The sequence below is a fragment of the Homo sapiens genome, chromosome 11 (genome assembly GCF_000001405.40).
Source record: "Homo sapiens chromosome 11, GRCh38.p14 Primary Assembly".
Taxonomy (NCBI): Eukaryota; Metazoa; Chordata; class Mammalia; order Primates; family Hominidae; genus Homo; species Homo sapiens.
Genome location: NC_000011.10, coordinates 86,782,273 through 87,001,181, shown reverse-complemented (window position 1 = coordinate 87,001,181; position 218,909 = coordinate 86,782,273). Strand labels below are relative to the sequence as shown.

At 42.2% G+C, this 218,909-nt stretch overlaps 2 protein-coding genes, 2 long non-coding RNA genes and 3 pseudogenes across 10 annotated transcripts, besides 9 other annotated features; 5 read left to right on the top strand and 2 right to left on the bottom strand.

Annotated features, from left to right (window-relative positions):
- Positions 1 to 231: 231 nt before the first annotated feature.
- Positions 232 to 45,561, bottom strand: FZD4-DT (FZD4 divergent transcript). The gene is made up of 3 exons (NR_038905.1): positions 45,470 to 45,561; positions 43,156 to 43,200; positions 232 to 1,306 (listed from the first exon to the last, which is right to left on the bottom strand). It is a non-coding gene; the product is annotated as an FZD4 divergent transcript (long non-coding RNA).
- Positions 45,060 to 45,209: a silencer, noted in NCBI's record as "silent region_3830". NCBI's record gives its function as "represses an Ori minimal core promoter by ATAC-STARR-seq in GM12878 lymphoblastoid cells {active_cell/tissue: GM12878}" and the evidence as "EXISTENCE:reporter gene assay evidence [ECO:0000049][PMID:35858748]".
- Positions 45,560 to 45,929: a silencer, noted in NCBI's record as "silent region_3829". NCBI's record gives its function as "represses an Ori minimal core promoter by ATAC-STARR-seq in GM12878 lymphoblastoid cells {active_cell/tissue: GM12878}" and the evidence as "EXISTENCE:reporter gene assay evidence [ECO:0000049][PMID:35858748]".
- On the top strand, positions 45,787 to 55,503 carry FZD4 (frizzled class receptor 4). Its single transcript, NM_012193.4, has 2 exons — positions 45,787 to 46,381; positions 48,712 to 55,503. Exons 1-2 carry the CDS (start codon positions 46,097 to 46,099, stop codon positions 50,038 to 50,040), a joined length of 1,614 nt encoding a protein of 537 aa, NP_036325.2. The 5' UTR covers positions 45,787 to 46,096; the 3' UTR covers positions 50,041 to 55,503.
- Positions 46,060 to 46,109: a silencer, noted in NCBI's record as "silent region_3828". NCBI's record gives its function as "represses an Ori minimal core promoter by ATAC-STARR-seq in GM12878 lymphoblastoid cells {active_cell/tissue: GM12878}" and the evidence as "EXISTENCE:reporter gene assay evidence [ECO:0000049][PMID:35858748]".
- Positions 48,272 to 210,111, bottom strand: PRSS23 (serine protease 23). Of its 6 annotated transcripts, NR_120591.3 has the most exons (5): positions 200,531 to 200,640; positions 177,589 to 177,805; positions 62,056 to 62,162; positions 50,683 to 50,826; positions 48,272 to 49,966 (listed from the first exon to the last, which is right to left on the bottom strand). NR_120591.3 is itself a non-coding variant. In NM_001293180.2 (2 exons), exon 2 carries the CDS (start codon positions 193,536 to 193,538, stop codon positions 192,387 to 192,389), a length of 1,152 nt encoding a protein of 383 aa, NP_001280109.1. In that variant the 5' UTR covers positions 193,539 to 193,551; positions 209,987 to 210,111; the 3' UTR covers positions 189,949 to 192,386. The 6 variants fall into 6 exon arrangements, 3 of the variants coding, with proteins under 3 accessions (NP_001280109.1, NP_009104.3, NP_001280108.1); NR_120592.2 differs by lacking the exons at positions 50,683 to 50,826; positions 62,056 to 62,162; NR_120593.2 differs by lacking the exons at positions 48,272 to 49,966; positions 50,683 to 50,826; positions 62,056 to 62,162 and adding an exon at positions 63,363 to 68,487.
- Positions 60,274 to 60,773: an enhancer, noted in NCBI's record as "H3K27ac hESC enhancer chr11:86651451-86651950 (GRCh37/hg19 assembly coordinates)". NCBI's record gives its function as "activates a minimal SCP1, AML or CMV promoter by ChIP-STARR-seq in naive H9 embryonic stem cells {active_cell/tissue: H9 hESC(naive)}" and the evidence as "EXISTENCE:reporter gene assay evidence [ECO:0000049][PMID:30033119]".
- Positions 62,697 to 112,835, top strand: PRSS23-AS1 (PRSS23 antisense RNA 1). Its single transcript, NR_187135.1, has 4 exons — positions 62,697 to 62,782; positions 79,084 to 79,946; positions 104,642 to 104,769; positions 111,508 to 112,835. It is a non-coding gene; the product is annotated as a PRSS23 antisense RNA 1 (long non-coding RNA).
- Positions 75,901 to 76,195: an enhancer, noted in NCBI's record as "tiled region #12486; HepG2 Activating non-DNase unmatched - State 7:EnhWF". NCBI's record gives its function as "activates a minimal TATA promoter and a strong SV40 promoter by Sharpr-MPRA in HepG2 cells {active_cell/tissue: HepG2}" and the evidence as "EXISTENCE:reporter gene assay evidence [ECO:0000049][PMID:27701403]".
- Positions 104,489 to 104,689: a silencer, noted in NCBI's record as "peak1380 fragment used in MPRA reporter construct". NCBI's record gives its function as "represses an SCP1 promoter by STARR-seq MPRAs in K562 erythroleukemia cells {active_cell/tissue: K562}" and the evidence as "EXISTENCE:reporter gene assay evidence [ECO:0000049][PMID:32103011]".
- On the top strand, positions 143,228 to 144,251 carry OR7E2P (olfactory receptor family 7 subfamily E member 2 pseudogene; annotated as a pseudogene). The gene has a single exon (NR_045004.1). The product of NR_045004.1 is annotated as an olfactory receptor family 7 subfamily E member 2 pseudogene (transcript).
- Positions 152,239 to 152,439: a silencer, noted in NCBI's record as "peak1379 fragment used in MPRA reporter construct". NCBI's record gives its function as "represses an SCP1 promoter by STARR-seq MPRAs in K562 erythroleukemia cells {active_cell/tissue: K562}" and the evidence as "EXISTENCE:reporter gene assay evidence [ECO:0000049][PMID:32103011]".
- On the top strand, positions 167,923 to 168,576 carry OR7E13P (olfactory receptor family 7 subfamily E member 13 pseudogene; annotated as a pseudogene).
- Positions 179,349 to 180,239, top strand: MOB4P2 (MOB4 pseudogene 2; annotated as a pseudogene).
- Positions 182,361 to 182,655: a silencer, noted in NCBI's record as "tiled region #1521; HepG2 Repressive non-DNase unmatched - State 12:CtcfO". NCBI's record gives its function as "represses a minimal TATA promoter and a strong SV40 promoter by Sharpr-MPRA in HepG2 cells {active_cell/tissue: HepG2}" and the evidence as "EXISTENCE:reporter gene assay evidence [ECO:0000049][PMID:27701403]".
- Positions 189,057 to 189,643: an enhancer, noted in NCBI's record as "NANOG hESC enhancer chr11:86522581-86523167 (GRCh37/hg19 assembly coordinates)". NCBI's record gives its function as "activates a minimal SCP1, AML or CMV promoter by ChIP-STARR-seq in primed H9 embryonic stem cells {active_cell/tissue: H9 hESC(primed)}" and the evidence as "EXISTENCE:reporter gene assay evidence [ECO:0000049][PMID:30033119]".
- Positions 210,112 to 218,909: the final 8,798 nt, after the last annotated feature.

Here is a 218,909-nt window from a genome sequence, read left to right as displayed (position 1 = left end):
GGGGAGGCAGAGGTTGCAGTGAGCTCAGACTGTGCCACTGCACTCCAGCCTGGGCAACAGAGCAAGACTCCATCACAAAAAAAAAAAAAAAAGAAAGAAAAATATTGAAAACTACCTAAATACTTAACAGCGAGTAAACAGTTAAATAAACTATGCTATATATAAACAATTATGCAGCTATTAAAATTGTTTACCCAAACAATATAGAAATTTGGGGAAATATTTGTTATGTTTTTAAATTTTAAAAAAGCCACAACACAAATATATATTTATTACAAAAAGTATATCATCACAACTATTAAAGATATAACATAGTAAAAGATTAAGGATTAAGGATGAATATATCAAATATACTAAATTATTAAGGAATTTTTTTCTTTCCACTTTTTGTTATTTGCCAAATTTTCTATAATGAGCATTGATGACTTTCATAATGGGAAAAAGTAAAATAAACTTCGCTTTTTGAAAAAAAAAATTAATGGGTTGTGTTATGTGTGTTATGTTGACTGATCCCAAATTATCCCCAACTCACTGTGACACAGCCCATCTGACCCAGGGGAGTCGTGTGCATGTATCTCTTTGAAGCTCCAGCCCTGGAGATAAGCCCTCAGCTGACCTGTGGGCCTGCTGATCAGCTAGCAATGTCAGATAAGGAATTTTAAACATAGAAGGAAACTTAGAGGGCCACTGGCTGGTCTACATCAGGAGAGCCCAATCAGTCCAGTTTTTATTTCCTCTGGTCAGTGGCCCTGAAAGAAAGCAAGATTACACTGTAGCTTTTGCACTCTATCCAGGCAGACAGGCTCCACCACTTAAAGAGCTGAGGAATGCATGGCTGCAGAGACAGGGAAACAACACCCATGGAGAAGCACACAGATAAGATCTCCAAACAGAGACTCTGGTTAACAGTTTCCAAGGTCTGAGGAGTAAATAAAACCCTCTAGGACACAGGGAATCACATGCAGGTAGGAAATTCCTGACTTGACCCATTGGAAGGGGTAGGGGCCTTCTGAATTTTTTCTCCTTTTCCTCATTCTTTCACTTGCCAATTATTTTTTGAGTACATAGAATAGCCAGATGTGGCTTCTTATAGGTTTTGCTTATAGACTCATACAAGGTACAACAGGCAGACAGACAATAAGGTCCAGTGTACAGGATGCCATGGCTGTGATATTAGGGGCACCTTCAACTCCTGAGGAAGGCTTTTTGGAGGATGTTAACTCTAAAATAAAACCTTAGAAGAAAGGTGAGCTTGACAGTGGTGCGGCAGAGTTGAAGAGAAGGTTCTCCCAGGCACGGCTATGACCTGCAGGCGAGAGAGAGAGAGAGAACAAATTTGAAGAAGCTTCAGAAACTTGAAATGGAAGGCAGGAAGACAGGAAGTGGTTTCTTCCAGATCCCCTTGATTGAGTTATGGAGAATGGAGAGAGGAAAAAGAAAAAAATGAATATTCTAAAGCTTTCCTCTTCTTCCTCTCAAAATTTTGCCCTTTTCCTTTGTCTTGATCATGCTGTTCTTAGCTCTCTTACCACCTGTGCTGCTGTTTCAAGGTTGCAGAGTAAATAAAGGGACAGAGACAGCCCAATGTTGAGGCCTGAGCTCCATAGAAATGCTGCTGCCATCACACACAGATGAGACTGACCAGGCGGGCCAAAGGTGGCCCATTCATGTTGCCCTTAAACACTGCAACTGCCATTATTTTCAGTTCTAAGGAGCCAATGGTGAGGGTTGGGGTTGTCACTTATTCATTTTGCATATGTTAAGTGCAGAGTGGGTATCCATAGATGTAATTCACAGCCTCATTGGGAAGATAACACATGAAATTATGAATGTTATATATTTACTTTACATGAGACAATAGTGGAGTATGGAGTATAACAAACTTTTCTTGAGTCCTTATTGTGTGTTAGGTATATGCGAAGTGCTGGGGAGAAAAATAATTTTTTTTTTTTTGAGACGGAGTTTCGCTCTTGTTGCCCAGGCTGGAGTGCAATGGAGCAATCCCAGCTCACTACAACCTCCACCTCCCAGGTTCAAGCAATTCTCCTGCCTCAGCCTCCTAAGTAGCTGGGATTACAGGCATGAGCCACCACGCCCGGCTAATTTTGTATTTTTTTAGTAGAGATGGGGTTTCTCCATTATGGTCAGGCTGGTCTTGAACTCACAGCCTCATGTGATCCACCCACTTCGGCCTCCCAAAGTGCTGGAATTACAGGCGTGAGCCACTATGCCCGGCCCCAAAAAATAATTTGTAAAAAGCCTATTCTAGGCGGGGCATGGTGGCTCACACCTGTAATCCCAGCACTTTGGGAGGCCGAGGTGGGTGGATCACAAGGTCAGGAGTTGGAGACCAGCCTTGCCAACATGGTGACACCCTGTCTCTACTAAAAATACAAAAACTTAGCCAGCCATGGTAGCATGTGCCTGTAGGCCCAGTTACTCGGGAGGCTGAGGCAGCAGAGTAGCTTGAACCCGGGAGGCGGAGATTGCAGTGAGCGGAGATCATACCATTGCACTCCAGCCTGGGTGAAAGAGCAAGACTCCGTCTCAAAAATAAATAAATAAATAAATAAATAAAAATAAACTTTTCTAAAGTAGCTCAGGTTATTATAGCCTGCGTTTATATGTAAGGGAAAGAGAACCAAATGGGAAACTGAGGACTAAACTTTGATTTTTTAATCTTGCCCCAATTCCTATCTAAGGAGTCTGGGGAGTCATGCCCTAGAAATCATAAATTCTCATCAGATGGGTTTTATTTAACCCTATATAGCGTGACTTGCTTTCCAACCTGAATCTGGCATAACATTATGAGACAAGGAGGAAAATAAATATATTTTACCCCAGAACATGTTTCTTTGCCATATCTTGAATTGTTCCTGCAAAGCTGTCCTCTGTGGGGAAAATTTGCATCTGTAGAGAATCTCTGTTAACATAGCTAGATCATTTTCTTCCAGGTTCTCCCAATCCTAGAGATTAACTAAAAGTCTAGCACCTTTTGAAGATCTGAATAGGAAACATTTGTCTATTGTCTCTCAGGGCAGCCACTATAAGACTTAAAAGAACCTTGGTCTCCACAATCTTTTATTTTTAACCTGAACATTTTCTTTCTACGATCCCAGGTCTTTAGGTAAACTCAACCAATTGTCAACCAGAAATGTTTAAATTTACCTATAGCCTGGAAGTCCCCCCACCTCCATTCCCACCCCCACCCCCCACCCAACGTGCTTTGAGTTGTCTCACCTTTCTGAACCAAATCAATGTATTTCTTAAATGTATTTGATTGATGTCTCATGCCTCCCTAAAATGTGTAAAACCAAGCTGCTCCCCCCAACAACCTTGGGCACATGTTTTCAGGACCTCCTGAGGCCTGTGTCATGGGCCATCATCACTCATATTTGGCTCAAAATAAATCTCTTCAAATATTTTACAGAGTTTGACTCCACAAAGCAAACACTGAAATGCAGTTTAAAAATAAATAATTGTACTGTGAACCTATTTAGATAGATTCATTAGCTTTCTGTCCTTTTGTACAACTCATTTAAGGGCTGCATTGAATAAAAGGTGGCTGTCTTACGGCTCCTTCACAGATGAGAAAACTCACAAAACTATGATATGGTTAAAAGGACATGAAGTCAGCTTTGAATCAAAACTTGAAATTAGGACTGCCCTCATTCAACTTGTGTCCTTGGGCAAGTTACTTAACTTTTCTGATCCTCCTCATCTGAAACAGGTAACAACAGCTATATGTGGCAGATAATGTCAGTGACCTACTCAGTGACAATGTCCCCTTCTTATCAGAAGCTCTCCCAGTTTTGTTTGGGGGAGGGAAGTGCCTAGCCTAGATGATGGCTCACAAGTGGTTTAAGGCAGGGGTCAGCAAATTTTCCTGAAAAGGGCCAAATAGTAACTATTTTAAACTTCGCAGGCCATTCAGTTTCTGTCACAACTCTGCCATTGTAGTGTGAATACAACCATAGACAATATGTAAATGCATGGGTATAGATATGGTGCAAGAAAACTTTATTTACAAAAACAGGCAGTGGTCCAGACTTGGTTATTGTTTGCCCACCCCTAATCTAACACAACCCTGACAATCCTATCCCTTACTTTCTCTGACTCCTTTGTAACTAAGGGTATCTATGTGAAACATTTGTTGTCAATAATACCTAAGTAGAAGTCTGATGATGGGGTTTCTGGGAAAATTTTTCTTTGCTAACCAAAGGAAGGCTATGTGTGGCCTTATCCTTTTCCCTCAATTCTACCCTTTTTTTTTTTTTTTTTTTTTTAGACAGCCTTACTGTGTCGCCTAGGCTGGAGTGCAGTGGTGCGATCTCAGCTCACTGCAACCTCCGCCTCCTGGGTACAAGCAATTCTTGTGCCTCAGGCAATTCTCGTGCCTCAGGCAATTCTCGTGCCTCAGCCTCCCAAGTAGCTGGGATTACAAATGTACACCATCACCCCTAGGTAATTTTTTTTTTTTTTTTCGAGACACAGTCTCGCTCTGTTGGCCAGGCGGGAATGCAGTAGCATGGTCTCCGCTCACTTCAACTTTCGCCTCCCAGGTTCAAGCGATTCTCCTGCCTCAGCCTCCTGAGTAGCTGGGACTACAGGCGCCCGCCACCACGCCCAGCTAATTTTGGTATTTATAGTAGAGACAGGATTTCACTATGTTGGCCAGGCTGGTCTCGAACTCCTGACCTCGTGATCCACCCATCTCGGCCTCCCAAAGTGCTGGGATTACAGGCATGAGCCACTGAACCCAGCCACACCTCTCTAATTTTTTTTTTTTTTTTGAGACGGAGTCTCGCTCTGTCGACCAAGCTGGAGTGCAGTGGTGTAATCTCGGCTCACTGCAAGCTCCGCCTCCCGGGTTCATGCCATTCTCCTGCCTCAGCCTCCAGAGTAGCTGGGACTACAGGCGCCCACCACCTCGCCTGGCTAATTTTTTTGTATTTTTAGTAGAGACGGGGTTTCACCATGTGAGCCAGCATGGTCTTTGGGAGGTGGGCCTCCCAAAGTTATGGGATTACAGGCGTGAGCCACCGCGCCTGGCACACCTGGCTAATTTTTTTTTTTTTTTTTTCCTGAGACAGGGCCTTGCTCTGTCACCAGGCTGGAGTGCACTGGCGCGATCTTGGCTCACTGCAACCTCCGCCTCCTGGGTTCAAGTCATTCTCTTGCCTCAGCCTCTCGAGTAGCTGGGATTACAGGCGCCCACCACCACGCCTAGCTAATTTTTGTATTTTTAGTGGAGACGAGGTTTCACCATGTTGGCCAGGATGGTCTTGATCACCTAAACTCATGATCCGCCCGCCTCGGCCTCCCAAAATGCTGGGATTACAGGCGTGAGCCACCGCACCCAGCCACACCTGGCTAATTTTTGTATTTTTAGTAGAGACAGTTTTGCCATGTTGGCCAGGCTGGTCTCAAACTCCTGGCCTCATGTGATCCACCCATCTAAGCCTCCCAAAGTGCTGGTATTACAAGCATGGGCCACCGTGCCTGGCCTCTCTCAATTCTGCCTCTAATGTGGATGTGATATCTGGAGCTACTGTAGCCATCTTGCAATTATGAGACATGAACAAAGCTAAATGTTAACTTGCTAAGGATAGTAATGCAGACAGAGATTAGTTTTTCAATGTCGTCACTGAGAAGCTGCATCAATATCAGCACCACCTAGTGGACTACTCCCATAAATTTTAATCCACTGCAGTCAGATTTTCTGCATTTTCCAGCCAGATCTATCACCAAATAATTTTAATATATCACAGGCTTATTGTGAATATTCACTGAAGTTAATATACAAATCATGTGGCATATAGCAGATCCTCAATAAATGATGGTTCTCTTCACATCTCATTTCACAGAAAATTGCTATCATTCCCGTTATGGTGAGTATTAACATTTTGCACAAGCTCCTTTTAAGAATAAGTCCCCCAGCTGGGCCGGGCGCAGTGGCTGATACCTGCAATCCCAGCACTTTGGGAGGCTCATGGATCACAAGGTCAAGAGATTGAGACCATCCTGGACAACGTGGTGAAACCCTGTCTCTGCTAAAACTACAAAAATTAGCTGGGCATGGTGGTGCCTGTAGTCCCAGCTACTTGGGACACTGAGGCAGGAGAATTGCTTGAACCCGGGAGGTGGAGGATGCAGTGAGGCGAGAGTGCACCACTGCACTCCAGCCTGGCAACAGAGCGAGACTCCATCTAAAAAGAAAAAAACAAAGAGTAAGTCCCTCAGCTGGAATATTTTTTAAGGGTTATCTCTAGTTTCACTCTAATTTTAAGTTTATTTATTTATTTTATTATTATTATTATTATTTTGAGTCAGAGTGTCACACTGTGGCCCACCTAGAGTGCAGTGGCATGATCTCGGCTCACTGTAACCTCTGCCTCACAGGTTCAAGGGGTTCTCCTGCCTCAGCCTCCCAAGTAGCTGGGATTACAGGCGCATGGCACCCCACCTGGCTATTTTTTTTTTTTTTTCCGAGACAGAGTCTTGCTCTGTTGCCCAAGCTGGAATGCAGTGGCCTGATCTCGGCTCACTGCAAACTTCGCCTCCTGCGTTCAAGCGATTCTCCTGCCTCAGCCTCCCAAGTAGCTGGGATTACAGGCCTGCGCCACCATGCCCAGCTAATTTTTGTATTTTTAGTAGAGACGGGGTTTCACCACGTTGGCCAGGCTGGTCTCGAACTCCTGACCTTGTAATCCGCCTGCCTTGGCCTCCCAAAGTGTTGGGATTACAGGTGTGAGCCACCACACCTGGCCTGATTTTAAGTTTCTAAGACCTCAGAAAGACTAGGAAAGGGAAGGAATAGAAATAATTCTAGTTTAGCAGGAGCCTGAGTATGAAAAGATCAGAGGTGATCGTCAAGCAAATTGGAGATAACACACTCTCTCTAGTAACTACTAATGAAAGTCTCCTTCTGCATTCCCTTTCTGGGTTGCTTGCCATGGTTTCTCATGCCTGCCTAAGACTGACTTCAGGCGTGAAGATAAATGTATGTATGTATATGTACTTACTAATGCAAAAAAGGATTATACCATTAAATCAACTACTGTCAAATTACCACATTTCATCACATATAGGCTATAATTATGGCAAGTCTAAGCTAATCTTTTTTTCCTGCTTCCCACAATAATCTAGCTTCGTCTACTTCCCTACTACTTATATACTAATATATACTTATATACTAATGTATATGCCAACATATACATAATAAACTGAATTTTTGAAGGGATATTTTCATGAACATATTATAGAAATAACCATTTGGGGGCCACTTTAATTAGCCTCAGTAAGATTTAAGCTACCTATTGCAAAAAAAAATTATATTGTGTGTCTGGAAAATGTTTTTAAAATTCACCTAATGTTTGAACTATTGATTCATTAGTTCTCTAAGAAGAATATTTTCTCTTCATGTAAATTGGTGGACGGACAGATAGGCGGGCCATTAGAAATAGGAAAGGATAATGTGAACAATGAGCAGCAGTGATTGGCTGTCTCTTTGTCTTGGCCTGGCTTTGTGAGAATTATTCAAATTCTCTGTTGCAGCTATTCAGATCTGCTGCTGTAATGTGAAAGCAGCCACAAACGATATGAAAGGAAATGCACATGGATGTGTTTCAGTAAAATCTACTTTAAAAAATCAGGTGGTGCTCCAGATTTGCTTCATGGTCATAGTTTTCCCGTCGTTTCACTGGACTATACACACTGGGATATAGTCCGGGAGGGCCTCTTGGAATAACAACAGCCATTCTGCTACCAGCCTGAGGATGGAGAAAGATAGGTACAGATAAAGAAAAGAGCTGGTTCCTTCACAGAAGCTTCTAATCCTGATGCATCTAGAACTCACCCTCACTTTGTGCTTCTTATCTTGGGAGATATGAGATTTCCTCTTCATTTACATCTGTTGGGCTTTTCTTTTACTTGTAGCCAAGGGCACCCTTGCTGCCATATGTCCCTAAGAGGAAATACTCTCGCTTGTCTATTTCCTCACTTGCTTGCCGTGGAATGGTAAATGTACTAAAGGCTGGTAGCAGTAGGATAAAAAAGGAAGAAAATAAATGCCTCCTTACTGCAGACTTCCTGGAGCAAGGATTCATTTGAATTTAGTAAACTTGAAAATCCTTCTAGAATTGCGACACTGTGGAATACTCTGAACTATCACTGATCAGCTACAGTAGTGTTTAAAGAGGTTTAAAGATGATTTGGAAAGATGCGGATATTTTATTGCACCTTGCCATGATTATTTATAAAAAAAACAAGAGAGAAACTGTCCTCAGCCATGTTTAGTTTCTATTATATTTCTTTGGCAGTCCTAGGCTATGATTGTTCCTATTTTTGCTTTATGAATGTAATAACCTCTAAAATGCCTCCTAGTATGCCTATTAGATCTTGTTCCCTTGTTTAGTGGACTAACTTCCCTGAGCCATTCATCTGTACTTTCATTTGTCTCTTATCGCTTCATGTGTAAAAATTTTATCTCTACCAATTTAGACAGAAACTCTTTTATAGCAGGAAACATTTCATAGATCTCACAGAATTGGGCACTTAACAGATATCCAACATACACATTATTAACTGAATTTTTTTTTTTTCGAGATGGAGTCTTGCTGTGTTGCCCAGGCTGGAGTACAGTGGCGTGATCTCAGCTCACTGCAACCTCTACCTCCCAGGCTCAAGCAATTCTCCTGCCTCAGCCTCCCAAGGAACTGGGATTACAGGCACATGCCACCACACCTGGCTAATTTTTGTATCTGTAGTAGAGATAGGGTTTCACCATGTTAGCCAGGCTGGTCTCAAACTCTTGACCTCAAGTGATCCGCCCACCTTGGCCTCCCAAAGTGTTGGGATTACAGGCGTGAGCCACCATGCCTGGCCTTAACTGAATTTTTGAAGGGGTATTTTCATGAACATATTATAGAAATAACAGTTTGGGGCCATTTTAATCAGCCTCAGTCTGATTTAAGCTACCTATTGCAAAAAAATTATATTGTGTGTCTGGAAAATGTTTTAAAAATTAACCTAATGTTTGAATTATTGATTCATTAGTTCTCTAAGGAGAATATTTTCTTTACATTGAAACTTGTACAGTATGAACCTGTGCCATGGAAACCCATTCTAGCATGCAGTTGTTACAATCAACAAACCACAACATATACAGATTTACTTACTTTCTTTTTTTGAAATACACAAAACATTCATTGTTATGTATAAATATCAGAGATTGGCCTGTAACTTTGAGGCAGTTTTCAAACACAGTTGGGCAAAATCATAAAAGTAGTAGGGAAGGCTGGGTGCAATGACTTACACCTGTAATCCCTGAACCTTGGGAGGCCCAAGCGGGTCAATCACTTGAGGTCAGGAGTTTGAGACCAGCCTGGCCAACGTGGTGAAACCCTGTCTCTACTAAAAATACAAAAATTAGCTGGGCATGACGGCACACACCTGTAATCCCAGCTATTTGGGAGGCTGAGGCAGGAGAATCACTTGAATCTGGGAGGTGGAGGCTGCAGTGAGCCAAGATCGTGCACTCCGCCTGGACAACAAGCTGTGACTCGGTCTCGAAAAAAAAAAAAAAAAAAGTAGTAGAGAAGTAGACAAAACTAGATTATTGTGGGAAGCAGGAAAAAAAAGATTAGTCTAGTTTAGACTTGCCTTAATTATAGTCTATATGTGATGAAATGTGGTAATTTGACACTAGTTGATTTAATGGTATAATCCTTTTTTGCACTAGTAAATCACCACAAATTGCCTTTTATACAAATTATGTTACAAGAAGTATAATTCTATTTGAGAGATTGCTTAAACAAAGGGGGTGGAATTTTAAAGGTGGGCTTTAAAAAGCAGAAACTTTCTTTTCCTCTTAAAAACTGGAATTCCTACAGACTCTAAGCGTCTTTTTAGAAAAAAATACAGGTGTATTTTCCTAGAAACTAAAAACTATGCATAACCCCAAAAGTCCAAAGATAATCACTGCACACATTTTGGAGCAGTTCCTTCTAGTTTTTCGTTCTCTCTCTCTCTTTCATGGAAAAAGACAGATTTATTTTAATATCTATGGTTAGATCATATTGTACATCATAAACATTTTCCCAGATCAGTAAGAACTTTTTGTTAAGTTTTGTGCATTATCTTTTATTTTAGTCATTTTTCAGTATATTATATCCTCCCTCTCCATTTTAGTTTAAAAGATAAACTCATGGTATGTAAAGAGATTTTTCAAGTAAAAATCATTCATAATCCTATTATTCTAGTATAACTATTTCCATTTTTCCTACTCTTTCCCTTTCAGAGCTAATGCTATTACACGACAAATATGCCTCAATTTAACCACGGAATTCTTTTTTCAGAGAGCACCTTATGATGGTGGTTCATGAAATGTTGATCCTAGATCAGCAGGAGCAGCAGCATCATCACTTAGGAATTTGTTAAAATGCAAATTCTCAGGCTCCTACTGAATCCAGAAACCGGGGAGGGAGGAGAGACAGAAATGTGTGTGTGTGTGTGTGTGTGTGTGTGTACAAGCTATGAAGCAATTCTGACACACATTGAAGTTTGAGAACTATTGTCTTATGGAATCAACAATTTGCAGATCATTCTTTGGGAAGCAGTCTGCAAAAGTGCCTTTCTGACCAGTCTCTATATTTCCTGGAAGGTTTTAGATAAAAACCGCTGGCTGCCTCTATTCCCTCAAGGGTAGAATAAGGATATATTAGCTACCTTCCAAGATAAGGATTAAATACAATAATTAGTAAAAGTGTTCTGTAAACTATAAGTAGTGAAATGGTATATAGATAGAGTTATTGTAATGGTGACCCTGAGTCTAAGCTGACAGACTTATATTACTAAGCTCTGGGGAAAGCCAAGTGGAATGTGGACACAGATGGTTCTTAACTTTCACACAGTCAACTTTTATACAGCCCGATTTTCACACATTACACATGCCACCCCTAAAATGCCTTTCCAACACCAAATCTGGAATTTCATACACTTGCAGTTTAATGAGCAATTTGAGGTATCCCATGGCTGCACCACCTGCCAGCCCACAGCCCTACTTTGGCAGGGCCACATCTTTTTCTGTTCAGCAGTTTTTGTCCATATTTTATTGCATCTTGCCATGATTATTTATAAAGAAAACAGGAGAGAAACTGTCCTCAGTCATGTTTAGTTTCTATTACATTTCTTTGGCAGTCTTAGGCTATGATTGTTCCTATTTTTATGAACATGATAGCCTCTCAAATATCTCCTAGTACACAAATTAGTATTTCTTGCAAGTTCACTGCTCTCTGAGACATCTCTGCTTCCTCTGGTCAGTTTGTCCTTTCTCCTTCTTAATCTTGATGTCTGTCTGGTGATCGCTAGTTGTCTGTTTGGATTTTAGGTATCTGGCATGGGCTTCCTCTGCAGCTACTCAGACTTGTTTTTCCCAACAGGTCTCTCCCCTAAAAGAAAGTGTGGCTGTGGCTGTGTGTAAGTGGATGGGGCTTGATCAAAAGATGTCACTTTAGGGAGCATGGGCATGGGGCAGACAAGCAGGCTGAAGACCCTTTGCCTTCCCTACCTCATTACTAGAATAAGTAGGGTTTTACTTTGGCATGGGAAGACTTCAATACATTTTTTTCCTAAGCAAAGATAACATAGTTTTTATTTCTCCTGGGTCTATTTTGGAAGTGTCTATTTGTCTTTCTCAGCTCTCTATCCCCATACAACATTATCCCTCCAAATAGGAAGTTTACATTATTTGGAGGGGTAGTCTCTTGGGGTTTTAACCCAGGGTCCAGGGCTGCTGCGGCTGCTGGCTACTCAGTGGTGGTGGTAATGGGGGATCCGGGACATGACTGGCTTTGCTGCTCCCGGATGCAGGTCTGTAATTAATTATCCTGACACTTGTCTCAGGACCCCCTTCTGCTTTTGACTTGTAGTCACCCTGACTCTGAGCTATCGATCTCTCTAGAACAGTAGCTCTCTAAGTATAGTGCCTGAACTAGCAGCATCAGCAGCACCTCGGAACTTGTTAAAAAGGCAAATTGTTTATCCAGAATAATGCTGATAAACATTTGGTTGTTTCTAGATTTTTGACTATTATAAGTAACGCTTCTGTGAACATTCTTACACAGATGTTTTTATGAATATTATCTTTTCATTTCGTAAATTCCTAAAAGTAGAATTGCAGGACAAACTCAATCTAATCCAATCCCAAAATTCTACATAATTATGATCCACTGATGGTACAGTGTTATGAATTTATTGTTTTTATGGTTGCCAGATAAAATATAGCATGTCCAAAATAGTGCATTTGGGACATACTTATACTAAACAATTGTCTGTTGTCTATCTGAATTCGAATTTAACTGAGCGTGTCCAGTATTGTTTTAATTTTTGCTAAGTCTGTCAACCCTAAATCTTTTTAAAATTTTCATTTATGTTAATTTAAGGGCTTTGGAGGGTGGGAAAAGCAAGATTGACTTGCATAATCATTTCATCACCTCGATCCAAGAAAGAAATTTGGTAAAGGCTGATAAGCCATTTCAGTTAGCATCATAATTTATTGATCAGTCCACTCATTTCCCTGCAAAATACCTTGCCCAAGCCAGTGAAACATCACCATCAGAAAGTCCTCCTTCCTAACACTAAATCAATGTCTTATGTCAACAAAATGTCACATAAGTTGGCTAACAGCCAGAATTTGAGGTAAGAAATTACTTTAGGTCAGTAATTTTATTGTCTGTATTCAATGTTTGTCTTTTGAACATTTTTAATAATCACATATATATTGTATAAGACTCGGGTTTCTATTTTTAATTCAAGATTAAAATATTTATAATATATAATAGGGAATTTATATTATTTTTAGCTCTTGGGGATAAAATTCCTCACATAACATGTGAAGTTATTGCTTGATTTTTATATATTACACTTTTCATTTATATTTTCAGGGCCTCATTAAACAGAAAAATAGAACTGCCTCCAAAAAGATGTAATGGGAAGAAAAAAATTTAGGTGTAACCATTATACCCTTGAGTTAGAAAAATAAATATCTACGTATTTTATTAGCTTTCTAGCAAGTTTATATCAATCTTGTTACCCTATCGTAAGTTTTTACTGGATAAACTATCCCAGTAAAGTTAGTTCTCTTTTAGCAGTTATGGACGTTATGATGAGATTATTATACATTCTGTCTTATGAGTATTTTGGACTTCCACTTCTTCATCCTGTAATTTTTAAAATGTGGGCTCCTTGTACTCCACTGCTTTGGTACTCCACTGCTTTGGTACAATCTCTTGTGGTGAGTTGGTGGAAGGACACCACCCTGGCCCTGAGGTTCCTGGCAGAACATTATTCTGGTGGGGCTGTGGTTGCTATTGAGTTATTGCTGAGGAATCATGTCCAAAGCTTATCCTCAGTTTGGGTTTTGCCTATGCATTAAATATTAGTGGTTTTATTCCCTTCACAGTTCCCATTTGAATAATAATAATAAAAAAAAACTGTTGTGAAACAGGATTTCCAGAGGTGGTAGAAAAAGCTCCAGGTCCAATGAAGCTCAGATTGCTTTGCATACAGTGGATTCACTCCTGTTTTATTCAATCATTTTTGAGAGGTGAGAGGAATTTTGCCTCTAGATGGTTTTTCATATCTGGTAGAAACATTAATGATGATAATAATTAGCACTTACCACGCACAAACTTAAGTATTACTTCAAGCACTTAATATGTATTTCTTGCTTATAAGAGTCATTATTGGCTGGGTGCGGTGGCTCACGCCTGTAACCCCAGCACTTTGGGAGGCCGAGGCAGGCAGATCATGAGGTCAGGAGTTCGAGATCAGCCTGACCAACATGATGAAACCCCGTCTCTACTAAAAATACAAAAATTAGCCGGGCGTGGTGATGCACGCCAGTCATCCCAGCTACTCAGGAGGCTGAGGCAGGAGAATAGCTTGAACCAGGGAGGCGGAGGTTGCAGTGAGCCGAGACTGCGCTACTGTGCTCCAGCCTGGGCGACAGAGTGAGACTCTGTCTCAAAAAAAAAAAAAAAAAGAGTCATTATCATAATCAGTAGAATTTATAAAGCTCCATATATAAGCTGGGTCATTTGCATACATTATTTTAATCTTTACAATGCTTTAGAGAAGTATTTAGAGATCAGGAAATGAGGCACTGACAAGTTAAGAAACATGTCCGAGATTATACGCTGGGGCGCGGTGGCTCACGCCTGTAATCTCAGCACTTTGGGAGGCTGAGGTGGACGGATCACTTGAGGTCAGGAGTTCGAGACCAGCCTGGCCAACATGGTGAAACCCCATCTCTACTAAAAATACAAAAATTAGCCGGATGTGGTGGCACATGTCTGTAATCCCAGTTACTTGGGAGGCGGAGGCAGGAGAATCGCTTGAACCTGCAGAGGAGGCAGTTGCAGTGAGCCGAGATGCTGCCACCGCACTCCAGCCTGGGCGACAGAGTAAGACCGTCTCAAAATAAATAAATAAATAAAAATTATACAGGTAGTAAATCACAGAATGGGTATTTAAACCCAGATTCCCAAACCCTTTTCATGTAACACGGTTGACTCAGTTTGCATACTTAAAAAACACTTGGCCACTTATCTTTTTTTTTTTTTTTTTGAGATGGAGTTTTGCTCTTGTTGCCCAGGTTGGAGTACAATGGCGTGATCTCGGCTCTCCACAACCTCCGCCTCCTGGGTTCAAGCGATTCTCCTGCCTCACCCTCCCTAGTAGCTGGGATTACAGGCATGTGCCACCACACCCAGCTAATTTAGTATTTCTAGTAGAGACGGGGTTTCTCCATATTGGTCAGGCTGGTCTCAAACTCCCGACCTCAGGTGATCTGCCCGCCTTGGCCTCCCAAAGTGCTGGGATTACAGGCATAAGCCACCGCGCCTGGCCGGCCACTTATCATTTTATTTTACTTTGACAAGATACTATTAACTCAATTTAAAAGGTAAGGAAAATTAGACACAAAGAGGTTAAATGGCTTGCCCAGTCTCACACATTAAAGGAGAATTTTCCTGAAACCCCTACTTTCTGGCCATTGATGTAATACCTTTTCAGCTATTTATGCATCCTATGACTGGATGAAGTCACATTAAGAGGACATAGTGTTGTAGAAAAACACCAGGTTCTTGTCACACGACCAGGAAAATTTAGGCACACAGACACAATTGTAGTGTGAGTAGGGCAGGGTTTATTGGCTGAAAAGGAAAAAACGAAAAAGGAACTCTGAGCAAAGTGAGATAGAGTCCTACTAACAGATCTCCCACCTCATAGACCGATTCCCAGGTCACCACACAGGAACTGAAGAGGCCAGGCTCCTTCCCCTGCAAATGGCAGGAACTTTCCCTGGCTCCACTCACCTCCCCCAGTGCGCAGGTGGGCATTATTCAGAGAGAATCAATCGGGAAACGGTACGCTTCATCCGGGACCATCAGTCTGGTTTTTCAGCCTTCAGACTTTTAGGCTTGGAGGTGGGGTTTCACTGGGGATGCTTGGCTGCCTCCTGTCTCTATCTATAGTTTTAAATCCTTGAACTCAAAGCAAACCTTAAGAAGGCCATCATCCTTGAATTCTTAGTTCCCACATTATTCATTGTTTATACCTAGTTGTGGTGAGGAAAGAGGCAGTTGTTAGATTTCCAAGAATCCAGAAATCCTCAGTGAGTGCCAGCAAACGCTGATCTTCAAAGATAGATGGTCTTCAACAGTTTTACCTTTCAAACCACACTTCCCAATAAAAATTATCCTCCACAGAAAGTCCAAAGTAAGCTCCAGGCCTGGATCCCAGTCCCCAGGTTCTAGGAGAGGGTGTCACCCCACAACACATGGGAAATGTGGCCAGTCATTTAGCTTCTCCATCTCCATCAAGTTGCCTTTGATGGCAAAGCCAGATGGGCTTCTCTGGGTACCACTTGACTTCCTGCTTACCTTATGGGGCCCTCCTCTTCTTTTAACCTTCCTCTTTCATTAGTTCCCTGCACAAATGCTTCTCCTTGCCAAGAAGACACATTGACGCAAATGATCAGATAAATATGCTAATAATTTTTCTTGGCAAATCAACTCCATGTCACCTCAGGACTCTACACACTTTCTTCCAACTACTTGACAGCCCTATCCACTTACAATCACAGAGTTCTTAAAACCCAGGTGCAGGTTGAGCCCAGATTCTAATTTCAAATCTCTGTTGGCTCGCACTTGGGATATGTTCTGTCTTCCGTCTCCAGCTGGCCCGCTGTTGTGCCCTTTCCTCTGGAACGAAGACTTCTCCACATTCATCTCCACATTCCTCACACTTGGACTAGTGGAATTTATAGCTTGCTAACTCAGCCTTGCCCCAGAGAGCAAGCAAAAGGGAATTGAGTTCAGGGCCTGCCTGCTGGCCAGGGAATAGAATAGGCAAAGCTCCAACTTTTGACCTTTGTGCCCAATTTTTCCTTCCTTGCCTTGCCCTCCATCCCCATTTTAAAGGTCTCTGCTTAACTTTCTCAGCACCCAGCGCTTATTACTGCCTGGTTAAGGCCCAGCAAGAAAACCCTCAAGTTTGTGAAATCAGAATTTTTTCCCTGCCTCAAGAAGAAAGTCCAGTAGAGACAATTTTTTGAAACATGCACTACCTGTTTTAGACCCCTATGGTGGCATTAGGTAAAGCAATCCTATAAAATTTACCGTGAAATTGGGTGAACTTCTACTCCATTGTACTAAAAGGTAAGGTAGATGCCCATAAGAGTTCATATGACTTCTAAGAGTTCCAGGAAGCAACTTAAAGAGAGGACATCATCAAATCAGTGCCCCTTCAGTCTTTTCCTGTTTTACTGAAAGCAAGAGACACCTGGACTCATTTACTCATTCATTCTACAAACATCAATGAGCTCCTGCTCTGGGCCAAGTATGAGTTATGTGCTGATGTATACCATGTAAATACAAAATAACACAATTCCCTGCCTTCAAAAAGTTTGAAGAGGGATTCAAGATTCATGTTCCATTTCCAGTGGCTTGACCTGTCCTGTCCAACTGCTGAAGGCTGGAAAAATATTGCCCCTCTCCTCCTGCTTCATCTCCCATCTCACATGGTAGTGGGTGGAAATAGAGACAGACCAGGTGCAAATTCCCCTTCCCTCCTAGTGTTCATCATTTTGTAACCTCTAGTCATCTTGGTCTCTTTGTCTATAAAATAGTAGGTAATATTTAATGTGTACTTTGCAAGGTTTCTGATAATTAGAAATAATTAGGCTGGTGCAGTGGCTCATGCCTATAATCCCAGCACTTTGGAAGGCTGAGGCAGGCAGATCACTTGAGGTCAGGAGTTCGAGACCAGCCTGGACAATATGGTGAAACCCTGTGTCTACTAAATATACAAAAATTATCTGGGTGTGGTGGCAGGTGCCTGTAATCCCAGCTACTTAGGAGGCTGAGGCAGGAGAATTGCTTGAGCTGGGAGGCGGAGGTTGCAGTGAGCTGAGATTGCATCACTGCACTCCAGCCTGGGCAATAGAGTGAGACTGTTTCAAAAAAAAAAAAAAAAAATATATATATATATATACACATATATATATATAATATAATAATTATTATTATTTAGGTAAAGTATCTGGCACACAATAATTGATAATAAGAGCTATTATAATAAATGGAATGAGATACAGGAGTTGTCCAATAAGTAACAGCTATTAATATGGTAGTTCTTTGTCTTCAATCCACAACTCAAAGGGCTGATGTGTCAAGGTGAGGGTTAATGGATGTGGAGGATTATTTTCCCTGGCCGCTTTCTCATCCTCTATTGTGCAAGCCCTGTTTGTGCAAGCCTTTCTGTTCTATCCTAAGGAGGTCAGGGTGTGTCTACTCCTGAGGCTGGCCAAGTTCTACCTGCTGAAGTTTCCTGTGCAGCTAGGGGTCAAGCAGTTGGCAAAGTCAAGCCAGCCAGCTGCTGTGATGTGATACTTCTGAAGGAAATCCTGGATGGGTCCTGCAAGGGAGTTGCAAGCTGCAGCCTGGATTAACCCAGGCTGTTCGTCAGTGTGCCTCAGCTGCTCGTCCACTCTCTGCTGGGCAGCTGGGCAAGAACTCCAGGACCGCCACTCCCCACTGCCCAGAAGAGGGAACAGTGGGGATTTCTGATCAGTACATGTCCTCTTTCCCAGAAAAGGGATTAAGTGTGCCCTGACAGTATACTCTGCCATCCTTCTTTCTTAGGGAGCGAGGTGGGTGAGAAAATGGCCCTGAACAGTCCACTTGCCCTAATCCCTTTAGCTGCTTCATTCTGCCATCAAATACTGTACCTCAGCAAGCAATCTACTGGCATCAAATGTGTCTGTGTTCTTGGTAAAGTGAGGATAATAATGCCAACCTCAGAGCGTTGTTATAAGAAGTCAATGAGAGCTCACATGTGAAAGCACTTACCAAATTGCCTGGCACATGGTAACTACACAATACAGGCTAGTGTTCCCTTTTTAAAAATAATTATGTATGGTGGTATTATGTCGTGTAAGGAAAACAAGCCCTTAAGTATCTATCAGAACTCCACTGTAGGTGACCAAAACCTGACTATAACCTATATTAGAAAAAACAAAAATCGAATTATTGGCTCATGGAACTAATAGGCATGGCTAGATCTTGACGCTCAGATAAAGTTTTCAGGGCTTGCTGTCTCTGTCTTTATTTCTTAGCTGGCTCTGCTTGGGCTCCGATTCTTTTTGCTGTTGGCTTCATTCCTCCTGCCATACACAGGATCTCTCCCTGTGGAAAGGAAGATGGCCATGGAAATCTTGATCCAAAAGGAAGCAGCACATACTCTCTCCCAGTGTCCACGTATCAAATCCCGTGGCAGGACTTTGGCCCTTTGTGGGTCACATGCCCATGCCCACACCAGGAGTCAACAAACTATGACCCACCGGCCAAATCCAGCCTGACTCTTGTTTTGGGGCAGCATATGAACTAAAAATGGGTTTGTCATTTTTAAATGATTGGGGAAAAAAATAAGAGTAATATTTTATAACACCTGAAAATTATATGAAATTCAAATGTCAAGGTCCATAAATTTCAGTTTTATTGGAACACAATCACACCCATTTGTTTCTGTATTGTCCATAGTTGGTTTTCCACTGTCATAGCAAGTTGAGTAGTGGTAACAGAGGCCACACGGCCCACAAAGCCTAAAATATTTGCTATCTGCTTTTTACAGAAAAATTTTGCTGACCTTGCCCTAGACCAATCATGGTAAACAAGAAGATAGGACAGACACTCTGATGGCCAGATCTGAATCATTTGCCCAGCCCTATAGCTGGGAGACAGGTAGGGTAAGAAGAAAAAGACTTTACAGTTACCGAGCACTTACCACGCATGAGGCACTTGCTATGAGTACTTCATTCCTATTAACTTATTTAATCTTTACAAGAATCCAATTGGTAAAGATTTTTGTCATCCTCGTTTGATAGATGAAGAAACTAAGGCACAGAAAGGTTAAGGAATCTTTCAAAAGTTACACAGCCAATAAGTGGTAGAGCTGAGATTTTTTGTTTGTTTTTTTTTAGATGGAGTCTTGCCCTGTCACCTAGGCTGGAGTGCAGTGGTGCGATCTTAGCTCACTACAACCTCTGCCTCCTGGGTTCAAGCGATTCTCACACCACAGTCTCCCGAGTAGGTGGGATTACAGGCATGCACCACCACACCCAGCTAATTTTTGTATTTTCAGTAGAGATGGGGTTTCACCATGTTAGCCAGGATGGTCTTGCACTCCCAGCCTCAAGTGATCCACCCACCTCAGCCTCCCAAAGTGCTGGGATTACAGGCGTGAGCCACCACACCTGGCCAGAGCTGAGATTTGAACCATACTATCTGCTCCAGAGTTCACTTTTGAGCCTGATAGAATCTGTTCTAGCAAAACAAAGTGGAATAGGGGTGGGAGGAGAATGGGTTTCCTGGGTAAAGAGTGGTGCTGGGGAAAAGAAACAACAGATATCCGGCCGGGCACAGTGGCTCACGCCTGTAATCCCAGCACTTTGGGAGGCCGAGGCGGGCAGATCACCTGAGGTCAGGAGTTCAAGACTAGCCTGGCCAACATGATGAAACCCGTCTCTACTGAAAATACAAAAAAAAATTAGCCAGGCATGGTGGCAGGCACCTGTAATCTCAGCTACTCAGGAGGCTGAGGCAGGAGAATTGCTTGAACCTGGGAAGCAGAGGTTGCAGTGAGCTGAGATTGTGCCACTGCACTCCAGCCTGGGTGACAACAGTGAAACTCTGTCTCAAAAAAAAAAAAAAAAAAGAGAGAGAAACAACAGATATCCATCAGTGTCAGATAAATATAGGTCTGAAATTTTTTTACTTAGCTTCTTAGAACCTTAGGTTTTTAAAAATCTAGTGTGAAGTAGATAAGGTGTATTCTTTAGGGTGGTCAAAAAGATAGTTAACATTCATTGAGTACTTACTCTGGGCTAATACTGAGTATTTTACGGTTGTTGTGTCACTGAGGAAAGCAAAGCTTAGAAAAGTTACATAGATTGCCCAGAGTCACATGGTAAGGTAGCACTCAGGCCTTGATGAGAAGCCACGTCTATCTGACTCAAGTGCCTAGGCATGTAACCGCTACACACCACTGCCCCTCATCTGAGAGAATGAAGGGAGATAAGATATCAAATGGACCTAGAAGAAAGCTTGATATATTGTAGACACTCAATTAAAGTTAGTTTCCTTTCTTCCCCTTTGCTGACTTTTCTGTTCACATTATGAAGTTTTATGAGCAAGAAATCCATGTGTATCCTTGAAGAGTCCTGTTGCCTCTATCTTTGCAGTTAATATTTAAAAGAATAAAATCACTCTTTAATCAGTGCTGCTATCAAAAAGGCAGAGCAAAAATAGCAACGGTTCAGAGAAGGGCAGTGAAAATAATTTGTGGTATGCATGGCAGAAGAGCATGCCATGTAAAGAGAAATTCCAAACTTTAGGATCATTTCATTTGGAAACGAAAGCTCACAGAGGCATGATGTTTACTGCGTAATACGCTGATGACAGGCATAGGAAAGGCTAATCAAAACCTGGCATTGATTTTCCCCCCCAAAATGCAAGAACCAGACTGTTGAATGCATTGTATAATAGCCCTGTTACCTTCCACTCTGGAACACTATCAAAGTGAGTTCTACCCTCCCTTCCTACTGACTATGTGACAAACCACACCTCCAGTCCCAATTAGTACACAAGACACTCCACTCCACACGTACTATTCAGAATCTGGAGATGTCTTGCTGGAAGATGTGTTGGGGCCATGCAACACATCTTATGTTGTAGATGAAACTAAAGGCAAGTGAGGTGAAATGAGTTGTCCAATTTGTATGGTGAGCCCATAACATATCTAGATTCAGCCTTGGCCTTGGGAGTCAGATGAACTGGATTAAGGTCCTTGCTAGCTAACAGACCTTTCTGAAATTCGGTATACCCATTTTTAATATGGTTGGAGGGTCAAATAATGATTACAAAAATACTTGGTGAACGTTAAGTGTATTGTAGCCTAATTTCCAATTGAGCACTTTTTCCTCTAAGTCGTTCTGCTCCTTGGAATAGTCTGATGTAGGAAAAGAGCACAATGCTGGATTGCTGGGGAAAAAAAATTGGAAGATGTAGCACCCCCTCCTCCCTTTACTTCCTTTCACCAACAATAAAGTACAAACTTCAAAAGAAACAAACTTGAAAATGGTGACTGCCGGACTCAAAAACCTTTCCCAGAGTGGAACCCTGTGGTCAGATATTGGCCAGGGCAATCCTTGAACAACTTGGTTGCCATCCAAGTCTGTTTTCAGTGGGGAATAAAGTTCATGTTTTGGAGGCAGTATCCTTGACTTTTTTATCCTGTTATTCAAATATTTCCTAATAATCTTCGGCATTTATACACTCAAGAGACCTTGAAGGAAAAGGATACAGGGCTCCAGTCTTTTTTCCTTCCTTTTGCTAATGAATAGATGTTTTCTTTCTGAATTGACTGCCCCTATCACCCTATTTTTTTCATGCTCACATAACCCTACAAGAAAGAGGTCAAATAGCAAATGGGAAATTATAAGTTACCAAGTTTGGGTTTAGATTTAACATCATGAGGTCCTTTTCAACATGAAAAAACTAAGTAGAGAGGGATTGAAATTTTAGCACATATATACATACTATGTAGTTGGAATAAGTGTGGGTGTTTCTGGTGCCACCTATTGGTCATACTGCAAGACTAAACTATATGCAGTATTGTTGGTTATGAAAAAGCATATAAAATGGAACATATGCGGTAACATTCAAAGTTATGTATTTCAGCAGGCTGGCTGAATGTTGAAATAGGGTGAAGTTACTTGAGTATTATCTTTACTTACAGAAACTTAGAACCATAGGTCTTTTGCTGTGTGATTTTCACTTTGGCTTACTCACCAGTTAAATGCATAGAAAGGAATATATAATGAGGCACAGTCTCTGGGAACTCTGAGATTAATTAACCAATACTCAGATTCAAATGACTCTCGTGTCTTATGATTCAGAAATGCTGTTGGTGCCCTGTTGGGTCCCCTTTACGAGCCAGTGTACCCAGGCAGTTATCGCCAGCTGCACGGAGAGTTGGCTAATACAACTCACAGCTTCCACTTTCTCTGGAGAATTGCCCTTGGCCATGAGGAAGAGACCTTGAGCTAATGGGAGCCACCTTGACCAGGAGGCTACATGCACATGTACACATAGACTTGACCTCTGCAGCCGGTGGCCCATGACTAACTGTCATGGGGAGTACAAAAGGCCACCCGCACCCCTTCAACTTTAAAGTGGGTTTAACTCTGTGGTACAATTTGTGATTCAGTGCTCCTCATGAGATCAGGGTGAAGCAAGACGTCAGTAGAAGCCTCCTCATGAGATCAGAGTGAAGCAAGACGTCAGTAGAAGCCAAATTCTTGCTTAACACCTTTCTCTGTCCTGTCCTGTTTCTCTCACTCCCCTTCTTTTTTTCTTTTTTTAATTATACTTTAAGTTCTAGGGTACATGTGCACAATATGCAGGTTTGTTACATATGTATACATGTGCCATGTTGGCTGCACCCATTAATTCGTCATTTACATTAGGTATATGTCCTAATGCTATCCCTCCCCCCTCCCCCCACCCCATGACAGGCCTCAGTGTGTGATGTTCCCCACCCTGTGTCCAAGTGTTCTCATTGTTCAATTCCCACCTATGTCTCACTCCGCTTCTTAAAAACACTCAATAAATCACTTGAGCACAAATCCCCATCTCACGGTTGGTTTCTAAGGAACGTGACCTAAGACAAGAACTATCCCACGAAAAAATGTATCTTTGTAATGATGAAAGCCATGTGAAATGATGAAAGTAGCCTACCCCTTTGGGTTTTATTGTGGTTTTCCTGACATGCTTGGGAGGTAAACACTAAATAAAGCAATTCTTCTCCATAGACAGCAAGGCCCAGGCTGAAGCACAGTAGCAGTGATACTGCACTGTGGGGTAATGATATAAAATATATCCTTGAATGGCACTCTGCCTGAGTTTTCTGAGAAATGCATTTAGTTTCAAAATAGTACATCCGTGCTGGCATTAGACCTAGTGCTCCCAGGGGCAATGAGAAATAACCTGGAACTGGAAGACCCAAGGCTTTGCACATTTCTGCATCTGCTGGAAGAGCCAGGCCTTCTGGCTTGTGCCGGAGGAGAACCTCAGGGAAAGAGAAAAACTCTGCCAGGAGACAACTTTGGAAATCTCTTAAGAATTGTTGGTTGATTTAATTGGGTTTTGGTTGTAGAAGTTCCAGCTGGTTCCCCAGAAGCAGCAGTGCCAAATAAGAAGCTGGGAGCTTTGGGTCTAGTCAGGTCTAGGGTTGAATCCTGCTTCTCCAACTTACTAACTCAGTTTCCCCATCTACACAATGGGGATCATAATATTTAACTCCAAAACTTGGGGAGGAGGTTTAGAAATAATATAAATTCAGTACCTGGTATATATATGAGTTAGTGAATAAAGGGCAGCTATCACTAGAGCTATAGCATTCACTGACCAGTCTAGCCTCTCTCACTAATAAAGGTAATATTTTGACCTATTTATTTAATTTATTTTGAACTCAGGAATGAAAATAATGCTGTTTGTTTAGGGCTTTATTGGGCACCCCAAAGAGCTCATTTTGTTTATCTTATTAATCCTCAAATGCTCCTTCCTCAGTGAAAACCAGCAGAAGGGTTTCGTAAGGACATCATGTACAGTTGTACAGATTGTACAGTGCACAAAAATACCCTGATTTGGGCAAGTGGGGCTAAAATCTAGCCTTACTTCCCTTACCAAGCTGTGAACCCCACAGGGTAGTATCTACCTAGAGGGAATGGCTTCACTAAATTCTCACAGAAAATGGGCTAGAAGCAACCCTTTATTCAGCGTACAGGTTCCTGTTGTGAGCAGAGGAGACCATGAGAAACTCCTAAAGAAAACATCTAAGCATCATGGTCTCTAGACTCAATTTCCACCTACATTCTCTACTCTCTCGGGTAGACTCTAACAAAGATATTTTAGGTCATGGCAATCAGCTGGCAGGGGCCTTCTCAATATAAATTGCCTAGCTCAGATGTTCCTGTATTAGTAATACCCAAAGTAAAGTCTGAAAAATTACTGACACCATCACCTGGGATACTTGAAGGGAAATGCAATTTCCTGTACCATGCACCTGACCTTCTAGATTCTAGAGTCTCTAGAGGTTAAATTAGGGAACAACTGTCTGATATAATCATTTTTTATAGGCTTGCTGAGCAGGAAAAAAAGGCTCCTTGGTTAAGGATTCCCTTCATTCACAAAGTCTACATGGGCATCTTAGTGAAGAGTTGAAAGTTCCTTAGAAAGGCTCTTCTGGGGAGAAGCCAAGACATACAATAGCCATAGGCTTCCTTTCTCTTGACAACCTCCCTCCACTCCACCTTTCCTCCCCTTATATATACACAAACCTATCTCTTACAGGGATCCCTTTTCCCCCTCTCTTTACTATTTCTGGCCTGTAGTATATAGAAGGACATACCCTCCAGCGGGCAGAAGCAGCTAGGTCATGGCTAACCATCCTTGAAATTCTAGTTTACCTTTCAGAATCATATTTAGCATTTTTTCTATTGCTTTTCCCAGAGCCCTGAGGTAACCCAAGCCCTTCCAAGCATCCTAAGTCTGTCCTTGGTGGCAATCCTAACAGTCATGGAATTTCCACACGATGGTTCAATTATAGGGCACCTGGTTATTAAGTTAAAATGGTGCCTTTAACATAGCATAGGCCTTAGATAACAGCATAACAGCAGTTTACATGTAAGCACATCCTTGTCAATATAAGGTTTGCCAATCAAAGAACCAAACTGACTGTCCTGTAACAACAACTCTACTATGAGGTATACATCTACAGTTGTGTCAAGATAACTTTGCCCAGCTCCTAGGTAATTACTTCCAAGTTAGCATCAATGTTATTGAGGATCAAATCCATTAAAAGATGTAGTCTAAGAAACATGCAACACCTGTGCTAGAAATAGAGACAAACTTAACATGGTTTCTACTTTTTTTTTTTTTTTTTTTTTTTTTTTTGAGACGGAGTCTCGCTCTGTCGCCCAGGCTGGAGTGCAGTGGCGCGATCTCGGCTCACTGCAAGCTCCGCCTCCCGGGTTCACGCCATTCTCCTGCCTCAGCCTCCCGAGTAGCTGGGACTACAGGCGCCCGCTACCACGCCCGGCTAATTTTTTGTATTTTTAGTAGAGACGGGGTTTCACCGTGTTAGCCAGGATGGTCTCGATCTCCTGACCTCGTGATCCGCCCGCCTCGGCCTCCCAAAGTGCTGGGATTACAGGCGTGAGCCACCGCGCCCGGCCGGTTTCTACTTTTAAGAAACAGCCTAGTAGAAAAATGTCTATGGAATCTCTCCATGACCAACAGAAGACTATATCACTTAAGGGATTATTATTATGAAGAAGTGTGGCTTGGGCTATAATTTAGATGCTCGGAAGAGAACTAATATTTATGGACCACCATTAAATTTTCACAACAGTCCTACTACCTTTTTGATTTCTGGATCTATTGTGATGCCTTCAGATGCAAGAAATAGGAGACCAACTAACAGTAGCTAAAATAAGAATAAAAAAGTATTTCATTTAACCATGTATCTAAACATAGAGTTTATTAGGTTGATTAATTCAGTAACTCAACCACCTCTGCAAGAACCATGTTCTTTCCATTTTCCTGTTCTCTCGTTGTGTTAGGGTTCTCCAGCGAAACAGAACAAATAGTGTACGTGTGTGTGTTTATTATGAGGAAATGGCTCACATGACTATGGAATCTGCTTAGTCCCAAGCTCTGCAGGGTAAGCTGGAAAGCTGAAAACTCAGGAGAGCTGATGGCATAGTTATAGTCTGAGTCTGATGGCCTAAGAACCAGGAGAGCCAATAGTGTAGTTCCAGTCTGCAGGCCAGCAGGCATGAGACCCAGGAAGAACAGATGTTTAAGTTCCAGTCCAAAGGCAGGGAAAAAAAAACTGATATCTCCGATTGATGGCAGTCAGGGAGGAGGAATTCTCTTTTATTCTGGGGAGGGCCAGCCTTTCTGTTCTATTCATGCCTTTAACTGATTAAGTCATTGGGGAAGGCAATCTGCCTTACTCAGTCTATTGATTTAAATGTTAAACTCATCCAAAAACACTGTCACAGAAACATCCAAAATAATGTTCAACCAAATATCTGAGTACTCTTTATCTCAGTCAAGTTGACATAAAATTAACAATCATAGTCATCTTCATCATTTGGCCTATACCTCTTCTGGTAGCAAGATAGCAGCAACAGTTCCAGCCATCACTTCTTCACACAACATCCAAAAGCTGGAGTAAAAGGAGGAGGTTGGTCTTTCTGCCACACCCTTTCTAGAAGTTAGGGAAAATGTTCCAAAAGGTGGGCCCTCTAAATTCACCACCCCCATATCTATTTCAATCTCATTGGCTAGAATTATGTCATATACAATTCTTACACCAGCCACTCACAAATTTTTATTATCTCCATTTTAGAGATATGAACACTGAGGCTCATAAACATTGAGTTGACCCATACCACACAACTAATACAATGTTTAGTTAGAATTGCTAACAATATCTCTCTGGCTCTAATTTACTACCTGTAGCTATTGATAGATCTGATTTGGCCCTGTATTGTAACCTTGGACCAATGCTTTGATCCCGACAAATTTTCTTTTCTGATAAATAGACACAACAATAGTTCTTACCTTTTAGAGTATCAAATTAACTTAGTATATGTAAAGCACTTTAGCTATTATCTGCTGCCCCACCATAGGATAAAGAATGACACAATGTGTAATTCTCGGATGTGCTATTCACCAAGAAGATAAGACAAATTATGTCCCTAGAGCTTCACCACAGCATCACCTTGACTAAAAGTTGTAAGATGACTTAACTTTACAATGAGAGTGGAAAATTATTTAACTCAAATACTACTATAACACAGACAAGTTTGAACTCAATGCCACAAGAAACACGTGAAATAAAGCTAACAGAGGCCCACCCTAGTGCCAGGCTGGGTCCTGCAGCCTCAGGTACAAGGCTGATAACCACAAACCCATACTCCAAGCCATCTTCCATAGCCCAGACTCTAACAGACTCAGGATTCAGGTCTGCCCCTGCAGACCCAGATACCAGGCCCAGCCATGAAGACCTGAGCTACAGGTTTGCCCAAGTAGACCTTCAGGCCACCCTGCAAACCCAGGCACCAGGCTGGCCACTGTGGACCCAGACACCAGGACCATCCATTCACAGACCCAGGAACCAGGCCAGCTACTTGAGGACTCCAACAGCAAGCCCATCCATAAATCCCACCAGTTAGCCTACCCAGTATCTCTGGATAGGCTAACTAGTGAAGGTCTTTCCCTGTTGAAACCAGTTTGCAAAGGTGGGAAAAACTACTACTTTTTCAAATGCACAGACACCAACAAAAGACCACCAGGATCACCACCAAAGGAAGAAAATAAAGCACAAGTAATCAACCCTGAAGAAATGGATATCTATGAACTGCCTAACAAACAATTATAAATAATTGTCTTAAATAAATTCACTGAGTGACAAGAGAACACAGATAAACAACTAAACAAACAAAAATCACAGAAACAATACATGAACAAAACGAGAAGTTCAACAAATAGAAATCATTTTTTAAAATTCTGGAATTGAAGAATACAATGACCAAACTGAAAAATTCCATTGAGATCTTCAACAGCAGACTCAGTCAATCAAAAGAAAGAATCAGTGGTCTCAAAGACAGGTCATTTGAAATTACCCAGCAAGAAAACAACACAACAAAATGACAAAAGAGAGTGAAGAAAGCCTATGGGATTTATGGGACAATATAAAGTGAACCAACATTCACATTATAGGATATTCAAAAGGGAGAAAGAAAGAGAAAGGGGCAAAAAGCTTATTTAAAGAAAGAAATAACAGACCCCCCCGCCACCCTGCCCCAGTCTGGAGAAGGGAATGAACATTCAGACACATGAAGCCCCCCATAAAAAAAACACAAAAAACAGATCTTCACCAAGACATTATATTATTATTATTTTTTTTTTTGAGATGAAATCTTGCTCTGTTGCCCAGGCTAAAGTGCAGTGGCGTGATCTCGGCTCACTGTAATCTCTGCCTCCCAGCTCAAGCGATTCTCCTGCCTCAGCCTCCCGAGTAGTGGGGATTACAGGTGACTGCCACTGCGCCCGACTAATTTTTATATTTTTAGTAGAGACGGGGTTTCATAATCTTGGCCAGGCTGGTCTTGAACTCCTGACCTTGTGATCCACCTGCCTCAGCCTCCCAAAGTGCTGGGATTACAGGCGTGAGCCACCGCGCCCAGCCTCACCAAGATATTATAATCAAATTCTCAAACATCAATGATGAAATTTTTATTTATTTATTTATTTATTTTGAGACAGAGTCTCGCTTTGTCACCCAGGCTGGAGTGCAATGGCACGATCTCGGCTCACTGCAACCTCTGCCTCCTGGGTTCTGGCAATTCTCCTACCTCAGCCTCCTGAGGAGCTAGGGCCACAGGTGCCCACTACCACATCCAGCTAATTTCTGTAAAGATTTTTTAAAGTAGTAAATCTCTTTAAGAAATGGTGCTGGGAAAACTGGATATCCACATGTAGAAAATGAAATTAGACCTTATCTTAAACTACATACAAAAACGAACTCAAAATGAATTGCAGACTTAAATGTGGTTGGGCATGGTGGCTCGTGCCCGTAATCTCAGTACTTTAGGAGGCCAGGCAGGAGGATTGTTTGAAGCCTGGAGTTCAAGACCAGCCTAGGCAACATCATGAGACCCTCCCTCCCCACCCCATCTGCACAAAAAAGAAAAAGAAAAAAAAAGAAAGACTTAAATGTAAGACTTGAACTACTAGAACAAAAGATATAGAGAAAATCTTCTTGACATTGATCTTGGCAATGAATTTTTTATTTTTATTTTTTGAGACAGAGTCTCGCTCTGTCGCCCAGGCTGGAGTGCAATGGCGCAATCTTGGCTCACTGCAATCTCCACCTCCTGGGTTCAAGTGATTCTCCTGCCTCAGCCTCCTCAGTAGCTGGGATTACAGGTGCCTGCCACCACACCCAGCTAGTATTTTTAATAGAGACGGGGTTTTGCCCTATTGACCAGGCTGGTTTCAAACTCCTGACCTCAGGTGATCCACCCATCTCAGCTTCCCAAGGTGCTGGGATTACAGGCATGAGCCACTGCGCCCAGCTGAATTCTTAAAAAAATTACCCTAAAAGCACAGGCAACAAAAGCAAAAATAAACTAATGGGATGGCATCAAACTAAGAATATCTGCACAGCAAAGGAAATAATCAACAAAATGAAAAGGTAAGTTATATAATGGGATAAAAATATTTGTAAATGATATATCTGATAAGGGGTTAATATCCAAAATACACAAGAAACTCAAACAACTCAATAGCAAGAAAACAACCCAATTTTAAAAATGGGCAACAGACCTAAATGGACATTTCTCAAAAGACATACAAATGGCCAACAAGTATATGAAAAGGTGCTCAACATGACTAATCATCAGACAAATGCAAATCAAAACCACAATGAGATATTACCTCACATCTGTTAGAATGGCTATCATCAAAAAGACAAAATATAACAAGTGTTGGTAAGGATGTGGAGAAAAGGGAACCCTTGTCCACTGTTGGGAATGTAAACTGGTATAGCTATTATGCCAAATAATAACAAAAGAAAGGAAATCAGTATATCCTCAAAAAATTAAAAATAGAACTATAATATGCTACAACAATCCCATATCTGGGTATATATCCAAAGGAAAAGGAATCAGTATCTCTGATATCTCTACCCACTTCTTCACTGCAGCACTATTCACAGTAGCCAATGTACAGAATCAAACTACCATCAGTGACGAAAGGATAAAGAAAATTTCACACACACATACACACACACACACAGGAATATTATTCAGTCTTATAAAAAAAGAAAATTCTATCATTTGTGACAACATATATGAATCTGGAGGACATTATGCTAAGTGAAATAAGCCAGACACAAAAGGACAAATACTGCATAATCTCACCTATACGTAGCATCTAAAAAACTCAAACTCATAGAAACAGAGAGTAGAGTGGTGGTTGCCAAGGGACTGAGGGACTGGGGAGATGGAAGGATGCTGGTCAAAGGGTACGAAGTTTCAGTTATGCAGAATGAATAAGTTTTGGAGATCTAACGTATAGCATGATGATTATAGTTAATAGTAATGTATTGCATACTTGAAATTTGCTAAGAGATTTGATCTTCAATGTTCTCACCAGAGACTTACACAAAAGGTAACTATGTGAGGTGTGATGGAAATGTACATTAGGTTTATTGTGGTAATCACTTCACGGTATATACATGTATCAAAACATCATATTGTACACCATAAATATATCCAATTTTTATTTGTCAAAAACACCTCAGTAAAGCTGGAGGTAAAAGAAATCTAACAGTATTTTCCAAGCCCAGTGGTAAGGACCTTCATATAGTTATCTCTGTAATTTTCACGAAGACCCTTTGATGATAAAGAAATTTTGTTTTTGCTTTTGTTTTTCCTGGAGAAGGCTACTATGGTGGGGAATTCCTCTAAGAAGGAAACATAATTTCTTCATTTCCTTGCTGGAAATTATTATCAATTGGTCAACATCCTTTCCTGGGGGCTCATTATATCCCTTGTGTTCTAAGTGCTAAGGCTTCAGTGTAATGTATTAATAGTAAGTACTGAACTGGGAAGTCAGAAGGCCTGCGGTCTAGCCATACTCTGCATCTAGCTAGCAATAGCAACACGAACAGTCAATTAACATTTCCCTTTCTCTTGCTGTCTCCATTTATCTTCAAATGGGGCAATGAGGCAGACCTTTTGGTCTCTAAGTTATCTTCCACTTCTGACATTCTCTGAGCCACACAGCCTCTACCACTCTGGTCTCATGTGGATGCTATAATTCAGACCTCATTAGCTTGTCCCTCAAGGAAGGCTTAAACAGCATCACAGGGGCAGAAATGAGAAAGTCATTCAACACAATGCCTTCCTGAACACAAATGTTTTGAAAAGGAAGAAGGAGAAAGGGGATGGCAGAGGGAGAGGAGTGATTGGTCACTCTGAAGGACAGGCAGGCAGGGAATGTTTATTCATTCTTAGTGAGCAAATGACAATGTGAGGCAGTAATACAGAGAACAGGAAAGGGCTGGATTATACAGCGCAATCTATGACCTAGGTCCTGGTATATGCAGTCTGAAGTCTCAGGTCTGATTGACAGGTTTGCTGCTATTTACCCAATAACCTGGTTTCCACAGAAATCCTAGTTTCTAGAGAAGGTAGGTGAAGGAAAGACAGAGTTAGATATGGTAGGAAGGGTCCTGGTAACAGGGTAAGGGACCTCTAGTTTTAACCCTGTATTAGATGAGTCATTTCCATTCACTGGTTCTCAACTGCTTTATCTGTTAAGTGGTGTTCAGCAGCAGATGATCTGGAAGATTCCTTCTAGGTCTCTGATAGTCTAATGGATACTATCAACTGCTACTGTTTCTTTACATTGGTGTGAAAATTGTTTTTTTTTTTTTTTTGAGAGAGTCTCACTCTGTTGCCCAGGCTGGAGTGCAGTGGTGTGATCTTGGCTCACTACAATCTCCACTTCCCAGATTCAAGCAATTCTCCTGCCTCAATCTACTGAGTAGCTAGAATTACAGGTGCATGCCACCACACCCAGGTAATTTTTGTATTTTTTAGTAAAGAGGGGGTTTTGCCATGTTGGCCAGGCTGGTCTTGAACTCCTGAAGGGCTACTGAAGGAAAATCAGATAAAAATGTAGGCATGTGGAAATTTTCAGGATGTAATAAATGAGTGATTCTTAACGTCTACCCTATTTTGGGGAGGGATTTCAGTTACCTTAGCAATGCATACTATAAAAACTCAATCAATAGTTGTTAATTGATTAAACTTACTATAATGACTAGGCAAGGAACTAGCTGATTATCAAATTTCCTTGCAATGATAATATCCTCTAATAAATTTTACAGAGAAAACCTATGGAGGCAATGAAGCTGTCTAAGGTAGCATGCATAATGATTAAAAGCACAGGCTGTAGAGTCAGACAGACCTGTGTTGGATATCAACTCGGCCATTTACTGCGGGACCTCAGGCAAGTTTCTTAATCTATCAGATACTCTGTTTCCTCATCTGCAAAATGGGGAGACTAACAGTAGGTACTGTATAGATCTATTCATTTAAGAAATATTGCATGAACCAGGGAGGCAGAGCTTGCAGTGGGCCGAGAACGCGCCACTGTACTCCAGCCTGGGCGACAGAACGAGCCTCCGTTTCAAAAAAAAAAAAAAAGAAAGAAAGAAAGAAAGAAATATTCACTGAGGTGGGGGTTGCTTCCAAGATGGCAGGTTAGGAAGAGCTCCAGTCTACAGCTCCCAACAAGATCGACGCAAAAGACAGGTGATTTCTGCATTTCCAACGGAGGTACCTGGTTCATCACATGGGACTGGTTGGACAGTGGGTGTGGCCCACCGAGGGTGAGCCGAAGTAGGGTGGGGCGTCACCTCACCCAGGAAGTGCAAGGGATCAGGGGATTTCCCTTTCCTAACCAAGGGAAGCCATGAGTGACTGTACCTGGAGGAATGGTACACTCCTGCCCAAATACTATGCTTTTCCCATGGTCTTCGCAACTGGCACACCAGGAGATTCCCTCCTGTGCCTGGCTTGGTGGGTCCCATGCCCACAAGTCTTGCTTGCTGCTAGCGCTGCCATCTGAGATCGACCTGGGATGCTGGAGCTTGGTGGGGGGAGGGGCGTCCGCCATGGATGAGACTTGAGTAGGCGGTTCTATGCTCACAGTGTAAACAAAGCAGCAGGGAAGCTTGAACTGGGCAGAGCCCTGCAGCTCAGCAAGGCCTACTGCCTCTCTAGATTCCACCTCTGGAGGCAGGGCATATCTGAACAAATGGCAGCAGATAGCTTCTAGAGACTTAAACGTCCCTGCCTGACAGCTCTGAAGAGAGCAGTGGTTCTCCCAGCACAGTATTCAAGCTCCAATAATGGAAAGACTGCCTCCCTCAAGTGGGTCCCTGACCCCCGTGTACTCTGACAGGGAGATAACTCACAGTAGGGGCTGACAGACACCTCGTACAGGCGGGTGCCCCTCTGGGATGAAGCTTCCAGAGGAAGGAACATGTTGGCAGCAATATTTGCTGTTCTGCAGCCTCCTCTGGTGATACCCAGGCAAACAGGGTCTGGAGTGGACCTCCAACAAACTCCAACAGACCTGAAGCTGAGAGGCCTGTCTGTCAGAAGGAAAACTAACAAACAGAAAGGAATAGCATCAACATCAACCAAAAGGACATCCACACCAAAACCCCATCCATAGGTCACCAACATCAAAGACCAAAGGTAGATAAAACCACAAAGATGGGGAGAAAAAAGAGCAGAAAGGCTAAAAATTCCAAAAACCAAAACGCCTCTTCTACTCCAAAGGAACATAACTCCTTGCCAGCAAGGGAACAAAACTGGACAGAGAATGAGTTTGACAAGTTGACAGAAGCAGGCTTCAGAAGGTCGGCAATAACAAACTTCTCTGAGCTAAAGGAGCATGTTCTAACCCATCGCAAGGAAGCTAAAAACCTTGAAAAAAGGTTAGACAAATGGCTAATTCGAATATCCAGTGAAGAGAAGAGCTTAAATGACCTGATGGAGCTGAAAACCACAGTATGAGAACTTCGTGAAGCATACACAAGCTTCAATAGCTGATTCGATCAAGCGGAAGAAAGGATATCAGTGATTAAAGATCAAATTAATGAAATAAAGCAAGAAGGCAAGATTAGAGAAAAAAGAGTGAAAAGAAATGAACAAAGCCTCCAAGAAATATGGGACTATGTGAAAAGACCAAATCTATATTTGACTGCTGTACCTGAAAGTGACGAGAAGAATGGAATCAAGTTTGAAAACACTCTGCAGGATACAACCTAGCAAGACAGGCCAATATTCAAATTCAAGAAATACAGAGAACACCACAAAGATACTCCTCAAGAAGAGCAACCCCAAGACACATAATCGTCAGATTCACCAAGATTGAAATGAAGGAAAAAATGTTAAGGAGAGCCAGAGAGAAAGGTCAGGTTACCCATAAAGGGAAGCCCATCAGACTAACAGCGGATCTCTCGGCAGAAACTCTACAAGCCAGAAGAGAGTGGGGGCCAATATTCAACATTCTTAAAGAAAAGAATTTTCAACCCAGAATTTCATATCCAGCCAAACTAAGCTTCGTAAGTGAAGAAGAAATAAAATCCTTTACAGACAAGCAAATGCTGAGAGATTTTGTCACCACCAGGCCTGCCTCACAAGAGATCCTGAAGGAAGCACTAAACATGGAAAGGAACAACTGGTACCAGGCACTGCAAGAAGATGCCAAATTGTAAAGACCATTGACACTATAAAGAAACTGCATCAATTAATGGGCAAAATAACCAGCTAGTATCATAATGACAGGATCAAATTCACACATAACAATATTAACCTTAAATGTAAATGGGCTAAATGCCCCAATTACAAGACACAGAGTGGCAAACTGGATAAGGAGTCAAGACCCATCGATGTGCTGTATTCAGGGGACCCATCTCATGGGCAAAGACACACATTGGCTCAAAATAAATGGACGGAGGAAGATCTACCAAGCAAATGGAAAGCAAAAAAATGCAGGGGTTGCAATCCTGGTCTCTGATAAAACAGACTTTAAACCAACAAAGATCAAAAGAAAAAAAGAAGGCCATTACATAATAGTAAAGGGATCTCTTAAACAAGAAGAGCTAACTATCCTAAATATATATGGACCCAATATAGGAGCTCCCAGATTCATAAAGCAAGTTCTTAGAGACCTACAAAGAGACTTAGACTCCCACACAATAATAATGGGAGACTTTAACACCCCACTGTCAACATCAGACAGATCAATGAGACAGAAAATTAACAAGGATATTCAGAACTTGAACTCAGCTCTGGACCAAGTGGACCTAATAGACATCTACAGAACTCTTCACCCCAAATCAACAGAATATACATTCTTCTCAGCACCACATGACACTTATTCCAAAATTGACTATATAATTGGAAGTAAAACACTCCTCAGCGAATGTAAAAGAACAGAAATCACAACAAACTGTCTCTCAGACCACAGTGCAATCAAATTAGAACTCAGGATTAAGAAACTCACTAAAAACCACACAACTACATGGAAACTGAACAACCTGCTCCTGAATAACTACTGGGTAAATAACGAAATGAAGGCAGAAATAAAGATGTTCTTTGAAACCAATGATAACAAAGACACAATGTACCAGAATCTCTGGGACACATTTAAAGCAGTGTGTAGAGGGAAATTTATAGCACTAAATGCCCACAAGAGAAAGAAGGAAAGATCTAAAATCGACACCCTAACATCACAATTTAAAGAACAAGAGAAGCAAGAGCAAACAAATTCAAAAGCTAGCAGAAGGCAAGAAATAACTAGGCTCAGAGCAGAACTGCAGGAGATAGAGACACAAAAAACCCTTCAAAAAATCAATGAATCCAGGAGCTGGTTTTTTGAAAAGATCAACAAAATAGACTACTAGCTAGACTAATAAAGAAGAAAAGAGAGCAGAATCAAATAGACGCAATAAAAAATGATAAAGGGGATATCACCACTGATCCCACAGAAATACACACTACCATTAGAGAATACTATCAACACCTCTATGCAAATAAACTAGAAAATCTAGAAGAAATGGATAAATTCCTGGACACGTACACCCTCCCAAGACTAAACCAGGAAGAAGTTGAATCTCTGAATAGACCAGTAACAGGTTCTGAAATTGAGGCAATAATTAATAGCCTACCAACCAAAAAAAAGTCCAGGAACAGACAGATTCACAGCTGAATTCTACCAGAGGTATAAAGAGGAGCTAGTACCATTCCTTCTGAAACTATTCCAATCAATAGAAAAAGAGGGAATCCTCCCTAACTCATTTTATGAGGCCAGCATCATCCTGACACCAAAGCCTGGCAGACACACAACAAAAAAAGAAAATTTTAGACCGATATCCCTGATGAATATCATTGTGAAAACCCTCAATAAAATACTGGCAAACCGAATCCAGCAGCACATCAAAAAGCTTATCCACCACGATCAAGTGGGCTTCATCCCTGGGATGCAAGGCTGGTTCAACATATGCAAATCAATAAATGTAATCCATCACATAAACAGAACCAGTGACAAAAACCACATGATTATCTCAATAGATGCAGAAAAGGCCTTCGACAAAATTCAACAGCCTTTCATGCTAAAAACCCTCAATAAACTAGGTGTTGATGGAATGTATCTCAAAATAATAAGAGCTATTTATGACAAACCGACAGCCAATATCATACTGAATGGGCAAAAACTAGAAGCATTCCCTTTGAAAACCGGCACAAGACAAGGATGCCCTCTCTCATCACTCCTATTCAACATGGTATTGGAACTTCTGGCCAGGGCAGTCAGGCAAGAGAAAGAAATACAGGATATTCAATTAGGAAAACAGGAAGTCAAATTGTCTCTGTTTGCAGATGACATGATTGTATATTTAGAAAACCCCACTGTCGCAGCCCAAAATCTCCTTAAGCTGACAAGCAACTTCAGCAAAGTCTCAGGATACAAAATCAATATGCAAAAATCACAAGCATTCCTATACACCAAGAACACACAAACAGCCACATCATGAGTGAACTCTCATTCACAATTACTACGAAGAGAATAAAATACCTAGGAATCCAACCTACACAGCATATGAAGGACCTCTTCAAGGAGAACTACTAAAACCACTGCTCAACGAAATAAAAAAGGACACAAACAAATGGAAGAATATTCCATGCTCATGGATAGGAAGAATCAATATTGTGAAAATGGCCATACTGCCCAAGGTAATTTGTAGATTCAATGCCATCCCCATCAAGCTACCACTGACATTCTTCACAGAATTGGAAAAAACTACTTTAAATTTCATATGGAACCAAAAAAGAACCCACATAACCAAGACAATCCTAAGCAAAAAGAACAAAGCTGGAGGCATCATGCTACCTCACTTCAAACTATACTACAAGGCTACAGTAACCAACACAGCATGGTACTGGTACCAAAACAGACATACAGACAAATGGAACAGAACAGAGCCCTCAGAAATGGCACCACACATCTACATCCATCTGGTCTTTGAAAAACCTGACAAAAAAAAGCAATGAGGAAAGCATTCCCTATTTAATAAATGGTGCTGGGAAAACTGGCTAGCCATATGTAGAAAGGTGAAACTGGATCCCTTCCTTACACCGTATACAAAAATTAACTCAAGATGGATTAAAGACTTAAATGTTAAGACCTAAAACCATAAAATCCCTAGAAGAAAACCTAGGCAATACCATTTAGGATATAGGCATGGGCAAAGACTTCATGACTAAAACACCAAAAGCAATGGCAACAAAAGCCAAAATACACAATGGGATCTAATTAAACTACAGAGCTTTTGCACAGCAAAAGAAACTATCATCAGAGTGAACAGGCAACCTACAGAATGGGAGAAAATTTTCACAATCTATCCATCTGACAAAGGGCTAATATCCAGAATCTACAAAGAACTTAAACAAATTTAGAAGAAAAAACAACCCCATCAAAAAGTGGGCAAAGGATATGAACAGACACTTCTCAAAAGAAGACATTTATGCAGTCAACAGACATATGAAAAAATGCTCATCATCAGCGGTCATCAGAGAAACGCAAATCAAAACCACAATTAGACACCATCTCACACCAGTTAGAATGGGGATCATTAAAAAGTCAGGAAACAACAGACGCTGGAGACAATGTGGAAAAACAGGAACACTTTTACACTGTTGTTGGAGTGTAAACTAGTTCAACCATTGTGGAAGACCGTGTGGCGATTCCTCAAGGATCTAGAACAAGAAATACCATTTGACCCAGCAATCCCATTACTGGATAAATACCCAAAGGACTATAAATCATTCTACCATAAAGGTACCTGCACATGTATGTTTACTGCAGCACTACTCCTTTAAAAAAAGGAAAGCTAGGTGTGAAGTTTGGGAAATCAGGGGCAAAGTGGAACCCACAGGGACAAACTAGATCCCATGTCTGTCTTTAACCACCTCTAAGCTTGATAATGCAGGTGACCTGCAGAAGCTGGAGTCCTTAGCAACATAACTACTCAAGCACCTGGCCCAGGACTCCGAGCAAATAAAGGAGATCATCAGGAGGTGGAGGAACTGCAGGCCCGGGTGTTACCCCATGCCAACAGGTGAGCCAGCAGATCAGTAACAATGCACATGAGCCACCATGGTGCCTGGTACCCAGCACTGACTTTCAGAGCATAAAAATGCTGCTTCACATCTACCTCCCCAATCTTGCGTTAATTTTTCTTGTAGCTTACCCTAATCTGGAACCATGTAGGAAGGAGATTCTGGGAAAGTTCGTTTCAGCTTAGCTAGATTAACATAATACGAAACTAGTAGAATCTACTCCTTGTCAGCCTGGGATGCATACGCACTTCTTTTAACCACACTTAACTTCCAAATAAAGAGCAAAATAATGCTTTCCCTTCACAATACACAATTGTCCCTCATGCAACTAAAAATATGCTATCCCTCTCCCTGAGAGTGACTATAAAGTCCCTTTATTCATCTTTGGGTGATAATCATTCTTTTCCTAGCTGAGTCACTCTCTCCTTTGATATCTTGTTATTTAATTGTGTCCTGGTTATTTGTTGCTAAACAACAAACCAACCTAAACCTATAGGAATAAAACAATGACCATCACGGATTTTATGTGTTAGGAATTTGAAAAGGCACAGCAAGGATGTTGGGATGACTCCAACAGTAGAGGTTAGGAATGGGGGAGCCAGAGAATCCACTTTCAAGATGGCTTCTTTCCTCACATTTTGGGCCCCTGGCTTGGGATGGCTGAAGGACAGGCTCATCTGGGACTAATGAAGAACCTGCACGTAGCCTCTCCTTGCAGTCTTAGAGTAGCTGAACTATTTACAAGGCCGCTCAGAGCTCCAAAGTGAGTTTTCCGGCAAACAAAGTAGAAATTGCATGACCTTTCATGATGTAGCTTTGGAGGTCACGTAGTAGCACTTACAGCATACTCGGTCGGTTGAAGAAGTTACAAACCCTCCCTGATTCAAGGGGAGAGAACATAAATTCCGTCCTTCAACAGGAGAAGCATCAAAGAATTTGAGGCCATGTTTTAAAACCACCATCTGGGACTTTATCTCATCTAGTTCATGCTTATACACAATATGTGGTAGCTAGTTCACCCTTTGGTCATTATTTAGCATCATTTTCATTCATATTCATTTCTCATCTCCATTAATTAATCAGAGTGCTGTCTGAGAATATTAAAAAGTGCCTTCCTTTCCATGCTTCCCAAAGTCTCTTTGAAAATTACCCATCCTTCAAAGCTAAGCTTACATTCTAATTTTTGTACAAACTTACCAATCACATGTAATCCCTTGACTTAAAATGCTTTGGCTTCAGACCCCGGCTTTTACCAACCGTCTCATGGCATATATGTTCCTAATGGCTTCAGTTGACAATAATGAGATGAGTGGTCGACTAACTATAGTAGTAAACAGTGATCTAAAAAATATCTTAGGCTCCATCCTGGCTAACACGGTGAAACCCCGTCTCTACTAAAAATATAACAAAGTAGCCGGGCATGGTGGTGGGCACCCGTAGTCCCAGCTACTTGGGAGGCTGAGGCAGGAGAATGGCGTGAACCTGGGAGGCGGAGGTTGCAGTGAGCCAAGATTGCGCCACTGCACTCCAGCCCGGGTGACAGAGTGAGACTCCGTCTCACAGGAAAAAAAAAAAAAAAACAGTCTTAGGCCGATTCATGAAATAGAGAAACACATTAACACATTTGCTTCTGAATTGAAAAACAATTTCTGTCAAGGTTATTTTTTTAGGCCAGACACAGTGGCTCGTGCCTATAATCCCAGCACTTGGGAAGCCAAGGTGGGTGGATTATTTTGAGCTCAAGGGTTTAAGACCAGCCTGGGCAATATGGCAAAACCTGTCTCTACAAAAAAATATAAAAATTAGCACAGCATGTTGGCTCGCACCTGTGGTCCCAGCTACTCAGAAGGCTGAGGCTGGAGGCTCCCTTGAGCCCTGAAAGCAGAGGTTGTGAGCCAAGATCATACCACTGCACTCCAGCCTGAGCGACAGAGTGAGACCCTATCTCAAAGAAAAAAAAAAGATATTTGTCTACTGTAAAAGATTTAAGAATAGACACAGTCAAACAAAAAGGAAGATAAATAATTGGCAAAACATCTGACTTGAGAAGAAAGCTGAAAGTGTGAACCATGCCTGACTTGGAGGAGCGGTTTATAATCTTGACTTAACCATCATTCTGGAACCACTTAGGTAGTGTTTTGGCGGTTGCCTATACCCGGCTCATAATGCAGGCTTTCTTTTTCTGAATAATCAGATCACTTATAGGCAGAACCATTCATTTATGTATTAAACAAATAACTACTGAGTGCCTTCTATGGCTCAGGTAATATTGTTCTATGTTGTTTAAGAGCATGGTAGTGAAAAAGACACAGCCTCTGACTTCAGAGGAGAGTGAAAGAGACAAAAGCAAAACAGCCCAATAACTTTATAATACAGAACCTTATGTAAAACAACAAGGGGAGACTGGAAATAAGAAAGCTCAACAAAATGCACTTAACCATAAAAAACTTGTTTTGCCCTTGGTCTCATGTCTTAATCTTCCCCAATGTGACTGTAAGCTCCTTGAAGGCAGAAACCACCTTTAACATGTCTGCATACTCCCTAGTACCCAGCTCAATGACATGTCCACAATAACCCATCACTAAATATTTGTTAACAGCTTGACTGATCAATTTCACTGAAACGAAACGAGGCTATGGAGGTAAAAGTGTGTTTGCATTATTTTTTGCCTTCCATGGAGGTTTTTGGTTGTTCATCTTTGCGTTAACTCATCACCACCAATAAATAAGGATGTCTGATGTACCATTTAATGCTTGCTAAACTTATGGGTAGGAAAAATTTTGAGCTTCTATTTCTTGACATGCAAGAGCTCTGTGGTGACAATTCTTCTCTGCTAGCTAGTGGTGCAATGGACTAAGAAGGGAGTTTGGCTCTGCCACTTAATAGGTATTAATCTCTTGGGAACTTTGATTCCTCAGCTCGAAGTAAGATCAGTGTTCCCTTCCACCTTACTCAGCAGGCGCACTTTTGTTTTATAACTAGTTTGGGTGCAGGGGGAGATGTAACACCCTATTTATAAATGGATGGAATGTGGCATGGCATCTTCTTGCTTTGCTTTTGTTGTTCCACAGTAAATTCCCAATACTTATGGGGTTTTAGTCCCAGTGAATTATTTCCCTCAAAAACCAGGCAGATAATAATGAACCACTTTCTTGCACTTTCCATCAAGACAGCTCTTTGTGAGTTCTAAATGTTCTATCTAGATTCAAAGAAGCTGGTTTCTTCATGAGTGGTTGGAATAAGACTTTTCTTGGAAGCTACTGAATATGGATTAGTTGGATTGTTTCATAGGAAATAAAAAGCAGGCTCTAGGGTAACTACTTCAGCACTTAATTGGGTTAGCAAAGAGCCGCAAATGAGAGATTTTCCCGTAGGAGGGAAAGGATGTTTATAGCTTCCACCCCCTTAGGTGATGCATTTTAACCTAAACATTACTCTTCCAATGCAGCCTTTAATTTAGTAAGCATTACAAGAATCTATTAGAGCAGAAAACGTCAGGTTGAAAAATTAACACATCACCGGAGTTAATAAGAACCCAGCCTCTTATTAGATACAAATGGAGAGCCCTCCAACTGCCCAACAGACTGTTGAAGTCATGTTTGTTGCAGCTCCAAAGTAGTTGAATCTTTACTGCTCAGAGGCTGGACCAAGGAAACTGCCCAGGCACTCAAGCCAGAGTTAGCAGGGGCCCATGGCCTACACTTTATTCAGGTGTCCCTATCTTTTCCTCTCAGAAATGCTGTGCATGTCACAGGGTGGATATCCCTCTGCCTGGGACTCCCTCGGGAAGTGTTTTCTGTAACAAAGACAAACATGCCATGCCTGTCACCAGGGGCAGATTGTGGACTGTGTAAACCACTCCAGGAGAGGGAGGCTGAGGGGCTCCAGGCCATTCAGATTTAGCTCTAAGTTATGGTCTTTGTTGTCTTTCCACATTCAGACTGAAATGTGATTCCCCTAGCTTTCTTTTTTGGAAAATACTGGTGATGAGTTCCACGACTAGAAAGAAAAGCTGTTGACAGAAAAAGCTTCTGATAGGGAAGGGGCTTCTTCATGTGTTCTCAAAGGAGACAATTGCTTCAAGCAAGCTGAGGCAGGATGCCAGGTCTAGGAATAAGAGGTCCAGATCACAAAATGGTCATCTTTAACTATGGATTAGGCTGGGCGTGAAGCAGTTTCCTCTGCAAGAGCAGTACCATGCACACAGAGTTTAGGGCCAGGCAGACATGCATGAGTTCTTCTCTACGACTTACTGTGTAATCTTGGGCAAACTGCTTGGCCTCTCAGAGCATCAGTTTCTGCAAGTTGTGAGAAATAAATAAAATTAAGAATGTAAGGCATGTAACACAGTGTCTGAAAGTAAGAGTTCTATATGAGTGGTTTGTTATTGATTTGAAAACAGTATTCCTTCACCCAGAACAAATGATGTTCCTTGTGTGCCAGGCCCTGTATGAGGGACAGGTCCTCCTCCTTGACCTCAGGGAGTTCACTGTTTAATAAACCATGTAACCATATCTTCAGCACAAAGCACACCCCACCACCACCACTCTTCCCTAGAAGAAGGGCCAATTGCATACTAACTACACTTTGTTGAGTAGCTACGAGTCTTGCAGGTCATCCCCCTTTGAGTAGCCCTCCAGACTCAGCCACTTCTACCTTCAATTCACCCACAATTCTCTATCTGTGCACTTAGCAAACTAAGTTATTGTTGTTTGTTAATCCTTTGTCTCCTCCTGTGAGATCCTAAAGGATGAGGATTATCTATTCATTTGATCTGTTCATCTGATTATATATTCATCTCTGTAACCCAAATGATTAATAGATCATTTGATCTCTACATCTGATCGTTTATTCATCTCTGTAGGCCAAGGGTTTTATGCATTACTCAGCACAGGCACACAGAGATTCAATCCTATTGCTGAGTACATTGATTTCCAGCTGGGAATTTTTTCTGGGAAAATAGCCCTGCCTTCCATCTTTGAAGAGCCTCTTCTGGGCCCTGGTTTGGTTGGTCTTGTCATTTTCTATTACTGTGGTTCTAGCCTCAGTTTCCTAATCTCTATAAGGAGCTAACGGAACCTCCTTCACTGGGAGTTTATGATGATGACTGGAGACAATGCAGCTTCTCCGTGTCCAACACAGTTCTAGGCACAGAGCCAAATACCAAAAAAAAGTTGATTCCATTTTTGCCCTCAGTCAAGTCTCGTTGCCAATATAAGAAGACTAAAAATACAAGACAGAATATGAGTGTCACATGAGTGGCACAGACATTCTTCCAACTTGCATCTAGCCTCTGCCATATGCCACAGAATTGGCTGAAATGGGAGGATAAAAACATGCATAAAACAGTGGCAAGTGTTGGACAAAAAGATCTCAGGAAGAGGGTGAAAAGCCTTTTACCCAGATCCTCATTCCGGGGCTGCTGGAGCTGTCTTTAGCACCAGGCTGGAAAGCAGGAGGCTGTCCCATAATTGATCTCCCCTAGCTGTTTTGGAAACACATACACACACACACACACACACACACACACACACACACACCCCAATCACCAAGTTCTTCAGCATTTATTATGTGTCAGACACTGCTAAATGATTTACAGGTATTATCTCACTGAACTCTTAGAACAACTGTGTGAGGTGGATATGAACTTCCCCACTTTACAGCCGGCCACTTTGAGGCTCAGAGAGGCACCATAGCTTCAACACAGTCAAGCAACAAGTAAACGGTGGAGGAATCCACCTGCTGGGAGTTTACTGGCCGACTGGAAAGCAGAGAGAGGGTGGACCAGCACAAAGCCGCGGGGGGCTGGTAATGAGACAGGAAAGTTGGGTTCAAACCTGGGTCACATGATCCCCAGATCCCTAGGAGCCGAAGCAGAAGCAAAGAAAAAAAGGGGTGCAGCCTGGTGGGGAGGGGGTGCCCGGGAGGCCGGGAGAGAGGAGTCACGGTGGTTGTGCGCCTTCCTCGTCCCCAGTGCACAGGTCAAGCCTCTCCCCTCCCGCCCTCTCACCCTCCCAACCTTATTTAGAAACCGTGTCCCCGAGACAGGAAGGGCGGCGGGCCGAGAAGCACGGAGAGTCCCGGTCTCATTTCCTTTCGAATCCCCCTGTGGAATTTCATTTCATACGGTGAGGAAATCAGAGCGCGAGACCGTCGGCGGGTCTGCAGCTCCGCAGCTCTGGGGCGCCTCCCCGCTGGCGGCTGGAGGTGGGCGGCTCCCTGCGCAGGTCGGGCGAGTCTGGGGGCGGGGAGAGGCCGGGCCCCGATCGCCGCTGGTCCGGAGTGAAAATAGCTGTGGACTCACGCAGTACCAGGCACCATGCTAAGCCTTCTACACTTTATCTCTAATCCTCCCAAGTGACTTTACAGAGGAGACTGACGCCGAGGGGTTGAGCAATTTGCTCAAGGTCACACAACCGGGACTGAAAGCCACAATCGGTGTAAATCCAAATCCCCAATTCTTTGTGTACGTTTCTCTGCCTGACGGGGAGGTGGCCACCGGCCTAGGTTACAGCTGAAAGGAGACAGGAAGGAAAGGGGGCAGATGGAACAGGGCGCACTTCTCACCTGCAGAAGGGGGCAGGACGGCGTGGCTGGAGCCACTGGGCTGCGTCCCTGCTTGGCCCCTGCGCGCCTAGATCCGGGTGGGAGGAAAGCAAGAGCCGGGAGGCGGGCGGGGCGGGGCGCTAGGGGAGGGAGGGAGGGAGGGGCGGCCGGAGGAGGGGGCCGGAGGGCGGGGGCCTGACTCCTCCTGCGGGAGAGCGGCCCCGCCCCGCCGCCTCGCCCCTAGCTGCCCACCGCGCCCGGCCATTGGAGAGGCCCGCTGTCCGTCCCGCCCCGCCGCCGCGCCGCGAGCCTCCAGCGCCGCGCAGGGCTCCGGCGGTGAGAGCTGCGCAGCGCTGGCTGCTGGCTGGCCTCGCGGAGACGCCGAACGGACGCGGCCGGCGCCGGCTTGTGGGCTCGCCGCCTGCAGCCATGACCCTCGCAGCCTGTCCCTCGGCCTCGGCCCGGGACGTCTAAAATCCCACACAGTCGCGCGCAGCTGCTGGAGAGCCGGCCGCTGCCCCCTCGTCGCCGCATCACACTCCCGTCCCGGGAGCTGGGAGCAGCGCGGGCAGCCGGCGCCCCCGTGCAAACTGGGGGTGTCTGCCAGAGCAGCCCCAGCCGCTGCCGCTGCTACCCCCGATGCTGGCCATGGCCTGGCGGGGCGCAGGGCCGAGCGTCCCGGGGGCGCCCGGGGGCGTCGGTCTCAGTCTGGGGTTGCTCCTGCAGTTGCTGCTGCTCCTGGGGCCGGCGCGGGGCTTCGGGGACGAGGAAGAGCGGCGCTGCGACCCCATCCGCATCTCCATGTGCCAGAACCTCGGCTACAACGTGACCAAGATGCCCAACCTGGTTGGGCACGAGCTGCAGACGGACGCCGAGCTGCAGCTGACAACTTTCACACCGCTCATCCAGTACGGCTGCTCCAGCCAGCTGCAGGTGGGCGCCCCCACCCCCACCCCTGGCGGGACCCCTTGGGGAGGGACGCTCCAAACTAACTTTGCAGAGCCCATGCCAAGTTGATCATCCTAGCCCGAAGGAGACAGCTCTCCTGGAAAAGTGATTTCCATCCCCACCCCCACTTTCTCAGGGACTGGAAGCCAAAACGTTGTGTAAGTCATCTGGCCTGGGAAAGAACCCACTCTTACACCCCGCCCTTCCGTTTTTCTCTCTTGCCCACCCATGTCTGGCCCAGACCCCTAACCCCAGTGGAGCTGAGGGTTATCTCTGCCAAGGATTCTGGCCGCCACTGCTCGGTGGGCGAGTGGGAGGGAGCCAGCTGCAGCTAAGACTTGGAGGGAGTGATAAGGAGACCATCCTTCACCGAACTTCCTTCTCCCCACTATTTTTGGGGTGTTATTAAATGAAACACTACTGCACCTTTTTCTGCTGAATAGCCCCTTCTCACGACGTCCCGCAGCGTTTTAGAGGTCATGCATGAAGGAGTGGTTGGGTTGGCTTGAGTTCTTTCTTATCCTCACAGTTGAAGGCACGTTTAATGCTTGGAGGGTGAGAAGAAGCTGCAGGAAGGTGGTTGGTATATTGGAAGAAATTTTTTTGCAGTCATTAAAAAATGTAAAGCATATCTAATGATAGAGAAAATGTTTATTCCACAGTAATAAGAATTTGCATATACAGGGTGATTATAATCCTGCAAAATAAAAAATTTATTGGGATAATAAAAGACTGACAGGAAAATTTTTAAAGTGTTAACATTGGTTATGTTTGGGTTGGTGAGGCTGGGTGATTTTTAGAAATTTAGAAAAGAGAGAAGTTGTGGGAAAAAGTAGACGTTAGTTGTCCAGGCTTCAGAAATCTGGTTTCTGGCCGGGCGCAGTGGCTCACGCCTGTAATCCCAGCACTTTGGGAGGCCGAGGCAGGTGGCTCACGAGGTTAGGAGTTCGAGACCAGCCTGACCAACATGGCGAAATCCTGTCTCTACTAAAAGTACAAAAATTAGCCGGGCGTGGTGGCGTGCGCCTGTAATCCCAGCTACTCAGGAGGCTGAGGCAGGAGAATCGCTTGAACCCAGGAGGCAGAGGTTGCAGTGAGCGGGGATTGCACCATTGCACTCTAGCCTGGGCCACAGGAGCGAAACTCCGTATCAAAAAAAAAAAGAAAAGAAAAGAAATCTGTGGTTCTGGCTGTAACTTCTGAGAGATAATAAACAGACATACAGCTTACTTACTAGGTGCATGTTTTTACATAGGTCATTTTAAAACTTGGTTTGTGGTTTTGGAAAGATGGTGGGGATTAGACCTGTTGCTGCTAAAATATCCCTTTGGAAGTTTCAGAACTTTAGAACTAGGTTATAAAAGCTTAAGAAATGATCCTCCAGCTCTCAGTTTGGAAACAGCACATATCCTGACATCAGTGGCAATTTGTTGGAGAAACAGCTTTTGCAGGGATATATATTTTTAATTACATGTATCCTGGGGAAAGCGGCCAAGCTGTTTTGAAGGACAAGACTGGATCCCTTTACATGCTGGAAAATAGTTACTTGTAACTCTAGACTTCATAGACAACATCTGTAAGGAGCCAAGCAGACTGTTTATCAATGCTGGAGGAATTGAGGACAGCAACTGGACTCTCCCCTGCTGGTACTGCAGTTTCAGCGACTTAACATTTACATTTTCCTATTGTGCTTCATTATTATTCATTGAGGAAACCTGGCCAAACAAATCCCTAGTGACCAGAGACCTCAATCTGCATCCCATCCTTGAGTCTAACAGTGTCTCATTTGGGCCATTTTTTGTTTCAGTATGGGACTAGTTTAAACAAATTTTTAAGGGATAAATTAGGGAGAAGAGAATACTAACAGGATCTACATTTTTTTTTAACTTTTATTTTTAAAATGATAAAGAAACGGGGATAAAAATAAACCACCTAAATGAGTCATATTAGTTTCTTTAGCTTTTTCAAATAGTTTCTAAAATGGAAGGAGATTGAAAGCCAGTTTTTTAAGATTTATTTCAAGTGTTGTGCAAAGAGGGCTTATGCAATTCTTCAGACCCTATTTATTTTATTTATTTATTTATGTACATTCTTCTGGAAAGGATTACTAAAGCCAAACTAAGAAAAGTATGTAAGTGATGGATTATCAGGCGCCCTTGTTTGAGGTCAGAGTAAACAGACAGACTCCCGATAGGTTGGTTTAAAAGTAGATACCTAGATTGCCTGGAAGCATTCAACTCAGCTTTGTGGGAGCATTTGGTCAAACTTCCAAGTCATTGTTTTTTTTGTGTGTGTTCATTTTGTTACTTTTCCAGTTCTTCCTTTGTTCTGTTTATGTGCCAATGTGCACAGAGAAGATCAACATCCCCATTGGCCCATGCGGCGGCATGTGTCTTTCAGTCAAGAGACGCTGTGAACCCGTCCTGAAGGAATTTGGATTTGCCTGGCCAGAGAGTCTGAACTGCAGCAAATTCCCACCACAGAACGACCACAACCACATGTGCATGGAAGGGCCAGGTGATGAAGAGGTGCCCTTACCTCACAAAACCCCCATCCAGCCTGGGGAAGAGTGTCACTCTGTGGGAACCAATTCTGATCAGTACATCTGGGTGAAAAGGAGCCTGAACTGTGTGCTCAAGTGTGGCTATGATGCTGGCTTATACAGCCGCTCAGCCAAGGAGTTCACTGATATCTGGATGGCTGTGTGGGCCAGCCTGTGTTTCATCTCCACTGCCTTCACAGTACTGACCTTCCTGATCGATTCTTCTAGGTTTTCCTACCCTGAGCGCCCCATCATATTTCTCAGTATGTGCTATAATATTTATAGCATTGCTTATATTGTCAGGCTGACTGTAGGCCGGGAAAGGATATCCTGTGATTTTGAAGAGGCAGCAGAACCTGTTCTCATCCAAGAAGGACTTAAGAACACAGGATGTGCAATAATTTTCTTGCTGATGTACTTTTTTGGAATGGCCAGCTCCATTTGGTGGGTTATTCTGACACTCACTTGGTTTTTGGCAGCAGGACTCAAATGGGGTCATGAAGCCATTGAAATGCACAGCTCTTATTTCCACATTGCAGCCTGGGCCATCCCCGCAGTGAAAACCATTGTCATCTTGATTATGAGACTGGTGGATGCAGATGAACTGACTGGCTTGTGCTATGTTGGAAACCAAAATCTCGATGCCCTCACCGGGTTCGTGGTGGCTCCCCTCTTTACTTATTTGGTCATTGGAACTTTGTTCATTGCTGCAGGTTTGGTGGCCTTGTTCAAAATTCGGTCAAATCTTCAAAAGGATGGGACAAAGACAGACAAGTTAGAAAGACTGATGGTCAAGATTGGGGTGTTCTCAGTACTGTACACAGTTCCTGCAACGTGTGTGATTGCCTGTTATTTTTATGAAATCTCCAACTGGGCACTTTTTCGGTATTCTGCAGATGATTCCAACATGGCTGTTGAAATGTTGAAAATTTTTATGTCTTTGTTGGTGGGCATCACTTCAGGCATGTGGATTTGGTCTGCCAAAACTCTTCACACGTGGCAGAAGTGTTCCAACAGATTGGTGAATTCTGGAAAGGTAAAGAGAGAGAAGAGAGGAAATGGTTGGGTGAAGCCTGGAAAAGGCAGTGAGACTGTGGTATAAGGCTAGTCAGCCTCCATGCTTTCTTCATTTTGAAGGGGGGAATGCCAGCATTTTGGAGGAAATTCTACTAAAAGTTTTATGCAGTGAATCTCAGTTTGAACAAACTAGCAACAATTAAGTGACCCCCGTCAACCCACTGCCTCCCACCCCGACCCCAGCATCAAAAAACCAATGATTTTGCTGCAGACTTTGGAATGATCCAAAATGGAAAAGCCAGTTAGAGGCTTTCAAAGCTGTGAAAAATCAAAACGTTGATCACTTTAGCAGGTTGCAGCTTGGAGCGTGGAGGTCCTGCCTAGATTCCAGGAAGTCCAGGGCGATACTGTTTTCCCCTGCAGGGTGGGATTTGAGCTGTGAGTTGGTAACTAGCAGGGAGAAATATTAACTTTTTTAACCCTTTACCATTTTAAATACTAACTGGGTCTTTCAGATAGCAAAGCAATCTATAAACACTGGAAACGCTGGGTTCAGAAAAGTGTTACAAGAGTTTTATAGTTTGGCTGATGTAACATAAACATCTTCTGTGGTGCGCTGTCTGCTGTTTAGAACTTTGTGGACTGCACTCCCAAGAAGTGGTGTTAGAATCTTTCAGTGCCTTTGTCATAAAACAGTTATTTGAACAAACAAAAGTACTGTACTCACACACATAAGGTATCCAGTGGATTTTTCTTCTCTGTCTTCCTCTCTTAAATTTCAACATCTCTCTTCTTGGCTGCTGCTGTTTTCTTCATTTTATGTTAATGACTCAAAAAAGGTATTTTTATAGAATTTTTGTACTGCAGCATGCTTAAAGAGGGGAAAAGGAAGGGTGATTCACTTTCTGACAATCACTTAATTCAGAGGAAAATGAGATTTACTAAGTTGACTTACCTGACGGACCCCAGAGACCTATTGCATTGAGCAGTGGGGACTTAATATATTTTACTTGTGTGATTGCATCTATGCAGACGCCAGTCTGGAAGAGCTGAAATGTTAAGTTTCTTGGCAACTTTGCATTCACACAGATTAGCTGTGTAATTTTTGTGTGTCAATTACAATTAAAAGCACATTGTTGGACCATGACATAGTATACTCAACTGACTTTAAAACTATGGTCAACTTCAACTTGCATTCTCAGAATGATAGTGCCTTTAAAAATTTTTTTATTTTTTAAAGCATAAGAATGTTATCAGAATCTGGTCTACTTAGGACAATGGAGACTTTTTCAGTTTTATAAAGGGAACTGAGGACAGCTAATCCAACTACTTGGTGCGTAATTGTTTCCTAGTAATTGGCAAAGGCTCCTTGTAAGATTTCACTGGAGGCAGTGTGGCCTGGAGTATTTATATGGTGCTTAATGAATCTCCAGAATGCCAGCCAGAAGCCTGATTGGTTAGTAGGGAATAAAGTGTAGACCATATGAAATGAACTGCAAACTCTAATAGCCCAGGTCTTAATTGCCTTTAGCAGAGGTATCCAAAGCTTTTAAAATTTATGCATACGTTCTTCACAAGGGGGTACCCCCAGCAGCCTCTCGAAAATTGCACTTCTCTTAAAACTGTAACTGGCCTTTCTCTTACCTTGCCTTAGGCGTTCTAATCATGAGATCTTGGGGACAAATTGACTATGTCACAGGTTGCTCTCCTTGTAACTCATACCTGTCTGCTTCAGCAACTGCTTTGCAATGACATTTATTTATTAATTCATGCCTTAAAAAAATAGGAAGGGAAGCTTTTTTTTTTCTTTTTTTTTTTTTCAATCACACTTTGTGGAAAAACATTTCCAGGGACTCAAAATTCCAAAAAGGTGGTCAAATTCTGGAAGTAAGCATTTCCTCTTTTTTAAAAATTTGGTTTGAGCCTTATGCCCATAGTTTGACATTTCCCTTTCTTCTTTCCTTTTTGTTTTTGTGTGGTTCTTGAGCTCTCTGACATCAAGATGCATGTAAAGTCGATTGTATGTTTTGGAAGGCAAAGTCTTGGCTTTTGAGACTGAAGTTAAGTGGGCACAGGTGGCCCCTGCTGCTGTGCCCAGTCTGAGTACCTTGGCTAGACTCTAGGTCAGGCTCCAGGAGCATGAGAATTGATCCCCAGAAGAACCATTTTAACTCCATCTGATACTCCATTGCCTATGAAATGTAAAATGTGAACTCCCTGTGCTGCTTGTAGACAGTTCCCATAACTGTCCACGGCCCTGGAGCACGCACCCAGGGGCAGAGCCTGCCCTTACTCACGCTCTGCTCTGGTGTCTTGGGAGTTGTGCAGGGACTCTGGCCCAGGCAGGGGAAGGAAGACCAGGCGGTAGGGGACTGGTCTTGCTGTTAGAGTATAGAGGTTTGTAATGCAGTTTTCTTCATAATGTGTCAGTGATTGTGTGACCAAGGCAGCATCTAGCAGAAAGCCAGGCATGGAGTAGGTGATCGATACTTGTCAATGACTAAATAATAACAATAAAAGAGCACTTGGGTGAATCTGGGCACCTGATTTCTGAGTTTTGAGTTCTGGAGCTAGTGTTTTGACAATGCTTTGGGTTTTGACATGCCTTTTCCACAAATCTCTTGCCTTTTCAGGGCAAAGTGTATTTGATCAGAAGTGGCCATTTGGATTAGTAGCCTTAGCAATGCTACAGGGTTATAGGCCTCTCCTTTCACATTCCAGACAATGGAGAGTGTTTATGGTTTCAGGAAAAGAACTTTGTGGCTGAGGGGTCAGTTACCAGTGACCTTCAATCAACTCCATCACTTCTTAAATCGGTATTTGTTAAAAAAATCAGTTATTTTATTTATTGAGTGCCGACTGTAGTAAAGCCCTGAAATAGATAATCTCTGTTCTTCTAACTGATCTAGGATGGGGACGCACCCAGGTCTGCTGAACTTTACTGTTCCTCTGGGAAAGGAGCAGGGACCTCTGGAATTCCCATCTGTTTCACTGTCTCCATTCCATAAATCTCTTCCTGTGTGAGCCACCACACCCAGCCTGGGTCTCTCTACTTTTAACACATCTCTCATCCCTTTCCCAGGATTCCTTCCAAGTCAGTTACAGGTGGTTTTAACAGAAAGCATCAGCTCTGCTTCGTGACAGTCTCTGGAGAAATCCCTTAGGAAGACTATGAGAGTAGGCCACAAGGACATGGGCCCACACATCTGCTTTGGCTTTGCCGGCAATTCAGGGCTTGGGGTATTCCATGTGACTTGTATAGGTATATTTGAGGACAGCATCTTGCTAGAGAAAAGGTGAGGGTTGTTTTTCTTTCTCTGAAACCTACAGTAAATGGGTATGATTGTAGCTTCCTCAGAAATCCCTTGGCCTCCAGAGATTAAACATGGTGCAATGGCACCTCTGTCCAACCTCCTTTCTGGTAGATTCCTTTCTCCTGCTTCATATAGGCCAAACCTCAGGGCAAGGGAACATGGGGGTAGAGTGGTGCTGGCCAGAACCATCTGCTTGAGCTACTTGGTTGATTCATATCCTCTTTCCTTTATGGAGACCCATTTCCTGATCTCTGAGACTGTTGCTGAACTGGCAACTTACTTGGGCCTGAAACTGGAGAAGGGGTGACATTTTTTTAATTTCAGAGATGCTTTCTGATTTTCCTCTCCCAGGTCACTGTCTCACCTGCACTCTCCAAACTCAGGTTCCGGGAAGCTTGTGTGTCTAGATACTGAATTGAGATTCTGTTCAGCACCTTTTAGCTCTATACTCTCTGGCTCCCCTCATCCTCATGGTCACTGAATTAAATGCTTATTGTATTGAGAACCAAGATGGGACCTGAGGACACAAAGATGAGCTCAACAGTCTCAGCCCTAGAGGAATAGACTCAGGGATTTCACCAGGTCGGTGCAGTATTTGATTTCTGGTGAGGTGACCACAGCTGCAGTTAGGGAAGGGAGCCATTGAGCACAGACTTTGGAAGGAACCTTTTTTTTGTTGTTTGTTTGTTTGTTTGTTTGTTTGTTTGTTTGAGACAGGGTCTTGCTCTGTCACCCAGGCTGGGGCGCAATGGCACGATCTTGGCTCACTGCAACCTCTGCCTCCTGGGTTCAAGTGATTCTCCTGCCACAGCCTCCTGAGGAGCTGGGACTACAGGTGCGTGCTACCACGCCCAGCTACTTCTGTATTTTTAGTAGAGACGGGGTTTCACTGTGTTGGCCAGGCTGGTCTCGAACTCCTGACCTCATGATCTGCCCGCCTCAGCCTCCCAAAGTGCTGGGATTACAAGTGTGAGCCACCACACCTGGCCTGGAAGGAACCTCTTAAAATCAGTTTACGTCTTGTATTTTGTTCTGTGATGGAGGACACTGGAGAGAGTTGCTATTCCAGTCAATCATGTCGAGTCACTGGACTCTGAAAATCCTATTGGTTCCTTTATTTTATTTGAGTTTAGAGTTCCCTTCTGGGTTTGTATTATGTCTGGCAAATGACCTGGGTTATCACTTTTCCTCCAGGGTTAGATCATAGATCTTGGAAACTCCTTAGAGAGCATTTTGCTCCTACCAAGGATCAGATACTGGAGCCCCACATAATAGATTTCATTTCACTCTAGCCTACATAGAGCTTTCTGTTGCTGTCTCTTGCCATGCACTTGTGCGGTGATTACACACTTGACAGTACCAGGAGACAAATGACTTACAGATCCCCCGACATGCCTCTTCCCCTTGGCAAGCTCAGTTGCCCTGATAGTAGCATGTTTCTGTTTCTGATGTACCTTTTTTCTCTTCTTCTTTGCATCAGCCAATTCCCAGAATTTCCCCAGGCAATTTGTAGAGGACCTTTTTGGGGTCCTATATGAGCCATGTCCTCAAAGCTTTTAAACCTCCTTGCTCTCCTACAATATTCAGTACATGACCACTGTCATCCTAGAAGGCTTCTGAAAAGAGGGGCAAGAGCCACTCTGCGCCACAAAGGTTGGGTCCATCTTCTCTCCGAGGTTGTGAAAGTTTTCAAATTGTACTAATAGGCTGGGGCCCTGACTTGGCTGTGGGCTTTGGGAGGGGTAAGCTGCTTTCTAGATCTCTCCCAGTGAGGCATGGAGGTGTTTCTGAATTTTGTCTACCTCACAGGGATGTTGTGAGGCTTGAAAAGGTCAAAAAATGATGGCCCCTTGAGCTCTTTGTAAGAAAGGTAGATGAAATATCGGATGTAATCTGAAAAAAAGATAAAATGTGACTTCCCCTGCTCTGTGCAGCAGTCGGGCTGGATGCTCTGTGGCCTTTCTTGGGTCCTCATGCCACCCCACAGCTCCAGGAACCTTGAAGCCAATCTGGGGGACTTTCAGATGTTTGACAAAGAGGTACCAGGCAAACTTCCTGCTACACATGCCCTGAATGAATTGCTAAATTTCAAAGGAAATGGACCCTGCTTTTAAGGATGTACAAAAGTATGTCTGCATCGATGTCTGTACTGTAAATTTCTAATTTATCACTGTACAAAGAAAACCCCTTGCTATTTAATTTTGTATTAAAGGAAAATAAAGTTTTGTTTGTTAGGTTGTGTGTGACTTGGCATATTTCTGAAAGTATATGACAGCCACTAGGAAGCATATACACCCAGCAGTGAGAAATAGAGGATTCAGTTTGTAGGGCAGATTGGGAACTGCTTTCTGAGGGCCTCTTTCTTTTTTGCTGGGGCTCTTTTTCCCCTGTGGGATTTCTCCTGCGTCAGCAAACCCCCACAGTCTAAGGTCAACAGAATTGATTGCTAATATGGTCATCAGTAACACTCAAGTAGGTCACATGATGCTTTGGATATAACTATAGTTCTCAAGTTGTTATCCCAATGACACCTCTTTTTTTTTTTTTTGGCATTTTCAGTGCATATGGCTGTCTTTGCCTTTCAAGCCCCATTGACTTAATCTGATGGCCTAAAAAAGAGTTTTCCCATCATTGCTAGAACTTTTGGCCTCTTAAAAAAGGGAAGGGAAAGGGGGCTTTTTTTTTCTTCAGATTTTTTTTTTTCTGGCTACCCAGTGGTTCTGTTTGTGTAATAGACATGGGCATATGTCACATTTGTCAATCAGGAAAGTGGCTTCTTTAGCTAATTTTATAAATTGGATGGTCTGTGTCCCCATATCCAGAAAAGTCATCGGACAAAGCAAATTCAAAGCTACTATCAGGATATTGTTATGGGAGTCAGTAATATTATAGACCTCACATACAGAGGGAAGGAGAGCCATCACCGTCTGCTGATGTCCCAGATGTGAACATCAGGCCTCTTGGTTTGCTTTTAAATTGCTTGCCACCCTTTAGCTTCACTTGAATACCACCCTGTTTTGGTGTGAGTAAAAAGCCCATTGAACAAGGATCTGCAGTACTACTCTCCTTATCTGCAGATTGCTACCGGACATTTATCTCAAACCCTAAATGAAGGCAGGTATGTAATTTAAATGGTTTTCCCGGTTGGGCTGTGTTTCTCTTTCCATTACCTATTCATTAAGTAATTACGAAGTTAAGGAAAGTCAACACAATCTGGAATGAATTCTTAATTCCTTGCACTTAAAGAAACATTTTCTGAATAGAAAATACTTCCATTTACATGATTTCATTTTATTCTCCTGGCATTTCTGAAGTCAGTAGGGCAGGTCTGACAACCTTCCTTTAGAGTGGAGAAGCCAAGACGTAGAGAGGGCGAGGGCAACCCAAAGGGGTTGGAGAAGGTTGGTCAGCAGGTCTTCCCATGCCCAACTCAGGGTTTTGGTTGTATTTTTATTTTATACAGGGTTTTCTTTTGTTTTTGTTTTATACTCCTGTGGGTTGCATGGTGTCCCTCTAATCTTAACCCCAGATACCTGTGAACGTGACCTTATTAGGAAATAGGGTCTTTGCAGATTAAATCAAGTTAAAAATGAGTTCATACTTACTAGATTAGGGTGGGTTCTAATCTAATATCTAGTATCCTTATAAAAACTGGGAAATTTGGACACAGACACAGAGAGGAGAATGCCATGGGAAGGCCGACACAGAGATTGGAGTTATGCAGCTACAGGCCAAGCAAGAAACACCAAGGATTGCTGGAAACCACCAGCCAGGAGAGAGGCAGGGAAGATTCTTCCTTGGATCCTCCAGGAGAACACAACCTTGATCTTTGCTTTCTAACCTCCAGAACTGTGTAAGAATAAATTCCTATGGGCGAGGCGCAGTGGCTCACACCTGTAATCCCAGCACTTTGGGAGGTCAAGGCAGGCAGATCACATGAGGTCAGGAGTTTGAGACCAGCCTGGCCAATATGGTAAAACCCCGTCTCTACTAAAAATACAAAAACTAGTCAGGTGTGACACGCGCCTGTAGTCCCAGCTACTTGGGAGGCTGAGATGGGAGAATCGCTTGAACCTGGGAGGCAGAGGTTGCAATGAGCCGAGATCGTGCCATTGCACTTCAGCCTGGGCATCGCAGCAACACTCTGTCCCAAATAAATAATAAATAAATTCCTGTTGCCTTTGGCCACCCAGTTTGTGATAATTTGTTACAGCAGCCCAAGGAAACTAATACAGACTCTATCCCTCTGATTTCTATTTTTTTTCTATTTTATTTTATTTTATTTTTTTGAGATGGAGTCTTGCTCTGTCACCCAGGCTGGAGTGCAATGACTTGATCTCGGCTCACTGCAACCTCCGCCTCCCTGGTTCAAGTGATTCTCCTTCCTCAGCCTCCTGAGTAGCTGGGATTACAGGCACCTGCCATCATGCCTGACTAATTTTTGTATGTTTGTGGAGATGGGGTTTCACCATGTTGGCCAGGCTGGTCTTGAACTCCTGACCTCAGGCGATCCTCCCGCCTCAGCCTCCCAAAGTGCTGGGATTACAGGCGTAAGCCACCGCACCCAGCCTCCTCTGATTTCTTTACTGCAAATAGTTCACTTGGAGTGGGTAGATTCTTTGGCACCTTTCTCAATAATGAGATCTGACCATAAGCTTCTATTTTTTAAAAGATTATATAGCATTATCACTATAGTACATTCCTTTATCTGTAAACTGGACACTTCTAGAATAAATGCCATGATCCCCAACACCCTATAGTTTGAATTGGTCTTGGCTGGTCTCTTGCCCACCTTCCCCCAATGGGAGCTCTGTGTGCACGGCCAGGACCCTAACTGGAATGTGACCCAAGGGTTTTTAGCATTTCGGTCCTGAGAACTGATTTTTTCTCTTTCCCATTTTAGCTTTCACATGCAATTATAATTTTAAAGTTGAGCTGACTCTTGACTAAAGAGGTCAGCCTTGGCCTCCTGTTTTCAGAGGTTCTGTGTACAGAAATAAACCAGACTGGGAGAAGGGCTTTATTCTGTCCTTCATTTTCCTTCACAATGCAAGCTGGTACCGTAGGACTGGGAGGATCCCACTAAATATCTTGAAGATGTGTTGGACCTGCAAAAGTTTAGTTCAAAAGGGTTTCAAAATGGACCTTGGCCTCACATGAAATTCTTAGAATTACCCTGTTTTTTTCCTTCAGTCATTTCATCTTTAGGCTAAGAGGGCCCATAGATTTATTTACCCTCATGGCAAAGGATTCCAACTTCTCAAATTCCCAGGGAAAGAGAATAGAAAATCAAATGTATTGCATTTTCCATCCACTGCCTGATTTTCATCAGCTTTCCACCTGGTTTCCTATAAGCACCCAATTCTATTTTCACTCAAGAACGTGCTTAATCTCATGGAAAGCCTGCATTATCAATGCCTTTCTCTTTAAGAGATTAAATGATTGGTTATGTAAATTTCCTGAAATGCCTGGGGTTGCATCATTCCACTTGATATGAGGTAAATGGGTGGAATATAAAGCAATGAGATGGAATAGATAAGTCACAGAAAATCCTGTCCTGGTTTCATCATGTTCCTCTCACCCCTTTGCCTTTGCATATGCGTTGTTTCCTTTTGCCTGGAATGTCCTTTCCATCTTTCTTCAACTAGGTTATGTCTGTCCTTTTTAAAGCCTTGGGTCATCTTTCCTGGGAAGACATCCCCGATCCTCCTGCTTGCCACTTCCTGCTTCCCTTTCCTTTTATTGATAGGTAGGTTTAAGCCTCTGTGCATTCAACTCTGGGAGCCTTCCTTGCACTGATTGCAATGATCTGTGCATGCATCCATTTCTTACTAAACTGAGCTCCCTGAGCATGACTTTGAGCACCTAAAGTTGTCTATTTATGTACCGTCAGAGCTTGGCACACTGCCTGGCACAGGGCACAAGTTTCAAAATATATGTATAAGGAAGGAAGGCAGGGAGGAAAGAAGAAATGGAGTAAGGAAGGAGGGGAGGAAGGGAGGGTTTTAACCTTGTTAGATGGAGAAACTGAAGGGCTTTGATGACAAACATGGCCACCATAGGAAGGAAACCAAAGGTGACAACAAGAGCCATCAGGTTGGCAGGACTTTCTGGGAAGATACTAGGGCACTAGCCCCCAAGAAAATTCTCCAGCCTCAAAGATAGGTTAGGGAATGATCGACTACCCCACTGTGTTGCCTATTGTAAGTTGTCTCTTTTAAATATTTGCTGAAAGTCTACTGTATATAGAACACTGGAATGGGCTAGGGAAGGGAAAGGGAGTGATTTTTAAAAACTAGGAAATACGAAGTCCAACTTGGAGTCCAAAAGTGCAGATGACAAAACAGAGAAAGAATTCAGCTGCTATTAACAAGCTTAAAACTCTAAATGTGGAAAAACAAATCCTCTACTGCTTAGTAAATATTTGTTGAATAGCTGAAATGAGGGTCCATCGTGTGCCAGCCACTGTCCTGGGAAGGCACCGTAGGGGACACAGATAAATAAGACATAACCTTTCCCTCTAGAAGTTCGCTGCAGCACACTACGTGCCTCCCTCTACCCTCCTTCCCACAAAGGATCAATGCTACTAGTCCTATCACACTTACTATGTAATTTCTTCCTAAGTCCATAGGTCTTGTGGTTTAGCTTGAATAGAACAGTTTCTGAGTACCCAGTGTAATGGGCAAACAGTTCCTAAACTGCTGTCGTCTCACCATTTGACCCCTCAAAGGACACATCTGCTGATGTAAATATGTAGGGAAGGTGGAGGGAAGAAGAAAAAGAGAGAAGTGAGGATCCCAAAGACCATAACTCATTTAAAACTTGGTCTGCCCATCAAAACCACCCCCAGAATTCAGAATGTAAAATATAAAAATTGAAACTTACTCATTATGTGCCATCGGAGGTATTTAGTCAAAATTCAGCATCTGACCACCTTTTCTAGGCCTATGTTGATTTACAATATTTGTACCCAGTAGGTCGTTTATGTAGGTGTGTTACCTTGTATCCTCTGAACCTTCTTCTCTTACTACTGTTGTCATAATTGTATAAATACAAAGAGATTGCTCTATAGAAGTTAAAAGAAGTACAGTACATGGTCAGTCCTCCTCATGTATCCAGAGTGAAAAGGATAAATGTGTGAATAAACTTGGCAGAGAGTTGCCTGCAGGAGGTGTAGGGCAGTGAGTGGCTCAGTGTAACTGGAGCCTGAGATTCTTGGAGTGGGAGGGAAGGTGGGCTGAGGCCAAGTTATGAAAGGCCTTGGAGGCCGTATTCTCTCCTGCGCTCAGCACAGGGGAGTCGGCAAAAGTTTGAAAGCAAGGAAGGTTCATGTCCCTGTTGGTGTTTTTACATAGCTTGCTCTGTCTGCCGTGTGGACTGTGGGCTGGGAAGAAGGCAAGCAGGAGACAGGAAGACCGGTTTGGATGAGAAACCATGAAGGCCTGAATGAAGGTGGTAGCAGAGAGATGGAAAGGAGGGGGTGATTTTCAGAGAAGCCACAACAAATTGTGTCCTCTGTAGCTCTGGTCAATGAGCCGAATCTTTGCTTTCTAAAATGCCAGTGTTTCAGAGGCAAGGAGTTTCTGTTTGCTCTGCACACCCGATACAGCACACCCCTACGTTGCAAACTAAAGATAAATAACGCCAGAGGCCACGGCAGCTTGCAACACTGACCAAGTAGCCCTGGAGATCTTGAGTTTCACTGCATTCAGACTCCCCCTTGCAGTCCGAGGGTCAGCATGACACTGTTAGTGGAGGGGACAGGGTCCTTGGGAGGAGAGGGTAGCATTTAGTTGTTTATGTAGTGCTAAGGGGCCCCACCAGCTCTTCGGGACTCAGAGTTTTCTAACACGACTTATTTCTTAGAGTAGCCGATTCAAATTTCATAGTAAAGGTTTAATTTAGGACAAACTGAATCCAAGTCATGTCTCCCATGTAGATTTTGTTTCTTGACACAGTTTTCTTTGCTAACTACTGTGAATTGCCTAACCAGATCTACAGAAAACCATATCATGGGCCCACATTTTTTTCTAATCCTCTTCCTTTTAAATCAGAAATTCAGTATAACATTTTTCCATAAGTGAATGAGAGAACCACTTCCTAGCATTTTTGTGTGTCCCCCCCACCCACCCCTTTAAAAAAAAAAAAAGAAAGAAACAACAACAGACCTTCCTTTTGGATTTACATCAGCATTTAGCTAACTTCCTGAACATTTCACCCATTTCCTGAACTTATTCTCAGGAAGGAAAAACATCCTCCTTCAGAAATAAATGCAAATAATCCCAGAGATTATTTCTATTAAATAAATAGTGTAAACGCAATGGAATTTCCTGTAAGATGTATATTTACCATGGATATTTCAATAAAAATGTATTGTGATTCTGTAAGACTCATGATATTTGCAGGTAGTCTGAGGAATTATAATCTTTAGTAGCCATTCAAGAGCTAAGTCCTGAACATTTGCAATTTTTACTCATGTTAAAAAATATATATATATATATATATATATTTTTTTTTTTAACTGAGAAATAGGAACACTGGAAAAATTATTCTCCTGAGGTCAGTGTTTTTTGAAGCTTTGTTTCTTTTAAAAGAGGGCTCTAATGACACCTAGTGGTGAATACAGGCAGAACAACTTTAGGACAGACTCAATGCAGTGTCCCTGTAATTAGAATTTTTTGTTTATGTGTTTGCTTGGGAGAAAACACACTCCTTACAAGCACTTCTTAAGTACCCTTAATGCCCAGGAATCCTGAGAAGTAGTGACATGGAAACGTTTCCCTTACGTGTTTCTGGCGATGTTCTCTTCTCTTGATTGATGATTCCTCAGAGCCTGCCCACCTCCTAGGGCTAAACTGGCTCAATTTTAAGAATGGATGAAAAATGTGAAGCTCTGCAGAGGAAAAACATCAATACATCAAGTGAGAAATTTCCCTATATTTTTGAGAAGGCCTCCTCCCATTTGGCTATCTTTTAATGGAGAAGCATGGTCCTTTTCTGGTGTATATGTCTTACTGACTTTTTAAAGGTGTACTCTAGGCTGACTGCCTGTCGTTTCTGCTTTACAGGGGCCTTCTTAGGTTCTCTAGTGTTTGGCAGTGGCTGATTTTTAAAGAGAGAGGTGATAGGGATCTCAGAGAGGCTGCCCTCACTCCAGCCCCACCCCACCCCTACCCCCAGCCCCTCGGAAGGCCATCCAGGACAGATGACTATCTGGCCTCCTTGCACCACCCCCAGGAAGGAGCTCCTTAATCCATCACATCGGCTGATATTCTTCTTTATGTCCAAACCCCTCAGAGTGATATCCAAGACCCTCAGGTCTGGCTCTTCCCCTCTCTTCCAGCCACATCATTCCTCTTCCTCAGACACACCCTATGCTCTAGCCAATCCCAGCCACTTCCAGCTCCTCCTGTTCTCAGGCTGTTTCAGTGTTCTCTGCTCCTGCATGCTGGACTCCTGAGCCAGGAGGCTCTTTCACTCCGTGGCCCTTCTGCTCATTCTTCAAGTCCCTGAGTAAGTGTTTCCTCTTCTTCTTCAAGTCCCTGCATACACGTTTCCTCTTCTGGGAGCCTCGCATGATCCAATCAAGCAGAGCCTGTAGCACCTTCCTTTAGGGCACCTCTGAACCTAGTTCAAACATCTGTAATTGCATGTGTTATATTACATTATATTGTTCTTGTTTGTTTCTCCTCTAGATGTGTTTGAGCTTCTCAAGGGCAAGAGCTGTTCTTGCGCCCAATGCTGGTTCGGGTGCTCGACAAATGTTCACTGACATCCTGGCAGCAGCCATTTGTGGCACTGGATTGTTGCATTTGGCTGCAGTGTTTTGACAGGAGCAAATTAGGAGTGGGGCAACTAGTTCAAGGTAGTGTTGACAATGAGGGTTAGCTCTTTGAAAATGTGCAGAACCATTTATTATCCCAAATGACCTCAGCTTTCACACCACTAGGAATAAGGTGCTTTCACAAAAATCATCTCTAAGTTTGTGTCTAGTTCTAACACTGGAAGATTCTGTTACCAGAAAGGGGTCCGGATCCAGACCCCAAAAGAGGGTTACTGGATCTCACGCAAGAAAGAATTAAAGGCGAGTCCATAAAGTGAAAGCAAGTTTATTAAGAAAGTAAAGGAATAAAAGAATGGCTACTCCACTGACAGAAGGCTTCTGGTTGCCTATTTTTATGGTTATTTCTTGATTATATGCTAAACAAGGGGTGGATTATTCATGCCTCCCCTTTTAGACCATATAGGGTAACTTCCTGACATTGCCATGGCATCTGTAAACTGTCATGGTGCTGGTGGGAGTGTAGCAGTGAGGACAACCAGAGGTCACTCTCATGGCCATCTTGGTTTTGGTGGGCTTCAGCTGGCTTCTTTACTGCAACCTATTTTATCAGCAAGGTCTTGATGACCTGTATCTTGGCTGACCTCCTATCTCATCCTGTGACTTAGAATGCCTAACCGTCTGGGAATGCAGCCCAGTAGGTCTCAGCCTTATTTTACCCAGCCCCTACTCAAGATGGAGTTGCTCTGGTTCAGACGCCTCTGACAATTCTATAATTAGGGGAGCCATGCTTTAAAATATGGTTTTAAAAAATCTAGGGCTAAGGCAGAGAGTCTACAATTGAATGCAAGAATATTTTACATACACCTGTCTTTTTTCTGGGGAGATGGTTCATACTTTTCAAAGAAGGGGTCTGTGATCTCAAAAGATTAAATACCACTGATTAAGAATCATTGACCAAAATGACAATCTTTACTCAGCCTCTGCTGGGTCAGTAGGAGCTAACACCTTAATAGGAGTTAGTGCCTCAGTAGAGAGGTTCGTAATCCAGCAGCTGCAAAGCTCTTGCTTTTTTTCCTACTGCCCTCTATTAGGGCACATGTACTGGTCCCAGTTTGCAATTTCAAAAGAGGCTTGCATCCTAAGAGGCTTTTGGACATGTTCCATTTATGCAGCATTAATGTTCTAAATGTTCTAAATGTAAGAGTAAGGGTGTAAGGGTATGACCAGAACTCTTTTTTTTTTTTTTTCTTTACTCTGTCACCCAGGCTGGAGTGCAGTGGCATGATCATGGCTTACTGTGGCCTCAACCTCCCAGGCTCAAGTGATCCTCCCAGCTCAGCCTCCTACTACAGGTACATACCACCATGCCTGGCTAATTTTTTGTATTTTTTGTAGAGACAGGGGTCTCTGTTTCCCAGGCTGGTCTCAAACTCTTGGGCTCAAGCCATCCTCCTGCCTCAGCCTCCCAAAATACTGGGATTACAGGTATGAACCATCACACGGAGCAAAACTCTTTCAGCAAGATTATATACCTTTCCCCACATTAAAAAAAGTAATTGGCTGGCCGGGCGCTGTGGTTCACGCCTGTAATCCCAGCACTTTGGGAGGTCGAGGTGGTCGGATCACCTGAGGTCGGGAGTTCGAGACCAGCCTGACCAACATGGAGAAACCTTGTCTCTACCAAAAATACAAAATTAGCCAGGTGTGGTGTCACATGCCTGTAATCCCAGCTACTCGGGAGGCTGAGGCAGGAGAATCACTTGAACCTGGGAGGCAGAGGTTGTGGTGAGCTGAGATTGTGCCATTGCACTCTAGCCTGGCAACAAGAGCAAAACTCCATCTCAAAAAAAAATAAAGTAATTGGCATTACCAGAAATGATATTAATATTCTTTAGGTTAGGTGCCAGGGCTACTCTGAAAAAGCCACCACACAGAGCCCCCAAGTCCTGCCAGGTGGTTCACAATGAACCCTCTGGGTAGTGCCAGAAATCCTACATGTGAAGCATGATCACTGAAACATTCTGCGAGTGTGATCTGGGCCTGCAAATTGCTATGAAGCTTTTCTGCTTCAGTGGGAGATGCCATTGCAAACTGAATTGTGGCTGGCAGGGCTGGATTCCTGGGTTTGCAACATGGGCAGTCATTCAGAGCCCTGTGCTTAGACAGGCCTTGTGCTTTGTTTAATGCTTTGCTGTTGCTATCTTGAAATTTTCAATAATATTTGAACAAAGGGCCTCATATTTTTATATCACACCTGCTCCTGTAAATGATGTTTGTCCTAAGTGGCTACATATACCTAAGGCAGCACCAAGTAGTAGAAAGAGCATGTACTTTGGAGTTGGCAGGGGTCAACTCCAATCCCAGTTCCGTAACTTTCTAGCGATGTGAGCTTGGGTAAGTTACTTAACCTCTCTGGGCTTCAGTGTTATTATATAAAAAATAGTGATTATAATGTCTAACTTTTAGAGTCATTGGGGTAATTACCAACAGTTGGGGTAATTACAACATTTGGGGTAACAGTATGTGTTTAGTAATTGGTAATGGATGATAATGACAACAATGCAACAATGATTTGAAAACAACTAGTCAAGAAAGAATGAAATAACATTCATGTGAAAAGACAACCAAAACAAAATGAACAGACAAAAAAATGCCATACACGTAGACTTTTGGGGTTGGGAAGAATCCTAAAGATAAGCTCCTGGGCTGAGTTGTTTTTGCCTTTGCCGTCCACAGCACTTTTCTCTTATGATGCATCTTTTCCCGCATTAAACACTGAGACCCTGAGAACAGATACTGTGTCTATACTTTAAAAATATTTCCAGCTTCTTGCACAAAGCCTGACACAAAGTGGATGTTTAATAAGCATTGGTTGAAATAATAAACTAGCTCATTATTTTATAGCTGAGGAATCTGAGGCCTAGAGAAGTCAGGTGACTTAAATAAGCTTACAAAACTTGTCCTTGGCAAAGCCAGGTCTGGAGTCCTCTCTGTTTGTTTCAGAGGGATTAGTTATTGCCTGGGGGCCCTGTGTGGACCCATCCCTTGGAGCTGTTAAACACAATCACACAATCTTTATTGCTTGCTGAATTGCAATTATCAGATTATATAGGAAATGTTTAAGGATTTTATGTATGTGTATTTTTATTTGTTTTGAGTCAAAAATCAAAAGGGAAGAATGGTCATTGGAGCTAGAATATACTTGTGGCTGTCCCAGTGAACTCCTAGAAAAAGTAATCCCTCCACTTGCCTTTGCTGGAGCACATGGTTCAGGGATAGTTTAGGATCCCCTCTCTCCTTTCCCAAATCCTCCCATGCATGAGCTTATCTGCTGTGATGCTGATGTCCTGGATGTGATTGATTACCCACCACTATCTTGGGGACCTGGGAATGACCTTCTGGATGCATTTGTAAGGAACCAGCTTGGGAAGAAAAACAAAAACTTGAAGGCATCCTCTAGTTGGCCTGAGATAAGGGGACCTCAGAGTCTTCTTTCATTAGCCTGGCAAAACAATCCAAACAATAAAAAATCCATAAGAAAATATTCTGCTTCCAGGAGCTTAAAAGATACTTCTCCTTTCAGCCACCCAGTCACATGACACTATCCCTATGTAAGACAAACAAATGTTTTTGTGGGTGAGAGGATGAGAGGAAGGGAGGAAAGAAGAGAAGGGGAGGAGTTCAACAGAGAAAGGGAGGGAGGTATGATGAGGGAGCAGAGGTGAAAATGTAGAAAAAAGAAAAAACCAAAGAGAGAGAGAGAGATGGAATATGTTTGGAAAGAGATGTGGGCCTAATATTTACCCAGATGATCCCAGGAGCCAACTCAAATCATCAGAATGAATCGATCCAAGTCACCTTGTTAAACTTACTTGGCATAATAATAATTATTGTGTGCTGAAAGAAGCAGTGGGGTTCGGTGAGAGAGTATGGGTTTGAGTTTTGGCTCTCATGATGATTTGCTGTACAAACATACATCTGTTATTTCAAGTCCCAGGCCTCAGTTTTCCCATTCCGAACTGGGGGAAATAAATGAAACAGGACATATGAAAGTAATTTGAAAAATAGAGTGTGACACAAGCAAACACAGTCTCGAATTTACACTCAAGCTGGATCTATTCCACTTAAATCAAAACAGGCTTTGACGTGTCTCCAGCTTTTCTTTTCATGGACTCAGTAAAGTTTTCTACCTTGTGTTTTTAAAGTAAATACATATATAATCCAATGATCTCGTCGCATCATTAGGCTCAGGTGGGCTCGTTCCAAATCATGGATACAACACTGAAATCAAAATACGAAAAGAAAAAAAGGTGCATGGTTTACCCACCATTGTTTAACAAATTTATGTAGTGGAAAGAGCAGATATGGTAGGAATGAGATCTGGTTCAGATTCCAGCTCCAATAGTCATCTGCTGTGTGACCCACGGCAAGTTTCTCAGCCTCACTGAGCCGCACTCTTCCCACTTGGGGTATGGGAGCACCTCCCTCCCTATAATATTATCATAAGATAGCCGGACAAATGCCTAGCTGGCTCCTGGCATCTGTTAGAGCCTCTGCCTATGTTGATCATTGCTGTATCCTCAGTCCTAGACTATAGTAGGTATGAAATATGCAGTACTTTCTCTTTTCCCTTCCTCTTTTCTACTTCTCTTACCCTATTCCCACGCCCACCCATTCAGGTGTCTTTCCATGGCCACCAAAGTAAAGCCTTGGATTTGGGTGTCTGAGATACTGCTTGAGAGCCATTTTTTTCGAAGGCTTCAGATAGGAAATGAAATCACGCTGGCTTATAATTATGCACCACCTTAGGTGTCAGCAATGAAAACAGACTCTAGAGAACATAAATGGAAGGAAATGTATTGGAGTGGTTGGAGAGTAAAGAGAATTAACCTTAGAAATGAGTAGAAATTAGGGGAGAGTCAGAAGTCCAGTCCAAAGGAACCACAGCAATGGCTCCTTGGCAGGAGTAGTTTGGTCAGCGTGCCCGCCAGCCTGCTTTTGAAAGGACGACCTCCAGCTGTCTCCAGAGGTAGCCACCCACCCCCTGCCTGTTTTTGTATTGCTTCCCTGAGATTCACACTTCAGGGAAAGACCACTTGGTGGGCTGAGCCAAAGTCAGTTACTGACCCTCAGATTGTGCCAGGGTTGTGTGTTTATGTGTGAACAAGAGAGTGTGAGTGTGATTTTGTCCACTTTTGATATGGAAGGTGAGTCCGACCTCACATCGAGAGAAGCCACAACAGTGACCAACCCTTACAGAGGGAGATTTGATGACAGACACCCATTAATAAAAATATGGCAAATGTCCACTGCAGCTCAGAAGAGAGTCTTCAAGGAGGTCAGAGAATCCACAGCTCTGCTTTGTGCAGGGATGTCTCCTCTTCACCAAAGCATTTAGCATCCACTGGGGTAAACAGGGAGGATCCAGCTGTGTCTGCTCATTCCAAGTGGTTTTGAGAAAACAAAATCAACATTAAATTAAAGCAAATAATCAGAGATGTATTAACACTAAAAAAAAAAAAAGTCATGGAAACAAAGTTGAATTCAGTTAAATGGTGAGTGAACAGTTCTTCAGATAGCTTTTGCCTGATTTCCACACAGCTGTTTCTCCAAACCTGTCTGCAGTCAGAGGCAGATGCTTGCAAGCAGCCCCCATGTATTTCCCACACACTCTCAGCCCCCAGCAAACTCTTCTGGAGGCTGGGTGGCCGTGTCACTGATGGTGATGGCCCCTGCTTCAGGAACTGACAGTCTGCTTCCTTTTTTGCTGTATCCTTCAAACCCTAATTATACAAAAAAATAAATTCAAGACTCCAGTCTAGCAGCTGAATACACTTCTTGTTTGGGAAAGCCTAATTTTCAGTAGAAAACGACTTCTGGCAAAAGCAGCTCCTGCCCCTCCCCTGCTTTTTGCCCCAAGGTCAAGTATTCTGATGACTCTCAGCAGTCATTGGTCCCACTTCCTGCCAAACTGTGACAAACCAACCACATGATCATGATTAATCACCCCCCAGCCCTTCATTGCAAACAATGGGACTGCCTCGGGGGCAATTTTGGAAGTCTCCATCACCTCCAAATTTTGATAGGGGTTAAGTTAGACTCGGTCCTCACTTTTGCACAAAGATTCACAGTTTGCATAGAGCTTCATGGTTTGCATGAAGTTTTATTGTTTGCCCTCTTATACATGTTATTTTATTTGGTCCCCAATAATAGGGCACCAGGCTACCGTCACCCTTCTCCTGGATTATTACAGTTGCCTCCTATCTTCCTCAATGTCCACTCTTTTTTTTAAAAAAAATTGAAGTACAGTTAATAAAAAGCACGCTGAGAACGATGGCTCATGCCTGTAATCCCAGCACTTTAGGAGGCCAAGGTGAGTGGGTCACTTGAGCTCCGGAGCTTGAGATAATAAAAAGCACAAGTCCAGCTGTTTTGCTTTGATAAGTTTTGACAGTTGTATACACTGGGTAACTGCCATGTACAAAAAGAGATACAATATTTCCATCGCCCCAGAATAATCCTTCATTTTTTTCTTTCCAGTCAATGTCTCCTTCCTCTAGGCAACTACTTTCTGATTTCTATTACTAGGGACTATTTTTTATGTACATTGATTTCATTTCATATCATTGGAATCATACAGTATGTACACATCTGTGCTTTTTTTTCATGGATTTAAGACTCATTCATGTTGTGTGTGTGAGGAATTCCTTCCATTGTATTGCTGAGTGGTATGCCATTGTAGAAATACACCACAATTTGCTTATTAATTCATTTTTTGATGGAAATTTAGTGGCTTTTTTCTTCATCATTTTTGCTACTATGAATACAACTGCTATAACAAATTTTGTACAAATATTTTGTGAACATATGTTTTCATTTAACTTGGATAAATACCCAAGAATGAAATTGCTAGGTCATAGGGTAGATGTATGTTTAACTTTATAAGAAACTGCCAGACAGTTTTCCAAAGTAGTTTGTCAGATATATGAGTTGTCAACATCCAGTCTTGCTTCCTCCAGTCATTTCTCCTCATAGGCTCCAGAGCAATCCATTTAAAACATAACCTTGATCCCATCACTTTCCTGCTTAAACTCCTTCAATGGCTTCCCATTGCCCTTAGGAGCAAGTCCAGACATTTTTCACGTAGCCTGCACAATTTGGCCCTCACTTTCCTTTTAGCTTTGGCTACTCCTTCCTGCATCTTCCTGCCCGCTGTTTTTCTGTGTTCTGGCCATACTGGGTATGTTTCTACTCCTTGACTGTGAAGCACTTTACCTGCTCAGGGCTTTTGTACGTGAGGTCCCTTTTTCTGGTCAGCCGTTCTTTTTTTTTTTTTTTTGAGACGGAGTCTCGCTCTGTCGCCCAGGCTGGAGTGCAGTGGCGCGATCTCGGCTCACTGCAAGCTCCGCCTCCCAGGTTCACACCATTCTCCTGCCTCAGCCTCCCCAGCAGCTAGGACTACAGGCGCCCGCCACCACGCCCGGCTAATTTTTGTATTTTTAGTAGAGACGGGGTTTCACTGTGTTTGCTAGGATGGTCTCGATCTCCTGACCTTGTGATCCGCCCGCCTCGGCCTCCCAAAGTGCTGGGATTACAGACGTGAGCCGCCGCGCCCGGCCCTGGTCAGCCATTCTTCATCCACTTTCCTCTTTGCTTATTTATTCTTCCAGTCTCAGTTTAAAAGCAGCTTCATCAGGGAATTTCCCTAGGCCCTGTAGACTAAGTTAGATCCCCTGTTACATGTTCCTGTGGGGCCCTGGGCTTCCCCTTCCTAACATTCACTGCACTGTTGTCATTTTACAAACTGCATATATTTATTTCAATTTTTGAATAGCTTATACATTCATGTTGGTTCAAAAATTCTAAAAAGATATTCTGTCAAAAGTTTTATTCCCATCCCTGTCCCTATTTGCCTGGCTTCCCACCCCACATTTTTTTTTTTAAAGGAACTTCTTGATATCAGTTTTTTTCCCCAGATATTTTTTAATGCCTATACAAGATTTTGTATACATACACATATACACAAACATATATACACATACTATACCACTATAACTAATACTATTATAGTATAGTATAATACTATATTTGTATATATTAGCAAATAACAAATTATGAATACTATTAGTGTTATACTATTAGTATTGCTAATACTAATGTATATACTTTTTACACATATGCACACTCTACACACTGTTCCGCACCTTGTTTTTTCCACTCACTTTTATGTTTTGGCAGTTTTCCATTTCACAACTTAGAGAGCTTCCTCATTTTCTGTCATTGATGCCCAGAGGTCCACTCTATAAATGATCTAGGCCTGTGCTGATGGCCATTTAATTGTTTTTAATCTTTCGTGATCATAAACAATGCCGCAATGATAACAATCATATACAGATGTTATTTCTTATGAGTGTGAGAACACTTGAAGCATAATTTCCTGGAAACCAAATTGCTGGTACAAATTGTATATGAGTTTGTATTTTAAATTATTATTATTTTTGAGACGGAGTCTCGCTTTGTCATCCAGGCACAATCTTGGCTCACTGCAACCTCCGCCTCCCAGGTTCAAGCGATTCTCCTGCCTCAGCCTCCCAAGTATCTGGGATTAAAGGCATATGCCACCATGCATGGTTAATTTTTGTATTTTTAGTAGAGATGAGGTTTCGCCATGTTGGCCAGGCTCATCTTGAACTCCTGACCTCAGGTGATCCGCCTGCCTCGGCTTCCCAAAGTACTAGGATTATAGGCATGAGCCACTACACCCGGCCTTGAGTTTGTGGGGTTTTTTTTTTTGTTTTTTTTTTTTGAGACGGAGTTTCGCTGTTGTTGCCCAGGCTGGAGTACAATGGCGCGATCTTGGCTCACCGCAACCTCCGCTTCCCAGGTTCAAGCGATTCGCCTGCCTCAGCCTACCCCAGTAGCTGGGATTACAAACTTGCGCCACCATGCCCGGCTAATTTTGTGTTTTTAGTAGAGACGGGGTTTCTCCATGTTGGTCAGGCTGGTCCTGAACTCCCAACCTCAGGTGATCTGCCCACCTCGGCCTCCCAAAGTGCTAGGATTACAGGCACGAGGCACCGCACCCAGCCAAGTTTGTGGTTTAATAATTTTTGACAAATTGCTTTCCATGGGATTGTACCACTTCATATTCCCATCCACAATGTTTAAGTGCGCCTCACCTACATGTGTTGCAGAACATTTGGACATTTGGAGATCTGAGAGCAGAAAAACATTATTTCAGTGTAGTTACTTTTAATTTGCATTTCTCACATTAGAAGCTAAGCATCTGGTAGGATTTGTTTTATTTTGATTTACTTAGTATGTTGTAGATATCCAATATATCTGTTGATATAATAATAAAACCTATGTATTATATATTAATATATAACATAATGTATTATATGCTGTATATGTCTTGCCAATTTTTTTTTTTTTTTTTTTTTTTTTTTTTTTTGAGACAGAGTCTTGCTTTGTCGCCCAGGCTGGAGTGCAGTGGCGCGATCTCGGCTCACTGCAAGCTCCGTCTTCTGGGTTCAAGCCATTCTCCTGCCTCAGCCTCCCAAGTAGCTGGGACTATAGGTGTCTGCCACCACGCTCGGCTAATGTTTTGTATTTTTAGTAGAGATGGGGTTTTACTGTGTTAGCCAGGATGATCTCGATCTCCTGACCTCATGATCTGCCTGCCTCAGCCTCCCAAAGTGCTGGGATTACAGGTGTGAGCCACCACACCCAGCCTGGCATTAATATATATTAAGCATATGTATTATAGATTTATATATATATTAATGTAATGCAATATTAAACATATGTATTATATACTTATGTAAGTATATTTATGTTAATGTAATATGTATTAAACATATGTATAAGTATATAATAAATACATATACTTATATATAATACATATATATTTATAAGTATAAAATATTTGTAATACATATGCTTAATATATATTAACATATACATATATTTATGTATAATATGTATTATAAGTATATAATACATATGCTTAATATATATTACATTAACATATACATATATACATATACATACATACATCTATGTAGGCTAAATAAATGAAAAAACTGAATGATGATCAAAGAGCTTAATATCTGTGTGTTTTAAGGACATGGAGCTTGTAAGTGGAGACTTTCTGGGACCAAGTACAGTATACTTTTTTTTTTTTTGAGACGGAGTTTCTCTCTTGTCACCCAGGCTGGAGTGCAGTGGTGCAATCTCAGCTCACTGCAACCTCCACCTCCTGGGTTTAAGCCTCAGCCCCTGAGTAGCTGGGACTACAGGTGCAGGCTGGTCTCAAACTCCTGACCTCAAGTGATCCTCCTGCCTCAGCCTCCCCTGGCTTACAGGCGTGAGCCACCACGCCCGGCCTAGTATTCTTTTTATTAGTCTTTGCCGCTCATATTTCTAGGGTAGTTCAGAAGGAGAAAGGAAAAGAAGATGTCACTAAAAATTAGAAGGTAAGGCCGGGCACAGTGGCTTATGCCTGTAATCCCAGCACATTGGGAGGTCAAGGTGGGAGGACTGCTTGAGCTTAGGAGTTCAAGACCAGACTGGGCAATATAGTGATACCCCGTCTCATTTTTAAAATCTAAAAAAAAATTTAAAAAATGAGAAGGTAAAATCTTAGCTCTGCTTTCTTATCAGTATTACTGTTGGGCTAGTTTACACGATGCCAGTTATTCTACTCAATGCCAACTGGAGAATGCCAGCTCAGGGTCAGCTTCTGAGATCTTATAACTGTGTTAGGAACATAACCTTTAGAGTCAATCAGACCTCGGTATGAATTTTAGCTCTGATATTAGCTGTGAGACTGTCTTCTCCCTAAGATGCAATTTCTCCACTGGTGAACAGGAGATGACAACGCCTGCCTATAATAGAAACCTTGAGGTATCTGCTTAGCCCTTGATTCTTTCCCTCTGACTACTCTCCTCCTCTCTGCACCACGTGACTCCAGGCCCCTGGCAAAGCTGATTGGACCCATGGTGGACTGACTCAAGTTAGCTCAGTCAGAATCTAAAAAATCCTTAAGAATAGAATCCAGAGGTTCTGTTAATTCTTGATCTGGGAAGTGGGGGTGACAGCATGACTGGGTAACCCTATCTGACTACATGTTGGAGTTTGAGGGGGCCCAATAAGTAACCTCCCCTTTCCTTGCCTCACTTCCAAACCAATTAAGGGATTCATGAGGTTATGGCAGAGGAGGAGTAACGCATGAGCTTTTTGCAGATAAACATAGTTTAGTGTGGCAATGCTGAACACATAATGAGACAGACTTTTCATAGACAACCCTGAATAGCCAGAGGCTGCCCCACGTAGATGGAGGGGAAAAATGCGAGGGGAAACAGTTGAACTATGAGTGCTTGGTCCTTTCCCCAAATTCATGAACCAAAATCCAGGAGTGTAACCCTAATGGAGGTTTTTGTACTTGGAAACAAGAAGGTTCACCCCAACATAAGAGATGCATAGAGAAGCAGGGTCAAAAGACAATACCCCCTGGAGAAGTAGGTCCAGTCAGTGTTCTGACTTCCCAGTTTCTGCTCCTTGTCTCTCTTATGAAGCTCAGCCACACTTCCCGCCCTTGAGTTCTTCCAGATACACATTATTTATAATTATGGGTACCCCTTTATTTAAACTCTTTCAGGTGGGTCTTGCAACTGGTAACCAAAAATCTTTTATTAGGACTCTAAGTCACACTTTTTTTTAGGGTGAAGTTTATTTATATTTTATTATTTATTTATTTTTGTGAGATGCAGTCTCGTTCTTGTCACCTAGTCTGGAGTGCAGTGGTGCGATCTTGGCTCACTGTAACCTCTGCCTCCCTGGTTCAAGTGATTCTTCTGCCTCAGCCTCCCAAGTAGCTGGGACTACAGGTGCACGGCACCACGCCCGGCTAATTTTTGTATTTTTAGTGGAGACGGGGTTTCACCATATTGGTCAGGCTGGTTTCGAACTCCTGATCTCAGGTGATCCACCCACCTCGGCCTCCCAAAGTGCTGGGATTACAGGTGTGAGCCACTGCATCCGGCCTTGGGTGAAGTTTAAATAAAGAAATGAATGTAGGGCACCTAGCATGGTAGACTCAATATATATTTAGTTTTATTCTTTACTTTCTGATGGGAAAGGGGATGGAGCAAAGCTCTGAGGCTCAGTCACTCAACTCATTTTCAGTTTGAATATGACACGAAACAAACCCCCAAATTTTGAAATTTCTACTTGAAGGTCAAACAGCCATTAAAAGTAGCACATTTGCTATGAAAACGTTACTGAAGACATGTCTATCACAGGCTGGAAAGACAGTGTTGGTTAGTAGCTGGAGTCAGATATACTTGGATAGTAATTCAGGTTTCAACTGCTACTAACTGGAAAGTCTTACAAAAGTCATCACCTCTGTAAGCCTAATTTTTTCAACCATAAAAGAAAAAACTAATTTGTTTGGTTGTTACAAGCACAAAATATGCTCTTGGTACATAGAGAGTGCTCAGTAAATGACAGTTGTTATTATTGTAATATTCTGAATACTTTCAAGAAGGGTCAGGAGGGCCTTCCTTTCTGTTATTGAGAGCTACATGCCTGATTATGTTTTCATTTTTGCCTTGATTGCCAGGGAGTTCAGAATCAAATTTAAAACTTAATCATGGCAACCCTGCTACTATTAAGGTTGGCATATTTATAAGTCCCTTTTCCTGGCTCTTGATTTTCTGTTTCTAAAGCTTGTCAGCCAATGAGAAGCAGCTTATCAATCGGACCAGACTAGGGCATGCATATAAATGTAAACGACACACACACACACACACACACACACACACACACACTCCAGTTAAACAGTTAATTTTCAATGCAGTTTTCACTTGGGTAATTCCCTGCCAAGAGAAAACATAAATCACTTTTCAGTCCAGCATCCAGGGGCTCTACAAACCAGTCCAAGAGAAATTTAATCTGGGTCTATGTAACAGAAACTGGGCAGCCAGCCAGCAAATTTTTGTTTTGTGTTTTAAGAGAAATGCAACATGCTCCTTGTCAAGTGATGTCTGGGGTGATCAAGCTCACCCCCACAGGGCCAAGGGCTAACCGCGGAAAAGGTAGCTTGGCGGCTTGTGCTAAAGAAGGGCCTTTGAAGGGTCAACTCCCCTCGGTGAGTTAAAGTCTTCTTCAGAAAATGTTACAGAATGAAATACTGAGTCTCAGCAATCAGGATGTTGATTCTAAAAGTGTCACAAATCAGAAGCTGACCCCGGTTAGGTAGGGGTGAAGAGGCAGAGGGTAGGAGGGAAGCTGTGGAAATAAGCTGGGCTCTTGGAGGAAAGGAAGCCATACTGAACCGTTCACTAAAGGTTTTGGGGAGCCCTTGGACCATTTTAAACAATGTAGTCTTTCCTACTCTTCAACTCAATATTGATTGCACCAGGACTCAGGAGCTTCCTCATTATCATGTAATCACTATAACAACTCTTGGAGATAAGTTTCATTACTTTTCTTTTCCAGTTGAGTAAACTGAGAGTCACTGAATTGCCTAGGATTAAGTGGCTAGGTGGAGCCAAGAATTGAACCCAGGTCCAAGAGCCTTCAAGTCCAGTTCGCATTTTCCAGTTTGGCTCCAATGCAAGCGCAGTATCTTATTTAACTCATTTTTGTTTTATCTATCCCTTACTTCTTGGTCCCAGGTCTCCAAAATTTAACAGAGTTTGGTGTGTTGTAAAAGTCAAACATGCCCTCATCATTTTGTTGTTGTTGTAGGCCCTAGAAATGGCTGTAGGAGTTGGCAAAATAAATGCATTCTGAGGCCAGCAGCCCTTTCTTCTCTGAGCACATTCCCTGTTCCTTTCCCAGTCTCTGGGAGAGGAATTTTGCCCATGGGAGCTGTCTCAGGTGCCGACCTTTCTGTGCCTCCCTCACACATTCCTGCATCTAAATTAGAACTGGTCAATGTTTCACTCCCCTGCTGTCCTCCCAGCCTTGTCTTCTGAAGCTGGTGAACAATTAACCACCAGCAAGCAGCCCCTGTTTTCCGGCTCTCGATCTTACCTCCTTAGAAGCCTCCCTACATTTACTGCTAGGTGTCAATGATCTACCAAGCTTGAGAAGCACCGGGGCTTCCTCTCCATTCTTTAAGGATCCTCTTGTATACCCTTTTACAATGATTCTGATGATATACGATTCTTCTCAAGGAAATATATCTTAGGGAATAACCAAGCCAAAGCACCCACATTGACTCTTGAATCGTGTTTTCTGTTGGGAATTCTTACAAAGAACTGGAGAAAACGGGAAAAGATTCCAGGCCAGTTCTGTCACTTACAAGCCAGGTGACATTAGCCAAGTTTCTTAACTTCTGTGGGTCTTCTTTTTACACTTATTAAATGAGGAGGGTCATTCTTCCCTCTTAAGTGTGTTATACAGACTAAATAACAGTGTGTACAAAAGTGTTTGGCCCAGACTAGCAACTTAATCAGTTTTCTTACATAAGAAACTGTAGTCTAAAGTTCATATGATCATAGAATACTGGAACTAGAAAATGCCTTGTAGAGCTTGTATAACTTTAACAAGAGAGGAGGTCCAGAGAAAAAGTCTGAGATATACATATTCAATGACCTTTCAGCCAATTGGTGGCCTATAGTCTAGTTCTGCTTTGTCCATTAGAAATATAATGTATAAGCCATACATGTAATTTAAAATTTTCTAGTAATCACATTAAAGAAATAGAAGGTGGTTTATGCTGGTAATCCCAGCAATTTGGGAGGCTTAGGTGGGAGGATCACTTGAGTTCGAGACCACCCTAGGCAACACGGCAAGACCCCATCTCTACAAAAATATTTTAAAAAATTAGCTGGGTGTGTTAATGTGTGCTTGTAGTTCCAGTTTTTTGAGAGGCAGAGGTGGAAGGCTCACTTGAGCCCAGGAGTTCGAGGTTGCAGTGAGCAATGATCACACCATTGCACTCCAGCCTGGGCGACAGAGACCCCGTCTCAAAAAAAAAAAAAAAAAGTAGACAGGAACAGGTGAAATTAATTTTAACATATATTATTGAACCCGATGTATGTGATATATCATTTTAACATGTAATGGATATAAAAATTAATAATGAAATATTTTACATTTAGTAGCCCCAAAAAAGGGCTACTAAATTTTCAAAACCTGCTGTGTGTTTTGCATTCACAGCACAATCAATTCAGACTAACCACATTTCAAGTGCTTAATAGTCATATGAGGGTAGGACCTACAGTGCAGGTGTAGTTTAATTCAAGCCAGCAAACATTTTGTGCACCTGTTATATGCCAGGAAGTCTGTTAGATGCAGGAATATGAAGGTGAACAAACATACCAGGGTAATAGGCAGACAGCTCTGGAAAGCACAAATTATAATTCAATGCTGGGTGTCCCTTCCTGTCTAGGCTGCTGTATTATTTATTCATATGTTTGAGCAAATGTAGAAAAAAATTCTCTAGAGAATATCTATATCTTTAGGGCATTTTCTTCTGCTTAGATATCAAGGGATGGAAAGTATTTATTTTTACTGAGCTACTACTGTGTCCCAGGTATTGTATCTGCACTTGACAGGTATTGTCTCATTTAATCTTCATAGTGATGGTGTGAGGACATTATTTTGCCCATTTTATTTTTATTTTTATTTGTTTATTTTTTTTAGAGATGGGGTCTTGCTATGTTGCCCAGGTTGGTCTCTAACTCCTGGGCTCAAGCAGTCCTCCCGTCTCAGCCTCCCAAAGTTCTGGGATTACAGGCAAGAGCCACTGTACCTGGTCACATTTTGCCCATTTTAAAGAGGAGGAAATAAAAGTTGAGAGTGGTTAAGTAATTGTCCATCTGATTTATCAGAGGTAGACCTGGGACTCAATCTCAGAAACAAGGCATGTTTAACTTGGTCAGTATTGTCTCAGGGAGATTTGGAGAGAGGAATGTTCCTTGGCCATTATTATTTTTATCTATTTATAAACATTCCCAAAGTTTCCTGAATAATGTGACTGGAGCTTTATTTTAATAATAACTTTCCATTCCAGGTGACCAGTGGTCCTCCTTTCTGAAGGCTCTTGCTACAAAGGAAAGATGAGGATATTCTATTTCTTGATCCCTCTCAGCTACTGGGAGCTGCTTTGTGCCTTGGAAGCCTCAAGCTGAAATGGATGTCAGCCTCAAGTTTAACTCCAAGAGGGTTCACCTTGTTTCTTTGAACAAAATGTGCTGCCTGTTGCTTCCCTTTGCCAGGAGTGGTGTTCCCTTTTCCACAGGTCTGGACCACAGTGTCTCTAGCTCCCGCTCCTGGATACTTGGTTACTGTGTGTTTCGGTAAAAAAGCATCCACAACATGAATATCCACTAAGCTGTAACAGGGCCTGCTGCAACTATAGTATTTCCTGAAAAAGTATCAACTGCCACAAGGGCCACAAATAAAGTCTGTGAACTTGAAATAACCATGGAGAATGAAATGTTCTGATTCAGATCATCGGTGGGATTTCACTGGGAAATCTCCCACTGGGCAAGAGTAGATGATGGAGGAGGAGAAACAGTCACTAGAAAAAGGTGATACTTTGTATCAAGAAACAATTAAAAATTAGATCACATCCTGAAACATTAAGCATATGCTCCTTTGTGAGGCTTGCCTGGCTGAACTTGAACTGGATTGAGTGAATAATTTCTTAAAAACAATCAAAATCACAGATTTATTCTATTTTAAATACTTATATTTACTTATATTTCATTCAGAAATTAGTTAACAAATAATTTTTGAGTATCCTGGGAACTGTTCTAATCATTAAACATGCAAGTTTGAAGAAAGTAAGGATGAATCTGCCTGCGTGGGGCTCTCAATCTAGCGAGAAGCAGATAAGAAGACAAATGTCAGGGAAGATCACACAACCTTCAGGTAATATTTAAGCTGAGACCTCACTAGTTGCTAAGACTGGATTTCAGAGGTCAGGTTTGGATATACAAAATTTAGGAGCTGGTACATGACATTTAAAACCATGGGAATGAATGAGATTTCCTAGATAGAAAGAAGAAAAGAATATTGACATTTAATGTTGAACGGAGTAGGAGGAGCTGAACAGGGAGACCAGGAAGGAGCAGACAGTGAACCTGGAGCATGAATAGGAGAGTGGGTGTCATGGAAGCCAAGAGAAACAAGAATTCAAGAAAGAAAGTTTCTTACTGTAGCAAATGGCGCTGAGAGGGAAAGTAAGGCCATGGAATGATGACAATGACAACAGTGACGAAGGATCATTGAGTATGGTATCATGCTGACATTTGTTTCTACCCAGGCTAGGTCGTTACTGAGGGGTGGTAGCTAAGACAGGGTGGGTTGAACATGAGGAAATGAAGACAGAACATGAATTTTTGGAAAGTTTGGCTACAATGGGAAGTAGAGAAATGGGGTAATATCTGGAAGGGGAGGGAATTGAGTCAGTAGGGTTTTGTGTTTTGATTTTACGGTAGGGCATCTAGATAGATCATGTTTATGTACCTATTCCCACTCTGTTCTCTCTTCCTGAAGAGTCTCCTCTGGCAAACTCCATTCTGTAAACGTCCGTATTTAAGTGTCCTGTTCTCTGTCAAACATTCTTCCCAGGCCTAGTATGATGTTTGTCCCCAGGCTTCCATGCCATTATGTGTACACATTATCTGCCATAAGCTTACCTTATTGCATGGCAATGGAAGTTTTTCCTCCTTCTCTCTTCTTCATTAGACAAGAACAGGGTCTTGAAAAGTAGAGACTGTGTCTTCTCAAGTTCGGACTACTGGCACAGGTAGGTGCTCAGAACTTGGCACCAGGAAGATGCTTATTAAATATTTGAAGAACAAATAAGTAAATGAATGAATAGACTAACTGAGTTTGAAGGCAGTGCTATGGCAGATTTTTCTTATTTTATGAATGGAAAAACTATGGCATAGAACAATTTGGAATCTGATAATTTTACAAATTCGTAGGAGTGCTGGAAAACAGTAAAATCTTCAGTCTTGCTCCTTGAGCTGTTGCCCAGGTCCCTCTCTGGGACTGCACTAGCAGCCCTAAAAAACACCTGGGGCTGATACCCTCACATTCACACCAAACCGCAGACCTCACCACAGAAGCACAGGCCTTCACGCTGGCGTCTGCAGTCTACTTGTAGTTTGATTTTAGCAACATTGGCCAAGTTGAGGCTGGGAAGCAGCTGGTGAACAAAGGGTGGATGCACTTTTCTGAATCTAGGGGGAGACCAGGTTAGAGCCATGCTAAGTGAAGCTGCTAGGGTAGGTGGGCCAGGCAGGGGAACAGGCAAAGATACCCTTGGCTCCCTTAAACTTGGGCTAGAAAAAACAAAGACATGGCTCAAGGAGAACCACAAGGTGTCACTGTTCATCCTCAGTTAAACAAACACTGATTTGGGCAGGGACTTGAGAAACACTGCAAAGAACTTTATTTTGCAGATGAAGAAACGGAGGCCCGGGGAGGTAACATGATTTGACTAAGATCACGTAACAACTTAATGGCAGAACAATTATGAGAAACCAAGTCTCTTAACTTTCAGACTGGCAGGACCACTTTCTCCCATTGCTCCTATGAGATGGCATTTTGAGATGAGGAGTAAGCCTTCTCTACAATCATTCACTCAAGACAATGGCTTTCAATTAGAAATAGAACAGAAAAAAAACAAGAGAGAGAGAAGAAAAGAATGAAAAAAGCGCAGCATTCACTCTCACATGTGCCTTATTCAAAGTGCTGGGCTAAGATGCCAGTGCCCACAACGAGAGAGTGGCCCACAGGGCCTCCGTCTGTGGCAGGCTTGAATACCCGAATAGAAAAGTATCAGGTAAAGGATTTCATTCTTTTTATGGCTCCAACTTAAAAAGAGTCTGGTTCCCAAGGAAAACAGGAAGCCAAGTTGCTCAGCAAAGAATTGGCTGAAACCTAAGTAGGACCCAGATAAAAACATTTGCTGGATGGAAGGATGTGGGCAAATTTCTGGGCCCCGCTGCTTGGGGATGGGAAGCTATGAGGCAGAAGACCCTTTGTGAAACAGTGACCCGTGCACCAGGCATTTTTGCGGATGTCTGGAAACTGCGAGGCAGTGGAGGAGTCATAAGTTAGTTGGTTTTTTAATTCCAACTAACTTTACTCCACCAAGTATCTCAGGAGATTTCGCCTATGCTCTTTGGCCTGACTCCCACTAGGCCCTTACTCCTTCCATGGTGGCTTCTACTGGAGCCTCTTTCTTAGTTCCCAGGTTATTAAAATAATAATAAATTCAAAGAGCTTTGTTGTTTTCTTAGGTAATATAATTAATATGCGCTCATTACAAAAATTCAGATACCAAGTAGCAGAATGAAGAAAATAAAAGACATCTGTAGTCTCTCCATTCAGAAATAACTGCTGTTAGCATAATGCTGTATACATTCAGGCTGTTGGCCTGTGGAACACCTGGTATATGTCCTCGGCCCTGGGTTTACAGCTGTAAAGCTGGCACACACTAATCTCAGCTCTCACAGAGCCTACATTCTAATTGTCTGGGAGAGACAGACAATAATATTTTGTAAAAAAGTAAAATATATAGGATGTCAGATTGTGGTAAATGCTATGAAGACAGAGAAGGGGATGGGGATTTTAATGGTGGTGAGGTGGCAATTTAAAAATAGGATATTCAGAAAGTGACATTTGAACAAAGATCTGAAGCAGATGTGGATATCTGGGAGAAGACTTCTTTCTTTCTTTCTGTACATAGACAATAATGCAATTATAACATAAACAATATATGAATACATCTTTGATTTAAAATCTTCAAATAATACAGAAATATATGGGAAACAAGGGAACAACCTTCTCACCACCCTCCTATTACCTTCTCCTCTCTCCCAATAAGCACTTTGGCAATGGTGTGTTCCCTGCCCAAGCTTCATCTCTGCATTTACATTCATTTCTGTATATACTGACACAATAGCTTTATTTTATTTCCTACGTAAATGAGCTCATCCTTTGTGAAGGTGATATCTTTTTATTTTCAGCAAAAAGAGTCGTCTTAACATTTTCTAAAATTCAAAGGTATGTGAGAGCTATAGGCCTCATTACTAAAAATGAAATAGCTAAATGTGATTGCTAAGTGTGGGTAAATGTTTTACTTCTTCCTTTGGGCTAATAATCTAGCATATACTGAATTCTATTGAAATAATTTGTTTCTGCCTCTGTCTCTGCTACTACACAGTGAATTTTTTGTGGCCAGGGAATTAGGTCTTCGCATCTATTAATTTCCTGTGCTTGGTGCAATGCCCAGCATGTGGTGTTTGGTAAATGAATAGGCAATCAATTATACTTTCATACATTACTGTGGAAGGCTTCCAATACTGGGTGAGATATTGGCTGAGATCAATCATCTGCCCTAATGTGGTCCAATCTTTTCTCCATTGAAATATCTATGTCACTATGGGACACAGCCACTGTGGGATGATAGCCAGGATGACTGTGGTCAGATCCTACAAATCAGATAGTCCGATTTTAAGCATTAGAATTAAAAAATCAAGTAATGAGAGCTACCTTTCATTCCTCTTGCTGCAAGAAAAGAGTTAGGACACAAATGTGCTAAGCACTTGACCTAACACTTCTTGTTCAAGACACAAAAGTCTCAATGAAGTAGATATTATTTTGTGGACAAGGAAACTGAAAATCAGTGATTAATATGGATATTAGTTAGATCCATTCATGTGTCTACCATACAGACTTATCAGATCTTAACATTTCCCTATGTTTGCCTTAATTTTTTTCCCCAGAAATATTACACCAGAGGCCCACGATCACAAATTCATTGATTGATTGAGACGGAGTCTCACTCTGTCGCCCAGGCTGGAGTGCAATGGCACAATCTCAGCTCACTGCACCCTCCGTCTCCCGGGTTCAAGCGATTCTCCTACCTCAGTCTCCCGAGTAGCTGGGATTACAGGCTTGTGCCACCACGCCTGGGTCATTTTGTATTTTTAGTAGAGATGGGGTTTTGCCATGTTGGTCAGGCTGGTCTTGAACTCCTGACCTCACGTGATCTGCCCGCCTTGGCCTCCCAAAGTGCTGGGATTACAGGCGTGAGCGACCGCGCCCGGCTCCACAAATTTAATTGCAAACATTGGATGGCACATTTAAAAAGCCACTTAAAACAACTTTGTCATTTTATTCAATGGACATGAACTGAGCCTCGGTGCTGGGCTAAGCTGTACGGATACAGAAAGGTATAAAGCTCTGTCCTTGTGCTCACAGGGACTCACTTTTTAGTGGGGGTGGCAGACGTATAAGTTTTACAGTTGAGAAACTGAGGCACAGAGAGGGGTGGTTACTCTTTCAAGAGGCAAAGCCAGGTTTATACACCGGGGGTCAAACAAGCTGGCCTCTTGGTGGACTGGGAGGCCCCTACACATTCCTGGTCTGTTGGAACAGTGTGGATTCTGAGTGGGGGCACCTCTTCTCTGGGTGGGTCCAACTGGGAAGGGGAGCCAGTTTGACACAATGAAGCCGAATCTGTGAGAAGCACTCATGAGTGTTTTTCTCTCTTTCCACTAACCATCTTTTTGCTGCAAAGAATTAAATTCTTTTCTGGTGACACACACTTCCTGTCAGTATGAGGCACACCCAGCCAGACAAAACCACCCAAAGTAAATGAAGAAAAATCCTTTTAATTCCTCTAGGTCCACAGATTTGGTTTCTGCTGGATTGTTGCCATTTTCCCAGGGGTAAAGCCAGAGGTGGATTTGGGGAACAGCAAATAAGAACAATACACTGATAAGGGTAACACCAGTGACATGAAAACATTCACTATTTATTATCTCCAATTAAAATTCCATATTCTTATAAAAGCAATTCTCATCATAGAAAACTCAGAAAGCTACCAAAATTCGTGTTTATGGGTTTTTTTTGTAAAAAGAAAACCAAAATCTCTCAGTCTAAACTACAATCACTTTAACATTTTGATGTATAAACTTTCTTTTTAAATATTATATTTGTATGCATTATTTATTCTGGTCTGGTCATATAACTTTATATGACAAATACTTCCTTATATATTATGCACTTTGTTTTGTTTTGTTTTGTTTTGAGACAGAGTCCTGCTCTGTCACCCAGGCTGGAATGCAGTGGTGTGATCTCGGCTCACTGTAACCTCTGCTTCCTGAGTTCAAGCAATTCTTGTCCCTCAGCTTCCTGAGTAGCTGGGATTACAGGTGTGTGCCACCATGCCTGGCTAACTTTTTTGTATTTTTTTAGTAGAGACAGGGTTTCACCATGTTGGGCAGGCTGGTCTTGAACTCCTGGCCTCAAGTGATCCACCTGCCTTAGTCTCTCCCAAAGCGCTGGGATTACAGGCATGAGCCACCACACCTGACCCATTATGCTCTTTCAAATATAATTACAAATATAATATTTCATTATACAGTTGCTCTATAATTTAGTTGGTCAATCTATTGTTGGACATTTAAATTTTCTATCTTTCAGTTACTATATTATTACCACTTTAGCCAGGCACAGTGGCTAAATATGTATTATATATAATTATATGTTATATATATATTACTTATATACATTATATATTAGTTTTATATATATAATATATATTATTATTACGACTCTAAGCAGATATTTGCCTTATTGAGTGACATCACCGGCCTCTTTTCTTACATTATCTCATTTCCTTATAAGCCTCCAGAGTAGACATTATTACTGTATTATTACTGTTTTATAAATGAAGGAACTAGAATTCAAAGAGGATAAAAAACTGTCCCAAGTTCAAAGCCAGGCTTTACACCTAAGTCTCTTTAACTCCTGAGCCAACACTACCTATTGCCACACTCTGGGTGTGCCTGGTGCTCCCTAACCCACCCTGAGTTTTCTGTCTTACCAGAACATCATTACTTGTGATGTAAGAGTTTTCTTCTACTCTCCTTTGCTCAAAAAACTTAATCCTAGTCTCACTCCTTTCATGTTCCCATGAATCCCCTGGCCTCTTAGTAAAATTCGGGTTTTCCAATTAAACGCTCTCCATTTTAAAGTTCCCAGGCAGCTGGACTGATGCGATTGATGGTTCCCAACTGCTGTGCCATGTGCTCTGGTCCTCCTTCCTTCTCAGCTGTTCCCAGAAAGGCAGGCTATGAGGTTAATCACGTCTCTATGCTGTAAAACTGAATCCTGATACACTCACTAAAGCCCTCGTGGTTATTTGTGCCCCATTTGTATTCCCATTTATATTCTGAAACTTTTTCAAAATCTGAGATGCTCTCAGCAACTCAGTACATTCTAAACAGGATATTAAACTTTTAAAAAATGTATAAGGCTTAAAACTCTCTTCTAAATTCCAGACTTGGAACAGTTTAATTGACACCCACTCAGATGTTTTGAAACTTAACACATTCAAATCAGAATTATTGAAAGTTTTTATATGTGCAATGATTACATGTCAACTAAAAAGGGGAAAAAAGGTTCTGCCACATTATAATCCTTTTTTCCAACTGTTTATTTCTGTTATTTTGAAAGAACAATCAGATGGTACTTTTTTCAAAGACAGTCACATAAAAACTGAAACAAAATATAGATTAATTACATTTTTTGAAAATTGTGTGATACACGATTATGAAATTTGTAGAAATTTTATGTGGAAAAAGAACAAGGGAAATCGAGTGAAATGCTTTGAAGGCATCTATGACATAGGATGCTGTGCTCTTCCTCACCTTCCATTCACTTTTTAACCCTCTCCAATGTGCCTTTTCCACCATCTGAAATTGTTCTCACAAAGGTCACCAGTGACTTTCCAATTGCAAATCCAATGGGAGTTTTTTGGACCTCAGCTTACCTGATTAATTTGAGGCATTCAATGTTATTAATCAGTAACACTCCTTTTGCAACTTTCTTTCTTTTGTTGTTTTTTGTTTTTTGAGATGGAGTCTCACTCTGTCACCCAGGCTGGAGTGTAGTGGCACGATCTCGGCTTGCTGCAACCTCTGTCTCCTGGGTTCAAGCAATTCTCCTGCTTCAGCCTCCTGAGTAGCTGGGACTACAGGCACACGCCACCACGTCTGTGTCTGGCTAATCTTTGAGGTTTTTTTTTTTTTTTTTTTAGTAGAGATGGTGTTTCACCACATTCGTCAGGCCGGTCTCAAACTCCTGACCTCAGGTGATCCACCCGCCTCAGCCTCCGAAAACATTTGGATTACAGGCATAAGCTACCGGGTCTGGCCACAACTTTCTAGTCTCAGTGTCATCACAACCAGTTTCCAGCTTCTCTGACTTTTCTTAGCTACCCTGTTGTCCTATCACTCCCTGCCTCTTCTCCAGGGTTCAACCTCTGGTCCACTTCCCTTCTCACACTTCATAGGAAAATACCACTCAAGATCATTGCCTCCCCTCTCACCACAACCTACATCTCTATCCAAAAACTCTTGATATTTTAGTTCAGACTGTTTTTAGCTATTTTACTGCAGAGTTGGAATTTAAGAGTCTGGAGCTTGCAAATACAAACTTTCATTGCACTTGATTGCTGCTGTTCTGTGAACTCTCATTACCTTTTCCCTGGGTGGCTGCTATATATCCTGACTGGTTTCTCTATCCCTAGTCTCATTTCAGATCCATTCTCAACACTCCTTTAGAATACTTTCTAAAATATGGAAATCTGAGTTTCCACTTCTGCTACTGGCAGAATAGTTCCTATAAGACCAACCCTTCCACAAATAAAAACAGTAGACTATTGAAAAAAAAAAAAACACCAATACAAACCTGAAGGCTATGGAGAAGAACCAAAAACAAACGCTAGACAAGAGCCAGCATTTGGACAAAAAGACTATCATGTGTGAAATATGCATTTTTAATAGGTTTTTTTTTTTTTTTTTGCCTGAGGGCAGACCCCAGTGAGTACTAAGCAGGGCAGCTAAAATGCAGATAGATGCAGTCTTACCAAATAGAAGAATAAGAGGGAAGCATTCAGGGTAACTATAGCAGCTGTAAATTGGGATCAAGGGCAGGAGGATCCAAGAAAGGATAAAACAATGGAAAGGGAGCCCAAAATTTTATGTATAAAACTCTACCTAAGTCTCTGGCAATTCTCTGAACTATGCATGTGTAAGACAGACGTCAAGCAGCCCAACTAAGGCCAAAACAACTAAACAGAGATTTCACTTGGTGTCTGTTTTAGTGAGAGATAGAGATTGAATTTAGCCATGTTAATTACTGGCTAAAACAAACAAACAAATAAAAATAACACTTTTTGGATGAATGTAACAAAAGACAGAGTCCTTACAACATATCACTCACAATGTCCAAGACATAATCCAAAATTATTATAAAGAAACAGGGAAACATGACTCATATTTAAGAGAAAGGGCTAATAGAGACAAGCTCTGAGATGAACCATATGTTGGAATTAGTTGACGAGAATTTTAAAGTAGTTATTATAACCGTGGTTAAGGACATGAGAATAGACTTATAATGAATTAACAAATAGGAAATTACACTAGAGAAATAGAAATTAAAAAAAGAACCAAATGGAATTGAATCATATACAAAAAATGCAATATGAGAAATAAAAAATTCCCTGATTGAACTTCACAGTAAATTGTAGATGACAGAAGAAAGGGTTAGTGAACTTGAAGAGCAGTCAGTAGAAATCACTGACTTGCAGAACAGAGAGAAGAAAAATTGGAAAAAAAATGAACAGAGCCTCAGGGAAAGTAGGCCAATATCAAAGGCCTAACGTGTGCAATTGGAGTCCCAAAGACTAGAAGCTAGAAAATGGGGCAGAAGACATTTTTGAAGAAATTATATCTAAAAGCTTTCCAAATGTAATGAAATGCATATGTTCTCAGATTTAAGAAGTTTAATGAATCTCCAATAGGGTAAGTACAAAGATAACCATCACATAATTCAGTAGTAAACAACAGTAACAACAATGACAACAAAGCCTATGGTTATGTCTATAATCTTTTGGTGCAAAACCTTCTTGTCTTGTCTTTTTCTGCTTATCACCACCCTCTTTCTTATTTTCACCAATCTGGAGATGCATATACAAAAACATTTTAAAATCCACTTTTTGGCCAGGTGCAATGGCTCATGCCTGTAATCCCAACACTTTGAGAGGCCGAGGCGGGAGGAATGCTTGAGCCCAGGAGTTCAAGACCAGTCTGGGCAACATAGGGAAACCCTGTCTCTGCAAAAATAAAAAAATTAGCTGGGCATGGTGGCACATGCTTGTGGTCTGAGCTACTGACCACTGAGCTACTGAAGTGGGAGGATTGCTTGGACCTAGGAGGTTGAGGCTGCAGTGAGCTGAGATCATGCCATTGCACTCCAGCCTGGGTAACAGAGCAAGACCCTGTCACACTCACACACACACACACACACACACACTCCACTTCGTTTCTAATCATGGTGTATAGATGCAAGCAATATTGTTGGTTCTATGACAATACTTTTAAAACTACAAAAACAAATTTGAAAGTGATGTGATGTGAAAAAGAATGAAATCATGTCATAGCCACATGGATGCAGCTGGTGGCTATTATCCTAAGTGAAATAACTCACAAACAAAATCCGATACTGCATGTTCTCAATTATAAGTGGAAGCTAATCAATGGGTACATATGCACATAAAGATGGAAATATTAGATACTGGAGACTCCAAAAGGGAGGAGGATGGAAGGAGGCCAGGGTTGAAAAACTACCTGTTGGAAGTTTTGGGGTACTATGTTCACTATTTGGGTGATGAGTTCACTTGAAGCCCAAACATCAGCATTATGCAATATACTCACGTAACAAACCTGCACATGTACCCCATGTATTTATAATAATAAAAAGTAAATTAAAATATTTCTATATAAAAATAATTTAAAAAGAAAGTGATGTGGTGGAAAGGGATAGGATTCCTTATAAGCTAATTATATATAAAATACTCTCCTGCTCTTTTTTATTTATAATTCAATCATTCCCTAATTAATTTATTCATCTAATCATGAAACTTGTTTAGTCACCTACTTGGGGGCAGGTACTGAGGACGTGATGACAAATAAGGAAATCTTTACCCTTTAGAACTCATCATGTAATGATCCATACTGGTCACTTTGAGATTCTGGTACTTCTAAAAATAACTTATTATTTTTACTTCTTATTATAAAAATCATACATGGGACATTTAGAAGATATAGGAGAGCAAAGGTAAGAGAATTCACTGTGAATTAATTATTCATTGAACACCTATTTTGTGCCATTGACTATCCTTATTGCTGGGAGCACAGCGTTTAAAAAAAAACCAAAAACCTTTCTCCCACTCTAATAGATGAGTCACATAATGGGAAAACAAACAAATGTATCATCTATTAAAGTGGGAGAACTTGGTTTTGTAGTTTTAAAAGTATTGTCATAGAACCAACGATACTGCTTGCATCTATACACCATGATTAGAGAGGAAGTGGATGGAGAGTGTGTGTGTCTGAGAGAGAGAATATTTAGAATGCCAAAAGCGGGCACTTCAAGGAAGGCTTTTTTTATTTAAAAAAAATTAGCTCATTCTACATACTTTAGAAATTACCTTTGAGTAGCAAATGTTAAGGATATAAATACTTTGCACGTATATTCCTTGTTTATAGTTAACCATATGTTATTTTTTACCTGCAAAATACTAAAACATATTCTACCTACGTGCAATCTAAGTTTTGTAGCAGAGTCTTTTTACGGGGGCCAAACAATTCTGGACTAATTTTTAAAACCCTGAAATGGCTCACTGTTTTGAGGTTATTTTGATGGAGTATGAATTTACTTCTTTGTCATTTGGAGAAGGTGCACAGTATTATTATGAACAGAGAAGAGCTGTATGAAAACTGATCTTCCAGCATCTATCATCTCCTTTTAGTCTAATGAGATACTGCCATTATCTCCTGATGAAATATTGTTCTAGAAAACCTTACCCCATCATACGATTTCTGCAGATCTTACAGGAGCAATCTGAGCTCAAGCAATATTAATTACTGTTTCATTTGTCCATTTGTCTGTGTATAATCATGTATTTTAATGATCTTCTATTTTCTATGGTTTGTGTAGATTTGGAGACTAATTCAAAAGAGTTGAAGTTTTTTGGACATGTTTAGTTGAATGTGCAGTTCTCTTTTGAAGAATCCTGTCTCCAAATCCTGTTTTGAAAAGAGTGTTGATGAGTAGCACAGCACCTGTCATATTGTGAGTGTGCAATAAAATCATGCCTTTTCAGCAGACCTTAACTAAAGAGTTAATTTTATTTATTTAAATCCACCTTTCAGATGACTCTCATTCTGCTTTGTCAGTGGTTGACGAGGGTAAAGGCACTTGAGGATGCACAACACACAGGACAGGGAGCAAGCCTTTCTCAGTGCGGAGAGCTAGGATAAACTTTTGCTTAGAAAGGGGTACATTAATGACAAAGGATCACAGCATTATGGGAGGATACTACACACCTGTTCTTCAGGGAGTACTCTGGACATCCCTGTTCTTTCCCCACATGGCAGGTGTCTTTTCAGGTGCTCCCAACCACACTACCCTGAATTCCCATATCCGGGTTGCCCTCTATGCCAGCCTCTCCTCTTAGCCTTGAATTTAGCTTTGTTGCTTAAGGCAAGTCACTTCCCTCTCCGGGTATGTTTCTTCTTCTGAAAATGGATGCAGTTGAACTAGATGAGAGCCAGGTGGCTTCAATTGATGTGCGGTGGCCCTCTGCCCTGCTTACTTTCATCTCCACCACTCCAAGGTGGCTCACAAACACGAATCCTCAGCCCCTTGGATTGGGTTCAGGGGAGTGCTATCAGGAACCCATGGGAGAGACAGGAATGTTTTCAGAAACCTCAGCCTGTCCTCTTTTTACTGAAATAGGGGCCCTTGTTGATGGTAGTCACTGCCCATGCTGTTTAGCCTAAGGAAGGTGACAGTGGGTGGGCCACCTCAGGCCATATGGAGGAAGGCCTGGCACAGAAACACAAGGCCAGGCAGGCTGTGGCTAGCCTGAATTTAGCTGTAGCCTCAGAATCAGGGGACTTGGGCTTGACAGCTGACATTACATGGTGCACAACTCTGGTTAAGTCACTTAACTTAAATCTTATCCCCTCATCTGTAGATGGCTTGAAGACCAAATTAAGGAGCTCCTTCAACAAATACATTAAAAAAAAAAAAAAGAAAAAGATAAGCCATAAGGCACATACGAATCACTTGGGAATCTTGATAAAATGCAAATTTTGGTTTGGTAGATCTGGAGTGGGGCTAAAAATTCTGCATTTCTAACGAGCTCCAGGGTGAACCTAGCTGATATTGCTGCTGCTTGAGTGGGCCACACTCTGATGAACAAGGATAGAAACCATTACAATAGTTGAAAATGAAAATAACAATGAATTATATAAACCCCACCCCCCTCACACCACTTTCACGTCTGATATTTTTCAGTTAACCTAAAAATGTTTATTATTACCTAATAAACATTTTCCATGTTTCTACAGATTATATGGACCGCAAAGTTTCTGTAATTACTATTATGGAGTAGCTACACAGTATCCCATAGTGTTGAACTAGCATCATTTATCCAATTGCTTCCCTCACACTGGACCAGTGAGTCCTAGGAAGTGGCTGCAAGGAAGCAGCAGGTTTCTGGGACAGCCCAAGGGCATTTCTTATTTCCTCCTGTTCCTCCCTGGGATCAATCTGTAGGAGTAAACTGACTGAAGACTGTGAACACCTTCATGAACTCCTGTGACTTTGGACTTGTTTTCCAAAAGGCCAAAATTATAGATATGTACATATTTTGATTATTAAAAATATGTGTTTCCTTGTACATTGTTGGTGAGAATGCAAAATGGTGAAGCTGCTATGGAAAGCAGTATGGAGTTTCCTTAAAAAATTAAAAATAGAATTACCATGTGATCCAATCAATAATCCCACTTCTGGGTATTTATTAAAAAGAATTGAAATCAGGATCTTGCACTCCCATGTTCATTGCAGCATTATTCACAATAGCTGACATGTGGAAACAACCTAAATGTCTGTAGATAAAGAAAATGTGTCATATACATACAATGGGATATTTTTCAGCCTTAAAAAGGAAGGAAATCCTGCCATATGCAACAACATGAATGAATCTTGAGGACATTATGCTAAGTGACATAAGCCAGTCACAGGACAACTACTGCGTGATTCCCACTGACGAGGAATCTGAAATAGTCAAACTTGTAGGAGCAGAGAATAGATGGTGGTTGCAGGCACTGGGGGTAGGGAAAAATAGAGCTGCTATTCAACTGGGTATAAAGTTTCAGTTATGCAGCTGGATAAGTTCTAGAGAACTGCTCTACAACATTGCACTTACAGTTAAAACGACGGCACTATGCACTTGAAAATTTGTTAAGGCCAGCGTGGTGGCTCACACCTGAAATCCCAGCATTTTGGGAGGTTAAGGCAGGCGGATCACTTCAGCCCAAGAGCTTGAGACCAGCCTGGGCAACACAGAGGGACTCTGTCTCTACGAAAAATACAAAAATTATCTGGGCGTGGTGGTGTACACCTGCAGTCTCAGCTACTCGGGAGGCTAAGATGGGGGGACTGCTAGAGCCCAAGAGGCTGCAGGGAGCCATGATGGCACAGTGTGCTCTAGCCTGGGTGACAGAGTGATACCCTGTCTCAAAAAAACACAAAAAATTGTTAAGAGGATAGATCTCATGTTAAGTGCTCTTACCACAATTTTAAAAAAGTTCCCTATAGAAAAGTATTTTTAAAATGACAATTTCCCTAACACCACTGCTAACATTTTGATTGAAAAAAAAATCATTAATTTGTTCAATAAACATTTATCATACACTTAGAATGTGCCAGGTTCAGTGTTATGCATGAGGATGCTACAGCGAACAGTTTTTCTTTCTAGGCATATGTCCAACATTATCCATCAGTCAATCTATATAACAAAAAGTAGATACAATACAAAAATATACATGTACGTATATACACTACAAGATGTTTTTATTCATGTTTTATGTGAATAGCAAGACCAAAAAAATCATTAATTGGGCCCAGTTTAGGCCAGCAATGGTATTCTGTCCCCTGGATGTACACAAATAAAAACAACGCAGCTCATTCCTTTTAAGCATCTTAAAGTATACCAAAGTTTGTTAACAGCCAGGTATGCACACGACAGAGAATGAGTTCCCTGACATCAGCCGGAATCTATCACCGGGTAAAATGGATGGAAACCTCTCCCTGCTACTTACTGCTTATTGCTGTTCAGGCACTGTTTAATTTCTCGGTGCCTTAATTTGTACAGAGATACAAATGCCATCTCTGGTTGTGGCTGAGAAGAATGAATGAAATAACGTACCTAAAATGTTCACAGGGCCTAGCATATGGCAAGCGCTCCCTAAATAGACATTGCTTTTGTTGTCATTAGTGCTAGTGATAGAGGACCTTGGGTTTGGGCCTCATTGTGCCACTAACCAGCAGTGTTATTTTGGGCAGCAGTGCTGTCCCTGGACCTCAGCTCTACCTCTGGGAAATGCAGGGTATGGAGGAAACTGGTAGTTCAGCATTTGGAGATTCGTGGCAAACTATCAGGCACAACTCCTTGAAATCTTCCGGAGTTGGCGAGGCACTGCGGGGCTGATTAGATGGGGGGCAACCTCGCGGTCCCAGCTACAACCTCGCCGAGCCAGCCTCCAGCCCCTAAGGTGCGCCGGGGTGGCGCAGGGGCGGGCAGCTGGGCGAAAGCGAGTACCAGGCGGAGGGCGCAGCCTCAGGGGGATCCTGGGCGAAGAGCTGAGGGTGGCGCTGGTGGGGGCCTTTGAGAGGCCGCAGCCGAGCCCATGGCTTAGGGTTTCGATGAAAACAATAGCTGCGAGGTTTGGTTTCCTGGGCACAAGGGTGGAGAAGGCCCGGGAACCCTTCCCTTTCCAATCCCGGTGTGGCCTTCTGACTGGCAGACAATATTAGAGGTATTAGCTTTCCTCTTGCCCCCGCCCCCCGGCCCCGCCAGGCCCTGGCCCTTCCTGCAAGGCAATAGTGCGCCTGAGAAATCCCTGTGGTGCCTTGTTCTCTCTACAAAGGCAATGAATTCTCAGCACAATTTGGCTTGGAGTAGGCTCTCAAGATAATTGTTGAATGAATGAATGAATGAGTGAATGAGTGAATGAATGTCATCAGTGGGGATGGGCCTAGGGCACCAGCAAGATCAGGAGATCTCATCTTTCATCCTCACCTTCTTTGTTCACTCCATTTGTTCACATCTGTACAGAATTTTCACCGTTGTGTTGGTCACAGCGGGTTGGTGCAAAGGGGTCATGTTTTCAGGTAAGAGCAGCATTGCATAGTGAGCAGAAACCCCAGATGAGTGGGACTTCTCTGAGTTCTGTGTCCACACCTTGGGGACTCAGACGTCTATTCCTGCCTTCTATTAAGCTTGACAGCAAACTCAGCAGATGTAAATATTGACACCTTCTGGAAAAGTGTGAAGGTATTTGTTAAAGAAAACCTTAAAGAAAGGGAGGCAGACATTGTGAGACTTTTTATGCCTTTCAGGGTAGCTTCAGGACTTCTGGATGGTTTAATATGCTTCAACTCAGCATATGACCTAATGATTCATTTCTTAGAAGTTGAATCTGAAAGGAGTGAGGTTTTTAGCTGGCATTTTATTTTGTGTCTGCTTGTGGCGGGAAATAACAGATTCATATATGACTCTCCACCTCCTGAAGAGGCTAGAGCAAGAGTATCAATGATGTGCCGTAGGAAGAGCACCATACGTTTGAATGGTGCCTTATCACTGTCCTGGGCTTTCACATGCTTTATCATGCTTAAAACCCATAGCCCTGTGGAATAGCCAGAAAGAGATTATTATTCCAATTTTCCAGCATTGTTACTTCAGTTATTGAATAGCCACTATGTGCTGAATATTAGAGGTACAAAGAGAAGGAAGGCCTATCTCTGCCTTTAGCGCACAGTCTAGTGAAAGAGAAAGATATGCACATGGATCATTTCGGTATGACATGTTACCTGATAGGGTAGATCAAGCCCAACATCTGTTTTTGAAAATAAATGGGTTTTTTTGTTTTTGTTTTGTTGCTGTTTTGAGACAGGGTCTAACTCTGTCCCCCAGACTGAAGTACAGTGGTATAACCATAGCTCACTGCAGCCTCTAACACTCAGGCTCAAAGGATCTTCCCATCTCAGCCTCCCAAGTAGCTGGGACTACAGGCATGCACCACCAGGCCCTGCTAATTAAAACTTTTTTTTTTTTTTTGGTGGAAATGGATCTCAATATGTTGCTCAGGCTAGTCTTAAACTTTTGGCCTCAAGCAATCCTCCTGCCTCAGACTCCCAAGATTCTGGGATTACAGGCATGAGCCACCATATCTGGCCCAGTGGTAAAGTTTTACTGGGACACAGCTTTACTCATTTATTTATATGTTGTCCACAGATGCTTTTGTGCTACAATGGCAGAGTTTAGTGTAATAGTTGTGACAGAGGCTATCCGGCCTACAGAGCCTAAAGTATTGACTATTGAACATTTATAGAAAAAGTTTGCTAGCCCATAGAATAGAGGAATAATGCTCAGGTGGGCGGGTATTTAGAGTTGGGGTACATAGCACCACCTGGGAGTTGAGAAAGGCTTCCTGGGAAAGGCACTGCTTGAGCTAGAAGCTGAAGGGTAAGACTTGTGGGAGTTAGAAGGATAAGATGGGTACTCCAGGCAAAGGAAAGCCAAGGGACTAAACTGCTAGAACCACAAGCAGTTCATGATTACTAGGATACAACATGCAAGATGGGGACGGAAGCAGATGAGGAAATCAGTCTCGACTTGGGTGATTTGCTGGAGGTGATGTGTCTAGGTGGGGCAGGACTAAAATCCAGGTTTTCTAACTGGCAGCCCTATGTGCTTATCACAACAGCAAGGACAGCAAATACACAGCACCCATGTTGTCATTCCTTCAACCTGGGTCCACAGTGGCCAGTGCTAAGTGAGCACAGAAGTCTTTTCTGCAGCTTTATTTGTACTCCAGGTGACTGTTTGTAGAGTGAGTGTGCATGTTCAGACCTATATGCTATCCCTGATTTACCTCATTCCAGCCATAGTGAGAAGGTTTTAGATTTATTTTTCTCTGAAGCTATTAGAAAAAGCCTTCAGAAGCAAAAGCTATCAATTCAAGCAGCCCTATTTCAGCACATTCTAAATTATTGCTTACCCTGCCTATGCCAGGTCATACACCAGGTGGTTTACACACTTTATCTATCTTAATCCTCACTTCAAGATCATGAGGGAGGTAGAATAAATAAGTCACTTACCCAGGGGTCTGGAAGTAAGCATTTTAATTGTTCAAAAAGATTTTAAAAGATTATATGTAGTCCGGGAGTGGTGGCTCATGTCTGTAATCCCAGCACTTTGGGAGGCCGAGGCAGGTGGATCATGAGGTCAGGAGATCAAGACCATCCTGGCTAACACAGTGAAACCCCAACTCTACTAAAAATACAAAAAAATTAGCCAGGAGTGGTGGTGGGCACCTGTAGTCCCAGCTACTCAGGAGGCTGAGGCAGGAGAATGGCATGAACCCAGGAGGTGGAGGTTGCAGTGAGCCGAGATCACACCACTGCACTCGAGCCTGGGCAACAGAGCGAGACTCCGTCTCAAAAAAAAAAAAAAAAAAAGATTGTATGTTAAAAATTACAATACTTAAGGAACAACTTGGTGTTGTGGTACTGTATAGGGCTGGGTTGTAAATGACCAGTGGGCATGCCAGAGGCTCAGCCCATACATCGCTAGTGGGGTATGAACCATTATGCATGATTGCAGTGACCTTGTGACCTGTAGCTTGTAAAACAGAAGCTGGGATGATTATTGTTTGTTTATATTTTGCTGGATATCATATTTTTTATACCTTTTAACTGTGATTGTGGAAATTGACACTAGACATCCATCCCTTAATCCATGTAGTAGGTAAGAACATACAGATAAACACAGGGCAGTGGGGAGGGGAAAGAAAAAAGAAAGGTAGGAAGGAAAGAAGGAAGAAATATATCCAGAAGATGCAAGACCTGGATCAAATGGTAGCAGGAAAAGTTCTTTTGAAGATATCTAAGTGTTGGAAATATCATTCATCCAGGACAGGTAAGGTCCTGGACATTCCAGTGAGCAATTTCCCTCTGTGCTGTTATTTTTCATATTTTGGAGAGAACACTAAGGCCTGAAGAGGTTAGATAGCTTGCCCATGCTACTTAGTGGTAGACTCAGAATTTCCACACTGGCCTTCCAGAGTCCACAATCCAAGATCTTAACTACGATTATATTCATCTTTGATCCTTGGGAAGAAGGGAAGACATTTTCAATTCAGGCTTGAAAACATAAAGTAGCTGAATGAAGCAGTGTGGAATTAGCAGAGAGCAGAAAAAGTAAGCACCAGTCTGTGTCTTGATATCATGTTGTTTACATCTTGCTTTGGATTTTTTTAAACTGTCTTTCTAGAAAAAACATAGGTAGTAGCATCATGTACACTAATCTTTTCTCCTCAGTTATCCACATCTGGAAGTAGTTTGATAGCTAGATGTATGATATCATGCCTGTTAGCTGTTATCTGGTGGCAGCTCACCAATTATCCAATTTCTAGGGCATCTCTCTTTAAAATCTGTTTCAGAAGTCTTGGTCTGACAGAAAGCCAGGTACACCTGAAGTGGCCGAAGCTTGGGTGAGGACCCTTATCTAGGTCATCCAAAGATAAGAATGAGATAAGCTGAATAACAGGTCTTAAGAAAGAAAAAAATTAAGTACCAATGCCTAGTCCAAGGATAGAGAAGACTCCAGCTGGGAGATATTGCCAAAGGTCAGAAGACATGCTGAGTCTAAATAGAGCAGTAGAAATTGGGAGCAAATAGATAAGGTTTTAGGGGAGGGGTTGTAGAGAATGTCCCTATAGTTTCTGAGCACAGGTGGCTCAGTTTATAAGTACATAATCTTCCTAAATGAATATTCTAAGGGTCAACTTTATTTCAGTGAAAGAAAACTCCACAAATTGCTTAGACACACTCCCATCTATCCATCATCTATGTAGACATTCAGTAGACATGAATTGACAATCTACTCTGTGCTCAGCACCATTCTAGGCTCCAGGTAAGCAAAGATGAGCAACACCCAGTTTCTACCTTGAAGGATCACCCATGCCTGGTTCAGTAGAGACAGAGACATGAGTTTCCTTTTTATCTATTTTCCCCCAGAAGTACCCTGGTTTTCATAAATGACCATGGCTTGACATGCCATTATGATAATAATGTATAATTAGTGGAAAACCAAAGGAATGACTGGAAATTGTCTTTAGTTATGGGAACAGCTGGGCTTCTCAGGATAACGCTGGAAAATACTATACTATGTGAGCAAGGTCTGTAGGGTCCGGGTTTCTCTGGAGGTACAGCTAATTCCCTTCCAAATGCCAGCTTTAAATTCTGACATTTTGGCATTTATGTGAATGACTGTATGACTATATATGTAGGTGATCGGCCCTCTCAAGAGACTTTGAATTAGAGGCTTTCTGGTTTTGATAAATGCACCTTCTTTTCCTCAAAGTCCTTTATAACTTTTTAGACCAGTGACCTCCCTTCTTAGCATCTCCTTGGCTAGAAGCAGAAGACAGTCAACCTACCATTTTGACTGTAATTCAATTTGGTTTCAGGCACTTTTAATAATTTGGTATTCTGTTATGAGATGAGGTATACAGGCCACCTCTACTCTTTCAGTTCCGACAGCAGGAATAGAAAAGATGGTAGTTTTGTTCAAGCCAGCCATTCATTTATTCTCTAAACATTTATCATGCCCTCTGCTGGGACAAGAGCTGTTTTCGGTTCTTGGTATATAATGTAGATAAAATAGGTGCATATTGGTCAATGTCCCCATGAGGTTTACTCTCCATCAGGTGTAGGGTGTCAGACATTTGGCAAATAACCTCACAAATAACAAAGTGTTAATAAGGAAAAGACTAGGCTGTTATGAATGTACAATAGTGGTGGGCCTAATTTGGATTGGGAGACAGGGAAGACCTCTTTAAGAAAGAGATGATAAGCCGGGTATGGTTGCTCATGCCTGTAATCCCAGCACTTTGGGAGGCTGAGGTGGGCGGACCACCTGAGGTTAGGAGTTCGAGACCAGCCTGGCCAACATGGTGAAACCCCATCTCTACTAAAAATACAAAAGTTAGCTAGGTGTGGTGGTGGGTGCCTGTAGTCCTAGCTACTTGGGAGGTTGAGGCAGGAGAATCGCTTGAACCTGGGAGGCAGAGGTTGCAGTGAGCCGAGATCGCATCACTGCACTCCAGCCTGGGCGACAGAGCGAGACTCCGTCTCAAAAAAAAAAAAAAAAAAAAAGAGAGAGAGATAATAATGCTGAAATTTGAAGGAGTGGGTACTAGCCAGGCAGAGTCTGAGAAAGAGATTCCAGGGAGAGGGAGCAGCATATGTGTAGACTCTGAGCTGAAAAGAAGAGGATGCCGCCTATATACTGTCAGAGGCAAACACAGGTGTGACATAGTCATGGTGGGGAAGAGTGGCACAAAATGAGCGTGGTGAGGTGGCTCAGAGCCAGACCATGCAGGGCCCTGTAGCACCTGGTAAAGAATGTGGATTTCATTCTGAGTACAGTGGGAAGTCACAGGCAGGTGGCAAGCAGAAAAGTAGTATGATCTGCTTACATTACAAAATATCTCTGAATTCTGTGTGCAGAATGGATCAGATATGCATTTAAGAAAAGCAGTACACAGCCTGAGTCATCAAATGCATATTGCAAGGTGGGCACAGAGCCTGAGCATACGGGCACATGCAAGCCGCTTCCTCCTCCTGCCTCCCTGTACCAAATGTCCCGCCTGGGAGGCAGAATGCAGTTTACAGACCTTGAAACCAAGTGCAAAGTGTCTACAATTAGAGGAGAGGAAAGCATTGAGGAGGAAATAATAAATCAAGTATTGAAGATCTCAACAACTTAGAGAACAAGATACCAGTCTTAAGTGAAAAGAACACATTTGGCATTAAGTATCTCAGGAAACATGTCCTTCAGGTCCATTGACTCAGAAACATCTCTATTTTCAAAGAGGCATTTAGTCAGCTCCTTCCCTCATCTAACTCAATTTCCTACTTCCCTCCATCATAGACCATGCGTTCTTTGGTTATCAGATTTGCCTTTGGATTTTTTTTTTTAAAGACAACTAAAAACATCTTTTAAAAATCTAGCCTTTTCAGTGTCACTTGTCACTTATGTGTTTCTCTTCCCAATTTACTTCATGGCTGAGGCCTCCCTTGGGGTAGTATTTTTTTTTTTTTTAAGAAATGGGGTCTCGCGGCCGGACTTGGTGGCTCATGCCTGTAATCCCAGCACTTTGGGAGGCCGAGGCAGGTGGATCACGAGGTCAGGCGATCGAGACCATCCTGGCTAACATGGTGAAACCCTGTCTCTACTGAAAAATAGAAAAAAATTAGCCAGGCATGGTGGCGGGCATCTGTAGTCCCAGCTACTTGGGAGGCTTAGGCAAGAGAATGGTGTGAACCTGGGAGGCAGAGCTTGCAGTGAGCCAAGATCGTGCCACTGCACGCCAGCCTGGGTGACAGAGCGAGACTCTGTCTCAAAAAAAAAAAAAAGAAACGGGGTCTCACTTTGTTGCCCAGGCTGGAGTACAGTAGCATGATCTCAACTCACTGCTGCCTCAACCTCCCAGTCTCAGGTGATCCTCTCGCCTCTGCCCCCCAAGTAGCTGGGACTACAGGTGCGAGCTGCCATACCTGGCTAATTTTTGTATGTTTTGTAGAGATGGGGTTTTGCCATATTGCCCAGGCTGGTCTCAAACTCCTTAGCTTATGCAATCTGCCCCCTTCAGCCTCCCAAAGTTCTGGTATTACAGGTGTGAGAAGCCACGCCTGGCCAGGGTAGTATTTTTTTCTTGACTTGTGAAGACTTAGCTTGATTCTCCCCTAGCAGTGCACCATGAGTGGGGTGTGGGGTTGGGGAAGGGATCAGCACAGGAATGCATGCTGGCCAGGCCAGGGTTTGTTGAAGCAGGTGGGGTTTGAAGGTTGTGGGACAAATACTTCCCAACTTTACCCTATGAACATGGTGGCAGGTCAGCTGAGACTTGCACATACACTTTGTCTTCTGGGTGTGCCTGGAAGTAGAGTGATGCCCTGGAACCTGCATGACCTAGTGCTCAGAATACCTGGGCTTGGTTTCTGATCACTACCTAGTCCAGTAACTCTGTGCCACAAACAAATTAACATAGATGAGTGCCCATGACTACCAGACAATATATGTAAGTGCTTCTGGGCACCCAGAGAGGTGTGCCTTGTTTTCTCCATGTAGAGGCCAGGAAATGAAGGTTCAGAGAAGAGATATGCACACCGCATGCAATTCCCTCTGCCTGGAAAGCCTCTGCTCACCCCATCACCCTCTGCTGATGGAGTCAGTTTCTTTGTGTGGTCTCAGCACACTTATCACATCTTCAGTGTGACACATATTTTATTCACAAGACATATGTCCCAAGGACAGGGACCCATGAAGGAACAACAGCAGAGAACTGTAGCTCTGAAAGGTGCTCCGCTTCATTTGTCCTTTCCCCAGACAATGAGGAAAGTGACAAATAGCTATGGTCATAATGGAATTCTCAAAGAGACTCCTTCCTTATTGACTACATTCAACAGAAAATGAGTCCTTGGCATTCTGATCCTCAACAAAAAATATCAACATTAATATTTAGCATCCTTATATATCAAATAGACTCTAATGGGTTATGGGAGCTTTCTGAAATACTTTTTATACTATATTTATTGAAGGAAATAAATAAGTTATAATAATTCACTTGTCCCATCTGGTTCAGTTTTAGGGGCCTTCTTCACTATGATTGTTTCTAAAATCCATGGAAATAGAGGTGAAAACCCTTCTCCTCCTCACTGCACTATTGACATTATAAACACTGACCTAGATTATAACCATTAGGTTCTCATCGAAATGAAATATCTGCCCTGGGGTTTAAATTCCTAAACTTACTGTGTAAGATGAGCCTCCAATTAAAGATTTCTAATAAGAAAATCAGAGATTTGGTGTTAAAACATCCTCAAGTAATCTGTGGGGAATGTTACTTTTAAAATGAGAGCACTTACTAGCATCTGATTCGAAGTAGAGTCTAGATCTATCTATCTTCTCCAGGGAGAGCTCCTTGAGGACAAGGAATTTGCCTCTTTCATGTTATTTGGCACAGTTTTTAGCCCATAAGAGGCTCTCAATAAATACTGGTTAAACAGAAATAAGAAAAAGGAGATGCTGAGCGCAAAGAGCAAGGTAAAACCATTCTGCTCTTTTTCTTCTTTGAAGATGATGATGGCAAGAGTTACCATAAACTGGTCAGGTGTGGTGGCTCACACCATAATCCCAGCAACCAAAGCCCAGGGCAGGAGGATCACTTGAGGCCAGGAGTTTGAAACTAGCCTGGGCAACAGCAAGACCCAGTATTTATAACAAACAAACAAAAAAAAACTAGCCAGGGGTGCATGCTTATAATTCTAGCCACTCAGGAGGCTGAGGCAGGAGGATTACTTGAGCCCAGTAGTTTGAGGCTGCAGTGAGATATGATTATGCCACTGCACTCCAACCTGAGTGACAGAGCAAGACTTTGTATCTCAATTAAATAAGTAAATAAATAAAGAGTTACTATAAACTGAGTTGTTTACTATGTGCCAGGCACTGTGTCAAGTACTTTATGTTGGCCAGGCATGGTGGCTCACTCCTGTAATTCCAGCACGTTGAGAGTAGGCCAAGTTGGGAGGATTGCTTGAGGCCAGGAGTTTCAGACCAGCCTGGGCAATATAGTGAGGCCCTGTCTCTGTCTAAGAAATTTAAAATAAAAAAAGCACTTTATGTGCAACAGTTCTTTTAACTCTTTAATTCTATAAGGAATCCATTTTTCCTTTAAGTAGATGAGGGCCCAGGGCCATTAACTAAAGTATCCAAGGTTACCTGACTTAGAGGTGATTTTCCAAGATCTCAATTCAGGTCTCTCTACATATTTTTAAACATTGCATTGCCTTTCCAAATGAACCAATATTTATTAGCCATTTTATGCAAATAATTGGGCCATGTATTTAAAAAATCATTTCTTATGTTCTTATTTCAGCTGGTTTGCAAAGCGGCCCTGCTGGGGCTTGTATAGGGTAAATGATGGGCTGAAGTTAAAGATATACATATGTATAAGATGTATAGGATGGCGTTTTGTTAACCCTGGAAAGTTAAAGAGAATTAGAAGTTTTCAATGTAACATTTCCAGGCAGGAAAGTGTTAGCATGTTATGAAGAATTTCCCTTCCTCTGAGCCATTGGGCTTTTGCCAAGGCTTCAGGGTAGACGCTGCATTAGTGGAAGATGAATTTGATCCAAGAAGACATCTTCTCAATCCTTGTGTAAGATTAGTCTGAGTAGGAATCACTTGGTAACAATTTGAAATGGAGTTCGTTAGATAAACAGAAAAACATAGCTTTGTCTGGGTTGAGCCCAGAAATGGGTGACAGATGTTAATGATGAGTGACTGAACAGATGTTTGGGGGAGAATTACAAAAAGGGTTTCTATCATGCAGGATCTAAACCTTAACCTTCCTGGCTGATGCTGAAAGAGAGCTTGTATGAAACACGTTCTTACAAAACTATTTGGTGGATCGTGACAAAGACGAATGACTGGGTACTATAATTTAAAATGGAAAATAAGGTAAATGGGAGTCCTTGTTTATGTGCATGTGTATATGTGTGTTTTTTTTTTTTTACAAAGGTCAATGCTATATTAAAGAATTGGAAAGTTGAATAAGTCATTCCATTCTGCTTCCCTATCTTTTCCACCCCTCCCCTCCAAACTGGTAGGAATGAGCAGTATTTGATACTGTACCTTAAGGCTCAACAAATTATTAAAATACTATCACATATATACATCCTGAAATATCTGCCCTGTAATTACATTTGGAAAATAAAATTTCCTGTGCAAACTTAATTGGTAGTTTTAGTTGGGGTCTCTGAGACTTACTTCAAGTTTTAAGGAGTTTAAAAAGACCCCCATTTCAAAATAAATAAGAGACAAAGGCAGATTTTCAAAGTTGTACAGCTACTGCCATAAGCCTGTCCCCACTGTGAAGTGAGTACACTTCACAGAAAGATGAACAGTTAGTTGTGTTATACAAATTATATACTTCCTGATAATTTGACTGAAATTTTGGATGGACTGATCAGATGCATTTGTTAATTCATCTTCATATCTGGCCGTAATTGACATGAATTTGACTTACCTTCTGCTAATTATAGCTGTGGCTACACAATAGTGCAAAACACCTGGTTAAAAAAGGTGAATACAGGCCAGGCACGGTGGTTCACACCTGTAGTCCCGGCACTTTGGGCAGCCAAAGTGGGCCGATCACTTGAGCCCAGGAGTTCGAGAGCAGCCTGGGCAACATGGTGAAACCCCATCTCTATAGAAAATATAAAAATTAGCTGGGCATGGTAGTATGTGCTTGTGGTCCCAGCTACTTAGGAGGCTGAGGTGGGAGGATCACTTGAGCCCAAGAGGTCAAGGCTGCAGTGAGCCAAGATCACATCACTGTACTCCAGCCTGGGCAAGAGTGAGACCCTATCTCAAAAAAAAAAAAAAAAAAAAAAGGATAAAATAAAGGATAAATACAGTAAAAAATCCAGATATTCTCAGTTTAGTATTCTAATATTAATGAATGCCACTGAATTTATGATAGACATTGTGTATACAATAGGCTCATATGTCATCATAACCTTGCAAGCTGGATTTATTATCCTCATTTAGTGAAGGTGAAAGCAGAAGCCCAGAGAAGTTAAGTGACTCACAGAAGTTCACATATGTCAGTGAGTAGCAGGACCAGGATCTGTACCTTGGTCTGTGGTATTCAAAATTTGTCTCACTTTCTAATATGCCATACTGTCCTGGGTAGAATAGATGTTTAATTATTTGATTAAATCCTTATATTTGATTAAATCTTTATATGTTACTGTATATCAAAATGGAATAGGACTTAAAAGCCAGAATTCTCAAACTCATGATCTGAAGTCTCACTGTAATGTCATCAAAGAAAGAGTACTGGTAACTCTCTGTGTTATTGAAAGGGGAGGAAAAATACTAGATCCTTTCTTTGGCTTTGTCCTGAAGACAGCTCAATAGAGAGGAAGGTAATAACTGAATAAAATGTCACCTTTGGGCAGGGCAGTGTACTAGAAGCTATGAGCATTAAAAACATAAATGAGATACCTTAGAGCCTACAGAAGAGATAAGACATATACACAAATAGTGATAAGGAAGAAGGGCATACATCAAGGGACATGAGAGTTTAGGGGAGAAAGAGATTTTAGCTATGGTGATTAGGCAAGGCTGCATAGAGGGGATGGCATCTGCACTGTGAGCTTTGAAGATAAAGACAACGACCGGTAAAGGTTAGTCCTTTCTTCAGCTTGATTTTCCCTTCCTGTTCCTACTACCTCTCCTTCCCTACATTGCCAGACATGAAGGTGTCACCCTAGAAATGGAGAAGCAATAAGATGGAAGGCACTGGTCCCTTGACACTGGGAGCTGCCATGGGAGTTCTAGAATACTTACTCTCATGTGATTATATAAGAGAGTGCCAGGAAAAATTGCAAAGGGTCTTGAAATGGGCAACAAAAAGATTCTTGGGTGCCCTGAGTAGCTTACCCAGCCAGGTTACCTCTAACATTCATTGTCTTTGAAATATTTTACAACTCTGTAAGTTGTAGAGAACTGCTAGCAGGGCAAAGATGATTTCTTTTCCATATGCAAACAAATTCTGGCTGGGCACAGTGGCTCATGCCTGTAATCTCAGCACTTTGAGAGGCCAAGGCGGGCAGATCACTTGAGGTCAGGAGTTTGAGACCAGCTTGGACAACATGGTGAAACCTCATCTCAAAAATACAAAAATTAGCCAGGCGTGGTGGCACATGTCTGTAATCCCAGCTACTTGGGACGCTGAGGCAGGAGAATTGCTTGAATCCAGGAGGCGGAGGTTGCAGTGAGCCAAGATTGTGCCACTGCACTCCAGCCTGGGCGACAGAGTGAGATTCCATCTCAAAAACAAAAACAAAAACAAACAAACAAAAACGGAAGACAAATTCTGTCCAGTGAATTGATTCCCCCCTTTACTCCCACTCTATTTCTGCCCCTTGGAAAAAGCCAGTTTTACATCTATTTGTAAATTCACTTCAGTATTCCTGATTGACCTCTATAAGTGGGGTACTTTAAATTCTCCTTTGAGCTGATAGTAATATCTTACTGGTTCCTTCATTAGTTAATGAGTTAAAATCTTTGACGTGTATTCATTTTATATTTGTATGAGAGTAAATAATTTACCTTTATTTAAAAAAAATTTTTAACAAGAAGAATATACTTTTATTTAAGCCACTGCTATTTTGGGCACAAAATATACAATGCATGTATATATCTATATCTATCCATCTATTTCTATCTACCTATCTATAATGATCACATCTCTGTGCTAAGTAGATAGCTCCTGCCATCCTACCTTAATTATTTCCATGAGGACCAGCGTTGACTCTTAAACCAAATCCAAAGATTTTTTTCTCAGTCATCATTCATCCTTAATGAGAGACATAGCAGAACAATGTTTCTCCCAATCATGAGTCACAACAAATAAGTGGGTCGGAAATCAATTTAGTGGTTTACAGCCAGCATTAATAGGATTTATCATAGTGCATAACACACAGTAAGTATAATTTGCGAAGCTTTGGATTCAGATACTTATATGTATTAGTTTACTAGGGCTGCCATAACACATTACCACAAACTGGGTGGCTTAGAACATTAGAAGTTTATTCTCTCATACTTCTGGAGGCCAGAAGTCTGAAATCAAGGTGTGGCAGGACTAAGCTCTCTTTGAAAGCTCTAGGGGAGAATGCTTTCTAGACTCTTCTAACTTCTAGTGAATTAGTGAATTAGCCTGGCATTCCCTGGCTGGTGTTAGCATAACTGCAATCTCTGTTTTCATCTTCACAGCATCTTCTCTCTGTGCCCTTTTCTGTCTAAGGACACAGCCATTGGATTTAGGCCCCACTCTAACCCATTGTGATCTTATCTTGATCTTTACCTAAATTATATCTGCAAAGACCCTATTTCCAGATAAGGCCACATTCCAAGGGTCAGTGTAGACATAAATTTTGGGGGACAATATTCAACCCACTACATATATATATGTAAATTCTTGATCACGGTGTGAATTGTTTTTCTTATTATGAGAAGAGGTCTCAAAACTTTCAAACATAGGACTAGAAGACCCCTAGTACCTTTTTCACTCTGATTCCAGGAAGCATTTAACAAAGCTGGCTACATTTCCCTTTTTGGCAATAATAATATTAATAATTAATAAGTATAAAATTTATTCAAGTAATTTTACATGCAACAAATAATTCAATCTTATAAAGCCTTAGGAGGTGGGTTTTAATAATATGTCAGTTTTAAAGATTATCACACAGCTAGAGAGCTGAGCAGCCAGTATTCAATTCCAAACACATGGTTTTCCATCATATCATGTGTATTTGGAACTTCATCTCCCTTTGCTTCCATATCGCTGCATTGATCTGGTGTATCTGACTTGGCTGCATTTTCTGGCCTCTATTTTCTTCTTTCCATCTCCTAATATTGTCATTCCATCAACTCTCAGCCATGGCCAGCTCCCGCCCAATCTCATTCAATTCTTCACTTTCTACTTACAGGGATGGAGAAGACTTAATCCTATCTGGAAGGAGCCAGTGCACAGCAAAGATGGCAGAGAGAGAAAAGAGAGGGAGTGACAATGAAGTAAGGCTACAGAGAGATGACCAAGTGTCCCAGAGGAGGAATTCTCTTTCGGAAAGAGATAGACACCTCTTCCTGTGAGACATTTGGTCATTTTAACAAGGCAAATAGTGATAGCAGCAGAACAAGGAAGCTCCTGTCCCATTAGTTGGCTTTGGGTTCCCCAGTTTCTGGCTATGAGGCTTGATGTGAAAGCCCGGGTCTTGTCTCTTGGACAAGGTGCTCTATTTTACAGATCAAGTTCAGCACAGGAAAATAGGATGTTGTATCAGTCTGTTTTCACACTGCTATAAAGAACTGCTTGAGACTAGGTCATTTATAAAGGAAAAAGGTTTAATTAACTCACAGTTTGGCATGGCTGGGGAGGCCTCAGGAAACTTCCAGTCATGGTGGAAGGTGAAGGGGAAGCGCACCTTATTCACAAGGCAGCAGGAAGGAGAATGAACGCAGGAGGAACTACCAAACACTTAGAAAACCATCAGATCTCGTGAGAACTCACTCACTAGCACAAGAACAGCATGGGGGAAACTGCCCCCATGATTCAATTACCTCCACCTGGTCCCTTGTAACGTGGGGATTATGGGGATTACAATTCAAGATGAGATTTTGGATGGGGACACAGGAAAACCATAGCAGACGTAGTGCGAAATGTTTGGTTATTTAGTTTAAGAAATGTGGGAAAGAACACAAAAAGAAAAGGAGAAACAAAAATCTAACACCCAAAAGATTTCCTCTTTGTCACCTCATTACCTGAGCTAATGACTCCCCAAAACTCAGAGAACACATCAGGAATCCAGGATAGCTGTGCTCCTCAGCCTGGAGGAGCTTTCAACAGGCACAGGAGTTGGATAATTACACACTGGTACCTTTCCCAGATGATTTATGGAATACCCTGTGGCAAATAAGGAAGACACAAGCTCCAACAAATGATTTCTTTAAGTCAGGACCTTTAAACAAGAAAGCATTACTGAGGGGGCAATAAAACCATCAGAATGTGGCTCTGGCTTCTCTCCATCTTATTAGGCTTGAGGTAATTATCCAGGTAATTTAGGGAAAATAAACTGCCATTACCTGAATTATTCAGATAATTACCTCGCTGTTCTGCTTCAGTCCAGTGGTGGAGAGCCGGCTGTAAATGTCTCACAGGCTCAGTCTGATTACAGAAAACAGGCTTGGCAATTGAGGAGCTGGGGGTGGAACAGTGGAAGGAGTTGAGCTCAAATAATTAGGTGTTTTAGACCAAGCCCTGGCACATACCACCTGCTTACTCCTGGTTAGCCACTTTATCTCACCGAACCAAAAGGCATTTTGAAGATGGCAAACTATAAATTACTAACTGGTTGTTGTTCTGAACCCTGATTAACCTTAATAGGGAGAGCACCAGGTTCAAGAGGCTGAAGAAGAGACCAAGAGTCAGCAAAGAAGATAAGGGGTTTTATTAAGGGCTTACACACAGAAGAGAAAGTCCAGTGGTGGTGGGCTGGACAACATAACCACATGGCCCAGTGGCATTGGGCTAAGCAGGAAACTGCAACCACTTGCAAACAGCATGCAGTTTATATAGCATTTTCACTTAACACCTTCCCCTAATGACCTCCACCTGGCAACCTTCATTTAACCTAAAACTTAGGGCCTCAATCCCGTGTACAGCCCGTGTTTCACTTCCATGGTTCAGGCCAGGGGCTCAGATGTTCTTCATAAACAAGGAATAATTTCTGGGTTGGCCACTCCCGAATTCCCTAGTTTGGAACACACATTCAGATGTGTCTGCCATACAGGGTCAGTCTAAGGGTATGCTTAAGTTATTGCTATCAGGTGCATTTACCCTACATGGATACAATTTAAGCAATTATTATTAATCATATTTTTTCACTGGTGTTATCAACAGCTGATGTAAACTTTTGTTCTGGCATAAAGATGGCTAGAAATTCTATGCTTTATGCTGAGGTATGAGATTCCAGGGCAATGCTTCTTAATGTTAGCTGCCCATTAGACTCAACTGGGGAAATTTTTTTTTTTTGGAGATGGAATCTCACTCTGTTGTCCAGGCTGGAGTGCAGTGGCATGATCTCAGCTCACTGCGATGTCCGCCTCCCAGGTTCAAAGGATTCTCATGCCTCAGCCTCTGAGTAGCTAGGATTACAGGTGTGCACCACCACACCTGGCTAATTTTTTTTGTATTTTTAGTAGAGATGGAGTTTCACCATGTTGGCCAGGCTGGTCTCGAACTCCTGACCTCAAGTGATCCACACGCCTCGGCTTCCCAAAGTGCTGGGACTCAGGCGTGAGCCACCGCACCTGGCCTCAACTGGGGAACTTTTAAAAAATAGAGGATTTCCAGGTCCCACACCAGATCAGTTAAATTTGAATCTCTAGGGTCGAGCTCCTGACATTGGTATTTTTAACAAGCTCTCCAGATGATTCTAACAGGCAGAACTACTGCACATCAGAGAAAGAAGGGAAGGGAGATTTCTGTTACTGAATGGTCATATTCAGGATTTGACATTTCTGATGGATAAGTCTCGGAGTGACAGGTGAAGCTGAGTGTTCAGCCTCTTCCCCCAGAGTTCTAGGCACGAGGGATCTGTGATGGTTTGAATGTTTATGTCCCTCCAGAATTCATGTTGAACCATAATCCACAATGCAACAGTATCAAGAGGTGTGGCCTTTAGGAGCTGATTAGGCCACGAAGGCTCTGCCTCATGGATGGGATCACCCTTATAAAAAGACTTGATGGAGTGCATTCAGTCCCTTTTTTGCTCCTTCCATTCCTTCCACCTTGTGGGAATACAGCATGCCCTCTGGAAGATGCAGCAACACAGCACCATTTTGGATGCAGAGACCACATTCTTGCAAGACACCAAACCTGCTAATGCCTTGATTTTGGACTTCCAGCCTCCAGAACTATAAGAAATATATTTCTGTTCTTTATAAATGACCCAGTCTCAGGTATTTTGTTACTGCCATAGGAACAGACTAAGACAGGGCCCAAATTGCCCCATCTGTGGATTTCAGAGGTCCCTGATCTGAATGGCAGAAGAGGAGTTTGCTGTGCCTATCTGCTGAACTGTACACCACTCCCGTACAAAAAGGCCATGAGGCTCTGGCAGTGCCTGCTCTACATACCAGGTTTGTTTGAGTAACCAAAGGACTCATCAAAGGCTGCTTAACCACTGCTAGTTGTTAGCAGAGATGGGCAGAAAGAATCATTTTCACTTCCTTGTCATTTCCTAAAACTGCCCCTCCCAAGGATTAGGAACAGGCACATCCCCACCATGAGTGATCAGGGCTCTATAAGGTGCATTTGTGCATCACATCAACACTCATTAAAAACAATGAGACAGTAACTGCAAAAAGACATTACTTCACCCCGGCAGCAAGTTCCCAGGGGCAAACTTGCCATCTGCTAGGCAGCGCTAGGAACCAGAAAACTTTTGAAGCAATTCAGTTGGATCCTCCAGCTTTGAAGCATCTGGTTGGTAACTGTGCTATCAGCATGAAGTTACCTTCTCAGTTTCAAACACCCCAGTGTTGGAACCTGAAGATAGAATTCCTGTGGTTTAGACACAAATGCCTGCTACTAGGATTTACAGATGGGGCTCTCCTTTAAGTCTTAGGAGACATGGCTCAGAAATGATCATGCAATCTCTCAACAATTTCTCAGGAATGACCAACAGTCTCTCAGAATACAGCAAAACATCTGTTTCTTACATGTAACTCCACCGAACACAGGCTGCCTTCCCCATACACATGTTTTTCTGGCGGGGATTGTATGACATGTGAATTCAAAGGACCATTTCTTTTGCCCCATGACAAGCCTTTCAGAGGGTGAAGTGCTTGGATTTAGAGTGATTCTCCTTAGAGGATTTACCCCCAGTTGTTGAAATATGGCAAATACCAAGTGTCCACGATTTATTATAAGACAATAAAGTGATTGTTCCTTATGGAGTACTCCCTACACTCTGGAGAAAAGCAAACAATAGCATGTGTTCTTTCTTCCTCTTAGAAAATAGTCTAGTCTTTTAAAATTCCCCTTGACTGCATAGAGGTTTGTTATCTTTCAAGGTCCTGTTCAAATGTTGCCTCCCCTGTAAAGCCTTCTAGGGTCTTCCTGAGCAGAATTAACCATGCCTTATGTGGCAGCTTAGGTTTTGTTTTGTTTTGTTTTTTTTTAAAAAAAACCAACTTGATGCTCAGTAACATTGTGTGTGTGTGTTTTTGTTTTTGTTTTTTTTTTTGAGACAGAGTTTCACTCTTGTTACCTAGGCTGGAGTGCAATGGCGCAATCTTGGTGCACTGTAACCTCTGCCTCCCAGATTCAAGCAATTATCCTGCCTCAGCCTCCCGAGTAGCTGGGATTACAGGCGCCCGCCACCACACACGGCTAAATTTTGTATTTTTAGTAGAGACACATTTTCACTGTGTTGGGCAGGCTGGTCTCGAACGCCTGACCTCAGGTGATCTGCCCACCTCGGCCTCCCAAAGTGCTGGGTTTACAGGCATGAGCCACTGCGCCCAGCCAACATTGTGTAATATTATTTAGTTGTTCAGTGTGTGTGTCTGCCTCTCTTCCCTCCCACCCCTACTCCCAGTACACCGGACTATGAGCTCCTCGAAGACAGAAATAACGTAGGTGCACGGTAATTATTATGTGTGGAATTGAATGTGATTCCTGGGACAGTTATAATATTCTTTCACAGTGGGCATCAGGACTATTTGACTTTTTAAAGTGCTTCCGTAAAGGGGTGTTCCATGTGCTCACAGGGAATATTTGCTGAATCTTCTCATCTATTCCCTCACATTCACTGTGAAATTTCCCTCCTGAGATAGTCCTGGCTTTTTTGCTGGGACGTTCATGCTTCTGTTTTTTTTTTTTTGTTTTGTTTTGTTTTTTTCCTGACTGTTTTTTTGACCCCTTCTGGTCATTTCCCATTTCCCATTTCACATCTTGGGCAGAGTTGGCATTTGACTATAATTCTCTACCATCCCAAGCTGCTACCAAACATTGCCTCAAGAACCCAGTCCCCACCTGCGATGTACCTTCCTCCAGATATTGCATTTGGGAAAAGTCTCCAGAATAATTTTTAAAAGAAGCCAGGATTGTGTAATAAGAACGAGCACAGCTCTGGAGTCAGTCATATCTGTATTTGATATCTACCTTGAGTTCTGCTATATAGTGATCTTGGGTGAATTATTTAACCTCCTTAAAGTCCAATTTCTTCATCTATAAACTGGGGATAATAATAGTTCCTACCTTTTTAGGTGGCACATAGTAATAATTCCATCGTTTGACTACTTACTTAATGTTAGGTCTTGGGAAAGTCCACTTTTTTATTTATTTATTTTTTTAGATGGAGTCTCACTCTTATTGCCCATGCTGGAGGGCAGTGGCGCGATCTCAGCTCCTGGGTTCAACTTCTGCCTCCCGGGTTCAAGCAATTCTCCTGCCTCAGCCTCCCCAGTAGCTGGGATTACAGGTGCCCACCACCATGCCTGGCTAATTTTTGTATTTTTAGTAAAGATGGGGTTTTGCCATGTTGGCCAGGCTGGTCTCAAACTTTTGACCTCAAGTGATCTGCCCACCTCGGCCTCCCAAAGTATTGGGATTACAGGCATGAGCCACCGCACCTGGCTGCAAGTCCACTTTATGGGGACTATTACATTTAATCTTCATAACAGGATTGTTGCAGGTTGGGTCCTCTGAGAGACAAATTCTAAGATGCAGATTAATATGCAGGAAGTTTATTAGGGAGTGCTTTAGGATTAACACCTGTGAAGAGGGAGCAAAAGAAGCAGATTTGGGCAGACAGAGAAACTGAGCTGCAGTACAGTTTTAACAGAGGCTTCACGCAACTTCACAGGACAGTTTAAAGCTGGGAGAGCACTTCAGAGTTGTGTTGCAGTGCAGGGAGGGAGCTGAGGTCTTTATACTCCTACAAATGATCCATCATGGGAAGCAGGCTGTCCTTTCCCTGAAGGGAGTGTGGCCTCAAATGAGGTAGCTCTCTCCAGCTGAGGGCAATTTTTGGAAAGGGCTGACAACTGTGGGGCTATATTCCTAAAAGCACCCATTGCACAAATTATTATTATTATTAGAGATGGGGTCTCACTGTTGTCCAGGCTGGCCTCAATCTCCTGGACTCAAGCAATTCTCCTGCCTCAGCTTCCCAAAGTGCTGGGATTACAGATGTTAGCCATCATGGCTGGTCTGTTGCACAAATTATGTGAGATAACATATAAAACACTTAGCACAATGCTTGTCAGAGAGTAATCACTTCCTAAATGTTACCTGCTATCACCATCATCATCATCATCATTAACTACCAGATAGCCCACACTTGCCATCTTGCAAGCAAGAACATAATAAATTGCTCAGCCTTTAGAGAAGTTGATGGACATATTTTCTGAATTCTTCTTTTAAAATGAAAGACCTAATGCCCATGCCAATGGAAAAGATTCCTAGACAGTGTATTAGTCAGGGTTCTCCAGAGCAACAGGACCAATAAGATAGGATGTGTGAATTTATAAAGAGAGAGGGAGAGAGAAAGAGAGATTTTAAACAATTGGTTTAGGTGATTATGAATATGAAGCCTGGCAAGTCAAAAATCTGCGGGATAGATCAGCAGGCTGGAGGCACAGGGAAGAACTAATGTTGCAGTTCAAGTCTGAAGGATGCCTGCTGGCAGAATTGCTTTTTGCTCAAGGGAGATCAGTCTGTTCTGTTAAGACCTTCAACTGACTGGATGAAGCCCACACACATTATGGAGGGTAATCCGTTTACTCACAGTCCACTGATTCAAATGTTAATCTCATCCAAATACCCTCATAGAAATATGTAGAATAATGTTTGGCCAAATATCTGGGCACTGTGTCCTAGCCAAGTTAACAAAGTTAACCATCATAGGAGTGAATATGGGACTTCGCCTCTAATTTATGGAATCAGAAAATTTGACAAAGAGAGTCATATGGTGTGCATAATATTATTCCATCACAGTGCCGGGAAAGGGCTTCAGGTTTCTGTGCTTTCCTTTGCTAATTTTGCCTATGAAGTTCTTGGGATGATATAGTTAAATCAGTAACATTCTTGAGTCACTGATGGTGATAGAAATTTAATGATGTTATATAGTATGTGGTAGGGTACTGAACAATGGAGATTTAATCACCGAATACTTATTTTAGGCCAAACTTTACTGTAGCACTGGAAATGTAGAGATAAATAAAATAAATGTCCTGTCTTCAAGAAGCTGTTTTCTTGAAATATTCCAATGAGCACAATATAATAAAATAATTGCTTTACTGAAGACAGAGACAAATATATTGTGAGTATAGGAGAAACACCTAAATTTGTTTGGGGAAATGGCATAATTTCCAGAGGTGGCAGTTTTTCAGCTGACATGAAAGATGTCAATTTTAGGGATGCCAAGTTTTGTGGGAGATACCTAGGAGCTAAGGCAACACCATTCAAGGTCATGGTAGCATGAATGACACATGGCATGTTCAATAATATATGCATTTTCTGGATGAACAGAGTAAGATATGATAGTGTAGGGGAATGGTGGGACAAGAGGCAGGTTAGGGAGACAGTGGCCGTATCTTGAAGGCTTATGTGTTATGCAAAGCAATTTGGAGATTGTTCCATGGGTAATAAGGTTTTGAGAAAGAAAATCATATAATCAAATATGAGTGCAAGACTGGGTGTGGTGGCTTACGCCTGTAATCCCAGCACTTTGGGAGGCCAGGTTGGGGGCAGATCACCTGAGGTCAGGAGTTCGAGACCAGCTTGGCCAGCATGGAGAAACCCCGTCTCTACTAAAAATACAAAAATTAGTTGAGTTTGGTGGCACGTGCCTGTAATCCCAGCTACTTGGGAGGCTGAGGCAGGAGAATCACTTGAACCCAGGAGGTGGAGGTGGCAGTGAGCCGAGATCGCACCACTGCATTCCAGCCTGGGTGACAGAGTGAGACTCTGTCTCAAAACAAAACAAAACAAAAACAAATATGAGTGCAAGAATATTTTGTTGGCAATGTGGGGGGTGAATTGGAAGGGTCAAAAACTATAGGCCAAATGGCGATAGATGTAACAGTCAAGGAGAGAGATGATGAGAGTAGCCAGTATAGAGTAGTGTTGGTAAAGACAGAGGACATGATGCATGCCAAAAACTGGGGAGGAAGGGGATGGAGAGGCAATAAGACTAGATGATTTACTGGCTATAGCCATAAGAGAGAATTAAATATTAATGATATGGGATATCTCCAGGGTTTCTGTCTTGGGAAGTGGGTAAATAATGGTGCATATCATAAAGCTAAGGAAGATAGGATGAAAAGCAAGGTGAGGTAGAAGAGATAAAAAAGTTAGTTCGATTTTGGGCTGCTAAATTTGAGGTGCTTAGGAAGCATACTAATGCTTACAATTCATAAATATGTAGAAATCAAACAACACACTCCTAAAAACCAGTGGATTAAAGAGAAAAATCACAAGGGAAATTAGAAAACACTTTGAAATGAATGAAAATGAAAACACAACATACCAAAACATATAGGATACACAAAAGCAATGCTTGGAGGGAAATTATAGAGGTAAACACGTATATTTAAAAATAGATTAAGTCCTTTTCTGTGCAGAAGCTCTTTAGTTTAATTAGATCCCATTCATCTATTTTTGCTTTTATTGAATTTGCTTTTGGCGTCTTCATCATGAAATCTTTGCCCATGCCCACATCCTGAATGGTATTGCCTAGGTTGTCTTCCAGGGTTTTTATAGTTTGGGGTTTTACATTTAAGTCTTTAATCCATCTTGAGTTAATTTTTGTATATAGTGTAAAGAAGGAGTCCAGTTTCAATTTTCTGCATATGGCTATCCAGTTATTCCAGCACCATTTACTGAATAGGGAATCCTTTCCCCATTGCTTGTTTTTCTCAGGTTTGTCAAAAATCAGATAGTTGTAGGTGTGTGGTCTTATTTCTGGGTTCTCTATTCTGTTCCATTGGCCTATGTGTCTGTTTTTGTACCAGTACCATGCTGTTTTGGTTACTGTATCCCTGTAGTATGGTTTGAAGTCGAGTAGCATGATGCCTCCAGCTTTTTGCTTAGGATTGCCTTGGCTATTCAGACTCTTTTTTCAACGGAGTAAACAGACAATCTACAGAATAGGAGAAAATTTTTGCAAACTCTGCATCTGACAAAGGTCTAATATCCAGCATCTATAAGGAACTTAAACAAATTTACCAGAAAGAAACAAACAACACCATTAAAAAGTAGGCAAAGGCCATGAACAGATACTTCCTAAAAGAAGATACAGATGTGGCCAAAAAGTGTATGAAAAAAAGCTGAACATCACTGACCCTTGGAGAAATGCAAACCAAAACCACAATGAGATACCATCTCACACCAGTCAGAATGTCTATTATTAAAAAGTGAAAAAATAACAGATGCTGATGAGGTTGTGGAGAAAAAGGAACACTTACACACTGTCGGTAGGAGTGTAAATTAGTTCAACCATTGTGGAAGACAATGTGGCGATTCTTCAAAGAACTAAGGTCAGAAATACCATTCCACCCAGCACTCTCATTACTGAGGATATACCCAAAGAAATAGGAAGTGTTCTATTATAAAGACACATGTACATGTATGTTCATTGCAGCACTATTCACAATAGCAAAGACATGGAATCAACCTAAATGCCTGTCAATGACAGACTAGATAAAATATGGTACATTTACGCCATGAAATATATGCAGGCATTAAAAAAACGAGATCATGCCCTTCGTAGGGACATGGATGGAGCTGGAGGCCATTATCCTTAGCAAACTGACACGGGCACAGAAAACCAAATACCACATGTTTTTGCTTACAAGTGGGAGCTAAATAATGAGAACACATGGACACATAGAGGGGAACAACACACACTGGGGCCTGTCAGAAGGTGGAGAGTGGGAGGAGGGAGAGGATCAGGAAAAATAACTAATGGGTTCTAGACTTAATACCTGGGTGATGAAATAATTGGTACAAGAAACCCTCATGACATGCATTTACTAACAAACCTACACATCCTGCACATGTACTCCTGAATTTAAAAGTTAAAAAAGACCTCAAATTAATAACCTAAGCTTCCACTTTAAGAAACTAGAAAAAGAAGAGCAAACTAATCCCAAGGCAGGTGTAAGTAAATAATAAATATTGGAGCAGAAATAATGAAATCGAGAATAGTAAAACAACAGAGAAAATCAATGAAATAAAAACTTGGTTCTTTGAAATGATCAACCAAATTGACAAACATTTAAGTGGGCTGACCATGAACAAAAGAGAGAAGATTCACATCACTTAAGTCTGGAATGAAAGAGGGGACATTACTACTGGTGTTATAAAAATAAAAAGGTTTACAAGGGAATACTATGAACAATTAATATATATGCCAAAAAATTAGATAACCTAGATGAAATGGACAAATTGCTAGAAAGACACACACTAATGAATTTGACTCAAGAAGAGATAATAAATCTTCATAGGCCTATAACAAATAAGGAGATTGAATTACTAATGAGAAAACTTCCCACAAAGAAAAGTCCAGGACCAGATGATTTCACTGGTGAATTCTACCAAACATTTAAAGAAGAATTAACACCAATTTTTCACACATTATTCAAAAAAATAGAAGAGGGAACACTTTCTATGAGGCTAACACATTCTTTGAGGCCAGCATATTTAAATCAGGCAAAGACATCACAAGAAAGGGAAATGATAGAGCAGTATCTCTTATGAATGTAGGTGCAAAATCTTCAACAAAATACTAGCAAACTGAATTCAGCCATATATTTTAAAAAAAATATACACCAAGACTAAGTGGGAGTTATCTCAGGAATGCAGGTTTGTTTCAATATATGCAAATTAATCAACGTGATGCACCATATTAATAGAATACAGAGAAAAACCCTACATGATCACCTCAATAGATGCAAAAAAAAGAAAAAACCAACAAAAAAAAGCCAAACATTTGACAAACACCAACACCATTTCATGATAAAAAAAAAAAAAAAAGCACTCAACAAAGTTTCTTCTACCTGTTTCCTCAACAGTTAGAGGGAACTTCCTCAACCTGAGGAAATCTAGCAAAAACTCACAGTTAATATCCTACTTAATAGGTGAAAGACTGAAAGCTTTTTCCCTAACATAAGCAACAAGACAAGAATGTCTGATCTTGCTATGTCTATTCAACATTATACTGGAGGTTCTAGCCAGGGTAATTATGAATGAAAAAAGCAATCAAATAATCGAGATTGGAAAGGAAGAAGCAAAACTGTCTCTGTTAATGGATGACATCATATTGCGTACAGAAAATCTTATGGAATCCACAAAAACATTACTAGGGCTAATAAATAAATTCTGCAAGGTTGAAGAATGCAAGATTGATATCTAAAAATCAAGAGTATTTTTCCATATAATACTCTGCAGCCATAAGAAAATAATGAGATCGTGTCCTTTGCAGGGACATGGATGAAGGTGGAAACCATCATTCTCAGCAAACTAACACAGGAACAGAAAACCAAATGCTGCATGTTCTCACTCATAAGTGGGAGTTGAACAATGAGAACACATGGACACAGGGAGGGGAACAACACACCAGGGCCTGTTGGTAGGTGGAGGGCAAGGGGAGGGAGGGCATTAGGACAAATACCTAATGCAGGGCTTGAAACCTAGATGATGGGTTAATAGGTGCAGCAAATCACCATGGCACATGTATACCTATGTAACAAACCTGCACATTCTGCACATATATCCAGGAACTTAAAGTTAAAAAAAAGTCAAGTGTATTTTTTTTTGGCTTATCTTTTTATTTTTTTTATTTTTTTTATTGATCATTCTTGGGTGTTTCTCACAGAGGGGGATTTGGCAGGGTCATAGGACAATAGTGGAGGGAGGGTCAGCAGATAAACAAGTGAACAAAGGTCTCTGGTTTTCCTATGCAGAGGACCCTGCGGCCTTCCGCAGTGTTTGTGTCCCTGGGTACTTGAGATTAGGGAGTGGTGATGACTCTTAATGAGCATGCTGCCTTCAAGCATCTGTTTAACAAAGCACATCTTACACCGCCCTTAATCCATTTAACCCTGAGTGGACACAGCACATGCTTCAGAGAGCACAGGGTTGGGGGTAAGGTCACCGATCAACAGGATCACAAGGCAGAAGAATTTTTCTTAGTACAGAACAAAATGAAAAGTCTCCCGTGTCTACCTCTTTCTACACAGACACGGCAACCATCCGATTTCTCAATCCTTTCCCCGCCTTTCTCCCCTTTCTATTCCACAAAACCGCCATTGTCATCATGGCCCGTTCTCAATGAGCTGTTGGGTACACCTCCCAGACGGGGTGGTGGCCGGGCAGAGGGGCTCCTCACTTCCCAGTAGGGGCGGCCGGGCAGAGGCGCCCCTCACCTCCCGGACGGGGCGGCTGGCCGGGCGGGGGGCTGACCCCCCCCACCTCCCTCCCGGACGGGGCGGCTGGCCGGGCAGGGGGCTGACCCCCCCACCTCCCTCCCGGACGGGGCGGCTGGCCGGGCGGGGGGCTGACACCCCCACCTCCCTCCCGGATGGGGCGGCTGGCCGGGTGGGGGGCTGACCCCCCCACCTCCTTCCCGGACGGGGCGGCTGGCCGGGCAGAGGGGCTCCTCACTTCCCAGTAGGGGCGGCCGGGCAGAGGCGCCCCTCACCTCCCTGACGGGGCGGCTGGCCGGGCGGGGGGCTGACCCCCCCACCTCCCTCCCGGACGGGGCGGCTGGCCGGGTGGGGGGCTGATCCCCCCACCTCCCTCCCGGACGGGGCGGCTGGCCTGGCGGGGGCTGACCCCCACCTCCCTCCCGGATGGGGTGGCTGCCAGGCAGAGACACTCCTCACTTCCCAGACGGGGTGGCTGCCGGGCGGAGGGGCTCCTCACTTCTCATATGGGGCGGTTGCCAGGCAGAGGGTCTCCTCACTTCTCAGACGGGGCGGCTGGGCAGAGACGCTCCTCACCTCCCAGACGGGGTCGCAGCTGGGTAGAGGCGCTCCTCACATCCCAGACGGGGCGGCGGGGCAGAGGCGCTCCCCACATCTCAGATGATGGGCCGCCGGGCAGAGACGCTCCTCACTTCCTAGATGGGATGGCGGCCGGGAAGAGGCGCTCCTCACTTCCTAGACGGGATGGCGGCCGGGAAGAGGTGCTCCTCACTTCCTAGACGGGATGGCGGCCGGGCAGAGACGCTCCTCACTTCCTAGACGGGATGGCTGCCGGGCAGAGACGCTCCTCACTTCCTAGACGGGATGGCGGCCGGGCAGAGACGCTCCTCACTTCCTAGACGGGATGGCGGCCGGGCAGAGACGCTCCTCACTTCCTAGACGGGATGGCGGCCGGGCAGAGACGCTCCTCACTTCCTAGATGGGATGGCCGCAGGGAAGAGGCGCTCCTCACTTCCTAGACGGGATGGCCGCAGGGAAGAGGCGCTCCTCACTTCCTAGATGGGATGGTGGCCGGGCAGAGACGCTCCTCACTTTCCAGACTGGGTAGCCAGGCAGTGGGGCTCCTCACGTCCCAGACGATGGGCGGCCAGGCAGAGACGCTCCTCACTTCCCAGACGGGGTGGCAGCCGGGCAGAGGCTGCAATCTCGGCACTTTGGGAGGCCAAGGCAGGCGGCTGGGAGGTGGAGGTTGTAGCGAGCCGAGATCACGCCACTGCACTCCAGCCTGGGCCCCATTGAGCACTGAGTGAACCAGACTCCGTCTGCAATCCTGGCACCTCAGGAGGCCGAGGCTGGCGGATCACTCGCGGTTAGGAGCTGGAGACCAGCCCAGCCAACACAGCGAAACCCCGTCTCCACCAAAAAAATACGAAAAGCAGTCAGGCGTGGCGGCGCGCGCCTGCAATCGCAGGCACTTGGCAGGCTGAGGCAGGAGAATCAGGCAGGGAGGCTGCAGTGAGCCGAGATGGCAGCAGTACAGTCCAGCTTCGGCTGGGCATCAGTGGGAGACCGTGGAAAGAGAGGGAGAGGGAGACCGTGGGGAGAGGGAGACGGAGATGAGGGAGAGGGAGGGGGAGGGGTAGGGGGAGGGAGAGGGAGAAATCCAAATTTTTTTCTCAAGTGTATTTTTATATATTGCCAATGAACAATCAAAAATGAAACTTAAAAAACAATTTTAGTTTTGGATGCAGTAATATCAAATATAGTACAATTCCAATTTTGATACAATATAAAAAAGAGGTGCAAATGTGTACATCAAAAATTACAAATCATTACTGAAAGAAATTTAAAGAAATTTAAATAAATGGAAAGACATCCTGTGTTCAAGAATTGTTAAAACTTAATATTGTCAACATGGTAATACTCCATAAAATGGCCCACAGAGTCAATGCAATAATTATCAAAATCCTACCTGCACACCCCCCACCCCACCTCTTTTTTTTTTTTGCAGAAATGAAAAAGTTGATCCTAAAATTCATATGGAATTGCAAGGGACCCTGAATAGCCAAAAGAGTTTTGAAAACAAACAAAGTTGGAGAGTTCACACTTCCTGATTTCAAAGCAATAAAACAGTACAGTTATCAAGACTGTATGGCACTGGCATAAGGATAGACATAAAGACAGATGGAATAGAACTGAGGCAGTTTCATATACAGTAAATTGATTTCTGACAAGAGTGCCAAGACAATTCAGTGGTGGCAAAGAATAGTCTTTTCAACAAATAGTGCTGAGACAACTAGATAGCCATATGCAAACAATAAAGTTGAACACCTCCCTTACCTTCCAGTGTATATAAAAGTTATAATAATTCAAAATAGAAAAAGCCTCAATAAAAATATGTTAATAAAAATTCTGTTTAAAATGAATCCAAAGACTGCACAGGTGAAGAATAAGAGCTTTTGAGACATGTACGGAGAAGGGGATCAGAAGAACGGGAACCGTGTAAGAAGAAAAGGTGTCCACATTGGGTCTGACCAAAATGGGGACTTTCCCTTTAATCCCCCACTAAATCTTCCCATCAGTTTTGCAGTAGCACTGTGCTGAGAGTTGAGAGATTACAGAGAAAACAGTCATTGCCCTTGACCCCCAAGGAGCTCACAGTGCAGTGGAGGAGACAGACCTGAACACAGATAATAGGGTACAATGGATAAAGCCATAATAGAGGGCTGAATGAGGCACTGTGAGGGCTAAACACTTATACTGCACATTACCCATCTTGATTTGATTGCAGTTGCCACAGTGGGCCCAGTGCACCATGAAGTGCCTCGCTCATTGAGATGGCTAAAATGACCTGCTTGGCCAGGGCTCAGCCGTGCAGGTAGAAGACAGGTTATACAACTCTTTCTTATGATGGAGACTCTTTACTCAGTTGACATTAGTGGTGAGACTGAAGCACATTTTTAAAATTCCACAACCTCTAGGAATGCCTCCTATTTAGCCTGTCCTATTTAGGGGCCCACTTGTCTTTCTAATTGGTTTTCTTAGAAATTAGGCTTTTAATTTTTATTAGATCATTTTGCATGGGCCCATAGGTTGCTTTGAAATGAATCAAATTGCTTCGTTTTTTTTTTTATTGCAATGTTAACTGTTATATAGATCACTGTCTTTCCAACATTAATGAGCATAGGAATCACGAATAGTCTTGTTAAACAATAAACTCTGATTCAGTAGGTCTGTGGTGGGGCCTAAGAGTCTGCATTTCTAACCAGCTCCTAGGTGATGTCAATTCTGGTGGTCCATGGGCCACACTTTGGTTAGTGAGGCAAGACTACACTTTAATATTTTAGTATTTACCAAGGACTTTAATCCCTACTATTTAGGTAATATTCAGAATAACCCTGTGAGGTAGGCAAGGTGGTTATTATTATTCTCATCATAACAGATGAGGAAACTGAGGCAATAATGGTTAGCCAGAGAATGCTAGGACACACCTTACTTGGAACTCAGCCTCATACTCGCTGATTCCTTCATAGCAGATAGGCTAGTCCTTTAATCAACTATGTTATTTCTGGTGACAAGAACTGTGCCTTGATCATCCCTGTGTCCCCTGCAGTTTCTAGTATGGTGTTTGGTACATGGCAAGCATCTGGTGATGTTTACTCCGAAATTTCTTTTTATATCTCACCCGCCACTATGCAATCTTCTGGGTGCTTTATTTTATATTTATTATTCTAATTCTCACACTCAGTCTTTCAGGCAGGGTTATTAATTGCATTGCACTGTGTGGAAAATAAGTCTCAGAAAGGCAGAGTGACTTGTACACGTCTACCTAGACAAAAATGGGAGAAAAGGTAGAATTTAAATCCATGTCTGCCATATAAAGGAGCCCACAGTGTTTTATTTTATATTTTTAATTATGGATTCTTGCACAGATGATACAATGAAGAAGTACTTTTCAATCAACTATTACTGATATCCAGATTGTCAAAAGTCTTTAGAAAGTTGGTTGTGAGAATGATAGTTGGTCTGCCCAAAGTCTCTGAAGATAAAAAAGGCTGTTCTCATTTTCCTTCTGCACATCCTCACAGCTGTTGTAACCTCTATCTGCAGCTTTACACCAAATGACAGAGAATAATTGATGGGATTGGAGGTCTCTGTCTGTAAAGAAAATAAACTTGTTCTGATGTTCCTTCTATATTACGCAGTTGCTTAAATTTTTAATCGAAGGGTTGTTAGTCAAGAAAGAGTGCAGAAAAAGTTAGTGGTCTTGTTGGTACCCCCAAGGATGCTCTGAGTAGATGTTAGGAAAGGACTTTATGCCATAGACTCACAAAACATTTGAGTTCTTGCTTTCTGAAAGAGTCAGCGTTCCTACCAGAGCACGGTCTTTCACAGACATTAAGAGGCAAGAGGGATTTTTAAAAATCATGTGCTGAGCCTGGTCAACTAACTAATGTGGCACTTTATTTCATTTATTTTATATATATATTTTTGAGACAGAGTTTCGCTCTTGTTGCCCAGGCTGGAGTGCAACCGCATGATCTTGGCTCACTGCAACCTCCACCTCCCGGGTTCAAGTGATTCTCCTGCCTCAGCCTCCTGAGTAGCTGGGATTACAGGCACCCGCCACCACACCCGGCTAATTGTGGCACTTTAAAAATATGCCTATAAATTCTTTCTCATCATAAGGTGGGGTCTAGATCCCCTCTCCTTGAATGTAGGTGGCTTGTGCTTGCTTTGACCAGTAGGATACAGCAGTTGTGAGACTGGGTAACTTTTGAGGCTAAGACATTAAAGACCATGCAGTTCCTGCCTTATTTACTGAAACAATCATGCTTGGGGTCCTAAGCCTCTAAGGAAAAAATCCAACTACCCTGATGCAGTCATGTTGTGAGGAATTCCATGCCACATGGAGAAGACATGTGAAGGCATTCTGGTTCACAGTCTCAACTGAGCACAGCCCTCAAGTCCTTCCAGCCTAGGCACCAGACATACCAGTGAAGAAGCCTCCAGATGACTCAGCCCTTCGGCCACTTGTATCATCCTCTGTTTTTGCATCCCAGATGAGGCCTCAGACATTGTGGAGCAGAGATAAGCCATCCTCCCTATAAAATATCCCAATTCATGACCCACAGAACCCACAGGCATAATAAAATAGTTTTTGTTTTACACTACAAAGTTGGGAATTGTGTGTTATAAGTCAATAGGTAACTGTAGCAATCAGTCAGAATTCTTTAGATTGCAAGTGAAAAAGGTAAACTCCGACTAGTTTTGGAAGAAGAGAAATCTACTGGAAGGTGTACTGTAGTGGCCACGGGGCTGTGCCTCACAGATCCCTGATTATGACAGCATGACTGGCGGATGGTCCCAGCTGCTGCACTCAAATCTCTTACTGTGTTACACTGAATACAAGTGCTCCCACAAGCTTAGGCGTGTCAGATTTAGCAAATAAAAATACAGGATGCCCATGCAATATTTGGGACCTATTTATATTAACAAATGTTTCATCATTTATCTGAAATTCAAATTCAAATTTAACTGCGTGTCCTATATGTAATCTGGCAACCCTACACAAGTTGCTCCCAGCCGGTGAGTGAATGTGGCAAGATTCTGTATTGGGCTGTTCTTGGGAGACACAGGACTCCTCTGATAGGTGACTCTGGCTCAAGGATTCTCCATCGGACTTGGTGAACTTCCTTCGAACTGCACTGCAGCCCAAGATTCTTCCACCCAACCTTTCCCCTTTATTCTTCTCTTCACAAAGATTAAACCCTCTTCTTGGTCTGATGGCTCTCCCAGCCTTCTCTGTCTCCATCCACATTTTCTCTCACATTTTCCATCACAAGACATAGATTAGATATTTTCCCTAATCTATGTCTTGCACTTCTAATCTCACCTCAGAACTGCTCATAGGACTCAGAATAACACAGGAACTTCACATGAATGAAAGTCTGAGTAACTAAATCACAGGAAGAGCTCTGATGCAACTTAGTGTCAGGAACTCAAATGCTTCCACATCTCCCTCTCTCTGGTTCTCTTTTATGCCTCTCATGTTCCGTCCGTTCATTCTCTTGCTCTACAGATTGGCTTCCTCCATCTGATAGTGGAACATGGTTGTCAAAACTCACAAATTTCACATCTTGCAACATTCACCATCAGTGAGGTGTTTACTTACTTTGAGTTTGAAAAATTGAGGGAAAGGCTCTGAGTGGCCTTGCATGGGTTAGATGCCCATCTCTGGACCAATCAGCTATGGCCAGGGGTACAATCTTTAAGAATATAGGCTGGGCACGGTGGCTCATGCCTACAATCCCAACACTTTGGGAGGCTGAGGTGGGAGGATCGCTTGAGTTCAGGAGTTCGAGACCAGCCTGGCCAACATAGGAAAACCCCGACTCTACTAAAAACACACACACAAATGAGCTGGGCATGGTGGTGCATGCCTGTAGGAGGCTGAGGCAGGAGAGTCACTTGAACCTGGGAGGCAGAAGTTGTATTGAGCTGAGATTGCACCACTGTACTCCAGCCTGGATAACAGAGTGAAACTCCATCTCAAAAAGAAAAAAAATATATATATATGTATATATATGTGTGTGTATATATATATACATATATATGTGTGTGTGTGTATATATATATACATATATCTGTGTGTGTGTGTGTGTGTATATATATGTATATATATAATTTCCTGTGTGTGCAAATCACAAGGTTGCAATTGAAAGAAGAACTATTCTCAAATGGACAGAGGGGGTTGGATAGACAATATCATAGGTGGGTGTCCACCATAGCCCCTGAAATACAGTGGAGGATCAGCCAGACTTACTGTTGTACATAAAAATTCAGAGTTAATTAATAGTTGATTGAGTCCATTGAATGATGAGAACTGAGTTCCTACAATGTAGCATGGATGCTCTGTGGTAGAGTCTTTAGATATATTATTTCTTAATAATCTTTATAACAGACCCCATGAGGTAGTTATTATCCCTTTGTCATAGATAAGGAAACTGAAATTCAGGCTATTAAGCAACTTACTCAAGGTCATTTAGTAAATAGGAGGGAGCTAGGTTTTGAAACCAGGTCTCTGTTTTCCCATTTCTTTCTACTACTCCTGGTGGGTTGTTCAGTATTAAGTAGAATCACAATGGGATAATTGGGTTTTCATCATTATAACAGATTGCTTTGGTGTGGTATATGCATAACTCCAAATTTTATTTTCTTGTATGAAAAATTAAGTCTATTTACTCCTTTGAAGAAAAATTCATAATGTTTGAAAAAACATACTATGTGCTAGATGCTGGGCCACTGTCTGTAAGAGAGACAAATATAAATAAAACTTGTCTCTGCACTCAAATGACCTTAACAGTCTGACCTGAGGGTGGAGGAATGGGCAGAGTACGGATATGTTTATAAATAACCCAAATAAGAGAATGTTGGAATCAGGAACGTGTTAAGTGTGGGATAGGTGTGAAACTTTCCTTTGTTCCTAGTTGAATAACTTGATATTCAAGAACTTTAAAGAACTCAGAAAAGTGGTATTTATATTTGGAAAATAGTTTCTGTATTTTATACATTGCCCCATATTTTATACATTATATTTCACTCTTTGAACATTATTTAAAAACTTACAGAAGAGGAAATAATAACACATTATATACTATTTATTCCATTATCTTGCTAGATACTTAACATACATTATCACATTTAATCCCCACGAGAGTCCTGCTGCATGTATGTAACAAGCCTCATTTGACACAAGAAAGAGTTGAAACCAAGAGTTAAGTGAATTGCTGAACACCCCTTACTGCTAATTGTAAGTGGCAGGATTTGCCCCTGGGATGTTTGATTCCAGAGCCCATGCTTTTACTATTATGCCATTTGAGATAGCTTTAGTTACATAGATGTTTACCAACCTATGTGTGCACACAAATACAGTCACACATATATACATATTTTCTCTGGAGAGAAATATAGCAAGCTTTGCTATCTGGCCTGTGTACATGTTGACCCTTCTGCCTGAACATGTTATTCCTGTGGCTTTCTGCATAGTTGGCTTCTTGTCATCTTATGAGTCTCAGCTTAAATGTTACCTCCTGACTTTCTATATCTCCCAATGTAGAGTTATGAATATCAGAGTTCTCCTCCCACTATCAATGACAACAAAATGGAATAAAATATATGAGGCAATTGTTGTCAGTCATTGGAGGTTAGAAGTCACACGATTGTGAGGCTTAACAGAAGAGAAACTTACAAAATGATTTGGGAAGAGATTGCAGTTCTCTGATGTTTTGCTGAGTGGAAGAAATAGAAATAGAGTTTGGGGCTACTGAGGTGGCCAGAATTTGTGGGACAGGGTACTGGAGAAGAGAATACTGTACAGAGCAGGAACTTTAAAAATATGCAGAGAGAACCCATTGGGTCTTTGAAAACTAAGCTGCATATATGCAGGGTAAGACTACACAAGGCCTAAAAGAGAAGAGTTCCTGGTGAGCTGAGAACTGAACAATGATTCCAGAGGTCACACAGTGCTTGGAGATGTTGACATTCCAACCATTTAAAGTGAAGAAATCCCATCGAAAACTCAGAGAATTTAACTGAGATGTTAAAAAGACCACATTTTAGAATTAAGGATCATTGCCTGAAGTAAGGGCAACTCTACACCCACCCTAAAAAGGCATAAAACCAAGCCTCAGTAGGATCAAGATGATCTGCTAGTAGCTTAAGTGCGTGCTAAAATAAAACTCCATGCTCTTCAAAGGAAAATATAGTCTAAGCGCTCCAATTCAGCTGGTCCAGTGTATAATAAAAAATTACTAGATATGAAAAAAGCTAGAAAATGTAATTCATAATCAGGAAAAAAATTGTCAATATAAATAGTCCCAGAGATGACATGGATGTAGGAGTTAGCAGACAAAGACTTTAAAACAACTATTATAAATGTGTTTAAGAATTTGAAAGAAAGGTGGACAGAATGATTGCAGATTAGGAATTTTAGCTCAACAATTAAAACTATAAAAACCAAATGACAATTGTAGAACTGAAAAATACAAGACTGGAAATGAACAATTTACTGGATGGGTTAAAGAGAAGATTGGACACTGCAGAAGAAAGGGGTAATAAACTTGAAGACAAATCAAAAGAAACTACAAAAAATTGATGCACAGATGAAAGGAAGATTGATAAATAAACAGAATCATATCGACCTGTGGGACAATTTCAGGTGATATAAGGTATATGTAATTGGAATCCCTGAAGAGTATGAAAAGGATTGAAAAACGCTTTTGAAAATATAAAGGTCAAAAATGTTTTAAATTTGACAAAAAGTAAATGTTACCATCTAAGCAGAAGCTTTTCCTGACTTATTTGTCTACCCCTCCCCTCCATGCCTGTTCTAGCTCACCCCCATCTCTGCCAAAGGAGAATAGATTAAAGCTACTTTTGGGCTGATAAAAGGAAATAGGTTACGAGGGATCCAGGGAACTAAACACAGTACGAGGCCCTATTTCTATCCAGATCCAACCATCCAATAAATACGACAGGATGTTGACATAGGTGGGATAATTTGGAAAAGACTTTCAGCTCTGGTAGGTTTTGTTGTTGTTTTTTCCCCTCCCTTAAAAAAAAAAAATCACCATCTCTGTAGCGCCAAGGCACAGATGATGACTCTGGTCAGAGGGCCTGGGATGCTAGTTCCATCCAAGCCTGCCCTCTGCTGGTCAGATGGAGCCATATCATAATCTGTGAAAACGATTTGGGGAAAAAAAGATCATTTGAATCTTTTCTCTTCCAGGCCAGGCGGAGTCATTCACTGGTTGTTCATTTTTTCCCTTTACTCAGTGTTGAAAGAGAGAGTCAGAGAACTTGTATCTGCACCAGCCCTGCTGCTTATTAGCCAAGTAATCTTGTGCAAATCAGTTAAACTCTGTGAGTACCACTCACTTATTAATTCAGTATTCAATATTTACTGACGACGTACTGTGTTTCAAACCCTGTGTTGGGCTCTGAAAGATATGTAGCTCTTGCCCTCAAAGTGCTCATAATCTAGGAGACACGGTGCTTATTTCACAGTGACCAATCTGAGAGGTGCTGCGTGAGTATCTGGAAGATTCCTGGGCTCCATCTCCTGGTGGGACAATTGCAGTTGGTGGTGGTGAGCACTATGATGCTATGATGCATGATGAGGCAGCTAAACCATCACGTTTGAGAGGCATTGCAGAAGTTAATCCAGCTCTGTAACCTTGGACACATCATTTAACTCCTTTGAGCCTCTCTCCTCTTCCCATTTCCCCAAACAGTCAAGCCCTTTCTCGTTGGTGCCCTGGGAACAATGCCATTTCTAGTACTTACCATGGCAGATTTCAGTGATTGTTTGCCTCTCTCATTAGGCTCGGAGCAACTTGAAGGCGGGGCCCATGTCTGTCTCATTCAAAGCTATATCCTCTGCTCCTAAAATAGTGTCTAACCCTTGATAGGTGCCCAGTTGATGTTTGATAAAGGAATGTAGATGTGGATGAAATGTGAACCAGAAAATGACTTCTGTGAACTTCATGTATCATGGCTGCTGCTTTCTAGATACATCATGGTATTTAGTCTCCCTCATGTTATTATCTGCCATTTATTAAATACTGACTACATTCCAAACGATGTTCTGTCAAATCTGTTATGTTTGTCTACCTACTTTTCTTCTCACAACAGTCATTTGCATAGCTGACATTATGTCTGTTTTTCACTCCAAATGAATTTCAGAGTCATTAAAAACTTATCCAAAATTGGCAGGGAGCAGTGGCACTTTGGGAGGCTGAGGCAGGCAGATCGCTTGACTCCAGGACTTTTAGAGCAGCCCGGGCAACATGGCAAAACTCTATCTCTACAAAAAATACAAAAGGTTAGCTGGGCATGGTGGTGCAAGTCTGTAGTCCCAGCTACTCAGAAGGCTGAGGTGGGAGGATCACCTGAGCCTGGGAGGTTGAGGCTGCAGTGAGCCGTGATCGCACTACTGCACTTCAGCCTGGGTGACAGGGTGACACACTGTCTCAAAAACAAACAGAAATTTATACAGAATCTGAGTTGGGAAGTGACAGAGAAAGATTTCAACCCAAGTGTTCTGATTCCAAAGTGCTTTGCTTCCCTCTATGCAAGCTGCCTCTCTAGGGCTAGTTAGATCCAGACAACTAACTTCCTTGCCACTCCTCCCAGAGTAAGATGTGACAGGCTGCAAGGAATCCCATGGCATGCAATGACCTAAATTAGATGGTGCTCAAGGGCATTTTCTTGGCTACACAGGGTCAAAGGGAGACTGGGAAGGAGTCTTTGCAATGTCTGGGGTCCCTATAATAAAAAGTCACCCAGTGCCTTGTGGGGCTAGGAGTTCCCTTGTTCCTCCTAATATCGGTCAAGCCCCCTTACATAAATGAATGTGTCATTCCTTTGCTCTTTCAACAACATTTATAACCTCTTTCCCTGCTCTTAACCACTGAGTGTGGATCAGTGCAGCCTCCATCATCCATACTTGCTATTGTTCAGCCAGCATACCACATGGAACCCAGAAGGAGATGAAGAACAGTTTTCTCTTTCTCACTCAAGGAACCCACCAAAGTCTCATGTTGACTAGAGAATGGTCAGTGCTTCTTTCACTCCATTGAGTTCACAGGGTGTGCTCAGCCTTTGTCCTTCATGCTCATGAATGCTCTGAGGGTCTCTTGGGAGCCTCTCCTGTCCTCTCCCACAGCTCCTTGTGGTCTCAAATGCCTTTGCTCAGCCTTTCGCTCCCATGTCCCCTAGGCTTCACTTTTTTTTCCTCCTTGGCCTTTGGCTTGAATTATCATTCATTATGTGTTGTGGAGCTGTAGTGGGGTCCCTGAGGTGAAGAGGGGCCGAGGCGAGTAGCCTCCTAGCATATTCTTTCAAGTTGTGCTTCAGTGGCCTTCACTTCTTTTCCATACCTCCACTCACATTACAAAATCCTCTGTTGTATTTTTTTTTTTTTTTTTGAGGTAGGGTCTCACTCTGTCACTGGCTGGAGTGCAGTGGCACAACCTCAGCTCACTGCAGCCTTAGCCTCCTGGGCTCAAGCGACCCTCCTTCTTCAACCTCCCAAGTAGCTGGGACTATAAGCACTTGCCAGCACACTCAACTTATTTTATTTTTTGTAGAGACAGGGTCTCACTATGTTGCCCAGGCTGATCTCAAACTCCTGGGCTCAAGCAATTCTCCAGCCTTGGCCTCTCAAAGTGCTGGGATTACAGGCATGAGCCACTGTGCCTGGCTTATCTTTTATTTTCATAGCTTGGTGTATACTAGGGTCTCAGAAGGAGGATGGTTGTTATACCCCTGAAAGAAAGTTGGGAGAAGAGTAAAGCATCTTGCCATTCATTTATTGATCCCTTCCTCAGTATGTACACTCTACAAAGATGATGAAGGCAAGGCCCTGTCCTTATGACACTCTGTTCTTAAGACACTGTGGGTTTGATCTAGGAGACAGTTGTAAACCACAGTTCCCATGGAAATCAGCCCTGATAGAGCCTAAATTTCAGGTGCAAGGCATTGTGGGAACACAGAGGCATGAGAGAATAGTTTTGAGAGCCAGCTTGGGGAGGTTTTAAGGAGAAGGAGGCCTTGTGCCAGGCCCTTAAGGATGAAGGTGGTTTTATCACAGAGAAGTTGTGAGGGAGAGCATTCCAGATGGTAAGAGTGAGGTTAACAAAGATATAGAAACTCACTAGTATATGTGAAGACATTTCTGCTCGGGGATGAAGCTAGATTAGATACCCTGGTTCTGTATCTGCCACATCACTGATGTACTGAGTCTCTTTCTCTAGGGCACAATGGGTGACTTAGTTTGTTTTGTGTTGCTATAAAGGAATACCTGAAGCTGGGTGATTTATAAAGGAAAAGGCCTTACTTGGCTCATGATTCTGATGGCTGGAAAGTTCAAGATTGGGCATTTGCACCTGGCGAAGGCCCCAGGCTGCTTCCACTCATGGCAGAAGGTGAAAGGGAGCTGGTGTATGTGGAGATCACGTGGTGAGAGAGGAAGCAAGAGATGGGTGGGGGACTCTTTTTAACAAGCAGCTCTCATGGGAACTAGTAGAGTAAGAACTCACTCACACCCAAGAGAGGGCATCAATCTATTCATGAGGGATTCTACTCCATGACCCAAATACCTCTCATTAGGCCCCATTTCCAACACTGGGATCAAATTTCAACATTAGATTTGTTGGTGACAAACAAACCACATTGAAATCATAGCAATGGGTATCTTGCTCATCCTTAAATACCCAGAGTCTAATGCAGTGCCTGGCATATATAAAAGGTGTTCAATGAATGCTGACTTGAAAAGTTGATTCATGAATGAATAGATGATGAATGGATTTTAAATAAATGAATTTAGTCATAGGGTGATGTTGCTTAAATAGGCAGGTAGTCCTCTATGTAATTATAAGAGCGTAATCTCTCCTAATGTCATTTTACCCTGCATGCACTGACCCCTTCACTCCTGTACCCTACCATTCTCCTTACTGACTGCAGCTCCCCACCCCTGTACTCAGAGCATTACGGTTGTATCACTCACATTTCTCTTGTCATGTACTTCTCTGGATGAAGGGTGGTGGTCGTATTGGCAGCAGTAATGTTGGGTTTACTCTAGAGGGTTGCACTTCACAATCAGGCTGAGTCATAGGATAACTTACCACTTTGAGGGGCTGGATATCACCCCTTTGTGGCTCTGTTTTTAAATGCAAGAAAAAATTGAAAAAGATCAGGCTGAACCTCAACCTTTGAAATACCCCAGCCCAATTTAGATTTAGGAGGCCACACAAGAAGTGAGGAGATTAGGCTTGTCTCTTGTTCCAGCAATATGAAGCGTGACTCCCAGACATCCCCATCTGTAAAATGGAAGAAATGATGACTGATGCCCAGTCTCTCAGGCCTATGGTTTTTTAATCGCATGTGGACTTCTGTGAGAAGCATTTGCAACTTCAATTCAAAGGACTTTGTGTAAGCTGTTGGCTTTTTCCATTTGTTTCATGCAGGGAAAATGAATTTGCAATTAGCTGTCTGCTTAGTCTGGTCTTGATGTTTCCAAGGAGCATGAGAACACCTTGTCAGAATTAGGTGGGGAGGAGTAGGGACCTGAGCTGGCAGCACTGTCCACGGAGTCCTCAGTGGGACCAAAGCCAGGAATTGGCCATCTGAGTAGAAACTGCCAACAAGTGGATGAGCATAAACCTGCTAACTGATGATCAAACAGAACCCAGCTATATCTTGAGCTTTGTACAACAGCTTGCTTTCTCCCTCCTGCAGCTCTACCTGCCTGTCCTTTGGCAAAGAAGGCTACAGTTGGCATTGCCACTGAGGCCCAGCAAGGAGGCATTCTGCTTCACAGAACATGGATTTAGCATTTCCATCACCACACTCACAGAACTTGCTGAAACAACATCAGAGTGACAGTGATGATAGCCCCTCATTTATTAAGAATGTACCAGGCGCTTTGCATATGTTACCTCCAAGTGATATAATAACCCTAGTCATTACTACGGTCATCCCCACAAGCATACACTGAAACTCAAAGAAGTTGAGGACTTAAGTAACTTGCTCAAGACCACATATAGTAGAACTGGGAATTGAAACCTCAACTTGCCTGGCTCCAAAGCCTATGGCCTCCCCACTGTACCGTGATGCTTCCATAGAGCAGAAGGGCCAGCTCCAGGATAAATTACACACTGGTCTCTTGCTACTTCCCTTGTGTGGTAGTCAGAATAATGCCTCTGTCCCCTCCTACCACCACCAAAGATGGTCACATCTTAGTCTCTGGGAATGTTTTACCTTACCTGGAAAAAGGAACTTTGTAGATGTGGTTATGTTATGGATCATTTTCAGATGGCAAAATGATCCTGAGTTATCTGTGTGGGCCCAAAGCAATCACAGTGTCCTTCTAAGAGGTAGACAGGAAGATCACACTTACAGAAGGCAGTGTGATGATGGAAGCAGACTCAGAGAGAGACTGGAAGATGCTAGCTGTTGACTTTAAAGATGAAGGACAGGGCCACCATCCAAGGAATGAGGCCAGCCTCTAGAAGCTGGAAAAGGTGCTCTCCTAGAGCCTCCAGAAACAAGACAGCTCTGCTGACACCTTGATCATAGTTCATAAGAACCATTTTGGGACTTCTGACCTCTAGATCTGTAAGATAATAAATCAGTCTTGCATAAGCTACTAAGTGTGTGGTAATGTGTTATAGAAGCAATAGAAAACTAATCCACCCTGGAAAATTTTGCTAATTGCCAGATGATGAGAGGTGTCCTTAAAGTCACTGCTGGGCAAGAGCCACCATGAGAGCTGGTGATTGTTCAAGGCAGCTCCAGAGAGACTGATGTCGTTGGCCAGGATTGTCATTGGCCACCACTGGCCATGCTTCTTAGGCATGACTACGTGGTCCTTCCTCTGTGCTGTGGCGTCAGCCCCTCTGCTACACATGAACCGCCAGCCTCCAACTTGACAACCTCCTGTGACACTGCCTCTCCCATAAGGAGTGAGCCTGTTGCAGCTGTCTGATTTCCAGCACTGCCTCGACTACCCCCTGCCTTTCTGCCTTTGCTCAGTCCTGTGTCAGGCCAGGAACACTAGTCTTTGGGGAAAAAAAAAAAATCAAGTTTAAATAATCACCATCATGGGCTATACAGTGTGTGTAATGGCTGCAGTCACATCTCAAGGCCATTCTCTCAGTGTCTCAGTCTTGGTAATATCATCTGTAAAATGAAGGTAGGATCAATTACCTCATAGAGTTGTTGGAAGAGAAAATGATTTATGTAGAACTGCACAGTGTGAAGCACAGAGTCAATTCCAAATAAATGACCGTGATTATTATATGATTACACATTTTAAAAACTCGTCATGGACATGGGGTCCCAAGTGATCTCAGATTTCACGGTCACTCAGGTATTTAGAAGGTAACCCCTTCATTTGTGTCAAGCATTGCAACACAATGCAGAATTAGAGAATTACAATGCAGCCTTGCTCTTTAATACAGAATTAAATTTGGATTTATATTCTTCTACCCACAGCTTGTGGCTTTGTCTGCATCTGTTAATCGTTAGGAAGTCAATATTTTAAAAACATTTTAAGGAGTTGCTGAAGCATTTGAGTCTATGAAGGGATTCTGGAGAAGAGAAAACAGGTCCAGGAAAATCTGGTAAGTGGAAAGTAAAGAAAGAATGGATTTAGTGTTGCAGGCATTTAAAGCTGCTGTGGAACTCTAAATTCTGAAAGTTAGGATTCTGCCATATGAGAAATGTCCCTGTGACCTCAAATATTCAAATCTCCCTAAAGGTTCTCGTTCTGAGGCAAGGAATGTAGTAGACTGAGTTACTTCTTGGCCCCCATCCTGAATCCAGGCTCACTGATGAGGGGAACCTACTATTGGGCACTTATGAGCACCTGGGGCATTTCCTGTATCCTCTGGGTGCCATGAAGGGACTAGAATGTTTAAAGCTGAAGTTCTCTCCTCAAGGAACTGATCTAGCAAGCAAAAGTTTATATGAAGGCATAGGATATTTCAAATAATATCAGAGGGTGTACATCCAATATGATATTAGGAGTAATATCTTCCTATGATGTTACAAATAATATAACAGGGTGAACACCCACTGTTATATTAGGAGTAATGTCTCCCTAGGATATTAGGAATTATATCACAGAGTGTACACCAAGTGTGATATTAGGAGTCGTATCTACTTAGGATATTTCTTTTAATATCACAGGGTGTAAACCAACTGTGATATTAGGAGTAATAGCTTTCTAGGATATTACAAAAAATATCACAGGATGTGCTCCCACAGTGATATTAGGTGTTATATCTTTCTAGGATGTTACAAATAATATCACACAGTATACATGCACAGTGATATTAGGAGTAGCATCTCCCTAGAATATTACAAATCATATCACTGGGTGTACACCTTCTGTGACATTAAAGTAATATCTCCCTAGAATATTATGAATAATATCACAGGGTGTACATCACCTATGACATTAAAAATAACACCCCCCTAGGATATTATGAATAATATCATGGAGTGTACACACCCTGTGTCATTAGGAGTAACATGCCCCTAGGATATTAGGAAGAATATAAAAGGGTGTATATCTTTTGTGACATTAAGAGTAATATGCCTCTAAGACATTATGAATAATATCACAGGGTGTACACCCCCTGTGTCATTACAAGTAACATCCCCCTAAAATATTACAAATACTATTACAGGGTTTACACCCCCTGTGACATTAGGAGTAGCATTCTCCTTGGATATTGGGAATAATATCACGCTGTGACATTAGGAATAACATACTCTTAGGATATTACGAATATTATCACAGAGTGTACACCCACAGCGACATTAGGAGTAACATCCTCCTAGGGTATTACGAATAGTATCACTAAGTGTACACTGCCTGTGACATTACGGTAACATATCTCTAGGATATTACCAATAATATCCCAGGGTGAACACCCCCTGTACATTAGGAGTAACACCCCCTAAAAATGATACAAATAATATCACAGGATGTACACCCGCTGTCACATGAGGAGTAACATACCCCAAGGATATTACAAATAATATCACAGGGTGTACACCCACTGTGAAATTAGGAGTAATATCTCCCGAGGATATTACTTCTAATATTCCAGTGAGTATACGCACTGAGATATTGCGAGGAATAACATCCTCTCCCCAACAGATACTACAAGCAATATCACAAGGGGTGTACACCCCCTGCGATATTGCGAGTAATATTATCCTCTCCCTTCCAGATGTTACAAACAATACCACAAGGGGGTGTACACCCCATGTGATATGGGATGTAATATCATTCTCTCACCCCCTGTATATTGCAAACATTATCACAACTGGGTGGACACCCCCTCTGATATGGGAAGTAATATCATCCTCTCCACGCTGGATATTACAAACAATATGACAAGGGGGTGTACACTTCCTACAATATGGAAAGTAATATCATCCTCTCCCACTCTGGATATTACAAACAATATCACAAAGGCGTGTACACCCTATCAGACATGGGAAGTAATATCCTCTGCCCCACCTTGGACATTACAAAAAATATCACAGGGGGGTGTACACCCCTGAGTCATGGGGAGTAATATCAACCTCTACCCCCCTTGGGTAGAATAAAAATATCATAGGGGGGTGTACACTCCCTGCAATATGAAGAGTAATATCATCCTCTCCCCACCTCCCGGATAGTACGAACAATATCACAGAAGGGTGTCCGCCCCCTGCAAATGGGGAGTAATATCATCCCCTCTCCAACTGGATATTATGAACAATATCACAAGGGCGTGTACACCTTCTGCGATATAGGGAATTATATCATACACTTCCCCACCGATAATACAAACGCTGTCACAGAGAGGTGCACACCCCCTGCGATATGGGGAGTAATATCATCCTCTCCCTTCCTGGATATTGCAAACTATATCAGAGAGGGTGTACAAAAACGGTGCGCAAGATATTGAGAGTAATATCATGCCCCTCTCCGCCCCCGGATATTACAAACCATATCACAGGGGGGTGGACACCCCCCGCGACATTGAGAGTAATATCGCCCCCCTCTCCCACCCTGGATATTACGGATCATATCACAGGAGGGTGGACACCCCCCGTGACATGGGGAGTAATATCACCTTCCTCTCCCCCTGGATATTACTAATTATATCACAGGGGGGTGGACACACAGGGTATTAACGATATTTCGAGTAATATTATCTTTCCCGTTAAACATTACGAACAATGTGACAGAGGGATGTACACCTCCTGCGATATTGGGAGTAATATCATTCTCACCCCCGGTGGATATTAGGAACAGTATCACAGGAGGGTGTACTTCCCCCTTCTATATTGGGAGTAATATCATACTCACCCCACGGATATTAAGAACAATATCACAGGGGGGCTGTACACTTCTACGATATTGGGAGTAATATCATTCTCTCTCCCTCTGGATATTAGGAAAAATATCACAGGGTGACGTACATTTCCCGCGATACTGAGGGCAGTATTATTGTCTTCCCCGCCCTGGGATATAAGGAACAATATCACAAGGGGGGTCAAACCACCGGCCAAATTTGGGGTTATATTATCCTGTCCCTCCTGAATATAAGAAACTATAACACAGGGGTAACGTACACCCACTGCGATATTGGGAGTAATATCATCCACTCCCTTCTTGGATAGTAGGAACGATATCACAGTGGGGATGTACACCTCTTGTGATATTGAATGTAATGTCATCCTCTCCCTCCCTGGATATTACGAACAATATCACAGGGGGTGTACAACCCTTGTGATATTGGGAGTAATATAATCTTCTCCCCCCTTGATATTAGGAACAATATCACAGGGGCAGTGTACACCCTCTGCTACTTTGGGAGTAATATCCTCTCACCCCCTGGATATTAAAAACCACACCACAAGGGCAGTGTACACACCCTTTGATACTGGGAGTAATATCACCCTCTCCCTACCTGGATATTAGGAATGATATCTCAGGTGGGGTACACCCCACTTGGGATATTGGAAGTAATATTATTTTCTCCCTCACTGGATATGAGCGACAATATCACAGGGGGTGTGAACAACACCTGAGATATTTGGAGTAATATCTTCCTCTCCCCATATGGATATTAAGAACAATATCATGGAGGGGTGTACATCCCCTGTGATATTGGGAGCAATATCATCCTTGTTTCCCCTGGATGTTAGGAACAATATCACAGGGGGTGTACAAAATGCGATATTGAAAGTAATATTATCCTCTCCCCCTTTGGATATTAGGATCAACATCACAGGTTGGGTATACACCACCAGCGATATTGGAATTAATATTATCCTCTTCCTTCCTTGATAATAGTAACAATATCACGGGGGTGTGTATAACCCCTGCAATATTTGGAGTAATATCATCCTCTCCCCCATGGATATTAGAAACAATATCACACTGGAGGTGTCCACCCCATGCAATATTGGGAGTCATAACATTCTTCCCCACCCTGTATATTAGGAAAAATATCACAGGGTGAAGGTACACCTCTTGTGATATTGGGAGTTATATCATTCTCTCCCCCCAGGATATTATGAAGGGGGGGTGTACACTTTCTGGGATATTGGGAGTAATATCATCTTTTTGCCCTCTGGATACTAGGAACAATATTACAAAGGTGGTGTATACCCACTGTGATACTGGGAGTAATATCATCCTTCCCCCCTCACCCTTAATATTAGGAACAAAATCACAGGGGTTTGTACACCTGCTGCGATATTGGGAGTAATATCTTCAACTCTCCCCCTGGATATTAGGAACAGTATCACAGGGTAGGTATACACTTTCTACGATATTGGGAGTAATATAAGCCTCTTCCCCTTTGGATAGTAGAAACGATATCACAGAGTGGGTGTACTCTCCCTGCAATATTGGGAGTAATATCCTCCTCTCCTGCAACGGGTATTAGAAACAATATCACAGGAAGTGTGTACACCCTCTGCGGTATTGAAAGTAATATCATCCCCTCCTCACCTGAGATATCACCTGAACTAAATCACAAGAAGAGTGTACACTTCCTCTGATATTGTGAGTAATATCATCTTCTTCTTCCCTGGATATTAGGAACAAGATCACAGGGGGGTGTCACTTCCCCTGATATAGGGAGCAATATCATCCTCTTCCCCCTTGGATATTAGGAACAATATCACAGGAGGGATGTACAGTCCCTGTGACATTTGGTGTAATATCACCCTCTCTCCCCTAGATTTTAGACCGGTGTGTGTACACCCCTGCGATATTGGGAGTAGTATCATCCTCTCCCTCCTTGGATATTAGGAACAATATCACAGGTGAGGTGTACTGCCTCTGCGATATTGGGAGTAATATCATCCTCTCCCTCCTTGGATATTAGGAACAATATCACAGGGGGTGGGTGTACATTCTCTGCAATATTCAATGTAATATTATCCTCTCCCTCCCTGGGTACTAGGAACAATATTATAGGAGGAGTGTACACCCTCTGCGATATTGGGAGTCATATCATCCTATTTTACTCTAGATATTAGGAACAATACCACAGGGTTGTGTACACCCCCTGTGATATTGGGAGTAATATCATCCTGTCGCCCACTGGATATTAGGAACACCATCACAGGGGTGTGTACACCCCCTGCAATATTGGGAGTAATATCATCCTCTCCCCCCTGGATCTTAAAAACAAAAATATAGGGAGTTGTACACCTGTTGCAACATTGGGATTAACATCTTCCTCTCTTCCCTTGGATATTAGGAACAATATCATAGGGGCGGTGTACACCCCCTGAGATATTGGGAGTAATAACATCATCTCCCCCAGTAGATATCATGTACAATATCACAGGGTTGTGTGCACCCCCATCGGTATTGGGAGTAATAACATCCTCTCCCTCCCTGGATATTAGGGACAATCTCACAGGAGTGATGTAAACCCCTTGCGATATTGGGAGTAATATCATTCTCTCCCCCACTGGATATTAGGAACAATATCACAGGGGTGGTGTAAATTCCGTGCGATATTGGAGGTAATATTATGCTCTCTACACCTAGATATTAAGAACAATATCACAGGAAGGTGTACAACCCCTACCATATTAGGAGAAATGTCATTCTCTCCCCCACTGGATATTAGGAACAATATCACAGCAGGGGTGTACAGTTTCTGAGATACTGGGAGTAATATCCTCTCTCCCCCAGATATTAGGAACAGTATCACAGGGGGTGGTACACTCCCTTAGATATTGGGAGTAATATCATCCTCTTGCCTTCTGGATATTAGGAACAATATCCCAGAAGGCGTGTACAACCCCCTGCGATACTGGGAGACAGCCCGTCCTCACTGGGCTCTCCCTGTCCATGTACCTGGTCACGATGCTGAGGAACCTGTTCATCATCCTGGCTGGCAGCTCTGACCCCCACTTCCACACCCCCATGTACTTCTTCCTCTCCAACCTGTCCTGGGCTGACATTGGTTTCACCTCGGCCACAGTTCCCAAGATGATTGTGGACATGCAGTCGCATAGCAGAGTCATCTCTTATGCGGGCTGCCTGACACAGATGTCTTTCTTTGTCCTTTTTGCATGTATAGAAGACATGCTCCTGACTCTGATGGCCTATGACCGATTTGTGGCCATCTGCCCATCTGTCACCCCCTGCACTACCGAGTCATCATGAATCCTCACCTCTGTGTCTTCTTAGTTTTGGTGTCCTTTTTCCTTAGCCTGTTGGATTCCCAGCTGCACAGCTGGATTGTGTTACACAACTCACCTTCTTCAAGAATGTGGAAATCTATAATTTTTTTTCTGTGACCCATCTCAACTTCTCAACCTTGCCTGTTCTGACAGCATCATCAATAACATATTATGTATTTTAGATATCCCTATATTTGGTTTTCTTCCCATTTCAGGGATCCTTTTGTCTTACTATAAAATTGTCTCCTCCATTCCAAGAATTCCATCGTCAGATGGGAAGTATAAAGCCTTCTCCACCTGTGGCTCTCACCTGGCAGTTGTTTGCTTATTTTATGAAACAGGCATTGGCGTGTACCTGACTTCAGCTGTGTCATCATCTCCCAGGAATGGAGTGGTGGCATCAGTGATGTACGCTGTGGTCATCCCCATGCTGAACCCTTTCATCTACAGCCTGAGAAACAGGGACATTCATAGTGCCCTGTGGAGGCTGCGCAGCAGAACAGTCAAATCTCATGATCTGTTCCATCCTTTCTCTTGTGTGAGTAAGAAAGGGCAACCACATTAAATCTGTACATCTGCAAATCCTAACCCCTTTGTCACATTATTTTTGTTGCTTGATGGCTTTTATTCCTTTCCACATTTCCTATGTGAATATTGCTTTCTTTGTTATGCCTTTAACTGGAATGGGTGAGTATTCTGGGATCCTTTGTTTAGCATAAACATCATGACTGAATCCTCTATATCTGGGCGGCCTCCTTTAGTTTCTCAGCAATAACCCTGTACTCCAGGTGAAATCACAACCATCTTTTTATATACAGGAAGTAATTCATTTTGTAATTTTGTAATTCCCTGAAAATTGACTTTATGGAAACAATGTGCAGCATGTCCTCCAACACCAATGGTTTGTCTAAGGTTGTTTAGTTATAGTGTTGATGAGGAATACCTTGGTTTCACTATACATAATTTTTCTTAAACGTGCAGTTTCCAAGAGACTTTCCAAGATGTTAAGTCAGGACATACTGTACATCAAATTCACATCCTTTTCCACAGTTCATGTGGAATTTCCTTATAAACTGCTTCTAGGGAATCTATTTAGGCAGGTTATGTGTAGAGATCCGTGTCACCGGTTCGGTTCTCAACGTTGGCTTTGATTGAAATCACCTGGGGAGCTTAGACATGATGAGGCCTGGGTCTCATTACCTGACATTCCGATTTACTTGCACCTGTGTGGGCATGCAGATTTTTTTTTTTTTTTTAAAGCACCAGAGACTGTTTCAATGATGAAGTTCCTAGAGGGATCAAGCTCCAATGAATAAGAACAGAAGTTAATTGTAATATGATTTCTTCAAATATTATCTTCAAATGCATTGTCCTAAACATGATGCAAATTTTTATTATGCTGTTCTTTCTTACCACTTAGCATTTTCATTTTACATTTGTTGAAGTTATAGATTTATACACACATTGATTGCTGTTTTATCTCACACTTGTACATACATAAAATGGGAAATAGAAAAGAATAAAATGGTCACAGTATCCCTAAAGTTTCACATTCTGAGACATTTTTAAAATATATATTTTTAAAAAATTTGTTTCAATTAAAAAACTGTGGTATACACACACAATGATGTATTATTCAGCCTAAAAATGAATAAAATCCTCTCCACTGCAGCAGAAATGGGTGAGATTGCAGGTCAGTATATTAAGTGAAATAAGCCAGGCACAGAATGACAAATATTACATGTCCTCACTTATATGTAGGAACAAGAAAGAAAATCTTGGCCAGGGGTGGTGGCTCATGTCTGTTATCCCAGCACTTTGGGAGGCCAGATCAGACGGATCACTTGAGGCCATCTGAGGAGTTGGAGATCAGACTGGCCAACATGGTGAAACTCCATCTCTACTAAAAATACAAAAATTAGCCAGGTGTGCTGGTGCATGCCTGCAGTCCCAGCTACTTGGGAGGCTGAGGCAGCAGAATCGCTTGAAACTAGGAGGCAGAGGTTGCAGTGAGCCAAGATCATGCCTCTATACTCCAACCTGGGCAAGAGAACGAGACTCCATCACACACACACACGCAAAGAAATCTCATGAAGGTGGAGAGTATCAAGGTGTTTAGCAGAGGCTGGGAAGAAAAGGAGTGGGATAGGGAATGGAGAGAAGTGGATAATTGGGTACAAAAATACAGAAAGATGGAATAAATGAGTTCGACTGTTTGACAGTACAGTAGGGAAATTTTAGTTCACAGGAATTTATTGAATATTTCCAGATGGCTTGGAAAGAAGCTTCCTAACTTTCTCATTATGCTAGTTTTTAAGCTATTACCTTTCCGCTCCAATCACACCCTTCTATACTCTTCTTTTTGAGGCTAGACTGGGACTCGAAATCATGCTGTATTTTTTTTTTTTTTAATTGAGGTGGAGTTTTGCTCTTGTTGCCTATGCTGGAGTGCAATGGTGTGATCTCAGCTCACCACAACCTCTGCCTCCTGGGTTTCAAGTGATTCTCCTGCCTCAGCCTCCCGAATAGCTGGGATAACAGGCATGTGCCACCACACCCAGCTAATTTTGTATTTTTAGTAGAGATGAGGTTTCTCCCTGTTGGTCAGGCTGGACTTGAACTTCCGACCTCAGGTGACCGCCCACCTCGGCCTCTCAAAGTGCTGGGATTACAGGCGTGAGCAACCGCACCTGGCCCATGCTGTATTTTTATCTGTTGTTGTTTGTTTGTTTTTGAGCCCAGGAATAACTTCCCACACATATGTCCCAATGATTTTTAAAATAGGTGCCAAGAAAGTTCATTGGTGGAAAAGCATACTTTTCAACAAATCGTGTTGGAGAAACTTGATTTCCACATGCATAAGAATGAAGGTGGACCCTATGTCACACCAGGTACAAAAATTAACACAAACTGGATCAAAGACTTACGCCCAAGAGCTAAAACTATAACATGCCTAAATGAAAACGCTGCCAAAACCTTTATGACATCAGAGTGGACAATGCTTTCTGGGATAAGACACCAAAAGCATAGGCAACAAAAGAAAATTAGATTCCTTGGATTACATCTAAATGACAAACACTTTTGTGCATCAAAAAACACTGTGAACTGAGTGAAAAGATAACCCATGGATTAGGAAAAATATTTGCAAATCATACATCTGAAAAGAGGCTGTTATCCATAATATACAAAGAACAGCTAGAAGTAAACAACAGGAAACCCAAGGCATCCCATTAACAATGGTCAGAAGACTTGAGTAGACATGTCCCTAAAGAAGATATAGCGGCCAGGTGCGGGGGCTCACACCTGTAATCCCGGCACTTTGGGAGGCCGAGGCAGGCAGATCACGAGGTCAGGTGATCAAGACCATCCTGGCTAACACAGTGAAACCCTGTCTCTACTAAAAATACAAAAAATTAGCCAGGCGTGGTGGCAGATGCCTATAGTCCCAGCTAGCTGGGAGGCTGAGGCAGGAGAATGGCTTGAACCCGGGAGGCGGAGCTTGCAGTGAGCCGAGATCGTGCCACTGCACTCCAGCCTGGGCGACAGAGTGAGACTGCGACTCAAAAAAAAAGAAGATATAGCAATGGCCAATAAGCATATAAAATGATGTTCAAAATCGCTAATCTTAAGGAAGTACAAATCAAACCAACAATGTGATACCACACATTAGGATGGATATGATAAACAAACAAGCAATGGTGAAACTAGAGGGAAGTAGGAATGCTCGAATATGATTGGAGGGAACGTAAAATTGTGCAGGAACAGGGAAAATAGTATGGAGTGTATTTGAAAAATGAAAAACAGAATTATCAGATGATCCCACAGTTACATTCGTGGGTACCTCCCAAAAAGAATTAGAAGCCAGCAGTGGAAGAGATATTTGTACACCCATATTCATAGCAGCATTATTCACAACAGCAAAAATGTGGAAGCAACCCAAGCGTTCGTGGACAGAAGAATGAAAAAGCACACTGCAGTTCATTCATACAATGGAAGACTATTCAGCCTTAAAAATGCAGGCACTTCTGGCCAGCGCAGTGGCTCACACCTGTAATCCTAGCATTTTGGGAGGCCAACGTGGGAGGATCACCTGAGGTCAGGAGTTCGAGACCAGCCTGGCCAAAACGGTGAAACCCTGTCTCTACTAAAAATACAAAAAATTAGCCAGGCATGGTGGCGCATGCCTGTAGTCACAGCTACTCCGGAGGCTGAGGCACAAGATCGCTTGAACCTGGGAGGCGGAGGTTGCGGTGAGCCCAGATTGTGCCACTGAACTCCAGCCTGGGTGACAGAGTGAGACTCCATTAAAAAAAAAAAAAAAAAAAAAAAAAAAAAAAAGGCAGGCACTTGTGACACAGGCTGCAACATGGATGAACCTTTAAGACATCATCGTCAGTGAAATACATAAATCCCAAAAGGATAAACACGACCGGGCTCAGTGGCTCGCACCTGTAACCCCAGTACTTTGGGAGGCTGAGGCAGGTGGATCACTTAAGGTCAGGAGTTTGAGACCAGCCTGGCCAATATGGTGAAAGCTCGTCTCTATTAAAAATACAAAAATTAGCTGGGCGTGGTGGCGCACGCCTGTAATCCCAGCTACTCCGGAGACTGAGACACAAGAATCGCTTGAACCCACGATGTGGAGGTTGCAGTGAGCCGAGATCATGCCACTGCACTCCAGCCTGGGCGACAGAGAAAGATTCTGTCTCCAAAACAAACAAACAAACAAACAAAACATGGTGTGATTCCACTTATATCAAGTGTCTAGAGTAGTTAAATGCATAGAGTTGCAAAATAGAATGGTGGCCCCCAGGGGTGGGCGAGAGAGAGGAATGGAGAGTTTGGTTAATGGGTCCCTTTTCCATTTTGAAAGATAAAACTGTTCTGGAGATGATGGAGGTGATGGTTGCTAAACAATGTGAATGTACTTAATGTCATTAAACTGTAAACTGAAAAATAGTGGAAATTGTAAATGTTTATACTGGCCATTCTATATGAAGTAATATATATTTATAATTTTTAATATTTATATGTGGTATATTTCCCAAAATAAAAGATGAAAATTAAAGCAGTTGGATCTTTAAGAAGAAAAGAAAGAAGCGAATAATATACACAAGCTTTCTCCTGATTAGAGGAAGAGCCCCAAAGCTTCAATGGACACTAACTTTTCTCTTCTTCTTGCATTATTATGAGGAAATCCTTAGAAGTTGGGGAATTTGGGTGACTTTGGCTAATGAGGAGCTCTGTGCCCTGAGCCCCACAGGCCATAGAATAGTAAATACTCAGTCTGTGCCTCCAGCCCTGCAGTGTGAGGTTCCAGTCCTGTGGGCTCCACACCCATCACCTCTATCAGGAGGCTCATGTCTCACCCTGTCTTCTTGCCAGTCTTGAGGACGGACTCTGAGACTCCATCGTGCACCACGCAGGGAGGACAGTGGACCTGTTCTCCGTGGTCATGGCCCAGCAGAGGGGAGGGGCAGTTCAGTGAGTGCTGAGGGATGGTTGGGAGCGTTGCTTTGTTTCCTCATCCTCAGGACAAACAGGAGAGTGCAGTGGGCAGATGGGAGGAGACCAATATGCAAACTGTCAGCTCAGCAGACTGTGGAGTTTCTGTTCTTGGTTGTGGTGGGGGTCTCAGAAATGTTATTCAAAATTTTGCTTCCCCCCCACCAATGGTTGTCCTTTTCATAGACATCTCACTCATGATAGCAGGGAATGAGTTCCTCTAAACTATTCCCTAAGCACAACAGAAAGATTATGAAGGTGATGATGAGGATAAAAAGGAAGATGGCAGATACCATGGCACCAAGAACTCTTACTGAGGGCTTCCTAAGTGCCACCTTCTTAGCTCTGTGGTCTATGCAGCTTGTTTCATTTCATCTGTGTAGTCTTCTCCCAGTTATTAGTGCACATTTCATTATCATTTAACAGACTAGAAAAGTTGTGACGCATTTTCATATAACTTGTATCAGATCATGAAGTCGAAAAGGGTGAATTCCCATTTGAACCAGGCAGTCTACGTCCAGACTCATGGCATTTGGCCAGTCCTCTCCCTGCATCCAACCTGCCCTCTCAAATCCTTGTCACTCGGGCAGATGCCCCTGCTCACTGTGCCCTTCCCTTTGGGGGTTCCTGGTAGACCACAGCTAGACCAGTGGATGCCACGTTCACTATGTCAAGTATAGAAAGGGCAGCTAAGATGACATCAAAGATCCCAGAAAGAACTGGCACAGGATCATTCAAGGGGCATCTCTCCCTTGCCCCTGCCCCTGGCTTTCCTTACAGCTCTTGACTTCCTCAAAGGAGTCATAAATTTGGAGTTTGGCTTCCATTCCTACTGAGGAAGCTGGAAACTGTTTCAAAATGCAACTCAGATATGGCTATGGTTAAGACCTCTGACCTCTGCTTACAACTTTTTGAGTGTTGGAAGACCATGAAGTTCAGTGCCTGGGACTTAGAGACTGGCCATTAATTTTGAATGCCACCCTTTCTACTTATCTGTATGGCAAGGGGTGAGATGCCAATCCTCTTGTAACGTCTAAGGTTCTTGCCTAGCCACGCCAAAGAATTGGTGTGAAAGTACAAAGTTTCCACAGTGTGGAAGGGGTCCCGAATGGGTAGCCAGAGTGAGATTATACAATTGCCTTTCAAACTCTTTAAGGCAAGGAATAGGTGTGGTAGGAAGATGTTACCAGAGCGAGAAACAAAGGCAGTAAATTATTTTGTGACATGTCTTAGATTTTGAGGAAAACTGGAATTGCAACTTAGGTTTTGTCTACTTTATGACTTTGTAGCAGCATGGCAAAGGAGACAGGATCTTACAGGACGTTACAAAGCATGTTTACAAGAAATTGGAATTGGGAGCATAGATAAGATCCACTGGTCACAGAAAAATGGGCAGTTAACATTCCTTTTAGTTTCAGGGGAGGGGGAAGGGAGAGAGGACACAGGGATACTTACAGCAAAATTTTTGCTGTTTATAGCTTTCTTGGGGAAGAAAACACATGCACAGATCCTGGTGTTAGGAATATTTTAAGCAAGCATATATCTTCAATATTATTCATCCAGGACTGAAGTAAGTCCTGACACAGGGAAATGAGTGAGTTTCACAGCTTTCTGAGCCCCTACTCAACCCAGGAAGCCCAGCTGGCACCTCCTCTCAGTCCCCCCTGTAAATAGGACACCCCAACTGCTGTTGGGAGCTGAGTGGTGGTTCTTCTAGCTACTTCCTGCTGGTTAGGGATGAAGAAGGGGCCCTGCAGTTGTGGTGTCCTCCAGAGGGGAACTTTCTAGGCTAATGAGGGACCAACGGGTCATTCCAGGGTTTCTCACTAGAAGCCATGAGTTGAGCTCATTTGAGATTCCATTTGTAAGACCATTTGTAGCTTGATGGCCTCGATCCTGGAGGAAACAAATTTGACAAGGAGGTTAAAAATGCAAGGCCTAAAGGTGAGTAATAGTAGGATGGCTGTCACAGGGCCTAGAAAGGGGAGGAGCCCAGGTATCCATTGGTTAAACATATTCCAGTCCTGAGTGTTCAAGCTCCTTTTTCCTACTTTCTATCCGTTCTCTTATTTCTTTGACCTTTTCAGTAATGATTCCTGACTGGTTAATGAAATAGCAACATTCTTCTCTAAGAGGTAGGTTCCTCCTCTTTCAGCTGTTACTATGTCTAGGGCTCTTCAGTTTTGGAGGACTACTGCAGCGAGAGAATTAAGCTGGCTTTGTAGGGTGACTAGGGAGTCAGAGTGCAGGGGAATGCAGAAGAAGGCATCTTTGAGGTGCAGAACAGTGAACTATTCTGCTTCCTCTGGTATCTGAGAGAGCAGCATATAGGGGTTAGGTACAGCAGGATATAAAGGAATTACTGCCTCATTGATTCTGAGGTCTTGCAATAGTCTCCGTTGACTATTTGGTTTTTGTAATTCTAGAATTGGGGTGTTGCAAGGACTGCTACATTTTCTTACTAAGCCTTGAGCTTTTAAATGTCTAACAATATCCTGTAATTCTTTGTGAGCTTCAGGCCTTAAGGGATATTGCGTTTGATAAGGAAAAGTGGTGGGGTCTTTTAGCCTGATTTGAATTGGATGGGCATTCTTTGCCTTTCCTAATTGTCCTTCCAAGGCCCAGACTTCAGAGTTGATTCCTTCTTCAAGTAGGGGACAACAAATGGGTAATTTGTTCCCTATATTTATGTAGATAATAGCTCCAGCTTTGTCTAATATGTCTCTCCTTAATAAGGGTGTGGGACTTTTGGGCGTAACAAGAAAGGCATGTGAAGAGAGCAAAGTCTCCCAATTGCAGCTGGAGGTGAGAGTAATACCTGGTTACAGGGTGTCCTAAGATTCCTCAGATAGTAATGGACTTTGAGGACAGTCTTCCAGGGCAGGAGATTAATCCTGAGAAAGCTGGGCCAGTGTTTAGGAGGAAGTGTACTTCCTGGCCCTCAATGGTCAAACTTACCCAGGGCTCTGTGAGGGTGATTGCATGAGCTGGCACTTGCTCCAGGCACCCTCAGTCCTGTTGCTGAATCATCTGGTTGGGTGCTTCTGGCCCAGGGGGCCTTCATCCTCTGGGGCAGTGCTACTTCCAGTGATTGCCTTGGCATATTGGACATGGGCGAGGGGGCAGTTTGTTTCTAGTTGGACAATCTTTTTTAAAGTGTCCTTGCAAACCGCACTGATAACAAGCCCTACTAGGCAATTGGCCTGCTCCTCTTTTGGTTCCCTCTGAGCCACCAAGGTCTGCCTGTCTGAGAGCCAAGACTAAGGCTGCAGCCTTTCTCTTATCTTGCTTTTCCATTTTGGCCTGTTCCTCTTGGTCCCTGTTATAGAACAACGAGGTTGGCAGGTTTAATAATGCCTCCAAGCTTTGTTCTGGGCCTAAGGCAGACCTTTGGAGTTTTCTCCTAATATCGGCCGCTTCTTAGGTGATAAGTTTATCCTTTAGAATAAGTTGGCCTTCCAGGGAATCCGGAGTTACGGGGGTGTGCCTTCTTAGAGCCTCCCGCAGCATTTCTAGAAAGGCTGAGGGGATTTTCTTCTTTTCCCTGGGTAATGGTGGATAGCATTGAGTAGTTCATAGGCTTTCTCCTAGTCTTCCTCAACCCTTTTAAAATGCAAGTTAGCAAATGCCTGTGGCTCTAATCTCCATGATCTGAGTCAGTATCCCAATAAGGATTTACAGTGGGGACTGCCTGTTCCCCTGTGGGCAATTTTTCCCTCTCCTCCAAGGCCATTCAATGGATTGTTTACCTGGCCAAGGTACTATCGATCCCTAAATTGCTGGGCTGCTGCTAAAGCTGCTTTTTTTTCAGTAGGACTTAAGGTCTGATCAAGAAGTAACATGATATCTCTCCATGTTAGATCAAAGGACTGCTCTAATCCTTGCAGGACATGTATATGGTTATCAGGATCATCCAAGAATTTCCCTAAATCTGCCTTTATTTGTTTTAAATTTGAGAGTGAGAAGGGGGCATGCATGTGAATGCGCCCAAATTCTCCTCCTACTGTTTGTAAGGGACATAGTTCGGGTGCCTGGCTCTCGGAGTTTACGTTCTCTTTCCATTTTGCCTTTAACACTTCAGTGAGGCCAGATGGAGGAGAGTCAGTGCAGGAGGAGAGTGGGGCTGAGGGAAGAGGCCCTGAATATGGAGGTAATTGTGGGCCTCTGTCATTTGGGCAAAGCTCGCAGGCTTGGCACAGGGCAGTATTGTCAAGAAGGGCAAAGAAAGCCTGTACGTAAGGGACTTCACTCCATTTACCTTCCTGCTTACAGAAAAGAGCTAGTTGTAGAAGGGTGTTATAATTAATACATCCCTCAGGGGGCCAAGTTTCTCCATTTTGTAAGGAATACTGTGGCCAGGCAGTGGTACAGAAGAAAATTAGCTGCTTCTTTTTTAAGGTTTCAGGGTCGAATTTGTCCCAGTTATTCAGGATACATCTTAAGGGAGTGTCCGGTTTGGAAGGTGTGGTGCCCATCTGGAATTTTAAACACAGGGATGCCCACACCCCTGGTTAGTCCTGGGACTCATCTTCCCTTAGGGTGTCCCCTAAGGGTCAGGACTAATTGTGCTGAAAGCTCATGGCCGCTTTTCCTGAGCTCTCCATCTACCAGATTTAACCATGCTTACTGGCAGGATGGAAACTTCCCTTGCCCCTGCCATGCACCCATTGACTACTAAATGGGGCACAAGGACTGTTGGATTTATTATGGTCCTTCTGCCAATACATCCAACCTGTTCCAGGGTGGCAAGGCCTGGGTTGGGGGCACCACTGATGCTTGAATGCTAAGGCCCACTTTATGCGGTCCTGGCCATAAAACTGTCCTTCAAGGAGAAATCTCTGAATTAGCAACAGGAGGCTTAGTAAGCTTAAAGGGGGTGGTGGATGTCCTCCAGACCAGGGCTGAGAGAACAGCTGCTGTACTTTAGCCTTCTGTCCCCACTTGCCATCAAAAGAGTAAGCCCCCCTCTCAAGGTGGTACCAGTATCCTGTGTCCCAACTGACTACATTTTCTTCCAATACCAATTATTAAATGGTTGAAACAACAATTCAATGGCTCTAAGAGCTGTACCCATGCACCATAGATTGTACTTGATAGGCCCCAAGGAAGGGGAAAGTTTATCTGGGGAGCAATGGAGGAAATGCCCTAAGGCTTCTACTATCCACATGAAAATTACAGACCTATCTTTAAATTATCCTGATGTGGGGGACTACACACTATGGTGGGGAACTGGTCCTTCAAAATAGCCATCAAATGGTGACACCTGCCTGAACCCTAGAGGGCACCATGAACAGGGATCTTCTGGGTGCCACCCCAAGACTTTAAGTCTTCTAAATAGGGAATCTTGATCCTGTCTAGTGGGAATAACCTTGCTTACAAGATGAGGAAAGAAGTCTAACTGGTGGACATTAGGACTCATTAGGAGGTGGGAGTCAGAAGATGTGGCTGTCTCATGCTCACTAACCCATGCAGGGGGAGCCTCTGGCAGGGCTGTGGTCTCAACTAGGATATCTGGGAGACTAAGATTTCCACTGAGCACTCCCAGGTGTACTTCAGAACCACCATGGAAAGCAAAAGAGTTGGAACTGGTTCCAGGCCAACCAATGCTCCCAAACCTGAAGGGTCAGGGGTTGTTAGAGAACCTTTTCCAGACAGCCTGACACCCGTGTCTTTAGTCCAGCAGCCACACTAATCACCTTTAAGTGGCTGACAGGTGCCTAGTTTAGCCTCCAAATTCTAAGGAAGGACAGGACAGAATAGCAAGCAAAAGAGGTCTGATTGTACTCACAGTGTGATGATCTAGATGCCTTTCCTGGAGTATCCTGCCTGGCTCACCAAAATGTAACACCTAAGGTTCTTGCCTAGCCACACCAAAGAATTGGTGTGGTGGCTGACTATGGTGAGTGATAGAGGCAAGGACCGAGAGAGAGAAAAAGTTGTAGGCTTTATTGAGCTGAGTGAAAGCACACTGTGGAAGGTGTCCTGAACAGGTAACCAGAGTGAGATTATACAATTGCCTTTTCAACTCTTTAAGGCAGGAAATATGTGTGGTGGGAAGATGTTACCAGATTGAGAAACAAAGGCAGTAAATTATTTTGTGACATGTCTTAGATTTTGAGGAAAACTGGAATTGCAACTTAGGTTTTAGCTACTTTATGACCTTGCAGTAGCATGGTAAAGGAGACAGGATCTTACAGGACCTTACAAAGTACTTTTATAAGAAATTGGAATTGGGAGCATAGATAAGGTCTGCTGGTCACAGAAAAATGAGCAGTTAACATTCCTTTTAGTTTTGGGGTAGGGGGAAGAGAAATAGGACACAGGGAAACTTACAGCAAAATTTTTTTGCTGTTTATAGCTTTCTTGGGGAAGAAAACACAATGCACAAATTCTGGTGTTAGGAATATTTTAAGCATATATCTTCAATATTATTCATCCAGGACTGAAGTAAGTCCTGATGCAGGGAAATGAGTGAGTTTCACAGCTTTCTGAGCCCCTACTCAACCCAAGAGGCCCAGCTGGCACCTCCTCTCATTCTGAGACTCATCACTGTCATATGAGTTGATTTCTTGTTGATCCAACAGAAGTGAGCAGTGATTAAACCTATTGTAGGTGCCCACTGCATGATGTCTATGTGATGGATGTATCAAGTAAAGACAAAGTGAATTTAAGATACATTCATAATATTTTAAGCTTAATCTCCATACAATTCAACTGAAGTATCCCCTGACCTGAAGTTCTGGTTTCCCTGCATTCCAGACAGGACATTTTATTTTGTCCTTATCTAAGTAAGTACTGAGTATTGTGAGAGGAACAAGTGAGTTTCTTTTGCTTCTGATTCTCCAGAGTCTATATTTTGCGTGGCACACAGGAGATAGCAAAAGTAAAAATCTATGTTAATTATTGAATAGAACCTTCCTTGGTTCACAAAAATTGGCTGTGATCAGTGTGACTTCGACTTACTTAATTCTTTTTTTTTTTTTTTCTGAGACAGAGTTTCACTCTTGTTACCCAGGCTGAAGTGCAATGGTGTGATCTCAGCTCACAGCAACTTCCACCTCTCAAGTTCAAGTGATTTGTTTGCTCAGCCTCCTGAGTAGCTAGGGTAACAGGTATGCACCACTATGGCCAGCTAATTTTGTATTTTTAATAGAGATGGGGTTTCTCCATGTTGGTCAGGCTGTTCTTGAACTCCTGACCTCAGGTGATCTGCCTGCCTCGGCCTCTCAAAGTGCTGGGATTACAGGCATGAGCCGCCATGCCCAGCCCAACATACTCAATTATTTGCTGCCTGTTCTTTCATCCCTTCCAGCAACATGCCATAGAACTAGAGATGATAAAACAACACTTGTTTGTTTCTATGTCATGACGTGGGTCCTATGATTCTATTGATTAGTATTCACAGCATTCAATTATTCAAAAACCAAGGAAGAGCTTTTCATAGGTCTAATAAAAAAGAAATAGAGGCAGAAAGAAATGGGGGCAGGTAAACCTTATTGCTTGGACTGACACACATTTTAGACTTTCACATTACTCCAGACTCAAAAAAAGTAAACCAAAATGTTCTTAGAACTTCATTATTGTTTAATCATTGACAGCTGTATTGCACACTGTGGACATTGGTGTAGTAAGTGATGGCCTATGGTTATGTCCATTTTTTTTTTATTATACTTTAAGTTCTAGGGTACATGTCCACAACCTGCAGGTTTGTTACATACGTATACATGTGCCATGTTGGTTTGCTGCACCCATCAACTCAACATTTACATTAGGTATTTCTCCTAATGCTATCCCTCTCCCAGCTGCCTACCCCCTGACAGGCCCCGGTGTGTGATGTTCCCTGCATTTTGTTCATGTGTTCTCATTGTTCAACTCCCACCTGAGTGAGAACTTGTGGTGTTTGGTTTTCTGTCCTTGTGACACTTTGCTTACAATGATGGTTACAGGCTTCATCCATGTCCCTGCAAAGGACATGAACTCATCCTTTTTTATGGCTGCATAGTATTCAATGGTGTATGTGTGCCACATTTTCTTAATCCAGTCTATCATTGATGGACATTTGGGTTGGTTCCAAGTCTTTGGTATTGTGAATAGTGCCACAATAAACATTCGTGGGCATGTGTCTTTATAGTAGAATGATTTTTAATCCTTTGGGTATATACCCAGTAATGGGATTGCTGGGTCAGATGGTATTTCTAGTTCTAGATACTTGAGGAATTGCCACACTGTCTTCCACAATGGTTGAACTAACTTACACTCCCACTAACATGTGAAAGTGTTCCTATTTCTCCACTTCTCTCCAGCATCTGTTGTTTCCTGACTTTTTAATGATTACCATTCTAACTGGTGTAAAATGAGATCTCATTGTAGTTTTGATTTGCATTTCTCTGATGACAAGTGATGATGAGCTTTTTTTCATATGTCTGTTGGCTGCATAAATGTCTTCTTTTGAGAAGTGTCTGTTTATATTCTTTGCCCACTTTTTGATGGGGCTTTTTTTCTTGTAAATTTGTTTAAGTTCATTGTAGATTCTGGATATTAGCCCTTTGTCAGATGGATAGATTGCAAAAATTTTCTCCCATTCTGTAGGTTGCCTGTTCACTCTGATGGTAGTTTCTTTTGCTGTGCAGAAGCTCTTTAGTTTAATTAAATCCCATTTGTCTATTTTGGCTTTTGTTGCCATTGCTTTTGGTGTTTTAGTCATGAAGTCTTTGCCCACGCCTATGTCCTTAATGATATTGCCTAGGTTGTCTTCTAGAATTTTTATGGTGTTAGGTCTTATATTTAAGTCTTTAATCCATCTTGAGTTAATTTTTGTATATGGTGTAAGGAAGGGATCCAGTTTCAGCTTTCTACATATGGCTAACCAGTTTTCCCAGCACCATTTGTTAAATAGGGAATCCTTTCCCCATTGCTTATTTTTGTCAGATTTGTCAAAGATCAGATGGTTGTAGATGAGTGGTGTTATTTCTGAGGCCTCTGTTCTGTTCCATTGGTCTATATATCTGTTTTGGTACCAGTACCATGCTGTTTTGGTTACTATAGCCTTGTAGTATAGTTTGAAGTTAGGTAGCGTGCTGCCTCCATCTTTGTTCTTTTTGCTTAGGATTGTCTTGGCTATGTGGGCTCTTTTTTGGTTCCATATGAAATTTAAAGTAGTTTTTTCCAATTCTGTGAAGAAAATTAGTGCTAGTTGATGGAAATGGCATTGAATCTATAAATTACCTTGGGCAGTATGGCCATTTTCACAATATTGATTCTTCCTACCCATGAGCATGGAATGTTCTTCCGTTTCTTGGCGTCCTCTTTTATTTCGTTGAGCAGTGATTTGTTGTTCTCCTTGAAGAGGTCCTTCACATCCCTTGTAATTTGGATTCCCAGGTATTTTATTCTCTTTCTCACAGTTGTGAATGGGAGTTCACTTATGATTTAGCTCTCTATTATTGGTGTATAGGAATGCTTGTCATTTTTGCACATTGAATTTGTATCCTGAGACTTTGCTGAAGTTGCTTGTCAGCTTAGGGAGATTTTGGGCTGAGACAATGGGGTTTTCTAAATATACAATCATGTCGTCTGCAAACAGAATTTGACTTCCTCTTTTCCTAATTGAATACCCTTTATTTCTTTCTCTTGCCTGATTGCACTAGCCAGAAATTCCAACACTATGTTGAATTGGAGTGGTGAGAGAGGCCATCGTTGTCTTGTGCCAGTTTTCAAAGGGAATGCTTCCAGTTGTTGCCCATTCAGTATGATATTGGCTGTGGGTTTGTCATAAATAGCTCTTATTATTTTGAGATACGTTCCATCAATACCTAGTTTATATAGAGTTTTTAGCATGAAGGTCTGTTGAATTTTGTCAAAGGTCTTTTCTGCATCTATTGAGATAATCATGTAGTTTTTGTTCTTGGTTCTCTTTATGTGATGGATTACGTTTATTGATTTGTGTATGTTGAACAAGCCTTGCATCCCAGGGGTGAAGCTGACTTGATAGTGGTGGATAAGCTTTTTGATGTGCTGCTGGATTCTGTTTGCCAGTATCTTACTGAGGATTTTCTCATTGATGTTCGTTAGAAATATTGGTCTAAAATTCTCTTTTTTTGTTGTGTCTCTGCCAGGTTTTGGTATCAGGATGATCCTGGTCTTATAAAATGAGTTAGGGAGGATTCTCTCTTTTTCTGTTGATTGGAATAGTTTCAGAAGGAATGGTACCAGTTCCTCTTTATACCTCTGGTAGAATTTGGCTGTGAATCTGTCTAGTCCTGGACTTTTTTTGGTTGGTAGACTATTAATTATTGCCTCAATTTCAGACCTTCTTATTGGTCTATTCAGAGATTCAACTTCCTCCTGGTTTACTCTTGGGTGGGTGTATGTGTCCAGGAATATATCCATTTCTTCTAGATTTCTAGTTTATTAGCATAGAGGTGTTTATAGTATTCTGATGGTAGTTTGTATTTCTGTGGGACCAGTGGTGATATCTCCATTATCATTTTTTATTGTGTCTATTTGATTATTTCTTCTTTTCTTCTTTATTAGTCTTGCTAGCGGTCTGTGTTGTTGATCTTTTCAAAAAACCAGCTCCTGGATTCATTGATTTTTTTGAAGTGTTTTTTGTGTCTCTTATCTCCTTCAGTTCTGCTCTGAACTTATTTTTTGACTTCTGCTAGCTTTTGAGTTTCTTTGCTCTGGCTTCCCTAGTCCTTGTTCTTTTTTTTTTTTCTTCTTCTTTTTTTTTTTTTGAGATGGAGTTTCCCTCTTGTTGCCCAGGCTGGAGTGCAATGGCTCAATCTTGGCTCATTGCAACCTCCACCTCCCAGGTTCAAGGGATTCTCCTGCCTTAGCCTCCTGAGTAGCTGGGATTGCAGGCATGTGCCACCACACCAGGCTAATTTTGTATTTTTAGTAGAGATGGAGTATCTCCATGTTGGTCAGACTGGTCTCGAACTCCTGACCTCAGGTGATTCGCCTGCCTCAGCCTCCCAAAATGCTGGGATTACAGGTATGTGCCACCTCGCCTGGCCTTCCCTAGTTCTTTTAATTTGATGTCAGGGTGTCAATTTTAGATCTTTCCTTCTTTCTCTTGTGGGCATTTAGTGCTATAAATTTCCCTCTACACACTGCTTTAAATGTGTCCCAGAGATTCTGGTATGTTGTGTGTTTGTTCTCACTGGTTTTAAAGAACATCTTCACTTCTGCCATCATTTTGCTATTTACCCAGTAGTCACTCAGGAGCAGGTTGCTCAGTTTCCATGTAGTTGTGCAGTTTTGAGTGAGTATCTTAATCCTGAATTGTACTTTGATTGCACTGTGGTCTGACAGATAATTTGTTGTGATTTCTGTTCTTTTACATTTGCTGAGGAGTGTTTTACTTCCAATTATGTGGTCAATTTTAGAATAAGTGTGATGTGGTGCTGACAAGAATGTATATTCTGTTGATTTGGGGTAGAGAGTTCTGTAGATGTCTATTAGGTCCACTTGTTCCAGAGGTGAGTTCAAGTCCTGGATATCCTTGTTAACCTTCTGTCTTGTTGATCTGTCTAATACTGAAGTGGGGTGTTAAAGCCTCCCATTATTATTGTGTGGGAGTCTCTTTGTAGGTCTCTAAGGACTTGCTTTATGAATCTAGGTGCTCCTGTATTGGGTGCATATATATTTAGGATAGTTAGCTCTTCTTGTTTAATTGATCCCTTTACCATTATGTAGTGGCCTTCTTTGTCTCTTTTGATCTTTGTTGGTTTAAAGTCTGTTTTAACAAAGACTAGGATTGCAATCCCTGCTTTTTTTGTTTGTTTGTTTGTTTTGCTTTCCATTTGCTTGGTAGATCTTCCTCCATCCTTTTATTTTGAGCCTATGTGCATCTTTGCACATGAGATGGGTATCCTGAATACAGCACACTGATGGGTCTTGACTCTTTATCCAATTTGCCAATCTGTAGCTTTTAATTTGGGCATTTAGCCCACTTACATTTAAGGTTAATATTACTATGTTTGAATTTGATCCTGTCATTATGATGTTAGCTGGTTATTTTGTCCATTAATTAATGCAGTTTCTTCATAGCATCGATGTCTTTACAATTTGGCATGTTTTTGCAGTGGCTGGTACAGGTTGTTCCTTTCCATGTTTAGTGCTTCCTTCAGGAGCTCTTGTAAGGCAGGCCTGGTGATGACAAAATCTCTTAGCATTTGCTTGTCTGTGAAAGATTTTATTTCTCCTTCACTTATGAAGCTTAGTTTGGCTGCATACGAGATTCTGGATTGAAAATTCTTTCCTTTAGGAATGCTGAATATTGGCCCCCACTCTCTTCTGGCTTGTAGGGTTTCTGCCAAGAGATCTGCTGTTAGTCTGATGCACTTTCCTTTCTGGGTAGCTTGACCTTTCTCTTTGGCTGCCTTTAACATTTTTCCTTCATTTCAACCTTGGTGAATCTGACGATTATGTGTCTTGGGGTTGCTCTTCTCAAGGAATATCTTTGTGGTGTTCTCTGTATTTCCTGAATTTGAATGTTGGCCTGCCTTGCTACGTTAGGGAAGTTCTCCTGGATAATATCCTGAAGAGTGTTTTCTAACTTGGTTCCATTCTCCCTATCACTTTGAGGTACATCAATCAAACATAGATTTGGTCTTTTCACATAGCCCCATATTTCTTGGAGGCTTTGTTAGGTTTTTTCCCTCTTTTTTCTCTATTCTTCTCACTTTATTTCATTAATTTGACCTTCAGTCACTGATAACGCATGCATCATGAAGTTCTCCTGCTGTGGTTTTCAGCTCCATCAGGTAATTTAAGGTCTCTTCTGCACTGTTTATTCTAGTTAGCCACTCGTCTAACCTTTTTTCAAGGTTTTTAGCTTCCTTGTGATTGGTTAGAACATGCTCCTTTAGCTCAGAGAAGTTCGTTACTACTGACCTTCTGAAGTCTACTTCTGTCAACTCGTTAAGCTCATTCTCCATCCAGTTTTGTTCCCTTGCTGGCGAGGAGCTGCAATCCTTTGGAGGAGAAGAGGCGCTCTGTTGTTTTTTTTTTTTAATTTTTTGCTTTTCTGCTCTGGTTTCTCCCTATCTTTGTGGTTTTATCTACCTTTGGTCTTTGATATTGGTGACATACAGATGGGGTTTTCATGTGGATGTCCTTTTTGTTGATGTTGATGTTGATGCTATTCCTTTCTCTTTGTTAGTTTTCCTTCTAACAGTCAGGCCCCTCAGTTGCAGGTCTCTTGGAGTTTACTGGAGGTCGATTCCAGAACCTGTTTGCCTGGGCATCACCAGTGGAGGCTGCAGAACAGCAAATATTGCTGCCCGATCTTTCCTCTGGAAGCTTCATCTGAGAGGGGCACCCACCTGTTTGAGGTGTCTTTGCTCCCCTTCTGGGAGATGTCTCCCAGTCAGGCTACACAGGGTTCAGGGACCCACTTGAGGAGGCAGTATGTCTGTTCTTGGAGCTCGAATGCCATGCTGAGAGAACCACTGCTCTCTTCAGAGCTGTCAGACAGGGATGTTTAAGTCTGCAGAATCTGTCTGCTGCCTTTCGTTCTGCTATGCCCTGCCCCCAGAAGTGAAATCTAGAGAGGCAGTAGGCCTTGCTGAGCTGTGGTGGGTTCCAGCCAGTTTGAGCTTCCTGGCAGCTTTGTTTACACTGTGAGCTACTCAAGCCTCAGCAATGGCAGATGCCCCTCTCCCCATCAAGCTGCAGCCCCACAGGTTGATCTCAGACTGCTGTGCTAACAGTGAGCAAGTCTCCGTGGCTGTGGCACCCACCAAGCCAGGCATGGGAGGGTATCTCCTGGTCTGCTATTTGCTATGACAATGGGAAAAGTGCACTATTTGGTCAAGAGTGTACCGTTTCTCTTTTTGGTGGTGATGGATGTGCTGGTGATGGTTGATTGTTGTGATGGTTTTGTAGGTGTGTGCCTGTGTCAATGCAGATCAAATTTTATATTGTAAACACATGAAGTGTACTGGATGCCAATTATATGTCAATAAAGCTATTTTAAAAATTGAAAAAAAAAAAAGAGTGTACCGTTTCTTCAGATACAGTCTGTCACGGCTTCCCTTGGCTAGGAAAGGGAAATCTGCTGACCCCTTGCACTTCCCAGGTGAGGTGACACCCTGCCCTACTTCAGTTCACCCTCTGTGCACTTCACCCACTGTCCAAGCAGTCCCAATGAGAAGAACCAGGTACCTCAGTTGGAAATGCAGAAATCACCCATCTTCTGTGTCGATCTCACTAGGAGCTGCAGACCAGAGCTGTTCCTATTTGGCCATCTTAAAAGCGATCTCCAGTTATGTCCATTTAACTAAAACTTTCTCTCTTTTTTTGAGATGGAGTCTCGCTCTGTCACCCAGACTGAAGTGCAGCAGTGTGATCTTGGCTCACTGTAGCCTCTGCATCCCAGGTTCAAGCCATTCTCCTGTCTCAGCCTCCCAAATAGCTGGGACAACAGGTGCATGCTGCCATGCTTAGCTAATATTTGTAATTTTAGTAGAGGCATGGTTTCACCATGTTGCCCAGGATAATCTTGATCTCCTGACCTTGTGATCCACCCACCTCAGCCTCCCAAAGTGCTGGGATTACAGGTGTGAGCCACTGTGTCTGGCCAAACTTTCTTATGAAATCTCTAAGTCCGCCTAAGCTAGGGACAGAAGTTATATCTTACATGAATTTTAAAACAAGGCCCACCTACTCGAGTAAGCAATTACTCTCTTGAAGGAGAAAAGTCAGAGAACATAACTGGCATCTGGAAATATTTTCTGATTATGAACTATCAACTATAATTTTATTTCCAGATGACCTGGTCTCAGCTGTTACACAGTGTTTATAAATGTTCTAAATCAAGGGAACTTGTGGCAATCTATTAGAATAAAATAATACATTTGAGTTCTTAATTTCTTTTAATTAGGATAAACTTTTTCTTAAAGCAAAGAGAATGATTTTATTACATATTTTTCTTTGGAAAAGATAGGCTGTATTTTCTAGCAATTATGAATTTGTTATATATGATGATCTGGTTCTTGGAACATTCTTGAATCTAGTGTCTCTAAGGCAGGTGTGTACAGCAAGAAGTGAATAACACAAAACTCAATAAAAGAATTATAAAAAAATTGAGTTTGTCAGAACTGCACAATATTGCTGAGTGTGGATTGCTCTGAAATCTGAAAACATTACTTGTGAATTGCTTATATCCAAAATGCAGACACAGTTCTGGGTGTTGGTTTACTTGTTTTCTATTTTTCAATCCTCTTTTCTACTCAAAATATGTCCAAACTCTGAGGGTGCCCGGGGCAAGTGCCAGTCCATGCCATCACCCTCACAGAGCCCTGGGTATGCTTGACCATTGACAGCCAGGAGGTTAATTGTCTCCTGGACACTGGCACGGCCTTCTCAGTCTTACTCTCCTGTCCTGGACAACTGTCCTCCAGATCTGTCACTATTCGAGGGGTCCTGGGACAGCCAGTCACTAGATACTTCTCCCAGCCACTAAGTTGTGACTAGGGAGCTTTACTGTTTTCACATGCTTTTCTAATTATGCCTGAAAGCCCCACTCCCTTGTTAGGGAGAGATATTCTAGCAAAAGCAGGGGCTATTACACACCTGAACATAGGAAAAGGAACACCCATTTGTTCTTCCCTGCTTGAGGAAGGAATTAATCCTGAAGTCTGTGTAACAGAAGGACAATATGGATGAGCAAAGAATACCCATCCTGTTCAAGTCAAACTAAAGGATTCTGCCTCCTTTCCCTACCAAAGGCAGTATCCCCTTAGACCCCAAGGCCCAACAAGGACTCCAAAAGATTGTTAAGGACCTAAAAGCCCAAGGCCTAGTAAAACCGTGCAATAGCCCCTGCAATACTCCAATTTTAGGAGTACAGAAACCCAACGGACAGTGGAGGTTAGTGCAAGATCTCAGGATTATCAATGAGGCCCTTGTCCCTCTATACCCAGCTGTACCTAACCCTTACACTCTGCTTTCTCAAATACCAGAGGAAGCAGAGTGGTTTACAGTCCTGGGCCTTAAGGATGACTTTTTCTGCATCCCTGTACATCCTGACTCTCAATTCTTGTTTGCCTTTGAAGAACCTTCAAACCCCACATCTCAACTCACCTGGACTGTTTTACCGAAAGGGTTCAGGGATAGCCCCCATCTATTTGGCCAGGTATTAGCCCAAAACTTGAGCCAATTCTCATACCTGGACACTCTTGTCCTTCGGTACGTGGATGATTTACTTTTAGCTGCCCGTTCAGAAACCTTGTGCCATCAAGCCACCCAAGCACTCTTAAATTTCCTCACTACCTGTGGCTACAAGGTTTCCAAACCAAAGGCTCAGCTCTGCTCACAGGAGGTTACGTACTTAGGGCTAAAATTATCCAAAGGCACCAGGGCCCTCAGTGAGGAACGTATCCAGCCTATACTGGCTTAATCTCATCCTAAAACCCTAAAGCAACTAAGAGGGTTCCTTGGCATAACAGGTTTCTGCCGAATATGGATTCCCAGGTAAGACGAAATAGCCAGACCATTATATACACTAATTAAGGAAACTCAAAAAGCCAATACCCATTTAGTAAGATGGACCCCTGAAGCAGAAGCAGCTTTCCAGGCCCTAAAGAGGGCCCTAACCCAAGCCCCAGTGTTAAGCTTGCCAACGGGGCAAGACTTTTCTTTATATGTCACAGAAAAAACAGGAATAGCTCTAGGAGTCCTTACACAGGTCCAAGGGATGAGCTTGCAACCCATGGCATACCTGAGTAAGGAAATTGATGTAGCGGCAAAAGGTTGGCCTCATTGTTTACAGGTAGTGGTGGCAGTAGCAGTCTTAGTATCTGAAGCAGTTAAAATAATACAAGGAAGAGATCTTACTGTGTGGACATCTCATGATGTGAAAGGCATACTCACTGCTAAAGGAGACTTGTGGCTGTCAGACAACTGTTTACTTAAATATCAGGCTCTATTACTTGAAAGGCCAGTGCTGCAACTGCACACTTGTGCAACTCTTAACCCAGCTACATTTCTTCCAGACAATGAAGAAAAGGTAGAATATAACTGTCAACAAGTAATTGCTCAAACCTATGCCACTTGAGGGGACCATTTAGAGGTTCCCTTGACTGATCCCCACCTCAACTTGTATACTGATGGAAGTTACTTTGTAGGAAAAGGACTTCGAAAAGCGGGGTATGCAGTGGTCAGTGATAATGGAATACTTGAAAGTAATCCCCTCACTCCAGGAACTACTGTTCAGCTGGCAGAACTAATAGCCCTTACTCGGGCACTAGAATTAGGAGAAGGAAAAAGGGTAAATATATATACAGACTCTATGTATGCTTACCTAGTCCTCCATGCCCATGCAGCAATATGGAGAGAAAGGGAATTCCTAACTTCCGAGGGAACACCTATCAAACATCAGGAAGCCATTAGGAAATTATTATTGGCTGTACAGCAACCTAAAGAGGTGGCAGTCTTACACTGCCGGAGTCATAGGAAAGGAAAGGAAAGGAAAGGAAAGGAAAGGAAAGGAAAGGAAAGGAAAGGAAAGGAAAAAGGAAAGGAAAGGAAAGGAAAGGAAAGGAAAGGAAAGGAAAGGAAAATAGAAGGGAATCACCAAGCAGATATTGAAGCCAAAAGAACCGCAAGGCAGGACGCTTCATTAGAAATGCTTATAGAAGGACCCCTAGTTTGGGTAATCCCCTCGGGAAAACCAAGTCCCGGTACTCAGAAGAAGAAATAGAATGGGGAACCTCAGGAGGACATAGTTTCCTCCCCTCAGGATGACTAGCCACCGAAGAAGGAAAAATACTTTTGCCTGCAGCTAACCAATGAAAATTACTTAAAACCCTTCACCAAATCTTTCACTTAGGCATTGATAGCACCCATCAGATGGCCAAATTCTTATTTACTGGACCAGGCCTCTTCAAAACTATTAAGCAGATGGTCAGGGCCTGTGAAGTGTGCCAAAGAAATAATCCCCTGCACTGCAGGCCATACATTTCAATCCCTGTATCTCTAACCTCCTTGTTAAGTTTGTCTCTTCCAGAATCGAAGCTGTAAAACTACAAATGTTCTTCAAATGGAGCCCCAGATGCAGTCCATGACTAAGATCTACCATGGACCCCTGGACCGGCCTGCTAGCACATGCTCTGATGTTAATGACATCGAAGGCACCCCTCCCGAGGAAATCTCAACTGCACAACCCCTACTATGCCCCAATTCAGCAAGAAGCAGTTAGAGTGGTCAGTCGGCCAACCTCCCCAACAGTACTTGGGTTTTCCTGTTGAGAGGGGGGACTGAGAGACAGGACTAGCTGGATTTCCTAGGCCAACTAAGAATCCCTAAGCCTAGGTGGGAAGGTGACTGCATCCACCTTTAAACACGGGGCTTGCAACTTAGCTCACGCCCGACCAATAAGAGAGCTTACTAAAATGCTAATTAGGCAAAAACAGGAGGTAAAGAAATAGCCAATCATCTATGGCCTGAGAGCACAGTGGGAGGGAAAATGATCTGGATATAAACCCAGGCATTCGAGCCAGCAATGGCTACCCTCTATGGATCCCCTCCCTTTGTATGGGAGCTCTGTCTTCACTCTATTAAATCTTGCAACAGTAAATATATATATATATATACATGTCCGAACTATACAGACCCACAGAATCTAACAGATGCTTCAAAATTCCTCCTCCTAGAACTCTCAGAGGATCCAAAACTGCAGCTGGCCCTCGCTGGGCTGTTCCTGTTCATGTACCTAGTCATGGTGCTGGAGAATCTGCTCATTATCCTGGCCGTCAGCTCTGACTTCCACCTCCACACCCCCATGTACTTCTTCCTCTCCAACCTGTCCTTGGCTGACATCGGTTTCACCTCCAACACGGTCCCCAAGATGATTGTGGACATCCAATCTCACAGCAGAGTCATCTCCTATGCAGGCTGCCTGACTCAGATGTCTCTCTTTGCTGTTTTTGGAGGCATGGAAGAAAGACATGCTCCTGAGTGTGAGGGCCTATGACCGGTTTGTAGCCATCTGTCACCCTCTATATTATTCAGCCATCATGAACCCATGTTTCTGTGGCTTCCTAGTTTTGTGTTTTTTTTTTTCTCAGTCTTTTAGACTCCCAGCTGCACAATTTGATTGCCTTACAAATGACCTGCATCAAGGATGTGGAAATTCCTAATTTCTTCTGTGACCCTTCTCAACTCCCACACCTTGCGTGTTGTGACACCTTCACCAATAACATAGTCATGTATTTCCTTGCTGCCATATTTGGTTTTCTTCCTATCTCACGGATCATTTTCTCTTACTATAAAATTGTTTCCTCCATGCTGAGTGTTTCATCATCAGGTGGGAAGTATAAAGCCTTCTCCACCTGTGGGTCTCCCCTGTCAGTTGTTTGCTTATTTTATGGAAAAGTCGTTGGGGGGTACCTGAGTTCAGATGTGTCATCTTCCCCCAGAAAGGGTGCAGTGGCCTCAATGATGTACACGGTGATCACCCCCATGCTGAACCCCTTCATCTACAGACTGAGAAACAGGGACATCAAAAGGGTCCTGTGGTGGTTGCATGGCAGAACAGTTTAATCTCATTATTTTATTATCTGTTCCATTCCTTTTGTAGTGTGGGTTAAAAAAGGCAGCAAGGTCAAATACGAATAATATCACAGGGTGAAGACCCACTGTGATATTAAGAGTAATAGCTCCCTAGGATATGAAAAATACTATCACAGAGTGTACACACATGGAGTACACCCACTGTGATATTAGAAGCCATATTTCCCTAAAATATTGTGAAAAATATCCCCAGGTGTACACCCTCTGTGATATTAGAAGTCATATTTACCCTGGATGTTATGAATAATATCAAGGGTGTTCACACATGTGGTACACCCACTGTGATATTAGGAATTATATCTCCCTACGATATTATGAATGACATCACTGGGGGTGTACGCACATGGTGAACACCACCAGTAATATTAACAACATCCCCATAGAATATTATGAAGAATATCACAGGGGGTGTACATACATGGCATACATCCCCTGTGACATTAGGAGTAACATTTACCTCGGATATTATGAGTAATATCACGGGAGTTACACCATCTCGAACATTAGGAGTAAGGTCCCCCTAGGATATTACGAATAATATCACAGGGTGTACACACACTGGAACATGAGGAGTAACATCATTCCGGAATATTGTGAATAATATCACAAGGTGCACATCACCTGTGACATTAGGAGGAACACTGGCATAGGATATTACAAATAATATGACAGGGTGTATACCCGCTGCGACACTAGGAGTAACATCTCTCTAGAATATTAGAAATAATATCACAAGGTGTACAAGCATTATGACATTGGTAGTAACATACCTTTAGGATATTATGAATAACATCACAGTGTGTACACCCCCTGTGACATTAGGAGTAACATCCCCTAGAATATTAGGAATGATATCACAGGGCGTACACCCCCTGTGACATTAGTAGTAACATTCCCCTAGGATATTATGAATAATATTACAGGGTGTAGAGCCCCGGTGATATTAAGAGTAACATTTCTATAGGCTATTACGAATAATATCACGGTGTGTATACCACGTGTAACATTAAAAGTAACATCCCCCAAAACTATTACAAAAAATTTCACAGGGGGTACACCTGCTATGACATTAGGAGTATCATCCCACTAGGATATTACAAAAAATATCACAGGGTGTACACACCCTGTGACATGAGGAGTAACAACTTTCTAGGATATTACGAATAATACAAAAAGGTGTAAACCCGCTATGACATTAGGAGTAATATTCCCTTAGGATATTACGAATAATACAAAAAGGTGTAAACCCGCTATGACATTAGGAGTAATATTCCCTTAGGATATTATGAATAATATCGCAGGGTGTACAAGCATTGTGACATTAGTAATAACATCCTGCTAGGATATAAAAAATAATATCACGGAGTGTACACCTTCTGTGACATTAGGAATAACATCCGCCTAGGATATTACGAATAGTATTACAAGTTGTAAACCCCGTTGACATTAGGAGAAACATCCCCCTAGGATATTCCAAATAATATCACTGGGTGTACACGCCTGTGACATTAGGAGTAACATCCGTGTAGCACATTATGTATAATATCACAGTTTGTAAACCCCCTGTGACTTTAAAAGTAACATCCCCATAGAATATTTCAAATGATGTCACAGGGTGTACACCCCTGATGACATTAGGAGGAACATCTCCCTAGGATATCATGAATAATATCACAGGGTGTACACCCAGTGAGATATTAGGAGTAATATCTTCCTAGGATATTACAAATAATGTTAAAGGGTGTACACCTCTGTGATATTAGTAGTAATGTCTCCCTAGGATATTACGAATAATATTACGGGGTGTATAGCCCCTGTGATATGAGGAGCAACACTTCTATAGGATATTACAGAGTCAAGCCAAGATGGCCGAATAGGAACAGCTCTGGTCTACAGCTCCCAGCATGAGCGACACAGAAGATGGGTGATTTCTGCATTTCCATCTGAGGTACCAGGTTCACCTCACTAGGGAGTGCCAGACAGTGGGCACAGGTCAGTGGGTGCAGTGCACCATGTGCGAGCTGAAGCAGGGCGAGGCACTGCCTCACTTGGGAAGCGCAAAGGGTCAGGGAGTTCCCTTTTCTAGTCAAAGAAAGGGGTGACAGATGGCACCTGGAAAATCGGGTCACTCCCACCCTAATACTGCGCTTTTCCGACAGGCTTAAAAAACGATGCACAAGGAGATTATATCCCGCACCTGGCTCGGAGGGTCCTATGCCCATGGAGTCTCGCTGATTGCTAGCACAGCAGTCTGAGATCAAACTGCAAGGTGGCAGTGAGGCTGGGGGAGGGGCGCCCACCATTGCCCGGGCTTGCTTAGGTAAACAAAGCAGCTGGGAAGCTCGAGCTGGGTGGAGCCCACCACAGCTCAAGGAGGCCTGCCTGCCTCTGTAGGCTCCACCTCTGGGGGCAGGGCACAGACAAACAAAAAGACAGCAGTAACCTCTGCAGACTTAAATGTCCCTGTCTGACAGCTTTGAAGAGAGCAGTGGTTCTCCCAGCACGCAGCTGGAGATCTGAGGACGGGCAGACTGCCTCCTCAAGTGGGTCCCTGACCCCTGACACCCGAGCAGCCTAACTGGGAGGCACCCCCCAGTAGGGGCAGACTGACACCTCACACGGCCAAGTACTCCTCTGAGACAAAACTTCCAGAGGAACGATCAGACAGCAGCATTCGTGGTTCACGAAAATCCCCTGTTCTGCAGCCACCGCTGCTGGTACCCAGGCAAACAGGGTCTGCAGTGGACCTCTAGCAAACTCCAACAGACCTGCAGCTGAGGGTCCTGTCTCTTAGAAGGAAAACTAACAAACAGAAAGGACATCCACACCAAAAACCCATCTGTACATCACCATCATCAAAGACAAAAAGTAGATAAAACCACAAAGATGGGGAAAAAACAGAGCAGAAAAACTGGAAACTCTAAAAAGCAGAGCACCTCTCCTCCTCCAAAGGAACGCAGCTTCTCACCAGCAACGGAACAAAGCTGGACAGAGAATGACTTTGACGAGTTGAGAGAAGGCTTCAGACAATCAAACTATGAGCTACAGGAGGAAATTCAAACCAAAGGCAAAGAAGTTGAAAACTTTGAAAAAAATTTAGACGAATGTATAACTAGAATAACCAATACAGAGAAGTGCTTAAAGGAGCTGACGGAGCTGAAAGCCAAAGCTCGAGAACTACATGAAGAATGCAGAAGCCTCAGGAGCCGATGTGATCAACTTGAAGAAAGGATATCAGTGATGGAAGATGAAATGAATGAAATGAAGCGAGAAGGGAAGTTTAGAGAAAAAAGAATAAAAAGAAACGAACAAAGCCTCCAAGAAATATGGGACTATGTGAAAAGACCAAATCTACATCTGACTGGTGTACCTGAAAGTGACGGGGAGAATGGAACCAAGTTGGAAAATACTCTGCAGGTCATTATCCAGGACAACTTCCCAATATAGCAAGGCAGGCCAACATTCAGATTCAGGAAATACAGAGAACGCCACAAAGATACTCCTCGAGAAGAGCAACTCCAAGACACATAATTGTCAGATTCACCAAAGTTGAAATGAAGGAAAAAATGTTAAGGGCAGCCAGAGAGAAAGGTTGGGTTACCCACAAACGGAAGCCCATCAGACTAACAGCGGATCTCTCGGCAGAAACTCTACAAGCCAGAAGAGAGTGGGGGCCAATATTCAACACTCTTAAAGAAAAGAATTTTCAACCCAGAATTTCATATCCAGCCAAACTAAGCTTCATAAGTGAAGGAGAAATAAAATACTTTACAGACGAGCAAATGCCGAGAGATTCTGTCACCACCAAGCCTGCCCTAAAAGAGCTCCTGAAGGAAGCACTAAACATGGAAAGGCACAACCGGTACCAGCCGCTGCAAAATCATGCCAAATTGTAAAGACCATTGAGGCTAGGGAGAAACTGCATCAACTAACAAGCAAAATAACCAGCTAACATCATAATGACAGGATCAAATTCACACATAACAATATTAACTTTAAATGTAAATGGACTAAATGCTCCAATTAAAAGACACAGACTGGCAAATTGGATAAAGAGTCAAGACCCACCAGTGTGCTGTATTCAGGAAACCCATCTCATGTGCAGAGACACACACAGGCACAAAATAAAAGGATGGAGGAAGATCTACCAAGCAAATGGAAAACAAAAAAAGGCAGGGGTTGCAATCCTAGTCTCTGATAAAACAGACTTTAAACCAACAAAAATCAAAAGAGACAAAGAAGGCCATTACGTAATAGTAAAGGGATCAATTCAACAAGAAGAGCTAACTATCCTAAATATATATGCACCCAATACAGGAGCACCCAGATTCATAAAGCAAGTCCTGAGTGACCTACAAAGAGACTTAGACTCCCACACAATAATAATGGGAGACTTTAACACTCCACTGTCAACATTAGACAGATCAATGAGACAGAAAGTTAACAAGGATACCCAGGAATTGAACTCAGCTCTGCACCAAGTGGACCTAATAGACATCTACAGAACTCTCCACCCCAAATCAACAGAATATACATTTTTCTCAGCACCACACCACACCTATTCCAAAATTGGTCACATAGTTGGAAGTAAAGCTCTCCTCAGCAAATGTAAAAGATCAGACATTATTACAAACTGTCTCTCAGACCACAGTGCAATCAAACTAGAACTGAGGATTAAGAAACTCTCTCAAAACCACTCAACTACATGGAAACTGAACAACCTGCTCCTGAATGACTACTGGGTACATAACGAAATGAAGGCAGAAATAAAGTTGTTCTTTGAAACCAACGAGAACAAAGACACAACATACCAGAATCTCTGGGACACATTCAAAGCAGTGTGTAGAGGGAAATTTATAGCACTAAATGCCCACAAGAGAAAGCAGGAAAGATCCAAAATTGACACCCGAACATCACAATTAAAAGAACTAGAAAAGGAAGAGCAAACACATTCAAAAGCTAGCAGAAGGCAAGAAATAACTAAAATCAGAGCAGAATTGAAGGAAATAGAGACACAAAAATCCCTTCAAAAAATTAATGAATCCAGCAGCTGGTTTTTTGAAAGGATCAACAAAATTGATAGACTGCTAGCAAGACTAATAAAGAAGAAAAGAGAGAAGAATCAAATAGAGGCAATAAAAAATGATAAAGGAGATATCACCACAGATCCCACAGAAATACAAACTACCATCAGAGAATACTACAAACATCTCTACGCAAATAAACTAGAAAATCTGGAAGAAATGGATAAATTCCTCGATGCATACACCCTCCCAAGACTAAACCAGGAAGAAGTTGAATCTCTGTATAGACCAATAACAGGCTCTGAAATTGTGGCAATAATCAGTAGCTTACCAACGAAAATGAGTCCAGGACCAGATGGATTCACAGCCGAATTCTACCAGAGGTACAAGGAGGAACTGGTACCATTCCTTCTGAAACTATTCCAATCAATAGAAAAAGAGGGAATCCTCCCTAACTCATTTTATGAGGCCAGCATCATCCTGATACCAAAGCTGGGCAGAGACACAACCAAAAAAGAGAATTTTAGACCAATATCCTTGATGAACATCGATGCAAAAATCCTCAATAAAATACTGGCAAACCAAATCCAGCAGCACATCAAAAAGCTTATCCACCATGATCAAGTGGGCTTCATCCCTGGGATGCAAGGCTCGTTCAGTATACGCAAATCAATAAATGTAATCCAGCATATAAACAGAACCAAAGACAAAAATCACATGATTATCTCAATAGATGCAGAAAAGGCCTTTGACAAAATTCAACAATGCTTCATGCTAAAAACTCTCAATAAATTAGGTATTGATGGGACGTATCTCAAAATAATAAGAGCTATCTATGACAAACCCACAGCCAATATCATACTGAATGGGCAGAAATTGGAAGCATTCCCTTTGAAAACTGGCACAAGACAGGGATGCCCTCTCTCACCACTCCTATTCAACATAGTGTTGGAAGTTCTGGCCAGGGCAATTAGGCAGGAGAAGGAAATAAAGGGTATTCAATTAGGAAAAGAAGAAGTCAAATTGTCCCTGTTTGCAGATGACATGATTGTATATCTAGAAAACCCCATCGTCTCAGCGCAAAATCTCCTTAAGCTGATAAGCAACTTCAGCAAAGTCTCAGGATACAAAATCAATGTACAAAAATCACAAGCATTCTTATACACAAATAACAGACAAACAGAGAGCCAAATCATGAGTGAACTCATGAGTGAACTCCCATTCACAATTGCTTCAAAGAGAATAAAATACCTAGGAATCCAACTTACAAGGGACGTGAAGGACCTCTTCAAGGAGAACTACAAACCACTGCTCAAGGAAATAAAAGAGGATACAAACAAATGGAAGAACATTCCATGCTCATGGGTAGGAAGAATCAATATCGTGAAAATGGCCATACGGCCCAAGGTAATTTATAGATTCAATGCCATCCCCATCAAGCTACCAATGACTTTCTTCACAGAATTGGAAAAAACTACTTTAAAGTTCATATGGAACCAAAAAGATCCCGCATTGCCAAGTCAATCCTAAGCCAAAAGAACAAAGCTGGAGGCATCACCCTACCTGACTTCAAACTATACTACAAGGCTACAGTAACCAAAACAGCATGGTACTGGTACCAAAACAGAGATATAGATCAATGGAACAGAACAGAGCCCTCAGAAATAACGCCGCATATCTACAACTATCTGATCTTTGACAAACCTGACAAAAACAAGCAATGGGGAAAGGATTCCCTATTTAATAAATGGTGCTGGGAAAACTGGCTAGTCATATGTAGAAAGCTGAAACTGGATCCCTTCCTTACACCTTATACAAAAATCAATTCAAGATGGATTAAAGACTTAAACGTTAGACCTAAAACCATAAAAACCCTAGAAGAAAACCTAGGCATTACCATTCAGGACATAGGCATGGGCAAGGACTTCATGTCTAAAACACCAAAAGCAGTGGCAACAAAAGACAAAATTGACAAATGGGATCTAATTAAACTAAAGAGCTTCTGCACAGCAAAAGAAGCTACCATCAGAGTGAACAGGAAACCTACAAAATGGGAGAAAATTTTCACAACCTACTCATCTGACAAAGGGCTAATATCCGGAATCTACAAAGAACTCAAACAAATTTACAAGAAAAAAACAAACAACCCCATCAAAAAGTGGGCCAAGGACATGAACAGACACTTCTCAAAAGAAGACATTTATGCAGCCAAAAGACACATGAAAAAATGCTCACCATCACTGGCCATCAGAGAAATGCAAATCAAAACCACAATGAGATACCATCTCACACCAGTTAGAATGGCAATCATTAAAAAGTCAGGAAACAACAGGTGCTGGAGAGGATGTGGAGAAATAGGAACACTTTTACACTGTTGGTGGGACTGTAAACTAGTTCAACCATTGTGGAAGACAGTGTGGCGATTCCTCAGGGATCTAGAACTAGAAATACCATTTGACCCAGCCATCCCATTACTGGGTATGTACCCAAAGGACTATAAATCATGCTGCTATAAAGACACATACACAGGTATGTTTATTGTGGCACTATTCACAATAGCAAAGACTTGGAACCAATCCAAATGTCCAACAATGACAGACTAGATTAAGAAAATGTGGCACATATACATCATGGAATACTATGCAGCCATAAAAAATGATGAGTTCATGTCCTTTGTAGGGACATGGATAAAATTGGAAATCATCATTCTCAGTAAACTATCCCAAGAACAAAAAAGCAAACACTGCATATTCTCACTCATAGGTGGGAATTGAACAATGAGAACACATGGACACAGGAAGGGGAACATCACACTCTGGGGACTGTTGTGGGGTGGGGGGAGGGGGGAGGGATAGCTTTAGGAGATATACCTAATGCTAAATGATGAGTTAATGGGTGCAGCACACCAGCATGGCACATGTATACATATGTAACTAACCTGCACATTGTGCACATGTACCCTAAAACTTAAAGTATACTAATAATAAAATAAAATTTAAAAAAAAAAAGATAAAAAGACTGGGTTCCATCATAATTTCAGAGTTCAAAGGCCTCACCCCACTGTTCTTACTTTCCTCCATTTTGTTTTTTTATTTTATTTATTTTATTTTATTTTATTTTATTTTATTTTATTTTATTTTTATTTTTATTTTTATTTTTGACACAGGATCTCACTCTTTTGCCCAGAATGGAGTAAGTGCAGTGTTGTGATCTTGGCTCACTGCAATCTCCACCTCCCAGGCTCAAGCGATCCTCCCACCTCAGCCTCCCAAGTAGGTGGAACCACAGGCATACGGGGCCATGCCCGGCTAATTTTTGAAGTTTTTGTACAGACGGGATTTCACTATGTTGCCCAGGCTGAATGATTCCCCTTCTTCTAAACGGCAGAGCCCTCTTTTGGCTTTGACTTCTCTTCACCAAAGCCCCTTGCTCTGAATTCTTTTTTTTTTTTTTTTTTTTTTTTTTGAGACGGAGTCTCGCTCTGTCGCCCAGGCCGGACTGCAGTGGCGCGATCTCGGCTCACTGCAAGCTCCACCTCCCGGGTTCACGCCATTCTCCTGCCTCAGCCTCCCGAGTAGCTGGGACTACAGGCGCCCGCTACCACGCCCGGCTAATTTTTTGTATTTTTAGTAGAGACGGGGTTTCACCGTGTTAGCCAGGATGGTCTCGATCTCCTGACCTCGTGATCCGCCCGCCTCGGCCTCCCAAAATGCTGGGATTACAGGCGTGAGCCACCGCGCCCGGCCTGCTCTGAATTCTTGATGAAACCAATGTGACATTGCTTTGCTCCGTTAAAATGCATTAGAAAATGTGGAAACATGAAAAGATTTAAGCACCATTAAGCACACTGCTTTGTGATAATCTGATATGAACTTACCTCCTCGACTCTTCTGTGAACTCCATGAAAGCAGAACACTGTCTTTTCTGTCCTGGTGTCTCTGCTTCTAGCCAGGTCCTGGAACCTAGTTGGTATTCAGGAGGTGGTGGTTGAATTGAATTCGAAACTGTTGAGCCCTCTCGCTTCACAGTTGTGGGGGCATGAGGACTAGGCCAGGGTTGGCACACAGGTCTCATTCTACTCATTAGGGAGCCATCTGAAGTAGATGAAACACAGAGACAGCAAGTTCAAAGTCCTGGCTTTACACTAAATTAGGTTAGCTATTCTACATCTCGGACCGTCAGTCTCTTCATCTGTAAAATGAGATTAATCATACATTTTTTTTTATGATGCTTTTACAGATTAGGAATACTAAAGTAAAAGAAATAGGAACTGAATAAATTGTATGTATCATCCTTATTACCCTCTGCCTCCATGTTTGTGTCTGGTCACCAGATGTAGCCTCTTCATTCTTTTAGGGAAAGTAACTTGCCCCCATCCCCTGACGGGGCCTCCCAAACCTTCAGGCTGGTCAGGTCGAGACCCATGGTACTTGATCCCTGGAGGCAGAAAGTGACAGGAATCTGTGGCTCCAGTTCAGCTGTAACCAGTGTGGATCCTGCATTTAAACTCCCACACTCACCCCCGAGTTGTAGCCCTGGTTCTGGTCAATGGCTTGGCTTCCCACCCCAGTTCCAGCATCTTGGAATTAAGAGGCAGAAGGAAACACCGATTTTGTATTCCCTCCTTGCCCACGCTGCAAAGATCCTTGATACAAGGTCTCAAATTCTCTACAAAATACTTCCACTAACAGAATCACCTCCAGCCCATGTCTCTCTGCTCCCAGAGGTGGCCCCATCCCATTCCTGGACAGTCCTGGTTGTAAACAGGGTTTTCCTTTCATTATGAAAACCACCACCCTTGAAAGATCATCCACTGGTCCTAGTTCTGCATTTTTTTTTTTTTTTTTTTTAGTCAGGTTCACACTCTTGTCGCCCAGGCTGAAGTGCAGTGGCGTGATCACAGCTCACTGCAGTCTCGACCTCCCAGGCTCAAGCTATCCTCCCACCTCAGCCTCCAGATTAGCTGGGACTATAGGCACACTTCACTGCACCCAGCTAATTTTTCGATGTTGTGTTGAGACGAGGTCTCACTATGTGGCCCAGGCTGGTCTCAAACTCCTGAGCTCAAGCCATTCTCCCGCCTCAGCCTCCCAAAGTGTTGGTATTACAGGCGTGAGCCACCATGCCTGGCTCTAGTTTTGCTTTCTACAGCCACATAAAACATAACATTTCATCTCCTAAATGATACTACAAGTCTCTAAAAGATGGTGGTCATTCCTCCCCTGTTATCTCTTTGGCATATGGGATGGAAAATTACCACGTAAACTTCACAAAGACACGTTTTTCAGTTTTACCTACTATGCCTTGCATAGTAGGTGCTCAATAAATATTTGCCAAATGAACGAATAAATAAATGAACCCCTATTATGTGCTTGATAATTCACTGGTCACTTTATATTCATTATCTCTAGTTATCACAAGCTCTCTAGGAAGAAATTACTAGTCCCATTTTATAGATATTATTTTGCATTTAAAGTAGGATCTTCTCTTCTGTATTCATCTTTATTTCATCTGTAATGTCAATTCTCCTTTTAAAATTCAGATAAAAGCAAGTGCTTTTTCTTTAAAATCCTTTAATACATCCATTTTACTTCTAAAAAATTATTGGTACTCTTACTTATTAAATCGAGCCAATAGGCCCAGACGCTGACACTATGGTCATGGCGGAGGGGGCAGCGTGCTGAGGCGGAACGGGCTGGGCACAGGATTTTTATAATTGGCCTGACGAACACTTTGAAGAAATAGACAGTACACTAGCTGTTCAACAGTATATTCAACAGAACATAAGAGCAGATTGCTCCAATATTGACAAAATTCTTGAACCAGCTGAAGGCCAAGATGAAAGTTATGGAAGTATGAACATTTAAGGGAATTCTGTCTTGAGCTAAACGGACTTGTTGTCAAACTTCAGAGTGAATGCCATCCAGATACTTGCACTCAAATGACAGCAACTGAACAATGGATTTTTCTTTGTGCAGCTCATAAAGCTCTGAAAGAGTGTCCTGCTATAGCCTATACCAGACACATACTTGATGGTGCTGCATGTCTTCTGAAGAGCAATCAATGTTTTCCCAGCAGGGTTAGCATAAAGAAGTAATCCGTAGCAAAACTAGGATCACTATACCTTAGGAGTTACAGAATATTTTCACATGTTTATTTTCATCATTGGTAGATATTTGATGAATATGAAAAGGAAACATTTTTGTGTCATCGGATTACTAAATTTGTGATGAATTAGATGAAATATAATTTGATGTCCAGGGATAACCTCATTGTACCAATTTTAGAAGAGGAAGTACAGGTTTCAGTTTCTGGGGAAAGTGAAGCATGAAGGGAATCATGGAAAAATGTACAGATCACATAATTAACATTAATTATGTACTGTATATATCATTTTAGACACATCAATCATGTATCCATATTATAGCTTCTTCATTTAGTATAAGTTTTTGTATGCTGGGTTTGCCTTTTAAAATGGGAAATACTTTTTAAGTTATTCATAAGCTGTATATTCACCAGTGTGGCACTCATGGTTTTAGAATAAGATTAGTACTATCTGTTTATAATGCCTGTTAATAAAAGAATTTACAGTTGGGTAAAATTGCTGCTAAACAATCATTGGATCACAATCCTCATCAAACATACCCATCTATAAAAAAAATTGAGCGAGAGCTTGAGGTTTCACACAAGCCCTTTACTAAAGAGGTAGAAATGTTTTTCTTTGTTTCACCCTGAGTTTAGATATCCTCAAAAATTCTATAGTACATAGATTTGTCTTACCTGTTAACTTTCCTCAAATGAGATAAAGTGTTTTAAAATTCTGTTTATAGTTTTTGATATGCATATATAATTATGTGTATATCTAAATACAAACGCAAATAAAGCGTTAGTAATACTTAAATAATTTTACTGTGCTACATAAAGTATAACATACTTGGAAAGGATTTACCTTTCTGCAACAATGGACTGGTACATACAGGATGATGATAATGATAAGGCACATAAATGATGTTCCCACTGGAAACCTGCCCTGTCCACTCCTCATTTCCCTTAACCTTATCCTCAAACTACTTTAGCTGAGAAGCTTTTCATGAGACTGTGAGTTAGTGGTGGCTTATACTTATTTATATTTGTATTAATTGCTTACAGATTATACCTCATATTAGCAATTACATTATACTACAAGAAAATGTATTTGCATAGGCTCTTGCTTATCTTTGTTTTGCAAAATTGTCCTTCTTAGAAAACAGTCCTTAAAATTTTGACTCTTCCTGTTAGTAATTAATCTTTCATTTAACCAGCTAGGCAGCATTAAATAAAATTGAAGAAATACTGTAGTATTTATTTTACACCCCCTCCCCACAAAGTTTATGTTTGAATTACATGCACGTGGGAGATTATTTGCAATAATTCATAGGTTCCAAGGGTGTTGATGAATAGTTATACATTTTTTGGACTTTGTTATAATTCATTGTGGTAAGACTGATTCAAATGCAGATTTATCAATCTTATAATCTATTGAATGCCATTTTTGATAAAGCACTGGAGGTCTTATTGCCAAACTGATTGTAATGAGGCACTAAGGATGAAAACATTGTACATGTTGTGAAGAAAGTACTTAAATGCAACTTTTGAACAGATTTAACAAACATGAGGAACTTTTTATATTTAAAAGAGTTATTGTGAAATGAAGATGAAAATGTATTCATCTTAATTGTTTTTTCAAATTTAAGGGAATAATTTATACCATATTTTGAGACAAGAATGTACAGCAAAAGTGTGGGGAACAGTAGTATACTGAGAGAGTGTCTATACACAGTGTATGCCTTTCCAAACCTGCCAGTCTTTTTGGCTTTGAACAGTGCCCACCAGCCACAGTCATTACTGTTCCCCAACCCCCACTATCTCTTAAGAAGCCTTATGTTCACAGTGAAAGGAATGCTGACTTTGAAATTATGGGTTTATATTCATGTCACTATAAACCAATGGGAATGGTAATTTTTAAACAAACTTGCTAAATATTGAGAGACTAAACTAAGTTAATAAATTATATATAGCAGTGTAGGTGTTCTCTCTCTAAAAAAAAATGGAGCCAATAATTGGCTTTTTTCTTATTGAAAAAAGTTTTGAATTAATAATGCATCTTGCACTGCGTTTCTTGGTTCTGGTCTAATTGGTGCAGATGGCCTGGACCCAGAGTTCTGCAGAGTGTCAGGTCTGTGATGCTGTCTGGGTCTCTCGCTGGCTTTCTACAGAAACTCAAAGGTTTTTCTCGCTATTTGGATGATGCTTAAGTGTCTAGGCCAGCGAGTCATAGCCTTAGCTACCCAAAAGGAGCCAAGAAGTCTGGGTCTGACTGAGGCCTATGGAGTGCTGACTTGTTATATGGGTGAGAGCATGGGACTCCCGCCCAGCAGCATTCAGCATTCCTAATTGGCATTTTCAAGACACAGCATTGCCTGTAAGTCATCCTGTGCCACCAGATTACCTGGCACCACTCCAGTAGGATGTTAACAGAGGGAAGAAAGTAAGGAGTTGGCAAAGTTAAAAACAGCACAAAGAAAAAAAGAGAACAAACTTGAAAGAAGGATTTCACCACCATCATTAATGGCATGTATTGATTAACACTAAGCGTTTGTGCCACTTTGCACGTTGCTCACCCTCATTCAAAGACACTGTCTTTGGAAGCCCCTCTCTGCAAATGGGAGAAGGTGTGGAAAAGATCAAACTAAAAACAAATTCAAAGAAACCACGAGTTGCCGATGAGCATCTGGGAAATAGTCATAAGTTAAATAAACCACTAGGGGGCAATCCAAGAATGAGCAAAAGTCAGTCCAGTTGGCAAAGAAGATGCCTCGGGGAAAGATTTTTTTTAAGTACATTTTCCAACACATGAAGAAATCTGAGATCGTTTAGTCTGAATCTACAGAACAAGGTGATATTTCAAAATTTTGATTTATTTTTTCAAGTTACGTGTTGATTTAGAAAGGAAAGGTCTTTCTAAATGGTCGGAAACACTTACTAAATACAAATTGATCAGAATCATGTTATAAGGAAAAACAATGGTTGAAACAATAGTGTGTCTTAAAAATTTAGATTCCCACCCCAGGCACTCGAGAAACTTCTGAATGTTGGCCATTCAAAATAGATTTCAATTAATGATACATATGATGTGGCACAGCATAAAGGAAATCTGAAAATATTTGGTTAGCATGTATAAATGAATCAAATCACACATGATTTGTTTTATACTTGTACTGATGATACAAAGTTTTTAGGTATGTAATACAGCTTTGCAGATATGTGCACATATTTTTTTCTGGTGTATCTTCTCTGCAGGTAATTTGGTATGTGCTAATCAGTTGCTAACAAGGATCAAATCAACGATTAAGCCTCTTCATCAAGGATCAAACAACTCTTGTTCTGAATTTGCCTTCCCTGAGGCTCCTGACTCCCAATCTGGAGGCATGGTTAGTTGCTCCACTCACGGTAGTCTTATGGCACCTTGCTATTAGTAGAATAAGAGCATGAACTCCCAAGGCAGACTGCTAAGATATGAATCCCATTTCTAGCTGTGTGTTTTTGGCAAGTTACCTTGCTTCAATTAGCCCCTCTCTGACATGGATACAAAATCAATGCCTACTTCATAGGTTTGTAGTGGGAAGTGAATTAATTAATATATGTAAATCATTCATAAAAGTGTCTGGCACATTACAGGTACTCAATACATGCTTGTTGGTTTCATAAATGAATGATCTGATACTTGCCTGAACACAACGTAAATTCATTACAAGAACAAATTCATGAAGAAACTGCAGGATTCTTGGATGGATTTTCACTGGCTATAAAAAGTCAACTGGCCAGTGGCAAACAGGAGAGCTGAATAGTGATACTCTTGAAAAGAAACTCTAATTGGTGTTCAGGTCCACCAGACAAGGCTCTTTGTCTTACTTCTAGAATACGGTGACAATCCATGAGCCAGAAATAGAGGTATTTCAATAAAAGTATAGAGTTTTGTCTCAAAAATGCCAGCCAGCCATTTAGAAAAGTTCTATCTGCAGTCACAGAATTGCTCACTTTGTTTTTTGTCTTTTCAACCATAGCTATCTAAAGAGTTTAAAAATAGCCACATCATTAACTTAATTCTCTGGACAGATTGACACATTTCAAAAGAAAGAGTTTTTAAAACAGTATCTAAAAGGAACACCATATAAAAAGTTATAGGAAGTTCCAGAGTCAGGAAAAACATGATCCAAAATATACTATACATGAAATAGAAAGCATGAGGGAAACAGAAGCCCACAGTTAGAAGGCAATAAAAAAAATCACAAAAAAAGGCTTTCTTGCCCCTCAAAAACCATATTTTCAAGCAAAAATAGGCCATTTGAAAAAATATAGAATGGAAATAAATCTGATCGCAACTATAAATGTCCAGAGTTTTAGACTCAAGCATGATCATGTTTTATTCTTTCACAAAAGTGGGTCTTATAAATAATTAGATTTTCAAGTTAAACTTTTTCTGCAGATGAATCTTCATAGGATTTTACAATTTTCAAGACCTCAGACAAAGTGAAGAGAATTTGGGACACTAAACAGCTTGAAGAACAAAACAAAGCATAAAGAGGCTGATCGGTAAAGATATAATGAAGGAATTGAATGAATTCTTCCTGATATTATGTTATACTCAACCAACACATCTTTTCTGTGAAAGTAGAAAGACAAAGTGGTGGCATTTCTATTCCAACGCTGTGTTCAGCTGGTCTGGAAATCATCCTGGAGTAGTAAAACCTGTCACTTTAAAAAAACAGTGTCCTTATGTCCCAGAATGCCTTATCCACAGAGGATATTAGTCATGCTGGGGGCTATGTTAGTTTACCAAACATGGCATTTTCCATCAGGGAACTGGGGGTGGAGCAAGTTTTAATAAATCCAAGAAAGGAAATGTAATAATCAGGCAGGACGGTAACTCAAAGACTTATTAAAATGTAGGGGAAGCACTCAACTCATTCAATTTACAAAGTGGCAATTCCATTGTACTGAGGCCAAGATATTTTGTGGAGAGGGTAGTTACTGAGCCTCATCACTCTGGGAGGTAGAGCAAGAGTCATGACTACAGTGACCTCAAAAGGAGAAGACGCATGAACACCCTGAGCACAGGGATGTATCTCAGTCATCTCTGCAGCCCCAGCGTGAACACAGTGACTGGCACCGAGGTGGGCTTGAGGACATTTGCTGAATGAATAACTGAATGATTGACTAATTGAAGAGATGGAGGAAGGGCAACCTAGCTGGAGGGTAGGAGAGCTTGAGCAATGACAGAAGGTTGAAAACACGGATGTGTTTGGTACAACTTGGCTAGACGACAGGTTATGTGACTCTGGGAAGCAATGGGGGATAAATCTGATCACTATATTGGATTGGTCATGGATTCATGGCTAAGAAAACTAAACTTCTCTAGTAACCAGCATCTAGTCAATAGGAAACATAGGGGAGGGGCCTGATCAGGTCTTTGCTTCAGAACATGTCTTGGGCAGGTGTGGGCGAGCTGGGAGGCTCAGAATCCAGTTTGGAATCTGCTGTCATAGTTAAAGGAGAAACAACAAGGTGAAATCAGGGCAGTGGCAGGGGAGCTGGAGAGGAGGTGATGGATAGCACAGAACTCTAGCTTGTTGCCTGTGAGATGTGGGAGAGGATCTATGTCATGACAGGCTAAGTCATGACAGACAGACAGACACTCACTTTCTCACAAATATTTCCTGTGCTAGACCATGGGATAGATAAGGGAAGACACAGAAGAACAGAACTCAGCCCCTGCTCTTGCAAGGCTCATAGTCTTGTAGAAGAGGCAGACACATAAATAACAACAGCAATGTAACACATGCTAGAATAGAACAGAATACATACAAAACACCACAAGAGTTTTATTCTGGGATGTGTTTGGACCCAAGAAATATCCAAGCTCACATAACCCTAAGTCATCATGTTCTGGGTTATATAAACCATCTGGGATCATTCGTTCAATCAGCCATTTGAATAACATTATTTATTGAGAACCTACATGCCAGGCACTGTTCTAATTGTGGGGACACAACAGATAAAAACCTCTGTCCTCATGAAATTACATTCTAGTGGCAGAGGACAAATACATAAATATAACAGTGTTAGTGATAAGTGCAGAGCAGGACAATAAAACAGGGAAGGGCAATAAGAACTCCCCGAGGAAGGGGCTGAGGGGCATTGAATTTCAGAGAAGATGGCCAGGGAAGGCCATCCTGAGAAGACATCTCATTGGATGGCAAGAACTGGCTGCTGTTCCCACGGCTGCTGCTTGGATTCTAGCCCCTTGTTCTGTTTATTTCATTTCCTGAGACTCTCCTCATTCTCTCCAAGGCAAACACTTCAGTCTTTCTTCACTGGATTGGAACTTGACGCTTCTCAAAGCTGTTCTTGCTCTTTATGGAAGACAGGGCCTTAGTCCTTTTAATAGCCCGAAGACAAGGGGCAGTGATAAATCAAGACTAAGAGAGCACAGTATTTTTACACACTTGATACACACATAGACAAATACCACAGTGAAGAGTCACCCTGCACTTTCTGCCTCTCAGAAAACATTGGTCCAGGCAGGAGGGGATGGCAGAGGGCCTCCCTGAGCCCATGTCTGCACCACCCCATTGATGCCTGGGTTCTTGCTCTTCTTGTGGGCAGAGCTGTCCCAAGTGTCCCTGGAGGATTCAGTTAATCAATCCCTCATTCACAGGCATGATAAGCATACCTGGTGCACAGTGCCCCATGCTTGCATGGTGGGTGCACAGAGACACACAAGGCAAGGTTCTGCTTGTCATGAAAACAGCTGAGGCTTGGAGGACTAGACAGACTCCTCTCTGGTCTCCTGCCTTCCACCCCGTCTTTCCCACCATAGCCAGAGGGACATTTCTAAACATAACCTGAAGCACAATCTGATCTTGTCCCACCCTTTGTCTCTCACTTCCTCAACCTGGCTTCCAACTTTTTTCTCTTGCTTTCTTTGAGGCCACATTTTCCTTGTTGTCCTTAACCTTATTGGTGGCTTCTTACCAGCTTCCTTACTGCCTCCTCCTCCTCCTCCTCTTCCTCCTTCTCTTCTACTGAACCCAACATCTAAATGTTGGTGGACTGGGACTCTGTCCTCAGCCCTCTTCTCTTCTCAAGCCTCATTCTCTCCCCAGATGATATTATTTCTCTGTGGTTTAAATATCATCTACAAGTGCATTTGAGATATTTCTACTGAGCTTCACAATCAGAGATCCTATAGTTCATTTGACATTGGCATTTGGGTGTCCGCTAGACAGTTGAAACCTAACATGACTGACACAGGAATTCTCGGTTTTCATTTCCACAGCAGAATCTAATTCTCTTCCTTTAGTCTTTCCCATCTCAGCAAATGGCACCTGGAATCTCTGTGGATGCTCAGGCCCCAAGCCAAGCAGTCATTCTTGATTCCTCCTTTACCACACCTATTCATGTTGGCTCTACTTTCAAATATATACTCTTCCAGATATGACCACTATTCAATATCCTCTACTTCCAAAGTCAAAGTCACTGCCATTTCTTACCTGGATTACTAGTTTTCCCATTGCCACTGCCTAAAATCCATTCTCCATTTAGCATCCAAAGAGATATTGTCAAATATGAATGAGTTTCAGGGCTGCATTTTGATTTTTGTGGGCCCTAAGCACTTTTGCCTTCATAAGTCTCCTTCTCCATTAAAAAATATTAAAAATTATATTTTATGGCTGTTAATATAAATATATTAACATTATATTAACACATTTTATTAGGCTTAAAAATTAACTTTCTTCTTCTGATTTTAAAATAAATATTTCTGTGTGATCTCTGAAACTGCTGTGGGCCCTAGACACTGTGCCTACTGTCCCTTCATGGATAAGTCGGTCCTGATTAGGCCCCACCAGGGCTCCTACTTAAAGTCCTTTGACTGTATCCCCCAGCAAGTAAGATGAATTAAAAAGACCTTGACAGAATCCTTAATTTCTATATGAGCTGGCTGGAATCTATCTTTTTGAACTCTTCCCCATCTGTCTCTTAAACAGAACAAATTTGATACTGCCAGGGGCCCTTGCACTTCAGTTTGTTGAGGCTCAAACATATTCCCTCCCAAATTCTCAATAAGCCACTAACACACAGGTATAGCAAGCCTATGAGTTTCTTGTGGGTTATGCAAATAGGAAACAAGATGACTGGGCTTGAAGCATCTTGCTGGCTGTGTACTTGAGACAGCTATCTGTTAGATAAAGGTGCGCAGGAGACAGAGGGTTATATCACCATAGTTAAGGGCTAAGGAGGGTAGAAGAGCTGGTGTTATCTGAGAAGCAGCAAGCAATGAAGAGAGAACATCACTGCAATGAGTCAGATAAATATGCCTGTCTCCTTTCTCTCTTCCTCAGCTTCAAATGAGCCCACTGAGAAGCTGGAACCCAGAAGAGGGAGGATCTTTAAATCATATAGGAGGGTTTAAATTTTAAACCACAATGCATTGGGATTTATTTGCCATAAGGAACTAGACAACTGTGGAATCAGTCTGCCCAACTCCAAGGCCATCATCTTCCCATACCAGGCTGCTATCTCAGCTCTCAATCCTGTTTACCCTTTCTTTTTTCTTTTTCTTTTTCTTTTTTTTTTTTTTTTTGAGACAGAGTCTCACTCTGTTGCCTAGGCTGGAGTGCAGTGGCATAATTTTGGCTCATTGCAATCTCCGACTCCTAGTTTCAAGCGATTCTCCTGCCTTAGCTTCCCTAGCAGCTGGGATTACAGGCATGCGCCACCATGCCCGGCCAATTTTTGTATTTTTAGTAGTGACGGGGTTTCAGCATGTTAGCAGGGCTGGTCTGGAGCTCCTCACCTCAAGTGATCCACCTGCCTCAGCCTCCCAAAGTGCTAGGATTACAGACATGAGCCACCATGCCCGGCCAACCCCTGTTTACTCTTGTTCTGGAAGCTGGTTTATTTCCTCCTCCGGGGGGAACCCCAGACTAAAAACAGATGTGTTGTTGATCGCCCAGAAATGGCCTCATGTCTGCCATGTATGTACGATGACCCCACCCCATCAAAAGGATTTTTAAATGCCCTTCCCCTATTGGAGGCCCTCAGAATGCTGAGCCAGGCAAAGAAGGTATCACAGGAATCACAATGGAAGCCCAGAGAGGAGAAACGCAGGGAGCTGCAGCCCCACCTTTGTTCCTAGATTAGCAAGGATGGCTGCCAGTCTGCACGCTATACAGAGCTTTGAAAGGTTAATAATTAAGTGACCAAACATGCTTGTTGGCCAAGACATACCTGGCTTACACCTGCTGCCCCAGCTTCATTAGTCATAGCATTCTCAAAAGAATCCCATTCTGAATGATAAATGAAATGGCTGCCTTATCAAACATCCATAGAAATCAATGGTCAGAGGCAACTTCAAGGCATACCTGAGCTGGTTCATGACAAGAACAAAGAAAAAGTGCAGACATGAACAGCAGCAGAACCCAGGCAAAGTAAGAAGGAAGCCCTCAGTGAGTGTTGGGGATCACTGTCAGAATTCCTCTGGACTCACTGGATGGCTGCCATTTACCCTTCAGTTAGCAGACAGCAGCCTAGAGTCATCATTCCAGGGCAGGCTTAGTCATTCTTAACAAGTTCTGCATTAAAGACCTCCTGTGGGGTTTGTTAGAGAAAGAGTGATTCCTTGAATACATGATCCAGGCATCACCAGGTACTTCCCATCTCCCCAAGCAGGTAGACTGAGCTACACAAAGAACAGGGAATTGGGAGCATGACCTTGGTATTTCAATCCCTTTTTGGTCCAAAAACAGTAAAAAGAAAGATTACACATACAACTCTGCTCCTATTTCTTTACCCCTTTAAGGCTATTTTCCCACCTTTTAAAAACACTATCTCCTTTTCAAAATTCAAAATTTGGAGTAAAGTCTATGTAAAACATGTGTCCCCAGTTCTGCCACAAACTTCTGATTCTCAGCGACAGATAATTTTCAAATTTATTACTTCTAATTTCACGCTGTGAAGATTTCCAAATCCTGGTTATAGGGTCTGGTTAAACCCTAAAGGCACAGACACCTGACCCCACTCGGACTCATCATTCTTTCTACATTACCACCTCAACCAAAAGGCTGTTACAGAGATCCCCAGAATGTATTTAGTAGAACACCAGATTGCTTATAGGCATTATATGAGAAAACAAGGGTTTTGTGATCAAAGATGTTTATTTAAATGCAGATTTTACAACCTCAACTTGTCCCTTTACAACAGGTCTTCCCAGAGCTTTTAATGTGCAGACAGGCATGTGAACCTCTGATAAAGAGAGGGAAAATGGAGAGGCATCTTCCTCTGACTTAATACAACCCTTTTTACTTTTGGTAGAAAATCATAAGGCATGAGTGTTTAAGGAGCACACTTTGGGAAATGTGGTTCTACTAGCCTTACTAGGCAAATATGCTTCTAATATGTATAACTAACACATGTAAAGCACTAATTATATTAATAATGCCATGAGTCCTTTTTTCTTTTTCTGTCTACTTCTATGATAGTTTAATACCATGCTTTCTTTTATTATCACTAAAAAGATGGACATGTTGAATTATTTTATAATTTTCTTTTACAGTTCTGTGAGTTAAGCTGTATATAGCATATGGGTGTATCATTCTTTAGTAAATTACATCTACTTGTGAACTAAACATTGATTTCATTTTGACTTTGTGCCATTGTCTAACTTTGCAAAAAATCAAAATCAAGGAATCAAGGTGCTTCACAAAAGGAACATCTATTTTTTTAAAAAAATCCATTCTGGTCTTGGTGTTCAGTGAACTTTTTTTCACCAAGCTAAAGCAAAAACAAACAAAACCCCCAAATACCAGACATAGAAATGGAGACCTCCCTTCTTCCTCAGGCTAGATTCCTGTTAGATTCCAAAGAAAATTGTGCTGGAACTCAGAATTTTCCTGGCGGCTCTGCATCTCCTTGCTATGCATAGTATTTCTCATATGATTTGAAGAAAGCACTGTGGTTGTACGTTTCTTGAGTGCCTTATCAGAATTATCCTTCCAAAAAGCTCAAGAAAGACAAGCAGAAAATCCCCCAGAGAATGTCTAAGTGACAGTGCTCCATCTGAATATCCTTACAAATTGCTACAATGCAGGTTTACCTGGGGTGCAAGCACAGCAAACACGTGCTTGTAGTCCATTTGATTTTTTCTCCGATACATTTAGAAAGAAGTGCTTAGGCCGAGAGCCATAAAATAAAAACATACAATAAGTCCAAGTCTTTTCTGTATATGCTGTGATTTGATAATCATATTGATAAAACATGTGTAAAGGCCTTTATTGGAAGGCATGATTCTGATCCATTTTGCATTCTTCCAATTTTCATTTTTGCTATTATACCTAATTGTTTATCTATAACCTAGAGCATTCCAGCAAAAGCGGCCCTTTTAAAGCTAGAGGGAAAAAGGCCACACTGGTTTTCTTAAAGTAACTTCCAAGTATTTTCACTATAAATGAGAGAGAAAAGTTTCCAAATTGAAGAAGTACATAGCTCCCAGAAAGCACACTGAAAACTATGCAGAATAATTTTTGATCAGGCTGGAGGACTGTGCCAGGCTCCAAACAAGTGGTTATTCTGTTGTGACATCTGCCAGGCAATGCTTCCATTGTTCTCTGGAATTTAATTCATTTTAAATTACTCCATCCAAATGATAAAACATGAGATGTGCTATAATCCAGGGGTAAAATGCTATGATTGTTTTTAGTGTGGCCACAACTGTTTGCTGGGAGGAAATACAGCCTGTTCTAATTAAGCCCTGATTATTGTCTTCTGAAAAATAGCTAGTTCCAGAAATGTGAGTGAAATCCTGTTAAATGGAAGGGTTGGGATAAACACTCTTGGCCACTCTGGTATGACTTTAAAGTTGGGAGGGCCATATGCAAAGACTTCCTACAAAGTAGAGCAACAACCTTTGGAAAAGAAACTATTTTTGGAACTAAAAGCAGCTTGGGATACTGGTTTACTATAAGGTATAGTTTAATATGTGTATCAGTATAGTCAACACATCATTTTACTGTTCAAAGACTACCATGCAAATGCCTCCAAATCCAAAATATTCTGCCTAACAAATGCTGTCAAAGTTCCTAAATGGGAACACTGCCTTATGGAAGCATTAAAGATCAGGCACTGAATTAAAAAAACAAAAAAACCCACCACCAAGATGAATCTCAGAAGAAAACACACATGCACACATATAAGAATTCATATCTCTTGTATGCCAAATATTTAATATAAATCTTTGAAACAAGTTCAGATGAAATAAAAATCAAAGTTTGCAAAAACGTGAAGATTAACTTAATTGTCAAATATTCCTCATTGCCCCAAATCAGTATTTTTTTTATTTCTATGCAAAAGTATGCCTTCAAACTGCTTAAATGATATATGATATGATACACAAACCAGTTTTCAAATAGTAAAGCCAGTCATCTTGCAATTGTAAGAAATAGGTAAAAGATTATAAGACACCTTACACACACACACACACACACACACACGTGTGCACGCCAATGACAAAAAACAATTTGGCCTCTCCTAAAATAAGAACATGAAGACCCTTAATTGCTGCCAGGAGGGAACACTGTGTCACCCCTCCCTACAATCCAGGTAGTTTCCTTTAATCCAATAGCAAATCTGGGCATATTTGAGAGGAGTGATTCTGACAGCCACGTTGAAATCCTGTGGGGAACCATTCATGTCCACCCACTGGTGCCCTGAAAAAATGCCAATAATTTTTCGCTCCCACTTCTGCTGCTGTCTCTTCCACATCCTCACATAGACCCCAGACCCGCTGGCCCCTGGCTGGGCATCGCATTGCTGGTAGAGCAAGTCATAGGTCTCGTCTTTGACGTCACAGAAGCGATACACCAAATTGCCTGGTCGGTCATTGTCATAACCAGAGAAGTGAATTCTGCCCCCTGGCAGCTGCTTAGCAGGAGGGCTCACCCCAATCTTCATAAATTTTCTCTTGTGGGGCTTTTTGAGTTCCAGGAGGGCATAATCATAATCCATGCCGATGTCATTGGCATTGCCCTTGATCCAACCCTTGGGCACATGGGTGCGTTTCACCCGGATCCACTGAAATTTCATCTGCTCGGGCATGGCTGAAGTGGAGTCGTTGGCCCCTCGACCACCATCTTTAAACTTGGGCTTTAGGAAGCCCACTCGAAGCTTCTGGGTTCCTTTCACATAGGTTTTTCCATCGTGTATGCAGTGGGCAGCTGTGAGGACATGCTTCTCTGCCACCAGGGTGCCGGTGCAGCCCGTGGATAACTTCACTGATGTTGAGAAAGGGTAGTTGAGCAGGAAGTCCTTCCCAAAAATGCTGAACCTGCTGTCATAGCCATAAATCTGCCGCTTCCTTCGAGACTTTCCTGAAGACCCTGAGTCTCGGTGTTGGGCCCCATCTCCACTACTGCTGAGGATGTAGATGCCCACCTGCGTCTCTGTGCGGCTGCCATTGGCATAGAGCGTTTCATAAGACAGATATTGCTTGGCCTCTTCGTAAGTGGGCAGTGGAGTTCCCTTATGACACTGGGGTCCACATGAAGAAGATACTTCTAATTTGGCTTCGGCTCCAAAGTCTGGCTTGGCTAAATTGAGGGTAGACTGGGGCAAGACGACAGGGAGGCGGTATGCAGGCCAAGTGGGTTTCCAGGGGGCACTGTAAGGGCTCACTTGCCCAACAGCACAGAGCAGAAAGAAGAGAAGGAAGAGGAGCCCTGGAATCCCTGCCATGCCGAGCACTGTTCTGTAGAAACAAAGACAAGCAGGTCAGGAGGGCAAGGGCTGAACGTTCATTTACTGCAGACAGCAAAGCTCAGCAGCAGGCCTGTCATTGTTTCTGAGTCTTTGAACACTCCTCAGGAATCAGGGTGTGGAGAGGAATCCTTAGATAACGGTCTCACTTTCAACGCAAAGGCTCAACCTTAGGAAAGTTCCTGTGGCTGGGTGCCTGAAGTGAAATTGGGTGTTCCTTCCTTTCTATGTTTAAGATGTCCCTAATGATGGTAGACTGCAGAGTAGCAGGCATAAAGTCATTAGTCCCCTGGCTAACTGACTGACCAGCCCCAATTTCCACGTAATTTTGAGCCCTCTTTGTGCTTGATTCTAAACCTCCTCCTCTTCTACCTTCATGATGTCCCCGCCTTTCCCTCCTCCTTCTCTCATTCTCATTGTAACATGTACTTGGAAAATTTTCAGAGCAACTTGGTCACTCAGAGGGTCAATTTAAATTACATGGCTTACTGAGTGACTGAGACATCAAAGAAGGACAGCTCCACAGTGTCACAATTACCACCACTCCTGTGGTTTTTAAATGATGGTGCACTCGAGAAAGGGTATGAGATTTTTTGTTTTGTTTTGTTTTTTGCTTTGAATTTACAACAACCTTTACTATTATATATATTGAGTTCCAGAGTGGCTAGGCTTCTAATAAAATATTCCTTCTTCCTTTGGATTATGTTGTACACTACCAGGATCTTTGTCAATATCTAAAGCTCTAATATTGCATCAGCTATAACACTATGAACTGTTACCATTGGTTACTTTTTCAGTTGTTTATATCTGTATTACCAACTAAATCTCTTAAATTTGGGCCTGTGCTAGCACTCGACAAAGATTTGTTAAATGGATGCTTGTATTAATGGAAAAGTGAATGAATGTTGCATGCTGACGCTAATGACAATGATGTACATGGATGATGCGGTAGCTCAGAGAAACAGCTTGAGGCCAATTGTGGGAGTAAGAACAAGAGAGGCCTTCTAGGAGAAGTGATGCTTGAGAAATAGTATGCCACAGCCTCGCTCCAACCTCTCAATATAGAGGACCAAATGTATTATTTGGCAAATGCACCCGTTCTTTTCAAATGTACCCACCATTTAGAAGCAATAGGAGTCCTAGTAAAGGTGACACCGTGGAGCTGTCCCTCCTTGATGCTTCGGTCATTCAGTAAGCTATGTAATTTAAATTTACCCTCTAAATGAACAAATTGCCTAGAAATTTTCCAGGCATCACCTGATGTTTCAGATGGGTGCTGAAGTAGAAAAGAAGTCTGATAACATAAGACAGAGAGAAGGGGATACTTAGGGAAGGGAAACAAGAGTCTGTGCAAGGGCACAGCAACATGCAACCATGTGAGTAATTTGGGGAATCACACTTAGCTCAGCAAGGGTGGAGTAGAGGAAGTGGTGGAGGCAGCAGGCAAGAGCTAGATTGTGAAGTGCTATGTGTACTAAACAAAGAAGTTTGGATTTTATACTGCAAGGTATGTTTAAATGCCCAGATCAATCATCCCACAAGAAAAACAACAACGAGGAATACTGAAAGTGCTTTCATAAATGTTTAAGCATCAGTTGGCTCTCAGTGGCTCTGACTCTTCTGGTTCAATAGAAGCTGACTCAGCAGGTAGGGTAACTCATTCACAACCAAGCATCCAAAAACAAGGACCCGGAAGGGGTGGGTCTCAAGAGGCTCTGGGAACACAGCAGAAGTTAGGAAGAAACTGTTTTGTTATTCTCATTCTCTTCCTGTTTGAAAGTACAGATCTACTGGCAACTTTGGGTGCCTTTTGCTCCCTTTTATATAAAAGTAGAAAATCCCAATGATCTGATGTAGTATAGCTGAGCATGCCCATTCTCATTCCCAATATCCACACTGTGTTTCTAACATATGTGTGTGCCCCACCCACCTCTGGGACCTTTTTGCTTGACTTTTTCTCTTGGCTTCCACTTCAGTCAGGGAGAATAGGGATAGGAAAAGAAAGAAATAAGGTCCTGGAAAAGCCAGTTCCTTGGGACTCCCTAATTCCTTGAAATTCTACTTGTCTCCATCTTTCCAAATAGGAAGGGTCCCTGAGCCCTTTTGTAGGAAGGAAATACATTTAATTATTTCTTTAAATCCTTGAAAACATGGGGTGCCCGCATATGTGCACACACGTGTTTGTATGTGCTTGTTGGGAATATTGCCAAGACTAAAGGTTTTAAGTGGACTAGGAAGGGGATGCCAATGCTAGCTGAGTCCTCCTCTCCAATGGAGAACTTGGCAGTGAAATGGGTGTGGTGATGACAACCCTTTAGGAGATCTGTGGGGCATGGTTCTGATTATTCCCACCTACTGGCTAAGGAGTCATCCCTTGGGCTTATCGAGGACTTGAGCAGCCTTTTCTCTATATAAGTTGCTGTCTAGGTGACTAAATGCCCCACTCACACCAGAATCCCTGCCAAATGTGACAGGGACTAGGAGGAGTCATATATCTCCCACATGGCTGTATCTTGGGCTTCAACGCACCATTCTCTCCTCCCTTTGAGTAATGTGGGGAATGTTAATGTGACTTACATTGAGCACATGGTAAGCCAAGTTTTACTTCAGCTTATCTTAAGAAAGAAAACACAGAATGCGGAGGTCCAACCTGCCAAGCGTTCTTGTTTTTAAAATACGATTCTTGGGGGAGAAAGAGTAGGAGATGAGGTAGTATTATAGTATGTATTATCATCAGCTACAGATAATATTTTCAATGTGCATGAAGAACATGGCAGTTACAATATCCTCTTTCATGAGCCACAGCCTTACTCCAACCTCTCAATATAGAGGATCAAATGTATTCTTTGGCAAAATGATGAATGATTATGTCTCAAGAAACTTTGGGATCAGTTATGAATCACAGAATCCTGTTAGAGAATGCTAAAGAGTCTACTGCATGATAGAATATTACTAATTCAGAGTTCTTACAACTTGAATTCTGTTCATTTAGCCAGGAGTGAAGGAGAAGCCAGCCATCTATAAGAAAAAAACAAACTGCTAACCCAACAGGACAGTGTGAAGCTTTAACTTTGAAGAATAAATTTTTCAGAGACTTAATAAGTCCTAATTTCTATTAGTTTGCAACTCTGCTTCCAAGTTCTCCACATTACTAAACCCTATTTACTAACTTGTGTGATAAGACTTTGTTCTGACAGCATTATATATCTTGCTTAAAGCTTCCATGTAACGCTAAAAGTTATAAAATTGCATTTAAAAAAGTTTAATTCAGATTTAGAAATGAATGCAGACTTTTAGAAACTAATGCCCATCAAATTACTTCAAACTGATTAGGCTTAGATATTTTTAAAATATCTAATCAGAAATTAGAAGATACAGCTGTGGGTTCTCAAGCCCTTAAATGGGTTTAAACTGATGTCTGTATTAAAGCTACAAGCTTCTTAAGTTGCTTAGTCCTTTACCAAATGTTTATTTAGGGTGCTTTAGAAATTCTTCTGAATAGCATCCTCAACCAGATGATTGCTTTAGCTGGTCTTTTTAGCTCTGGTCTTTAGGTCCAGGATTCCCTAATATTATAATTTTCCAGAATCACGTAAGTCCAGGTCAGGGACGATGCTGACTATAGTGTCTGTACTATCATTTACTTCTCAGGACCATTGATTCATGGAATTATGGAGGGTGGAGGCAAAGGAGGGGGAAAGGAAAAGGAAAAGGAAAATGAATCATGCTAATTTCTCATCTATCTGGCAGACAAGATTTCCCTGATCAGTCTGCAACAGGACCACTGTTTGAGAGAATGATTTAACTCCTATAGCAAACAAGTGCTGGGAGGGAAAACCTAATCCTTAGGTCATATATTCTCTATTGTACAAATTGTGACTCCAGCAGAAGGCAGCTTTCAAGAACTGAGTGGAGGGATGGCTGTGTGTGTATGCTCTTAAGACAGGCCCCAAAGAAAAGCCTGAGGGGGAAACAACCCTCCTGTCCATTAAGGGTCTTTCCTGAGGCATTCGCAGCCTGCCCTGACTCATCCGCATTAATAAAACAACAAATGATGCAAAACTGTGATGCTTTAAAATTAGGTTGGTGGATTTACATTCATTTCTCAACTCACATGATAATGGAGTAATTCCTTAGAAGACAAATAATTATTGTTACCATCTGTATAAACCCTGGGTAAGCCTGTGCTATACCTGTTTAAGTTTACTTAAACATAAACACTCATCTAAGGTATAAACAGATGTAATGAAAACATTCATAATCCCACACCTGGAAAGGTAACTAATGAGTTACATGATTTTAAATTCTCTCTCACCCTTATAAATGAATCACCTTATCCTTGCAGAGCTGCCTGGAAGACTCACACCTTAAAAATGGAATGAAGATTTTCAAATCTCACCCTTTTACCTAAGTCTGGATGAAGAAAATTTAGGTCTATAACGTTTCATTTCTAGGAATAAACTTTTGCTGAATAAAGATTCCTGGTATACATAAATTATCTTTTAAGGTTTCCAACCAAGTGTTTCCGTGCATCATTTCACCTAACTGGCAGGGAAGAATGGAAAATGAAGGTAAGAAAATATTTTTTCACCATGCTTAGTAATACAGAAACTATTCCTTTTCCAGCTTTGGGTATCTGATTCATAAATAGGTTACACAGTCCACCCTCCATCACTCAATATGAGCCACTGTCTGAAAATATTTATACTTTTTGAGGATGCTGCCACTTCATAGGCCCTTGGTGGTGGGACTTTGCATAATTAACAGATATGCAAACAACAATCTCTTTGGAGACTGGATGCAGTGACTACTGTCTCCTGCACGGCACCTTAGTCTTGAAAACTGCAACAACACAGGTCTCCTCAAGAGGGCCACTGTTTGAGAGAATGATTTAACTCCTATAGCAAACAAGTGCTGGGAGGGAAAACCTAATCCTTAGGTCATGTATTCTCTATTGTACAAATTGTGAATTCCTGCAGCCGCTATAAACAGTAATGACAGAAAGAAACGGCAGGAAAGTTTGCAAAGATACAGGTTTTGGACACCATTTGGAGAGATGACAAAGGGTCTTCCATGGAATCAGTGGTCAGTGATATGGAACGGTGAAATCATGCTAAATCCTAAAGCAAATGCTTAAGAATGAACCAAGCTCTGTGAATACTCTGCAGTCGGGCTTGTTCTCGTTTTCCTGAATCACAGACCCTATTAAGGCAAAACAGACCTAATCACATAATCGTTTAAGAATTACAGTCTTGTACAGGAAACTACAAGGCACTTACAAGTCCAAGCAACCCTAAACACAATCTTGTGGTCAAATGAAGTTTAGCCTCTTCTCTATCGGATTTCAGGTAAACTAAATTGAGCCTGGGACAAACCTGGCAGAACAAGAACAGAGTGCAAAAAAACCTGCTAATATTGAGAACATGAGAAACAAATTCCCTGGAGTCTGTGGGAGTTAGGCATGAATAATGCCTGGTGGATGAAATCCTAAGGGATCTATGAGAAGAGTTACTGGGAGAACCTGAGACTATTAACCATTGCAGACTGGGGACAAAAATGTTCTCAGATGCATTAATGGACACTTATGCTACAACCAGAAAATGCATCCATGTTAACCATCCAGCTGAATAAGTCGTCAGTGTTACAAAAATGAGATCCATATTAGGCACCTTGGAAAAAGGCTTCCTTCCCAGTTCAGGCACAGGAAAGGACAAGTTACCGCTTGACTTTATTTAACTAGGAAAACTGCAAGTGAAACAACCTTTTCGTACGCAGATGGGGTGCAAACACTTTCACAAATAAACATAGTGGCTTCTGGGGGCATTTTCTAAGTTCCTTCTCCCCACTTCACCTCCAATCCACTCCTGACAGACTTCATGGTAGGCACGGTTATAAACCTGTCACAAATACTCGCATGCACAAGTAGGATCTTGAAACAACATGCAATAAATATCCTGATACTACTTTGACATAGGGCTTTTGACCACAGCTGACCTCATCTATAAATTCAATTCTTTCTCACATGACCATGTGATGAGGATTCTGGCACTGGCCTACCTGTTCCTAAGGAGTGCACAGGGAGCCCTCAAATTTAGTTTCAGGAGCTGAGAGAAGCAAGCCCTATTCCAATACCTACACTGAGCTGCTTAATTCTTACTGGTGTCACCCAGTGGGCAGTAAAACAAACAGGATTTTTATCAGCTGCTTTCTCCTGAGGTGCTGGAAAGCAAACCTAATTTGTATTCTGGAGAGGAGTGGTGGTGTTCCTTCATCTGAACAAGTCTTCTCCCGCTCCTTTTAAAACTTTAAAACTTTTATTTAAAAGTTAACTCGTGATGAATGCCTACAGGCAGAAGAACTATTTGCTTACAACAACTGTTGTTAGTTCAGACTGTAGTGTCTAGGGTTAGCACCCCCGGAACGCACACGGACAACCACTCCGGAGAAAAGATTCTATTTCCCAGCCTGTATTTGCTGCACTTTTGCACTTCTCTTGCTTGCTTAGGTGTGTTCACAATCACATGCCCAGGGTTAAAACTTAATATTCAGAACTTGATGGAATCCGGTATATGCAAAACTCAAGGAAAAGAAGTAGTGGTGGTGGTGTGTTGGGGGGGTGCATGGGGGTGTAGCCATCGCCCCCGCCGAAGGACAGCTTGCCGAGAGCCGGCTCTCTCTGCTTCCCAACCAACATCCTGCACCCAAGACAGCAGGATCTTCTTTCCCCATCCGTTTCATGGGTGACACTGCATGAATCCAAATGACCTGCAGCCCCCGCCGTCTCCCCAGAGCTCCTTCAGGCCCCCAGCCCGTGTCCTGGAACCCCGAGGACTGCCCTGGCGAAGTCCTGCGGTGCCTCCGGCAGCCCGCAGTTACCCTACCCCGCGCATACCCGGCCCTTTGTCCCGCTCCTCCCGGCGCCTCGCCTCTCCCGCGCCCGGGCGGATGCCCCAGTCGGTGCCCGCACTCACCCGCGCCGAGCAGCCCGCCCGGGCCGCGGCTCGCTGCGCCGCTCAGACAGGTGTGGGCGCCGGGAGAGAGCGCGCGGCTCCCATGCCTGCCCCGCCGCACAGCCGAGTGCGAGCAAGCTGGCGAGCAGCGCAGGCAGCTGGCGGGTCCGCCCCCCGCGCCACCCGAGGCCCGCCCGCCCCGCCTCCGGCCTCGGGGAAGCCGCGCGGACGCCGCCCGCCCCACTGCACATAAACCGTGCCCCCCTCCCCTCGCCGCTCGCCTGCGGCCGGAGCAGGGTGGAGCAGCCCAGAGGGCCTGAGGCCGAGCGTCCCTGCGCAGGTGGGCCCCGGTGGCGCGGCAGCAGTCGCCAGTCCGGGCCTCTCGGCGCCAGGCAGCACCGGCTCTGGCGGGCTCTCCTGCCCGGGACCCGCGCGCCGTCACCCTTTGAACACCGCGCATCCCCGGGTCTGGCGCGCGGCCTCCTGAGCGAGACTACGGCCTTCGCTGCTGGGAGCACGCTGCCAGCTCGCAAAAAGACCAGGTCCCCTACAAAAGGCGACCCCTCCCCCAACAGCCTAGAACTAGGGACGCGGGCCACACCTGGTGTATGGGGAGCCCTGGGCAAATTTGAAGAATTGGTTCAGAACCTGTGTGCGCCCCACCCCCACGTACACTTTTAGCGCCTTAAGGTGCTGACCGAACTCCTAGTTTCTCCGGTGCCTCCAAAGAACAGAAACCTGTATTCCCATGGCAGGGCCACCAATGCTTTGCATTTCCTTACAGCACTCAGTGCTGTGCGTGGGGCCCAAAGCACCGGGGGTGCTTGGCAGCTTCTGAGCGGCGGTGGCTGGGGAGCCCACTGGCCTCAGTTCTTCATCGGGGCACCAGCTGGTGGAGCCACCTCCTTGTCCAGTGGGCCTACTTCCCTGAATCACTCCAAGCGGTCGTTATCTTGGTGGTGGTGGTTGGGGGCCAGGGTAGGGGGGTGTGCGGGGAGTCCTCTCCTAACCAGGCTGGAGACCTTGCCATTTAAGGTCCTAGTGTTAGAGCCTTCCTATTTAGTATAGATTACTGTGTATTGAGCGTTTTCGGTCAAGAGCTTTACATATAGGCCATTGTGGTGAAGAAGGTGCAGAGATTACACTAATTTTTATAAGGAACAGGAGGTTTGGAGAGGTTTTATGACTTGCCCAAAATCACACAGCTACTGAATGGTAGGACAAGATTTTGCACTGAGCCATGCTTTCTATCAAGCTACTTAGCTTTCCTTTCTCCTATCAAAGTCTACTCTCAGAAAGGGAAGGTCTAAAGTGCTATTTCACACCAAGGTGTTACTGATATGCCTAATACGTTGGTGTTTGCAATTACTTTTACATGAGAAAGCCCTGAACACATTATTGTGTGGTCTTTTCTTTTATTTTATTTTCAAGACAAGTACTCCCTCTGTAGCTCATTCTGGAGTGCAGTAGCAGGATCATAGCTCACTGCAGCGTAGACCTCCTGGGCTCAAGTATCCTCCCTTCTCAGCAAGTATTACACGCGTGAGTCACTGCTCCCGGCCTGGTATTTCTTAAATAGAAAGGAAACTGATATTTTCCACCATTTTAAGGGCAAATTTTTCTTAGCTTAGCTTCAATTGTTTTCTTTTAAAATGTCACATTAATATATAGAGACATAGGCCAGGCTCAGTGGCTCACGCCTGTAATCGTAGCACTTTGGAAGACCAAAGTGGGCAGATTGCTTGAACTTAGGAGTTTGAGACCAGCCTGGGCAACATGGCAAAACCCCATCTCTATAAAAAATACAAAAAACCTAGCCAGTTGTGGTGGCACACGCCTGTGGTCTCAGCTATTTGGGAGGCTGAGGTGGGAGGATGGCTTGAGCCCAGGAGGTGGAGGTTGCAATGAGCTATGATCACCACTGCACTCCAACCTGGGTGACAGACCAAGACCCTGTCTCAAAACACACACAGACACAAAACCAGATATAAACTTATGTTACAGCTTTTGAACAACTCGCAAATAAAACCAAAACAGATTTATAAAAATTTTCTTCCAGAATAATAAAATTGAAATTAGTAACGTTTCCTGGACTACTATCAGCATTGCATGGTACTGACAGCTGAGGCGTCAGTACCTTTGACTTCCCTGTGGCTCTGCCACTCTCATGATGTGTGAGGTGCCCAATGCAGACTCAATTCTCTCACCTCTTTCCTTCGTTCCATCTACCATATCTCCTTTGCCCACACCATATGTCATTGCAATGGGTTTCTCTTGACTCTAATACATTATTTAGGTATTTGTGCTGTTTCTCTCTTATTAGCATAGCAAGTGAAGTGGTAACTCTTGCTGCCAAAGACTAGTACACACAGGTGCTGCAATCAAGAGGCAGTACTTGGCATGAGATGGTCATCCCAATGATCCAGAATGTGTTTATCTTTTATTATAAAAATTTTAAAGATTAAATTGAGGATCTCTAAGTGTCTGTAGCTCCCAATTGAAGAAACACCATTAAAAGGTAAGTATCTTAATAGAGGAACTGGAGGTGCAGCTGGAAGGAAGGGAAGAAGGGAGAGATTTATCAACCATGCTCAAGTTGTATTAGAGTCACTTCAATCCAACAAATATATATTGAGCACATATTACATGGAAAACATTGCGCTAGGCACAAAATTAAAGAGATGCATATAGGAGGACCATACAGCAACATAATTAAGAGTGGCCTGTGGCATCTGACTATGGGGTACCAATCCAAGGTCTGACGCTTACTAGTTGTGTGGCTTTTCACTTAACTTTTCTGTACCTCAGTTTCCTCCTCTGTAAAACCAGGACTTTCTCATAGAGTTCTTTTAAGAATTGAATGAATATACATAGTGTGCTTAGGAGAGTTTCTTACATGGAACAAGCCCTTAATAAATATTAGGTATTGTTATATTTATCACACTTGGCTCTGCTTCGGAGTGTAGTCCTCCAGTACCACCTCAGTCAGCTTTGACATTCATTGCTCATTTTTTTCCTAGTAGTTGCAATGTTTCAAGTTAGAGTCATGGAGAACAAGATGATTATTCCCATCACTCAGAGAGAAAAACTGAGGCACAGAAGGGCCCAAGAGCACAACAGTCCTTCATCTGGTCTCAGGGACTACCGCCCACTATCCAAAGAGCTAATAGGAAGGACTCTTTAACTACAGATGTCCCACGGGGGCTCAGGGTTTGAACATGCACCACAAGCTTTTGTTGTTCCTCAGAGCTACCAAGAGTAAAATGAGAGGCTACTTCCTGGCTGTTAGGTTGTCATCACGATTGCCATAAGGACGATGATAGAACTGTATTTTGACCTCTGAGACAAATGACCAATGTAAACAGCAGATGTCTTCATGCTAAGATTAGAGGTTTGCTTTTCTTTTTGTACTCGTCCCATTTCCCTCCCCAGTGGGGAGGGGGTCGGGGGAACCAAAACCGAAATCCTCACTGCTTCTTAAGAACTCAGTTCAACTCTATAATTGTAATTCCCGAATACTTTTTATATGCGTAGCAATGGAGTTGTTCAAAATGCATTCAGGGCAAAGCCCACACATTTTCTGATCATCCACTCTGTGTAAGGTTATTTGGGCTGTCAGGGAGAGAAAGCAAATACCCCTCAGCTCGAGGAATGTATGCAATGGACATAAACAAAATCAAATATAGGAGAAAGCAAGATATCAGCTGGATCAGGATACAGACATGAGCTAGAGAACATGGAAGAGGGAATCATTAATTCCCACTCTGGCAGGTGCTGAAAGCTTTGAGGTAGAATTTGAGCTGAAGCTCAAAGCATAAAAATCTGGACATTACCTCACTGTGTTCACAAAACTACTTTGTAACACAGACAAGAAGAAAAATATCCACTGTATAGATGAGAAAATCAATGCATAAATTAAGGGAGCAGAACTAGGACTAAATTGTATCTATGCTTAGTGAATGCATACTATATGCCAGGTACTGTGGAGTATATTTTATTATGTGTAATCTTTTTTTTTTTTTTTTTTTTTTTGAGACGGAGTCTCGCTCTGTCGCCCAGGCTGGAGTGCAGTGGCGCGATCTCGGCTCACTGCAAGCTCCGCCTCCCGGGTTCACGCCATTCTCCTGCCTCAGCCTCCCGAGTAGCTGGGACTACAGGCGCCCGCTACCACGCCCGGCTAATTTTTTGTATTTTTAGTAGAGACGGGGTTTCACCGTGTTAGCCAGGATGGTCTCGATCTCCTGACCTCGTGATCCGCCCGCCTCGGCCTCCCAAAGTGCTGGGATTACAGGCGTGAGCCACCGCGCCCGGCCTATGTGTAATCTTTAAGACAAATAGAGAAGCTATGATTTTCTTCATTCTGCAGATGAGGATTCTGAGGTTCAAAGTTTTAAAATAGTCTACTCGGTGCCATACTACAGTACAAAGGATCACAGCTGTGACCTCTGCCCAGTCTGCCCCATTCTTTTGCTGGATTCCATTGTGTTATATTGCTTCCCAGACTTGCCTTTTCCCGTCCTGACAATAAGGAGGTTGCATCAGTTTCTGATGTCACTCCAGCTCTAAGTATCCTTTTGATTCTATCTTGCTTTTGTTCCAGTTATGTAATAACTCACGAATGACCTGTTAAATAACCCCAAAGCAGGAAACAAGATGGGACTGAATGATACTTGGAAGCTTAGGGTGGCATGACCAGCACTAACTCTAAACTCAACCTCAACTCAACTAAATTTTAGTGCTTATTTTTTATGAGACCAAGATCCATATGTAGCCTCAACAATTTAAGTCAGTTTGAAAGTTATCAAAAAGGATTATGTCTAAGGAGATAAATGGGCATATTTCAAAATCATTTCCATATGGTTTCATATTTCTTTGATAATAATAAAGTGTTACGTGGATCTTGTAGTTTACTCAGTAAGTGGGGGTTTTCAGCTCTGTGTAGTGAGTGAAAAGAGAATTGGAATGAAAGTCAACACAGGGTGGGGCATTCTAAATGTGTCTTAGCCATAGAGGTGCTGTGTGACCTTGGGTAAATCACCACACTCATTGGCCTTGATTTCTTGTCTGTTAGTAGAGAACCTAGATAACCTGCTGTTACAGTCTTTGAGCTTATGACATAGTAATCCTTACGGGAAGATGATCCACATCATTTTTTAATTTTGGGGCACCCACGGTGCCTACCATGGGATCCCGGAGTAGCAAAGGATGTGAAATTCTGTGGTCAGACTGACTTGGATTCAACTTAGAATTCATTTATTCGTTGGGTGAATGTGGGCAAGTTACGTGACCTTCTGTGCCTCACTTTTCTCATCTGCACAATGAGACTGATTTAGGGGTGTTGTAAAGATTCAGTGAGATAATCAGTACAAAACCCATAGCATCGAGCTCAGCACAAAGTAAATTCTAAATTGGCAATACGTATTATTATTATAATTATTATTATCATTACTATCACTGCTGCTATTGTTACTACTGTGAATGCTCAATAAATGTTTTTGAAAATTGTTGAATGAATAAATGAATAAATCAAACTGTTATATTATCCATGCTAAAAAGTTTAATCCAGACTTTATAAGAAAAAATGTATCCCAGGACTCCCGTTGACACCCCCAAATCTTGTCTTCAGTCTGGTCTACAGGCAAGAGAGTTTTAATATTGAATTCAGGAAGAATTATAGATTCAAATGAGAGCCATGGTTGTATTTTTTGTCTCCTCCTCCAATCTCCTCTATGGTACCATCAGTTCATTCATTGAACAATTACCTATTGAACCATGAATATTACAAGGTTTATATATTTGTCAGTGTTTTTTTAGGGCAAAATCACATTTTTCTTATAATGTTTAATTTAAAATTTTCCTTGTAAAAAGTAAAACCCCCATAGTAAAATTCCTGTAATAAAAACAAATCTAACAAGATAAACCACTCAAATCTCTACAGCACTTAATACAGAAAACAAATATATTTGTATTACATTCAAAACTTTCTAAAAATTTCTATTTTTGTTAAGTATAGATTACTCATTTTAAGTCTTTGGAAACATAGGTAGTCAGGCACTCTAAATGTAAATATGTGAAGGTGTAATATATAAAAGCTTAACATACAAAATTATTGTAGGGTTAAATTGTCATATTGGTACATATGGTAGGAAAAAAAGAGCTGCACAGCAAGTAAAAGCTTTACTCTAATCCTACTTAGAATATGCCAATCTAAAATTATCAGAAAGAAAAATAGACTTGAGTACTTGCAATTTCCTGTATGCTCTGGGCACTATTGTAAACTGAAATATTGGGAACATTTTGGAATAACTATGTGTTTCTCATTTTCTCTGGTCAAATTTGAAGTCTCCAAATTTGAAGTGGCCAGCATGGGGCTTCTCTGATCTACTCTAACTTGCATACTGGATCTTATGATCAAGAACAAAAGAGAAAATGAAGATTTTATATTGGAAATTTTTTTTCTGAAATCTTTACAACTTTAAAAATCTTTTATGGAAAATTATTTTGTTTTCAATTTTTGTTTATATTTATCCATAAATGTTGGATTCTCTTTTTACTCCTTTATAAGGAGTAAGCTTTCATGTGGTTCAGTGTGGGGTCTGGATATTTGAATTTGGGTCTTTTATGAGGTTTCTCCTTTACTTTGTGGAAAATTCTATTCATCCTTCAAGCTCAAATATCAGCTGTTCTCTGAAGGCTTCCAAACCCTTCGGTGCTAGATTTGTAAGTTTAACTTATGTTTTTTAGAGGGTTGTATTAAAATTATATCTTATGTTGTAATTATATATATTTACATGTTGAAACTCAAGCAGTCCAGAGCTCCTTATGAGTAGGAAATCTGTCTTGTTTTCCTTTTTAGTCTTTATAGTTTTCTGCTATAGTCTAGCAGAGAACCTAGCTCTTTGTAAAGGCTTATTTAATGTTAATTTAATAAATGATTAAATTAATGAATAAAATTCTAATTGGTTAAAAATATTAGATCAGAAATAATTTAGCTTGCCAGCCACTAGGAACAGGACACAGTGAGTGTACATGAAATTTTACCACTGGGGCTCTCACACTCTCCAGAATGTTAATCTGAACTTCCATTTAGGGTCTGTTTACCATTGTTTCCTTACAGTTCATGTCAGATAACAAATTCAGTTTCCACTTGGCCTGCTAATTACATTTCACTACTCACGCTATGGCTACATGGTGGCATTCTAGGTGCCATTTGTCCATGATTTATGACATTTGACTGGCTTTCTGCAGAACTCTTTGCAGTATGCTCTGAATTTGGCCACTACAGGGTGTTCTGAGTTGCTCTACCATGGAGTCCCCCAGGATTAAAGAATGCTATTGGACAATATGTGTTTCCCAAATTCTATTCCCTCCCACACTTCTGGAAGAGGTCAATAAATTGCCTGTAAAAAAAGGTAGTTAAATATGGATATTACCATTTCAAATACTCTGAGAAGTCTTGCATAAAGAAATCTAGTTAAGCTCGTTTATCTCAAAGGTGCCCAATCTTATTTGACCACGGAATCCTTTTTTCAATACAGAAGTAACAGTTCACAATATAGAAGCCTTCTAAAGAACAGAATTTGAGCTCAGGAGCTCAAGACTAGCCTGGGCAACATGGTGAAATCCCATCTCTACAAAAAAATACAAAAATTAGCTGAGCCTAGTGACGTGTGCTTGTAGTCCCAGCTACCTGGGGGGCTTGAGCCTGGGAGGTCAAGGTTGCAGTGAGCTGTGACTGTACCACTGCATTTCAGCCTGGGTGACAAAGTGAGACCCTGTCTCAAAAAAAGAATGGAGTTTGAAAAACGTCATCCGTAAGTTTACCCCACTTCTACAATTGAACCACTTCTGTTCCCAAGATGTGCTCTGTGCTTTTTTTTTGCCTTGCTGTCTTTGTTCATATCTGAAACTCTTTCATATCCATCTGTCTACATTCTGTCCATTTTTCAAAGGCCTAACACAATGTTACATCTTCTACAAAGTATTTTTGTTGGCCTTTGATTTCCCATAACACTTTCTGTAACTTTCTCATAGCTCTTGTAATTTTATTCGTTTTATTTTCAGCTTATGTTTCTCCTCCCCTACTGTTGAATACCATGAGTTTGCATCTCTGGCCTGCACCTTTTTTGGCTGGGTGTGTTATTCAGGGTCTTGGCAATAGCACATTGGTTCAAATGATGATACTTTAATGAAGTGGCTACTTATGGAGGTGAAGACAGGGTAGAGGGAACAAACAAGCCAGAGAGGCATCCAGGGTCTAGCAGCAGTGGGAAGCCATCACTCATCTGGGCAGGAGGCAGAAAGGAGAAAATGCTGTCCCAGAGCCCAGTGAGCATGAGCACCTTGGAGGGAAGCCTGCTTCCAATTGCCGAGTAGTCCATGGAGAGTTGCAGCTGCTGCAAGAAATGGCTCCCCAAGGACGGAGGAAGTTGGAAAGAAGCACCCTGACCTCTTCTCTTCCTACTCTGATCTCCCGAGGCCTACCAAAGTCAGCTCACAAGGGAGTCAGGTTGTGCTGTCTGTAAGGACCAGCCTTCTGAGCACAGTGCAGGGTAGTGAAGGGTGGAGAACTCATGGGAGAGAGGCAGACAGAAAATAATCAGCACATTGGGAAAGCCTGCTTCAAAATAGGGGTAGTGACCAGTACCCTCCTCACAGGGCTGTAAGGAGATTATAGGGATTTCATTAGAAAATGTATCCAAATATTAACATATCGCACAGAGCCTGATTCTCAAATTATTTTAGCTAGTCATAAGAACCCTGTGAATAGCTACTGGTATAAAAGCTCATTGAAGAAGATGTCATGCATTGCTTATTTTTCAGCTCTTACACATGGCAGCATAGGCCCTCTGAGCAGTAGGACCATGAATGGATGCCATCAGGTGTGCCACGGGGAGCCACCTTGAACAGAGGTCACAGGGAAGCTAGTTTGGCTGTTTTGACTAAAATCATCAGTCAGTCTGACCTTGGAAAACAGACAGCAGTGAGCTGACTTTAAGACTTATTTTTAACTTTCAGCAGATTGTTCTGGCACTTCTTCCCCACAGTCTAGGCCTCTAGGTTTTCCTTTGTCTCTTTGTGGAGGTGAGAGCTGCTGAAAAACAAGTGAGCTTGTGAAAAGTGCCTCACAGCCATCACTGGAAATGGCACCAATTTGTCACATTTGAAAGCCAGCTAGAGGTGGCTGGCCCAGGGGTTCAGCAGGAGGATTTGTACTTACAGAAGCAAATTGCTTCCTCCTTTTTCAGAAGAGTAACCTGTTTTATTTCAAACACAGGATCACCTGGCTCCTTCTGCCCTCCGCACACAGATTAGGGAAACCACAAGAATAATCATCCATGTGTTCTTTTCACTTCAAAGCCCTGCAGAATGCCACAAGGGCTGGTTCTCCCACCTGAAACAAGAGAGGCCCTTCCAGGGCTGTGCTGGTTTAAGAAAGCCCTTTCCTGGGAACTGGGGGAGTGAGGTGGGACTTACCAGATGAAGGCAAATCTGTGTCAGACAAGGAAGCCACACAGGTACCCTCCACTGCAGCTCTGCGCCTGTGCTCCTGGAGGAAGGGTGAGTTTGCAGGGTGACAGCTCTGTGGAACCTGTCACACTGACAGAGGCAATGAAGGTCACACTGGGATGAGATTCCAGTACTGACACCAGCAGCTGCAGGTAGGGACTTCCTTCAAGGAGGAGTGACTTTTTTATCCGGGTTTCCGGCAGACTAAATTTAGTGGGAAAAAGCCCCTTGATCCTGTGGGATCTGTAAGTAGTTGCTCACATTGTTGTCCCTGCCCCTGGGAAATCAAGACATAAACCCAAACTGTTAATAAATGGCTCTGATGTCACTACACCCACAAGCCTCACACTTTCTTAGTGGGCCAATCTTGAGTCCTCTGGCTTTTCCTGGAGCACACAGATATTTAGTCTCTACTCAAGGCTGGCAGAGGTGCTGTTTGGGGAATTGTGTGCAGTCAGGGTGAGGATAGACTCTCCAGACAAGAAGTGGGTCCATTCCATCAAACAGCAGGGTGATAGGTAATACAGTGGTTTGAGGATCATGCTGCCAATAAAAATGGGCTCTTCCCAGCAATGTGACACCACTCCAAGATGACATGACAATTTTTCTTGTAATGTGAAAATGAAAAAGTCACTTGGCTACAATCCAGGAAGACCCAGGAAGTCTAAACTACCTAAACTACCATGACCTCACAGTTGTATAAATAGCATTTTGGAAAATGAGGTTATCCAAGCTATTTGCTCTTTCAGGACAAGAGATAGCAATCTCTCTCTCCCTCTCTCAGTGTAATAAAATTGAACTCTTAAATCCTTAAAAACCTTCCTGCAGGAAAACTTAAAACAAATACATGACAAGCCTTTGATTTCTTAGCCTAGCTTTGAAGGGTTGATTGCTGACTTCAAGGCAAATTCCAGTCTTGGTAGCAGTCCCCCAACCCCAACTACAATCTGTAATTTTATTATCAACTCTTTCATCCTCTGCCCAACGATCTCCAAGCTTCAGGGAAATGAAGTTCACTCAGAGATTGGGTATTCTTGATCTAAGCATGATAGGTGTCAACCTTTGCATTTATTCTGATCCCTACCTGACAAGAAAAGAAAGGATGAGTTAGCTATAAAATGGTTTTGTGTAAAGTTGTAGTTTTAAATAGTATAGGTTGGTGCAAAAGTTACTGCGATTTTTGCATTGTTGAAATTTGCCATTTGATACTGGAATACATTATTAAATGTTATGTTATATATCACTTTAATGTACATTTCTCACTTTATGTTTTTTGCTAATGACTTCTTACTTGCTGTTTATTTTCGACTATAAAAATGATGTTAGACAAAAAGCAAATTTGAGCAATTTTCTTATTCGAGTTCAAAATGGGTCGTAAAGCAGCAGAGACAATTTGCAACATCAACAACACATTTGGCTCAGGAACTGCTAACGAAGGTACAGTGCAGTGGTGGTTCAAGAAGTTTTGCAAAGGAGGGGAGAGCCTTGAAGATAAGGAGCATAGTGACTGGCCGTCGGAAGTTGACAACAACCGAGAGCAGTCATTGAAGCTGAACCTCTTAAAACAACACGAGAAGTTGCTGAAAAACTCAACATCTACCATTCTATGGTTGTTTGGCATTTGAAGCAAATTGGAGAGGTGAAAAAGCTCAATAAGTACCCACTCATAGGTGCCTCATGAGCTGAGAAAAAAAAATGTCGTTTTGAAGCGTCATCTTATTCTATGCAACAACAACAAACCATTTCTTGATTGGATTGTGATGTGCGACAAAAGTGGATTTCATATGACAACTGATGATGACCAGCTCAGTGGTTGGAACTAGATTCTTCTCACTCCAAAGCACTTCCCAAAGCCAAACTTGCACCAAAAAAGGTCATGGTCACTGTTTGGTGGTCTGCTGCCAGTCTGATCCACTACAACTTGCTGAATCCCGGTGAAGCCATTACATCTGAGAAGTATGCTCAGCAAATTGATGAGATGTGTCAAAAACTGAAAGGTCTACGGTCGCATCGGTCAACAGAAAGGGGCCCAGTTCTTCTCCACAACAACGCCCGAATGCACATTGCACAACCAATGCTTCCATAAGTTGAGCAAACTGGGTTACGAAGTTTTGCCTCATCCGCCATATTCACCTGACTTCTCACCAACCGACTACCACTTCTTCAAGGATCTCGACAGCCTTTTGCAGGAAAAACGCTTCCTCAGCCAGCAGGATGCAGAAAATGCTCTCCAATGTTCATCAAATCCTGAAGCACAGATTTTTACGCTATAGGAATAAACAAACTTATTACTTGTTGGCAAAAATGCGTTAACTGTAATGGTTCCTATTTTGATTAATAAAGATGTGTTTGAGCTTAGCGATAATAATTTAAAATTCACAGTCCGAAACCGCAAATACTTTTGCACCAAATTACTTTTGCACTTTTAAAAAAGTACCTATGGCACTGATATAGTTGGAGTCCATCTTAATAATAATGATCATTTATAATCATTATAATAATAGCATCATGTGCTAGATACTGTGCTAGATACTTCCCACTACTTGCATTTGACCGGATAACCCTGAGCAGTAGTAGCTCGAATCCCTCTTTTTACTGGCAAGAACCTGAGGCTCCAAACAGTTAAGTAACATTCTCTGTTCAGAGTGTTGGAGAGAGGATGAAAACCCAGGACTCTCTATCCCAAATTCTCTTATAAGGTTTCCTATGTTGTTTCTGTTAAGATGCTTTTACATGCAAGTAATGGAAAATCCCAATTCACTCTAGCTTAAAAAATAATAAGGAAATGAAAAATCATACATATCAAGAAGTTCAAGGTCAGGGTGGCTGCAGGTGAGGGGCACTCAAGGCTCCCTCTCTGCTTCTCTTGGTGCCCCCTCTTCTGCATTGGCTCAGCCCTCAGGCTTGCGACAAGATGGAGAAACAAGCAAACATCATGTATAATTATATCCAGGAGACAATCAAAAGGGGGCTTTTCTTATGTGTCTTAGGAGCAACAAATTTATACCACTCCCCACACCTGTCCTCGTATTGCAATGGCTGGAATTCAATAGTCATAATACATCCTTTGCTAAACCTATTACTGGAAAGGGAATGAAGTTACCTCAGTTAGTCTAAGGTAGGTGGTGTGGAATAATTGGAAGAGGTCTGGACTAGGGTTCAGAGATCTTGGGTTTTAGTCCTAGTTCTGTCATCTACTTAGTTATGGAAACTTGCTAATTGGGTAGCCTCTTTTAGACCTTACCTTTTCCTTATTGGTAAAACAGGGCCAACAATTCCCACCCTACTGATCTCACCAGGTTGTTGTGAAACAGGAATGAAGTCATGTCTGTAGAAACACTTTGTAAAGTGTAACACACTACTTAAATGCATGTTATTGCTTCTATTAACATGATTCAAAGAGAGCTGTTGATCATGAGACACTTTCAATTAAACTCATCTGTGGTACTTAATCTCATCAAGATGATAGTTTAGAATTTGTATGAGTTTTGTCAAAGATTTACCTAAATTTTACTTTTGTGCTGGCAGATTAATAGTGTAAAATAGGGGGAAAGTATGAAATTTAGTATTTAGAAAGCCAATTTTCAAGCGTCCGGATGAACTTCAACAGGAAATCTATATATAAATTAGGATAGGTCAATAAGATTGGTTATTTATAAGTTAAAGTAGTCATCAAAAAGTAAGTTTTCTAAGAAGCTATTATACACCTTTCTCATCCCTTCATTTATACCAATTCAGTAAACATGTATGGAATATTACCATGGGAGGAGGTGATGGGGTACACAAAAAATTAAATCTGAAACAGACCCTGCTGAAAGGACAGTGACTATCTAATAGTTAAAAATTCTAGAAAGCAGACTAGATAAAGCAGCTATAATAAAACGTAGGAAGATAAGAGGAAGTAATAGCTCAGTAATGAAGGGACAAAGGGCTGTAACTGCTCAGAGGGTGGAGACAGTTTTCAGCTGTGGTGTTAGGGAAGGCTTCATGGACAAGGTGTCACTTGAATTAGAAGCTGTCAGATTTGGATATGGAAATAGCAAGTTCATCTGTTCACGTATATCAAACTTGCTTCAAAAATTTGAATACCCAACTGGAAAGCATAATCCTTGAGTATAAATTACATGAGAGATGCAGCAAAATATAAAAGTTGGAAAGGTAAAGATTGCAGGTAGAATATAGAAGGGCTGAAATATCATACTCAGGAATTTGAACTTTATTCAGTAGGCAATGGAAGTCAGCAAAAGCTTTTGGGCAGTGTGCCTTCATAATATCTGTGCTTTATAAGGATTAATCGGGCAGCTTCTGGAAAGGTAAGTGCAAGGGGAGAAAGTGAAGGCTGAGAGACAAACTAAGAGTTTGCACATTCAAGCAAGAGTTCATGAGAACCCAAACTAGATTATGGACATTGAGATGGAGATGACATAATGGATATGTGATATTCTGGAGGGAGAAACCTTAGGTCTTGGTAATTTATATAAAAAAGAGTTGGGGAAATGGGGGAATCAGGGACCTTTCGTTAGGAAGTGATAAAAAAAAAGTCACCCAAACTTGACTTGCCTAAATAGAGAAGTAAATTAGGCTGGGCACAGTGGCTCACGCCTGTAATCCCAGCATTTTGGGAGGCCAAGGCGGGCAGATATTTTGAGGTCAGGAGTTTGAGACCAGCCTAGCCAACATGTTGAAACTCCATCTCTACTAAAAATACAAAAATTAGCCAGGCGTGGTGGTGCATGTCTGTAATCCCAGCTACTAGGGGAAGCTGAGGCAGGAGAATTGCTTGAACCCAGGAGGTGGAGATTGCAGTGAGTTGAGATTGCACCTTTGCACTCCAGCCTGGGCGACAGAGGGAGACTCCATCAAAAAAAAAAAAAAAAAAAAAAAAAAAAAGTAAATTTACCTATTAACTTAATTGAAAAGTCCCCAAAATAGGTCTAGCCTTGGAACTGTTGAACTACAGGGCTCAAGAAACATCATCAGGATTTGGGCTTCTCTACCACTCAGTTTTTCTTCTGTGCTGGTTTCACTTTAAGGTAATCTGCAGATGCTTTTAACTTATATTTTCCCAGAATTAAAACCAGCAGAAAAGAGAGTTTGTCTCCCTCATCAGTTCCAACAACTATCCTGACCCCGATTCCCATTGGCCAGGCAGGGTCACCTGCACATTCCTGAAGTAATCTCTCTGGCTACGAGAGATCATTGCTGATTGGCTTGGACTCATATCTGGTCTTTCTTATTCTTATTTTAATAATTTGCCCATGAAGACAGCCTAAGTATAGGCCACTATAAAATGCTGCCCTATGACCAAGATCAGATCTCATTCTGATGAATTCTTCCTAACCAAAAGACATGATTCGGAACAGTGACAGCTTCTTTTCATTCCATCAACTGCAATATTTTTTAAGGCATTTCTTAAGGGCCTGGCACATGGCTAACCTCATAAAATGAATAAAACCAAAACTATTTCTAGGGCCGTATTCAAACTGGAGAGTACAAACCTACATAAATGCTAAAAAGATTTCAAGTCTGGGAAAAGGGTACAGATTATCTGAGGGGTGACAAAGGAGTAACTATTAACCTAAGCCTTGAAGCAGCTTTACATCAAAACAATCTAGGCAGGGCACGGTGATGCATACCTGTAGTCCCAGCTACTCAGGAGGCCAAGTTGGGAGAATTATTTGAGCCCAGCAGTTTGCAGCTTCTGCAGCATAGTGAGACTCCATTATGTTTAAAATAGAACAATCTAGGCAAGGCACTGAATGCCAACCAGATGTTGAAAAATCATTTGGATTTAATTTGAAATAAGGTAATTGCTTGAAAAATAACATGCACCATCTGCCTGATCTGAATCTTCTCTTTATACAGCACTTATCTAAAGAGTGTACCTAAATTAAAAGTTTACTAAGTGTTTATGGGTATGAGGAAAGCTTATGCCTTCCAGAGAATACTATGAAAATTCCTCCGGTAAAGAAAAGCAGCATTCATTCTGTGAAGTGAATCTCTTGCCCCAGTACTGATGGGTACGCATCCCCATTTTCACATACTGGATTTGCTTTAAAGCCAGGTACTCACACCTGAGCTGCATGAAGGAAAAATGTTGAATCCCATCATAAGACTGTTAAATTTGAGCTCTGTTTTATTAAAAAGAAAATGTCTACTTGAAAAGTGTTTGGCTCATGCCTGTAATCCCAGCACTTTGGGAGCCTGAGGCAGGCAGATCACCTGAGGTCAGGAGTTCGAGACGAGCCTGGCCAACGTGGTGAAACCCCATCTCTGCTAAAGTACAAAAATTAGCTGGATGTGGTCGTGCCTGTCTGTAATCCCAGCTACTTGGGAGGCTGAGGCAGGAGAATCGCTTGAACCTGGGAGGCAGAGGTTGCAGTGAGCCAAGATTGTGCCACTGTACTCTAGCCTAGGCAAAAGAGAGAGACTCCATTTCAAAAAAAAAATAATTAAAAGTGTTAAAGGCACAAATGCAGCTTGAATCAAGTTGTTACCAAAATCCACGCTGCTGTGTGCATATTTTTAAACATATAGCAGAGCCACTCCTTCAATTTTCCAGAGTGACTGTCATCCTGCTGATGCAAACTACTGTAACATGTAATTTGGAATGAGATCAAAAGTTTGAAAATTAGAAAAGAATCTGGGTGGAACACTTGATTTTTGATACTGCAAAGCAGATGAGTGTACTGGTTTAGCCAGAGCTGGTTGTCCCAATACAATACAATCAACAGGTCTTGTAATCAACAGTTCCCGGGAGGCTGCAGGCTTGCTGCAATGTCAGCTGGATTTGTGAAGCCCAGGAAGCCTCCTGGCCCTCATTAGACTCATAAAAATCATCCTGAAGAAACACAGATGTTAACAACAACACTGATAGAAGACCCAGGTTTGGAGGGAATCACTTTTTTTCTCAATTATGCAACTTCCTAACTGGTCACTGGGAAGGCAGGGGACAGGTGGACGGGAAGGATGATGATTTTAGAGAGCTGTATTTCCTTCATTTATCTGAGTGCCCCGACCAAGATATAAAAAGGAGAGACCAGGGAAGAGAGTTTGCATTTGGTGATCTGCACCTACCATAGTGCCTGACACATAGTTCATGCTCGATAACAATTTGTTGAATAAATGAATGATTGAATAAATCAATAGTGTAATGTGAAAAGTTCCCCATGTTACGTTTCTGGGCATGAACTATACTTGAGCTCTCCATAGGACCACCAGATGGAGACTTATTACTGATTGGCTGGGAGACAAAAAGTTAGGCAAAAAGTTTACTCATTTTATTCATCTTAAATCTGTACAGGGCCCAGAAAACTCCTTTCCAAAGTTATTTTGAAATGTTTTCAACCCTTTTCCCACAGTAAATAAATTCTAGGGAAAGAATTCAGGAGCCAAACCCAGTAAACAAAAAAAAAATTTCCATCCCTCTGTTGAATATACAACACAAATAGTTTTATAAGTTGGATGGACTGTTAGTGATTTAACATTAGAAAACTAGAGAAACTATTCAAAGTCCAGTGCCCAAGTGACTCCCTGTTATGCCCCTTTCTATATCTATACTTGATAAACAGCTAGGCTCTGGAGGACTTTTAATACAAGAGGGAAAATACAGATGCAGCTTGGAAGAGCCAGGCTGATTTCAGTGTTCTGAGAATCTGATGAGTGATTAAGTGATAATCAGGATAACAACCATCTCTTCTTTTCTCATCACTCAATATTTTAATTTTTGTAGAGGGTCAGGTTTCAACTTTTAGTTTTGTCATTAAGTCTGTACATCAGGAATCAAAAAATTTTGAAGAAAGGAAAAGTTAGGAGGAAAAAGGCAGAGGTAATTCAAGAATCAAATTGAGTCTGATTCATAGTAAAAGACCCTAAATGGAGCATGGGAAAGAACATTCAAAAGCAAGTCTTGGGGCATGTGTGTGTGTGTGTGTGAGAGAGAGAGAGAGACAGAGAGAGAGAAAGAAAGAGAATGAATGAATCTCTGAAGGCCTTGATCCATTCTGGTTCAGATGGAACCTGTAAGGAGGGACACACATCCATTTTAAGTAGGTGACTCAATGACTAAAGCCCATAAGGCCCCTCTGCCTTTGCTCTGAAAGCTTGTTTGCTTTTAGCTGTTTAATAACCTGAGGCCTGCACCTGGCATTCATGAACTTTTCTCCTATTGAATCCTCAGGGTCTCTCTTCAGGTGTTGGAAGTTTATGAGCTCTGCTTCTTGTGTATCCAAAAAGTCAGTTGGCAGCTCAGTTGGCCTTCTCCACTCCCCACCCCAAGGCCAATGCCACCTACTCTGTCCCTGGGGGGGGGGTCCCAGTGTCCACGGAACTAATCTCTCTAGTTATCTTGTCCTTGTTATCCTCAAAAATGCACACGAGTCGTTTCCGCTTTCAGTTTTACTGCTCATTACTCCTGTAGTGTTTCTCAGCCTTCAGGGGACCTGCATGAGAATTACTGGGATGTTGTTTATTTAATGATGATGTTTGTTTAAAGGTCCAAAAACTTTTCTGATAATATTCTGTTTCTTGATCTAGGTACTGGGTACATAGGTATATTCAGTTTGCAAAGGTTTAGTAAGGTATACACTTATGAGTACTTCTGGTTGTATATTATATTCTAGAAAAATGTTTTTTTTTTTTTTCCCCTTAAGGAGAGATGGGATTTCACCATGTTACCCAGGCTGGTCTCGCGCTCCTCACCTCAAGTGATCCACCTGCCTTGGCTTTCCAAAGTGCTAGAATTACAGGCATGAGCCATTGCATGGGGCCCTTAGTAAAATGTTTCTTAAAACCACATGAACCAGCTGGGCGTGGTGGCTCATGCCTGTAATCTCAGCACTTTGGAAGGCAGAGGTGGGTGGATCACCTAAGGTCGGGAGTTCGAGACCAG

Bases quoted from the DNA above. Each gene is read 5' to 3' on its own strand.
- FZD4 (NM_012193.4), top strand. From the start codon at position 46,097: ATGGCCTGGCGGGGCGCAGGGCCGAGCGTCCCGGGGGCGCCCGGGGGC. The intron at 46,382-48,711 runs GTGGGCGCCCCC...TTACTTTTCCAG, and splicing joins GCTGCTCCAGCCAGCTGCAG to TTCTTCCTTTGTTCTGTTTA.
- PRSS23 (NM_001293180.2), bottom strand. From the start codon at position 193,538: ATGGCAGGGATTCCAGGGCTCCTCTTCCTTCTCTTCTTTCTGCTCTGT.